We start from the raw sequence: 288,358 nt of genomic DNA on the forward strand, positions 1-288,358 counted from the left end.
TCCTATTTGTGTGTTGTGATTTGTGTGGTCACACCGTGTACAAATAACAAGGTGATATGAGACACAGCGATCTTTTAACAGTATACATAGTGGGAACTAAATTCTCAGAAGGCGAAGCACTGCTACTTGGGCGGAGCGATTTGAACAACTCTGACCGAACTCTCTGCTCCTCACCAGGGGGCTTCTCGGGTGCTGCGAGCAAATCACTCCATTCAAGTAGCAGTGCTTCACCTTCTGAGAATATAGTTCCCAGTATGTATACTGTTAAAAGATGGCTGTGTCATCTTATAAAGTATTATTTTTAATTTTGTCGAGATGAGTTGCTTTAACTCAATGTGATGTTAAGTTATGTGACACGAGAAACCTCTGTGGTGCATCTGAAGCGAACATTACTCTTTGTCACGTTCTCTACTACTATTAATACAAATTCCAACGATGATGACGATGAGGAGATCAGATTCTTAATATTAACACTTAAGAGCTTTATTTATACACACAACGATTACAAGGAACTACTTAACATAAATTCAACGACTGACAAGGGAAAGACACATGAGGGCAGAATATAAAGGGTGAGCAAACTAATTAAACACAGGTGTAAGAACTTAACTAATGATCAAACAGGTGAGACTAATAATGATGAAATGAGATAACAAATGAACTAAACAAGATGATTAACAATGAACAGAACTAAATGCAACACAAAACCCTGACAGTAAACCCCCCCTCCAAAGGCGTGTCCCGCGCCGTAACTGAAACACTGAAGTGGGAGGGAGGGAGTCCAAAACAACAAAAATGTCCAAGAATGAAGGAGGGATTAGGAAGGGGTCTGGACCAGGCCCCGGAGACCGAACGGGATGAAGCCCCAGGGTGGAATCGCTGGTGGGGGGAGCCAGGGTGGAGTGTTGTTCTTACTACCCACCCTGGGGACGGACAATGGCGATGATGGCACTTGGAGGATCCAGGGTGGAGCGTGCGAGCAGAGAACCCGGGGGGAGCCAAGGAACCGGAGGGGCGGGGCAGAGCTGGTGGGTCTCCCGACCAAGATGTAGGAGGTGACCCAGAGCTACGAGGCGGAGCCAGAGCAGAGGAATCCCAAGGTGAACGCCCGTAGGAGAGAGGAGCCCAACGAGCTGGAAGGGTGGAGTGAGGGATACTTGGGGAGCGAGGAAAACCCAGAGGCGAGGACGGGACGACAACCGACCAGGGTGGAGCCGGAGTGGTGACGATGCCTGGTGACGTCGCTGTAGAGACGGGAGCCGACGAAGGGGAGGGAGGAGAGACCTGAAGCGATGCCACTGGTCCGACGGGACGAGACGACCTCTTGGTCTCAGGGAGTGGAGGCGGAGAACTGGAGAGCTCCCCGAAAGCAGCTGGCAGAGAGTCACGCCTCGGATCAGTCGAACCAGTGGCACTGACGCGCTGAGGATGAGCAGGGGCGTGTCGCTGTGATGGCTGCAAGTGCTTCAGACTGGCTGAGGTAGGCAGAGGAGGCGGGAGTGGGAGGTTGGGCGGGTCCAACTGTGACGAGGAGGAGCTGGACGGAACCAGCGGAGCTGACGAAGAAAGGGAAATGTCCACAGCACAGTCCGAAAAAATTTCCCCAAGAGACATAATATGCTCACCCTCAGCAGCGTAGAGGTGGATGTCTTCCTCGACATCCTCAGCAGCTCCCGCGGCGAATCCCAGACAACTCGGCTCTCGCACCTGGTCGGGGGAGGGATCCGGGATCTCAGCGATGCTGGGCTCAGGGGTTCGCTCTGGCTCACTGGTCGCGTTGTCGGGTTCTCCGCCCGCGGTGGGCTCGAGGTCCGTGGAGGGTGTTGGCGTGTCGGTCTCTGGGGGTGAAGTGAGGCTGGCTGCAAACTCCCCATCGGCGGGGCCGACGGTGAATGGAGAGTTGTTGTGGAACAGCACCCACTCCACATAAGCGGCGAAGTTGTTCTCTGGACCGCCCGTTGGAAGATGTGCCCATGATCGCTCGTTCAGGCTGGTTTTCAGGAAAACACAGAGCGCGTGATCAGTGAGGCGGGTAAGGCACGCCAGGTCTAGAAAGTCCTTGATATGAAGTTCCAACGGGCGATCTTCCTGGTCCAGAATTTGGATTTTAACTGAAGGGGGGAGATCCATAACGAGAATAAACTAAAAACGAAACTGTGATTACGGAAAACAAAAAACTCTGGAAACAGGAGGGGAAACACTAAACGCCACGTAAAACTTTTAGGTCAGTCGTTCTGTCACGTTCTCTACTACTAACTCATTCACCGCCATTGACGAGTTATCTCGTCATTTATAAGTTCATATTTAACTAATAAACGTGCCTTTCTGGACGAATTTCAAAGTGAAAGTGTAATACTGCTTTTATCCACCAGATGGCGCCAAAAACGGAATTTATCAAAAACGGAAGTTTAAAAGAGATAATGTTTTTTTTTAACTGCATTTATGTTTGATAGTCATTCTAAATCTGATCTCTAACATAAATTTCTTTACAAAAACGCAATTTTTTAATCTTTTTGCTCAAAATGTTGTATTTTTGAAGAGAAATATCCATATTTCAGGGGTAAATTAAGTAGAAAAAGTAAATATATAATGAAACGTTTTTTCCCCATTTTGTTTGTTTGTTTATTGTTTGTTTGAAAGCAGAGGGTGTGTTCTTTAATTTGATATAATTTGTATGTTTATATATTTATAGAAAATAATTTTTCCTGCAAGGAATTTTGTGAAAATTTTGTTAAAATCACAAAAATGCAGGTGGGCAACAGCCCCTCCTAGGACCACCATAGCAGAGGAAGAGCTGGTCTGACTGCCTTATACTCGCAGTCGCGACAACGTAGGCTCTGAGAGCCCGTACGGGACACAGCAGCTGTAATCTGTCCTCCCCTTCTGGGGGAGTAAATTGTGCCAGGTGGATAGGTTGGTTAAGGTTGGTTGATGACAAAACCTTCGGAAGAAAAGCTGAATTCGGCCACAGGGTAACCCCCGAGCCATCGGAGTTCCACCTCAAACATGAGTCCCTCACAGAGAGCGCATGAAGTTCCCCAACACGTTTCGCTGACGTGATAGCAAGGAGAAAGGCAGTCTTAACAGAGACCCACTTCAGCTCTGCCTGAGCCAGGGGTTCAAAGGGAGGTGAACATAGGGAATCGAGCACCAGGTGTAGATCCCAGGCTGGAGCGCGTTGTGCTTGTGGGGGGCGTAACCGCCATGCACCCTTCAGAAAAAGGGACACCAATCTGTGACACCCCACCGTGTCGTTGTCCACCCGAGCATGTAGAGAGGAAATGGCTGCCACATATACCCTCAAGGTAGCCGGGGACCGGCCGCCATCCAAAAGTGACTGGAGAAACTCTAGAATCTTTGGAACTGAACAGTGCACAGGGTCCACATTCCTGTCTGAGCACCATGTAGTAAACAGCCGCCACCTGTTCTCATACTGCGCCCGGGTAGAAGGCGCCCTTGCATTCAATATGGTATTGCAGACGCCATCTGAACACTCAGTCAGCAGCGGGTCGGGCCCTGCAGTGACCAGACCCACAGCTGCAGGCGGTGAGGATCGGGATGCCAGATTTGGCCCCGTAACTGAGACAGGAGATCCCTCCTGTCTGGGAGGCGCCACGGTGAACCGTTGCAGAGACTGTACAACAGTGGAAACCATGTTCTTCCCGGCCAGAAGGGGGCTACCAACAGTAGCCTGTGACCGTGTTGGAGGACTCTCTGCAGTGTTGGAAGAATCAGAGGGATTGGTGGAAAAGCATAGAGGAGAACCTCTGGCCAATCATGTGCGAGAGCATCCTGGCCCAGAGGGCTGCTCTTCTCCATCCAGGAGAACCAAAGGGGGCAATGGGTCGATTCCTCTGGAGGGGACGCAGCGACAGCAGTCCTAGAGGAATCACGGTAGCGGCAGCTGTGAGTTTCCCTAGGAGGCGCAAAAACTCCACATAGCATAACTGCCTGCCCCCCCGAAACAGGAGGAGGCGGCGGAGGATGTCGTCCACCTGCTGTGGTGATGGGCGAGCCTTCATGGTGATTGCATCGAGAGTCATCCCGAGAAAAAGCGTGCCCTGCGATGGAACCAGGCAACTCTTTGTAAAATTCAAAAATGATGGAAGCAGCCCAATAGCTGAGCTGCTGCTGGGAAAAACAGCCGACGGCCGACCCCCGGGCTTCAGCGCCGGGGTCCACGGCCTCTAAAGGTTCCAGAGGCACGACGGGTTGGAAAAGACTGAGGTTGTCCTGAGGGAAGCCGGTCAGGCACCCAAAAGGTCGGTGCCTGCTGCTGAGCAGGCTGTGGACGTGGGCGCAGAGACCTTAGGTAGCCCCTGGGGTGAGCCTGTGGACAAGAGCTGCGCTGTGGGGCAGCTGGAGGACCTCTAGGCCTGCTAGGAGGCGGAACGCTTCTTTGAAGCCCGGACAGCTGCTGTCGAGTCCGTCCGGCTTGGACCGTGCGCTCAAGCGCTTCCAGAGCTGCGGAACCAAACAGCTCCCCTGGTTCCACCGGAACACTGCAGAGGGTTCTCCTACAGGCCTCAGTGAGAGGAGATTGTGCCAACCATACCTGGCGGCGAGCCTGCACAAGAGTAGACATCAACCGCCCCAATTCCCTAGACATCAATGCGAATGCCTGTAGTGAAGCATCGCTAAAATCGTGGACAGAGGCATCCTACTCAGTCTCCTGCAGGGAAGTTGACAAAGCGAGCATCAGATGGGACATGGAGTTACCGATGCGTCCGATGCGGGCCGCTGCATCATAGGCCTTACAGAGCAGGTCATCTGTAACCCGGCACTGGGGACGAGGGCACCTAGCATCCGGCCTCAAAGCCTCATCAGGTGAGATGATAAGAGCCGCTATTGTCGGCTCAACTGCTGGCATGCGGTCCAATCCGAACTTCTGTGCGTCCTGCATGGCTGCCAGGGTCCGGCCATCGGACGTTGCACGTTGCATCGGACGTTGCATGCCCAACAGTTGCTCCACCTCAGCCAGTCTAGCTGCCCTCACTGCCCGAGGCTTGATACCGCAGTTCATGCAGGGGTCGTCAGAAAGACCCTCCTTTAAATGTACGAAGCCAAGACATGAGGGACATAAATCATGGCCATCCTCAAGCTGCAGAGGAGCCATACAGGCCGAGCAGGAGTGGTTGCCAACCATGCTGGCAACTGAGAAAAAAGGCAGCCTCGGCGGAAACGCTGCCACCAATTAGTCACAGGGGCACACCTATGCTGGGAGCGGGAGCGAAAACACTACCTTCACCAGCTAAGGGTAAACTATCCCAATGAAAAAATAGACACAGAATGCAGTACAGATGCCGGGAGAGGGAGCGAAAGCACAACCTTCACCAACAAATGTAGCAAAAAAGAAAAAAGATTAGCTTCAGCGGGAACACTGCCACCAATCTAGTCACTGAGGTACAAATATGCTGGGAACGGGAGCGAAAGCACTGCCTTCACCAGCTTAGGGTAACGAAAAAATAAGACACTAAACACAGTACCGGTGCCGGGAGCGAAAGCACAACTGTCACCGCAAACATTGTGAAGCCAGTTAAGGGTAAGCGCTATTAACAAAAACCGGCACAACCGAGTTGGCACGAATACACAAAGCGCCGTTAAGCGCCGAAACGATTAACAAAAAACTGGCACAACCGAGTTGTTGCAAAATACACAAAGCGCAGTTAAGCACCGAACGATTAACAAAAAGCTGGCACAACCGAGTTGGCACGAATACACAAGCGCAGTTAAGCGCCGAACGATTAACAAAAAACCGACACAACCGAGTTGGTACTAATACACAAAGAGCAGTTAAAGCGCAAAAAGACGTTTAACAAAATAAACCGGCACAACCGAGTTGGCACAAAGTAACTACACGAGCGCAGTTGAACAATCAACCAAAAAACGCGTCCGTGTTACAACAATAAATCGCAGATGAATCAATAATATAAAGGTTACTGTTAACGTTAGATTACAAATGTCGGGAGAGGGAGCAAAAACACAGCCGTCACCAACAAATGCACCAAACGAGCAGTTATATAAAAAGTTTGTAACTCACCTGTCGGTGGATTCCGTTGCGGCCTTTGGAGGGCGAGCAACTCGCTGCTCCGACAATAAAATGTCACAAGGCCACCAGCAACGAATGAAACACAATATCCTAGTAGTCTTTTGCTAGCGCGGAAAAAACAACATGCGAAGCAAGAAGATGAAAAGGAACAGATCCTCTGATGCCACCGGAAGTCACAGACTCCCCGCAGGCACCAGGGGCCACGGGTGACTTTGTTGGTATAAACACTCGACCTGCGCATGCGCGAGATGGATCATTCAGTGCTTAAGCACCTCCTGGCCCACTTTGCTACTCCTCCCCCTCCTGCTGCTCTGCTGTGATTCGTTGTGGTGTTGTCACGTGACTCACTGACACAACACGCCGAGGAGCAGCAAACTAAGTGAGAGATCAGAATGGCCGAGAGGAAGAGAAGCTATTTTATGGCACTAAATAATAATACTGCAACTTGTGATATATGTAAAAAGTAATAATTGTGTGCAATTTATTTCACTTTATTTCATTTGCTTTTAAAACCTGAAAAAATTGAGAGATTTTTTTTTTTTTTAAATAATTCATTCTACAGTTCCTAATAACTAATAATTTTGTGGACTTCAATACATTAATAAAAAAATGTAATGCCTACACAAAAGTATTTTTTGAAGTAAAAAGTATCGTATTGGTATCGGTATCGGCAATACGGACCCTATATGTATTTGGTATCGGATCGATACCAAATCTTGCAGTATCGCCCACCACTAGTGCTGACGCGTGGGCGAGCCCCGCTACTACTGTTCGGGTGCAGGAGTGCTCATGGGAGTTGTAGTTTCCCAGTGCCGCATTGTTTTTCATCATTTCGCATAACTTTTAAGAAAACTACAAAAAATTATATTCAACCTGCCAAAATGGCTAGTGGGATTGGCTGTCTTACCCGCCACAGCCGAAATCTACCCGCATTTGGCGGTTGTTAATGTCAAGCCCTGAATTTGTACTAAAAAAAGTTTTTTCTAGAAGTTAAAAGAAGCCCTGTTCGTGTTCGGAGGCTATTCCGGTGGATCTCTTGGGAAAATGTATTCCATCTTTTGGACTCATCATTATACAACGCAATTTTCTAATGATGCGATCACCAAGCTCGCCACTTGCGGCCACCACAGACATTTAAGAAAAACTTTTTAACTTCAGACTTCAGTTTTCTGCAAACAACGCATTATTTGTTTTATTTTATTAATCGTCCATCAGTTTTACTCTTTACGTTTTTGGATTGTTGCTTCAACTTAACAAACGTCATAACAGGTAAGAACTCTCTAGTTGTATTGCAAATTAGTAGCAGCTTACTCTCGTGCAATTGAGGAACGGTCGTGATTTGTACAATAAAACCCAACATAAAATACAGTCAAACAAAACCTACATTATTAAAATCGCTACATATAATTGTTTAGAAGGTTATAGTGTGCGTTATTTGTTTTCTCTTTAACTCCCTTCAGCTCTTTTCATGTTTGGGTGGTAGGATTGTACAAATGATAAAATATTTGATATCCAAATTTTGCGTATTGCCCAGACAACAATCCGGATAATATTGTCTAAACGATATATCGCCCACCTCTACATAGAGGTGTAAGTTGTGACTTATAGGGCCCTATTTTAACGATCTAAGCACATTGTCTAAAGCGCACAGCGCAACGTCTAAATGGGCGTGTCCGAATCCACTTTTGCTAATTTAACGACGGGAAAAATGGTTTGTGCGTCGAGCGCATGGTCGAAAATGGTTGGTCCTATTTTTTTTATGATTAATGGGAGTATTTTGGGCGTAACATGCAATAAACCAATGAGAGTCTCAGCTCTCATCCCCTTTGGAAGCCTGTTGCGCTGGCGCTATATCTAATCCCCATTTAGATGGCGGACTTTGTAAACTGAAAAACTAAGCACAGGAAGAAGATCCCCAGTTTAAGATTAATGTTAAATAATTGTGTTGTTTTACACTTGTATTGAAATTGTTGTTTTTTCATTAGGACCTTTGAAACACGTTTTCATTTAGTCATGGAGGTGGAAAAGCAGGCTTTTAATTTCTTTAAATGTATGGCTATCCAATATCATCAAAAAATTATTTACAGGTATGTAAGAAAAGGTTTGTACTGTAAAAATACTTTATTTGTAACAAACAGGAGATAAAGAATTTACAAACGGCTCTCCGCACGTTTCAGCACTTGGACAGCGTCATTTTTTTAAAGCATTTCTTAAAAATGTTTCTCATCTCACCATATCCACAGGTACAGAGTCATCATATACAATAAATCCGTGAGGTAACATTTAAAAAAACATTTAAAAACAGATGCATTTGTTTAAAGTAAAGCATTTATTTACTTACCAGGCTACAGGTGAAGCAGCTCTTTGTGCCTTCTAACGTCTCAAAATTAGTCCTCATTTATGTCCAAGAGACTCAATAATAATCTTTTACATTCAATCCTTTAATCTTTCATATTTAAAAGCGTTTTTGTGCTGCTGTGCATTCATGTATGTGCTAAGCAAACCCGCGTTGTCCTACCGTTTAGGCGCATATTACTAATGCGCTCTTTAAATAACAAAAAAACATATTGCGCCATTGAATTTAGACAGGGAATTTAGTATTTTATTTTACACACAAATGTCTTGTACATACACACGCAAACATGATCAAATGTTTATTAAACACAACAGTTCACTCGTTTCCAAAGCTCTAAAAACATAAATGTATCTAAATCTAAACGTACCTACCAGACGCTTAACTCAAGTATGTATAATTGTAAATCTAGCCACCAAATAATATGGATGTGGGCAGAAGAAACCAGGATTCAAAATGGGTTTTGTTAGTTTTAAAGCCAGATCAAGGTAATGAATAGGCCAATACTATCAGATCTCAAATGGATGCAGTGGGAGACTATGTTCCTGCAAGCCAAATAATTAATATTGTACAATAAATCATGAAATAAAGCCTTTTAAATTAAACTCCTTACCAAAAATTTGTATATCAAACATAAGTATTAAAAACAGTAGTTTGGTTTTCCTGTATAATGCCTTTGGCACATACGTTTGACATCTAGTTTAATTAAAGTTATGCTGCGTTGAATGTTCTCAGCCATATCACTTGGATTTAGGCATTTGGCAGAAGTAGCTGTAACAGACTACAATCTGTCAAAGTGATTTTTATGACCCCTGTCAATCACCTTTTGACAGGTGGTGCCCCACCTGTTTTAATTAAACACTGTACACGCTGTCCAGTTTTTTATGTGTCAGTCAAAAGGCTTCATATGTTGTACAGAGATTTTCTTCTAATTGTCATTTTTTATGGCAGGGGTCTCCGTGTCCTCTCTCCTCCAACTCACAGCCCGCAACACTTCTCAGCAGGGGTTTCAGTGGATGTGTTTCTAAAACTTTGATGGTAAAATAATGTAAATCTGATCATTCTGACAAAAGTAAAGGTTTATCTAAGATTTAGTGGTACAATGTTCTTATATAATGATTGTTTATTTGGACTACGACACTAAGACGCATAAGACTATAATGCATAAAGAATTTATTTAATGAAATATTTAGCATGTGTATAGTTTTAACCAAAACCTAATGCCACAAACAAGGTGCCATCAATACTTCCAACATTTAACAAATGTACTGGGTTGCCAACCATCTGATTTCAGGGGTGTTAGTGTATTGTCTACCTATCCAAACGTCCGAATGACATTAATGTCTGTGTTAATGCAACTGACATGTTTCATAGCATCACACACTGGGCTTTTTTGGGTGCGATTATTTTGTTTCTTGTGTTATTGTTATACTAGTCTTAAGTATTTAACAAAGAACATGAACAAAGGGGTGTATATTTTCAATAAGGTGTTTAATTCGTATGACATTTTTAATGATCCCTTAAGGGGCAATGAAAGGTTTGCAAACCATATTAATCAAAAAATGATCAAACAAGTATAACGTTGCTTTAGAAATTCAAAAATATTCAAACTTACCATGAACACAGGTTGTGTCACATAAGATAGGTATTTCAGTATGGCTTGTGCCTCGGTGATACTAGTGGCTATAGGTATGTTATCAGATGTCTTTTAAAGTTTTAAAATAATTTTTATTTAGTGGCTTTCACAGTTTTACTTCTTAAACTTGTTATTTTTACATTAAAACAAAAACATAACCATAAAACAATGATAGGACCATTTCCCTTTTCTCAACCACACTTATTGCAGTCTTATTTTACGACACTGATCTGCGGCACTGCCCATTGCTCCAGATGAGATCTTAAGACTTTTTTAAATGAGAGACATGATTGTGTTCTTCTATCATTAAACTATCTTTGAACTCAACGTCTACCTGGTCTATAAATGTTGCTAATTACAAACAAGCCAAAACATCTATTCAACTAGCAGGGGCAGGGGAATTGTTTGAATCCCCCTAATATGCATATGTGTGTCTTTACGTAGGCCTACTGTTGTGAATGAGACACCTGCTCCGCCTCCCGATCACCACCAGAGGGAGCCATCCTCTGAATATTAGCGTTGGTCAAACTACACTACCCACAAACCCACATACCAGGACTGATTGCCTGCCACCTGATCCAAATCAAAGACTGCCTATTTAAGCCAGACTCAAATGCCACCTCAATGCGAAGTCTTGATTTGCTCTGTCTGTCATTTCTGAGCGTTTACCCTGTCTGTGTTTATTTGGTTACCGGTTTTGATCTGTTATTTGTTATTACGATTACTTGTTGCCTGCCCTGACCTTTTGGATTGTTTATTGACTACGAGACTGCCTTATCTATATTGTGGTGTATGCTGGTGTTGATATTCTGCCTGTCTGACAACGAGAGTAATAAAGCCTGCAAATGGATCTTCCATCTCAAGGTGCTTCATTACAGAAAATCAGTCCTGGTATGTGGGTTTGTGGGTAGTGTAGTTTGACCAACGCTAATATTCAGGGGATGGCTCATTCTGGTGATGATCGGGAGGCGGAGCAGGTGTCTCATTCACAACAGACCTCTGGTGGTGTTCGGGAGGCGGAGCAGGTGTCTCATTTACAACACCTACACTGTGCTTCACACATCAGACAAAGGGCTCTATCTTACACCCGGCGCAATGCAGCGCAATGCGTGACGCAAGTGTCTTTTGCTAGTTTCAACCCGACGCAATGATCATTTTCACGTTTAGCGCCACGTTGGTTAAATAGCAAATGCATTTGCGTCCAATTTTGCGCCCATGGGCATTCTGGTCTGAAAACGAGGTGTGTTCAGGCGCATTGTTGGCGCGTTGCTATTTTGAGGCAACTAAAATAGACTACACCATTGACCAACAAAAACCTGCTCTAAAGTCAATGGCGCAATATGTTTTTTGTTATTTAAAGAGTGCGTTAGTAATATGCGCCTATAAACAGGACAACAACGCGGGTTTATTTATCACACACATGAATGCGCAGCAGCACAAAACTGCTTTTAAATATGAAAGATTAAAGCAACACCAAAGAGTATTTTTTACCTTAAAATAACATTTCCAAAAAATTTTTCAGTCGTTCATACACTCGAAACAGGGTGAACGGCACTTTCACATTCGCTTTGCAGCCCTCTAATGGCCAAATTCGCACTAAAGAAGTTTCCAACCGTCGGATCGCGGTCCTGTAGTTCGAGTGAAAACTACAAAAACTTGCTTTACGGCAGACCTACAATCCAATCAGAGCCAGCTATGCTGCAGTATTTACGACAGTGGTAATGAACAATTACGCTTCTAACCTGTAGGGGGAGCAAAGAGCAAAAACTCTTTAAAGTTGCTTTAAAGGATTGAATGTAAAATATTATTATTGAGTCTCTTGGAGATAAAAGAGGACAGATTATGAGACGTTAGAAGGCACAAAGAGCTGCTTCACCTGTAGCCTGGTAAGTAAATAAATGCTTTTTATGCCCAAATTCCCCAACCCCTCATCTGACTGCGGCAGCCTTTTTAGAGCTTTCTGTTTTAAATAAATAAATCTTGTTAAATTTTACATCCTCTTGTCTGTGTGTCATTGGGGTGTTTTGGGACCTCCTCGGGGTGGAAACTGAGGGAGGAGCGTGACTCACGATAGGGGTGGTCCGCTCCGACCTGTGACGTAATATACATGACGTAATGTAAATAGTTATAATGGACCACAAAACTGTACATGGATTTTAAATCATTTTAAACTAACCACTTGTGGGTATAGTAAATTCAAACAATGTCCAAAATGATATGCAATCCCTCCTAGTGGTTTTATTAAGGGAAATATTAACAAGACTTTGCTGCATGATGTTAAAGCGACACCATGTAATTTTTCAACCTTCATAATAAATTTTCAAGACCCTTGTGACAGTACATCGACTTTAAATAGGTTGAATGACATGTCTACCATAGCCTGACGGGGTCTGTATCACTTTTTGTAAAATCTAAAGTGAAGATGCAAGGTATTGTACGAACTGCAATGAAAATGATAGGACAAAAAGACTACACCAGTATCCAGTCTCTTTATGAATTATGTACATTGAAGGAGGCTAAAAGAATTTTAAGTGACCCATCACATATACTTTATCCCTGCTTTGAAGTGTTACCTTCTGGTAGAAGGTATAGGATTCCTCGCTGCAAACTGAACCGTTTTAAGAACTTGTTTGTGCCAGTATCTATTAGACTGCTGAATATGGAGAAGTGACACATTCTAATCTTTTATGATGTTATATAGACATGAATGCCTTCTGTATGCATAGTGTTTGTAAGTATCTTTTTAATATTTCTATTTTAATGTACTGTGTGGTCAGGTGATAAGAATGTTGATTTGAGTCTACTCCAAATTTCCCTATTAGGGACAATAAAGTATATTTCAATTCAATTTCAATTTCTTTTACTCGTATTTTAAAACTTAGGGTTTCTGGTAGTAACCAGAGCACAAAAAAAACTACAAAATTCGACTGCTTTACGGCATACGTCACTTCCTCCACACAACGTGAATTTTTTAACGTGAATTTTGCTGGAGGCTACTTAAGGAGTGTAGAGAGCAACTTCTATTATATGACTCTGTGGCACCGTGTTAGTGTCACGGACCTATGACACAGGCGAACGGGGTTTGATTCCCCTTTAAGGCAATTTTTTATATAAACTCACGATCTTGATTCATACATAAATGCGATCTTTATAAATGACAATGATTATATTGCATATAGTTCCCTGTATTCAGTGGCGGTTCTAGACAAATTTCACTAGGGGGGCCAAGGAGGGGCCAGTGTTTTACCAGAGGGGCACACAAAAAATGGCAAGAAATTATATTTAAAGATAATAGGGGTGGTTACAGGAATTAGTTTAAGACAGGACTAGGCCTTATAGTTTAATTAGGAAATATAACTAGTTTTAACAAACATGCCTTACTAAATACATTACTTGTGTGCATTTTGATTCAAAACAAAAGGCACTGGTGTATTTTAAGATATGGCATTTCTAGTTGTTTTCAGTTTGGACAGCTCTTACATTTATTTTAGTCTAGTTATAGTCTAATCACTTTCCGGGAAACTGCCCCGTAAACTTTATTTTACTTTACAATCATATTAATATTTATTTAATACAAGAGTGAGTGCAGGTGCAAAAGGGGAGCTTGGCTCTTTTCTAAAGCCCCCCAACTGATAATCATGCGAGCCTACTCAATAAACTTTATGAAATGCAAAGTTTTATAGAGACAAACGTTTGTTTTAGTTTACATATAAACACACATTGCTAGACAGTTAGGGACCACAATCTAATCAGTATTTAAAATAATATTTATTTTAAATTGTAAACATTTTTATATGTAACATTTAATTAAATTCCTCCAATTGTATACACGTATATGTAAGAGCATAATTACAGCGCTTTTTACAATGTGTAAACTTTAAAAAGTTAGCGAGATGTTGGTTTTACCGGTTGTTGATGAGTAACAGCTGTGAATGATCACCGCGCTTAAGCAACCACGTCACAGGAGAAAAAGTGAACAGTGTCCCAATGTCAAGGCAGCTAGAGTCCTTACCAGTGCCAAAACCTGCATACACATTCACAACATCGGGAGATTGGGGACAAATTCACCGAGCATCACCCGCAGCCGGCTACAGTGATTGGGAGCGCCGCTCTAATTTGCCCGTGTAGACGTTGCGTCGCTGCGTCGCATTAGTTCCGCTTTTGGCGCTCGCGTGTAAAATCTAAATAAATGTATACTTTTTTATTTGGTCAGCTCGGGGTGGCCACAGGGGTGGCCAGGGACATGTCTACAGAGGCACGGGCCACCCTTGGCCTCCGTGTAGAACCGCCACTGCCTGTATTCAGATGCTGCCTTCACGTATTTATCTTTCTTTTACTGTCTATATTTACATTACAATCCAGGATGCAATAGCAGTCAAACTTGATCAAACTCACACAGTGTAAAACCAAACCCTATTCATTCACCAATCAGATCCGAGCGTTTCTCTCTTCTCTCTTCCTCATTTGCTGCGTTCCGCTGTCACTAACGTGACGTACAGTATTACAAAGCGGCAGACCTAAACACATCGGTTTACTTGGATTTGGAGCGACAATTTTCACACAAAAGAGAGGCAATACGAGCGCCATTGCGGAAAATCCTGGTGGCGAGGGAGAGAGAGACGATGCAACAATATTTGTTTGGAAAAAGGCAAGGAAATATTTCTGGTCGTTTCTCAATTGGAAGGCTGCAGCATCCGGAGGTCAAATATCCAGGCTGCATACGTCATCAAGCCTGGGTTATTAAGGTAAACTGAGCATTACATTCGCAAGTCATAAACATACTGCAACAATTTATGATTAACTAAGTATAACAGTCAACTTTATAATTGTTAATATTCTGAAATAAGACAGTCTTGATGACGTATGCAGCTTAGAAATACGACATCTGGAGGCTGCAACCTTCAGATTGAGAAATGGCTTCTGCCACGAGTTCCTCATCAGAAAGTTGTAACATGACTGCGTTTCTCCCTGATTCCTCAAAATTTTGATAGTTTAGCATTTTAAAGGTTTAGTTTTTAGTTTAGTTTTAAGGTTGGACAGTTCTTTTCCTTTGCGACAGTGCTGCGGGGCTTGTGGCCTCTAGGGGCGCTAGGCGTGAAAAATACATGTCTAGCGCCCCCTAGTGGCCAAAAAGTTCTGTGGTGTGCCTTTAATTTAGTAATGATGACCTATGTAAAATATAATATTTCTAATATTTTGTCTGCTTATGTGAAACATTGCAGTGCTGATGATAAAACATATGCATGGCTACAGTCACGAATCGATGATTTAATCTCTGATTACAAAAGTAGACTTGCAGTCCAGATTTCACCTGTACGTTTTAAACGAGACCTGGTTGGAAATTTAGCAGGTCTTTTTGGCTCAGTTAATTCACTTGCCAACACGTATAAAATATCTGGACAATCACAATTTTCAGCATGGTTGGCGAACCAGGTGGCCACTGGTTTTCAGCACCTCACCACTAGTAATGAAAAAATTATTAAAGCTGTTAGATCTGAAGCACAGGCACTTCTATTGGTCAGCAATTCTTTATTCAATCAGACCCGTACCATCGAACATAACTTAGCTTGCAGAAGATATGCACAAGATTTATTTACTATAGCTAGACAAGCAATTTTAGATATATGTCTTCTCAAAACACTTGGACATGCTATAAATGATTTAATAGAAATGTTTGATTTACATAGATGGGTTAGAAGGAGTCTGGTATTACCACAAAATAAACATGTCAGGATATGATCATACTGATGTTTTGATGTTGAATGAAGTATGGGACACATTCACCAGGACTCTCAGATTTATGTCTATCACCTGACTTAGCAAGTTGCATGATCGTGATTAAAGTAATTATTTTTATGATCGGAGCAAGCATGGGGCGGTCAGACGTAAAAATATTAGTTTACCCGGCAAACTCTGACTAAGATCAGACTGACAATTTTGTGTCCGTGAGATACACGCAACGGCCAACGTACTCTGTGCGATATTGGGTCCCTAATAAATGAACAACTAGGATTATGAGAATTTATAAATAATCAATTATTTAATTTAAGATCAACAGATATTTTATATAATGTATTAAATTATTATATAAATTTAGCGTCAGATTGGGAAATTCACAGAGTCAAATAAGATTAAAAGTCTAAATTCTAATAAATGTATTAATTCTTAAAGGAGGAAATCCAGAACACGAGATCCCTTCACCCACGACACTGGAATCCATCCTTGGGCCGGTGGGTGGTCCTTACACAAACTACTCCTTTTCTAAAATGTTATAAAAGTAATTTTTTTCCAGACATTCCTCGCTCATGTCTGTTTTCAGGGTGAGACCGAGGGGCAACTTTCCGATCTCTCTGATGAAGCCAATAATAAGTTTACAGCCTGGTAGAAAAATAGTTTTTGGTCTGTATAGCTAAGTTTGCCCTTCATGACAACTGTGAGGGGGTGAATTTTTTTAACTCCTCCGTTTAAGTTATATTAAGCTTTAAAGTTCTGCATAATTAAGGGCGTGGCCACTTGAGTGACGGGTGAACTGACACTGCCGTCACTAGAGTTGAGCCAGGCAGGCGTGGTTTCAGCAACCAGACACCTCAGCTTCACCCACGTCCCGCCTCTTTACCCATTTTCGGATATCCGCGAATGATGCGCGATGACATGCGGCCAAGATGGTGACGGCAGGCAACGCCTACTTTTAGCTTCAAAAACGATCTTAAGAAACCAATGGGTGACGTCACAGACACTACGACTATCTTTTTTTACAGTCTATGGGTGAGACTCAATTAACAGAGTACCATACATCTGAGTCCCCCTGAAAAGAGAGACATTAACAGAGTACACCTAAGTTCTGATTCTCCAGCCTGCAGAGATTGCAACAGGGCAAACCCCATCATTCCGAGTCTCCCATTGAGAGAGACAATAGTCGCTTTTGCACTACTGGGCCTGTGCGAGCCAGGGCTTCAAATGGGCCTCAAGGAGCCAATAGCCTCCGACATCCAGCTGCACAGACAAAATAAGATGCGTTTGGACTGTCAGGCCAATAGCGCGACCAGACTTCAGTAAACCCCGCCCTTAATACGACTACCTGAATCTAACGTCACCCAGTCCTGCACGTTTCTTCATGAGGAGGAAGTCAGTTCAATCTGACAGGAGACAAGAGTTAGATGGCATCATCATACAACAAACAAACATTACTATGTAGTAAATATACACACAATTTAAAGAATATAACGAGTTCAAGTTTTAGATTTATGTAGAAAAATGTATTTTAAATGCAAGTATGCATGTGTGTCTGTAAACATTTAATGTTAGTTTTGTTTTTAAATGTTATTGTTCTATGGCAATATAAACATACTTACACATTAGAGCGATCTACACTCTTCTCTGACATTCACTAACAATAATACTTTACATACACAAACTCATCTCTACTATTATAAACACATCAACATCTTTATATTGTCATTCATATTCTCTCATCACTCTCTCAGTGGATGTGACTCTGGATCCTGATACAGCTCATTGTAGACTCATCCTGTCTGAAGATGGTAAACAAGTGAGAACTGAAGACATTGAAGATAAACTCCCAGATAAACCAGAGAGATTTGATCTGTGTGTCTATGTCCGGGGAAAAGAGGGATTCACCTCAGGGAGATTTTATTTTGAGGTTCAGGTGAAGGACAAAACTAACTGGGATTTAGGAGTGGCCAGAGAATCTGTATAGTTGGTGAAACTAACCAACTTGTCACAAATGTTTCCCAAAAACATAGTCACTTGGTTGCACATTCGTCGTTTGAACCATGTTGGTTTAACAACATAGTTAATGATGTCACATGGGAGGTGGAGTACTAATTAATCGGTGTGTAGTATCTTCAAGAAGAACACCAACAACAGATGCTGCTTATCGAAGTTGGTGTTTGCTTAAAGGCGGAGTCCACGATGTTTGAAAAACGCTTTGGAAAAGGAGACGGGCCGACTACCAAAACACACTTATAGCCAATCAGCAGTAAGGAGCGTGTCTACTAACCGACATCCTTGCCGGGTTGCGTATGTGTGGGGCGGGTCTATCAACAGAAGGTCCAGATTCTATTGGGGTAGGGGCGTGTTTGTTTAGGTGATTTCAAATATCAACATTGGCTTTCAAACATTGTGGACCTTTAAAGTCGCCATGAAACGGAAGTAGCGATTGCCTTATTTTCCCCGTGGTGACTTATATCCTAATGAAACGGCTTTTGAGATGAAATAAGGCAGGGCTGGATTTGAATTTGTCCATCGAGATCTGATTGGATCGTTTGAAGTTGGGTCGTGTTGCTAATTGCTAATCGCTGCGATCATCTCCCGGACCCCGCCTACCTGCCATACTTTTGACCGGAAGTGAAGAGGAGATTTACATTTTTGATTAAAGATTATGAGCACACACGAATTTTTAAGAAATAATGAAGCTCACAGATAAGTCATTTGTTAATAATACCACAATATTAAAAATATTTATATAGTTTTTCATTTCAATTTCATTGTGACTTTAACATTGCACTTTACTTCGTCTGACACTATAAAGTACACCACCTATACACAAACCAACATTGACCCCTAGTGGCTACTCAGGATACTACATACCCTCCTTCTTAATTTGGGGGTCTTTTACTTTACTTAGGGTTTTCACATAATATGAATGAATACCAAAAAATACGAAATAGAATTACATAAGTTACTGTATTAACAACACATTATATCCAACAAGCACTTAAATAATCTCTTCCTGATCTTCGCAGCTTAGTGGGAAAGTTAGTATCTTTTTCAGTAACAGGCAATTCTAATGATTGTTTATTCCTAGAAATAGTCAGGTGATTGTTCTTTCTCAGGGGCAGAAAATCCATATGGCAGAAGCATCAATACCGTGTTCATTCTCTGAAGGTAGTCTCTAGCATCTCATCAGCACTGTGAGTTCTGATGTGGTCCACGTGTCTTTTTACAATTTGTCCTTGTCCTTTAGTAGTTTTGTACGATAACGGTCCGGTACAACTTTCCACTACTGCAGGAATCCACTTTGGACCAAAACTGTAGTTCCTCACATACACTGAATCTCCAGCTTCAAAAATCCTGAGTTTACAACGTTTATCATGGCTTTCTTTTTGCTTTTGTTGTTTTTGTAGGACTTTGATCCTCATGTCAGGAATAAGCAAAAATAAAGGTGGAACTCAACTTACGTGACATTAACATTTCAGCAGATGACAATCCAGTTTTTTGAGTGATTCTATAGTTAAACAAGAATCTTGCTACTTTTGTCTCCACGGTGTCACCTGTCAACTTCCTCATCCCCTCCTTGAAAGTTTGTACAGCACATTCTGCGGGACCATTTGATGAAGGATGGTATGGAGCAGACATAACACACTGAATACCATTTCTCGAAAACCTAAAGTTCTTCACTTGTAAAACATGTTCCATTGTCAGTCACTATCATTTAAGCTAATCCATGTGTGCTAAAACACACATTTTCATGATGGTAGTTTGCGGAGTAGCATGGATACATTTCCACCCATTTGAAATGAGAATCTACCAATATCAGAAACATCTTTCATAAAAAGGGCCCTGCATAGTCCACATTAATTATTTCTCAGGGTGAGCCTGGCCACTCCAATAGGTGCAAATGAGCTTGAGCAGGTGCCTTCTTAAAACTTTGACAAACCTTACATTTCTGCACGACTCTCTCCACATCCTGATCCATTTCAGGCCACCACATGTATGATCAGGCCAATCCTTTCATTCGTGTCATGCCAGTATTGATCTGATGTAACTGTGTCAATAAAGCAGCGTGTTCCTGTGATGGTATAATAATTCGAGCTACCCAAGTCACACACCCATCTTTAACACTCAGTGCCTCCTTCCTGTGGTAATATGTCAATAATTGTGGCTCTACTATGCTAGGCCAGCCCTTCAAATATACTCATGTACGTGTGAGAGTGTGATGTCGTTTTTTGTCAATTTTTTTATTTGTTCAGCACTAACAGGCAAATCATCCATTAACCCCATCATTAGTACTTGATCATCGTTGTCATCAGGTTCTCCTTTACCAGCCATTGGGAGTCTACTCTGAGCATCATGTCTTGTACTCATTATTGTACTGATACGCTTGTAACATCACAGCCCACCTCTGTACTCTATGTGATCCTATTTGAGGAATTGCCTTAGATCAGGTCCAGCTGCTTTCCTAACGTTCACTCGCATTAGGGCCCTCCGAACCTCGTCCACTGACACGGTGATAACGTGATTATCACTGCTCTGACTGCTGCTTCCTGACGCGCTGTTCGGCAGACTCACGCTGCTAAGATTCTTTTCAAAGCGGCTGTAGAAAGTGTTTAGCTCGTCAGCCAGCGATGGATCTGCTCTCACCTCTGCAGAGGATTTATTTCCAAAGACACAGATGGTCCTTAGTCCCTGCCACATGCGTTGGGAGTCATTGAGCTGGAAATGAGACTCTATTCGTTCCCTGTATCGGTATTTGGTGACTCTTACTGCGCGATGGAGAGCATAGCACCATGATTTGTACTCGCTCATGTTTCCCGACAGAAGACTGGTATTGTAAGCAGCAGTGCGTTTGTTTACTGCTTCCCGAACTGTTCTGTCCACCCACGGTTTCTGGTTTGAGAAGGACTAAATAATTATTGTTTTAGTTGCTTGCTCGGCTAGCGTGTTTACAAAGCTTAATGCTACAAGCGTGAACTCGCTGACGTCAGATGAACTTTTTTGCACAGGCCTACTAAAGGGTTAATGGTGCCACATGGTGATCAACAGTAAAAATGACAAATTTTACCTCCTTAGCAAAAGGAAAAACCACCAAACAATCAAAAATGCATGATTATATCATATGGTGTCATGGCTTTGCAATCAAAAAATGTTGTTATAATGGAAGTCAGTGGGGCAAAAACAGTAAATAAGGGTGTTAAAGAATAAAAGCGAATGCTGTACAAAAACTAAAAATGCACCAAAGCCAATGTTTTTACCAATCTTTGGCATGCCCAAGACTGAAAAAGGTAAAAAAAAATTCAGTCCACAATCACTTTTTATATTGAAAATCAGTCAATTTGTGTTTTTTCCCCCGAATCAGTGACACCACTTATGAACTTGGCAATTAAAATCATGGAAATTTTGTAAACATTTGGTATGCTGAATCAGTACTGAGGTTGCTTAACAGATTTATGAAAAAAAATTAGAAACAAAAATTAATTTGATCAATTTTTACAGCGGTTTAATTCAGTGGCCTTTTTTGTACACGAACAACCCGAAAGGGTAGTGAATGGGAACAACCCACAAGGGTTAAAAGTCCTTGATACTCCTAACAATTTTGGACCTTAAGACCTCTTTTAAGTGTTAATAGTTTCTGAATTACCCTTTTCCTTAATATAAAATTTTCTTTCATTTTAAGGGGAAATTTCTTTAAAAAATTCTTTGTCACTATGACTCACTATGACTCTTTGCACTAAGATTTTTTTCATAAGAGAAGAGCTTCACACATACTCTTCTAATGCCCTAACAGGGCATAATAAGAATAATCTTGTTGATCTGCCGAATCGTAAGGAGGAGGATGAAAGACCACTGACTCTTTTTTCGATCTGATAGCATTAGCATATTCATTAACTTGATCTCAATTTAAATCAATTATTTCAATTTATTTCAATTTCACTAGAATTTCTTCCAAAATTTGTCTTACATCCCACGTTACGTACAGCGTTTTCTGTCCTACAATAGTTTACAAAACGAAAAATAAAAATTGATGTTACTGCAGCTTTGGTTACCATTTAGGGTGGACCGGGGATGGTTGTAACATGGGATAGTTGTAAAAATTTCAATCTCTCCAATCAGGAGCAAGTTACAAATCACCTCATGCACTTCACATACATTTGTTATTGTATACTGAATTTCTTTTATTTAACAAAACCACATAAAACTAAACAAAAGAAACAGAACAATATGAATCTCCTCAGGGGCACCAGTTGATATTATCTTCTGGACCTTCTGATTCTTCCCCTATCCTGCTCTCTGTCACTGCAGATGTGGTGTCCTGGTAGCTTTTTTGTCACAGCATCTAGGTAAAAACATAAAAAACAAGATTTTTCAGTGCAAGATAACAATGGTGTAATGTATTTAAGTAAATGTATACTTGTAAATGTATGCAAAGGGACTTTGGGATAATGTTTTGTGTATGTTGCTTGCTCATGACTCGCTCCGCCCACAGTACATCTCCAAGAGCTTGGATTTATTCCTGAAGAATTGGTACAGCTGATCTATCTTTTATAAATCTGATAAAACTAAAAGCTTTTTGGATATATAAAGGATGCCATACTTCTGTATAGATATTTAAAAGGATATTTATCTATACAAATATGTATAGATATTTGAAGCGACAATGGTAAGAAAATAGGACAAAACAGTTGAGTAACCAATCCGTGAGAATGCCACGGAAAAGAAAGTCTGTGGCACGGCCACGGAAATATGCTGAGATCCGTGAGAATGCCACGGAAAAATTAGCAAAAAATTCTGTGACTATGCCACGGAAATTGGGTGTTAATATAAACACAGCAAAGTAATACTCTTCAGCCAATGGAAAACATCAAAACACAATGACCTGAAAGAAAAGTGAACATAAATATACAATAGTTATTAATCCAGAATTGATGGCTTCTGTTTTAATTTTTCTACTGTAAACTGTGTGCCCGTAAGCTACTAAGTTAGGCTAACCTTAGATGTGCGCGTCAAAATATCACATCGAAATAACTTGCGTTATAATTAACTAAACAATGTCAAATACATTTAAAACATAGCAATAAAATAAAGCATAAAACATTTTTATACAAGGTAAAGATGAATAAAAGATCTGCAGCTCACAGCTCAGTCAAACTGTCAGCAACAGTATAGTCACGTATTTGCGTGATATTGGGTTGAATAGTCATATCGAATTACTGACCGCAAAATTAACATTACTGTGAACTTATTTAACTTAACTCAGAATTTACCATAGAATCGAAAACTGAGGAGAACATCAGTGAAATCCAGAATGCTCACTTTTTGAAGTCACGAGGCGCCCGCCCGCAAATAGATGTGTTCGACTTCATGCCGCGCTGCAAGAAGAGGCGGATGACGTCAAAGTACCGTGAGAGCGATTCGAAATTAAACTTCTACGTGTGATTTCTCGACTCGCTCTCACGGCACATTGACGTCATCCGCTTGTCGGTTCTCGCAGCCCGCATGAAGTCGAACAATAGTAATAACACACAAAGACGATGTGTTAAAGCAAATAAAGACGAATAAAGTGCTTCTCCGAGCGAAGGACAGCTTCCAGACGGGACTGCAACTGGTTTGACATTAAATATTTGTTGTATTAAATTTGTTTTTATTAATTTGTTTTATTAAACATTTGTTTTATTAAAATAAACAGAAATATTGTGCACAGATTTTTAGATCTTCATCCGCGGGGTGTGTTCAATTATTTCTAAATAAACATGCATGCATGTCTACAAACATGCACATTTTGTTCTAAATGGACAGACCTTTATAAATATTAATTATGTTTTATTATAGTAAAAGTGTAGTAACCATGGTTTTTGATTTAACAACAACAATAAACATCAAATGGAAATTTTCCGCTAAGACAACCAAAGCTATATTAAAGTTTATTGTTTCTCTAAATAAACAACACAATTAATGTTTCTTCTAATTGTGTGATAAAAGCAGTGGCAGATGTTTTACAAAATACACAACAATGTTTGCACCACTACAATTTAAAGTTTCCGCGACATCTCTCGAGGTTTGGGCAAAAGTCCCACGATTAACATTCAGAACATAATGCATGGGATAGGCTAGACATAGCCTTGAATACCGCTCCGATAGTGTGGGTTTAGTGTGCTTTAAGAGCACTGCACTTTGCCAGTTTTAAGACATGGGACAGTCTTGCTCACGTTCACGTGCACGCGCTCTCAAGTGGTCAAGACTTCAAGTGTGGGTATTTGGACGCAGCCCTCATGCTGATGTTTGACGACCCCGCCCAGTCAGGTCAGCCTATAGGAGCAGCAGGAGTACAACAGTCCTAACTGAGTAACGCAGCCGCAAGGGCGGGCACTCACGCACTCACGGTGGTCTCAGCGGAGAACGCTGCTTTAATTTTAAAGGGTGAGTCAAAAACTCTGTTTATCTCATTTGACCTCTGTTTTGCGATCATCGGAAAATGTAAAACGTTTGTTGGTTTTTATGTGTGACTATTGTTTTCTTTGAGCAGGCCGTCTGTGGCAGTGTTTAACTTTTTTTCAAAGCCTTTCTGTGAGGGAAACGTGGGACAGTTATTGTTCCAAACAAGCGCGAATTTGCCGAATGGAATTAGGCATAACGTTACCTTGAATGAAAAAATACGTTCAGATTTCTGAGAATAAGGATGATCACACGAAAAATTGTGAATGCCTTTTATAGAGTATTAGCTTTATGCTTTGTCTTTGAAGTTGTTGAACATTTTAAATGCTTTTCGTATACAAACGGCGTTAGGATGTAATCCATATAGTGATTATATACAGGCTTTTATCGAGAAAACATTTTTACTTGCTTGTCTCTTAAGAATGTTTTACTGTGTTAAAACTAACGAGAGTGAATGCACTTAAAGGAACATATTGCATGAGCAAATGTTGTTTTACTATTCCTGTGAGATGGCATTCATGTTGTTTGTTTACTTTCCGTTATTACCAGTACAGGAAATGGGCTCCACGTAACATTATGGAACATTTCCGGACGCATATTTTTACTGATCTCAAAATGAGCTCTTTATTCTACTTGAGTGAATGCGATTCAGCCTTGCGCTGTTTTTTCCACGACTGAAAATCAAACTACTTCCTGTCAGTAAGAGCTGCTGAACAAGATGCTACAGATCAATACTGAACTGGGTTTATTAGAACACTTTAGATTTCAATCCAGATCTGCTACATACAATCCCACCCTTTCATCTTTATCTCTTTATCAGAACTCATTTGGTCTTTTCAATGTCATCCATATCTATATACATAAACAAGAGGTCTTGAGTTTTTTATGGCCGATACCGATATTAAGAAAGCTGTTTGGCCGATATGAGGGCGATATAACACACGTTATATTTCCAGACATATACATATTTACAAGACATAATTAATGTGGATTTGACATCTTATGGATATACACTAGTCAACAGTTGAAGTGGATCAAAACCTTTTCTAAAAGTTGTTCTAAAACCAATACCCTATACCTGTTCTTGTCTTAGGACAACTTTGATAAACGTTTTTGATCCACTTCAAATGTTGACTAATGTTGGGGGGCCCAGGGGGGCCGTGCCCCCCACAGATGACACAACGTGCCCCCCTAATCTTATGGTCAAAAAATTACATGCACTTACTCACTTTCAGTAGTATTAACCACAGAAAATGAACTACTGATTTTTACAACGGTAACTTAAAAAACGACCCTTAAAATTTAAATCAGATAATTTAACGCATTGTTATTTGTTACATTAAACGTAATAATATAAAGCATAATTATATGAAACAAAATAATATTTAGAATGAAACATCACAAAATTAGCCCCTGTAATCCTTTCTTAGACTCACCTAATTATTTATTCAAATACAACAGCCAATGGCCAAGTCTCCAGCAAGCACACCTTTCAATACATTTATATTTAGTTTTAGACGTTCTGTTTATTAAAATAAAAGAGTTTGGTTGTAGTATGGTACATAGTAGATATAAATGATATAAGATGATTGTACAGTAGGTGTACAGTATTGTAGGTTTATTTATCACTTGATCATTATTCCTTTGGCGTTTTTGTTTTAACTGTAGTTAAACCATGGTTAATTTTCGTACGGGGCAGCTGGTTATTGCTGGGTACTGTGCCTTCATCAGCTCATGTCTGAGAAAAATTTGCGCGCAAAAATCTAAATGAGAGGAAAGATTGAGTTCTTATGAGATTTTACTCCTGTGACCCGCTGCGATTATTTTAAGGCAGTGGTCACCAATCCTGGTCCTGGAGGGCCGGTGTCTCTGCAGAGTTTAGCTCCAACCCTAATCAAACACACCTGAAGCAGCTAGTTATGGTGCTTCAGGTGTGTTTGATTAGGGTTGGAGCTAAACTCTGCAGAGACACCGGCCCTCCAGGACCAGGATTGGTGACCACTGTTTTAAGGTAACATTAACGTTACCCGGTATGTTATTATTGCATTGTTGGTGGAACTGACTCATTACATTGTGTATGGGCGTGAGGTAACTTATGTGTTTTGTTGTCCTTGACCTTGACTGGACTTCTATTGGTTTATTTCAAATTAGTTTTTTCAGTCTGTGGCCGTTAATTTAATCTGAAGGCTGTAGCCTTCAAAGGTGGCATTTGTAGGGTGCATATGTCATCAAGACTGTCTTATTTCAGAATATTACCAATTATAAACTTGACTATTATTCTTAGTTATTCATAAATTGTTGTAATATGCTTATGACTTGCGAATGTAATGCTCAGTTAACGTTAATAATCCAGGCTTGTTTACGTATGAAACCTGCATATATGACCTCCAGAGGCAGCCTTTGGGTTGAGAAACGGCCAGTTTCTCACTTTATGAAGTGTGCCCCTCATGAAAACAAAATGCCCCCCCGTTCTGTATGTTCTGGCGACGGCCCTGACACACCTAACTTGTCAAATGTCTTAAAAATAGGCACCAGAGCAATGTTTGTGGTATAACCAGAATAATTGAATCTAGTCCTTTGAATTATTTGAAAATAATGCACACCCGCGGTGTAAAGGCCCTCCACTTCATGTCAGGCTGCATGTCACCTTGGGTGTGCATTATTTTCTTATAATTTAATGGCTCGTCGTCAATTATTCCTTGCATGTATGCGTATTGTTTTCTGTATTGTACACACGTTACTGGTCAGTACGGAATATACCTTAAACAAATCCAAGCAGCAATCAGAAGTTCCAGACACTTTAACAACTGCAGCTGTTCAAATGTCCAAATATTTTGCCTAGCATGAAGAGGCATGCCTGTTGAAGCAAGCTGATTCTCCCCTCGGTTTCTTTTTTTGTAAGTGTAGTTATGCATGCAGTGTACAGTACACAAGCAAATTGTAAAATGGAATATATGCAAAATGGTTTAATGATTGCTTTTTCTTTTGGATAATTTTTTTTTTTACAAATGTTTAGCCACTACAGGTGTGTAGATGGGTGCTTAAAACTGTTGTTTATGCACCATTAAACGGTCAACATTTTAGCTAGAAGAACATAACGTGGATTTACGATCAACCGAGTTCAGGTCTCTCTAGTTAATTTGCTTAAAGTGCAGTCATCAGGTTAAACCACCCAGTCACTCAAAGTAAAGAAAAATAATGTAACTAGATTTTCCTTAAAATATAATTATAAATATGCTAGTAAGGCTTCTGGAGTCTTTTTGTAGTCCTGCCTCTAAAAAAACGGCATAACTGGAAGTGACGTCCCCAGAGTTAGGCTACATTTTGCTGAAAGGATGGCTAAATAGCTATGCATGGTAGCCCCTAGCATAAAGTTAGCTGGTTTCACAGCAACGCCACGGTCCCTGTACTACTGAGTGCGTTTACATGCACAGTCTTACGCCGATTTTGCTTAATAAACTGATAACACGTGGGGTCATGTAAACGCGTAAAACGGTTTTCTTTAATCGCGGAAAGCCCATGAACGTCGTAAGCAAAAACCGATCGGCAGCACAGGAAGTTTATTGCTTATTACGCCGATTTCGCGTGGCATGTAAACACCTTTACTGGCTTTCTCACGGTTTTGTCTATGTGCGCATCTCTCCGCGTATGAAAGAACAACGTCACACGCTGAAGTAAACGCAAAGTAACGTATAAAAGTCTCCGCTTGCCTAAAGCAGTTGGCAGAGAAACTGTTAAAATAGAAGCTCATGTTACATTTACAGGTTCTGCAGACCCGAGAAGAGATACAACTGCACAGCTTAAGACGGATATGCCGTTGGCTTTTTGATCGTCTATTATGTACTATAGGTGGTGACGTCACTGCCTGCGAGAAAACGGATAATTCATCAAGTCCCATGTAAACGCAGTTGTCTGCATAGCCGGCTTACTGATTTGCATGTAAACACATGAAAACGGTTTTCTATAATAAGCAGATTTTTGATAGTTATCCACTTATTCTGTGCATGTAAACGTACTCACTGTTGAGTCGGCCAGCCTATAGATGGCTCCTCAGCGAAAACGTAATGATTGCAGTTCACCTGCTGGCCTTTATACCCACCTGGTGGGGTGGAGTCAGCAGATGCAAATACTGCATGCCAACATTCATTGGCTCTTTACATACAAATCGAAGCTGATTGGTTGCTCTATGTGAGTTCCCAATTTATCGGTTCACCTTTAGAGAAACGTCTCTGTTACGAATGTTTAGTGACATACACTGGTTTAGTCGTACTAACTTTTCAGTGGCTTTCTGTGTTTCACTACTTACTTTTTGTTGGTGCTTTTGATCTGTGCAGGCTTTTTATAAGGTTGGACAAACATGAAGCACTTTAAAAAAATGAGTGCTACAAAGTGAGACAAGTGCAGCAATATTCTCAATAATTAATGAAAGGAGATAAATATGCTTTGTGCATAATATCATATAAGTGCTGTAGATCCAGAAGCAAAGCAAACCTGGAGGACTTGTATTTTACCATTTTTAAGTTTAAAACTATTATCATGCCATTAAAACCTCATGGTTTTAATTTTATTTCAGCAAAGCACACACAGTACTCGGCAGACAGTAGATGGTAAAAAGTATTAGACAGTGGTGGCTGGATTGCTTGTGGTACACTTTAGACTTTAAATTGCAAATGTAAATATTCAAATGCACACAAATATTTAAATATGTGGTCTTTTTCAAACAAATGCTAATTTAAAAGTAAAGGGCTGTTTTGTTACTGCACAGATAAAGCAAATACAGCTTTTTATATCACAGAAATAATAGTTGCAACAGCTAAACTTACCATTTACTTATCTCAAGTTGTTCCAAACCTGTATAAATGAATTTGTTCTGAACACAAAGAAAGCTATTTTGAAGAATGTTTGTAACAAAACAGATCAGGGGCACCTTCACTTTCATGGTATTATTTTTAAATCAAGTGCCCCTTGATCTGCTTTCTTACAAACAGTGTTCAAAACATCTTACTTTGTGTTTAGCAGAACAAAATAATTTTTAAAGGTTTGGATTGGAACAATTTGGGGCTGAGTAAATGATGACAAAGTTTTCAGTTTTTGGTAAACTATCCCTTTTGATCTATGTTTCACAAAATCCTGTCATTTTGGACCATTTTTCCATGAAAATAATTTTGGATACAAGTATAGAATTCATAGAAGCATTTCTTAAATCAAAATGATACATTTTGGCAGTTCATTATGTCATTAAAATGTTTTTGATCATTTATTCATTCATTGTTTGATTTACTCCTTTGCCTTCACAGGAACATGATTCCAGTGACAGAATTCCGACAGTTTACAGAACAGCAGCCGGCGTTCCGGGTTCTAAAACCATGGTGGGATGTGTTTACAGACTACTTGTCTGTGATTATGCTCATGATAGGCGTGTTTGGGTGCACTCTGCAGGTAGATATTACATTTCTTCTACTTTGTGGTGTTGCTAAGGCTCCACAGTCTTAAACCATATAGTAATATGAACTGACACATTAAAACAAATATGACAAGAACGTTTTTAAGCACATTTAAAAACAGCAATGGAGTTATAAATGACTTTACAACATAGATGGATTTCTTCCACCTCTTAGTATGAACAGGCCACTGTTGGGTATCGCTATCTGTTGAGACTCATAAACTTGTGGGTGGAGTTTTAAGCACCATGGATGCCTTTCAGTTTGAGTTCCTGTAAATCATCCTATTTATATTTAGTTTCAACAAACAACATTTACAGGAACCCTTTTAGGGTGGGAATATCCCCCCCAGAGGTGTGCTTAAAACCAGTGGATCTCAACTCTGTTCATTTTGCACATTTTGTATGTCTCTCTTATCTGCCAGCCACAGATCAGTTCATGAAGATCTCTTCTAATGAGCTGATGATTTGAATAAAGGAGACATATAAAATGTGCAGAGCAGTGGGCCTCCAGGAATAGCGTTGAGAAACACTGCTTATGTCATAGTTGTTTGATGTATTGATATTTGTACATTGAGTTGTTGGAGGTTCATTATGATCCCAGTGAAAGCAGTGATTATTATCCTAATTAATACTTTTTACTGAAACCATTGTTTAGTCCCTTGGTTCAATGAGAGGAATTAACATGGTTTTTGCTAAATGACCATGCTGGTCTTATGGCACTTTTGAGTAGCCCCGTTGTACATAATGTACATTTTATTAGCCACTTGGGGCTACTGTGCCTCACAATCACTTTACTGCAGAGAGGCTGTGTCCAAAGCTGCTAATGCTTTCTTTTGGAGGCCTCACTCAGCAACCAGGCGGTTGTATTCTGTCACACTTTAGTGCTGTACAGAAGTCTTGCACTTCTTTTTCCCTCTCTCTTGCTAATTAGTTTTTATTACCTTGCCAGAAAAGCACGTAAATTGAATGCAAACACATGGTGTAATTACCAGACAAACTAAAAATCTTTTACAGGAAAGAGTAGAATCTTGTATTGAATCCAGTACAAGACTTAAAGCCCTATTGTTTTTGCTCCGTTTATTAGGGCCGGGCACCAAGGAGCAGGCAAGCAGCCTGCACCATAGGTGCAAAGCTCTATTGTTTTTCACTGTTGATAATGCTGCTAGCATTGATGTGGCCATAAAAAAGCTACAATTTATTAACAAAATACAGCCACACTTGAGAGCACCTTCCACCAGGGTCCATCGTGCAAACTGACTTTAGTATCCGAACGGACGCTCCTGCGCACTGTGCGCAGATGGTTGTAGGTCAGGTGACGTGCGGCCCGGAATCGTGGAATCGATATTTTAATTTTATAACAAGGATCCGATTCCTTTCTTGTGGATCTGATTCCAGAATTGGAATTGAAATTCGATTCCCAACCCTACTCCCAGTTGAGCTGTTATCATGCATCTGTCTATCAAAGATTAAGCATGTCAGGAAGAGACTCAAAGCACACCGCAAACTGTGCCTGAGAAATGGTCACGTACAAGTGAGGGGTGTACAGTCCCTCATTTTCAGAGATGTTTGACGAAATTCTACAGGAAAGCGCCCCGCTCCGTAGCTGTGTAGCACAACAAATAGATACTTGCTTATATCTAGGTAAAATATCCATTGCTGAAAGCGACAATCCCCTTGACTACAGGTGCATGAACAAAGACCGCGTTCCGGTCTTCTATTTTATTTAATTTTATTTTTTGCTGCATAAATTCCTAAATTAATACCCAAATGCTGTTGAAATAGTATAGCAGCAATAATAATTTAACAATTACAGGTAACATGATTAAGATTACATAGAAAATCTAGCAAACACGTAAAACACTGATTAATTGTGACATTACAAAAGTGACTTTAATATAGAAGGCTAATATATATTGGTATTGATAACTGCATTACCAGGATGCTTTTACTACTAAATAGGCAATGTTTTAAAAAATACAACAAAAACATACCATCAGCATTGTCGTATTCCACAGCAGCATGGACCACAAGGATGTTTGTCGAATGTCCATTCACCAGCGCATGCGCACATACACCATCAAACACACTTTGACAGACAGCTCGGTGTCTCCATCAATAATAAACACACTTGTCATGACACGTCTTGTGTTTTTGGCACTTTCGCCATGTTTAAGCAAGGTACGTCTGGCACTTAAAATATTTGATTCCGCCATTAACGCCGTTTTACAGGATTTACAGTAAACACAGTAAGTTACATTTTCATAGCGGAGACACTCGAAATCTTTAAGCCACTCTCTCTGACAGGTTTAACATCAACTCGTATTTTCCGGTGGTGGAGTTACATTTGAATCCGGATCGTCGTCAAAAAATAAAGTAATAACCTTGGCTGTAATCAGCTCGCTCTCGTCATGCTCGCGACGCGTTCGTCTTTTCACATTTCCGCGCTTCACGGCAACAAGGAATGACTGACGCTCATATTAGCCAATCTGCGGTCTTTATTAAACGCAAGAACTTAATGGTGAAGTTTGATTGGTTATGTATTGTTGGAGAGAACATTGAACCTGGGACAGCGCCAGCGCGCAGGATCACAATCAACTCGCGTCACAACAAAATGGGCAGTCGCACAAATGCTCCCAAATATATTTTAAGGTCGCACAGATTAAATTTCGGTCGCATATGCGACCATAATGGTCGCATTTTCGTGCCCTGCTATTTAATAAACTGAGCATATTCATCTGTCAATATGAAACGCGACTTGGCCATTCTAATTAATGATCGGAAGAACGCGTATCGACCACCGTTACTGTAAAATATGCATGTATGTCCATTTAAACTCAATTTTAGTCAAATGTGGATTATATCATTACACTGGCAAGAATATGGTTACATGTAAAGATGCCGTACCAAGTATGACAACCCTACATTCAACTGCTTTTGAAAAACTGTTTTTTTTTTTCACTTCCTGAAGAGTAATCGGTTTGGACATATGTACGTTTCATCGGGCAGCGACGATATTCCATCTCTTATTTTTCAAAATATTGATGCATTTACCAAAGAAAGGGCCACATTAGTTTATTTTTGAAGTGTCCTGAAACACCAAAATTGTTGGGTGTCTTTGTGTAAGGTCTACTGAGACAGTGTACACAACTCAATGTTGACAAAAGTGATTGTTTTGCAATACAAATTTTAGTGAACTAAATAACCACTGAATTGGTTAAAATAGTATGCAGCATAAAATATGATTTTCTTTTTTTATAATTTGACGTCCCATTGTGAAATGTTTAAGAACCACTGCTTTAAACTGAGATGAAAATGTATCTCCCTCTCTCATGTCTAGTGCAAGGATCTATCATTTCCTGTCTGAGTCACAACACTGATGTCAGAGCACCAAAATAGTCAGAAGGGATGCTCCTCCTTAGATATACTGTTTCAGGCAACAGTGTTGTGCAGTTGTAATGGGGTGCTTTCGACAAGTCTCATCTGCTAAGTTTACCTGCTGGGTTCATTTGTTTAATCTTTAAAGTTTCAGATTCATAACTTTTCTCATGTTTTAATGTAAAAATGCATTCAAATGAATATTAATATTAAGAAAAGGCATATATGATTATGACTTTAAAGGATTAGTCCACTTTCATTAGAAAATTTTCTTGATCATTTACTCACCCCCATGTCATCAAAGATGTTTCTTTCTTTCTTCAGTCAAAGAGGTTTTTTTAGAAAACATTCCAGGATTTTTCTCCATACTGTGGACCTCAATGATTTAAAGGTCTAAATTGCAGTTTCAATGATCCCAACCGAGACATCAGGGTCTTATCTAGTGAAACGATTATCACCCCCCCCCCCCCCCAAAAAAAAGTACCACATCTTATCGTGCGCGACCTTACGTATTACGTAATCACATCGAAAGGTCACACATGACGTATGCGAAACTGCCGCTCCTGTGTTTACAAGTGTGGAGAAGGAGAACCGTTCAGACGTTGTTGTATGTGGAGTGACACTAATTACTGTCTTTGTGTCAGTTTATTCTTTAAAATGGTTCGTACCTGTGCTTTTTGCATATGTTATTACATGACCTTTCCATGTGATTACATAATACGTAAGGTCGCACATGCGCATCCCAGGGCTAGCGTAAGATAAACGGTTGGAAAAGGTTGAAAATAACTTTTTTTCTTTTCAAAAATGACGATCGTTTCACTAGAAAGACCCTGATTCCTCATTTGGGATCATTTAGATGAGGGGTCTTCAACGTTTTTTGGGGCAGGGACTAGGGTTGTGCCAATAGATGATAGTATCGTGTATCGACGACCGTCAGACATATCGCCAATAGCAGGCTTTCATGACGATAGTTGCCTATTATTATCATCAATGTTTAAAATTAAGATGCGCATTGCATGCTTTTCCTCGCATTAGAGGGTTTGTGGACTTTGCACAAGAGACCTTAGACGTTTGTTGAGACACGCGATCAGCGGAGGCTCACATTGCGGACCAAAACGGGACTGGACTTTTGTGCGCGTCATGGATTCTTGCACGGACCTTAATGCACGCAACATGAATTCCTTCTAGCATCTGAACTTGTAATACGCATGATTCGGATTCTTCCTTGCACATGTGCTTGTAATATGCACAGCTCTGAAATTTCCTTGCACTGGAGAGGTTGTTAGGTGCGCAGGGGTTTAAAACCAGCGAGTGTGTTGTTCCCGCTCCCTGGCAGGCAGGACATTTCTGAGCGCCTGTGCTTTAATGACGCGCTCAGATTAATGGCATCAGTTTTTAGAAGGTCATGGCCATGACAGTGTTGCCCTTGCTTCTTTTTTGTCCACCAATCAAGTGACTTGCCCAACACTAGCAGGGACCCCTTAGATGAGAGAGCCATGGAGCAGGGACCCCCTGATACTAAATGTGTAAAACAAAGATATTTAATAAGCAGTAAGGTACAAGAGGCTGCTTTTTCCATATTAGGCACAACGCAAAGTTGAGTAAAGTACAACTATTGACCAATCAGAATAAAGGACTGCAACTGTTTAATAAATAGAAACAAACAATATTGTCACACAGCCATACTTTGTTAAGACAGTACATTTGCACTATTATGCTGTTTTTACACATGCATCATTTTCTGTTTTGTTTTTTTATTTTGTTAAAGTAGATTTAGTTTCATTATTATTTTAAGGTAATTGCAGTGTAATACATTTTCATTTTAATGTGAGATGAACAGTAAAATGAAGGTACACATTTACCTGAACCTAGTCTTTCTGTTTGCACCATCACAGTGCGTTTCATTGATTTTTAAATGTGACCGATAGTTTTGTTACAGTTTATGCTGCAGACGCGGTGTGGTGTCATTTGCCTGTCTGTAAGATTTACCATGATGCTTTTTCTGTCGCCACTGCTGCTTCCTGAGTGGACATTTATAATCTTCAGATATTTTGTCCGCTGGCTAAACTTGCACTGAACACGCGCCTTCAATAAACCTATGCAGCAACGCACATGTGCAACTAAAGGGGAACATGTAACGTTTTGTACATATGTTTTACGTTTTAACAACAAATTGCTTGTTATTAGACATAGGGGTGGCAGTGGCTCAGTGGTTCATGTAGGTTGTCTACAAATCGGAAGGTTGGTGGTTCAATCCCTGGTTCCACCTGACCAAGTGTCAAGGTGTCCTTGAGCAAGACACCTAACCCCAGCTGCTCCCAACGAGCTGGATGGCGCCTTGCATGGCTGACACCGCCATCGGTGTATGAATGTAGGAGTGAATGTGAGGCAAATTGTAAATCGCTTTGGATGGCCATTGGTCTATGATTGCGCTATATAAATGCAGTCCATTTACGATTAGACATCATTTGGCGGACCCACTGCAGTCCCTGGTTAAAGACCCAGGGTTTAGAGCCCTTTGAAAATGCAATTTGGACCTTTAAACCATTTGAGTTCCATTCAAGTCCATTATATGGACTATATCTTGATATGTTTTCCTTAAAAAAAAAAATGTCTATTCGAGTGAAGAAGGAAAGACAAGCATCTTGGATGACACGGGGGTTAATAAGTTATCATGAGATTTTCTTATGAAAGTGGACTAATCCTTTTAATATGTTTCAGTTGTATTGTGCTGATATTAATAACTGCACTGTTGTATCCTTCCAGGTAATGCAAGACAAAATCATATGCCTTCCTCAAAGGACAAATCAGACGGAGCTGATGAACCCATCTGTTCCCTTAACTCCTGTGTCCTCAGTGACTGTTAGAGAGCTGAAAGGACTGAAGACCAACTTGGATATCCAGCAATACAGCTACATAAATCAGATGTGTTATGAAAAGGCACTGCATTGGTATGCCAAGTACTTTCCTTACCTGGTTCTCATACATACCATCATTTTCATGGTGTGTAGCAATTTCTGGTTTAAATTTCCTGGCTCTAGCTCGAAAATTGAGCACTTTATATCCATCCTGGGCAAGTGCTTTGACTCTCCATGGACTACAAGAGCTTTGTCTGAAGTTTCGGGGGAAAACCCTGAAGAGAAAGACAACAAAAAGAACAGTGCTAGTAGGTCAGACCTCAATATTCCAGCTACTGAGGGCAACTTGGAGATGACTCAATCTCTCAGATCCATTCCTGAAAAAATAGTAGTCGACAAGCCAGCTCCAAGCGTCCTTGACAAGAAAGAGGGCGAGCAAGCCAAAGCCTTGTTTGAGAAGGTCAAAAAATTTCGCCTTCATGTCGAGGAGGGTGATATATTGTACATGATGTATGTCCGTCAGACCGTTGTAAAAGTATTCAAGTTTATCCTTATAATTGCTTACAGCAGTGTGCTGGTGTCAAAGGTTAAGTTTACTGTAAGATGTACCGTGGACACACAGGAAATGACGGGTTACCAGCATTTCTTTTGCAATCACACAACGGCCCACTTGTTCTCTAAACTTTCCTACTGTTACTTGTGTTTTGTGATCGTTTATGGACTCACATGCCTTTATACGTCCTATTGGCTGTTCTATCGATCTCTAAAAGAGTACTCGTTTGAATATGTAAGACAAGAGACTGGAATTGATGACATACCAGATGTGAAAAATGATTTTGCTTTCATGTTACATATGATTGATCAGTATGATCCCTTGTACTCCAAGAGGTTTGCCGTGTTTCTGTCCGAGGTCAGTGAAAACAAACTTAAACAGCTTAACCTCAACCACGAGTGGACAGCTGACAAGCTCAGACAGAAGCTGCTGACGAATAGCAACAACAGGCTTGAGCTTCAGCTCTTTATGCTTTCTGGTCTCCCAGATACCATCTTTGAGGTAACAGAGCTGCAGTCTTTGAAGCTGGAGATCATTAATAATGTTACCATACCAGCAGCCATTGCCCAGCTTGAGGATCTCCAGGAGCTTTCGCTGTACCAGTGCTCCCTCAAGATCCACAGTGCAGCCACCTCGTTCCTCAAAGAGAACTTGAAGGTGTTGCGAGTGAAGTTTGATGATATGCGCGAACTTCCACAGTGGTTGTACGTGTTGCGGAGCTTGGAGGAACTCCATCTGATTGGAGCTTTGAGTTCTGATGCATCAAAGAATGTAACGCTAGACTCTCTGCGAGAGCTTAAATCGTTAAAGATCCTGACACTGAGGAGTAACTTTACCAAGATCCCTCAGTCTATTGTAGACGTTGCCAGCCATCTACAGCGTCTCTGTATTTGCAATGATGGCACCAAGCTGGTCATGCTGAACAACCTGAAAAAGATGGTGAATCTCATAGAACTCGAGTTGGTGCACTGCGACCTGGAACGAATACCACATGCCATTTTCAGCCTAAGTAATTTGCAGACATTAGATCTGAAGGAGAACAATATACGTTCCATTGAAGAAATTATCAGCTTCCAGCACCTCCGTAAACTGATCTGTTTGAAGCTTTGGCACAATAGCATCACCTTTATACCTGAACACATCAAAAAGCTTGGCAGCTTGGAGCGCCTCTACCTTAGTCACAATAAGATTGAGGTCTTGCCATCACACTTGTTCCTCTGCAACAAACTGCGCTACCTCGATCTTTCGAACAATGACATCCGCTTCATCCCACCTGAGGTAGGAGTTCTTCAGAGCCTTCAATACTTCTCTGTTAGTTGTAACAAAATCGAAAATATTCCGGACGAACTCTTCTTCTGTAAGAAGCTAAAAACTCTCAAGCTTGGCAGGAATGCGCTGTCCATCCTCTCACCAAAGATTTCTTACCTAAGTGCACTGACTCACTTGGAGTTAAAGAGCAATCACTTTGAGTCCTTGCCAGCTGAACTAGGCTGTTGTCGATCCTTGAAGCGGAGTGGACTTGTGGTAGAAGATGCGCTGTTTGAGACGCTGCCCTCTGACATCAGGGAACAGATGCAAACAGAGTGATATTCCATTGCTTCGCCTTAATTCCAAATGTTTCAGTCTTGCTCCTTAAAGGGACACTCCACTTTTACTGCTTTGGAGTCCATTCAGCTGATCTCTGGGTCTGGTGCTAGCACTTTTGGCATAGATAAGCACAATCCATTGAATCTGATTAGACCATTAGCATCGTGCTCAAAAAAACCAAAGAGTTTCGATATTTTTCCTATTTAAAACTTGACTCTTCTGTAATTGCATTGTATACTAAGACAAGGCAGATACGACTAGGAACTATATTCAGTCCGGCGTAATAATCAAGGAATTTGCTGCTGTAACGGTGCTTTCACACGGGGCAAAGCGTTAACGCCTAACAGAAGGCTTGTCTGAAGCGTGGCCAACAGCCAATCACAGTGGCCGCAATACATGCTCTGGTCTTCCATAAGTGTAATTGGCTAGCTCAGTTTAGGTTATTAGCATAAGGCGATCTGATTGGCTGACGCACGCGTTGCCGCTTGAAAAGTTGAGAAATGTTCAACTTCTGTCGCGAGCCATGGCAGTGACGTGGCGCAGATGGATCCACAATTCAGTTCGGCAACGCATGATGTCACCCATTTAAAGGTAATAGGAAGCCTTAACGCTTACGCCCTGTGTGAATGCACCGTAAAATGGCTGCAGGGGGTGCATGATATAACGCAGCAGCCGGAAATAATCCCCTTAGTAACTTTCAATAGCATGGGACTATTTTCGAACACGGTGTAATATCATTGCGCCTCTTACAGCCAGCAAAGTCCTTGATTATTATGCCAGAATGAGAGTTTAGTTCGATGCTAAATTGTCTAATCAGATTCAATGGATTGTGCTGAGCTATGCTGGGGGTGGTACCGCCGGACCCGGGGATCGGCTGAATGGATTCCAAAACGGTAAAAATCATATGTTTAACTCTAGGGGAGTAATTTTTTCAAATAAAGTGGATTGTCCCTTTAAAGAGTAGTTTATCTGTATTGGTGAGTACCTGCAATTTCATATTCAGATCTGGACTTATGCTTGGCCTTTTATGCATAAAAGTTTGAAATATTTAGGGATGATCATCTTTTAATGCCCTACATTGTATATTATGATAGGAAGCTGAGTAAAAATACAAGTTTAGTTTATTTTGATCTGAATGTTTTATTACCTGTCAATCACAAAAGTATTTACACAGGATTCATATAAACACTGGGATTTACTACAGTTCCAATGTTTGCTTTCATGGCTTATAACTGACATTTGCTTTCCCAATCCCCTTTAGCTCAAATATTGTACTACATGTTTTTGCACTGGCGTTTTCATTATTAGAATTTGCACTAGAAATATCACCATTCCTCTTTTTACATTTTTATGTGGGACTTAATGTTTCATTGAAGTATGTGTGATAGGAAAACATAGTTTATATAATTGTTTATACTAGTAGTTTTTTTTACTGCGTAACCAAGAAATATGAAGCTTTTAGAAAATGGTGACCGCAGGAACCTTATGCATGTCCTCTCAGGTTGACTTCACTTTCGTTGCAACGCTGACTTTAATGTTAAACTGGTTTGAGAACTGTAGCTGTAGATCATGTCTAGATAAAGCAAACTGCCTTGTAACTGTTTTGAACCTCTTGTACCAGCTTCAGCTTCAGTAAGTGTTTCCAAAACATAAGGGGCCTTTATTGTAATAAAAGATAATAATTTAAGCCAGAAATATACATTTTTAATAGTACACAGATTTTCCAGTATTTATTGAGTCATTTAAAAAAAATCCAATAATACACTAAAATAAAAGCGTTATCATCTAATATTAGCAGCAGTGTTTGTCAACTAATATAGCTTACATTGTACAAGGTCATTATTTAAATGTGATGTATATTGGAAAACATTTTGAAGAAACCATATATTAAGTGAAATAAGACATGCTTATGGAAGTAATATTCGGTGATGTTCTGTAATGTTCTTATGCAACAAATATAAAAAATAGCTTTATTATTATTACCTTTATTATACAACTGTGTGTTTTGTCTTGAGGTCATGTTCATGGTAACTAATGTTGTCTCTAATCTGATCTTGCATCTCATGTAGTAAGATCAGGATGTGGCCTTTCTTTACATACTGCCCTTCATACTCCTCTTTCATAACAAACAAGTATTGAGTCAGGTTTTCTCTTATATATTACAATTGTATTGGAATTCATACATGTGTTTGCCAGAAGTATTTTAGTAGTATTATCTATGCAAATCTTTGAAGCTTTTGTCATTTTGTTTTTACAGTAGGTTTTTGTTAAGGAAGCTTTGTTTTGGTCTTTTAAGCCATAATAGCATTAATGCCAAAGTGTATCAGGTATGTTTTTTTATTATCTGCATAAATTAAAAATATTATTAGATAAACAAAGTGCTGGCATAATTTAGTACTACTTATGCCTTTTCTGTTTTTTATTATTTACAGGTTTTATTGTGTAAAACAGCATAAATAAAATGATTTTTTTCTTTGTACCTGCTGTTGCTTCAAGTAAATGTGTCATAATAATATTCGGGGAGCATTATACAGTATGTAAGGAATAATTGACGAAGGGCCATTGAATTATAAGAAAATATTGCACACCCAAGGTGCAATTCACGTCGTCACGTTACACCGCAGATGTGCATCATTTTTTTTAATAATTCAAAGGACCGGAGTCAATTATTTCTCTTATACCACGTTACCACAAACATTGCTCTGCTGCCCATTTTTAAGACATTTGACAAGTTAGGTGTGCGGTTATCATAAATTAATGCATACCCATGGAACATTTCTCAGCCAATCAGAAAACAGCATTCAAAAGACCCGTGGTATAAATGCTAATAATCAACAGAAATGTGTGTGTGTATTAGAGGAAATGTAGTTTATGAAGAAGTTAATATGGGAGATTTGTTATTAGAACAGACCTTCCTACACAAAACATGTCGTTGTAAACGGACCCTTAATTTGGACTGATTTTATATGGCAACGGTGTAAAGTTATTATGCCATCCGTTTACATGACACTGGCTTTCTGAAAACGCATAGTTTTAAAGACGGGCTTCAAAGTTTTTGAAACAAATGCCTTGTCTCTGTGTAAACTGCAAAATTGTGAACCTGGGATGTTATGTGAATGCCTATAGACCAGTGCTTCTCAATTATTTTCTGTCACGCCCCCCCTAGGAAGAAGTAAACAGTTCGTGCCCCCCCAACTCTCCGCCGCGACTGTAAATAGTATAATTTGGCTATAAAATTACACATCTGCCAGACATTGTATCCTTATTAACATTAAAGAAAAATAAATATCGATCAACTTACAACAAAGAATAACTTTATTAACATTGTTTTTTAGTCTGTAACAGAAAAGACTTAAAATGCATCAATTTGCCTAAAATAAAAAAGAATCAATCCTTATTTAAAGTATAATATTTTTTGACTATTTGATACTGAAAATTTTTATTAAATATAATCAATAAAAAGTAATAAAAACTCAAGCGGCTTATCAGCGTGATTGGGGTGTAATGTCTTTAAGTGACGGTGCAAAAACAATCACTTTCTGAAAAGTATTTTCCCTGGGGTCTCAATTATCATTGATCTAAACAAAACTACTTGATGCTTAGGCCATCTTTGTTGTTTGAAATTATCGCTCTTTATAAGAACATGTATGTGCGCAGACTGGGTGTGCCTCAAGTCTTGAAAAGTGAAGCCGCTGTCTCTTTGATCGCCCCCTGGTGGCTGGCTGCAGTACAAGTCATTAACCCCCGCCCTCTCCATTCAAACGTATGGGACTCCACTCTAAATAAATAAAAATATTTAAACTTCCAATAAAAGTTTCCGAAAGATGGTTTTGATCCTTTCAAGTTGTTATCACGCTGATATATGTTCAAGTGTTCATTTTTGTGATAAGTTTCATTTTAGCTAGTAATTTGATGCTATAGAATGGGGCGTGTCTTATGATTGGCGTGGTTGAATTGGTCGTGCGGAAGTTTGATACCGCGGCTCTGCCTCCACAGACGGTTCCTTCTGCGCATGCCTTGGCTCCAAACTGACGTTGGTCGGACATTTTTGCCTTCAATTCATTTCACGTCGCATCGTCCATCTTTTTTTACAGTCTATGGCGCAGACGTGAAGTGTTTCTTTATAAGGTAGCAATAGTACCACCAAGTAGGGGTCAGATAGTGTTTGTTTAATCACATGATCAGCTGTGAGTGATTTGGCTTTTGATAGATGACACATGGCCTAGCCCAGATGAAACATATTCATAACTTAATCCTTTTTAAGAAGAATTACAAAGGCCCTACATGTATTTGTGTGATAGACAACCCTGCTGGAAAACCAATAAAACCATTACAGAAAATTCTAATGGTTTTATTGAGAATTTTATTGGTTATAATGGAATATGACCCAAAACACTCTACAGTGTATTGGTCTTTGTTGGTCTCTAATAGTATCTATTGGTTCTATGTATTGGTTCTAATGGAATATGGCCAAAACACACTACAGTGTAGTGGTTTTAATGGTAAAAGCTAATGATTCCTATTGGTATTTTAATGGAAGCCATTAGAATTTTCTGTAATGGTTTTATTGGTTTTTTTTTCAGCAGGGAACATACTTCTTTTAATCTAAGACTTAAATGTTCATCAAAAAAGATGGTACCCTTGAAAGGCAAACATCTCATTCCTGTAGTTTGTTTTCCAAAGGATGCCAAGTCCTTGTGTCCCTATAGAGAACAGCCGGATGCCATAACAACAGCAAAACAGTACAAATACACCAATGCTCCTGCTCTATATTTAGTTAAAGCCTTAGCAGTGTTGTTGTGTATTGCATATCTTCAAACTTAAATCAAAAGCCATGGTTACTACACTTTTACTATAGTAAAACCATAATTAAAGAGTCCATTTAGAACAAAATGTGCATGAATATTTATGTAGAAATAATTGAACACACCCTGGATAAAGATATGCTTTAAAGCCACGATATTGTTTGTTTTAATAAAATAAATATTTAATGTTAAACCGCATATTGTAGGTTTATTTTTGTGAGATAAATATATAACCTTGTATGAAAATACCATACGAAAATTTAATGCGAAAGTAAAAAATTTTTTACAAGACTGTGCGCAAATATTTATTAAAAAATTTGACAGTTTCTAAGGTTTTCAAAATCCCATTTTTTTTTTCCAACAACGCGTCATATTATGCATGCAGATGGAGGATCTTTGTGGCTCAGTGTATGTTGTTATTCAGTAAAAGCAGTCGAAAGTTTGTGTTTTCGGTAGGTTTGTATTTCAATTTATCATCGTCATGGTAAATTATTGTGTTAGTGGAGGTTTATAAAACTCCAGCCTGTCAGGAGTGCAGATTTTTAAAAAAAACGCTTTGGAAAAGGGAGTCGGGCCGACTACCAAAACACACTTTTTGCCAATCAGCAGTAAGGTGAGTATCTACTAAACGACATCGGTACTTGGGTTGCGTATGTGTGTGGCGGGTCTATCAAAAGAAGGTCCAGGTTCTATTGGGGTAGGGGCGTGTTTGCTTAGGTGATTTCAAATGTCATTGGCTTTCAGATAGGGTGGCCATTCGTGCCAGTTTCGCCGGACACGTCCCGAACATGTTTTCGTGTTCGTTCTCCGGAAGTCGCGTTGGTCGATCGCATACGTCATCAAGGTTTAATATTTCGGGTTTAATTTCAGAAAAGCAACCGTTACATTTCAAGGTAAGAATGAAACTACAATTATTGTATGTCTTAAAAGAAATAAATCTTAATTTTCTAATGTATTTTAACTGAAATGTGAGAACCTCGATGACGTATGCGGTCGAGCAACGCGACTTCCGGAGAACAAACCCGAAAACATGTTCGGGACGTGTCCGGCGGAACTGGCACGAATGGCCACCCTACTTTCAGAGATCATGAACCCTGCCTTTAAAGCAACACTAAAGAGTTATTGCTCTTTGCTCCCCCTACAGGTTAGAAGTGTAATTGTCCATTACCCACTGTCGTAAATACTGCAGCATAGCTGGCTCTGATTGGATTGTAGGTCTGCCGTAAAGCAAGTTTTTGTAGTTTTCACTCGAACTACATTACCGCAACCCAACGGTTGGAAACTTCTTTAGTGCGGTTTTGGCCGATAGAGGGCTGCAAAGCGAATGTGAAAGTGCCGTTCATCCTGTTTCGAGTGGATGAACGACTGAAACTTTTTTGGAAGCGTTATTTTAAGGTAAGAAAAACCTCTTTGGTGTTGCTTTAAGGACCAATGGAACACCTTTGGAAACTTATGGTGGTATCTACTGCAGAAACCTTTTGTGGTTTCTTTGGAAAGCTGTAATGTTCCTAGTTTCCTAGTGGGTACTGCTGAAAAAACAACAGAAACCATTACAGAATTTGTAATGATTTTAATGGTTATAATTATGCTGAGAGTTACAGAGCATGCTGCACAACTTCTGATTCAGGCTCTTGCTGGACTACTGCAATGCTCTTCTTGCTGGTCTTCCTGTACAGTCTATTAAACCACTCCAACTGGTTCAGAACGCAGCAGCTCGGCTCATCTTGCAGGAGCCCAAGATGGCTCACTTAACCCCGCTTTTTATCTCTCTCCACTGGCTACCCATTGAAGCAGGCATCATAACTTTTACTGGGACCGCAGCAGCATACTTTCACACCCTCATACATTCCTACACCCCATCCAGAACCTTACGTTCTGCAAATGAGCTCTTGAAACATTCAAAAAACAAAAAAACCCATCTCTTCCAAAAATACTTGACATAAATAGACCACATTTCTTTCTCTTCTCCCTTTTTGGTAAAAAAGTCCACTAAACGAGGCCATAACTCTAAAGCAAGACTAACATAACCCAAATCGGGCTATTCATTCCCAGAGTAAAGAATAAAGATAATTGCATAATGTTATTACTTGCTCAGCCCTCCTCCTGAGGTTTCTGAGGAGGAGAGCGTCGCGTAAGGGTGTAGTATGAAGCCCAGACAGGTATCAGGGAGACAGCTGATGCAGTCTCGTCTCGGTTTCCACTCAACCGTTATTTTGATGATACTCAGTTAGTATCGATTTGGAGTGTCTGGTCGGGGGCGGGACTCTGGTTCTTGTAAGGGATTTAGTGTGCTGCCCAGTGACTTATTCTGATTCTCCCTAAACCAAACTGTGAAGAGTCTATCACAGAGGGAGACGTTGTATCTTCAATACCTAAATCTTTCTCTAAAACAGGTATTGTTTAGAAATAGTGAAAACTTGTATATTGTTATAGGCACCTTTTTCTATTGCCCAGGGTTCCCACACATTAGTTAACCTCAAATTCAAGAACTTTCTCAGGTCCAATACTCTTAAATTCAAGGACTAAATGTGGTGACACGTTTCAAGTGAGAGCAAGGTTACATCGTGTTACCTTTTAAGATGCATTGTTACAGTTCCCTTTTGAGGGAACTCGCACTGCGTCACTCCGGTAACACTTTGGGGACGCCTCCAGGGGTAAGTGCGTCTGAATGTGTTATATCAAATTCAACCAATGGTGATGCTTAACGACAAAGACAGGGTGACACGGGAGCCAGGAAGTATATCGCTATCTGAAATATTGCCAAAGACGGCATTACAGGGACGCAGGAAGTATACCAAGGGAGACGCAGCGTCCCGTTCCCTTCTCAGGGAACAACAGTTACATACGTAACCTGAGACGTTTTCATGTGTCAAACACAACTATGCAAAAAAGCATTTTGGTATGAATCAACATTCACATACAGAAGATATAAGCATTTAAAGCGAACAGTTTAGCACGTGGGCTTAAAAGTCTAGAATTTTTAGTAATATGGGAGTAATATGGACTTTTTTCCAGAAAACTTCTTGCATAAAATAGATTCAAGCACTTTCAATGACCTGTATGGGTGATTCTCACGAAAACTTGGTTTTAAAAATGTCAAGCATGAAAATGTAAAAATTGCTTAAATTTACTTTTTTCCCACCAGACATTGAAAAACAAAGTCTGGAGTAAATGGGAACATTAATTTAAAAACTTTTACTTATCATTTAACACTTTTTGTAACATAATTTAAAAAAATTCTCATTACCGCAACAGCCAGAAAACATCAACACTGACATATTTTCAAAATGACATGACAAACCTGAAAGAACATAATTTGAAGATTCTGCACATGTATTTAAAATCAAAGTATTATGCTTCTATTAATTAAATTAACATTTAATAAGCATCTGTTGTGGTAATGATAATCAAAATGTCGTGTAAGCATTCTGACAAGACAATATTTCAAATTAACTGTAAAAAAAATATCTTACCTGGTAGCCATCTTGAAGTAACTGGTCCATGTGCTTGGTCACTCAAAATCAAACTTTATTAAAATTCTGTATGTGTGCTTAAACTGTTCTTAAAAAGTGTTGCGGAGGATGAGAACATCAGGCATGGACACATCATTTTCCTAATTTTTCTTCATTATTATTATACATGAATATTCAGTAAATATTTTTTCTGTCATCTAAAGTAGTCTAGCAAAACATCCATTTATTTTTTTTCTTAATGTTTTTGTGTTAATTTGATTAAATGACAACATAACGCATGTTCAAACACAGCCGGACACATTGGGGTAATGAGAATTTCAGCAGAAAATGAGATAAAATTTACAATTATAAATTCTTATGTTGAAATCACACATTGTGCAAGGTAGAACACAGTATTGTGTTAATTCTGATGCTTTTTAATGTTACTATATTACACATTTTAAAGCTAAAATCATTAGTGCCGTGGTGTTTTAATGGTTTCGTGAGAATCACCCGTATATATGCATGTATATTTTCAAAAACTTCCCAGAGCCTTGAACTCCGCCCTCAGATTCACAAACTTTCAAGGATTTCAAGGACCCGTGGGAACCCTGTATTACCTCCCTATGACACATTGCTTTTATTGTTTCCTAATCTTTGTAAGTCGCTTTGGACGAAAGCTTCTGCTTAATGCTTAAATGTAAGAACCTTTCAGAAACCATATTTTTTTAGAGTGAAGTTTCCTTCACCTTTATGCAAATTAGACCCCAACTCTGCTGAGTCGCACAGCTCAGACCAAAGATATGAATATGCAAATTAGTCCCAGCTCAATTTTTAGCGCTGATGTGAAGAGGTTAAAGCCCGGGATACTGCACGTTTTTTGGCTGTCCCAGACAAAAATTGGCATTGTGAAACAATCGTGGCGATTTCTGTGATCGTGGCTCTTAATTGGTGGTCTTATGTTGTACAGTAAGAGAGGTTCAAAGATAATTTTCCCGGTCTTGCGACCAAATATAGCCTACGATAGTCTTCTGACAGTGTCAGAAATTCAGCATGATCAACGCACAGTGTGTTTGCTGCCTGCTACAACATGAGTACCAATATTTGTCACTAGCACATGCTGTTGACGCTGCGCTAACATGTGTCGAAGTCCTCGCAGCATACGATTCATTAGGTGTCATCGTACAGTCTACATGCTTGTCGTACCCAATTTAATGGAGAAAATACTCAGCAAGAATGATACATTTGCACATGCTTTGTCTTAAATCGTTTAAAAAACACAACATAGACGTATGAAAAAAAACCTGATATTCAACACAGGGGGACTTTTAAAATAAAATTAGAGGTGCATACTTTTTATTTGTATTTACAGTAACTGATTATGTATCTACAATAGTATTTTACATTGCATTAAATGATACATTTATATACACATGAGGAGAACTGTAATAAGAACTGTAATATTTTTATCACCTATCAGTTTGTCAAAGGCACTTCTCATGCACTCACTGTATTATAAACATTATTCATTTAAAAAATATTTACATAGAATTTTGTCTTTACAAAAAATACACTTTACAAATCTGTCACACAGAATTCAATTCTGTTTTCAAAATCATTCACCGAAATGTGGCAACAATGTCATTTTACAAAGCAGTGTTAACCTTTATAAAACCTACTGTACAATCTGATAAAACAAAATAATATATAAAAATAAATCAAATCATTGCACTTTATTGTACTCTTAAACATTATATTGCAGAATCTATGAATGGATGCTGGTGTAAAACTTTATATCAATGTGGTAAAGTGTTAACGTGCATCACAGTTACTGTATGTTTGTTTTAACTGTATTGGAGCTGTACAGTACATTGTATGAGTTATTATTGTATCTGCAGATTTATTCAACACAATCCAGCAGTAATATTGCTATCATCTCGTGATCTGCAGCACACGTTTATATTAAAATATACAGATTATCCACAATCTGAACTGTTCTTCATAAGAAATCTTCTCATGATTCTCTATGGAGAGGCTTTTCTTCTCCTGTAAGGAGTGTGAACACTACAACTGCTGAGCTCTGTGTACTGTGCCTGAATAAAAACATATTCAAATGATTTCATTGGAGGAAAATACAATGACAACAATGGCGGCCTTCAAAACTAGAAGTGTTGACTGGAGTTCATGTTATGTGAATTCACTTGACTTACTGTACCTTTAATTTATGATATCATTTAAACACACAGTCCCATACAGAAAAAAAATTATTTGGCCAATAATACATTTTTCATATATGCTAAATAAATTTTGTAAAAAGTAAAGCTTAATTAAATATATATTTGAATTTGAAAATAGATTTAGTACCTTCAGATATGAGAATATATTTTAATATGTATTTCAGGGGCAACACTAATTCTAATTTTACAACCTGTACGGCAAAAAAAATATTTTTCCTGGCCAAAATATGAAAGTTTGTATAAAATGTATATGTATGTATAAAATAGAAAATTATAAGTATATTTTTGTAGTTGAAAATAAATTTAGTTTTAATATTTTCAAACCTGTTATATACTATACACAGTTTTTCTTCCAATGCAATGTTAATATAAATTCTTTAACATATATTTCTTTTTAAAAAATATACAGGTGAAAAATACATTTTTGTAAATATATTTCAAAATATATTTAAAATAATACTTAAAAAAAATAAATATATATATATATATATATTTTTTTTTTTAAGTATTATTTTATATATATATATATATATATATATATATATATATATATATATATATATATATATATATATATATATATATATATATATATATATATATTGCAGTATGAATAATATGCATACACTGCAAAAAATGATTTTCAAGAGAAAAAAAAAAAATATATATATATATTTAGCAGTATGAATAATATGCATACACTGCAAAAAATGATTTTCAAGAAAACAATTCTTAGGGCTCTATCTTACACCCGGCGCAATGCAGCGCAATGCGCGACGCAAGTGTCTTTCGCTAGTTTCCACCCTAATTTTCACGTTTAGCGCTGCGTTGTTTAAATAGCAAATGCATTTGCGCCCCCTTTTGCGCCCATGGGCGTTCTGGTCTGAAAACGAGGCGTGTTCAGGCGCATTGTTGGCGCGTTGCTATTTTGAGGCAACTAAAATAGACTACGCCATTGACCAACAAAAACCTGGTCTAAAGTCTAAAGTCAATGGCGCAATATGTTTTATGTTATTTAAAGAGCGCATTAATATGCGCCTATAAACGGGAGGACAACGCGGGTTTGCTTATGACAAAGTACATGAATGCCCAGCAGCACAAAAATGCTTTTAAATATGAAAGATTAAAGGATTGAATGTAAAAGATTATTATTGAGTCTCTTGGACATAATTGAGGACTTATTATGAGACGTTAGAAGGCGCAAAGAGCAGCTTCACCTGCAGCCTGGTAAGTAAATAAAAGCTTTGCTTTAAACAATTGCATCTGTTTTTAAATGTTTTTTTTTTAATGCTACCTCACGGATTTATTGTATATGATGACTCTGTACCTGTGGATATGGTGAGATGAAAAACATTTGTAAGTAATGCTTAAAAAAACCTCTTTGCTAAAAAAACGCTGTCCAAAGTGCTGAAACGTGCGGAGAGCCGTTTGTAAATTCTTTATCTCCTGTTTGTTACAAATAAAGTATTTTTAGAGTACAAACCTTATCTTACATACTTGTAAATTATGTTTTGATGATATTGGATAGCCATACATTTAAAGCAATTAAAAGCCTGCTTTTTACTTCCATGACTAAAAGAAAACGGGTTTTAAAGGTTTTAATAAAAAAATAACAATTTCAATACAAGTGGAAAAACAACACAATTATTTAACATTAATCTTCAACTGGGGATCTTCTACCTCCACTTAGTTTTTCAGTTTACAAAAGTCCGTCGTCTAAATAGGGATTAGACATAGCGCCAGCGCAACTTGCTTTTAAAGGGGATGAGAGCTGAGACTCTCATTGGTTTATTGCACGTTACACCCAAAATACTCTCATTACAATAGGACCTACCCTTTTCGACCATGCGTTCAGCGCAAAAACCATTTTTCCCGTCGTTAAATTAGCAAACGTGGATTCGGACACGCCCATTTAGACGTTGCGTTGTGCGCTTCAGACAATGCGCTTAGATCGTTAAAATAGGGCCCTTAGTGTTTTTGTCTTGTTTTCAGTAAAAATATCTAAAAGTTCTTAAATTAAGATGCATTTTCTTGATGAGCAAAACGACCCAAGAAAAAAGTCTAGTTTTTAGTGCAAAAATATTACATTTAATAATTTTGTGCATAAAACAAGCAAAAAAATCTGCCAATGGGGTAAGCAATTTTTTCTTGAATTTAGTGTTTAAGAAAAATGTTTACGATTTTTTGCTTACCCCACTGTCAGATTTTGTTTTTTTGCTTGTTTTATGCACAAAATCACTCACATTTGATATTTTTGGTTTAAAAACCAGACTTATTTTCTTGGGTCATTTTGCCCACCAAGAAAAAGCATCCCAATTCAAGAACCCCTATATTTTTTACTGAAAACAAGACAAAAACACCAAGAATTTGTTTTCCTAAAAATCTTTTTTTTGCAGTGTAATAGAAGAAAAAAAGGAGCGCAAAAATCTTATATATCACTATAACAAGCCTTGACTTTAATATATAAACCTCAGATGAATAAATTGTAGTTATTACCATTTGGACATCTGAAGGCACTCTGGAGAGAAAATCCATCACCTCATTGTTTTCAATGGCGTATGGATTTCGCAGTTTCTTCGTGAATTTATGAATACCTAAAAAAACAAACATAAGACCAGAAACTAAAAACCCTCTCACATACACTCACATTCACTTTAAAGGTCCAATGTGTAGATTTTAGCAACATCTAGTGGTGAGAGTGAGATTAGTTTTAGTTTATTATTGATTTTATTGATTAGTTGCAGCCCTAGTCTTTATACACTGATAATATATAGTTAAGTATATTATGCATTTCTGTCCTTTTAAAAGTTACACAATGCACCTTTAATGATTTTACTAATAATGTTAAGAACCTGTAATATATTCGATTAAATCTGTTATCTTACCCCATAATAAAACAATGTAGCGTATTGGGATAAAATAGGTGATGATTGTGGCGATGATGAGAACCAGAAAGGCCAGATTAGATAGGAATGGCACAGACCAGTTAAACGTACTGGAGAGAAAAGAGAAAGAAAATATAAATTTTCACATTAACAAAAACATCATTGAATCCATTCTGGTCACACTTTAGAAATGTTTTAATATCACTGCATGTGTCATAAAAACTTTAAGACCAGCTGGTTCAAGTAAATTTGTGTTAAATGACTCGGATATGTTAATTGCACTGTCAGTACAACTTTTTAGAGTCTCGCTAACAAAATTTGAACCTACGTAGCTTAAACGAAAAGATGAAAACTCACTTCTTTATTCTTTCACCAAAGCACGCAATCTCCTCCAGAAGGTTCTGGACCGCAATGACAATCTCCTGCACCATGTGAATCTTCTCCATAATACCTTTCTTTTCAGACTCCTACAACAAGAAATATTCAACATGAATGTTTGTTTTTTCGGAAATGATTGAAGTTGTGGACGTGTGTAAGTGCTGTAATCATGGATGGAGAGTGTTAATACCTTCTCATCTTCCTCTTCTTCTTCATACATCTCCATAGTGTCCTGCCAAGCAAAGGTTTTACATTATGATTGAACGTCATTCAAGTTTACAGCCTGTTAGACATAAATGATCTTGATGGACCTGATACTATACAAGTCGATGTAAGTTAATTATGTTAAAGGGGGGGTTAACGCCATTTCATGCATTCTGACTTATTAACGCAGTTAAAGAGTTGGATTTTTATGCTTACATGGGCAAAGTTTCAAAGAACCATTTGGATGCGTGAAGGAGTATTTCTGTGCCGAATGCACTTTGTCAGGGTTCGTACAAGTTTCTGAAAGTTTTTATCGACTACTGCAGTGAACAGTGCTGGAAGTACAGTGGAAGTCCATATATGGGCATTCTTCCAGAATAGGGCGCTCGATGCGAAGTTCGTCACAACATGTATGTAGCCCGTCATGTGTGTGGTTCATAATTTCAAATGTGTTCTGCACATCGAGTGATCCTATGTGCATCATGTGTCTTGTCAAAATAAGTGCCTACTGCAGATGCGTCTTAAGGGTTTATGATGAAAGAGACGCTCGTGTTTGCCAGATACTCGCATAATCTCGTGCGTAATCAGAGTTTACTGTTAAGGGAGTGTCTTGCGTGTATTTTTTTAACGTCTCTTTTGATGCATGTGTCCCAGTAATAAAACAACCGGGTCATGAGTTGCAGGCGGTAAGTAAAACTGCATTAAATGTTTTGTTAGCAATCATATAAAGTAAACAATGTGAACATGTAGCGAATCATACGTTATTCAGAGACAGAGAAACAAACATAGGAAGACTTTTAACCTATTGCACGAGTTCGCTACGCACAGCTGCACATTTACAATGCAGCTGTTGCGTATTTAACAGCAGGACCTTCAGCGCTAGATTAAAACCTTGGATAGCTTACTGCGCATAATCTATGCACACAGCATCCAAGACATAATATATAAATGTGTTTATGTAAGAAGGCTGTGTAATTTTTTTCTTGTTTGAGTATGGATTGACTTTTTCTTAGTTTAACTGTTGTATACATGAATAGTCATGTTCTGTGGTAAAGTCCTTACATTTAAAAAAATTATGCGTAATTATTTAATTTATAATTTATTATAAATTAATTAATTTATAATTTAATTATAAATCAATTATAATTAATTTATAATTAATTATAAATTATCTCCCTAACATTGTTTTATTAATAAGACAGGTATGTAATTTGGTATCTGCTTTGCAGCTTGTTCACATCACTCCAAACACGTTAATGTAAAAATATGACATTATTATCAAAATATTACAACTTTATTCACGTTAAATAACGACTTTATTCTCATTAAATAATGACTTTATTCTTGAAATTATATTTATTCGGACTTTTTTCTCGTTAAATAATGACTTTATTCTCGCATTTTAATGACTTTAATCTCCAGATGTTTTTCTTTTTTTATTTTAGCTTGGCCCTAATCCTCATTCATAAGCAATAGAGCAGCCTGCCTCCGCTTTTTAAAAATAGCGTGTGTTGATAATAAATGTTTAAACTAACATTGTGATATGCTGAAAATATATATTTTATATAGATGTTATGGCAAGTGAAGTGTTGATTTGAGAGGCTCAATTGATCAAACATGTAGTCAACTTGCTGTCGACTAACAGCTTTTCATCATAAAAAAACTTAGTAAAAATATAACTATTTTGCCATTTAAAACAAAACTGAACTGCTTTAATTGCTGCAAGACTAGTAGGCTTACAGCTGTGTAAGGAGTTATTTTTTGCAATTTCTGCGGATTTCTTTTGCAAAATCTATGTGGATTTTTGCGGAATGATCTGAGAGAATGTGAATATTACAAAACAATAAAATATTTTATATAACTATATTATATGTTTTATTTAAGGATTACTCTGAATTAAACTGGACCAACATGAACCAACAGATAATGTGCTGTCACGACCACAGAGTTTATATAAAATACATATATTACTGTCTACAGTGTAACAATAAAAAAGGCTTCATGATAAATTTAGCGTATATCAAGATAATTTCACAATGTATATATATTTTTATCTTGTAAACAGATTTGAAATAATAAATGATTGTTGCGTCACGATTGAGATCTTCTCCGTGGTAAGTTTTATTTCAAGTTTTACATATCAAATGGTTTGTGCTTTCTCTCATAAACAATAGATTCCTGATAAGCTGTCGGGCAAGGGCCGGGTCAGGGCCTAGATTTCAGGCCCGTGCAGGGCTCTATTGCTTGCTCGTGACTCGCTTCAGGAGCACAGCTTCTTCCGAAAAATAACGGTACAGCTGATCAGCCTTTTATAAATATGATTAAACTACAGACTTTTTAAAATTAAGAAGGATGCAATAGTACACTATAGGTACTTAAGATTAACATGAGATAAGTAGATATAGTTTGTGTGATGTGAGCTTTAAGTGTTCTCACCAGATCTCTGCTGACTCTCTCTGAAGCGATCTGAAGATAGTTCCACGCTATGAGCACAACCATGAACAGAGGTAACATATAAAACTCCCAGTACCACACCATAAGAATAAAAACCTGCAGGAAAACAAAGATATTTAGACTCATACAATACAATTATAGATCACATTATTAAACACTTCTCATAGGAATTAACATTTACATTCAGATGGCCAGCGAGAGAGAGAGAGAGAAAATGGTCATGTATTATTAAATTATGTTTTAAAACACAATAAATTGAGTTGAATCAAGATGAAAAAAGAAAAATACAAAGATGTTCATAAATGTTAATGTTACACTATACTGTGTAGGAGCCAAAATAATATGTGTAATATATGTTTATAATATGTGTTTTTTACTTTGACCATTGTGTGGCGCTGTGACCATTAAATTAAGCATATAGGTCAAACCACCTGACTATCACATTAGGAAGGAAACCTTTATGCTAATTGTAATGGTCACAACGCCACATGTATGTGACTAAATGTAACTCAGCATTTGATCGGCCAAATTCATGAAGCTTAATCTAAAACAGTAAATATAAACATACACACAAAACTAGCATGAAAATAGAAAAATAAACCCAGCAAGCAATTTTGCGTTTAAAAGACATCTAATAGACATCCAAACACAGCCCAGATGTCTAGGCTAAAACAAGGCAAAATTTGGACTGTCGCTGAAAATTTAATAGACATCTAAACGTAGCCAAAAAATAAAGGAAATAAAATAAATAAATAAAACCAAACACCAAGTTATTTTTGCAAAACCCACATGTAACCAAATTCAAGTGTATGTGGGCTAGAAGCGTGTTACTCATAGCCGGACTATATCGGGTCTATGGTTAACCTAGACAGTGAAATGACAGCTATTGCTTGTTAGGAAAAGTCATAACACAATAAAGGGAAATTGCAAACCCATTTTGAACATGACCTGAAGCACAAATGAATATAAATAGGGGTTAATGAAAGACTTGTCATACCAGAAATGCTATGATACTCCTCTGAACACTTTCCCACTGAAAGCAGCTTTTGATGAACTGGTTTACACGGCACACGGCACGATAAAGATTCCTCACGCGAACAACATTCCTGGCAAGAACCTGTCGATGTTACATTTACACATTTTACAGTTAACCCTTATCCAAAGCGACTTACAAATGAGCAACATCACAGAACATTTAAAAGTAAAGTAAAACGTAAAAGTAAAGTTAAAGGGTGTAAATCGTTTTTAATTTTCAATTTAAGCTTTTGATTCAAACAATTACAAAAACAAGATAATTTAATTAATAAAAAGGTTAAATAAATGCATGATTTAAATTCACTGAGGGACAGGGCTGATTCTAGTCCCAGACTAAAATCTAGGTTTGAGCTGCCTTCATTTCAAAAAACCTTATACTGACATATTTTACCATACATCAGTGTCATTGTTTTGTCTCAAGACACCAGTACTGTTCTTACAGGTTTGTCTGTAAAAATGACTTAAATGTCCAAATATAACTAAGACCTAGTCCTGGATTAATCTAAACCCTATTCAGGAAACCGCCCCAGAGTAATTGTGTAAAATAATCGTAAATAAGATCCCTCCAAATAATCATGATTATGATTCTGCAAATAATAAACATATTTGTTCCAAACCATTTTGGTCCGGGACTCCCAGTTTGGTGCAATCTTTAACAGTTTGCCTTGTATGGTTGTATAGTATAGTACAATATACTACACAATATACAAAAACACAACCATAATCATAAAATTTAAGCTTGTACCTTCTTAGAAAACTTGGCATTGTCCTCAAGGAACTTCTGTTCTCTAGGTGTGAACGTCCTGATGCTTGCTTTCACCTAACCAACAAAACATTAGACACAAAAAACATCATTAAGTATAAATAGGAAAAATGTAAAGAAAGGCAGAGTATTGATCTCTAGATTAAATGCATATTTTGTGACTCACAGAATTGAAGATAACTTCAAGCTCCAGTAAAATGGTTCCTTTGGACAATCCTCCTAAATTCTCTTTTCTCAGAGGACAAGCAACCTGCTGGCCATTATGTACCTGTTGAAAATAAATGAATATACAATAATTAAAGGATTAGTCAATTTTCTTAAAAAAAATCCAGATAATGTACTCACCACCATGTCATCCAAAATGTTGATGTCCTTTTCTGTTCAGTCGAGAAGAAATTAAGCTCTCCGAGGAAAACATTCCAGGATTTTCTCATTTCAATGGACCCCAACACTTAACAGTTTTAATGCAGTTTAAAATGGCAGTTTTAAAGGACTCTAAACGATCTCAAACGAGGCATAAGGGTCTTATCTAGCGAAACAATTGTCATTTTTGCCAACTTTCAGCTGTGTGACGAGCCAGCGCGACCTCACGTAATTGCGTAATGATGTTGAAAGTTCATGTGTTACATATATGAAACGCACATTTGCGGACCATTTTAAACAATAAACTGACACAAAGACATTAATTAGTATCATTCGACATACAACAACGTTGGAACGGTCCTCTTTCTCCACACAGTAAACACTGGGGCGTAGTTTTGCATACGTTATCTGTGACCTCTTGACGTGATGACGTATTGCGCGAGGTCGCGCTTGCGCATTAAATCTGTTAAATCTGTGTTGGGGTCCATTAAAGTCCATTAAAATAAGAAAAATCCTGGAATGTTTTCCTTAAAAAACATAATTTCTTCTCGACTGAACAAAAAAGACATCAACATTTTTGATGACATGGTGGTGGGTAAATTATCTGGATGTCTTTTTTGAAAATTGACTCATCCTTTAATGAAATTAGAAATTAATTAATCATTGCTATTCATGTTAAGACCAAAGTAAATCGTTGCACTTACAGAGAGTAAAGGAACGGCCACCTTCCCCAAGAAATCTGGAGCTTTGTCTCCGTCTTCATCAAACACGGTTATTTCCAAAACCTCATGAATGTCTTTTACTGGGCTGCCCATAAAAACACACAAAACAGAAGTGAACACATTTAGTTTGATATCGATCACACATTTGTACTAAAAAATAAAAACAAAATTATGAAGATACTGACAAAGTGAAGACTTTATTCCACTCTGGGTTGAGGGTTTTGTAGATGGTGTGAGTCTGCATCCTGTTGTTTCCCAATTCCAGGACACAAAACGGATCGCTCTTTCCTTATGACACACAAAATATTACTGTAAATTAGACGTCTTCTCAGGTAAAAAAAAAATGCACCTGACCCAAGTCACTTTTTACCTGAACCCGACATGCATAAATCTTTTTATTTTTTTAAAGAAAGACCTGACCCGAGACAAACCCGAGAAAATTAGACACAGTGGCAATTTGTACACGGCTTCGCAGGCCCCAGTCAGAAAGAAACCATGTGGCCTCGCAACCAATTTGTTATCTACTGACGACACCAATGTGCATTCAAAATTGATTGACAGGTCTGGCTCAACGAAAATGACCTTCGCCATCCACATGATATCGCAAACTCTCTTGGCAAACAGATGGGGGACATGGTTGTAGCAGAACTCTATGCACACCAGTGAGATAGTTTGGGTTTTCTCATGTCCGTTTGGCAAAAACACATTCATTTTAAATGACCCGAGACCCAATGCCACTAATATTATACCCGAGCCATGTACGAGGTACACATGACACTTAGACCCAAACCCGTAAAGACCTCTACTGTAATGGCGCTTTTCAATTGCATAGTACCCCACGGTTTGGGTCGGGTCAGCTTACTTTTGGGAGCTTTTCCACTGGGTGCAGTACGTAGCCCCCATATAATTTTTTAGTACCACCTCGGTCGGAGTTCCAAGCGACCCGAGCTGATACCAAAACGTGATGCGAAAACATTGTAGATCAGTGATTGGTCTGAGAGAATCGTCACTACCAGCGTCATTGCTATAATGTAAAAGATTAGCTTTACCTGCATGCTAGCTTGCGCTGTCTCGAGTAATCATGTTGTCATCTGTGGTTTGCTGTAAATTCCCAAACTCCCTTTTAGCGATGAATACATCCACAGGTTGTGAATCAGGAACACCGTACCAATTTTTCTCCAGACTTGCAGTTTGTGGCAACGCGCACGTCTACATACATGCTTAATTGTAACTTAAATGAGGCTCCACGGAGCGCGTTGACCGACGACGCCACCGTGTTTGTACAGAAAGTCATGTGAGACAGATGTAGTGATAAACGCGATGTGCAAACATCTATTTGTGGTGGTCAATTTTGATTTTGTGGCAGACTGAGAAATAAATACATGTATGGGAATGTACAACGACGCTCTCACTTGTTACTAAAGTGTTACTAAACTCGATGGAAAAGCTAACCAAGCCAAAGTGAGGTGAGCTGACCCGACCTGACCCAAACCGTGGGGTACTATGCAATGGAAAAGTGCCATATATGACTTACAGTACGGTGACAACAAAGAAAAACTTACCATTCAGATCAGCAGCCATGAGGTCAGTGGCCTTGATGACTTTGACCTGAAGGAAACCGACATCTTTCATGTCCTTCAAACAGTTCCTGAAACCCTGACGACATAAAGACAAAACTTAAAGAGCTGTACACTTTTAGTATTTGTTGCTTTGTTGTTATAACACCATTCTTGAAATAGTCTACTACACTAAAAAAGAAGCATGCAGTTTGTTCACTACGCAAATTTTTTTTATGCTGGAAATACTCAGATGATAGTTGCTGCGTCCGAAATTGCCTACTTCCATACTATATAGTACCCGAAAAGCAGTAGGCGAGGCGAGTAGTATGTCCGAATCAAGCGTGCCGCACAAGCTATGAAAAGTGAAGCCAAAACGTCTCGATCGCCCCCCAGTGTCTGGTCCCAGTATAGGTCATAAACCCCGCCTCCCCATGTTATTCAATGGGACTTGAGACCAACTAAACAATTTAATTACACATCCATTATCTATTTTCCGAAGCTGGTTTCTGTCATTTACTGTAGTTTTTATCACACTGTTGTAAATTCAAGTGTTTGTTTTTAAAATAAGTTTGTTTTTAGTTAGTTATTTAATGCTATAAAAACGGTGGTGTCACGTCATGATTGACAGCTGTGATATGTGCATTCTTAAAGAGCGAGGGCGGGGCATTGATTTCGCGGCTTTACTTCCTGCTCACTGGTCCCGAAATCGCTACTGCGCAGACTCAAGACCCAAGAGGTCAGCGCTGTGTCGGGACACTGATGGCTTCACTTTTCACCAATGGAAGAGAGCGGACGGGCATCGTCCATCTTTTATTACAGTCGATGGTCCGAATACATAGTATTCGAAAAACAGTATGCGAAAAGTACCTGGATGACCTACTACTTCCGGTTAAATTCTGCAGTGTGCATACGATGACAACGTATGTCACGTGATGTAGCAACATGGCGGATGTAGTACGTCCGAATCTCATTCATACTACCAGGGTTCATACTATACGGTACCTATTGTTTTAACGGTAAGGTACTTCATCTCATTCAGTACCTACTGTATGTGGTTTCAGACGCAGCCATTTACTACTTATATCCCAAGTCTTTATTGGCATTCATGTACTCTGCATAGCATGCAGTAAACATAACGCAGTAAAAAAGCGAATGATGTACACATACGTATTTGAGGCGCATGTTATCTCTCTCGTGAGGTTCATCCAGCGGTGCAGCGATGAGGTCTGTGATCGAAGCTCCAGTGCAGAGTGTTGGTGTGACCAGAAACACGACCTTCCCTTTACATGGATCCAGTTCTGGTGTGAACAGAGTCGGTTTGTTGAACGGCAACCCAGACAATTGAACCTCACACCTGAAACACAGGGGCACGTGGTCAATCTGTATATAAGTGGCATTATGGCATTCAGAAAAACTTAGTAACTCACTGTCCGTAACATTCCTCATATTTCCGTCCTCCTTTTCCCACGACTTCAATCTCCAAAAGGTTTGATCCGTCAGGGAACTGGTTAAAGTCAAACCTCTCTCTCCACTGTATGTTAACCTTCTTAACTTGGCTCTGTATGGGTGGACAAAAAAAACACTGTTTTATTTTTTAAACTTAAAATGAACTCGGGTTGCTACATTACAAAACCCGAGATCTTTAAAGGTGCACCGTGTAATTTTTAGAAGGATCTCTTAACAGAAATGCAAAATATTATACAAAACTATATTATCAGGCGTGTATAAAGACCTTTTATAATGAACCGTTATGTGTTTATTACCTTAGAATGAGACATTTTTTTTCCATACCGAGGGTCCCCTTACATGGAAGTCGACATTTTGTGCCGCCATGTTTTTCTACAGAAGCCCTTAACGGACAAACTTTTTTTACTAAGTTGTCTCCAATGATGACAGGTGGTGGCTACCGTAGTTTCTCTATGCGTTTCAAAAGTGAGAAGTGAGCAGTGAGCTGAGCCATTGGTTGCAACCTCACCACTAGATGCCGTTAAAATTTACACACTGCACCTTTAAAACAGGAATTTTTCTTTTATCTTTTGTGCTGTTCTACGTCATCTACTGTCAGAGATTTGCAAGTTTATTCAGCCCGTCTAGTGTTTGTTTTCCACAAAGTTGAAGTCAGACCACTCTGTTTTTCCTTTACATCTTAAAATGATCGAAAAACAATAAGAATAATAATAATATATGCCACAAAATCTAAATATTGAGAAAATCATCTGTAGCCTCTTATGGAACGGCTGAAATTCCACAAGGGGGAGTATTTGTTCCTCAGACGTTGCACAATAAACGTGACATCCGAATATATTCATTATAAATCGTGAATGAAAAGTGAGATTCGAACGAATGTCCGTTAGTGAACTAATTGTACACACTATTTATATCGTAATTCGGTCAGAAACATCAAGATTGTGAGATGAACAAATCGATTTGGATTAAAAGGCTTAAATATTCCATTTCCTTGGACTTTTGGGGATTTATGAACAATTTGTTTTGGACAATTTCACCGAAGCGGATAAAGGGAAGATTTCGAAGGTAAGTAAATATCCTAAATCGGCGCCGCCCGGTTCAGGTAACTAACAACTAGATTACAGTTTTATGACTGCTAAAAATCATATAATGTGTGCGCTTAATGGAATCCCTAAAGTCTAAGCTTTCCAACAATGTGCCGCATGACCGTATATTTTGAAGATTTAATGCTTCAAAGTTACAATGACGTAATGTAGCCTCACATGCAAGGGAGGGGGTGTACCGTGTATGGCACAGTGTTCCTTATCAGGTTAAAGTTATCCAAATGAAGTCCTTAGCAATACATATAACTAATTATAAAAAAAAAATTTATATTTACAGTAGGAAATTTACAAAATATCTTGATTTAACATGATCTTTACTTAATACCCTAATGATTTTTGGCATAAAATGTATAATTTTTTTGGGCCCATACAATGTATTGTTGGCTATTGCAACAAATATACTGGTGCGACTTATGACTGGTTTTGTGGCCCAGGTTCACATACAGTTTAAAAATTTAAATTTAAAACAAAGCCAACTTCAACCACAAGTATGTTGCATCTTTGATCATAGGATGTCTATAATTTTAACCCCTTAAGATGAGGGAAGTTATTAATCTATTAGTAGAGCCCTATGATTTTCGCAATGCGGATAACGCAGATGAAATCACTGAATCCAAATGAACGTAAACATTTTCCTTTTCCCTAATATTGGACGCACAAACAGGGTTCGTCAAAGCCCGGAACACAGCAGACAAAATAGGTACTGTATACTGAACTTTCTTTCAGCGTTCGCCTTGTGCACACACACGTCCGCACAGCTTTAAAAGTATATTAACAGCATATTCACAAATTCAGAAAACTGAGGAAAAACAGCAGATCCACCACTGCAGTGAATAAACTGTATCATAATAATTGTTTATCATGATAATTATCAATATCAACTGATATGAAAAACATTATCTTGGTAGGTTTTTTTTTGGCCATATCGCCCAGCCCTAATGTATAGTTTGTTAGCTTAGGATATTAGTGTTATTAATATGTAATAACAACTTGTGCCCACAATGACATTTTACAAAGTAGGCCTATTCTCACTATACATCATTCTTTTGGCAAAATGGATGAAATATGAAAAATACACTCTTAGAGCTTTTTAATGATATATACTTTGTCAAGATTTGTTAGATTAGGATATTTGTGTTATAAATATGTAATAACAACTTGGGCCCACAATGAAATTTTACAAAATTACTATCATTATACGTCATTCTTTTGGCAAAATGGATGAAATATGAAAAATACACTCTTAGAGCTTTCCAATGATATATAGTTTGTCAAGATTTCTTAGGTTTAGAATATAGGGTAGTATTATAAATATGTAATAACAACTTGGGCCCACTAGTGGTACCGTAACAGTTAGGGGGTTAAATTGCAACAGATATTTTTGGGTTTTAGGCCAGACCTGTTAACAAGCAAAGTTATTGTTCATGCACTCTTTGTTGATGTTTTTAAAAAAAAAAAAAAACTAAAATGGTATCAACAAATTTACTTGTAAAAACAGCAATCAAGAAAATCATAATCGGTGCATCACTGGTTTGATCTGCACTGATGCTCCACAATACCTTGCTTTTATATTTTTGATCGCCTAGTCTGAAGCGAACAAACATGTCACTCTGTCCATCCACTGGAAAGTCCCGACCCTCCACGAGAGTGATGGTGTAGACCCCCGTCCACAGCTGGCTTTTTTTCATGGACTCTGTGAGACGTTTGTTATGTTCTGTTGAACTTCCCTGAGAAATAACACAAAAGGTGGGTCAGACATGAGCTGAAGTGTAATTCTTTTACATGTAGGCTATGCATTTGGCAGATGCTTTAATGCAAAGCGACTTCAATGTATACATTTTTTTAGTGTGTGTGTTCTCTGGATATCAAACCAGTAATCTTTTAAAGCAATGCTCCAAAAACTGAGCTACAGGAGCACAAAATGCACCTATCACCTAATTTAGGAATACATGGTGCAATTCCCAGGAAGTCCGCATATTGATACAATGTAGAGCATTTATGCATTTGCTGTCACTGTCAAGTTAGTATGAAACAATTAGTTACAAATAGACGTACAAAACAAATGCTTCTCACCGTAAAACTCCTCCTTTTCCTCTGGGCCCACCTCTTCCCAGTCAAAACAAATCATGTTAACACATAAGCAGCAAGACAGTTTGCAGAGTTAGTGGCAGTTGCCGTGCAAAAGCAAGCCTTTACGATCGCAATCATCCCAATCCTTACATGTTTTTTGTTTTTGCCGTCTCTCACGGATAAACAGATGTCAATGACTATCACACCCATGTCGTCCTCTAGGCTGTTGGGGTCGTCCAAGGCCAGCACCATTTCATTGCGCCTGTTTAAAGATTACAGACAAAAACATCAGAAACTGAACTCATGCCATAACATCAAGAAGATTTCAAATGGACTTACTTATCAAGTTCCAGATCACTGAGAACAACAGCACAGGAGCCCATGAAATCATCCAAGGTGAGATCTCGATCGTAAACCTAAATGATTGAAGGATGAATGATAGGTTTTAATATTTACATCAATACAGATTTCACATAGACATACACTCACCTAAACGATTATTAGGAACACCTTTTCAATTTCTTATTAATGCAATTATTTAATCAACCAATCAATCACATGGCAATTGCTTCAATGCATTTAGGGGTGTGGTCCTGGTCAAGACAATCTCCTGAACTCCAAACTGAATGTCAGAATGGGAAAGAAAGGTGATTTAAGCAATTTTGAGCGTGGCATGGTTGTTGATGCCAGACGGGCCGGTCTGAGTATTTCACAGTCTGTTCAGTTACTGGGATTTTTACGCACAACCATTTCTAGGGTTTACAAAGAATGGTGTGGAAAGTGAAAAACATCCAGTATGCGGCAGTCCTGTAGGCGAAAATGCCTTGTTGATGCTAGAGGTCAAAGGAGAATGGGCCGACTGATTCAAGTTGATAGAAGAGCAACTTTGACTAAAATAACCACTTGTTACAACTGAGGTATGCAGCAAAGCATTTGTGAAGCCACAACACACACAACCTTGAGGCGGATGGGCTACAACAGCATAAGACCCCACTGGGTAACACTCATCTCCACTACAAATAGGAAAAAAAGGCTACAATTTGCATGAGCTAACCAAAATTGACGAGTCTCGATTTCTGTTGAGACATTCAGATGGTAGAGTCAGAATGAGAACATGGATCAATCATGCCTTGTTAACACTGTGCAGGCTGCTGCTGGTGGTGTAATGGTGTGGGGACGTTTTCTTGGCACACTTTAGGCCCCTTAGTGCCAACTCAGCATCGTTTAAATGCCACTGCCTACCTGAGCATTGTTTCTGACCATGTCCATCCCTTTATAACCACAATGTACCCATCCAATGATAGCTACTTCCATCAGGATAATGCAACATGTCACAAATCTCGAATCATTTCAAATTAGTTTCTTGAACATGACTAAATTCACTGTACTAAAATGGCCCCCACAGTCACCAGATCTCAACCCAATAGAGCATCTTTGGGATGTGGTGGAACGGGAGCTTCGTGCCCTTGATGTGCATTCCACAAATCTCCATCAACTGCAAGATGCTATCCTATCAATATGGGCCAACATTTCTAAATGATGCTTTCAGCACCTTCTTGAATCAATGCCATGTAGAATTAAAGGAATAGTTCGGCCAGAAACGTTATTAAACCCATGATTTACTCACCCCCAAGCTGTCCAAGTTGCATATGTCCATCGTTTTTCAGACAAACACATTTTCGGATATTTTAGAAAATATTTTAGATCTTTCTGTTGATTAAATGTAATGTTACGGGGTCCAGCCATAGTCCACGACCTTCAAGTCCAAAAAAAGTGCGTCCATCCTTCACAAATTAAATCCAAACGGCTCCAGGATGATAAAAGGTCATCCTGAGATGACAAAGGTCAAAGGTCTTCTGAGGGTAATCCATGCGGTGTTGTTGTAGAAATATCCATATTTAAAATTTTATTAACGTAATTAACTACCTTCCGATAGCGCCGCCATCTTAGACTCAGGAGAGAGTATTAGCGTAGTGTGCGCACTTTTCTTAGTGACGTATGACAAATTCGGAGGGCGGGGGGATAGAGCAGCAGCAGAGAAACCTCTGTATGCTGCGTAAGCGCTCATCCTGAATGCGGATGATACTAAGATGGCGGCGCTACCGGAAGGTAGTTAATTACGTTAATAACATTTTAAATATGGATATTTCTACAACAACACCGCACGGATTACCCACAGAAGACCTTTGTTTATCATCCTGGAGCCGTTTAATTTGTGAAGGATGGACGCACTTTTTTTGGACTTGAAGGTCGTGGACTATGGCTGGACCCTGTAACATTACATTTAATCAACAGAAAGATCTAAAATATTTTCTAAAATATCCGAAAATGTGTTTGTCTGAAAAACGATGGACATATGCAACTCGGACAGCTTGGGGGTGAGTAAATCATGGGTTTAATATCGTTTTTGGCCGAACTATCCCTTTAAGGCAGTTCTGAAGGCGAAAGGGGGTCAAACACAGTATTAGTATGGTGTTCCTAATAATCCTTTAGGTGAGTGTATGATATACATATCAGGTTGAATTTATACCTTGGTAAAAAGTTTCTGGTCCAGGTTGCGGATTGGGAAAGAGAAGGTTTCATTCCAGACAGGGTTCAGATTCTTATAAACCACTTTACTTTTGTAAATGGTTTTTCCATCCAGTTTGAATTTCACGTATGGATCACTTGTGCCTAAAAGAACATAATAGCTTTTACTAACCACCCTCAAATTTGGTTTAAATATTTATGACATAGAAAAAAAATGTTAAAGGGAAAAACGTTGGCAGACGCTTTTATACAAAATGACTTGCAATGGATTCAAACAAGATGTAGCCGTTGTCTCTAATTTTAAATATATTTTAAGGCCGGTATGACCTGTTAACAATCAAATAAGGCTGTGTGGTACAACATGCAGGAAGCTAGCCTGTTTTCATATGGTAAGGAAACCATAAAACAGGAAGTGACATCACATATTTGGTCTGCTGGATGGAGGTCAGTGAGTTTCTTAAAACGTTCACACCTAAAACTATGAAAATTATTAATATTTGCCACTCCTTTTTTCCTTCATAATTGTCTCACCTATCCATTCTTTTTAAAGAGAGATTATTTTGAAAACACGTTACAATGGCACCAAAAGCTTTGAGTCTGCTAGTAAAAATTACAACGACATACTACAGTTTTTTTTTTCATTTTAATTAAATTTTTCATTATTACTTCAGTAAACATTTTTTAAGTTATTTTGTAGGCATTTTTCGCCTTTTATTTACAGTAACAGCCAATTTATACTTTGCGTCGGGGTTACGCCGTAGGGTACGCCAGACGCTACGCACGTAGGCAACGCCGTCATGAGCATTTATACTTCTGCGTTTGTGTTGCTCTGGAATCATGCAACCCTAGCTGGGACTTTAACCGTGTCGCGGAAAGCATGTCACGTTATGTGTCGAAGCACCGCCCATCACACCAGTAAAACTTTACTTCAGTAAAAAAATTTATAGAAAAATTTTCATGAATTGATGTTTTTCTTTTCTGCTTTAATAGCAGTATACATCTAGGGTGGCATGTAAGTTACCTACGTTATTAATGTTTTCCCACTTTGACCTGGGAACATTATCCAGTATACTTTAAAGCAAATTATATTAAAAAAAAATTTTAAACTTTGGTGTCACAGAGTTAACATGCTCACAAACACTAACTAAAGTAATGACATAGAAATTGTGCAAAATCCTAGTTCTTTAATTATAATGCAATAAAAAAAAAATACATATATACACACATAATATATATATATGTAAAGTCTTATTTTTGAACCCCACTATTCATCATTGATAACCCTCCAGTGAAGTTCGGTGTACAGGAGCATTTACAATCAGTCTAGTTCAGGTACCACGGACCAGCATCAAACTCGGTTTATCCATTTATGTGGGTTTTGCCTCTGATGAGGATGTGGCCAACACTTCAATGCATGACGGCAAACCCGCACATTTCCTGAGCAGACTAAAAGTGTTAAACTGCCATGGAACGTGGTGAAATGCTCAGCATATCAATGTCTAACCACAGTGGAGGAGGGACAAATACCACAACAACCAACCGGTGAATCGTACAACGACAGACAATCATTAAACAGAACAGAATTCAATTAAATTATATTTATAGAGCGCCTTTCACAATTGTTATTTGTTTCAAAGCAGCTTTACATTAATAGATGTAGGTAAAGCATAGAAAAGCCAGCGTAGGAATAATGTAACGTATACAGTAAAGTAGTAAGTTAAGCCAAAGGTGGCAGACTCTAAACCCACTAGGAGAAAAACCCTCCTGGCTAGTGCAGGGGGAAAACTCCTAGGAGGGAAAAAACCCTTGAGAGAGATACATATATATATATATATATATATATATATATATATATATATATATAAATACTATCGGGGTATGTGAACGGGTAAGCGAATTAAACTGGTTCCGCCGGTGGTTACTGGTCAGGCATCGGCTGGGCATCTGGTTGAAAGCCCCCCTAAAATGTTGCTATGTTAGCTCCATACTGTATACGGATTCATGATTTGCTTCAGTCCCCTTTAAATTTAATATGAAAACGGCAGCATTCAAACATCGGCTCTTTTCCCTCTTTAGTCTTCGACTTTCAGTGCGTTTAGCTATATCTATGCAATACAGTGAACTACTCAGTAAAAATACAGTGAAATACAGTAAGGTGTCAGTAAAAATACAGTGAAATACAGTAAGGTGTCAGTGCTGTCCTGGGTGACCAAATTTAATGTGCTACTTTCACTCCCTCCAACATTTCATTTCCCGTTAATCAACGGCAACGCAGCACAATGTTAAAAACAAATATTAAGAAAATATTAACGTACGTTGCCAATTGTACATAATGATTTCATCGTAGGCTGGAAGAGGGTGCATAGTATAGTACACTTATAGATTGGGCTTAATTTTTCTCATTGTCCTGTTTTACAACAAAACTCAATGCCATGTTTTTATTCTTGAAGTGATCTTGATGATGAGATTAACTTTGTTGGACTGGATTGCCGCCTTGAACTTGAAAACGTGACTCGCATCATGCATGCTTCCTACCCAACAATTGGTTGCGTGCAAACATGACGGGTTTAAAATGTCGCACACTAACACTATGTGTTCGCTGCTTGGGTTGTTAGTAAACATGCCGCACAACATTTTGTACATGTAAATTAAAGAGCTTTCTCTGATATTTAAGAGCAATTGATGAAATAAGCTTGCGTAACTTCCACACGCTCGCAAAATGAAACAGGCGGAGAACAGGCGCTTTAGTTTTATCAATAAAAGCCTACAAACCATGTTGAACGATGCGGGTTTGCGCTAGAAGTCAGAAGCGATAAGAAAACATTGTGCTCGGTACATTAATTTAGATCAATAGGAGGAGAGTAGGCGGTTTTCCAACACATTCGAAATGCGTTTTCGACTACCTCTGATTGGGTTGGTAGTGGATAAGCTGCCTTTCCACTGTACATTAGATTCCAACTGCCGTGGTTCGCCCCCTAGTGGCAGAAATTTCAGTTCAATCGTAAATCCGTGCCAAATGGGAGCGAAAGATAGCCTGGCTCCGCCCTCCTATGTGCTTCTGCTTAATTTTTATTTCGCTTCAGTGCAACGTCTGGGACTGCTGTGTAGAGTTATGTTTTCTCTGGCAAAAATCTGCAGGTCCAATCAGCGAACAGAGGGGGGTGGCTAAGAAAGATGACGTTGAGGTTGTGCGTCAGTTTGAGATGTAGTTCAGTAATGGCAGCGGAGAAAGACATTAAAAAGCTATTCGGCCGTTGTTGCAAAACTGACGAATATACAGAAGTTAAAGCCGGAGCAAGAACAATGTTTGCTAAGTTTTGTTGGTCTGATTATTCGTACTTGTTGTTTCCGGCTGGTTTCGGCGCATGATATACGTCACGACCAACCGTTAGCGATTGGCAATGGCAGATCCTAAGTGACTCTGGGCAGATCCAATAGTTTTAAACTCCAACAGAGGACCCTCCTTAACCGAAGTAATGCTTTGCAATGGAGCGTGGCCAGACTCTCTGTACAAATGAAATGAATGTACGAGAGTCTGGTTGGACCAGGCTAAGCGCAAGAGCCTTCAATCTACGAATATGCACCATAGTGGAATAAATAAACTGATGCAAATGAATGAAAGATAAACAGCTATGCATATATGATAAAGCCGCCTATATTATTATGAGAGAAAATGTGGATGAGACAAGATAATAATAATAATAATAACAACGTATAAATATTAAATTAATAATTTGTTACTTATCAGTCAGTATCCAATAATTTTTAAAAGATTCAAGAGTTACTGATAAAGTAAAAAAAAAGATTAATAATTTTACCTCGCACAGTGTTTTGATTGGAATACACTGAAACGCATCACTTCCAGTCGTGTATCGCATGCAGTGTAGTCGCACAAGCTCAAATGTTTTGACAGATCGGAAAATTACGCAGATGGTCAGCACCTCGCTCAGCCCCTTTGTGACTCTCCTGTTTATCTGCCATCATGTGTCTTGTACAGTGGAAAAGCAGCTTTACACCTTTATTTAGCGTCGTCCACTTGTGATCCGATCGTTCAAAACGTAATTTTATGTAAACAGTCTCTTTCAGTGCCCCTTATGAGGGACTGTTTCAATGCCCCTAACAGAAGACTGCACATGTAATATTAAACCTCGATCTAGGAAATCCAGATAAGCTGTATAGAACCAGAATGTTATTATTTTTTGCCCTTCATAGAGAAGTTTTCTATTGCCCCTAACTGTGTAAAAGTGACATAAAATGTTTAGATTCAATAAAGTGGACTTAACTGAACTTAAAGTGGACTTAAACTGAATTATGGAACTGGAGTAAATACAAAAGCAAATCTAATTTCCACTGACTTTTGTCGTCTTACTGCACCAGCAGGTGGCAGCATTTAGTTTTACTAGACAGAATAGTGCTGAAGTTTTCTTCTCAATGGTTCCCTCATATGACCCTTTATCATTCACACTGTAAAGCGCCAATATGATAGTTAACTTAATCATTAATGATCAAGGTTTGTGTGTGCGTGTGTGTGTGGGGGGTTAAACTTCAAGGTGCTCTTTGATATCAGAAACACGCATTTGAAAGAAGTAATACACGAAAGAAGAAAACGATCAGTTACAATTCACTGTATTTTTCTAAACCCTATACAATACCAAGTCTGAACTTTTATAGAAAAAAAAAACACAATGCTGTGAAACTGCAGCATGACCACACGTGATAAAGTTACAGCAACCTACACAGACTCGCACGTTTGTCTCGTACTGATGACGCAACGCAGACACATATCCAAGTTTCCATCTGATGGTCTATCTGTTTTCACATGTCTCAGATGAGCTGTTAAAGAGTAATGAAGTGCTTTGAGGAGTTAAGGTGTGTCTCGTCTATGAGCGGGTGTGACCTCAGACAGGTTTCAATGTGCTGTGAGGAATGTTGGCTAAACTACAAAAACAATGTAACTGCAGAGACAAAGCTAAACAAATAGTCATCAAACAGTGATATTGTTCACGTATTGTTCAGGCCGGTAACACTGGATTACAGCACTGTAAAAAAATCCTAGTTGTTGCACTTACATTTTTAAGTTGAAACAATTTGAATTTACTTTTAACAAGTCATTTTAACTTTCTTGACTAGTGAGGAGTTGGTACACTGTAAAAAATTGCTGTAATTATGCAGCTGCTTGCCAGTAACTTACTGTAGAAGATAAAGACTGACAATGTTTCATGTTCAACTTTGAACAAACTGTTGCCAGTAATACCCAGTAATACTGTAATTTCTACAGACATTTTTTACAGTGTAAAAAAAATGGCCTTAAGTTATTACCACTTTATTTTTTATAATTTAATATTTATAAAATTTAATGACTTGTTAATACAAGTTGTTTAAACTTAATCATTTAAGTGCATCAAGGATTTTTTTACAGTGTGGTGTTACTAAGATGCCAGGTTGATCCTTTACATTTTTGTGTAATTTTATAGCAATTTTGTTATTTATACATTGCCTTCAGTACATGTATTTCCAGATTGTCTCTTTTTTAAGGAAAATGTGGATGTTGTTTGTCAATGCAATCCAAGCTGGCAATGCTTGCGAGTTCCTGGTGGTGGTTAGCGTGTTGCTAGGTGGTTGCCCGTTCACCTAAAATCAACAGAGCCTATCCCTAACTCTCTTTATATACTGATATATACAGATATCCAGTTATATGGAGTTTATATATGCACTCATATAATAGGTTTTTGTCTAAATTAAAAAACAACAATAGAAACCATCACAAAAATGTTTTTATTTGTTTCCATTAAAATACCATTTGAAACAATTAGCTTTTACTAATAAAACCACTTCAAAATTTCATTTTGTAGCATGTTTTGGGGCATTTCCATTAGGATTTAATTGTCACACCAATAGAACCCAACACAAACCAGTAGAGACCCCTAGATTCCATTACAACCAATAAAATTCCATTTTAAACCATTAAATCCTATTACATTTTTGTCATGGTTTCTATTGTTTTTAGCAGTGTGCACATACTTCACTTTCAGATCAGTATACATTGCGCATAATGAAAATTGTGTCATCAGAATAGTATGTGGGTACTGTACGAATTTTTGTAACAGGTTGCATATGCACAACCAGTATTATGTAATTTGTAGGCTAGGAGAGGTATATGTCGCAATCCGCATGCTTCCCGAAATGAAGTATAGTTTGCAAGGCTCCATGTTCAACTTTGTGGGTACGCTCGCATATGCATAAAAAAATGAAGTCTATGCTGAGGGAAACTTATACAGCTTTCCAAAAATAATGATTAAGACACAACTTCCCCAAACACTCCTATGTTGGGAAAAACAGGTGACCGTGCCCTACATTCATGCCTATTTTTGTCTTGTTTTCCACTATAAATATCTAAAAATTCTTAAATCAAGATATATTTACATGTAAAGCAGACTTTGAACTCATTGCATTAAAATGAATTCAAGTAATTTTTTTATTCCCCACTGGCAGAAATTTTTTATTTATTTATTTTGACAGTTTTTTCATTGATGTATGGTTAGGATAAGATCATATTTGTGTGAGATACTATTTGAAAATCTAGAATGAAAATCAAAATATTGAGAAAATCGCCTTTAAAGTTGTCCAAATGAAGTTCTTAGCAACACACAATACTAATGATAAATACATTGTTGATATATTTATGATAGGAAATTTACAAAAATATCTTGATTGATCTTTACTTAATATTCTAAAGGTTTTTTACATGAAAAAATATATAATTTTGACCCATACTATGTGGTACAAATTACCTGTGCGACTTATGACTGGTTTGGTGGTCCAGGGTCACAAAAAAAGAAAAGAAAAAACAAGACTTAATATCTAGGGTCACTTTCCGTAAATGCAAGTAAAATAAGATTAATTTTAAAAGATTAATTTTATTTGTATTTTATTTGTATTTAATAAGATGCATAGCATGTCTATGTATAGACATTTACGTATTTTATATAAAAGTATTACTATTAGTATTTTACATTGTTTAGGTACTTTTAATGTGTTTAGTGTTATAGGTTTATTAATTATTGTGTTTGTTGTTTGTTTATTTTGAGTTTGTTTTTTACGTGTGGGACTACGGATGGATTTTAGCATTGTGCTAAATCCGACGTATTTACGTCAATTTTTATTGTACGTTCATTATTATGCCCTGTCCCATCTAAATAAATAAATGAAAAAAAGGACTAGGCCAAACTTATGCACATTGTGTTTGTGAAGAGGATCAGATCACATTGTATGGCAAATCACTGTTAAAAAACAGTTTATTCCTAGGGGTTCACATACTTTTTCTTGACACTGTATATATGCTGGAAATTAAGACAAAAACTGAACTTTTGTTGACATGTAGGAAAGTCGTTAAACAGCTTTAGAGAAAGTATTTTAACTTTTTCATGCCTAATTTTTAAAGGTATAACTTTATTCCTATAGTAAATTGAATTAATGCATCTGCCATACGTAACATGTAAATGATTATACATTAAATCAGTCCACACGTTCCTCTGGTAATCAAACCAATACATTCAGTATCATTCTCCAAGTTTCTACCGGGCTTTTTGTACCTGCATATTTATCTTCTGGGTTCACCTTAACAAACAGTCGATTACACACTGACCATTAATCGTAATTTAAATGTCTATTGGGTTTCAGGGTGTGGTTTGATCTGACACTTACCACATCGATCTCGTATGACCAGCCCACGTCCCTCTTTTAGGCATATGGTGAGCAGGTACGATCTTTGATGTTCACGCTGATTCTCACCCACAACAGGCGTCCCCGGCCTCATGTCCACAATCTGCAAATACAATAATACATTTACACATTTATCATTATACATCTGTATGTATTTGCAAAAATCAGTTTTTTCTTAATCGACATTCAAGGCATTTTGTGTTTGTTTATTAAACACTCAAAACCTTAAATCTACTATAAAGCCTCATCAAACTGTCAAAATAAAACCTTGTCTGACACATATTAACATTCATCTGTGGGGATGCATTTGTTTGACTCTTTGATGGTCAAACAGCAAACCTTGACACAAGAACATTGAGATGCACAGTATGGTCCATTTCAGGGACATTTTAAATACCCCAGCAAGCAATAGTCGCAGTGGCGGCCGGTGACTTATTTTTTTGAGGGTACTCGATGAGAAGTTCGTCACAACATGTATGTAGTCCGTCGTGTGTGGTTCCTGTTGTCAAAATATGTGTTCTGCACGTCGAGAGATTGTGTGTGCATCACGTGTCTTGTCAAAATAAGTGCCTGCTGCAGATGCGTCTAGGGTTTATGGTAAAAGAGAAGCTCGCGTTTGCCAGATGCTCACATAATCTCATGCGTAATCAAAGTTTACTGTTAAGCTGTCTTGCTTGTACTTTTTGAACGTGAGCGTCTCTTTTATCATAAACAGTTTTGACGCATATGCAGCAGGCACCCACCTTGACAAAACACGTGATGCACATGGTTCACATGATGCAACAAACACATATTTTGAAAAAGCAAGCAACACACATGACACTCCGAACACTTATTTTGAATTAGCGCCCCTTGGATGAGCAGTCATGATAATTCACTTTCTAGGTTAACTATAGACCTGATACAGTATTCCACTTCTAGCCAAATTAAATTTAAATAATGTTGTTTTTGCCAAAATAACTTGCAGGATGTATCATCATGTGAGCAAAGTCAACACAGTGACTATAAGTTGTTTACTTTCATTTATTTATTCATTTAATATCAGGCTATGGTTAGACGTCTATTTAATTTAGTTTTAGCCTAGACGTTGGAGTGATGTTTGGACGTCTATTAGATGTCTTTTAAACGCAAAATTGCTTGGCGAAGCCTTTAGTAAAACAAAGCGCAACACAATACACAAACACATCAAACAAACTTAAACGTACATTATTGCATTCGCTGTCCTGCATGGAGAACGTCTCCGAACCATTTCTGTTCACAAGTGGCTTGTGTTCTCCCAAAACCAAACAAACACAACAAATGATCGAATACCATCAGAAACGGCAGTAATTCACAAACTACAGGAATGGTGTAAGTTATTTCCTCATATTCACTGTGAGTCTCTTGATGGTGATAAAATCCTCTGAATAGTTTTATTGACCAGCTGGCTACACTTTGTCATGGTAACTGGTCATTTTCTAGAATAACGCCGAGAGCCGTCGGCCTTAATATCTTTATTAAAAATTCCTTAGCTGCAGGGAAGATAAACACTTCATGAAGCAACAAAGAGGAATTCAACAGTACTAAGGAAACTTAAAAAAGCAAAAACAGTCCTGTTTTTACATGACTTTACCTTTGGTGGGGCTAATATAAAGCATACATCACTGCATAAGCCTCTTAAGATCATTTTACAGTAAGTTGCTGTATAATTTGTTTAGGTAAAAAAGCTTCAGTGAGTCAGCCAGTGTAAGGTTTCCAAAACCAACACAAACGCAATGTTAATCTTTTTCCACATCAGGTCAGGTGATTAACTGTTTAAGGTCTTACAAATCACCTGAATCACTTTGAATACTCGGCAATTTACTCACCCAAAGACATAAAGTATCAATCACACAGTGTCCACTAAGTAGTGCCCATATGAAACTATATAAAATCTCCACTTAAATAAAAAAGGAGGATTAAAAACACAAATGAAAGCAGACTTATCGAACAAGCACGGCGTCCATCTTTACCTGACCACGAGATCTATGTTTGTGTGGTTAAAACTGCGATTACTGTACTGTAAAGGTAGCATGACACTTCCCGAACAATCATTTGCATTTTAAACAAATAGAGAAGCGCCTGCATGTTCTACATGATACAGATTACCACATAGTACTGTTTATAAATGTTATGGCAAGTTCCTGCAGCGGTGACTCTGCCAGAGGAACTGAATTACACAATGAGCGATGATGTTCCTCCCCTGAAGGTAAATACAAAATAGAGGATCTGTTTTATTTTATTAGTGTTCGCAAATTTTGCTATGTAAACTTTTGATTTTGAGTTACAATATTATGCAAAGTCTTCGGCAACCACCAGCTTTGTTGTTTTTGAAAAGTTTTAAAGTGTTGCTCACTTTATTAAAATACAAATACAGGAAATATGTACACAACATATTCTTCTTCTAGTTAAAGTTAGTCATTTAGTGTTGACCTCTCTTGGCACTTAACACTTCTTGAACTCTTTTGAGGAGATTGAAGTCCTGAAGTCATTTGATTAGAATTATAAAGTAAGATTTTATTTAATTTTGGTTTAAGCGAGCCTGCATGTTCCTGCTTAAGTGTAATGCTGCGTTCACACCAACCACGAATAGAGCATCTGACACGTATGATTTCAATGTTAAGTCAATGTAAAGACGCGTTAGCCTTGTTCGCGCGAATGACGCGAATTGAGCGTCTGACGCGATACGCGCTTTTGTGCATTTGATGCGAATTTGGTCTGATGCCCAAGCTGAAAAAATTGAACTTTGGTGTCAGTTTGCGCCGGGATAAAGCACCTGTAGTTGGTGTCCTGGAGAGTGATCCTCGCTCCAACGCAGGACAACAGGTCATCAAATTGGGTGCGATACAGGCACAAGTACCGCTGAAAGCCCCATCATCCAGGCACAACTACTGGAGCAAATAATGAAACTCGCCAAACTGGGAACGCCTCCCGAGGACCCAAGTACGGCGACGCTGAACCCTATGCCGCTGTTCTGCTCTCCAGAGCAAATACAAAGCAGTAACTCTCTCGATGAATGCTCAATCAGCCATCTTGCAAACAGACAACCACCTAGCACTTGCCCCTGCCACAAGAAGTGGATTTCGCATCGGATGCGTGCCAATTTTGCTTCAAACGCTGCCTTTTTATGCACATCTATTTCTCTCTAGATGTGTGAATGCATTCAAAAATTCAAGCGGCAAACTAGATGTGGTAGACGCGAATTTGACACTCTATTCGCGGTTGGTGTGAATTCAGCATAAGGGGAGTTCACACTAAGTACTTGATACTTTAGCTTATAATTTAATTCTGTTTTTTAATACTTAATACAAATTTCTTGTATTTTTTGATTGTGGTATAAAAACAGACCAAATAATTATTACCTGCCTATGGCCAAATCCAACAAAGGTCATTCACCTGCATAAAGTTGGCCCCCAACGCAAAATTGCGTCAATCGTTTGTGGTGGTTTTGCTGTAAAAAAATCTGTTTTTTGTGTTGGATTTTATTAAAGTGCACCTATTTCATTGCTAAAAACAATGCTACTTTGTGTATTTGGTGTAATACAATGTGCTCATGTGGTTTATGGTTAAAAACACATTATTTTCCACATACCTTGCATTTTTGTAGCTTCAATAACCTGAATACCTGAATAGCTCTGACATCATCCGGAAATGTGACACTCCTTACCATGTTTGAAAGATTCGCTCACAAAACAGTGCAAACAGGAGTTAACTTACAGGCCGTGAGTCTGAAGTGGGAATAATTATGATAATGTCGGGGTATGATAATGTAATGGTTTGTACCTTTTGCATATCGTTAACATGTACTAATACACACTTACACACCAAGGGAAATGTAAAATCAGTCCTTTAAAAGAAAATGTATGGGATGTATTTTAAGGTTACTTAGCTACCCTACATTCTCCAAATTTATCCAAAATAGTTTTAAACGTTTGTGCTCCGTTTTTGCTGGTGTGCCAGGAATTTGGAGTGATCTCAGAATGACCAACAATAATTATTTTAATATCTAAAACACTGAAGCAGCACAAACACAGATCAAACAAGAATATTTTAGGTAAACATGGTGCATGCAGGAGGGCTAAGTGTGGCCATCACCTTAAAGGAATAGTCTACTCATTTTCAATATTAAAATATGTTATTACCTTAACTAAGAATTGTTGATACATCCCTCTATCATCTGTGTGCGTGCATGTAAGCGCTGGAGCGCGCTGCGACGCTTCGATAGCATTTAGCTTAGCCCCATTCATTCAATGGTACCATTTAGAGATAAAGTTAGAAGTGACCAAACACATCAACGTTTTTCCTATTTAAGACGAGTAGTTATACGAGCAAGTTTGGTGGTACAAAATAAAACGTAGCGCTTTTCTAAGCGGATGTAAAAGAGGAACTATATTTTATGGTGTAATAGCACTTTTGGGAGTACTTCGACTCGCCTGAAAAGTCCGCTCCCCTTCTCCCTCTCATAATGGGAGAGGGAGGGTGTTACTGCGCCGAGTCGAAGTACTCCCAAAAGTGCTATTACGCCATAAAATATAGTTCCTCTTTTAAATCCGCTTAGAAAAGCGCTACGTTTTATTTTGTACCACCAAACTTGCTCGTATAACTACTCGTCTTAAATAGGAAAAACGTTGATGTGTTTGGTCACTTCTAACTTTATCTCTAAATGGTACCATTGAATGAATGGGGCTAAGCTAAATGCTATCGAAGCATCGCAGCGCACTCCAGCGCTTGCGTGCATGCACACAGGTGGTGGAGGGATGTATCAACAATTCTTGGTTGGGGTGCTAACATGTTTTGGTATTGAAAATGAGTATACTATTCCTTTAATTCAATGTCAAATACTATAAAAAGCAAACCAACATGAACAAAACTTTTACCGGCACAAACAGAGCACAAGCGATTGAGACTATTTTGCCGACGTTTTGCGCTAGGTGGGGGGCAAACTTCAGCATGGTGGCCTAAAATTTTTCACAGTACTGTACAATACATTGTAGTTAGGATGAAATGCAAAATTTGTAAAAAGTCCAGATCAAGGTAAACAAATGCAAAATACAGTACTGTCATTATTTAGACCAGTGGTTACCAAACTTTTCATTTAGCATAATTTATCCAACATATTTTAAAATGAAAAATAGACTTTTTAAACTCTTATTCTCTTTGTCATGTTATAATGAAATGTAAGTTTAATTGAAACATCAAAATAATTAATGGTTTCCCGATCAAAATCATTTTCATTGCTAGTCATTAATTAGACTAAAACATCAAAGCGACTTTGTGCGACCCACATTATCCCATTGTCCGACCCACAAGTGAGTCCTGACCCACATTTCAAAAAACCCAGATTTAGACAATAAATCAAAAATGCACATATATATATAGACTAGTTATATATTTCCTCAGATTTATTTTAAGAAAAATAAGCTTGTAATGATGGATGTACTGCAGAAATAATACAGTTTACAAATTTAATTTAACATGAGAATTTTCTTTCTGAGTTCGTAAAAAAGTCACTAAAGATAAATTTCGACATTACCTCTTTCACACTCCCTGAAGAAGGATCTTGTGTGTCCTCTGGTTTTAGTTCCTGCACCATCTCTTCTGTAGCCTCATAGAAGTCCTGCTCCTCATGTGTACTATCAGAGAGTGAGTCCTGCGACGGCCAGCTCGTGGAGTCCACCAGCATGTTCAGGGAATCGGTAATCCCTGTGACGGCCCCTCTTCTTTGCACTTTCATGTTGGGAGGGGTGGTTGGGCTGCTGTAGCATGCGGAGAAAGCCCGTGAATGGCTTAAGGGTGAGGATTTCAGACGGAAGGAGTGGCTTAAGGGGGAGGACAACCGACCCTTCTGAGGAACATCGGTTTTTATCCGCTGGTCCAACAGACGCTCCTCCCTCACGTCCGGCTTGTTTGGGTTTTTGTCACCGCTAACCCGTGAAGATGATCGCAAGAGTTTGGCTTTTTGGCGCAGGGTTTCAATCACAGACTTTTTTTCCTCCATCAAAGGGATGTAAGTTAAACCGCAAGTCGGTCGTACAGGTCTCTCTCTCACACACTAGACCTGCAGTGACAATAAGAGATAATAAATTAAATAAAAGTGTTAAAAAACTCCACACATGCTCATTGGATTTACGCACTTTTGCGTAATTTGAAATACGTTTCTCCTGGTACATATATCGCTGCATCTTTCGATTGGAGTGTCCACTAGAGGCGCATGTTTTTTCTCCATTTTAATGAATAAAATACATGAATGTATTGCTTCTTCATAAATAGATCACACTATGCAAGTAAAATGCTTTGTAAATGGTAGATTAACCAACACCCAAATTCATATCTCGGTAATAAATGTTTCCATGCATTTGTGTCACATTTATTAAAACAGCGCATGATGAAAATGTAATTCAAAAATAAGGTTTTCCTTCCTGTGTATAAATATACACCTACACAACATGTGAGCTTCTTACGTCTAACCTTAGTGTACATTTCTGGCAGAGCTTCTGTTGCAAAAAAAATAGGGTCGTATCAGACCAAACCGATATAAACGCTATTGTCTCATCCCGTATCCCGCTGGGAAACAATACAGATATACCACCCAGCCCTAACTGGACCAAGCAGTTGACAAGTTTACCAGCTGCTGGGGACCTGGCTGGACAGGTACATCTTGTTTGTTTGATTATTGTAAATCCTGATAATTTACTCACCCCCATGTCATCCAAGATGTTTATGTCTTTCATTGTTCAGTCGAAAAGAAATTAAGCTTTTTGGATTTTTCTCCATATTGTGAGCTTTAGTGGACCTCTAAACGATCCCAACCGAGGCACAAGGGTCTTATCTAGCAAAACGATTGTCATTTTTGCCGAAAAAAAAGATTTGTATGAGCCGTGTAACGCGCCAGCTTGACCTTACATATTACGTAATCACATTGAAAGGTCACACGTTACATATGTGAAACGCACACTTATGGATCATTTTACACAATAAACTGACACACACATTAATTAGTATATGATTCCAAAAACAACGTCGTCAGAATAGTCCTCTTTCTTCACACTTGTCTTGTAGCGGTAGTTTCACATACATCATGTGTGACCTTTCAACATGATTGCGTAATACGTAAGGTCACGCTGCCGCATTGCAAGGCTAGTGCAAGATGAGTAGTTGTGGTTTCAAAGTACTTCTTTTTTTGGGGCTTCGTTTAGGGCCCTTTGAAGCTGCATTGCAACTGCAATTTTAAACTGCATTTAAAGACCACTATATGGAGAAAAATCCATATAAAAACTGAATTTCTTCTCGACTGAACAAAGACATAACATTAAATGGGGGTGAGTAAATTATCAAAAAATATATGAAAGTGGTGTAATCTTAACACCATTCCAGCATCTATGGCTATATTCATGGTGAGAACTGGTTAATCCATACACAAGTTAATCCATAACAGGTAACATGTTGGGGGAGTGGCAATATGGCATCTCCAATTCACCTAAGCTGCATGTTTTTGGCCTGTGGACGGAAACCGGAGTGCCGGAGTTAACCCATGCTAACACAGACAGAACATGCAAACAGAAAGGCATGGCCTTACAAGCTATTTATCCATCTTGTCAACTATCTAAACCACTTCAAGCTAGCTAATGACCCACTTGAACCTTTTAGTAAACATGTTACAAATTATTAAATTTTTAAAAAAATAATACATATTCTGTCAAGTGCACATACAAATCAGTTCACGTGAAGCAAGAAATTAAATCGCTGAAGGTTCACACTGGCATGTGTGTACATGTTCTTAAAGTCAGATGACAAACGTGTCAGATGGAGTGTCAAGGTAAATGTATGTGTTAACTTTTTCTTATATAAAAAAATCTTCAAGTCAAAAACTGTACTTACTGTGTCCTATTTGTCATTATATAATTGCACGGAAACGTCTTGTGTTTGGCTAACACATCAACGAACATACTATGAAATGCAGTTTATTTGTCTACATTTGCTCTTTAATTTGCAATTGTTTTATTCATGAGCGCAAATATTGCAATACATAGATTTATTGCAGTCACAAATAACTTATTTACTCATGTCTTGGACAATGTCCAAAACGGATACTAAAATAATAACAACTATAATAAATTAAAATTACAGGAACTTCGCACTATTATACTACAAGGAATATTGTAATTGTGTAAATGTCTAGACATTGAACTTTTCTACCATATTCATATATTTTTTGCCCATCTTTTCCAAATTTGTTATATTTGGGATATTTTATTTAAAAATGTCAGAATTTATTCGGCAAATGCATTTCCATCTTACATTTTTCTCATTTACTCTTTTTGCACAAGTCAAAATCAAGCGAGCACAAAATTATTTGGCAAATTAAGGGATTTTTATTTAAAATTTGGTATTTCCATTACTCATTTCTTATTAGATACTTCCAAATAAGCATAAAATCAGGGTGATGGAAACCCAGTCTGGCTGGTGTTAGATTCAGTATGACTGTATTTGGGGTGTCTCAGTGCGTACCACTATTGCATGACAGCAAGAAGGTTCCCAGTTCGAGCCCGGCTAGATCAGGTGGCTTTTCTGTGTGTAGTTCGCATGTTTACTCCAGGTACTCCAGTTTCCTCCTACAGGCCAAAAAGCTGAATTTCCAAATTGTCTCTCCCTCAATGTGTGTATAGATCAACTTGTTTGGATTAACCAGTTCTGGCCATGAATAGATACTGAAATGGTGCTAAGAATAAACAAACAAACATGACTGTAATTTGTTGAGGGCGGACAGCACCAGGCTATAAAACCATCTGGGTACATAAAACATTCAGAAGTGGCCAAACATCTCCTGGGCTTAAGTAAATGTATTGATTATTTCAGCTGGTCTGGAGCTGTAATGTAGACAATCAAGTTTATGACAATAAAGCTTTCACAATTTTGCATTTCTGCAAAGCAGCTTCATAGTAAATACATAATAATAAAGAGACTTAAAGCTAAATTATTAAATTATATACAGAGTATACAAAATACTCCCCAAGTGAATTAATCAATGAAGAATATACAAGTTGTTAAACTATCATAATATAATTGTACTGTACTGTCAGTCTATAGTGTGAGTCAAGATCAAGTGTCAACTAAGCACTGACGTATTCAAATTGATTTTTCATTTGTTTTTAAACAGGTGCAACACGTTAAACGCCTAAACCACTGAATAGCAACATACAAGCTGATCCCATGTCTTTGTGAGTTGACATAATGTGATCTTACATCTATTTCCTGCTAATGAACTAAAGACATACAGTAAGGGTTCACACCAGATTCATTATTTGTGATTTAATTTTATTGCTCGTATTTAGGGTTTAGGACTTGCACAAACCCTTAACCCCTAAATGCTAAATTCAGTGCTGAATCATCACAAATAAATCCTCCAATTCTGCAGCTGGTGTGCAGTTGCTTGCTATCTACGGGTTTAGATATCATAGAGAATTTGTGGTGAATGCTATCTATGGGCAACCACTGGGCTCATCCAAACATTGACAAGTTTTGCAGATGCACAACACAAATTTACTTTAGAAAACATAGATATAATTATGATTAGGCAGTCAAAGATCATTATCATCAATGTGCTAATGTTCACACATGGTAGTTGAGGTCTGACGTATTTCTTGAAACTCCACCAACACCAAGGAAATGGACCAGAGAGAGTAAAACCTCTCTCTCTCTCTCTCTCTCTCTCTCTCTCTCTCTCTCTCTCTCTCTCTCTCTCTCTCTCTCTCAGCAGATAAAGCACTGTTTCCATCACAACATAATACTTTGAAGTACATAGCAAAACAATATGTATATATCGGTAGATGTCATTTTAAGTAATCGAGTATCTGGAAACGGGAGGCACCTGGGCTAAATTGCAAGTGTGGTGTCAAAGGGTCTGAATACTTATGCCCAGGGGGGTCATGCACCAATTTTTTTAAGGGGGCACAGTGTGCACACTTCATAGTGTAATCATAATTATTAATGTCCATTAAAGAGCAACCAATGGTCCGATTCACGATTTTACAAAAAATCGTAAATCTCTTTTCTTGGACTACAACAAACACACGCATTGTAGGCAACAGTTTACTTCATGGGATTGGTAATGTAGTAAAGACCGACATTATCATAATTCCTCCCGCTTGGACTTACAGCCTGTAAGTTAACTCGCGTTAGCATTGCATGGTGAGCGAATCTTCCAAACATGGTAAGGAGCGTCACATTTCCGGCTGAGGTCAGAGTATTCAGGCCAATCACAATGTACAGATTAGCTGGCCAATCAAGGATACAAGCTTTTCAAATCCGTGCGTTTTAGGAAGAGAGTGAAATCTGCAGCTACAAAAATGTACGGTATGTGGAAAATACCGAAAAATGTGTATTTTTTATCCATAAACCAAGCGAACACATTGTATCAAATACACAAAATAACGTTGTTTTTAGCAATGAAATAGTTGCTCTTTAATAGAATACATATTAATTTTACAACTAAGTAAAGAATGCACTTTTACACCGACAACTTATTTAAATGTTACATTGATACGCTCATCTGTCACGTATGTGATTGGCCGTAATAATCAACACTGCAAAAACAGGAAAAAAGAAACCTTAGATGCAACGCAAGTAGATCTTAATGTAATGCTGTCATTTTTTGTTTATTTTCACATTTCAATTTAATTGCATTGAAAGCATGCAACTTTAAAAATATAGCCTATAACATTTGATAATTACATTTATATGAAACAATCATCAGACTTTGAACCATCATCTTTGTTCACAAGATCGGTAAACTAAACATTGTAGCTGTTGCGTTTTTAAAGTGTTACAAGTGTTTGTGATGGCGTTTTTTATTTTATCAGATAACAAATGCAGCACCAGCAGCAACATGACCCTGCACAATGATGGCACCAAGCGCTTGCGTCTGGGTTTGTATAATTCATTAAGTGCTCCCAGAATGAAACACGTGATTAAAACAGCAAAAATCTCAGAGTGAGGTGAGGAACTGCTCATATTTTGCTTATAAAACAAATTAACAAATGCAAAGATGCTTAATTTATTTTGAGGTTCCATGCAAAATGCCAATCTGTTTGAATGGCATGACACCTCTGCTTATGCCAATGTGTTTCAGTTTTTCTTTTTTAATAAATATACAAACATGTCTAATATTCTGTTTTCAGGCTGCCACATTAAAAAAAGTAAAGAGGATCTGAATACTTTCTGTATAATTTCTGAAAGGCAATACTGTGTGATCTGAACTTGTGTTTTAATACCATGACCATTAGCTGAAGATTAAATGACAAGATCAGCTCATGTTGAAGGTGTTATAAATGGCGGTTTATAATTACAGGATATGAGCTCACATGTGAAGTAAAGTCAAACTCTGTCATGATAATTCAACCATGCAGCACTGCAAATCTTAATGCATCTTCCCCTGCAGTCTGAGCCATTATCTGAGACTGCTGGACTAAAGCCAGTGACCCATTCTCTTAGAGGAAATCAATGGCTGAGTAAATATCACACTCGGGTTTCGAGTGATAGCACAGCAACTAAATATACCCCACCACCACTTTATGACATCTCTATTCTTCTTTCAGAACAGAATCAAACCCACTAAAAACAGAAGAACATTTTGAGTTTCCCATGTTGTCATATAGTGTAAACCGATTTACTTTCTGTCACTGTTTGTCATCAGAGAAGAAACTTTGAGGAACTACAGAAAATCTCTATTTCACACATTAATACATTTCCAATGTGACACCACCGGACGTTCATTTTCATTTAGTGTAGTGTAAACAAAACAAGAAGGGAAAGTTTAGCCAAAAATGAAAATACCCCATGATTGACTCGAACCAATTCCCCCTCAACCATTTTCAATGTTTATGATTATCTTTTCAGTTGAACACAATCAGAGTAATATAAAAAAATGCACTGGCTGTTCCAAGCTTTAAAATGGTAATAAATGGTGGTTTTGATTTAAAAACCCATCCATACTACACAGAAATAATCAATTTGGCTACAGTAGGTTAATAAAGGCCTTCTGAAGGCAACTGATGCAATTTTGTAAGAAAAAAGTCAATATTTAAAACTTTACAAAGTAATAACTAGCTTCCAGTAACAACTATCTCGTACGCAAGTCCTACGTAGTGTTGGGCCGATAAATCGGCTAGATGATGCTTGCAATGCTTCTCAATGAATTATGGTGAAAGGCCACTACATCCAAAAGCCAGAGGGCGCTCTCGTGCAGAAACTAAATATGCACCACAGAAGAAGTACCACTTACACAAACATCTTCATTAAATGGCTATAGAGGGTATGTATATGACGTCACGGTGAAACGCGTCGAAATGGGGAAAAGCTGTTGTGCGATAGACTGTACTAACAGATTAACAAGATTTCGGAGGTATCGTTTTACAGACTGCCAAAAAACACAGAAAGGAGAAGTAAATTGATAGTTCATTCCAATTTAAGCTGATAGTTTTACTAGCATTTGCGCCGCAGCCGCTATGAAAGCAAGCCATTTTGTTGAACGTTTGCCACTCGAGGGGGGCGAGTTCAGGCGTGGTCACGTGGAAAAGTGACGTCAGTACATACCCTCTATAAGCAAAAAAATATATATAATAATAATAAATACATAAATGGCTAAAGCATATTTATATCACTGTTTTTCAAACATTTTCAGGTATTTTCATGATAATAAAGAATTTTTTTAAATGTTTGTGTTTGACAAGTGTTGCTTCTTCAAATGCATGTTATAAACGAACTTACAGTGATTTCAGATTGATAAAGACTTCCTTCTGATCAACGGTCATAGTACATGATAAAGCTTGGCATAATATCGGCTGTGCGATTCAGAATTGATATCAAACAGGTATTGTTAGTGTACATCGTAAAATGGGTCAGTGACAAAAACAGTTTGGCGAGATGAGAAATTCAAAAATCTTTTGAATAAAAGCATGCATCAGGTATATTTCAATGCACATAGTGTATTTAAGTTGATTTTATGCAATAAAAAATGACATTTGCACCATTTTTATGAATGTTAAGACTGAATGGACCTGAAAATGTAAAATGGTGTGACGACCAGCCAATTGCGCCAAAGAATGAGAAATATTTAATATTTTTTCCACTTTGATGGCATGTAAGTGTAATCATCAAAAAATATATATATTTTTTTTTAAATATCACACGAAAATACATTTACTAAATGTAAATTTTAATGTGTTTTTGTAATATTTGTCCGGAAATATGCTGAAATAAGCTCTGTTTTCTAAATGATATTTGACAAATTATGTAAAAAAAATCATATTACACAAAACTAGATGATTATATTTTATTCCACATTTTTTATTAATATATTTATATTTTCATTAAAAAAATACTAGTTACACCAATTGACACAAACGGGTTACACCACGTTGACATTTTTGCAATAATCCTCCAAATAATATTTTATAATATTCTTTCAAATTGAAATAAAACCAGAAATTTTAGACTTTATTTTTAAAATGAACCCTTTTACATTTAATTGACACAAAATAGTTAACGTCACGTCATTAACCCATTTATCATCCCATCATTAGTCCTACATCAAACATTTTCTTACAAAATCGCATTAATTGCCCTCAGAAGGCCTTTCTTACAGGGATAGTTCACTTTAAAATGAAAATTCAGTCATCATTTACTCATCCTTATGTTGTTTTAAACCTGGATGAGTTTCTTTTTTCTGATGAATTTAATTTAATGGGTACCGTCAACAGTGTGCTAACCATCGTTTATCAAAATATTTTTTTCATCATTTATCACAATACTTCCAAAATATTTTTTCCTACTATGGAAGTCAATTGTCACTATCTGCCTTGTGTTTACCATCATTTCTCAAAATATCTTTAACACACTGGAGTCATGTGGATTACTTCTTTGAAGGATGGGTGGACTTTTTAGGACTTTAAATCAGAAGCACCATTTACTGTTATTATAAAGCTTGGAAGAGCCAGGACAATTCCTAATATAACTCCGATTGTGTTTGTCCGAATAAAGTTAATCATAAACATTTAGGATGGCTTGAGGGTGAGTAAACCATGGTGTAATTTTGTCTGAACTATCCCTTTAAAAATGTTAGATTGAAAATAAAGGAGCTTCACGATGCCATTGATAAAAATATTTTTTGGCTGAATGGAATTTTAGGCTGAAAGTAAGACGTTTCTCTGTAGTTTATAATACAACAAAAAATAAAAAGGTAAGAAAGAAGCTTTAAAAGTGTAAGGTAGTGAACAAAACAGGATTTCAAAATTAGGGATGTCCCGATCCAAAATGCTGGATCGATTCGGTATCGGGTCCGATCCTGGCTTTTTGGCTGGATCGGACATCGGATCGAACATCAATGGACATGGACATCAGTTAAATTAGGCGTTTGATACAAGCACTTTCTTAAACTGCATGTAATGATTAACTTGAGTAAATAAAGCTGGCTGTAAAGTTAAGTTAATGGTTAAGGTGGAGCCAAACAAGTTCCTTCATGAATCAAACACATGTACTTCCTAAGAGTTTAATGGGCATCAGTAAAAATTTCATTCTGAGTCAAACTCCCACATGAAGTCAAATAATATGTTAAAATGTTATGGCAACATTTATTCGTAAATGGTCTATCTATTCTTATCTACCCGTCTGTCTGTCTGTCTGTCTGTCTGTCTGTCTGTCTGTCTGTCTGTCTGTCTGTCTGTCTGTCTACCTAATCTACAGTATTTATCTATAGGTTCCCGAAACTTTTGACCAATAGGGTACTGAGTGACGTTTTAGCATCTCTACCTCACTTGTGACAGCTGTCAAACTGGACATACAGACAGAGTCTCTCTCCCATAACACAATGACACTGACAGCTCATTCACCTTCACAAAGGAAGAAAAATCACCGTCTGGGACCAAACATGTGATTAATAAAGTTATGTAATCTATATGTCTGTCATAACTTTTGTTGTCAACGACTTAAAAAAAGTGAAAATCGAAAGAGTGTCATAAAATGATTTAAAAATGATCAAAACGAACACATGTAGACTAGTTGTGGGACTGTCCCAGCACCGACATCATTCAATGTCAACTTGCATTCATTTGAATTTAACTTATATACAGTTATTTTAATAATTTACTTTATTATTACCTGACGTCCAGACTTTAAACCATTTTCAGAAACACGTCTTCATCGATCACGTCTTGAAGAAACATGTCATGGGAACACATCGGTGCTGCTTGTAACTTCCTATACGAGTGACTGACACGAGTATAAGTAAAATACCTCAGTAATCAGAAATAAAGCGAGCGGGAGAGGCGCGAATCAAACTTCCGGGTTACACAGTGGGCGGGACTTGGTGGCCCAGAGCTTCTCTCTAATTGGTCAAGTACGATATGTCTCCAATTTTTTATATTATATTATAGTGTTTTAATTTATGTGTAAATTCGTAATTCATTTCCCAGAGCTTTGTTGAAGGAGAGGCAGTGTTGTGCATCACGTGATAGTTTTCTCAACACTTATTTAAATGGACCAGTAGTTGTTCGTTGTTATTATAATCGGATAGGGCGAATTACAAGTCATTATATGATTATCATATGTATAATAAATATATAATTTATGATGTATTTTATTATAAACGTTCTTTTAAAGGTGTCAAAGAATGCATTGAAATAATGTTAAATTGTTCTCTGATATCTACATAGAAGGTTTGTGACTCTATTAAGTGTAAAAATGATCCAGAAACGTTTTTACATGTCCATTTACAACCCTATGATTTTCCTTTAGAATAAATTGATCTGTTTCTCAGAGCAGCTCCTTCAGTAGCTCTGTGTGTATAAACAGACCTTATTTTTGAGTCTGTATCAGATGAGGATATGGATTTTGAGGAATAATAAATTGTTTGTAGATTGTAAATCATTTCTGAGTGTTAAGTTTGTGTTTTTTCAGTATGGACCTGCAAACGTAACTGTAACGTCAATAGTAGAACTTCAGTCTAAACGCTAGCGTATAGCATTAATTAGCATATAGCGCAGAAGTCACAATTTTGTTTTTAGCATTGTAACAACATTGTAATTAATTTAATGTGCAATTTAATGTTGGGAATGTACATCTGGACTGTAACGTTGAGATTGTTCTGTCTTTTTCATGCACAAGGTTTACAATAGAAGGAGTAAACAATCGTGTTTGAGCCCCACGATATGTCATATACCGATGTACCATTTACAGGGCTCATATAATTAATCTATGCTTGTGAATCAGGAAATATTCTGATTTCTGAGCCACGAGGCGCCCCCTGGAGGAATAAAACTGTTAATGCACTGATAATAGTTATTAACTGGTTATATTTGTAGTATAATAATGTCAGATCACTCTTTGCCCCTATAAAACAAGGCTGCTGTAATCTAGTCAGTCATGTAGATAGTAATCCAACCATTCTAGTGTCTCATTACAGACGGCTATTGTCATTCTTCTATCGTTATCAGTTTAGATCATCAGTAACTGAGACATAAATGAGATATGCTGTAAATTGCACGGTGATCCTCTGCGAAGCAAGAAAAATTTACGTGTTGTGTGTCACAAAAAAATAAGAATGTAAAACTGAAGGTTAAAAAGGTCTAAAGTTTAAATATGGGTACGACATTACACCTTTAGTCCCAGCCTCAGACAGCACACCTATGGACCCGCCCACAATTTGTTTAATGAACTTTGATGCATATTGCACATAAAATTTAAATCACAAGTTCCAATCTGATTAGTTGACTTCATGCAACTTTCTGTTCACACACAGTTAAAGGTACACCTGCAAACCGAGTTATGTTAAGTATCGACAGTATATCTGTCCATCTATCCATCCATCCACCAATTTTGCAATATTTGTTCCCATTTATTTTACTCTGATACTGGATCACCACAGATCCTTCAAATGGGGTCTTTTTCTGTTCTGGGTGGATAAGAATAAACTGCAGTTTGGATCAACTGTGTGCAACGTGTGCTGTTTAGTCAAACCTTTACCAAAGACTTTGGACTTTATAGCTAATGATAATATGATTTTTTGTGTGAGTACAGGCTAGTGGTTAAAGATAAAACCATAAAAACCATAAAAGTTTAAAAGACCAAAAGCATTGTCTCTTGAAAGAAGGTATTTTGCATCAGTTTACTGACAAATAAGTAATATTGTAATATGCAATATTTTCTTTGCATCGATTGATGCAATGCAGAATTTAAAACGTGTGTCGAATTCAATAATGATCATCAAAGCATTATACTGCACTCTTGCAGAATTAAATGAACCTGCATTATATGTAAAATCAAGGAGTTTGCTCTGCTTATTCAATAAATTCTGACCAAATTAAAAAGCAAAATGCAATAAAAACATTTACTGTAACATGCACTATACTGTAAAACATACAAGAAATGGTGGGAACAATGTAAGCGCATTGTGTTTCTGTGGTGAAGAGGAAAATACCTCAAACTGAATTCTGTCAATATCAAAGAATCAACATCCTGTTTAATACCCATAAACATTTTTTCACACAAGTGAATGACCTAGATATTTTACATATTTATATTTATATACATGATAAACAGCATCCACAGCGACTAAACAATATTGACAGCCACAGAGGGAGTACATATGATGTTTATTGCCATTAATTGTGCTGCTTTAATAATAAAGGCATTTTGCATTTCTAAGATAAAATGAGGCAATAACCAAAGTTATATGCATGGGCGTCTTTATAAAGTAACTTTATATGGCTTATGGGAAGATTTTAGGAAAAACTGCACATCAGCAGTTAAACCTGATATCAGCAGCAAAATATCTAAGGTACAGGCAAGCTTCTTATAAGATCTCCAAGGCCTCGTACACACTGCAAACCTTTGGGAGTGACAATGAATCCCCTAAATGATTTTTCCATGTATGTACGGAAGACTCACTTCCGAAAATGCGATGAGAGGTAACCATAGCAACGTCCTGCCCTCTCGCATGGTTATCATTCACTGCTTTGATCAAAATAATATTACAGCATTATGTTTTGCAATAAACCTTTTTGGCATTGTGTGCTGTTCACATTTGTAAGGGCAGAGTGATAAAGTTTTTGTTGTTATTAAAGTAGTTAGGTACCGGTCCCAATATTTTGATCTTTAAGGTAAAGCATTTGGATATATTTCGGTATTTGGGATTTTTTTGTTTTTGCAGTTCTCAGCACCGTGCATACAGAAGACTTTTCCCCTTCTAGGCATTTATTTTATTAGAAGAGAGACCTGTCATGTTCATGATGCACGTTTAAATAGTTAATAAAAACTGGTTGTCCAGTTTTGTACACACTATGCAGAATTACTGTAAATGTGTTTGTCCCTACCTGCATTTTGCGGGAGTTAATTTGGTAGCAGAATGCGGTTGTCAGTCCTGTAAATGACTGAAGTGTGTGTGTACAGAACAGGATTAAGCATTAAAAGGTGAAGTGACAACCAAATTTATATGCAGTGTGTACGAGGCATATTGCAGATGCTATGTTTGCTCCTAATGGTCATACATAAAGCTGTTGCACTAACATTGTTTCATTTCCATACTCCCATTACATTCAGTCTGAATAGACGATAAAAACATAAAGACTTTATATACATTATTACAGTAAGTCCCTGTGAACCGGAAGCCTCGATCGACTTTACTTCTATGGCTTTACTTTGTGATGTATTTCTGAGTGAAACAGAGAATTTCACATGAAGAAAATAGTGGGCGTGGCTTGTGTTTACACTGTGAATTGATTGGATTTAGAAAGGCATTTCTTATGCTGCGTTTACACCAGCCGCGGTAGAGGCGTCAAGCACGAGTAATTTCAATGTTAAGTCAATGTGAAGACGCGTCAACGCGTGTCTGGAGGTCTTGCGGTGCGAATGAGGCGTGTAGCGCGGCGCGGTAGACGCAATTCCGCCTGCCGCGCATTGAGCATCTGACGCAGTACGCGCGAATGGTGCTTTTTGTGCATTTTGGGTTTGATGTGAATTTGCAGCTGACGCCCGAGTTGACAAATTGGTACTTTGGCGGATTTTCGCGCCGCGTTAACCAATCAGGAGCCTGCTTGCTGCTGTGGCGGCAGCCCCACCCGGAGTCACTCATTCAACACGGAGGAACGCTTGATATTGTCTGTAAGCAGTCACCTGGAGCTATACGACACAAGACAGGAATAAAAAGGACCTCGCCTGGAAGAGTGTCAGTAAGGAAATTAGGCAACCTGATAAGTTGTAAATACACATTTCACTTTTGAGTCACGTGACGTTTATCGACCCGCAGCATTCCCACCGTTTTTTAAACTATTTTCCCCCAATAGTAAGGTGACCAAAAACAAACTGGTAACTCTCTCGATGAATGCACAATCAACATCAGCCATCTTGCAAACAGACAACCGCATAGCACTTGCCCCTCCCACAAGAAGTGGATTTAGCCTCTGATGCACATCAAATGCTTACTTTCTCCGCACGTCTACTTCGCTCTATGCATTCAAAATGTTCAAGCGGCAAACTAGACGAGGTAGGCGCGATTTTGACACCTGAAACGCGGCTGGTGTAAACGCAGCATTACAGAAATGGAACTCGCAGCAGACTGACAGTTGGAGAGGACGAGGTTAATGGATGCTCCGCCCAAGCCGTCTAGCTGATGTCATCAGAGAAGGTACATTTTTTGTTTTTGATTTTGAAATTTATGAGGGCACATTAATAAAAAAAATTACTTGCACAGATAATTTGTTTATAATAAACACTGCAATATTCCATAAAAAATAAGAATTGTCCATTTTGATTTCATGGGGACTTTAAATGCTTGTGTAACTGGAATTTCAAAAGCAGCATTCACAATATTCACACTGTATAAATGACATCCAACATAATTCATAAATGAATTGTGATCGTGATGTGTTTATAGTCTCTTACAGTTTAAAGTCGACATTAATCCAAATTGGCCTTTAGTTGAAACCTTGAAACTCTCTTTGTGCACATTAATATTGTGAACAATTTACCAATGCACTTTAATTCCAAAGGTGAAAAATGTTGGGAAAACAAAAGTTAACTAATAGCCAAATGTCTACTGTTGTTGTTAATATTTTATGCAGCGATACATCACATTATGAAAGTAAAATGGATTTCAAATACTGCTTTCTTGCAAAATAGCGATTGTAAGTTTAAGACGAGGTATTGCTATTAAGTGCCAGCAAACAAAGACTTAATTCACAATACTTAAAAAAAAATGAATGTGTCATTCACATGACTCCTTTAAAGATTTCCAGTTGAGAGAAAGCGGATATTCCTGAGGATCACCTGAAAGTCATCTGCAAGTAACCGATCCACAAGTTTCCTATTTCAACCAGCTATGTGTCCACAACTGTATGGTCTTATAAAACATGATCATTAGGCCATCATAACTCAGATCCATAGAGGAATAATGAGTCTCTGTCTATATTTATACTGCGTGGCTTTGATCATAAAGGAATCACAAGATTAAAATAATAAAACATTTGTATCAAGCACACAGTCTTTATATTTCCTCTTCACAGACACCTCAGTTTTTGCCGTGTCTTCTCATTATTTGCTGCAAGAAGCAGATAACAACAGCAGTGCTCGTGTCTGCAACCCACATTGACATAATTGACTTTCAGACGTTTCCTTTAAAGCAGCCGTGATCTTAAGTCACCCAGTTGTCCGTTCGCATACGTTTAAATGATGGGTCGTCTCGATCTTCTGTCCCCGGTGATGATCTGCTCTCTTGTATTGAGGTAGCAGTAACTGTTAAAGAGTCCAGACGCTGGTCCTCACGGTCACTACCCTCATATGAACTACCAGATGAGCTGAAGCTGTCTGCAGAAGACCGGCCCACTTCCTGTCTGGTGTGGTCGGGTATGGTGTGGATGTTGGGGTAGAGTGAATTGGCTGGACGTTCTCTAGGTGGAGAGGTGGGCTCTGATTTGATGCTGATGGTAGAGGAATCGGAGGGCTGTGGATGTGTGGCCCTGGAGATAAGGATGACATCATAAAAAGTTTACATTTATCCTTATAATGCACATTCCCATAGTCTGAAAAATGCTGGGTTGTTTCATGGATGGGTAAAATATGGACAAATCCACAAAAACTGTGCTCTAAAAATTTCGGTAAACTACTAGGGTTTATGATTGCCAGTAATCTACCGTTAATTTACAGCTTCTCTATGTACTGTATGTTACCGTAATAATACCCTGAAAGCTAACGTTGGGTTAAATAATAAAAAGATATAAAAAAATGCCCATATTTGACCTAACCAATGTTGAATTAAAGGGACATTCCACTTTTTTTGATAATATGCCCACTTTCCAGCTCTTCTAGAGTTAAATATTTGATTTTTGCAGTTTTGGAGTCCATTCAGCGATCTCTGGGTTTGGCACTAGCACTTTTGGCGTGGCTTAGCGCGGTCCATTGAATCTGATTAGACCATTAGCATCGCGCTAAAAAATGACCAAAGAGTTTCGATATTTTTCCTATTTAGAACTTGACTCTTTTGTAGTTACGTCGTGTACTAAGACCAACAGAAAATTAAAATTTCTGATTTTTCTAAGCAGATATGTCTAGGAACTATACTCTCATTCTGGCGTAATAATCAAGGACTTGGCTGATGTAACATGGCTGCAGCAGGCGTAGTGATATTACTCAGTGCTCGAAAATAGTCCCCTGCTATAAAAAGTAACCAAGGGGACTATTTTCGGGCAGCGCGTAATATCACTACGCCTGCTGCAATCATGTTTCAGCAGCAAAGTCACTGATTATTACGCCAGTTTGAGAGTATAGTTCCTTGCCATATCTGCCTAGAAAATTACAACTTTTAATTTTCTGTCGGTCTTAGTACACGATGTAACTACAAAAGAGTCAAGTTTTAAAGACACACTATGCAGTTATTTTACCTTAATATAACAGCTTCAAAGTTATTTCGGTGGTAAACAAAGTCATAGTATGGCGAATCATCCTCCTGTTGTTGCTCGGGGAGGACGCCGCTACCAAAACCAGCAATGCAAGCTTGAGAGAACCGCCCCTGACAAATCTCGCGAGAATCAAGACTTGCTTTACGGCAACGACGTCACACACGTTAGGCTTGTTCGACTTCGTGTGGCGCTGCAAGAACCGACTGCCGGATGACATCAAAGTACCGCGAGAATGATCCGAGACAGCACTTTGACGTCATCTGGCTGTCGGTTCTTGCAGCGCTGCATGAAGTCGATCAAGCCTATAACAACAACTGCACGCGTGAATTTGAGGCGTGAGGCTAAACGATTTAAAAGTTAAGAAAGCGCTTTCGGAAGTGAGTAGGAAAAGGAAAAAGAGAATCCGACCGCGTTAGGAACCGGACAAGAGTCCCACTCGGTCAGGTTTTTACTCGTTGGCGTGAGCTAAAAGACAGCACTGGATGGGATGCTGATCTGGGGATCTTGTTGATGGACTAGTAAGTAAATCTCTCATTTGTAAACTTGTTTGCGGTCTATGTTGTATGTTGTTGCGCTTGCTTGTAGTATGTCATGCGATTATCATGACAACAGTTGTCAATATCTCACATAATTATCAGGACATAAATAAGCCTAGAGGTTGTAAATAGTGTAAACATGCACAATTTGCAAACTATTATGATAAATAGTAATAATCATGTATAGTGACATTATAACGAACAATGTTATGAGATAATCCAACGTACACAATTAACTTTGTCATGTCATTTTGTAATGTTTACTTGTGATTTACCTGCAATCATGTAAAAACATTATAAGCTAGCAAACGCGGTACTTTATTATAATATGCACTCTACACTTGGAATAAACTTCTTATTATCCTATTACCATCATCTGTAGTTTAGTAGACTATGCAGTAGCCTAATATTTGTATGAAATTATAAAACATTACCTGGTCATTATCTTTGGAGTACTAGAGTGGGAAATTACGACAGTTGCAAGTATTCTCCAGTGACTCTAGGGGTCGCTGTTTGACAAAAACGCCGAATTGCATAGAGCGGCTTTAAGTAGGAAAAAAAATCCAAACTCTGGTCATTTTTTAGCGCGATGCTAATGGTCTAATCAGATTCAATGGATTGTGCTAAGCTATGCTAAAAGTGGTACCCGCCAGACCCAGAGATCAGCTGAATGGATTCCAAAACGGTAAGAATCAAATGTTTACCTCTAGGGGAGGTGAAAAATTAGCATATTTTGAAAAAAAAGTGGAATGTCCCTTTAATGCATCATAACCCAGTGTTTTCTTATGAGTCATGATTAACTCTTTCTCCGCCAGAGTTTCAAAAAAAGTTGCCAGTCAGCAGCAGCATTTTTTATGATTTTCACAAAAATGTAATGCCTTCTAGAATTTTTTCTCTTTTTTTAAATATATAAACATACAATATATATCAAATGAAAAATCAGAAAATAAGTTGCATCCTCTCTTCATTTGTTCTCTTTTTATCACCTCTCATATATGGGTTGGTTTCTGCGAAAACACCAAAATTTAAGTAAAAAGCCGAGTTTATTCCATTTTTGTAAAGGACTTTTATTAGAGATCAGATTCAGAGCAATGATCAAAACATACACCGAGTTTTTACTGTTTTTGTATCAGTGGATGCTTTAGTGTTTTATAGGTTGGGTAACAGCACCACCTAGGGGAAATATGGAAAAAAATGCAGAAATATGGATTACTGTAAAAACTCGTCATTGGCAGGGAAGCGTTTTCTTTTGATTGACAAGATAACTCGTCAATGGCGGGGAAAGAGTTAACTGGTCAATAATATTCCAAAGAAAAAATGTGTTCGCCTTTTTAATCGTACTTACTTGATTTGCTTTAACGATGACCATTCTTGATGGTGACATCATCAAATACATTATATCTTAACTCCTCCTCTTCAACATCTGTTTTTTCACATGCAATTAATTCCCAAAATCAAGATCCATTCTACATTTTCTTCATTAAATATTTAATATACTTTTAACGTCCCATATAGGTAAAATAGGTTGTGTTCACCATTTTTTCTGAAGGTAATATATAGGTGAGTGACATCACTTCTATTTCACCTGTGAGTAGTGAAGCCCGGTTGACTATGTTCCCATGAAGACCCTGGACCGGATGTGATGCTCTCTGGTGAACTGAAGTCATGTAAAGTACTGGACTCCGCACTGTTCAGGGTATAATCTAGAAAAAAATTAAGCAGTGACTCCAAATGAATGATAACCAGATCTACGTATTGATAAGTCTGACAGAATCTGCGATGTGGGTTACCTGTATCGTAAGATGAAGTCATTGCTGAGTACACAAGGCCCTGGGGATGCAGACTTGGGGTTGCCACGGAAACCACCGGTGTGCTTAGTGATTGGCTGGATTGGGGGCTGTTTATTCTCTGAGGTTTCAATAAACAAATACTGAGATTGATTTGTGTGGAAATAACTAGAAGGTTGAAAAGCCATTGTGCAGTTCGCAAAGCCTGAGGTGATACTGTAACCAATATGAATATAACCAGCATCATTTGTTTGAAGATGTCACTTTTGATTTCTTATGTATTTAAGTACGACAAATGCATGTGTTAAAATCATATAAAATAAAATCCGTATATAAAATAAAAACCGGCTGCAGTGTTTTGTAAAAACCACTAGAGGGACGCGCCAGCATGTGAATGGGCATAAATGTTGACTGTTTTGTAAATGTGCACATATTTTGGAATGAAACATTACATAATACTCCATACCAAATGTTCCTCACCTTCCTTTGGCTGCTCGCAAAAAATAAAGATTTAATGACTGTAATCAGTCTGACTGACGCTGTGTGAACCCAAACCCTTCAGACAGGTCAATACTTTCTCATTGTCTCACAACTCCAGGTCTTTTATGAACACAGTGGATCTGTAATGGGAGATGATGGAGACTCACCGCTGGAGAGATGCTGTGTACTGGAGGTATGTGAACTCTCAGCTCAGGTCTACGACCTGCGGTGGACAACACTGAAGATTTCTGCGGGACACCTCCTCCTCCTTCAGAACTACTGATGAAGCCATTAGCTGGATAAGAAAGAAAGAAACAAAAACATTTCCATAAAGTACCTTTAACATTTTCATCATTAAGAACCTTCTTTAGATTATAAAAAGATATGAAAGTAATAGTTATTCTATGCGTATAGACCCCTTCAAGGTTTGTAAACATTGAATGACTATCGGGTGCGCGCACTGCATGGGGTCAAACTGTTCATACCATCCAGGCTTTATAATTTAATCTAACAGGGCTGAAAAATGATGACTTACCTGAAATGAAGTGAGCACTACAAACACAAGCCTCTTTGATATTTGCATTGTCCCAGTCTGCACGTTAATTGCTTACAGCCGCAAATGTTGTATTTTTTGTTTTTGAGATTCTGCAGGAATACCTGGTGTGATTTTCACAGCCCACCACGTAAGTAGGCATTTTTGACGATACCAAATAATACGCAACTCAATCTGCTGTAATAACTTTTCTGACCCCGACATGCGCAGTGGGAACCGCCTGTAACGTGAACCGTGAAGGGGTCTATTGCACCTTTATTTTTAAGAGTGTACAAGAGCATTATACTTGCACCCCCCTTGTAGGGTGCATTCCTAAACAAAACATTAAGTTATATGATGTAGTGCTGAGGTTTAATTAAACAGAATTAATGATAAATTAATATATTTTTTAAAATCTTAAGTCATAAAACTGGGGCCCACCTGGCACCATCTCAGTTTGAGAACCACTGTACTAGAGTGTACTTACCAACAGGAGGAGGGTGAAGACCATTTGGAGGTGTGACAGCGGAGGATGTCGGCACGCCATCTGATCATGAGGAGTGATAAAGTATATGAAAGTAGATATTTAGGCAAGTCAAGGCAAAGGCAAAAGTTTGCTATATTGCCTGTATAGTTTCACAGATGTAAGTGACCCCAGCAAAGACAACCCACATATTATTTACCCTACAAAAAACTACAGTCATAGTATCAATGTATGTACCATAAAGCAGAATATTTTAAAATAAGTATTCAAATTGTACTGAGAGAATGACATGGAATTATACAGGACACATACTGTAGCATTACCATTGTATTATGTGTAAAGGAACATAGGGCCAGATTAACTAACAGCTTGCGCAAACTATCATTTTGATGTTAAATAGCGACTGTCGGGATTTACTAAAGATGCGCAGTGGATCATTAGCGCTGAAAAAGTTGTGGTCTAGTTATTTTTGCGACTGACCTTATTGAATATGCATTTCTAGGAGTTTCCCTTCAGACACAAAATTTATGGGAGGAGAGTATTTTAATGATTCAACGCGATTTACTAAAGTTTGTGCGTGTGTTATGACTGGTATATGCGCCATTATTTAACACAGAAAAAAGCATGTCAAATCATTTTGCGCTTGAAATGGCTGCAATTTTTGCTGATAAAAGAGACATTGCATATATTAGAGAGCGCGTGGTACAAGGCAGAGGATTTTTTGCACATGTAATAGTTTATTTGGAATGCCAGAGGAAACATATTATTCAAAAATATTGTTTTCCAAGCCATGTTATTTATTTTAGGAAATAAAAGAGGAGTCACTAGGAGAAGTCACACAATACCAGGCATTTTAAAACTTATTGTAAACATTCACTTTTTGTCCTCCAGTTCTTTTTAGTGTCTTATGGCTTTGTTTACTTCAGAGATGTCCGTGGTGCTGAACTCAAGCTCATCAGGCGTTAGTAGATCACCTGTACCTCATCAGCTCTGCTTATTTGCAACCTTGAACTAATTTGTGCCTTTTTGAGTTAATAACCCACAGATATTACAACTCCCATCTGCCCTTTTTTGGAATTGCGCTCTCACACTAATTTGCCCCGTTTAGTTAATCTGGCCCACAGGTACTGTATTTTTTTAATGGTATATAACAGTGTTCTTCAACTCTGGTCCTCGAGGACCCCCTTCCAGAATGCTTTAGATGTCTCCTTAATTAACACACCTGATTTAACTCATTCGCTTGTTAAGGGTGACATTCTGGAAGAAGGCTGATGAGTTGGTTCAGGTGTTTTAAATAAGGAGACATCTAAAACATTCTGGAAGGGGGTCCTCGAGGACCAGGGTTGAAGAACACTGGTATATAACATGGCAATAATGTTGTAGATGCTAACCAATGACAGTGGTAGAGTCAGTGCTCTGGAGGCCACTAGAGGACAAAGACAAAACACTCGGACCGCCGAGGGACACCGGAGTCTCCAGTGAACTGTCTGTACTGTATGAGAGTGAAGTGGGGTTGCTGACCGGCAAAGTCATCGGCATACAGAAACTCTGCTGACCCAAAACAGCCGGCTGAAAATAGAAGACATGGAATTGAATTAGATTACACATAGGGATTTTTTGCACCCTTTGTATTATCAGCCTGCTAAAAAGTTTAATCGCTTAGAAAAGTAATAACATTGAGCTCCCTTATTTGAGGTATCATTTGTGTTTATGGCACAAACACATGACATGCAAAAGTTTAATACTAACCCATAATGGTACACTGAACAAAATAAAGGCTGGATTTACTTAAAAATATAGTGGATAATTTTTGCATCCATTTTTTTTTAACTAAGTATAATATGCAATTGCTTAAAATCTCAAGTAAAACTTACTTAAAAAAATGGATGCAAAAAATTATGCACTATATTTTTAAGTAAATCCAGCGTATTATTTTTTTACAGTATAGATATGAGCAATAGCAGGTTTAGCAAGCACTACACATTTAAAATTCGATGTGAAAGGGATCTAAAGCATAATATTTAAAAGGTACCCCGACTATAAACGTGTATAGTGTGAAGTGTATTATGTTCAGCCCTTTCAATATGAACCGGAGAGAGTAACATAAATTATTAACAATATAGAAATCATACAAATGAAAGATGATCAAGATGTTTTTATCATGTATTTTGGTAGTTGAAGGCAAATATAAAGTATTAAAGCAAGTCTTCATAGCTGAGGTACACTTTAAAGATGTTCAGACTCCAATTCATGAACTACTAACCATGAAACATCCAATGCCAGATCATTTATTAACAAAAAAAATAAGAATTCAAGTTTTTTCTTACAATTTTATGATTTCTCATCATATTGTCAAACTCTTGGTTGATCTTCTGATATTTCTCTTCTGTGTGAGGTGTAAGGATGTATGAAGTGTCCGGGTCTGGACTCTCACAGCCTCTCTGTTCCTTCTTGTTTAATACCTGCAGTCAACAGCACAGAATAATGAAATATAATCATACAAATAGGGCTGGCCAAAAAAAAGGATTTTTTGAAGAATCTTTTTTTTTTTAAATGGTCGATTCAAAATCGATTCTCAAAGAGCAGAATCGATTTTTTTTTCATATTTATTTCCGCAAACATTGAACGTAAGATGACCGTTAATCTAATTACTAGTCTTCTTCACTAGATGTCACGCTCTTTTTTGCCTTGTGCGATATTACCAAGGAGCGAGAGAAGAGCCTGTCATTCATTCATTCAGTGCTTAAAATGGCGGTTTCACATGCTTCATAGACGTTGATGCCACCTTCACATAAAAAGTCAGAGGTATGAAAGCATTTAAGATTTCGCAAGCAAGACAATGATGCTAATGTTGTGGCTTTTATTTTTTTTATTAATTACCCACTTGTAAACTGCTGTTCACTGTTCTTTTTTTATTAATATAGTATTTTTATTAAATCTATATTCATTGAGTTGAATCAAGAATGGAGTATAAAAATTGATCCGACAACTGGAATCGAAAATTTAACCGAGAATCGAAATCGAATAGATCTGATAGCTTGTGAATTGAAATCGAATCGATCTGGAACATCTGAATCGATACCTAGCCCTACATACAAACCTTCAACACTACTTTAATGACTACATGCGTCATGCCCATTCAAACTGAGGGGGCACATGCAGAAATTTAGTGCAAAAATACGTTCCTCTAATAATTTTATATAAACATAGTTTTTAAATCAGTATCGAAAATAATTCACGTGACTGTTGCTTATGTCATTTGTTTATATACTTTATAAATTTAAAATTACATTTATTTTATAGCATAATGCAATTGTTGTGCAAATGCATTAATGGCACAATTAAACATAGAACACAAATAAACAAAAAATGCGTTTTCAGATGCAATTGGGTATTTCCCAGAATTCGGGTCTATTTATTTCCCCAGGTGTAATTCTATTAAAAACTAATCAAATCTAATACATTTGAGCACCATTAATTGGTCAAAAACAAGCCAAGACTTTATGGCTGCTGCTCTTACTAATTATTTTATCACATTTTATTGGTGTTTTGTGGTACAATATTGGTGTTTTGGTTTTGTCCTTCACCAGAGTTTTCACATGTCGTGCCATATCTCAAACATTATTTATCACAAATAAAAAAATATATATGCATATGAATTAAATGTTACTTGAACTAATAAACTACATGCACAGATTAAGCATGAATATGCTTTTGTACTTTTTTTTTGCATAATTTCTATCTATCATGGTTTAGCTGTCATTACCAACACACTCTGCATAAAGGGACTTTCCCACTGTTTTTTCATCAAAAGTTTATTTGGTAGCCATTGTAACCTAATGACATAGTGGAGCACATGGATTTCAAGCTGAAAGACTGATGCCTTGATGTCCAGAAAAGTAAGTAAATCTACTCTTTATTCTTTGTATTGGGCATGTACACTTATTATGCGTCATTACCATATGTGTTGTATTTCTGTATTTTTAAACATTTTTGAAATATTTTTATCACTTTAATAGTTAAAATGGATTGCGTTACATGTAGAAAGCTAGCTACACTTGCTTAGTCATCATCTTAGCTAGTAGGGCTAGTTTTTTGACAAAAATGTCATTACCAGCACGTCATTACCAGCACAATCATTTTGCCAATAAATTATGTATAAATAACAAAAGCATCCTACAATTATACATTTCTAACAATGTATTAAAAAGTTTTGATATATGGCATTCACTTAAAATAAGCTTTGATTCCAAGCCAGGGTAAATGACTATAATTCATCTTGCAAGTAAAAATCTCATTGAGTTCAAAATAAATCAGATTACACGTGAAACCACAAAAATGTTTTAAAAGCACTGATTTATCATTTAAGTTTTTTTTTTTTACATATGAAGAGTTTCGTTGCAAAACGAGATAAATCCATTTTTTTTACATTTTTGTCAAAACATGTTTATTATTATGTTATCATGTTATTATTTTGTTTTATGGTGCTACTTAGCTGTATTTTTTAAGTTATGAAGGTTTAAATCAAAACAAACCAACTGCAGTTGCATTGAAATTAATTGGAATGCACAACCAAAAAACAAGATTTCTGAACAATTAAAAAAATGGTGGTTATCTCATTTTGCAACGAAACTCATCATATATTCAATGATGTAATTGTAATAACACATTTATAATAATAATAATAATAAACTTTATTTTATAAAGCGCCTTTATAAGCAGCTTCTCAAAGCGCTGTACACAAGCTACACAACACAAACACAAATAATACAATAGCATCAACAATCAAAGGCTAATTTAAAAAAATAAGTCTTAAGTCTACCTTTAAAAATATCATAGCTCTGGACTTCCCTAAGATCACGAGGCAGAGAATTCCAAAGAACAGGAGCATATGAAGAAAAGGCCCTGTCACCCATAGTTTGCAAGTGTGTACGGGGAATAACCAACAAGTTGGATTGCGAAGCTCGAAGTGTCCGTGTTGGGGTATAGGGAATTAATAATTCAGAAAGGTAGTCAGGAGCCAAACCATGCAATGCTTTATATGTCAGCATCATAATTTTAAAATCTACTCTGAATCGGACTGGGAGCCAGTGTAAGGACTCCAGGACCGGAGTAATGTGATTGCAAACCCTGGACCCAGTCAATATCCTGGCGGCCGAGTTTTGCACATATTGCAATCTATTGAGTGAGGATTTTGAGATTCCAGCTAGAAGGGCGTTACAATAATCCATCCGAGAGACGACAAAAGAATTCATTAGCTTTTCAGCTACTGAAAAATTTAGCATAGGACGTAATCTTGCTATATTTCTGAGGTGAAAGAAGGACGACTTTACTGTACTCTGAACAAAAGGATCAAATGATAGCCCAGTATCAAAAATAACTCCAAGATTCCTCACTTTAGCCTGAATAGCCAAAACAGAGCCATCAAGAGACAAGGGTAAGGAACCGACTTTAGAAATCTGATGACGCGAGCCAATTAGCATAACTTCAGTTTTACCACTATTCAGACACAGAAAATTTTTACTCATCCATTCCTTTATCTCAGAGACACAGCCAGAAAGAAAATCAACATCAAGATGTTCACCAGATTTTGAGTGTATATAAATCTGCGTGTCGTCAGCATAAAAGTGATAATGGAGGCCACGCGATCGCAATAATTGACCTAGTGGTGTCAGATAGATATTAAAAAGCAGAGGTCCCAAGACTGAGCCCTGAGGAACACCAGTGAGAACAGGGCTAACCTCAGACCTGAAACCGCCCATGGAAACAAACTGCGAACGATCAGTGAGATAGGAGTGAAACCACTTCAGAGCTGTGCCGGACACACCGAAATCTTGCTCAAGACGATTGAGCAACAGACTATGGTCCACAGTATCAAAAGCTGCTCTTAAATCAAGAAGGATTAGAATAGAAATAGCACCAGAGTCAGAAGCCATCAACAGATCATTGGTCACTTTGACCAAAGCCGTTTCAGTACTGTGGAATTTACGGAAACCTGACTGTAATGGTTCAAACAGGTTATTAATTGTGAGATGGTTACGCAGATGAGAGGCAACAACACGCTCAAGAATTTTTGCCATGAACGGAAGATTTGAAATTGGTCTAAAATTATTAAAATCATCCAGAGAGGCATTTTCTTTTTTTGGTACTGGAGTTACAGCAGCAATCTTTAATGCTGCTGGAACCTCCCCCATCTGTAACGAGTCATTTAAAATACTGAGGACAATAGGGCTCAAAACATCGAAGCAAGATTTAAATAAACTTGTGGGAATAGGATCAAGCAGGCAAGTGGAAGATTTCATGCTTGTTACCTCCCTTTTTAGAGCCTCAAAGTCAAGATGTAGAAAATTGGTGAGAGGAAAACCAGTGAACCCAGACAAACCAGGTAGTGAAACAGTGGGAGCAGATACAGCTGAAATTTGTTTGCGGACACTATCAATTTTAGAGTTAAAAAACTTAAGAAAAGAATCACATAGCAGTTGAGAAACAGGCAGGGTAGCAGCAGTTTCAACTTTAAGCAGTCTATTTATAGTTTGAAACAAATGTCTTGGGTTTCCTTGATTGTTTTCAATAATCTGAGAGAAATAAAATGATCTTTCTGTCTCTATTAATGCTTTGTAGTCACCCAGGAGTTCCTTCCAAGCCAAATAGTGACAATTCAAGCCAGTAAGACGCCATTTGCGCTCCACCTTTCGACATGCAGCCTTCCTAGCACGCAGACTGTAATTATACCATGGAGCATTACGGGCTGAAGTAACATTACGTGACTTTAATGGAGAAAAATAGTCAAATTTGTTAATTAGAGCATTTTTAAACTGTGAAATTTTATCCTCCAAAGATGTAGATTGCTGGTCACTTAGAGTGGACATAACAGAATTAGAAAAAACTGCTTGATCCATCGACTTCCATTTCCTGAATTTTACTTGAAATTTACTTGACATAGTTAAGAAAATGGCAAAAAAATCATAAATTCCCTTATCTTATGGTCTCAACCAAGCTCATCACGTCGCTCCTGACTTAAAGACTGATAATTTGAAGGACTTTGGAATTTTAATTTTCAAAATTGCAGCAACCCAATTTGGCCCTTAATCTGAGAAATACCCAATTATGATGCCAATATGTCATTATTCAGATTTTTAAAGTATTTGACATAAAAGTTAGTCAACACATTTATTTTGGATGTTTTTACATGAAGGCAGGGGGGCTCAGATTGTTAGAAATTATAAAGACTTTAAAAGCTCTATAATATTTCTTTTAATGTCTGTGTATGCACAAATGTTTGTGAAATGTGTACACCTTGCCTCCTTAAAAAATTGTTGCATGAAAGTATACGCTTTAAAAAGGAAATTAAAAAACAATGAAACGCATTTACTGTAGATTTAGATTTAAAAGCATGAAGGTTTAAAAACAGCGACATGCATTTATTATTGTAAATCTGGTATGAAATAAATAGCTATAGCTCCTATACTACTTGTATTAGGGATGAATTACACATTCAAAGTGTTTTATTGCAATACAAAGAGTATTGGTGAGCTATATCTGATAATATAAATGGATATAAGCTTTGATTCGGAAACACTTTTCTGGTGCACACAAGTCTTATTGATTCATGCATGCTAATGAAACTGTATAAACCTTTGACTTTAGATCTCACGTTTCTTAGTACCAAATACTTATTTTTAGCTACAACCAATTAGCACCGTTTCCAGTAAATCTGTCCACGTCTTCAGTACAACATTTACACCGTATTGAATAATCTTTTTTATACATGTTTTTAACCCAACTATATTATTGGGTAAAAACAACCCAGCATTGGGTCATTTTTAACCCAGCAGTGTGTTCTGACCAATATTTACCCAGCATGGGTTAAAAACAACCCAGTGTACAGTTCCCAACAGATGACTATTGCTTTTATGCCACTGCAGATGATAGAATAACCTCAGCTAGTTTCATACTGTATGATCAAATGCACGTGAAGAAGATGCACATGTAATACGAGTGCAGGTCTCTGAGAAGACAATGATCTATCATTATCACAGCCAGCACGCTTGAAATCCAGCTCTACTCTCTGCTAACTATATTACAGGCACAGTAAATGTAGACCGTACACCCAGATACTGCTGGCATTACATGCATTAGTGTAATCTATCGCAGGCTCTTCTCTTATATCCGGGTGAATCAGGCATTGGCCCACACTGAATCTGCTCGTATTTACTGCACAGATTTAGATCTGCAGACTGGATTTAAACATCAACTGAATATGCAAAGTGTAATTGATGTGAATGGTGGGTGTTCAACTACCGCAAAACGGTCTATGACCTGACATGCATGTTTTTGTGTCCAGGGACATTATTTACTATAAATATAACTTGATACATTATCAAAATGTGTCAGTTTATTCTATAAAACCTATTTAGTATAAATACATTTTTAGTATATTTTAATAATAAATACATATTTTTGTTGTGGTATGTCAAAATTGTAAAATGGCAGGCGGGGCAACTGTTTAAAATGGTGTTTAAATTATTAAAAATTAAAATAAGATTATGAAGGTAAATTAGCACCTAAAAATGTGCATGTGCAGGATAAAATTTGTAAGAATGTATGTGACATTGCAAGCGTAAAATAAATTTGCATGCGCAAAAATATGAAGTTTCAGTTTTACAAGAAATGATTTACACTTACAATTAACAGTACAATGATCCAAAAGGTGTAAAGGTGTAAATTAAGTAGCAAGTTTCGGATCATTGTACTGTTAATTGTACGTGTAATTCATGTCTTGTAAAACTGAAACTTCATATTTAAGCTAAATAAGTATGAACAGTATTCATCTGACCTCAGTTTTTCCACGCTTACACTTTTGGCACGGTTCTTGCGCTTAAATACTGCCAAAAGTTTTGCAAGTCTGCAAACAGTGGTGTGCAATTACGCTTGCAATGTCACGTACATTCTCATAAATTTCATCCTGCGCATGCAAATCTTTTAGGTGCTAATTTTCCTTCATATAAGATACTTTATTTGGTAACACTTTATTTTACGGTGTCTTTGTTACACATGCTACATGTAATTATTATAGTAGTAACAGTTAATTATGCATAATTACATGCAACTAACCCTAAACCAAACCCTAATCCTAACCCCAACCCTATAGTAAGTACATGTTGTTAATGATTATTACTTAGTACTTAAATGTATAATTACACTGTAACAGTGATACATTAAAATAAAGTGTGACCCTTTATTTTATGCTCGAAACCTTTCCTATAAACAAATTGGGATGTTAGGATAAATGAAAAACTTTTGTCCCACAATTTGGATATTCTTAAATGTACAACTGCAATCATTGGCCTTATTAAAAGAAGTATAAACCGTAAACATGATATCATATCATCCAGTGAACCCCAGGTGCTCTTTATGGCTGAATCTAAAGTGTAAACTACTTTAATGTATCAAGTTTCTGTGTCAGGTCAGGTGGCACAACCAATGTAAAACTGCAAAAAAAAATGCTATTTTATCAAACACATTAAAACGTTTATGAATTTGATATCACAGGCAAAAGCTTTACCAACATCCAAGGAGAAGTTTGTTAAATTTAAATTCATTGCAGAGGTCAGGTGGTGCAACCAGAAAGTCATAGGGTGCAACTGCTATGAAAACCCATAAGAAATAAAAATCATTAATTTGAATAAGCTCATCATTTAGATAATAATTTTAGTTTGAATAAGGTTGTTTATAATCGTTACTTTTTAAAAAGTATTATTCTTAAATGTATAGTTCCCAAATGTTAGTTTTATGGTAAAGTTGTTCTACACTTTGAAACTATTTTCTGTATTATAATTTTAAATGCCACTATTACATAAACAAACAATCAGCATGACACAGGGAGCATATGAAAACTTCTGGAAAATAGACAATGATTGGTTGTACCACCTGACATTTTTTGAATAGGGATATAAAAAAATGACTGAAATGTTGTTTAATAAACTAAAATGTATAAATGCATTGTTCTTGACTCAAAATATGCATTATATTTTTAAAAGATATTTTTTAGGAGCTTGTTTTGTCATTGACAAAAAAATATACTGAGAACTCTTACACATATTCAGACTGGGCCCAGTCGCATGGTTGAATGAAGATCACGACTCTTATGAGTCTCTTAGGAGAGATTTATAATCAGCATGGCTTTTAATAATTTTACATAGAACATTAAAACAGGTTTTACAGTTTAGACAAACAATGCATTTAAAGTGCACATATTTCATTGCTTAAAAACAACGTTATTTTGTGTATTTGGTACAATGTGTGTACAATACAATGTGTCCACGTGTTCAAAAAACTTTATTTCCACATACGTACATTTTTGTAGCTCCAGATATCCCTGCCTTCCTCAAACACTTTGATTTTGCACAAAACTCTTCGATCTGAAAAGCTCTGTGTCCCGAATTGGCCAGCTAATCTGTAAGTTGTGATTGGTCTGAATACCTCTGACGTCAGCCAGAAATGTGAAGCTCCGTACCATGTTTCAAAGATTCGCTCACAATGCAAGGTGGTTGCCTAGCGATATAAAAGCCACGCAGCACTGCTCTTTAAAATGACCAACAAAAAACAAACAGGTAGTGCGGCGTTTCTGTGCGTTTAAAACGCGTTTGGTGTGATTGGACCCTAAGAAAAGAGATTTACGTTGGAAACGTTAACTCGCGTCATTGTTTAACTTGGAGTTTATAACTTTTGGACTACAATCGGATGACAGTTGCCCTTTAATACAATTTAATCTTAGTCAATCATAAGCGAATTGAAACTGAGACATCATAACTAATGCTGTAATATAAATACAGTCAGAAGCGTCATCCATCTCTCTTCTTTTAAACTTGACAAATATCGAACTTAACCTTATAAAAGTAAGATCACTTACTTCCATAATATCAGAGTTGGTTCTGCTCTCGTGTGGTTCATTGTATTCGGTGTATTTGAGTAAGACCTTGTCCATGTCTGTGCTGGCGTACTGAAAGAGTTTATTTGAGCTGTTGAAGATAATCAGGGCTATTTCACAGTCGCACAGAACACTGAGCTCATACGCCTTCTTCATCAGACCAAACTTTCTCTTCGTGAACGTCACCTGAGAAACAAAGGACACGTATTAAAGTGCATACTACTAGTTCTTAGGGATATCAAGTAATGAATTCAACTTCTGCGTGATCTTTTTATAAATAAAATGGTAATAAAATATGTCAACAAATTAAAACACTTCAACAAGTAATTTCAGAGAATTGTTTCAAGTACATTATAAAATGTACTTGTAAATTTATGTATTGCTAAAACACGTTACAAAGACTGTGAACTATGTAGTTCTGAATTGTTGAGTTACACCGTTAAACAGTTTTTACACATTTCTGTGTTCAGGATTATTTGGGCGGGGCTAAAATGGTGGCTCCATGACACACTGGAGCCACCGCGCATGACCCCGCCCCTAACACAATAATGATGCAAGCATCCATTCAGGTTCTAGCAGAATTTGAGAGACAGCAGCTCTCCCGCGAGTGGGCGTGGTTTCAGCACCGAAAGTGGACACACCCCCACCACTTAAGAGCAGGGAATCCCGCCTGTTTTTCCTAGATTTTCCAACTTATTTTTTTGGCCATTTTTAATCATTTAAATTTGGCTGTGTAGTTAATATCAAATTTTTCTGCAGTTTGACAAATCGAGAACACATTTAATATCGTACTTTACACACAACTTATTTAGCAAATGCACAATGATTGGGTTACCACCTGGCATGTTTATCAAAAATATTGTGAAATATTATTTAAATGTAAATGAAATGCAATGCTGTGCAGAAAAAAACTTGTCAATGTTTGACACAAAAAACATGATATCCCTACAAAAGTAATGTGGTGAAACAAGATAGATACACTGCAAAAAATGACTTTCTTACTTAGTATTTTTGTCTTGTTTTCAGTTGAAATATCTAAAAATTCTTAAATCAAGACGTATTTTCTTGATGAGCAAAATGACCTAAGAAAATAAGCCTAATTTTTAGACAACCAATATACAATTATGTGAATTTGTGGTTAAAACATGCAAAAATATTTGCCAATCGGGTGAGAAAAAAAATCTTGAAATAAGTTAACTTTTTTAAACACTTAATTCAAGAATATTTTTCTCACCCCATTGGCAGATAATTTTTGCTGGCTTTAAGCAAAAAAATCACTTAAATTTTATGTTTTACTGTATGTCTAAAAACTACACAAATCACAAAGTCATTTTGCTTATCAAGAAAACACATCTTGATTTAAGAAGTTTTAGATATTTTTATTGAAAACAAGAAAAAAATACTAAGAAAGTCATTTTTGCAGTGTAAACCTTTTTCAACAACCACACTAAAAAAATCTTAGTATTTTTGTCTTGTTTTCAGTAAAAATATATAAAAATTCTTAAATTAAGATGTTTTTCTTGATGAGCAAAATTACCCAAGAAAATAAGTCTAGTTTTTAGACCAAAAATATCAAATTTAAGTGATTTTGTGGATAAAACAAGCTAAAAATCTGCCAATGGGATAAGCAAAAAAAATCTTGAACATTTTTCTTAAACACTAAATTCAAGAAAAATAAAAAAAAATTGCTTACCCCATTGGCAGATTTTTTTGCTTGTTTTATGCACAAAATCTTACATTTGATATTTTTTGTCTAAAACCTAGACTTATTTTCTTGGGTCATTTTGCTCATCAAGAAAATTTATCTTAATTTAAGAATATTTTTACTGAAAACAAGACAAAAATACTAAGAATTTCTTGAAAATCATTTTTGCAGTGCAATTTAGAGATCTGGTGATATCATTCAATTTCATGATTTACAATTACATTTATTCGTATGTATCCAAAGAGATTTATAAATAAATCCTTGAAAAATAAAGGTGCTACACAATAAGAATATAAGAAGCATTTTTGCCAGAATGGTACCATAAAGATCCTCTTTAAAGCATGTTATTTCCATGATATCTTACTCTAAGAGTAGGTTCATTAAAGACAAACACATTCTTCACTTGAGCTTTTCACGACTGTCTGACTGTGCCCAGCTGTCAGTGTTGCCAGATCTTCTCATGTTTCCTGCCAATTATCACCCATCCCTGAGGAATCCCATCACTGCTGAGGGCCAAACTCTTACAGCAGTGCATGTAACACTAACTGAGAAACAAGCTCTTCTACTGTCAGTCATGTGTAAAATCAGCTTTCACAGCTTCATCCACAACTTTTAAAGAGCTGTTTCAATGAGATCATTTTCATATACCATATGTATTCCCAATCTCATGTATACCATTGTTTATGAATATGATAATTATTTAGTGCAATAATTCATACTGATACTATCGTGGTGGTGTTGTAGGTGAAAGACACAAGGCGTAGTGTTTGTCAATGCCTAAACCACTAAACCATCAGCGTCAATTACTGATAAAAGCAATCTTTATACCAAGAATAATCTACCCAAATATAAGCGACCACACAAGATTAGCTCTGTGGCTTCGGTCAGATTGTGTTAAATTTAGATGCTGGGTAAATTCAGGGCTGTCTCTGTGGTTCTTCTTTGAGTGATGACCATCAGAGTTAAAGAGAGACCTCTCAGTGGATTAATGAGAGATGTGGAGCGCCCTCATTACAGCGACCACACCGCAGGACTTCACACACACCACAGATCTACACAACACATCCTCTGTTGTCTGACTGGACACTCATTAAACAAGCTACCGAGAAATAAAGCTCACACGAGAGATCATCTGAACGGACATTAATCATATACTGTAGGTCAGGGATGGAGCTCTTACGGCTCCTTTGCTCTACAAACCAGATGGGATTTGAAAGAAATCTTTGTAGATGATTCAGAAAGAAGTCAGCATTTTCTGTGCATCCAAATTATAAAATGACGGATGTAATGATAACATTGAAACAAAACTAATAGTGATGGTTTAGGGGTTTGCTGAGTGGTCGATAGACATTTTTTATGTAAGGAATTTAGGAACAAGGAGTAAGGACTCCATAAAAGTCCATAATAAAGAAACGATTTAGTAGGAGTCAGGGATATAAAGCTGTGTTGTATTTGTGTTATTTTGAGGCTTGTAGACTTTTTAAGTGATTTCAGGTTGCAAACTCACTACAGCTCAACTAATGCATACCTATCTTTATTTAATGGATACACTTAATCTTTGTTCAGCACGGCTTGAATGTGTTAGCATTTAGCCTAGCACCATTCATTCCTTAGGGTCCAAACAGGGATGAATTTAGAAGCAACCAAACATTTCCATGTTTTCACTCAAGTCCATCCCATTTACTTAATACAGGGTTCCCACATCTTAGTTAACTTTAAATTCAAGGACCTTTCAAGGACTTTCCAGGTCCAATACCCTCAAATTCAAGGACTAAATGTGGGGACACATTTCAAGTGAGAGCCAGGTTACATCGTGTTACCTTTTAAGATACATTGTTTCGGTTCCCTTTTGAGGGAACTCGCGCTGCGTCACTGCAGTGACACTTTGGGGACGCCTCCAGGGGTAAGTGTGTCTGAATGTGTATATCAAATTCAACCAATAGTGAGGCTTAACGACAAAGACAAGGTGACGTGGGAGCCAGGAAGTATATCGCTATCTGAAATATTGCTAAAGACGGCGTTACAGGGACGCAGGAAGTATGACAAGGGAGACGCAGCGTCTCGTTCTCTTCTCAGGGAACAACAGTTACATACGTAACCCGAGACGTTTTCATGTGTCAAACACAACTATGCAAAAAGCATTTTTGTATGAATCAACGTTCGCATACAGAAAATATAAGCATTTAAACCAAACAGTTTAGCACGTGTGCTTAAAAGGCTAAAAAAAATTTATGATATTATCCTACACTACACAGGGAATAATATGGATTTTTTCCAGAAAACTTCTTAAATAAAATAGATTTAAGCACTTTCAATGACCTATGTATTTTTTCAAAAACTTCCCAGGTCCTTGAATTGTTTCCCACAGATTTACAAACTTTCAAGGATTTCAAGGACCCGCGGGAACCCTGTTAATATCACGCACCTACATTTATGTACTGATTTCTTGAATTTATGTACTTTCTTCTTATTTTTTTTAACATTGTCACTTTGGGTTAGGGGTTAAACCGCCTTTCCACTGCACACGACATACGGAAACGACAGTCAGAGTTCTCCCCCTAGTGGCAATCGTAATAAGGTTTCAGTTTAATCGTATATGGGAGAGAAGCTCATTCCAACACAAGAGGCTTCATTCTAATATGTTTACCATGGTGAAATAAATAAATGAACGCAAATGAATGAAACAATAAACAGCTATTCATATATGACAAAGATTGCAAATATTTTTTTGGAGAGAACATATATAGACAAGACCAAAACAATAACGTACATAAATTCAATTAATAATGTATTACCTATCAGCAATCAAAAGTTTCCCCTAAGGATTCAAGTGTCACTAATAAAGTTAAACCAAAAGGATTAATAACTTTCACCTCACACACAGTTTGTGATTGGAATACAATGAAAATCATAACTTCCGGTCGGCATATCGCATGCGGTTCAGACGCACAAGTTAAAAATTTTTAACGGATCCAACGCTCAAAACAGATCCGATATTTACGCATCCGCAGATGGTCGGCAGCTCACGCAACCCCTTTGCGACTCTCCATAGGAAATGAATGACTTCCGGCTTATCGGCCGTCGTTTGTCGTGTGCAGTGGAAAGGCGGCTTTAGAACAACTTTCTGTTATATAAAATGACATACTAAACCCCAAATTCAACCCCAACTCCAAGCAACAATGGTTTAAAAATAGAAAAACATTGAGAAACCAATACATAAAATGAAACGAAAGAATGCGTGGAGTGCGAAAAAAATTGGAGTTAACAAAACTTTTTAAAATCCATGCAATTTATATACAATTCATGATTACACAAGGCGCTGTGATCAAAAACTTGAAACCATCTTAAAATGTTTGTGTGTTTAGCATCGACACTGCAAAAAATGACTTTCTTACTTAGTACTTTTGTCTTGTTTTTAGTACAAATATCTAAAAATTCTTAAATCAAGATGCATTTTCTTCATGAGCCAAATGAACCAAGAAAATAAGTCTAGTTTTTAAACAAAAAATATACTATTTAAGTGAATTTGTGCATAAAACAAGCAAAAAATCTGCCAATGGGGTAAGCAAAAAAATCTTGAGAATTTTTCTTAAACACTAAATTCAAGAAAATTTCAAGAAAATTTTGCTTACCCCATTGGCAGATTTTTTTAGGGATGCACCGAATCCAGATTTTTTGGGTTCGGCTGAATACCAAATCCACTGTTTAAGATTCGGCCGAAACCGAATACCAAATCCTACTCGCATCCATATTCCATTAACACAGTAAAACACATAAATGAAGTAAACAACGTCCACAGCAGTGTATTTTTTATTTTATTTGATTTTAACTGTAAAAACAAAAGGATAGGCAACATTATGCCAGGATGACGAGGAAAAAAAATTTGACAATTACCATAAGCATATGCATAATGAAAGCGATGCGGTGCGATGTGCTAGTTTTTTCTAGGTGCGTCCACGAAATGTGAACTGCCCCTAAGACTCACCGAAAAAAACACTTATCTCCACGTCAGCACCCTATGTATGTAACGGCCACGTGACGTCAACCAGCGTAGCCGTAGCGCAAGCTTTGGGTTCGGTTCGGTGGATAAAAAATCTAAGATTCGGCCGAACCCGAACCCCGTCAAAAAGCCCAGTATTCGGCTCAGTATTTTTTGCTTGTTTTATGCACAAAATCACTTAAATTTGATATTTTTTTGTCTAAACACTAGACTTATTTTCTTGGGTCGTTTTACTCATCAAGGTAAAGCATCTTTATTTAAGAATTTTTATATATTTTTACTGAAAACAAGACAAAAATACTAAGAATACTAAGAATTTTTTCTTGAAAACCTTTTTTTGCAGTATATATATATATATATATATATATATATATATATATATATTATATTTTATTACAAAAATCGTACATATTGTGGCTTTAACTTAAAACACATAAATGCATATTAATTTACACAAAATATTTAGGTAAAATTCACTCCAAATTTGCATTACCTATCGACACAGCTGTTTGTTTCTGACTCGTTTTTCCAGCAATGATTAATAATCTCAAAATGTCCAGAAAACGCTAATGAAATATCAGCCAATATTTTAGTCTCAGTTCATAGTGACTCATAATGTGTCTTGTACTGGGCTGCGTTCCCCGAAACCTTCTTAGCTCTACGTCGTTCTTAAGTTGTACCTTAAGCTGTACCTTATCGTTAATACGTGTTTCCCGAAACGTTCTTAGTTACGTATCACTTCTGTAAGTCGTTCGTTCGGAAGGTTGGTCTGGAGCACTCTTAGCTATACCTTATCCCACTTGACTCCGCTAGGGGCCATGACTGTGATAAAAACTTGTGTATATTGCAGTCTATATAACTAAATATCTGTTAAACAAAGTTGAAGTACACTCCGTGTTAAATTAGGCATTTTTTATTTAAAGAATAAAACATTCACATAATTAGACATTATTACACTGATGGTTGTTAGATTTTTAATATATTTTTCCAAAGGAACATCAGCTTCAAACTATTATTACAGGCTAAAGAAACTATTAAAAAAAACATTTTGGGTGAAGGAGTTGGTGAAACTATGGCAGGTAGCTATACAGCGAATCTTACTTAGTGCATTTCAAATCCGTTAAATCTTTAGTTTACCGGCTATTTTAGCCGCAATAAAACAAATCAGGTAAAATCGCATGCCACGGGAGCACATTCATCACAAAATCATAATTGTTGATTTTCCTAAATATTATTATTGATGTTAGGTCGACTTGCATCGAAGTTTTTAATGTTAGGCAGCTGCATGCCATATTCTTTATAAACACTCAAAAGAGACTGCTCCACTTGATTATTGCTTGTATAAGGTCAACAAATTTCAACATTAAAACTAATCAAAGCTAAAATCTAAAGCAATCATAATATATATTTATATATCATATAATATACATATTTTATGTTTTATTTAAGGTAAACAGACAGGCGCGGCTCCAGAAATGCGTCTATTAAGCGTTACCCGCATTGTAAACCGCTTGCGCATCCAGTCTCCACATAAACGCGTGAACTAATGAACAACAATTTGTTTTTATATATTTTTAGTGTAATGCCAAGCCAGGTGACTTGCACGACCCACCTTATTCCCCTGTGCAATGCATTTATTGGGAATCCCTAATATAAATTATCATTTAATGCATTGGAGCAGTTTATGCATTATACTTTTGGACATGAAGTTGCGAGTTTTGCATGGGTTTGATATAAAATAAAATATACAAGGTTTATATTTAGTTGTTTGCAATTTGAAATATTTTTACCAGATATTCCTAATAAATGTAACTTGAATTAAAACTGCAAGCAGTGATGGAAGGGCCCTCGCACACCTGACACCGCCACGCCGTGGCATGAGAAGAATTAAAGGGAACAGTAGTAAATAGGCATTTAAGCATGTAAACATAGGTGAACCATTTAAAAGTGTAGTATAATGTGCCACATTTCCTGTTGCTAATTACAAATGACAGCGAGGTAGCATCGTGTAAGATAGCATGAGAGAGAGAGTATTATCATTGTAAACATGTTACTTCCTGTTACCAGCTGGTGGCGCTATGACCGTAACTGACTATTGGCATCATAAGTGACTATCAGTGATGGGAGTAACGCGTTACTGTAACTCCACTATTTTTTTAAATCAAGTAACGCAATTACAATTACTGAAATTTAAATGAGTTCGTTACTCGCGTTACTCTATTTTGTAAAAAATAGACAAGACATATCTGACGTCGCAGGACTGTAGTTGGCGGCGCAATGATTCATTACACTTCATCATAGCTGACAGTGCATATAGAATGAACATGAAAAATCGAAACGGGACAACATACCTTTGTTTAAAAATTGTGCGCAAGTCATAATCCATCCGGTCTCATGTTTGTAAATTATCTTCACCAAGCAATCACAGTATGACATCAACTTGCATTTGTAATCCACAAAGGTAATAAATCTAAGAAATTATCATATATTCTTAGATGTTTACATCGGCTTCATGGAAGAGAACGATCCGCGATTGTTGTTTCCACTAAAATATTCACACTGCGGTGTACACCCGTGTTAAAACTCCATAGTATGTGTGAGCTCGCTTTTAGTTTTAGTTTCAGTCTCTCCGTATCCGAACAAAAAATCCACTCGCTCTGTGTCCGTCTGACAAAACAATCCACTCGCTCTGTGTCCGTCCGAAAAAAACAATCCACGTAGCCTACTCCGTTTTCTGAGTAAATATCTTCCTTTAATCCTGTGTATCATTTAAATCCAACAGAAAACAAACAATATATGACCAAAGAGCGCAGTCTCTGCGGCAAGCTTCACAAGCTGTGTTCCAATTCAAGGGCTGCACCCTACTAAGCATGCAATAAAAAGTGAGCACTCGGCCATTCAAGGCGCTCAGAAGTTCGCGAAGAGAACTGAAATGAGACGGTCTAACCTTCGGAGGACCCATAATTTGCCTCATCTGCTGCACGCGCATCGTGCCTGTCAGCAGGACACAGCGGAGACGTTTCTAACTTATTAAAATAAATATGAAATCAGAAAAATTATAATTTATTTTAGAAAATTTGACATGTTGACGCAATTGTCTCCAAATTTTTAAAGAGACCCTACACAATTTTAACACATTTTATATTTTTGTAAACATGCAGAATATTTGTCTAAATGGTCTAAATGATATACATAAATAAACTAAGTTTACATATTAAGATAATTTCTAACAAAAATATTCAAAGGTTGAATCTAAAGCAAAATAGGCTCCTACAGTATGTGATATATTAGAGTCTTACGTGTAAAATAGCCCATCCATATCATTTTACTGTTTGACTGTTCAGTACTGTTCATATTTACATTTAAAAAGCAGACATAAAAGTAACTTAAAAGTTACTTTTCTAAGTAACTAATTACTTTTGATATACAGTAACCGGTAAAGTAATTCAGTTACTTTTAAAAGAAGTAATTAGTAACTGTAACTAATTACTAATTTTTTAGTAACTTGCCCAACACTGGTGACTATTGACATGTAGATGTGTTCAGTCCAGGACTCTTATTAATCATGTGAAGTTAGGGAAAGATCGGTCATTGCATAATCAGTGTAAACATGTCACTTCCTGTTGTCAGCTGGTGGCGCTATAACCATAAGTGCCTATTGACATGTAGATGTGTTCAGTCCAGGACTCTTATTAATCATGTGAAGTTAGGGAAAGATCGGACATTGCATAATCAGTGTAAACATGTCACTTCCTGTTGTCAGCTGGTGGCGCTATAACCATAAGTGACTATTGACATGTAGATGTGTTCAGTCCAGGACTCTTATTAATCATGTGAAGTTTGGGACAGATCAGACATTGCATAATCAGTGTAAACATGTCACTTCCTGTTGTCAGCTGGTGGCGCTATAACCATAAGTGACTATTGACATGTAGATGTGTTCAGTCCAGGACTCTTATTAATCATGTGAAGTTTGGGACAGATCGGACATTGCATAATCAGTGTAAACATGTCACTTCCTGTTGCCAGCTGGTGGCGCTATAACCATAAGTGACTATTGACATGTAGATGTGTTCAGTCCAGGACTCTTATTAATTATGTGAAGTTAGGTAAAGATCGGACATTGCATAATCAGTGTAAACATGTCACTTCCTGTTGCCAGCTGGTGGCGCTATAACCATAAGTGACTATTGGCATGTATATGTGTTCAGTCCAGGACTCTTATTAATCATGTGAAGTTTGGGACAGATCAGACATTGGACAATCATTGTAAACATGTCACTTCCTGTTGCCAGCTGGTGGCGCTATAACCATAAGTGACTATTGACATGTAGATGTGTTCAGGTCATGACTCTTAGCAATCATGTGAAGTTTGGGACGGATCGGACACTGTATGCCTGAGTTCCAGCAACCTGTTTCATAGCTCATCAAACTTTGGCTGGCCGAAATAGACACAAATTTTAATATAGAATCAAATCCTTCGCAATTTAGCATCACAAAGGCCTTAAGATGACACTCGCCAAATATGATGATGATCCGACAAAAACTGTAGGAGGAGTTAGTTAAAGTATGACTGCTGGAAATGAGAAAAACTGAGCCAAAATCTGAGAAATAATTCAAAATAGCTGACTTACTGTTTGGTTTAGGGCGTTGCTCCAAGATACTTTTTTGTAGGGCTTGTAATAATACATAAGCATACCGAAATTCGTACATGTAAGTTAAACACAGTCCAAGGGTTGCTTCATTCAATATTTGAAAGTGGCGCTAAAACATGTTCCTTCAGGTTGCCAGCTGGTGGCGCTATGGCTATAAATGAAAATTGTTATGTAGATGTGTTCAGGTCAGGACTCTTAGCAATCATGTGAAATTTGGGGCAGATCGGACATTGTATGCATGAGTTCCAGCAACTTCCTGTTTCATTGGAAAACATCAAATTTGTCGGGCCGGAACCGACACAAATTTTTACGTAGAGTCAAATCCTTCGCAATTTAGCATCACAAAGGCCTTAAGATGACACTCACCAAATATGAAGATGATCCGACGAAAACTGTAGGAGGAGTTAGTTAAAGTATGACGCCTGGAAATGACAAAAACTGCGCCCAAATCACAAAAATAACTCCGAATAGCTGACTTCCTGTTTGGTTTACGGCTTCGCTCCAAGAGACTTTTTTGTAGGTCTTGTCATGCTACAGACGCGTACCGAATTTCGTAATTGTACGTCAAACACAGTCCGAGGGCTGCTTCGTTGAAAATTTGTAGGTGGCGCTATAGAGCCATTTTCTCACGCCTAATTCTAAAGCATACACCACATGTAAATTTTCATCACTCTTGACATCTGTGCAAAATTTCATGAGTTTTCGAGTATGTTTAGGCCCTCTAAAGTCCCGCTGAAGTCGGAGAAAAAGAAAAAAAATAATAATAACTCCTTGAAGAACAATAGGGTCCTCACACCCCGGTGTGCTCGGGCCCTAACTATTTCTGAAATGTTTCTTTAATAAATAACACCGCTCTCTCATAACGCAGCGAAGTACCTATTACATAAAAGTGAACAATTGATTGTCGAGCAATCGATATCAACCTATTCAGCACCATCGCCATGGACAGCACCTGGTAACGTCGTACGTAAGAAAGTATACCTTAAGAAACCCGCTAAGGTACAGTTCGGGAAACACGCCTAGAAAAGGTAAACTTGTAGTTAAGGTTTAGCTTAAGAGTCTTCGTAGCGCGCTAAGGGAGAACGTTATCGGGAAACGCAGCCCAGATCTGGATTAGCTGGAGAAGCACCTGGCAGATTTTTCACTTCAGTTCTCACCTGTCGGTTTCTTTCATCCATTATGCGAGTGATCTGGATCTTCTTTCGGCCCATCGTCCTTCCCTTCGTTTCACTCCTTCAAACAAAATCCTTTATTTTCCAGTAATTATGAGAGATTGCGGTTTGGTTTTATTGCATCATAAGAAACCAATTCCCCTCTTTATTCTTCAACACACATAACCTGCAAGCAACATAAGGAGATTTTAGGCAAGAAGGATAAACTACTTCATGAATATGTACAGAACTACAATATCATAAACAGCAAAGAAAAATATGAGTGAATGATGACACAAAACAACGTTTTGGTGTTACCAGCGGTATAATCAAAGAAACATTTCTGAAATCATCAATCTTAGAGAGCTCTCTGTAATCTCATGAACACTGCCGCTGAAAGATCTTATAAACCCAATGGCTTTATCACAACACTGACTGGAACACTCATGAAAGCATTCTTCATTAACATGCATCTTTTTGCTTATATTATATAACCAAATTATATTGGTTTTATACCAATAATCCATCAAAATCTGTCAATCTGAAATTACATTTATTCTGGTTAACACATGCTAAAGCATGCATTAGAGGCAATGAAAATACTAAATAAGTTCACTCAAATGTTAAATAAATAACATTGCAATAAAAAACATGCAAAAATCACATCCAACATAAATCTCCAGTAAAACACATGTCATAATAAAAAACACCCTTCAAAAGTTCACCCAATATCAGAACACGGCTTACTTCAAAAGTAGCTACTGCAGGTAAAATACAAATCCAAGATAAAAATCACAAAATTCCTTGTATTTTTCCTTGGCTTGGAATTATTTCCAAAATATTCCGAAAAAAAAAGTTAAAGTTGGTTAAATCTAACGACTAAACATTAAAGTCATCACATGGACTTCTTAAGTAGATCCCCAGTTCAGAGAAATGTGTGGTGTTCAGGTCTTGAGATGTATAAGGAGACAAAGAAACGACACCCTCATTCCTGCACTTTCACACCTTCCCGCTCATCTCCTCCGTTACCACGGCAACCAACCAAATGTCTTACATATGATCTATCAGCTGTCTAAGTGTAAGAAAAGCTGCCGAGCAGATGCACAATGGGATGATGCTGTTGTAAATATTATCAGTGTTTAAAAAATTCAAATCTACTTCAGAATGCAAGTTATTTATATTGTTTTAATAATAACTTTATAAAACATACAAAAAACATAATGACGGGATTTTTGATGTAGTTACTGTACAGAGATGAATGTTAAAGCAACACTATTGCGGTCTAGGTTTTAAATGTCTTGTTTGCATACTTTTCAATAAAGCCTTTAGATTTCGGGTTAATAAAGTGCTAGTTTTTAATTCTCTGTTGTTGTTATTTACTGGTTTCAGGTGGAACAATTATGCATTGATTCATAAAGTCATTCATTTTAGCATAATTGTTCATTCAGATTGATACAGTTATACTTTAATGTATAATTTCATGCTTTAGTAAAAATATAATTTTTTTCTTGAGAATTAAAAATATTTTTATACATTGTATATTTTATAAAAATAGAAGTGTAAGATGTATTGTTGGCATGGAAACTCTTATATGAGGGTGAGTGATATGTAATATAGTAGATTCGTTGCTAACTAAGCTCTGTTTGATGGTTCCCATAATAAAAACACAAGCATGTTTAATTTCTGTTCTGCAAACATCTGGATTCAGAAGCTCATGTATATACTTCACAGGCGATTCCTTTGTTGTTGAACATTTTATTATATTCATGTTTTTGCTATTTTGTGAAATTAGTGGATCTGAACTGAGCTTTCATGTTAATACCATCAAAAACATTCATTTACTGTGAAAGTATTCAGGCAGATTGCTATAAAAAGTAACAAGGATTTGGAAATGTATGAATGGTTTAATTATACAGATGTTCTCTGGTGTATTTATAACTCACAGATGTCTAAAGCAGATTGGATTTGTTCACAATAAAGGATGTATAATAAATTTAGTCATTGTTGCAGCTTCTAAAATATGAACTCTTATGACTGAACAACTTTATAACATTATTAAGCCCAGCTGACTTTATCTCACACAGAGCATAATGACTCAAAACAAATGTAACAGGATCTGCTGACTGTCCCCACAAGATTTTATCTTACAAAGAAAGATCTATATCTATCTACGGAAATATCTAAGTTTAGATTTGTTTATTCTTTTGATGAAGATTCTGCCCTCTCAGCGAAAACATGACTTAATATTTATATTATGACTAACGCTCACAGAACTAAAGGACCCTCGCTGAGTTACTGCTGTAAAAAATAACCCATGACTCCCCTTGATTTTATACCACTGTAAAAAAATGCAGCATGAAGTTAAAACAACTTGGTATTTTAAGTTTTGGCCTGTGATAAGTTGACATAACTTTAATAAAATCAAGTTGAAATTGTTTAACTTATTTTTTAACATAAAAATATATGTAGTTTTAACAAAATGCTTTGTATTTTTTACAGTGTCTGTATGTTTTATGAGATTACAGAGCTCACATGAGGAATTAATGAAGTATAATCTTTTGTTATATTTTAAAACAATTAAAAACCAAATAAATAACCAGATCGGTCTAAACAGAAAGTTTTAAGAGCGTTGCAGAAGTTTTAAATGAATAATTTTAGCATCTTAATTTGCACATTTTGAGTTTTATAAATTAAGGTAGTTTGGAAAATTTAACGTTTCTGTAAAAGCGGTACATTTCTGTAAAAACTGTAAATTATCTGCAAAATTGTACATTTCTGTAAAAAACGAAAATATTTGGTAAAAACTGTACATTTTTTGTAAAAACTGTACATTTTCTGTAAAACTTTACATATTCTGTAAAAACTTTACATATTCTGTAACAACTTTACATATTCTGTAAAAACTGTACATTTTTGTAAAAACTGCACATTTTTGTAAAAACTTTACATTTTCTGCAAACACTACACATTTTTGATGAAAACTGCACATTTTTGTTAAGTTTTTTTTGTAAAAACTGTATATTTTCTGCAAAAACGGTACATTTCTGTAAAAACTACACATTTGTAAGAACTACAAAAACTTTTTGGTAAGAACTGAACATTTTTTGTAAAAGCAGAACATTTTCTATAAAAACTTTCTGTAAAAACGGTACATTTCTGTAAAAGTGGTAAATTTCTGTAAAAACTGTACATTTCTGTAAAAACTACACATTTTTGGTAAGAACTGAAAAATTTCTGTAACAGCGGTACATTTCTGTAAAACCTTTACATTTTCTGTAAAAGCGGTACATTTCTGTAAAAACTGTACATTTTCTGTAAAAACTGTACATTTCTGTAAAAACTGTAAATTTCTGTAAAAAGGTAAATATCTGTAAAAACTAAACATTTTTGGTAAAAACTAAACATTTTTGATAAAAACTGTAAATTTATGAAAAAACGGTGCATTTCTGTATTATCAGTACATTTCGGTACATTAAAAGAAGTACATACATTCGTTTTGTACCAAAAGATCCAAAGAAAATTGTATTTCTTTTATATGACAACAAACACCCAGCTCTCAAATAATTTTTTTATTAAACTACTTTACAGTGATCTCTCTCTTCTCTGTTAAATCTTCATCATTACTGCATTTATTTGTCCATAGTCACAATATATACATGAATTGCTGCTGCATGTCAAAGGAAAAAGTGTAGAACTGGGAATGGATTGAGAAATTAAAACTAGCATAAAACTCAAGTTTAAGTAACTCCAGTTAGATCAAGATCAATGAGATACTTCCTGTGATCTTTATTATTGAAAGTCAGCAAAAATCATAACTGATTTGTTTATATAAATTCAATGAAAGTATCGTATGATGGTATTTTATCTTAGTGTTTTATAATTCCCATGACCTTGGAATTGCTAGTGTCATGTTACATGTTGCTACAGGAAAGCTCAAGTCCAAACAGCAAGTTCACAATAGAAGTGTATAAACAGTCTGCCTTATGTGAAAGTGTATAAACTATTTTCAGACAGACTAATCTCACGAGTAAATAATACAGTAGAGAGTTTTGTACCCCAGTGTCAGGTTCACAGCATCTACCCCCTCGAATCCTCTATTCTGGCCGCGATGAATGTTAACAGTCAGTCTAATAACACACATCATGTGCCTTCCAAAAATCATATGTAGAGTTTAATTTGATGAAGTGTAGACGTTTCTATTTAAAAGCCACACAAGCATGCGTCTGAAGCTAATATTTAGAAACCATTATACTTGATTTCTGTATTTATTGAGCATAAGATGCTAAATCTGTTTAGGTATAAAAGTATGGTGCGGTGGTCAGACAGCAGGCAGCCAAAGGTTTATAACTCTTTTGTTGGACCTGAATCCAAAGAGACTCCACAGGAGCATACAGAAGATTCCTCTGGATCAAGGACAACTCCAAAAAGAAGGCCATAAAGCAATAAAGCTTTCAAAAAAAGTACAATACTATAACTGAGCTGAATTAAACCAGCTCTCAAAGACTTAAACATTAATGCTGTTTAATATTCACACGTGTGCAAACGCCCAACATAACAAACTGAAACCCAACAGTGCCATACTGTATGTACACATTATCTGTGATAGTACAGTCAAGACTCCAACATCTTTGGAGCAGATTATTGAAGAAAGATCTTTAAAAGCCATTTCACAATCAATATAGTAAAGCCCGCTGTGCATACACATGCAGTAAATAGTGCATATTTAAAATAACACACTCAGTGTCAGAAGTCTACAATGCACTTAGGATCATTTTTTAAATAGCAATCTACTATTTTACCTTCTTAAACAAGGACTTCATTCACTTACCTTCAGTTTGATGTTTTCCAAGTAAAAGACAGACAGAGAAGTAAACTGATTTCACAAAACGGGAAAAATCTGTAATAATCCCGAGTCATTCCTGGACTGGTGAGCGAGATCCGTGAGGAGACTCATCTGGAGCTCACAGCAGCTCCTCCCTCTTTCTCTCTCTCTCTCTCTTTCTCATACATCAGTGTCCTTCAGAGACCTTCCAACCCTCTTCACAAATAAACTTATTGATTCTGTCTCCTGTGTCAATGGACCAACAGACAACAAGACGTATTGCACAGAGCTGTGTATGAAGCACACATGAAAAAAATAGATGACATTTTTTTTAAAGCGATGAGCTCTTTTCATACAATCAGTAGCTTAACTATGAGGTTAAACAATTCGATACAGGCTAAATAAGTGCAGCTTATTACAAACATTATGAAGATGAACTCAGTAGCGGAGATATTATACATACATCCGGTAGGTGAGTATATCAACAAGTACTGAACATGACAATTGGATAAAGCTTATTTCTATATATATATATATATATATATATATATATATATATATATATATATATATATTTTTTTTTATTCAGCCCTAATTTAAATATAGGAGTATGTTATAATCTAAAGATCAATGGTTGCTGCTACCCTATGAGGCCCGGTAATAAAAAAATACTTCTCTGAAGTGTGAACAGTGAATTGTCTACTAGAATCCTTCAGAAACGTCTGGTGAGAAGATGAAGAGGAGGCAGGAGAGACATCTGTTGGCCTGCCACAAAGAATATTGTGTCTGAGACAGGAAAATGTATTACGATAAATGTTTCATTCAGTGTGATTTACGACACGTCTAAGGAGAGCGGCCTGGATGTCTCAGTGATACACGCGCAATTCTTTTTACAGACTGCTTAACAAAAAGGAACAGTATAAAGAAAAAAGAGACAACTTATAAAAAAGGCACATGGTTATTAAAGGATTACTCCACTTTCATAAAAAAGTCCAGATAATTTACTCACCCCCCATGTCATCCAAGATGTTAATGTCTTTCTTTGTTCAGATGAGAAGAAATTAAGTTTTTTAAGGAAAACATTCCAGGATTTTTCTCCATATAGTGGACTTTAGTGGACCTCAACAGTTTACAGTATTAATGCAGCTTTAAAGGACACTAAACAATCACAACCGAGGCATAAGGGTCTTATCTAGTGAAACAATCATACTTTCAAGTACTTTTAAAGTTTTGGACTAGCCATGTGATGCGCCGGTGCAACCTTACGTATTACGCAACCACATCGCAAGGTCACGCGTTATATATGTAAAACGCACACTTTTTAAACAAACTTTCCATGAATCATGATGAACTAATACCTAAATACATTTTTATTTAAATATGAAGTAATGCTGAGTTAAGGCATGTAATCTTAAACTAATGAAAAGTCATCATTAACAACATGACTCACGACTCAACACATGCATCTATTGTTAATTAATACATTAACTAACAACGAAAAAACATGTCATGTTTTAGTTAATGATTCTTCATAAGTGTATAAGCATTATAGTTCATTTTTAAGTAAAAATTACAGTTCCTATAGATGGTTTCAGCAGTAACAACATAAACAAGCGGCTGCCGTGGTCCGCACGTAACTTCCGGTAAACTCTGCTAAGAACAAATAACAACAAAGTTCTTTAAACGTAGTTTATTTATATAACAAGCAAAAAACAACACATAGATTACATAGAAAACCAAAACATTTATTATTTTCGACAAGGCATTTGTTCAAGAGATCCCTTTAGCAACTAGTCAGGGCCGGGTTTCTCAAAAGCATCGTAAGGCTAAGTTGATCGTAAAAACGATCATACGAATCATCTTAAAATTACGGGCTGTTTCCCAAAAGCTTCGTAACTTAAGTAGCACTTGAAAATCATCGTAGATCTACGAGTGCTCTGGAGTAATCATTCATTCATAAGTGCATCGTAAGACAACAGTGTTACAAGGTCACCTACAGGACAACCAGCAAATCTCCTGCAATGACGATAATGTAATGTTTTTAATGTATATTTATTTATTGGGTTCTTCTTTGTTTATTTGTTTGAATTACTTTAATATAATATATTTAAAATTAAAATGAGAAATTTAAATGACTAAACATAAATTAATAAAGAAGGAAAACGTATTTGGTACAATTTTGGTAAAAGTTGGTACTAGCATATTGATAATTGTTCCTACCAATTTCTGCTAGAATTCATCTGGCTACAGTAAAAAAAATTTTTTTTTTGAAGGGTTGGCATCTGATTAAAGAAACCAAATAAATATTTACGGTACAATGCAATACTCCATAATAATAAATAAACATAGATGATAAACAACAAATAATAATATTAATCTAAACTATAATATAAAATGCAGAAAGCATTTTGCAGTGGGACAAGTCCTAACTAAATACGGAAAAGAATATTTCATTATGAACAATTTTAAAACATTTAAAAAGTCATTGAACAATAATAAAAATTATTATAAAAAATATTAGTGCACATCGGCTAAAGATCATTAGCCTAAACAAGCTTCTGCTACAAATTCGAGTCATTCCATAGGTGACATTTCAGCACTTGACAAATGGATAGCGACTCGTAAGTAGCACTTAAAACCCAGCTGTGAGCGATTGTTTCACGTGCATCTTTGGGAAACGCACGTAAATGAACAACGAATGTTCGTTAAGTAGCTTGTAGAAAGCGCTCCGTCTATATAATATATAACTTAGTTAATTATAATTCATGGACCCTTATTATAAAGTGTAACCAATAATAAACTGACACAAAGACATTAATTAGAGCCCTTTGAAACTGCATTGAAACGGCAATTTCCCAGCCATTGATGAGTTATTCCGTCCATTAAGAGAAAACGCTTCCCTGCCAATGACGAGTTTTTACGGTGATCCATATTTCCTCTATTATCCACTAGGTGGCGCTCTTACCCAAGTTTTAAAACACAGAAGCATCCACTGATCCAAAAACAGTAAAAACTGTGTGTATGTTTTGATTATTGTTCTGAATATGATCTATAACAAAAGTCCTCTACAGAAATTATTTTAGGTTTTTGCTAAAAATTTTGTATTTTTAAAGAACCTACCCATATTTGAGAGGTGATAAAAAGAAAACAAATGAAGCTAAGATGAAACTTTATATATATATATATATATATATATATATATATATATATTTTTTTTTTTTTTTAATTTTATTTTTTTTTTAGGGCCTTTTATGCCTTTATTTGGATAGTCTTGTAGTAGAGAGTTGACAGGAAAGTGTTGGGTAAGCTATGGGAAGGGGGATTGGCAAATGACTACAGAGACGGGAATCGAACTTGAGTCGCCGAGAGCGCACTAACCACAGGGCTATCAGCCCCGACTGGATGAAACATTTTCTTTTTTTTTAAACAGAAGGTCTGTTTTTGTCATTTGATATATTTTATGTTTATATATTTAAAGAAGAAAATTTTCTATAAGGCATTAAACCTTTGTGAAAATCTTAAAAAATGTTGGCGCTGGCTGGCAACTTATTTTTTTATCGCTGGTGGGTAAAGTGTTACATTGCATTGAATCTGTAAACTGTTGAGGTCGACTTAAGTCCACTATATGGAAAAAAAATCCTGTAATGTTTTCCTCAAAACACTTTTTTCTTTGCGACTGAACAAAGAAAGACATAAACATCTTGGATGACATGGAGTAAATTATCTGAATGTTTTTATGAAAGTGGGTAATCCATTAATGACTGAGGTAATAACACACAGGCTCTGTTTCCAGCATCTGACTGCTTTCCAAAGTCCAAAGTGTTCACCCATCTTAAGTGATGTAGGTGACATGAAATAAGTTAGTTACTCCTGAAATATTTCATTTTACAGAAAGCAGCCGGAGCCCAGAGTCGTCTATTCTGCAGTTGGTTAAGAAATAATAATCAAGTTAATGTTACGTGATACGTTTTCCCAAACGTACTAAAAAAAACCTTGTTAATCTTTAATTTACACATAATCAGACAAGTAATGATTACATTTGTATATATTTGCATGTTTAGTGACTATAAGACACTTTATAAGAAGTGTGAACAAGCCCCTCAAGCATTTCGAGAGGAAAGCAAAAGAGAAACTTAATTTACTGCGACGTGATCCAATAAATAAAGCCACAAGTCTATGATTCACATTTCAATGGAATCTCTGAACGATCCCTGAGCTCTTCACCTTTCCAATAATGAGAACTCCAGATGATCTACATAAAGATTGTACATCAAGTGTCTGAATGTCAGTGCCAAGTACAATAATTCGTCCCTATAACAAAACAAACATTTTGTCAGTATTTTATCACTTTTATGTCTTTTCCAAACCTGCATGACATCATTCTTGGGAGATCTTCTGCTCTTTAAAGGCCTCCAGATTCTGAGCAGACACAATGCCACATAAATGCCGTAATAAAATATGACACTTTAAACTTTATTGTTGACGACAACTAGCAGGAATCTCGTTTTGTCGACTGTTCATCAGCATAAAGACGTCTTACATTTCTTCCCAACCTTTAAAATTCAAATCATGCATGAAGATGAAATAAGAAATACACAATAAGAGATTTAACAAGCATGTTCTTATTGCTAAAACATCATAGAGTCAAACAAGATCACAGTTATTCAGTTAGAAATGCCAAGAGTAGTCGGAGCCGCTTGTTTCCCAACACGTAACGCAAACACAATTGCCCCCAAAATAGCCAGGACATTTTCTAATATAACTCCGATTGTGTTTGTCTGAAAAATATAAACATATACATCGAGGATGTAAAAATAAAAAGCTTTTGTTTTTGAAAATGCGACCTCTAGTGGTGAAATCCTATATTGTGCCTTTAAAGTCACCATGAAATTGAAATAAAAATTTTAAATTTGTGCTTATAATAAATGACTTATCTGTGCACTTCTTTACTATTATTTTTTAATTCACGTGCCCTCATAATCTTTAATCGAAAATGTTAACCTCCTCCAAACGACCTCTCTTTACTTCCTGTCACGAGAAATGGCGCGAGGGCGGAGCTATCGTAGACTTGTTTCTGTCCGAGAAAAGATCGCAGCGATAAGCATTTAGCAACATGGCCCAAGCCATAACATAATTAAGCTTCGCCTCTAGTGGTGAAATCCCATATCGTACCCATTAAATTTAAAACTAAATTTTTATGAAATATTGTAGCGTTTATTATAATTGACATATATAATGACAAAAACGTTAACCTCCTCCTCTCCTTGAAATGACCTCTCTTTACCGACTTTTACGACAAATGGCGCGAGGGCGGAGCTATCGTAGACTTGTTTCTGTCCGAGAAAAGATCGCAGTGATAAGCATTTAGCAGCATGGCCCAAGCCATAACGTAATTAAGCTTCGCCTCTAGTGGTGAAATCCCATATTGTACCTTTAAAGTACCCATTAAATTAAAAACTTAATTTTTATGAAATATTGTAGCGTTTATTATAATTGACATATATAATGACAAAAACGTTGACCTACTCCTCTCCTTGAAATGACCTCTCTTTACCGACTTTTACGATGAATGGCGCGAGGGCGGAGCTATCGTAGACTTGTTTCTGTCCGGGAAAAGATCGCAGCGATTAGCAATTAGCACAACTTTCAAAAATCCAATCAGTTCTTGATTGACGAAATCGAGTCCCGCCATTTTCACTCGGACACACATCATTATACAGAAAAGACGACACACGCTACATCAGTTTCATGGTGACTTTAACTCTTATTTGCATGTAATCCAGTTGCAGATCATGACACACAGACATAGACATGTGTCATAGTCCCCTAATCTTTTATACAAAAATAGTGCTATTTAAGTGGACTTCGCAACAAAACACACATCATTTTAACAGTGCTAATTCAATGTTCGTAACTTTATACATCACACAAACATGTTTATGTTACCTCAGTGTGATATGCAAAATAAGTGACTTTAAAATGGTTTTCTTGGAAATTGGATAATGGTAAAACAGTGATTTGCATATCATAATCTTTCAATCAAAATTATTTAAAAGGCTTTTTTTAAGAAATCTACACCAATTATAGACTGATAATATTAAGTGCTTCATTAAATCGTCAGCCTCATATTTTCATATTCCTCATTTTAGACACCTGCAGTCTAAACTAAAATAAAACCAAAACAAATATTGTTTAAACAGTTCACAGCCTGGCTCTTCTCATTCTGCTTTCATTTATCGGTTTAAAGACGATTGCTGGTGTTGTGTTAAATGATACAACACTCGTGTGAAGGGAGAGCATCCTCTGATGTCTTTAATGTCTTCTGTACGCTGATGAGCCTCAGGACAGACATGAGTTCAATGTGAAATCTCTTGTGAGTTCTCCACCTCTTCATGAGCCCTGCAGGTCAAAGGTCCTCAGACACAGACTGGAGCAACAGTACGCTAGAAAACTCACAGTGGTTCTGTTGAAGCACATCAGAGAGAGAGAGGATTCATGTACTTGAGCTTTCCAACACAGAAATTACATCTTACACAAGAAAATCTAAGTGAAATAGCTCCCTATACGCTTAAAGATGCAGTGTGTAGATTTTTAGTGCCATCTAGTGGTGAGATTGTGAATTGTGACCCTTTCCTTTCGAAACGCATAGAGAAGCTATGGTAGCCGCTAGGGCTGGGTATCGATTCAGATGTTCTAGATCGATTCGATTTGATTTCGATTCTCACGCCGATTTTCATACTCAATTCTTGATTCAACTCAAATCGACCACATAAAAAAAACACGATTCATCGAAAAATCTATTTTTTTGCCCAGCCCTAGTAGCCGCAATAGGACAAACATGTCATCGTCTGAGACAACGTAGTGATGAAACACACTCTGTCGAGCAGTTTGTCCCTTTAAGGCTACTGTAGAAACATGGCGACGCAAAATGGCGACTTCCGTGTAAAGAAGTAGATAACGGCTCATTCTAATGTAATAAAAACAATACAGTTCCTTATGTAAGGTCTTTATACACCACTGATAATATAGTTATGTAGATTAGATTGCATTTCTGTCAAGAAATACGTCTAAAAGTTACACAATGCACCTTTAATTAGTGCACTACTTAAGAGGACAGCCATTTTGTAGTAATCTCATAATGCACCGCAATAATGTGTACAACCAATGTACACTCGATGGCTAGCAGCTTCCCCTTCACTGTTAGGCTCATGCCAAACAAACTCCCTTCTGGAGCACTTAGGTCGCGTTTACACTGCATAAACTCAATTCCGATATGGAACAGATCGGATTTGACCCACGAACGTGTATGCAGGAAAAAGCGCATAGATTTCGATATTTTTAGATCAGTTTCAGGTCTCATGCATATATGAAAATAAAATGGATATGATTCGGATGCATAACGAAAATTCCCGTGTCAAGACATATGTCGTACGTCACACTCGACTGTTTCATCACATCTTCTGCGTTATTACGGAGAATCTACTTTAGCATCACTCCGTGTGAGCTAAACATTCTGTACTTTTTACTTGTTTATATTTCTACATATTTTACACCAAGGAACAGACAGCATGTAATGTAAAGGGCGATTTATAGTCGTGCGTAGGTTCTACGACGTAGGCTATCCGTAGCTCTGCGTAACCTGACGCGCACCTCGCAAAATTGTTAACAGCGCGTCAGTTCTACGCAGGCCGCAAGCGCTGTGATTGGTCCACCAGAACCCCTCCCGTCAGGTAAAAAAACTGCGTCATAGGTATTTCCGTTTGCGACGTGATTTAACTCAAACTGCAACAAAAGTCACTGTTTATTTACATCCATCATTGCTGGTCTTCTCAAATTATACACAACAAGTTGCTGTTTCTTCTTCGTTTGTGACTTAACTTGCAAAGCTTCTTCTTCTTTGGCGTTCGCGCTGCTACTGTGGTTACACGCATGGTTACTGCCTACCAGCGGCCTGCGTGCGTGTTTGCACGTCGACGCAGATTACGACGCAAAAGTATAAATGAAAACCGACACGGAACTTACGCTGTCGCGGCTACGCCGTAGGACCTACGCCCGACTATAAATAGCCCTTAAAGGTATAGCGGAAGATTTCCGTTTTCCGGGTGGATCATCAAGACTATTGGTCATCCCAGATGTCAATCATTCTGATTATATGTTGACGTATAACCGTCGTACGTGCTCGCCTCTAGGTTCACTTGCTGCACATGCCCACTTTCACATGTATGTGTGTTGTGCTACGGTTTCAACCATTCAATGAAGCTCGCGTTCTCGCTGTGTTTTTTTTTTCAAAATGTCTGAGGGTCGCAAGAGAAAAAGTGTCTACGAATTGTATGACAAGAAGAGAAAGGACTATAAAGAAAGAAACAAGACCAGAATGTTTATGGGAGACTATTTCACACGCTGGCATGAGCTAAAAGGACAGGTTGGGCTTCCCAGGCGAAGTTTCTACTGGAAAGGTACATTTTGTCATGCTATTTGGAGAAATCCATTTAAAATCACTGCTAGTAAAAGTTGATGTAAGCTATGATTAGCGATGCTAGCCCTAGCACAAGTCACGAACCGCACAGACACGGTAAACATGCCGACAGAAACTTGTAAACAGAGCGAAGAGAAGAACTGAGCTCATGCATGCTCTCTCTCTGTCTCGTGCACGCGTTTAACAGGCATTCCCTCTCGGGAGTGTTGCGTGTGCATTTTTTAAAAAATTTCGAGGGGCGGTTCTTTTAAATAATTCGGGAAAATCTTCCGCTATACCTTTAAGTTGTTATGGATAGCATTTAAGCAAAATTTAAGAAATTCCTTCACCATGAAAGCCCTAACTAAGATGGACACCACCTATGATCATATGACTCTTTAGCAGCGCAATAAAGAATGAAGGCACTTCTTAGTGGCGTTTAGTTTCATGTTTTGTTACAGATTTTAAGCATATCTTTATCTTGTATTTAAACAACGTATAATCATTTTGTCTGTGTTGATTGCACATTGCAACATTTTACTTCCTCTGTGGTTTTAGCTGCTCCAGGTCACAATGTCTACTTTGAATTGTTGCGCACGAGTCGTTTTTAAAATATGATGTAAGTGGATTGTCAAAAAAATTAGATCAAGTCAACAAATCAGAATTGGGCATCAAGATCTGCAGTGTAAAAATGATTCTGTTTCTATGAACGATCACTTGTATTTGTATGTGAATCATAAACACACGTTGAGCAGTTGAATACAGTGGGTTGGGTGGATCAGATCTCTTAATGCATGTGAAGTAGCAGTGCTGCACACTGATTGGGTTATGATGCTGGATGCTGATGATACCAAACCCACAGTGTTAGATTACAGATGGAGTAAGAAGAGCTGAGAGCTGTGCGCTCATTACAGCCAAACAGATGAGCTGGAAGATGAGATAGAAGCCACCATGATGAGCGTTTGAGAAAAAAAAGAGGATAAACGAGCGTGTAAGTGAATGAATAAAGTGAAAGAGAAAAATAGGCAGTAGCTGTGTTTCCATTACAGATTTGCACTAAACTTTAGCAATATTTTCTAAATGTGGGCAAAAGACGATTGCGAAATGACGGTGTTTCCACTAACCAATGATATTGGTCACGTTTATTTAGAAAAAGATTTCACAAAAACCAAGCCGAAGAACAGACATTTAATCTGGAAAGGAAAGTTATTCAACTAAACAACAGCACAGAACAGCAGGCTGAATAGATGTCTGTACATGTTAACATAATTTTTAGTGATGCACCGATGTCTCGGCCACCGATATTTATCGGCCGATTTTTGATGAATTTGAAACCATCGGCATATCGGCAATAGCACGAGAAAGGCCGATACCGATTGTTTATTAATTAACTGCATAAAGAAATCCATTATATGTGAAAAAATGAGTTAATGTTGTTAATAAAAGAAATGCTGAATAGCAAAAACCAGCTTTGAAGGTTGTCATGTTGTCGTCTTATATTTGTTTTAGCTTAATTTGTGCCTCTCTTATTATGTTGATCAGTTGAATGTTAATTAGATCCAATCCATGTTCAGTAAAAATTAATTTGATGCAGAAATAAACTAGCTAATAGACCAACTGTATAGTATTGTATACAAGTGTTTAATATCGGTATCGGCATCGGCCAGAAGTTGTCTATTTAAATCGGACCAAAAAAATCCTATCGGTGCATCCCTAGTAATTTTACTATTTATTCACCGAACACACTAGCATACAAAACATACCTGGAAAGGCTGAATAGGCTTAAATTAACACGACAAGCCAAATCAAGTTCAAAAAGGTCCCGAAGTCATTCCACATCACTGAATCCATTTAATTACATAAATACAGGAGCAGCATAGAGGGGACTCTCACGGCTGTAGATGGTAATGGTTTCTCTTGGTTCATTCAAAAAAATGTTTGCGATATATGGGAGTTTTTGCGAAATTAAGTTGTTTCCATTGGCCGTATTGTCAATTTGCGCAATTTAACTCTTTCCCTGCCATTGACAAGTTATTTCGTCAATTAAGAGAAAACATTTCCATGCCAATGACGCTTTCCTAACAAGTTTTTAATCTGTAATTTCGCTATTGTCCGCCATTGCGCTCTTTCCCATATTTCCCATAGCATCATGCTAATTTCATGCTTAGCTTGTTAGCTTCATGCTAGCTTCATGCTAGCTTCATGCTTATTATGTTAACATCATGCTAGCTTCATGCTAATCATGTTAACATCATGCTAGCTTCATGCTAATCATGCTAGCATCATGCTAATCATGCTAACATCATGCTAGCATCATGCTAATCATGCTAATCATGCTAGCTTCATGCTAATCATGCTAGCATCATGCTAGCTTCATGCTAATCATGTTAACATCATGCTAGCTTCATGCTTATCATGCTAACATCATGCTAGCTTCATGCTGATCATGTTAGCTTCATGCTAATCATGTTAGCTTCATGCTTATCATGTTAGCATCATGCTAAATCATGCTACCTTCATACTTAAACATACTAACAGCCAGATAGCCTACTAAACTAAACTTCTGTCAAACCGTTTTTAACGTTCAGGCTACGCTTTTTCAAGCCAACATAAAGTTTGTCTTCAAACTTTAATATTGTTATTGCTTTTAAACTTATTATTATGTTGGCTTGTTTGTTTGTTTGAAATCAAAGGGTCTGTTCTTTCATTTGATATATTTGTATGTTTATATATTTATAGAAATTTTTTTTCCTGGAAGGCATTTTGTGAAACTTTTGTGAAAATCACAAAAAATGCTGGCGGGCAACTTTTGAAAAAAAAAAGGCTGATGGGGAATGAGTTAAAGGGTAATGGAAACGCAGCTAATGATTGACTGAGAAAAAAATGAAAGAGAGAATGAGTAAGAAACAAAACTGTTAATTATATGTTAAATTATTATTATGTTAATTATACACGAGTATCCACATGAGTCAGTCAATCCCAGCATGCACCTGTGCAGTAAGAGGAAATGTGCGATAAGTTCACACCTCTTGTGTACTCCAGCGAGTGGCGTCTCCCTGAGAGGAAAAAGTTTAGGATAGACGATGGTGAACATGGGCTGACTGCAGCGATGACAGTGACCCAAAGGCCATCGCACAACATCCTGAAGACTCCTGGGCAACACATTCACATCTGAACACAAAAAGAGACAACAATGATCAGGACTGAGCCATGAAGTGCTTTAAAACAATTAGTAAGGTTTAATATCAGGGTTGGTACGGACCTACATATATTTTTCAGTATGTTTGTCAGAATGCATTGTGGGATATGCCACAATTTTGCTGTATACTATTTAGCGGGTGCACCTTTAATGCCTAAAACGTTGTCTAAAAAGACATCTCACTAGATTAACTGAAGTTTATTATATATATTTCAGTCTGATGTATTTCCATGTCTGTTTGAGATTCTCAGTCTTACCAGAGAGGCCGTGGGTCGCATGCAGGACTCTGCACGCCAGCTCTTCTAGTGGCAACACGTGGTCCGTCTCTGAGCCGATGGCCTTCACTTCAGATGGGAGAGGAACGGTTACACCTCCCAGAGTCAGCGAGAGAGGTTTCACATCAGAGACCTGAGCACCCAAACCACAGCTGTACACAAACAGACGGATAAAGCATTCATAACAGATCTGTAAGCTAACAGATTATTTACAGACCTAAAGCATTGTGCTTTAGAGATGCACAAACTCCAATGGTTTCTTCATGGTTGTTTGTACAGTCTCTCACAGAGATCAGTTTTATTAAATCCTGGTCTGTTTTTGTACTAGAAGAAAGTAGTATCATGCACACCGCCAGCGGCCAGCAACAGAAGAGTGATGCCATCGCATTCGTTTCAATGAAAGCTTGGAGACTTCTGGAGACACAAGCTTTGCCCATATTAAGTACACTGCAAAAAATGATTTTCAAGAAAAAAATTATTAGTATTTTTGTCTTGTTCTCAGTAAAAATATCTAAGAATTCTTAAATTAAGATGCTTTTTCTTGTTGAGAAAAACATCCCAAGAAAAAAGGTCTAGTTTTTAGATCAAAAATATCAAATTTTAGTGATTTTCTGCATAAAACAAGCAAAAAAAAAAAAATCTGCCGATGGGGTAAGCAAAAAAATCTTGAATTTTTTTCTTAAACACTAAATTCAAGGAAAATACAAGAAAAATTTGCGTACCCCATTGGCAGATTTTTTTGCTTGTTTTATGCACAAAATTACTTAAATTTGATATTTTTGGTCTAAAAACTAGGCTTATTTTCTTGGGTCGTTTTTTTCATCAAGAAAAAGCATCTTAATTTAAGAATTTTTAGATATTTTCACCGAAAACAAGACAAAAATACCAAGACTTCCTCTCCTGAAAATAACTTTTTTGCAGTGTAGGTGTGTCTAGCTACGTGCCACACTGCAAAAAATGACTTATTCTGAGAATTTTTGTCTTGTTTTCAGTAAAAATATCTAAAAATTCTTAAATTAAGATTTTTTTTCTTGATGAGCAAAATGACCTAGGAAAATAAGTCTAGTTTTTAGACAAAATTTTAATTCACTTAATTTGTGCTTAATACAAGAAAAAAAATTAGCTTATTTCAAGAAAACATTTCTTATTTCATTGGCAGATTTTTTGCTTGTTTTAAGCACAAATTAGCTTAAATTTTATTTATTTTATTTTTTGTCTAAAAACTAGAATTATTTTCTACGGTCATTTTGCTTATCAAAAAAACACATCTTATTTTAGGAATTTTTAGATATTTTTACTAAAAACAAGACAAAAATACTAAGTAAAAAAGTCATTTTTTGCAGGGCAAAGTCTATTTCTTTTTTACAAATTTTTAAATGAGGAGGGACTTTTGAGAGTGAGAGCCAATGGGAGTGAAGAGGTGGAGTAACTGAGAGGATGATTAGGGGCTGGACACACCAAAACTTTTAAACGTGGCCGAAGGACACCGAATGCCAGCTGTTTTTAGCCGAGCGCTTTAGTAGCTGTGATACTTCAGCTGTGAGCCGGTTGGTTGCTGTGGTAATGTCCCGCCCCTCCTCCACTGTAATTGGATGGCCGTGTGTGAACTGACATTGACGAGCGGAGCTTTTCACTCAAAGTTGAATATTTTTGAGCTCTCAGCGCTGAGCGCGAAAAAACCCAGAGTGCCGGTTTTCAGCGCGGAATAAAACCCGCTAGCTGCTTGCTTATTTGAAAAACGCAGAGTTTCCATTGGTATCACTTGAAAACGTGCCGGCTGCGGGCGTAAAAGCTTTGGTGTGTCCAGCCCCTTACTCCCAGAATTAAGCCCGGAGTATAGTTTGTTTCTTACATGTACGTGAATGTACGCCATAGACTGTAAAAAAGATGGACGACGCGACGTCGCCTCCCACCATTGTAATGAATTGAAGCCAAAAATGTCCGACCACGGTCGCCGCCATGTTACGTAAAAACGTCAGTTTGGAGCCGAGGCATGCGCAGAAGGAATCGTCCGTGAAGCCAGAGGCGGAGCCGCGGTATCAAATTTCCGCCCAAACGCTCGCGCGACCAATTCAACCACTCCAATCATAACGACACGCCCCGTTTCTATAGCATCAAATTACAAGCTAAAATGAAACTTATCACAAAAATTAACACTTGAGCATATATCAGCGTGATAACAACTACTTGAAAGGACCAAAACCATCTTTCGAAAACTTTTATTGGAAGTGTAAATATTTTTTTTATTTAGAGCAAAGTCCTATTCGTTTGAATGGAGAGGGCGGGGTTATGACTTGTACTGCAGCCAGCCACCAGGGGGCGATCAAAGAGCCAGAGGCTTCACTTTTCAAGGCTTATGAGGCACACCCGATGTACGCGCATGGTCGAACGCACAGCCTTGCAAAGTATAGTTTATTTTACTCATATATGTACACAGATGTTTAACAATGTTTACATTCTCCTCCAGGTGCATGCACGACCTACACGTACAATTTTGCAGGGTTTTAAAAATCCGGCATGCGTGCACAGTACGCGGACCCTTGCGTACGCGTAAACAGTGGACCATACTTCAGCCTTCAGGAACGCCTCCTAATGACCATATTGAAAGAGACGGGGGACACATGCCGACAAAGTCTCTAGCGGTGTGAACACAGCTTAAGTCTCATGAATGAAACCATTACTGACATATCCCAAAACCTAATTTAGCAAAAAAATCATAATTATAATAATGTTGATGAAGTTGTTGTGTTCTGGAGTCTTCTCTTACCCACTGCAGCCAATGACTTTATTATAAAGGTATGACGGGAGACCCCTCAGATGAGCGTTGTTGTCCACAAAGACAAACTGCAGCTCCATGGAACGACCCAGATCTGATCAGAGAACAGAAAACATCAATATCTTAATAAATTTATAAATACTTGGTAACCACAGAAATATAAAGCCATACAGGTTGTGGTTTTTAGGCAATTCGAAAAAGGAATATACCATATTGTCCTGAATAGACAGTAAGATGACATTTTTTCATGGAAATGCCTCTCAATAAACAATGTCGTCTTATGTCTTATATTCGAGTTCTAGACTATTAAATGTCAATCAAAACAGACACTTGCAAAAATGGGGAAGGTGGGGCCAAATACATGCAAACAAGTTCTCTTGGACCAAAGCAACGTGAATACCTCTGATGTCAGCTGGAAATGTGACGCTCCTTACCATGTTTGAAAGATTTGCTCACAATGCAATGCTAAGAGGAGTTAACTTACAGGCTGCGAGTCCAAGCGTGAGGAATTATGATAATGTCGGTCTTGTCTACATCACCAATCCCAGGAAGTAACATGTTGACTACAATCTGTGTGTTTGTTGTAGTCCAAGAAAAGAGATTTAAGATGACTAGCGTCATCGTTTACTTTGGGGTTTGTACCTTTTGCATATCGTTAACATGTACTAATACACACTTACACACCAAAAGAAATCTAAAAACGTGAATCAGACCATAGGTGCCCTTTAAAACCAAATGAACTTTAGAGGTGTGGTCAACTTCATGTGGCATCACAATAACCAACAAGCGCATGACATCAAAATAATGCAAGAGCGATTCAAGAGTTAGCGGCTCTGCATGCTTTCGAGTCACTCTCGCTGTATTTTGATGTCATTCGCGTGGCGATATATGAAGTGAAACACACCAGTCACCATGATTTTTGGAATAACTTATCGCGAGACAACAAAATGACATTTTAGGGGCAGTTCACATTTTGCTTATTTTGCGCGTGCAAATATGTGCATCGCACCTTTATTTAAAAATACTTCAACTTTTCAGAATGCCGTGTCCGAAAGCTCATTGGAAAGAAGGAGGTTTTAGACGTGAAATGTGAAACGCCCCTTAAGGCCAATTTATATTTTTGCGTTAGGTGCGCGTTATAGGTACGCCGTAACATACGCATAGACGCGAACCCTTTCGCCGTAGCCTTGGCAGTACCTGACGTGCACCTCCTCAAAAATGTAACTACACGTCGAAACGACGCGGACCGCAAGATCTGTGATTGGTCGGCGTGAATGCATTGTGTTTCCTCCTACGCATTTCGGCGGTGTAACTGCAGAGCAACACAAACACAGAAGTATAAATGCTCAAGACGGCGTTGCCTACGTGCGTAGCGTCTGGCGTACCCTACGGCATAACCCCGATGCAAAAGTATAAATTGGCTATTAGTCAAATAACATCGGATAATGGAAACCAGTCATTTCACAATCTGAATCGTTTTTGTAGAAATTTAGAAAATAACGTTTTAAATCTTTATATAAATGCAGCTAACGAAGGTTAACAAGATCTGAAAGGAAATATTTTTGGTGACTCCAGAAATAAACATGTCGATTTCGGTGCTTTTAAGAGCAATAATTAAGGGATAATGTATAGGAAGCCGGTTGGTATCGCAGAAATAATCCCTGACAGTGTGATAAAAACTGGCTTCCTATACATTATCCCGCTTATTAGACGGCTATTAAGGAACATATTGATACGAAATATTTTATTTGCTTATTTTTTATGATTGCAGATCTTCCGTAAGGAAAACCTGTTTACTTTTTGTTCAAATGTCACAAACACAATATTTGGTTTAATCATTTGTAAATATAATTTTAAGTATGTTCATAAAAGACATATTTATATTTCATTTAGTCTAATATTAAACTTTACCTGTCAAAATGATTTGCAGCATCCAGTTTACCGTGTGTTATTAGTTTTGAGCGGTAGTTATCTGAAAAGAACAAACCTTGAAATGTCACGACTGGCCAATCAGAATCAATAATTTTAGAGAGCCGTGTAATAAACATCATTATAATCGCTTTTCAGTGTGGCTGTTGTCGGTATTCTCAGGTTCATTGTTTTTAAAGACGTGTTGGTCTTTGGTTGTTGACGTAACAGATGGACAGATAGTTTGAGGATGAGATCTCGTAGCTGTCAGTGTCGCACAGAGCAACCGAACAAACAGAGTCAGACGGTTGGTAAGGATGGCAAAGTACTCAGAGAGACAGATGATGCTCAACATCTGTCATCAACCAGGAGAATAACAACAGAGGCGTCCAGTCAAGTGAGTGAATACCACATACATGCAAATCATTTCCTATTGCAGAAAGAGAAAAGGTTAAGCATACTGTCACAACACTTTTATTTGAAATACAGGATAGTTCCCATAATGCATCTGGACAGCATCTTGAATGCAATTGAATTGATTGGTGTGATTGAATTTTTCCCAACTGAAGTCCTCACGTACCTCCTCCTATAATATTTTAGATCTCTCCTTATAAGAAAACCGCTAATTCGACTCGTATCATAGCTGTTCTCATCTTGCAACACGGTAAGAATAAAGATGAAGTTTGTTTAGCCGTGTGTTTATATCTGCTCACCCAGCGGCAGTGAAGTCAGGCAGTTGGCAGCCATCGAGAGCTCATTGAGGTCGGGCAGTAGACAGATCTGACGGGGAAGAGCGTACAGGAGGTTACGGTCTGCCGTCAGACACTGTAGAGACACACAGTGATGAAGATCCTCCGGTAGAGTCCTCAGGAGATTCATGGACACATCCAGAGTCTCCAGCTCGCGAAGATCTCCCAGTTCTACCAACACAAACGTTATCTGTTAGACTCCTGTAATAAATCATCGAAAGAGCATTTGGCTATGTTTACATGCACAAAATTGTATCAATCCGCAAGTTACGACAATACAGTTTACATGTACCCTTAACATTGCAATCTGATTAAAATGTTTGTTTACATTACATTTTATATAATACAAACTTCAAAGCCAGGGTTGCCAGATTCGCATATCAAAAAAAAAACTTGCTTAAACGTTTTAAATGTGGCTGAAGTTCACAAAAAAGCAGCAGACTTGGCATCACAGTGCACAGCATCTCTTGTCGAGTTCACGTTTTATCTCTGGATAAAAGTCAACATTGAGTTCAGATATAGGCAATGAAAACACACTTTTTAAAAGGCACGACGCTTATTTTCTTGCTTTATGTAGCCGAATGTTATGAAAGACACGAAGGCCATAGAATTTACAGCACGCGACCCCATTACCTTAATAATGCATGTTGCCACTGCCTTCCTATTGGATGTTTCTGTGATAAAAAATGATGTGATATGTAAATAAGAGGTAAATATTAGACGTGAACCTGCGCACAATAGGCTTTATGCCCAGCTGCACTACTTCCTGAACTTCAGCCAGCTCCTTGTTTCCTGTCTGCCATTATTAGACAAACTGACCTCAGTAGTCACAAACAAACTGATTAATCCAGGTGTGGCTGACCTAAGTAGTCACAACAACAATAATCAGACACACCTGGATTAATCAGTTTGTCCAATAATGGCAGACAGGAAACAAGGAGCTGGCTGAAGTTCAGGAAGTAGTGCAGCTGGGCATAAAGCCTATTCTTCTGCGCATGTGCACAATGTATTTTTGCATCCGATTGTGAAAATACTACGATTCACGCATTACCATGCGTACTTATCTCCTGATGATCGGATCACAGATCGGACTACACCACCACTTTCAATACGATCAAAAATTGCATCCGATTGACCTCCATCATATTGATTAAGATATTTACATAAAGGTTTTTCAATCTGATTGAGCCATCAATAGTATTACAAACGGATTATTTGGTTGGATGTAAATGCACCCACTGAGGACAAACACCTGGCCTAATGCATTATGGGATGTTAAAAAGAAACCTTGTAGGGAAAGAGTTAAATGAAAAAATCTATTCAGATTCCACTTCAAACATTAGTGTACGTGTATCGTAAAATTTTTTTTGATCCTTTTCCAAATGAGTTCTTTTTTTATTGGTCAGATGAGCAATAATAGGAAATAAAAACTGCAAAAAAGAGAGAACAACACTTTAAAAGCCAGTCTTTACTAAATAACATGACATAGCACTTTATAGTCAAGTTTTAAAAAACACCTGCTAATGTCATGTTCATTTTTTTTAGCAATACCTTTAACATTAAAATAATTTGATATTTTTATTTACAAAACTTGAATGTTTTAATGCATAAATGAATTGAGGTCGGTCCAACGCAAGCTTAGTTGAGTAATGTTAGATGGGAACAAACCTCGTGGGAGAAATTTCAGTTGATTATTGGCCAATCGCAGATGTCGTAAAGAGCGCATCTGACCGATCTCTGGACAGATGATTTGCAGGGCGTTATCACTCAGGTCCAGTGACTGCAGTTTAACCAGGCTGCCAATAGCTGTAATATTAAACAATGAATGTTTTAATGTTTACATCAATATGCAACTTAGTATAAAAAGCTGTGTGTGATCAAATTACCTTGAGGAATAGAAGCGATATTGTTTGAATGGAGGTATCTAAACAAAATACAAATTGGCGTCATAATTTTAAATGATGAAAGATATATAAAAAATAATAATTTAATTTTAGCCAATTCAGACCCTGACCTTCCAAGCTATTCATAATCCTGTTTGTGAAATCCAGGTTTAAGTCTCATAATCTAATTCATATTGATTTCATGACCTTACTTAGTCAATATGAAAGATATCAAGGTTATAAGAGTGTTATTTAACTTATGTAGGATGTAGAAAACATTAAATTACTTTAGCTGGGTTTTTACAGACAGGGTCACATCATGGTTTATTGGGTCAGGTTGGTAGTGAAACTTTACTACTAAAATCATTGAGCGACCTCTACTGGACAACAGCTGTACTGCAGCTGTAAAATACTGACATTATTGTGTATAATAAAGAGAAAAATACTTACAATTCAATCAGATTCGGAAGTTTTTGGGCTAAATTCTCAGGCTGAGAATATATAAAAAAAGAAAAAACAACCTTTCAATACAATGTCACGTCAAAAACAAAGACGAAGAGTGTCGTGAGTAAAGTCTTACTAGTGTCGTGAGAGAGTTTCTCTTCATGTAGAGTCTCTCCAGAAACTGAAGTCCTTCATCTCTGAGAAGCTCAACGGGGAAATTATTCAGATTTCTGTAGTTCAAGAAAAGATTTTTGTGTCGCTCTTGTTTGGCCATAAAGATGGTTTCGTGAAGTTCTGAGGCCATTTTTGTAGGAGACCTTCTCCTCTTTCAGTCACTGAGAAAACAATTCAATATACACTGGGGTTTAAAAGTCACAAAGAAGATACTTGCAGTCTGCACATCAACATCAAGTCATAAATGTAAACAAACGCTGTCAAACTCTTGATTTCATGCAAATAAACGAACAACGTACGCGATTAACGTATACAAATGTTACTACTATTATTTATATTACTAATACATCGGAATTTACCTCACATCGCCGTTTCCAAAAAATAATCCCAGTTGTGGAAAAAATCCCTTGAGTTGTTTGTTGTGCCTTCCCGTCTCACAACAAACGCGTCACTGCATTGCGTCATGATGACGTACCGAAGACAACGGGCATCATGGGTAACGTAGTTCAGGCAGTGATCGTTTCGTTGTCAATGATATTTAAATACACTTATTTGACAACTATTCGCTTAAAGACACGTAATAACATAAACTAAAAATCACAAAGCTGTTATCTGCTATCCAAAATTTTTAAACTGAGTGGACTTTGGTGAATAGGGTGGACCTCAATGCCTACTCTAACATTACATCATTTTACAATATAGTGGTTCAACGGATTACGTTTTTTTTTTTGCGTCATGGATCGAAACATTTTCAAGTCAGCAAAAAAGGGAAATAATGAATAACAAAATAAGAAAAATTAAGAAATTATAAACGTATTAAAAAAATAAAAGAACAAAGTTACAAATAAAGTACAGTATGCAGAGCATTACCAACTTTGTCATATTATTTTGTAATTATTATATTACTGCTAATAAATAATAATTTATGTAATAATAATGTTTGGTTTAGTTGTACTCATTACTGTCAACATAAGAAGATAGCAAGACACCCTTACAAAAATTAACCATGGTTTTACTACAGTTAAAATGGTTTTGCTAATAGTAATCAATACACCAAAAAAACATGATTATTACGGTTAATTTTTTAAATTATGGGTTCTCTCGCCAGAAAGCATTAATTTTTCACATAGAGCTTATTTTTTGTGATAATCCAAAAGTCTGTGTTTAACAAAAGTTTATGACACCTACAAGTTTTGTCCAACAAGATAATCTAATTTTTTGAAATCTATTTTTTTATTTCTCGTAAACGCATTTAGACGTCAAAATGTATAACATTTGTATTCATATGTGAAGATTAAACTGTTGGACAAAACGTGTGTCATAAATTTTTCTTAAGCACAGAGCTTATTTTTTGCGATAATCCAAATCTCTATGAGAAAAATGAATGGGATTTCTGGTGAGAGAACCCAGTGTCCCGCTAAATTCTGGGTTGGCCTACAAAAATACGTCATGTGCCATGTCTTGTGGTTGAACCCAATGTGCATTTTATTATATGAATTATTCAAACTATTGATTAATTACAAATTTATTTAAATCATTTTATGCAATGTACATGCATTAACCGTTTATAACTATAATAACTATTTACCCAAACCCACATTTTATGCAGAAATCATGAAGCTATTAATCTGGTTTTAAGTAGTGTTTGTATTTAATAAGTACCACACAAAAAACAATTTGCAACTTTAATTCATTTTATACCAACCCTCCCCGTATTCCTGGGACAGTTGTTTTATCCTCAGATTTATACAAAAGAAAACAAATCATATAAAGTTAATAAGTGCTTTTAATCAGAAAAGCCAGGTTTGAACAGACGTGGACCACATAACGTTATCCATTTCCCCTCCCATTCTGCATCCATCTTTTCATATTAAACATTTCTCTCAAACCCATCTTGACTATTCCACTGAACAACCCAACAATTTTCAGCATGTGAAACAAACAAATAAATGAAATATAAACAAAGCCTCTCTCAAATTCTCCATGGCACCACCAGGTCATGAACACCTCCTACGTTCTCCTCTCAGACCTCCTGTACTCATGGAGTACACCGTAACGTCCAGATTTTAGTAATGCATCTCATGAGATGATGTGGAGCAGCATTATTGTCATCAGCAGCAAGGAGAGAGTGAGCGGTCAAGACATAAGGTCACCTCACGTCCCATCGATGCCCACTCAGAACCTTCAGCCCTGAGAATAACTCGCTCATGAATCGATAGATCTGTAAATAACCATCACTTACAGTATATAATGGTCAGAGAGGAGCATTAGGTTGGTGTCTTGTATGATTCGATTTAAATAATAAAATCGACAGCTTTATGATTTCAGATCATTTGCGTGATCCAGTTCCAATATCTGGATGTACTGTTGGCAACGTTATGCAAAGTCAAATCTTACACAAAATCTGGTGAGCAATACTAGTGATTTTGAATTCGTAGCATGATTTTGATTTAATCAGCCCAATACTCCAAACTTTTATTAACATTAGTTAGGAGTGTTTTGCATTTTTGTCTATGATGAAAGGCTGTAAAATTGAGATGGGAAAATATTACCAGCCATATCCACCTTAACTTCTTTTCTCGGTTATCTTGGCTTCAGGTAATTTTAATAACATTAAAATAGTTAAAGGATCCACTTTCATAAACAAAAAATCCTGATGTACTCACTCCCATGCCATCCAAGATGTTTATGTCTTTTTTGCTTATATGTTTGTTTGTTTTTTTGAGAAAAACATTCCAGGATTTTTCTCCAACTAGAGGACCTAAACAATTTACAGTTTCAATGCAGCTTTAAAGACGATCCCAACCGATGCATAAGGGTCCCATCTAGCGAAAAAATCGTCATTTTCACACACACAAAAAAAATACTTTTAAACCATAACTTCTCGTTGTGCACTAGCCATATGATGCGCCAACGCGACCCCACGTATTATGTAATCACGTCAAAAGATCACGCATATGACGTATGCGAAACTCCAATGTTCACAAGTGTGAAGAAGAGGACCGTTCAGACTTTGTTGTATTTGGAATGACAATAATTAATGTATTTGTGTAAGTTTATTGTTTAAAATGGTCCACAAGTGTGTGTTTCACACATTTCACACATTTCGACGTTATTACATAATACGCAAGGTCGCGTCTGCGCATCACACGGCCAGTGCAAGACGAGAAGTTATGGTTTAACTCTTTCGCCGCCAGCATTTTTTTAAAAGTTGCCAGCCAGCGTTTTTCATGATTTTCACAAATATTTAATGCCTTCCAGAAAATGTTCTTCTTTAAATATATAAACATACAATATACCAAATAAAAGAACAGACCCTCTGCTTAAAAAAAAAAACCGTTTCATCCTACCTTGAGCAAAAAGCAGAGATAATTCCATTTTTGTGAAGGAATTTTTTTAGAGATCAGATTCAGAACGATTATCAAAACATACACGGAGTTCTTTCTCTTTCACTTGAGGTGCTACTTCCGGGTTTAAAAAGTTGCGGAAGGGCGCAACCTGGTAGATAATAGCGGTACTGCGGAAAGCCGGAAATACTCGGCATTGGCAGGGAAGCGTTTTCTCTTAATTGACGAGATAACTCGTCAATGGCGGCGAAAGAGTTAAAAGTACTTTTTTAGTAAAAATTACGATTGTTTCACTAGATAAGACCCCTATGAATCGCCTGGGAACAGTCCTTTAAAGCTGCCTTGAAACTGTAAACTGTTTGACATAAAATCCTGGAATTTTTTTCTAAAAAAAAAAAAAAACTTTATTTCTTTTAGACTAAACAAAAAAGACAAACATCTTGGAGACATGGGGGTGAATAAATTATCAGATTTTTTTAATAAAAGTGGAACAATCATTTAACATTGACCTTTGGTTTGAGATTCTTCCTGATCAGTTCCAAAATAGTTTTCCAAAGGCAGGTTAAGTTCAGTACCGTACAACTGATACACGTGACAACAGCACACAATTATATAAGGTTATCACACTTTCCTGTACACTCAATGTTGTATTGTTTGGGTTGGGAAATATTTAAGTATAATCTTACAAAAATAAGAAAATTGAGAAACATGAGAAAATTCCATCCCATTTCCCGTCTATAAACTTTTGACTTTTTTTCCCCAAATGACCATATCACAAGATGGATAAATTAACAATATTCCAGCACACATATATGGAGTCAACCGTCAGACCTGTAAGCATTTTAATCTCACAAATAAATAATAAACAAATCGAAGCGAGATCCGATAGGAAAGAAAGCAGCCGTTCGTAAAAATTGTCCATAATTTTTTCCACTCCAAGGTTGAGCGTTTGACCAGCAGTTATATTGTCCTTCGGATGAAAAGGTACTTTATATACAGGTACATAAAAAAAACTGTGAGGTAGATAAATGTATGAAAAAGAAAAACAAGTCATGAAGAAAGCATATAAAAATATCTAAAAGTTACATTTGATCGGGGTTTGCGGGAGTGATTACAAACATAAAACAAAAAAGAAAATAAATAATGCAAATAAAAGGATCGGGGAAGAAAAAGTGACAGTTCTGTACAAAAAAAAATTCTCAAAAAACTGGCGCTCAGTCAAACCTGTATCATAAATGTGTTCAATAAGCAAACACAACGTCTGCATAGAGAAAAGCTCAGTCATATCCGTGTCTGATCGGAAGATGAAGAGTAACATTTGAAAACAGTAGGATCTGAGTTTATAGATTTTAATAATGAAATGTATTTCAGTCTACATCGCTTGAATATGTGTGACCAAACTTTTTACAGAGGAATGGATGACTGGAAAACACAGAACGGCTCCGAAAGCAAAACCTTGAGTTTGACCTGAGAAAATCTGTCAGCCATTTACGTGATAAAGACACAGTGACGTTTGCCATCAATAATGGAAGAAAAACACAGAAGCTCTTTAACTCGCAGGCTTTTAGAAAAATCTATCAAAAAACACAACTTTACATGGCAGAACTCAACTATTGTACCTTAAATTTCTTTTAATCTCTTCCTATTCTTCTTTTTGCAGAACTACAAACATCATGGACTGAAGTGGAAAGGCGCAAGGGATTATAAACCTCCATATATTTATATTTATATATATATATAAACCATGAAAGAAAGACAAGAATAAAATAGCAGCTTAACAACTTTTCCAGCAAAGACGTACAGATGATCAGCTGAAGTGTAAAAAGGTACAAAAGTGACTTTCGGTCCAACATACATCTAAGAGCAGTCAAGAGATGTGCCTAATCCCTTTTTATTTGTGATTTTTTTTTAAAGTTTTGCATCGTTTCACGTTACTTTTCGTTCGTTGTGTGAAATGCATCTAACAAAAATCAATGAGGTTTCATTGAGAACTAACTCTCTATCGATTGTACTTTGAAGAAGGTGCTTCGAAAGATAAAGCAGTGTTAAACAAACACCCCAAGTGTCGCAGTCACAAAATTATACCGAGATAGAGGGGATAAAACAAGATTTGGCAACCCAAACTAGATTTTGGCAAGTCTCAGATTATCTACTATGCTGCCCATCCAGATGATATGGTAAGCGTGTGGAAGTCAAGAGATTTTACATACGTACCAAAGTTTAAGTTCACACGGCCATATTCATCGAATATTGGCAAAAAAGGAACTCTATAATATAAACTATATAATTTAGACGCATGTCTTTGAAAACACAAAGACCAAGTGCTTACCATCGACTTAAAGATATGAAGAGTGTGTGTGTAATATCATCGTACCACTGTTAGCTCTGATAGGCCATCAAAACGTACCAAAAACGGTCAGCCTATCAGGTGCGAGAATGAAGATGTACGATTTTTCAGTCAGTGATCCAGTCCGATTGCCCGAACTCTTAGTTTATATCTTCTTCGTCTCTTTCAGTTTTTATCATTTTTGTTTCAGGTGACCACACAGTGGCTTGACAGACAAAGAAACGCGTCCGAGTGTCAATAAAACGCGCTGCCGATCAGCAAGCCGACGACTGGGGCAAAGGCAACACGCGCTCGTTCTTACGGCCTCCGTTCATGTGAGCGTAAGACTGAGTCTTATCAAACGGACTCCGGAGAACCATGGAGGGTCCGTTCGACGTGGACGCCGGGAGCGAGCGTTTATCTGTGGAGCAGGGGGAGGATTGCGGCGAAGACGGGCCGGCTGGGCTAACCGAGCCCTGGGGTCCAGGAGAACACTGCTGGGAGGAGGTGAGGGGTTGAAGACTGGAGGACGGCTCTAGACGAACGTTCTCCATGGCTTCCACGTTCTCCATGTCCAGCTCCTCGGTGTCGGGAGGTTTGTTCTCCTCGCTGTAGAAGAAGCTGGTCTCCTTGAAGCCTGGATCCAGGTCTTCGTTGATGCTGCTGATGATCTCAAGGAAGGACGGCCGCATTTTGGGGTTGTACTGCCAGCACATGCGCATCAGCTCAAACCTGAGAAAAAAAACACGCAGAAGTCGGCATGAGTAACAAGTAATTTTACATTGTGTTCGTATTTTGTGTTCTGTATAAGACATCTCATGTAGGGCTGTCACAATGATTAAATAATCGTTTCATCGCGATTGTTTGACCTCATTGCAATGATTTCAGATCACCACAATAATTGCACATCTCTTTAAAAAACACAAGGGGGAGCTGCAGCGCCTGTATAAACGAGACAGTATCTTATGGCGCTCCTTAACTGATAGTGTAACGCGATACATTGCAAAGCCATTACAGTGGAAAAAACAGCATTTAAAGAAGGGCTGCAAAACTTTGATAAGTAGTATGAACTGCCAGATAAAACATTCCAAAAAGCAAATCCAAATTAAGGGAAGTAAGGTAAGATATTCTTATGCAGGGTTCACACCAGACGCGGTAGAGGTGACAAGCGTGACTGATTTAAATGTGAAGTCAATGCAAAGACGCAAATAGGCATCCTGCGCTAATTGGGCATTGCAGCGGAAAATGCGCAAGTTATGAACTTTGGCGGATTTCCACGCCACATTAACCAATCAGGACCTTGCTGTAGTAGTGACATGATTACAGGAAGCAGCGGAGTCTCAACAGAGTCCCAGAAGACCCTCCCATGACGTGAATGTCTCAAATGACTAGAATTTCATGCGCGAATGAAGCAAGTAAACTCAAAATGTTCTTGCGTGTTTTGGCCGCCTCTATCACGGCTGGTGTGAATGCACCATTAGGGATCTGTAAGGAATTGATTTTTTTGCAGGCACTACAGACATGTGGTCCAGTACTAATATGACCTTAGTAGGATTGGCTAGTATTTAAGACCTGTTCTGGTATAGTCAGTTTATTTTGATTGCATTTTTATTTTCAGTTATTTTTCAGACACTTTATTGTGTTTATTTCTGATGAAGAATTTTCATTTTTTGAAAGAAATAATCATTAGCCTCTTATGGAACGGCTGAAATTCCACAAGGGGGCATATTTGTTCCTCAGACATTGCACAATAAACGTGACATCCGAATATATTCATTATAAATTGTGAATGAAAAGTGAGAGTCGAACGAATGTCCGTTAGTGAACGAATTGTATACAGTATTTAAATCGTAATTCGGTCAGAAACGTCAAGATTGTGAGATGAACCAATCGTTTTGGATTAAAAGGCTTAGATATTCCATTTCCTTGGACTTTTGGGGATTTATGAACAATTGTTTTGGACAGTTTCACCGAAGCGGATAAAGGGAAGATTTTGAAGGTGAGTAAATATCGTAAATCGGTGCCGCCCGGTTCAGGTAACTAACAACTAAATTACAGTTTTATGGCTGCTAAAAATCATATTATGCTTTGTGCGTGCGCTTAATGGAATCCCGAAAGTCTAAGCTTTACAACGATGTGCCGCATGACCGTATATTTTAAAGATTTAAGGGTTCAAAGTTACAATGACGTAATGCAGCCTTATGCAGCTGTTCCTTATCAGGTTAAATATTCACTTATATATACTTAATATTCAATCTCAAAAGATTTAATTTGAATAATCTAGGGCTGAATAACAACTAATCGCAACTGATCGTTTGCAGAATAAAAGTTTTTGTTTACCTCATATATGTGTGTGTATTGTGTATAATAATTAGGTGCATATATAAAAATGTGTATATTTAACAAATATTACCATGTATATATACATTTTTATATTTATCTATAATTTATATTATATATAAATGTGAAAACTTAATATATACACTGTGTTCTTAAAATATATACATGCATGTGTGTGTATTTATATATACGTAATTGTTATACAAAATACACACACATATGAGGTAAACAAAAACTTTTATTCTGCCAACGATTAGTTGCGTGAAAATTATTTTATGAACAAACTAAAAATTTATGAGAATTAAATGTCAAAGCAATAAAACAGACAATCATCACAATTTATTAGACAATTAATCGTCAGCCAAATTTCATAATCTCACGCGCTACTGGTAATCTTTATTAATAGTGTAAACAAACATTATGGTCTCAAGATGACAGATTTAACCATTTTAAACTGAAGAATTGACTGGGTTAAGGATCATCTCAAAATCAAAAGAAGGGAATAAGAAACGAACACTGAAAAATTAAGCCAAAGTCATTGTTTTTGCATTATAAAAAATATATTTTAAATTAATGTGAAATTTTTCTCTGTTAAATTCATGTTTTATGATAAAGTAAATACTGTACAATGGTAATAAGAATTGTTTGTCACATCAGTTTTGAGGGATATTTGAAAACTGAAAAAAAACATCACAATGCAAAAGATCTTCATAGTTTTAAGACGCAAACATCGATTTCTATGGGCAAAATGTTTTTGATATTGGATCAGATTCAGGGCATTAACCTTTAAATATAAAAAACCTTACTCGTACCGTACAAATCTTTCTGCTCTTCTCCTTTTTACAACACTTGACAGGCTGACATTGTTTGCTTGCGTATTATAAATTGTTTGCATAATAAATCGCTCATTGTTCGCTGTAAATAAAAAGAAATCGGATAGTTTAAACCTGATAATGAATTCAATATGACTCTGTGTGCATATGAACTCAGTGATCTTTAACAGACCATTGCTGCAGCTCCTCACTTTGAACAACAGGTGGTGCTGTGATGGATCAGCAACGTAAACATGCATCAGCTATCAGCAACTATGTCCCAAACACAGCTGCGGTGAGCTCATGGTGAACACTGTCGACTGTTTTATAGTAAAGCAAACACAGGCGTGATGAAATCAGACTGCAAAAACTGCACAGGGCCTTATGAAGATAAAAGGCCACAATCTCACTGCCACTCCAGTATTTGCCGTATAACTACACACAAACAGGCTGCTTAAGTGAAATACTTGGCAACTTACACAATATCAGCTGTCAGCATCACATACACAAACAAACCCACCTGTGAGTACAAGGTGTGATGTTTTTACCAACACACATCAGGAATCTGGACTCGTTCAAACCTCATACTTGTTTTTGCACAGCACTGAGATGCTTTTATTGATGGAAATGAAAATTAATTAGTTTAAAAAGGGATTTTTGACAATAACAGGCCTCAATGCTAAGGATTTTTCCTACTGGCGCAGATCGGCCAGTGATTCAGATTTTTACTGGCCCTGCCAAAATTATCACTGGCCCCACCAAAAAGCACTAAAACAAAACAAGCCTGATTATTTTCTTTGACCCAGGTAGCCTTAAAGTGATAAAAAAAAATGCAAATTACCCCATTATTTACTTATCATCTTTCAGACAAACAATTTGAGTTATTTTAGTAAATGGCTCTTCCAAGCTTTGTAACGGTTAAAAAACAGGGTCCATGACTTTCAAGTCCAAAAAAGTTCATCCATCCTTCACAGTAATTCACACGGTTCTAGTGGGTTAAAGGGATAGTTCGACCAAAAATGATATTGAACCCATGATTTACTTACACCCAATACAGACAAAGATAGTGGCGTTATCGGAAGCTAGTTATTTTCGTTTATAAAGTTTTAAATATGCATATTTCTACAACACCACCATGTGGATTACCATTAGAAGGCCTTTGTTTAACATCCTGGAGCTGTTTGGATTTCTTTGTGGAGGATAAATGCAAATTTTTGGACTTGAAGGAGGTGGACCCCGTAACTTTACATTTTAACAACTGAAAGATCAAAAGACATTTTCTAAAATAACTGAAAATGTGTTTGCCTGACAAATGATGTGCATATGCATCTTGGATAGCTTGGAGGTGAATAAATCACGGGTTTAATATCATTTTTGGCCGAACTATCACTTTAATAAAAGCCTTCTGAGGAAAATTGTTGAGATTTTGTAAAGGTAATATCCATAGTTAAAAGTTTATAAACTATAAATGCTTCAGTTTGCGGCTCTATATGGTATTTTATCATATTTGCGCACTGTCTGAACCTTGACATGTGGCTTAAAGGTAGAAGTCTAGTTACGTTTTTACTAGAGGGGAAACAATACATCAATATGGACTGATGCATCAATTAAATTTCTAACGATACAATACATTGATGACAATCCATACGAGGTATCTTTATTTTGACACTCTCCGCATCCTCATTCCTTGGGGTAACGTCAATCTATGCATTTCCAACAATGCGCACATTTTTGTTTATTTTCATCTGCTAGTGTCAGCAAGTGAATGCAATGCAGGAACAAAATGGTTGTAGCAGTGAAGTTACAATAAGAGATGCTTTATGCTGCGTTTACACCAACCACGGTAGAGGAAGTCAAGCGCGAGTGATTTCAATGTTAAGTCAGTGTGAAGACGCATTGACGCGCGTCTGGAGGTCTCGCGGCGCAGATGAGACGTTTGCCGTGGTAGACACAATTCCACCTCATTCCCGCGTCTAGTTTGTGCGAATGCCACGAATTGAGCATCTGGCGCGATACACGCGAATGGTGCTTTTTGGCGCAGTAGACACGATTTTGACGCCTTAAAAGCGGTTGGTGTAAACGCAGCATAAGACACTGCTATCGGCCGCAAATCGTGGGTTTGGAAATATTTTGTATTTGGAAAATGAATTGGAAAGGCAGATTGGCAGATAACCTTTGTCAGCAAAATTTTTCCCCTCATTATATATTTAATAAAAAAAGTAGTTTTTTCTTAGTTTGTTGTTGTAAATGTCCCAATTGGAACAGAGATTGTGCCTTTTTTAAAGAGTTTTATTAAACGTTCACGTTATTTTTGTTGCATCCGTGAGTTATTGAAATTTTTTAACTAGATATAATATTAAAGCATTGATAAAGTAATCGTATCGAATCAAATCGTAGCTGCACCGAAGAAAAGGTTGATGCACCGGCAAATATCGTATCACTGACGGAGATAAACGACATGGTACCGTAACGCAATGAATTGTCCAATTTACACTCTTTGTTTTTACGCATATGTGAGGGTCCGCGTACAGTGCGTGTTACGCAAATTTCGTCATCAGAATAGTACATGCGTACTTTGTACATTTAGGTCACGCATGCTCGTTTTAGGAGAATGTAGTATGTAGCACAGGAGATGCATCACATTTGCGCCGAACATCTGTGTACATGTGAAGAGTTTGGTTCCAAAACGCGATAAACGCCATTTTTGAAAAAAATGAGTAGGTCAGTAGTTAAAAGTAAATTCTTAATTTTAAGCAAAATCCAATATCCGCCGTGTTATTCTGTCATCTTTTTTCCCTTTTTTCCCAAAATGCGATAAACGCCACTCCTCCTTTTTTACAGAACACAATAAATCCATTTCTGATATTACAGCGCACCATTCACGCAATGTAAACAAACATGGCGGCGCGCTGAGTACACGGAGTCCTAGTTTTCCTCATCTACTTTGTACTTCGTGATCAACAAACAAAACAAAATAATACTTTAATTGCATTGATAAACATGTGATGGTTTTCTGTGACGGGAAAGAAACGTAAGCCATCAACATCTAATAATTTCCCTGAGAGGCACTCGGGAGACGGGTGCTTGTTCTCCCGACAGCATCAAGCTTCTCATGCTAACACATTAACCCCAGAGGATCTTATGAAAAACTTTACATAATTTTACTCAAAGTCAACGAAAATCGAGCAGGACCAAAAACATTTTACAGCTGATCTCTGTGAAAGACGTTAAGCGAGGACGTCAAGTAACCGCAATGACAGTGATCTTAATATGACAAAGTAAGTGTTTTGATTAATGACATTAATGTTTATATTTTTAATTAGTGTGTACAACTAGTCAACTAAATGAATATAACATGGCAAAGATGAATGCACATTTATATAGGCTATTGATTCAATAGATTTATAGCATTTTGAATAAAAACTTGTCATGGATTTATTGCATTTTGTGGAAAAAATTATCAGTTTTTATAATAAATCTTTGAAAATCAACTTATGGATTTGAATTTTTTATGTTTTTATAACCTAAAGATGCTGTGTGAAAGTTTGTAACAGAAAATAGTCGTTTTCATCTTGTCACTTTCTTGGTATAGAAAACACGTTTTACCAAAATTTGTCAAAATGGATTTATTGCGTTTTGGAACCAAACTCTTCATGTACTAGTCAAACAATGCTTTGCAAGGCTGTGCGCATTCGACCGTGCACGTACGTTTGCGTACAAAACATCGTAAACACGTAACACGTAAAAAACAGACTACTCCAGGCTTTACCGGGCATGCGCTTCAGATGTGCGCACACACAAATCTTCTCAAACAGCGTGTAACGCATTGAGATCTGTTTCAAGTCTTATTTGATTGAATATTTAAATTTGCAAGACCTCTAAACACATGCAAATGATACAATTTTGTGATGGTGCCACACCACCGATTGGGCAAGGGATGGTTCTGAAATGATCCACCGGGCTATTCTTGTTGTCGAGCCCTGAATAAACTAAAAACATATTTACATAAGTCCAAAACTAGCTAAAAATAACACTATATTCTAAAATTAAAACAGGCCTACAATAAACATGAAAACACCAACACTGAAAAAACGTAACACTGAATCAGTATTAAATATGGTTTCTTCAGACGCATGCACGTTCTCACGGTTACGCGCCTCAACTAAAGGGAATTTCGGGTCTGTATTTGTTTATGGGTCTGGCTTGTGGCTAAACTGATCTCTGAAACAAATACCTTGTTGAAAATAAATTGTTTTGGTTTGCTAAAGACGAGGGGAGACAACGAGCATGGATCACAACTGTGCGGCCAGGCAAGAATTCAAAGACCTGTAGCTAACATTGAATTAATTCATTTTACACAATAACGTAACAAAATGACTTTGAGTGGAAGTTGCGAAACAAAAAGCCATTTGTTTATGTTGTTGCTGCTGACATTCTTTATATTAAAAATGACATCAGTTTATACTTTAACTTCGCCAGCTATGAAATAACTAAGATAAAATAAAAACTAAACGTACCTAAAAAAGCAAAAACTAGAAAACTTTGAAAAGATCAAAACTAAACTAAAAGCATGTAAAATAAAACGAACTAAGAAATTGTAAGACTCAAAAGTCAAATTTATAATAAACATTCACTAATAACATGAATAAGTTTAATCTGTTTGTGTGAACTTATTTGAATGGACACGTTTGTCTGCGTTTGCTACAAATAAGACTTGAAACAGATCTCAATGCGTCATGCGCTGTTTGAAAAGATTTGTGTGTGCGCACAACTGAAGCGCATGCCCGGTAAATTCCAGCACCTGTTTAGACGTTTGCCTTTTTTCGGAAATGTTTAATTGGCCGAGCAAAAAAACAAAACAAACAAAAGATCTGCCGATATTGTGTCTGAAGTTCAGATGAAGCAGCATTCACAAACCAACTGGATATAAAACTGGATCAATGAACTAGGATAAAATAACTACAGAAAGTGATTTTCCTCTGGCTCATTACAGCAGAAGACGGCAGCGGTACATGGCAGTTTAAAGTCTCTCACCCTTCCTGACACTTCTCTGAAACACTGTTAACATCAGCCAACCACAACAAAGATCTTAAACCAGGACGGCTGTCATCCAAACCAAAGCATCGTGCACTTTCTGTGAAACACAACTGCTGTCGCTCTGGAAACAAAACATCATTTGTGTCAGCCGAAGACAAAATACTTCTTGTGAATTAATAATATTCTATTTTTATATCTTGTGAATATTGTGACGATTTTATTGCTGTTTATTTAGCTATTAAGTTTATTAATGACTGTGCCAAAGACGTAAGAGTATGACAGATATTTTAGTAGTGTGTCTTATTTAAACTTGATAAATAAACACACTGACACGATTGGGATTTTTTATGAATATTTTCTTTTGAAGTGTTTACTTTGAATACATATAAAACACTTTCATTGTGTCAACATTTATAAACTTTCACATGTGCCCATATGCTAACATAATTTAGTTAAAAATACACGTAGGTCAACACTGCTGTTTATACCATGCATATTTAATAAAAAGTAATAAATGAAGAGTTTCGTTGCAAAACGAGATAAATACATTTTTTTTTACATTTTTGTCAAAACATGTTTATTATTATGTTATGTCATTATTATTTTGTTTTATGGTGCTACTTAGCTGTATTTTTAAGCTATGAAGGTTTACATCAAAACAAACCAACTGCAGTTGCATTGAAATTAATTGGATTGCACACCCAAAAAACGATATTCCTGAACAATTAAAAAATCGGTGGTTATCGCGTTTTGCAACGAAACTCTTCAAATATTCATTGTGCTTTTGTTAAATAACAGTGTGGAAGTACGTCTTGATTATTTTAAACAGATTTTTACACACACCTATTGAAATTCACTTAGCTATTATGGATGTTTTCTTCCTATAATAAAAAATAACACTTTAAATTGTAAAGTAATTTGAATTAGTTAAAATGTATGATAAATACATATTTTATATAGGGCTGTCACAATGATTAAATAATCGTGTAATCGCGATTGTTTGACCCCACCATGATGATTTCAGATCACCGCAATGATTGCAAATCTCTTTAAAAACACAAGGGGGAGCTGCAGCGCCTGTATAAACGAGACGGTTTCAGATGGCGCTTTTTAACTGACAGCGTAACACGATACATTGCAAAGCCATTCAATACAGTGGAAAATACATTTATAATTTAATTTATAAATGCTGTAGTATGAGGGTGATTCTCACAAAACCACGGCACTAATGATTTTAGCTTTAAAATGTGTAATATAGTTACATTAAAAAGCATCAGAATTAACACAATCCTGTGTTCTACCTTGCACAATGTGTGACTTCAACATAGGAATTTATAATTGGAAATTTTATCTCATTTTCTGCTGAAGTTCTCATTACCGCAATGTGTCCGGCTGTGTTTGAACATGCGTTATGTTGTAATTTAATCAAATTAACACTAGATGTTTTGCTAGACTACTTTAGATGACAGAAAAACTATTTACTGAATATTTATGTATAATAATAATGAAGAAAAATGAGGAAAATTATGTGTCCATGCCTGATGTTCTCATCCTCCGCAACACGGTTTGAGAACAGTTTAAGCACACATACAGAATTTTAATAAAGTTTGATTTTGAGTGACCAAGCACATGAACCAGTTACTTCAAGATGGCTACCAGGTAAGATAATTTTTTACAGTTAATTTGAAATATTGTCTTGTCAGAATGCTTACACGACATTTTGATTATCATTACCGCAACAGATGCTTATTAAATGTTAATTTAATTAATAGAAGCATAATACTTTGATTTTAAATGCATGTGCAGAATCTCCAAATTATGTTCTTTCAGGTTTGTCATGTCATTTTGAAAATATGTCAGTGTGGATGTTTTCTGACTGTTGCGGTAATGAGATTTTTTAGGACTAATTTTTTAAATTACGTTACAAAAGTGTTAAATGATAAGTAAAAGTTTTTAAATTAATGTTCCCATTTACTCCAGACTTTGTTTTTCAATGTCTGGTGGGAAAAAAGTAAATTTGAGCAATTTTTACATTTTCATGCTTGACATTTTTAAAACCAAGTTTTCGTGAGAATCACCCATGAACTGCCAGGTACAACATAAATTTTTTTATTTTATAAACGTGACAGCCCTAATTTTATATATAACTACATGACCCACCCCTTACTTGCTGATGTCTGAAAGATGGACAAAAATTTCATTATTTTGTGTTTTAGGCAAAGTTTTTAAATAAAAATAGTCTTAAATACATAATCGGGGAGACCTTATGGGAACATAAACTATTCCTAACACTCAAAACTGGCTATCCATTTTAACCCGTGTCTTTACAACACACACCCACAGTCATACCTACTGATATACTGTCTGATATTAAATGGCTCTATTTGTCACACCACAAAAAAACATGCCATTAACCATCCAGCCAAATTTGAACGATAAAAAAAATGTCAAGTAAATAAAACGAGTTATCAAAATCTTGTAAAATAGGCTGGATTCTCTGCTTTCAAATGTTGGGGGCGTGTCCTCTGTCGCGCTGAAACCACACCCACTCGCAGGAAAGCTCCAGTATCTTTCAAATTTCAAATACCGCTACAACCAGAATGGATGATCGCGATTGTGTTACAGTAAAAAACAGTATGCAAAAAGCATCTCGGTTGAGGTGATTTGCAGTCGACTAGAACATTTGTAATTTTTTCCTTTAGACTTCCACAATGATGATTTCCATTTTGAATAAAAATTTAAAAAGCACTTACAGCATATCGGGACAGTTGTCTGGTTTGTCTAACAGTCCTCCATCCATGACGAACCGCAGGACCTGTTCATTGGACATGCCTTGATAGGGCTGCTCAGCCAGTGTGGCTATTTCCCACAAAACCACCCCGAAAGACCTGCAAAGAAATGAGACAAACAAGTTGAAATGGATCGACATTGACAATATCACGATCAAAGTACAAAGTGACTTCAGGTTGTTCATTTTCTGTTTCATTTAACGCCGTCACTGAAAGGTGATTAAGTTCAATACGGTCTTTATGGTTTAAAGTCGCCCTGTTAATGAAAGACGCTTCTCTAAGAAAAATTGTGGCTAAGAATTTGAGTGATGTATGATCTTATTAGCCAAAGCTTTTATACGGGAGCGAGCTGTCATTATAATGAATCAGCCGCTTGGACAAATTATGCAATATAATGTGGTCTGTTGATAGTAAAGCTATTAAACGCATCACATAAATACCTTGAGTCATTCAACACACAAGAAACCAGACACCTTCATATTCTTTATAAAGAAATATAATTTCTAAGAATAGGATACCCTAACAATCAATAATCATAACAAAATCGATTATATGGATATACAACTTATAAGACATATAATTATATTTTTTATCTTTATTCATCAATTCATATTGGATTAACTTTTTCCCATCACAGTGCATTCTGTGATTGTTGTTTCCATGAAAGACATACAGGTACACTCAAAATGTTGGGTTATTTTCACTATTTTCACGAACTGTAATTTAACCTATGTTGGGACAAATATAAAATTTAACCCAATGGTTGACCAAACACTGGGTTGAAAATAACCCAACTTTTTTTAGTGTGTATGTCATGCTGTTGTATCTGGCCAAAACAAGACGCCTTAAGAGGCAGCATGATTAAGGTTTCTACCCATCAATACAGCCATCTAAAATATGGGTGTACATCTTAAGTATGACATCAGGGCCCTGTTAACACCTGGTATTAAGATGCGAACGTGTGAAACGTTTTGAGCTTGTCCCCTTTTAACCGCATTCAGAGGTAGTCGTATTCGATCGCATTGATTTCGTGTCGTAGATGCACGTGTGATCATATGTGTTTAAAGACCACTTACTTTTCACTTATTAATCTAAAATAATGTACTGAGCACAATGTTTCTCCATTGGTCCGGAGTTCTAGCGGGAACCCACGGGGGTCTTCAAACTAACAATGATAAAACTAAAGCGCCTGCTCGCCACCTCTTTCATTTTTGTTTCACTTTGCGAGCGTGTAAAAGTTGTGCAAGCTTATTTCATCAATTGCTCTGAAATATCTTAGAAAGTCCTTACATATATATGTACAAAACTCTTTGCAGCATGTTGACTAACAACACAAGTATGGATGGAGTTGCGTCAATCAATAGCAATAGTTTCTAGAAAAGCTGTGATATATAAGGAGTAGTAGTAGCCACAGTGATGGAGCCAACCCTTTTTAACCAATCCTGTGTTAGGAGCGCCAACCTTATTAACATACTAACACAAAAATACAGAAATTAATAAATGTAGAAATGCATAAATAAAGTAAAAATAAATACATGTAAAAATAAATGTAGTATAATACAAATGGTAAAAAAAAATAATTAAAAGCTGATACTTTTGAAAACTATATTTATGAATATCTGCATTTATTTATTCATGCATTCATCAATTTATTTATTTATGCATTTATTTACTTCTGTATTTCTACATTTATTTATTTATGCATTTAATAAATTATTTAGTTATTAATTAATTAATTAATTAATTAATTAATTAATTAATTAATTAATTAATTAATTAATTAATTAATTAATTAAGTATTTATCTATTTATTTATTTATTTACACTTAATGCATGCATGCATTTATTTCTGTATTTCTACATTTATGCATTTAATTAATTATTTATTTATGCAATTATTTATTTATTTACACTTAATTAATCAATTAATTAATGCATGCATGCATGCATGCATGCATTTATATATTTATGCATTTAATTAATTATTAATTTATGCATTTATTTATTTACACTAAATTAATTCATGCATGCCTGCATTTATTTATTTATGTATTTCTACATTTATTTATTTATTTATGCATTTAATTAATTAATTATCTATGTAGGCATTTATTTATTTATGGATTTATTTTTTTTATTTATTTACACTTAATTAATTAATGCATGCATGATTTATTTTTGTTTTTCTACATTTATTTATTTACGAATTTATGTATTTATTTCTTCATTTATTTACACTTAATTTATTAATGGATGAATTTATTTATTTACACAAGTTATTTTCATCCTCCATATAACACAAGCAGCGGTACTCTGACAGAATTATTAGTGCACGTCAACTTAAAACCACAATTTTTTCCAGGTTGTGTTTTAAAACCTCACCCAGGGGTGGGGATTTGACCAAAATCTTATATCACAATAAGAATCATTTGATATCCTAATAACGAAATGCATCACAGTAGAGTTTTTTTTAAAGTAAGGTTTTTATGTTATTTATTAAATACCATCTAATTTTTATAATTTTTAAAAAAATCTAGAGCAGTGAGAGTTTTTCTCTCAAGGCTGTTTAATTAACACAAATGACAGACAGGAGTAAAATTAGATAACTTCCCCTTTAAGACCACAGTCCAGATCCTATATACTGTTACACATGCGTTTTCATTTTTAAGCTGTTTACTTTCTCTTAAGACCTACATGGATATATGTATTTAAGGCCAATAAAGCGGCAAAATGCTCACACGCATAATGAACGACGGATGCGCAGCTTGCACGCTCCTATCACACAAAAAAAGTGCACGCATATGGATTTGATGCTTGTGTTTTAATGGCTTAAAATCACTTGATTTAAAACTGCGGTGTTTACAGTAAGTACGTGTACAAGCGTTATGCTTTCGTGACCAAGCGCCTAGCACTCGAGCGTAACCTCGATAGAGATGATAGTCCAAAATCTGTACCGGTTGTCAAACTTCTTCTGATTTATCTACTGGCCAATCGTCCAAAACGCGTCTTAATACCAGGTATAAATGTGCTCTGTTTTAGATCAGTGTTCATGATCATGCAAAAGACACATGGGAAGCACAAGCTGTCTTTTCAGAAATGACATATCTTGGGTTTTTCCAAATGGGGAGGTGCTTTGGAGGGGGTTAACAAAATCAAAGTAGCTAAACATACCCAATTTTGATAAAACGATTGCCAAAAGTCTACATAACGAACAGACCTTTGCATTAGAGCTTCAGGCCATTCTCCAGACAGCCATTTTAACAGATTGATTTAGTGATAAATTTGTCATTTCTGGTGATACATTGGACCGACCCCTGGCTAGAGTTCAGCAGACAATCCTGATTATCAGGGCGTGTCTGTGACCCAGACCGCACACTCAAGACCTGTTATAGTACAGACACTCGGATCACCTGGGGCGAAATGGGAGAACGCTGTAATTAAAGTCCAATCCGTTTCCCGAGATCTGATCCTTAACAAAAGATTGAAGCTCAAACCACCCAGCAGCCCAAACAGCCACTTATCACGACACGGGAGGACGGACCGGAGACTCGTATCAGTCGCAGCTGTTGCAGTTTCCGGAAAAGCGCGGTCCAGACTCCCCGAGGTTTACTTTGAAAGTTTGTCAAATGAGACTAGCATACGAGAGAAATGTTTCTAGCTCATATGAGGGCTGATGAGGCTTGATTCCCAGTTTCATTTGAAATATATGGAAAACGTTCCACCTCATTTACGGACGCATAAACGTATGTGCCGTGTAATGGAAACTGCGTGTTGATCTGTGCAAGTGTGGTTTTTATTTCTTCTTCGGCTTGCAGTGGTCAACGGGCAGTCTTTGCTCTCATCATTCTACAGCTTCGGAGACCAAACTTATAGTTTATAATAAATCTGAACCCATCTTTGATTTCATATAAACACAGTGAATCTCTGAAGAGGATCTGAGAGCTTACCAAACATCTGACATGGTGGTGAAGACTCCGTCTTTGAGGGACTCTGGAGACATCCATCGTACCGGCAGCAGTCCCTTGCCGCCTTTCCTATAGTAATCGGTCTCATAAATGTCCCGTGTCATGCCAAAATCTGCAGATTAAATACAAATTCTTATTTGACATTTAGCCAAACAAAATAAGTACATGCATACCAAATTTATTTTTAGCAGTGCATTAACTACAAAAAAGACGAGCAAAAGTGAAAAATGCCTAGGTAGGTATTTCGAAAATTAACTAACGTCGAACTACAGCATCTATTAATCTTAGTTCATTCGATTTCCGTCTCTGCGGTCCTTTGCCGATCCCGCTCCACTATTTCCACCCAACACTATCCTGTCAACTCCCTACTACTATTCTATCCAAATGAAGGTATAAAGCACCTAAAATCTAAATTAAAAAAGCAAATACATTTTTTTTGTACATTCTATCACTTACCACCAATTTTGACTGTAAAATCCTCGGCCACCATACAATTCCTGGCTGCCAGGTCTCTGTGAATAAACTTATTGGAATTAAGATAAGCCATGCCGTCGGCGATCTCTCCTGCCATCTGAATCATCTTCTTCAGTGGTGGCAGAGGCAGACTGGAGGGGCTCTAAAAAAAAGAGATTAAAATACTGAAACTCTTGCTGTGTCTGAGATAGCAGACTTCCATACTATACATTCGGCGAAAATCAGTAGATGAGGCGAGTAGTATATTCGATTTCCTAATATTCAAAAACGAGTAGGCAAAAGGGACCCAGATGATTACTTTTTGGCAATATTTTGAAGTGTGCATTCGATGGAAACCTTACTATCCCATGAGCCCCTGGAAGAGGAGTCAACCAAATGAAGAAGGCGGCGAAGCATCATCATATTAAAAAAATGTTGGAAAGCGGTAACACGGCTCAATTCAACCTTTAAAGAGGTTAAAGAATTACTTCACTTTGTGATAATTTGCTCATCCCTATGTCATCTAAGATGTTTATGTATTTCTTTGTTCAGTCGAGAGAAAAAAAGGTTTTTAGGAAAACATTTCATTTAGTGGACCTCAACAGTTTACAGTTACAGTTTTAATGCAGTTTCAAGGGGCTCTAAATGATCCCAACCGAGGCATAAGGGTCTTATCTAGCAAAATGATAGTCATTTTCACCCCAAAATAAATAAAAATAAGCACTTTTTAACCACAACTTCTCGTCTTGCCTAGCACCGAAAGGTCACGCATGACGTATGCGAAACAACCACTCCAGTGTTTACAAGTGTGAAGAAAGAGGACCGTTCAGACGTTGTTGTATTTGGAATGATACTCATTAAAGCGTAATTGAACCCTAGACATTTTAGCCTGTTATCATGAGTTAATTTATGTCCATTTTGCATTTTACATGAGAAAAAAAGAAATTTGCACAACTTCGATTATTAGATTGATGGTGTGTTGAAGCTGAAATTTCGTAACGGTCTTTGATGGACTCAATTAACCAGAATGCACTGTGCGAAACTGAGTCATTAGCCCCACCCACTAACCAATGACCGATGCAGCCTGATGCTGCGTTCCAGAGCCCATCCAAACCAGTGGGACGTGGGACTTATCCTTCTTGAAGTGTCCTAGCTCCTACTTCAAAGCGTTCCAGGCATTTGAAGTGGAACGTAAACAGAAAACATGGACGACCGACCGGTCTTCTTAAGGCTCGTACAGACTACATAACTTTTAAACGTCGGTCCGAACTGTGCAGTTCACACTACAGTAAAACATCAAGTTAAACATCTTTACAAAGTGTTCTGGAGCCATTATATAAAAGCGCTGCATGTCGCCAAGTAACTTGGTATATTTTTACCGTAGTTTCATGATAACAGATAATAACGACATAATTTCACGCCATAATATAAAAAAAAACAAGTTGTGTTAAAATTACAGTGTCTAAAACAACCCTACAAGCAGAGAAGTACAATTTATAGTCTATTCCTTGAAGATTTCCTCTCACGACGACGCGATCTATGTGTGCCGCCATTGTCCTCCGACTTATTTTTCTAAAGTCGGGGTAGGTCGAACTCCCCCGAGTTCGCCGGTAGGAGGTTCCACTTCGACAGGCATTCCAGTACACTTTTCCTAGTTGGAGGTAGGATAAGTCCTACATCCCACTGGTTTGGATGGGCTCTGGAACGCAGCATTAAAACAAACTCGATTTAAAAGCAAACTCCTCCGAATGATTTCGCGAATCGCTCTCGCTGTACTTTGACGTCATCTGGCTGTCGGTTGTGCAGTATGTGGATGTAAAGACAACAAATTCAGGCCACCAGGAGTTTTTATTGTTTACATCAACGCGACCCTCAGCTGACACACCAGTAACAGATTACTTGAAAATTCCAAAATGCAGCCATGACTTTCGTCAGGAAGATTTCGAGTACTGTTTTCAGCCCAGTTTTTCGGCGGACTCAGGTAATGCGAAACGGTAAAAATATCTAAAACATCAATTGGCTTAGTTGTTGCTTGTTTTGTGTAACTATGGTAAACATACTACGTAGAAAGCTATTATCATGTTGTTGTTATTATGAACACAAGCAAAGCAACCTAACGTTAGCTCATCCTGTGCAGCTGTCAATCAAAGAACGTTATCATCTACTGTCAATAATCTCAAGACCCGCCCCCATTTGGAATGTTCAGAATTATGTAGTCGTGCATTTTCTTCCAGTGATTTGACGACCCGTCAATCACCCCTACTGTCACAGTTAAAAGCTTTAATTTTCGATATGGAGAAAGTACATTTGATGGCAACACAATGAACTACATATATGTGATGAAATATAGTGTTGGAGCATAATGTTGTTTTAGAGTGTACTTCCGCTTTAATGTCTTTGTGTCAGTTTATTGTTTAAAATGGTCCACAGGCAGTGTTGGGGAAAGTTAATTTAAAAGTAATGCAATATTAAGTTACTCCCCAAACAGTAACTAATTGCGTTACTTAGTTACCTTTCATGGAAAGTAATACTTACGTTACTTTTAAGTTACTTTTGCGTTACTTAAAAAAGTAATATTTAAAAAAGTTATATTATCACGTAATGCACGTTACTTGCAATGCAAGTAACGTGCATTACACTCTTACAATGCAAGTAACGTGCCAACACTCTCTATAAGTGTGCGTTTTGCATATGTAACGCATGACCTTTCGACATGATAACGTAGTACATAAGGTCACGCTGGTGCATCACACGGCTAGTGCAAGACGAGAAGTTGTGGTTTAAAAATACTTTTTTTGGCAAAAATTACGATGGTTTTGCTATATAGGACCCTTATGCCTCGCATTGTTGGAATTGCTCCACTTTTTAGACGAAGCATTTGTATACATCCAGCCTTGTAACTCCCACGTGTTCAGAAAGTAATCCGCCGTAAAATGTGCAGAACACAATCGAACATTTGCGCTGCACAGTTCTGAAACAATGTTGTAAATAAAACCTAAACACTTTCGCGGGGGAAACACAGCGTCTCCACAACATGGCGACAGCAACAATACTACAGCTTGAATAAAAGTTACATCATCTATCTTTGCGTATACATTAGGGCGGTCTTATGCAAATGTTCTTTTCAGTATGACGACCAACTGTAGGAGTGTGTTTGAACGACCCGTTTTAGGAAGTCGAAGATGAGGCTCCATTTTTAAAAACAAGATCTCTTTGGGTTTGAGTTTTTTTTTCAACTTTACAGATGCTTTTATGTGCACAGATATCTTTTAACACTCTGAAAACAATGGAAAACATGAAATCGTGTCATATGACTCCTTTAAAGTTCACATGAGGTTTTACCCTAGAATGTACTACTGTACAGACAGTAGACATTAAGTCATTGACAATTAATTAAGTGAGGACTGGAAGCTGTTTCCCAAGACTACAGTATGCCTCATTTAGACAGTAGTGTATGCAAGCGTAAAAGATTAATGATAATCTAGGAAAATTGTGCATTAAATTTCCACTAATCTTCCAGGTGGCAATGTGCTAAAACTTGTCATAAGAGTATGGAAAAGATTTGTCTGATTCATCCGCGGTTTCAATGAGGCGAGAGCATCCAGCGTCTTAGTCTGTATTCACCTCTTTTGAGCGTAGCGAGCGCAGATGACTCTTCAGATCTCCACGTGTCATCAGCTCCATGATCACCAGAGTAGGCTGACCCTGTGAGACCACGCCCAGCAAACGCACCTAAACCAATCACAAGACACATAAGCCACCACATCAACAGGCCAATCAATAGCGGTACTGCATTTCCTTTGACTAACCACATGGTGACAGTTGAACTCCTTCATTACGGACGCTTCATTGAGGAACTCGATGCGTTCGTGCATGCTAGCCGACTCGTTCACCGTTTTGATGGCCACCTTGGTTTCCGGCTCGTCTTTGACGACACCTTTGGCGATGCCCTCGTACACCATACCGAAAGATCCTTGCCCGAGTTCCCTGCACAACGTGATTTTCTCTCGCTCGACTTCCCATTCATCAGGCACGTACACTGGAAACATAAATCACAGACGTTAGTAACGAATCGATTTGATAATGATGTTAAAAGGTAAAGCAAAGATTAATTACTATGGATAATTATTGTAATCCACCTGTATGAGTGATTCATACTTTAGCTGTTATATTATAATGTTATTATAGCTATTATGTGGACCGAATACTCACTTTCTGCAGCACTAAAGTATTCTGGATTAACAGAAGCATATATGACCCCATTTCCAAGCCTGTCACTGTTTCTGTGGATACAAACGATCCAACATTACCCAAAAGATTCAACAGAAAACGCAAAAGCATTTACGTAAATTAAATGGTTATATTTGAAAATGTTTCCTTTACTCTTAGGCGCGGTTCACATTTCACGTCTTTTGGGCGTGCAAATACGTTATTTTGAATGTAGACGCTCTAATAGAGAGCGTCGTAGTTGCAACATGGTCGCAATGTGCATGCACGTCAGCGCAGCAGTAAGGTGAACTTTTCAGAAATGCCCAAAAATTGGAAAGTGTGTTTGAGAGATGGAGGAAAGCGACGTAATGGCGTTTTCCTTTGGGTTTGAGACGTGAAATGTGAACCACCCCTTATACATCTGGTGTATAACTAGTTGACACATTGTCTACACATTGTTGGATATTATTGTTAAGATAAATGCTTAAAATGAGGAAAGACTAGTCGTACCGTTTCTTATTGACCAGGATGAAGGCCACTCCAATGAAGACGGCGAAAATCATGACGATGGGGATGATCATAAAGTAGAGAATGTGTTCATAACCTGGTTCTTTAACGTGAAAACAAGATTTCAACATTTAGCAGAGGCATTGTAAACACATCTGTATTTAAATTCGAATGTTTTGTAATTAAAGTCGACATGAAATCAGATTTGTCCCAATCAAACTGGTTGTGGCTAGAGGGGATACAGCTACGGCCAAAATCTTGTGAAATCTCGACAGATGAGCACTGTTTTCTTTCTAATCCTACCCCCAAACCCAACATCTCGCCAGATTTGGCCGTGGCTGTATCTCATCTGCCAGAACTAATCAAAGTCCCTTCTTCTTGAATTGGGAAAGACGGATATTTCTAAAATCCCGTGCTAAGATACAATTAAACAAAATATTTCTGACCAACAATTAAACTGATCATCAAATATACCTTGTATGGAAAAGTTGAAGTTTCCAATGGAAGTGCCCATTTTTTTAAAAAAGCTTTATTTTTCACCCTGAGACCCCAAAATTTTCAACTGCGTGAAAGGGCGAACCGAAATCGTATTTTGGGACAGACTCGAGCGTCACGCCGGAAATAGGTAGAGAAGTTGCTCATCAGTGTGAACTCCTCCCTTCCCTTGTCTGATTGCTCTTTTGCAAGGGCTTCTGGGTTGGTAAAGTGTGCGAAGCCTGCTGCAGTGCGTGGTTTGACAAAGACCGCTTCAAGGGTGCAAAGGGGGCGCTGATGAGCACACTTTGGAGTGTAAAAATGACAGACGGGACACCCTACAGACTCATAGACTAAGTGAGCATGCGCAAGTGAAGCCCACGAGACCGAAAGTTCACATTAAGTGCGTCATTTGTTACGAGGCCAATGACTGGTTGCTATGATAATTCTGCTTTGTTTATCAAAGCACTTAGCTAAAACAAAAAATGCTGGCAAGCACCCACAGTTGGCGTCCACCTGCCGTTTTCAACGTTTTGTAAGCTCAAATTGTGCTAAAACACCTTTATTCTAAGTTGTTTCAGCTACTGCACATGCGGACAGGTTGACAAGCGACTTTTTCGTCTGTCTCTATCAATGAAGGCGTTAGGAGGCGTTTCTAATTCTGGTTGTCATGAACAAATGGGAATGGAGGTTCACGTGACTCTGTATAAAGTCCCTCCCCCAGAGAATCATTAGTCACTTTATTGATTGATGATTGGCTCTTTTAACTGAAAGGCGGGACTTCTGTTGCCAGAACGGCCATGAAAGCGTTTCGCCCCTTTCATAGTAAAGTACAATTTATAGTCGTACGTACGGTCTATGTTGTAGGTTATCTGTAACCTCTGCGTAGCCTGACATGCACCTCAAAAAAAAAAATTAACAGCGCGTCAGTTTTACTCAAACCGCAAGCACTGTGATTGGTCCACTAGAACCCCTCGTCAGGTAAAAAAAACTGCGTCATAGGTATTTACGTTTGCGACGCTGAGAACAAAGATGGACCAAGTTGAGGAATAATTTAACTCAAACTGCAACAAAAGTCGCTGTTTATTTACTTCCATCACTGCTTGTCATCTTAAAACATACACAACAAGTTGTTGTTTCTTCTTTGTTTGTGGGTTAAACTGGACAAGCTGCTTCTTTATTGACGGTTGCTCTGCTACTGTGGTTACATGCGTGCCTACCAGCGGTCTTGCGCGTGTTTGCACGTCAACGCGGATGACGACACAGAAGTATATATGAAAACCGACGCCTAACCTACACCCACACTTTAAAAAATACATGTTCCTGAACAAGACTCATCTGTACATGTTACTTGCTTACCTAATCTTTTCACCAAAACATAATAAGATAATAACTTCTTCCGCCCCTGAAGTGACTTTCCCTTAACGCTGATGTTGTTAACCTGTTTCAGCTTCTCTTAAAGATAGTGCAGCAGCCCGTTAACACAGTAATTTGATTTCAGTAAACAATAATGTAATAAAGGTAGCAAATCAGGTCCATTTCCTGCTCACTATCTCAACCCCAGCAGGTAGTTATTCAAATAAAACCTTATTGATAAAAATCCTCATTCAGTATTCTGTTCCACTTTTAAAACCGTCACGGTTTAAGAACGTCATTTCAAATAGGACTTGATAAACTTACGTTGGACCTGAAGTACATAGAAAGCTATGGGTTCTGTCCACGATCCGTTCCCGGCGAGGGAAGTGGCTCGCACACGAGCCGAATAATTCCCAGGTCCTAGGTTAGAGAGTTTTATTCCTTTGTGCTCTCTGTAGTGTTGGCGGGATACACACTCGTGCTTTTCGTGCTAAGTGCAAAAACAATAAAAACATCATCAAGTGAGAAAAACAATACGGATACCGTGAGGTAAGAATGACTCCGATAGGTTACCTCGGTTCCCAGGCGGTACTGGATCTCATACAGCAGGATCAGGCCATTGGGTTTGTGCGGCTCGGGCCACTTCAGAAACACTGAATCGTCCAAACCTTCCCAGGTCACAGGGCCGGGAATGTCATCTGCTTTTTCTACGAGTATGAGTAAATTTATTAGTCAATGAAGTTTTACATGATGTTTTATTATGAATTTCGAGTCGACACCCTGCTCTTACCTGCCGGATTTGTACGGGAAAAGATGAACGTGGCCGCGCTGCAGTGGTGCACCTCGTCGTTGCAAGCGTGCAGGTCGATTCGGTAAACCGTAAAGGGTTGCAGGCCGGTGATGTCGGCGGTCTTCTCCCTCACCTTCCTCTCGTGAAAGGGGAACTCACGCCTGTGTGGCACGTTCTCCGAAAAGTTTCCCGCTGTCACGTTCCAGTTTCCCGGTGTAAGGCCGTGGAGAAAAGATGAGTTGGCGATGCCAACCAGATCTCGCCGTCGTCTGTCAGGAGGCCTGGAATAAGAAAGATGAGGAACTGAAAAGACCTGCCATCTCCGTTGTTTTTCCGTTGCAACTGTTTTCACTCAGGCACACAGAGAGCGTAATTCTACGTTAATTTTAACGTTTAATTCAGTACATTATTTTTTTTCTTAATTAAATTAATTAAACTGAAAAGTAATTTGCATTACTTTTTTAAAAAAGTAACTCAAATATTAATGTGTACATTTCTAACGTAATGCGTCACTTTACTCGTTACTTCAGAAAAGTAAGATTACGTACTTGTAATGTGTTACTCCCAACACTGCTTATATGCTCATAAGTTCATGATTAAAAATGTTAACAAAAACAATTTTCATTTAAATAGGAAATGACGGAAAATAATAGATTTTTATTTCAAAATGAAATGGAAAAATCTAACGCAACCTTTGCTGGGCACATACATGCTTTATAAATCATTTTCCACTATTCTTTCCTTTTGTAATGATTTGTGTTTTAACTCATATCATTGAGCAATAACGTCCTGCTGCTTGGTTTATGACTGTACACATCTGAAGGATGACTCATAAGTTATTCTTGTAGTAATAGACAGATGTTGTTGACGAATCTTAACTTGCATGAACTTATAACTTTTGACTTTCATTTCTAATCTGCTTGAAAAAAGACGATTTTTTAGATAGGTAAGATAATTAAGTAACCCAGTTTTGTAAGAATATTTTTAAATTAGCAGGATAACAGACACGAATTTACTCTTTCCCCATGAGAATGAGTTCTCAAGGGCAAAGCAATCACAGATTCTGTCCTCAGATGATCTGACAGAAACACCCAGAAATCCTTCAACATGCTTGCACGTTTGGAATTTGCATAGACGTAATGACTTTTATATTGTACAAATTGTATATTTATCCCTTTGTTTATTTTTTAAGTTAATATTTACATTATTTAATAGAACATTTGCATGTTTAACTTCAAAACATATTTTTTATTTGTTTTAAAATTTTTATCAGTAGTATTTTACAAAGGTATTGTTATTATTAACTGTTATTATTAAAAGGTATTGTTATTATTAGGGCCGGGACTTTAACGCGTTACTTAAGATTAATTAATTACACAAAAAATAACGCGTTAAACATTTTTAACGCATTTTAATCACACTTATTTTTGCACCGCGGAACATTTCTCATTGGATGAGTTTTAGCGGACCGATTTTACTGGAGCACCAACTAGCGTTCATGACTTCAGACAACAACAAACTACAGTGAACATGAACGAAGAAGCTGATGAGATCGCTTTGGTTGGCCCCGTGGATGGGACATTTTTTTTATAAAAAACGAACGGATGGAAGCGTCGATAAGAGCAGGTTGTGTGTAAGCTATGCAACAAGGAATTCACATATCACCGCAGCACATCGAGCCTCAAGTATCATCTCAATGCAAAACATATAGCAGCTAGCGTGGACGTTAACCCGACTCCGAGTACAACGACTTGGTTGGACAAAAATAAACAATATTTTGTTGCTTAAGCTTATGAATTCAGTCATTATTCATGGTATACTAAAAATCCATGTGAAAAAATAACTTCTCAATGTTCTCAGGTCAAATATTTATGTGTGATTAAAATGTGATTAATTTCGATTAATTAATTACAAAGCCTCTAATTAATTAGATTAATTTTTTTAATCGAGTCCCGGCCCTAGTTATTATTAATTGGTACGAGATACAACAATTTGAAAAACTAGAATCTAAGAGTGCAAAAAAAATCGTCTTTAAAGTTTTCCACATTAAAAGTCCTTAGCAACACATTACTAATAATAAATATATTTTGTTATATTTACAGTAGGAAATGTACAAAATATCTTCATGGAACATGATCTTTACTGAATATCCTAATGATTTTTGGCACAAAAGAAAAAAATTGACCCAAACAATGTTTTTTTTTTTTTGCTACAAATATACCCATGCTACTTAAGACTGGTTTTGTGGTCTAGGATCACATAGATCTGTTGTGTAAGTGTTAATATTTAAATTATTTAATAAAATTTTGGGGTGGTTTCCCAGACAGGGATTAGCTTAAGACAGGACTTGGCCTTAGTTTAATAAGGAAATATAACTAGTCTTAACAAACATGCTTTACAAAAAACATTATTTGTGTGGATTTTGAGGCAAAACAAAAGGCACTGATGTATTTTAATGCTGCGTTTACAGCAGCTGCGGTAGAGGCATCAAGCACAAGATATTTCAATGTTAAGTCAATGTGAAGACGCATTGACGCGCGTCTGGAGGTCTTGCAGTGCGAATGAGGCGTTTAGCGCGGCGAGGTAGACGCAATTCCGACTCATTCACACGTCTAGTTCGCGCAAATGGAACGAATTGAGCGCCTGGCACGGTACGCACGAATAGTGTTTTTTGTGCATTTTGTGTTTCACGCGAATTTGCGTCTGACGCGCAAATTAATTTTTTTTAACTTTGGCGGATTTTCGCGCCGCGTTAACCAATCAGGAGCCTGCTTGCTGCTGTGGCGGCAGCCCCGCCCGGAGTCACTCATTCAACATCGAGGAACGCTTGATATTGTCCGTGAGAAGAGTGTTAGTGAGGACATTGGGCAACCTGGTATAGTTGTAAATACACATTTCACTTTTGAGTCATGTGATGTTTATCGACACGCTGCATTCCCGCCGTTTTTTAAAACTATTTCCCCCCTATAGTAAGGTAACTCTCTAGATAAATCCACGATCAACATCAGCCATCTTGCAAACAGACAACCGCATAGCACTTGCCCCTCCCACAAAAAGTGGATTTCGCCTCTGATGTGCATCAAATGCTTGCATTTCGAATGTATTCAAAATGTCCAAGCGGCAAACTAGACCTGGTGGACGCAATTTTGACGCCTCAAACGTGGCTGGTGTGAACCCAAAGTAAGAAATGTCACTGCAAGTTGTTTTCAGTTTGGATGGGTCTAACATTTATTTTAGTTTAGAATTAGTCCAATTCCTGTACGTTAAACCGCCCCATAATGATTTAAAGGTAAATATTTTTAATCAATTCACGAACCCGCTGCAATTTCCCTTCCAAACCACATTTATGAACCCCAGTTTAAGAAACTCTGCCCTAACCCAAACTCTATACCTCATAGATAACTTTCTGCTACTTTAGATTTAAAAGAAAAATCATTCTGTATGATTTATAAGTTTGCTTGCCAAAAAATGTCCCCACAAGGTCAAAAAAAATAAAATGGGATTACCAGGTACATTCGCATACACGCACACTTGCTTATACATACACACAAACTTGTCTGCACAAACACGCACGCACACACACAGCTGGTGTTTATTCCTCTGCTTGCTAATTTGTCACTCAACTCCCTACAAGCTGCAAGTTCATCCTTTGCCTGCTACAAACACACAAGCAGACGCACACTACTAGTTCACATGGATTGAGTTTGCCTGAATATACACATGGCCAGAAACACGGCTCACACATTCATGGTGTTCTTATCCATTTGTGCATGTAATCTAAAGCATCTTCCCGTGCATTCATTAAGAATCAAACCCACAACCTCGGGCTCGCTAACACCATGTTGTACTATTTGCAAGCTATTTTAGTGATTAAGCTTGGGCTTGTGACTACATTCATGAATACTGTACATGTGTGCTGTATCCTCTTTTTAAAAACTAGCATGTGAAGAAGTATGCATTGCTTTCACACGACCACACATTTAAAAATACTATTATTTATTGTTATTGTAGATATGTCCGCTCTCCACACCGAAGACTTATCTCTCTTCCTTAGGTTTATAATTCAGTCCCTCACTGGCATTCACTGATGTGTGCGCTCTCTCCTACTTGACGGGAACTTCCCGTTATTTCATTGGCATTCCAGATGGCATTACTGTGCATTTCCTGGCAGCGGAGCTGTCGGAATGGGAACGACCGGTGAATGGATACGATTTCCTCTTCTTCCTGCTCTCCAAATCCTGAACTTCGAGGGAACTCGAGGCACTTCCTTCAATATCTCGCTTTTCAATAAAAACAGGTTGTGCTGGCGCGGGTACAAACACACTTCTCAGCCGCCTGACATATTTCTGGCACCACGGCTTTCTCCAGCCGTCAAGCAATGAGAAAAATGAAGAGGAAAAATCCAGACAGAGAAGAATAATTATCCAGGGTTGGAGAATCGATCGTTTCTCGGTGTCCTCAAGCATATTGTTCAAGCGATGCATTGATTTCAATAAGAGACAGGTAATGCAATCTGGTGCGATTCCTGCCCACTGATAATATCACACAGATGCCGGCCCTCGTTTTAACAGGGAACACATAATGTGTTACACCTTTGAGATCAGAGAGAAAACCAGGCTTACGTAGCCGACAAAATTTGTTTTGCATGCTCTCACTTGCTATTTGGATATGGCCCGAGAGCCAGTACCCCACAATTACCAACACTAGGGGCACAGGGAAACAATTACTGCCGAAAATATTCCATAACAACCTCTCGGATACGAAACAAAGAGCCATCTACAAAGAGACATTCATTAATCTTGGGAGATCATCAAATCAAAGGATGATTTATTGAACTGTGGAACCATACATCCAACGTGAAGGTTGAGGAGATGGAGACGTTCATAAGCTGGCATGGCGTGTGGTGGAAGGCTTTTTTAAAAAAAATTTCAAATGTTTTTCCGTGTTCAGCACAGAGCGCCGAGAGAGGAAACATTTTCAACTTTAATTGAAACGCTCAGCTCGTCAATGTCGCTTCTCACTCGGCCATCCAATCACAGTGGAAGAGGGGCGGGACAAATTTTACAACAACCAACCGGCGCATCGTTCAACGACTGATAAACAAAGCAGAAGAATCAAAGCGCTTGGTTGAAAAAAGCTGGCAGGCGCTCACACAGTTGGCTTTCGCCTGGCATTGTCAGCCATATTTAAACGCTTTGGTGTGCACCCCCCTAAAGCATGTTTGCACAATTTTTATGTTTTCGTGAAATGTTTGGCTACTAAACAGCATTGTTAAAATCTAAAAATGAAACATTGGCTCATAAAAAAGTTAAGATATCAAAGCCTGTAGTAGCAAAGTTAAAATTGTAACTTTTTTATATTGTAGTTGAAGTCGATAAAATTTTATATTTCGATTTTATCGGTTTGTGTAGCATGATGCGTACACGATCGCAAAATTATCTTTGACTAGGAGTGTGACAATACACCCATATGGATCAATGCATTAATCAAATGTCACATGATAAGATACATCGTAAAATATCGATATAAGGTACCTATATTTTAAAACTCTCCACATCTTAGGTGGCGTACACACCAAAACTTTTAAACGCGGCTAAAAACACCTGGAGGATGCTGAACTTTGGTAGCTGTAATACTGACATGGACGAGCGGAGCTTTTCACCCAAAGTTGAATCTCTTTCAAGTCTCGAGTAACCGGCTTTCAGCGCGGGAAAAAAACGCTAGCTGCTGTCTTGAAGTTTTGTGTTCCGCCCTTAACACGGTGCCAGAAAGATTTAATTTCTCGCGAAGCAACTGGATTCGTAAGAAAATGTGCGCGTTGGTATAAACACAAAAACTGACTAAAGTGTACGCTATCAGATCCGGTGGCCGCGTCAGAGCCTTAGCACGATGTGAAGTGTCTAATGTTGTACGCAAATCGTTGGTATGGAAATATTTTGTATTTAGAAAAAATGTATGTGCAAACCCATGTAATTTATAAACGTTGCCAGTAATATTAACTTTTTTTATAATTTTTTTTCTACAACTAGATTTCCTTGCTGATCACACTACTGCACATTTAGCACAAGACTACCAAGAAACATCATCAAACTCATCAGGGGTGAAAAAGGTGACAGACACAAGCGGTCATATATATAAAATTAATAAGATTTATGATTAATAAATAAATAAAATGCTAATTATTGATATATAAATAAACTGTATATATGTTTATAAATCAATAATTTGCATTTTATTTATTTATTTATTTATTAATCATAAATCTTATTAATTTTAGCATTTTAATTAATTGCACCTTAAAATAACATAAATTGACGTAATGACATAAACAAGAATTAATTAATGCTTATATACACCATATATTGTTTATTTTTTGTTCATAATGCATTTACTAATGTGAACAAATACAACCTTTTTGTAAAGTGTTACAGAAATTTGTAGTTAATTTTATTCAGTACACATAAACAAATAATTCAGGGTTTGTTCTGTTCACAGTCATAGCTGTAATACATTATGAATATAAACTCTGAACGAACAACTCGAATCAAACTCATGTACAATTCATGGTACAAATCTTAAATTAAATGTATAAAAGTGAATTAGTTAAAAACAGTGAGAGATTTTCTCTCAATGCTGTTTGATTAACACGAGTGACAGACAGGAGCAAAATTAGGTAACTTCCCTTTTAAGATCAACGTCCGGATCTATTATACTGTTACACAGGCATTTTCTGTTTTAGTGGTTTACTTTCTCTTCAGACCTAAATTGTCGTGTTTATGAGGATACTTGCAAAAGTCGGGAATTTTAATGCATGTGTGTATTTAAGGCTAATAATACAGCTGCAAAAATACTCACAAGCTCAATGAGAAGCGGATGCGCCGCTTGCACGTTCCTCTCACACAGAAACAGCGTTCGCATATACAGTAGCACTGTTGTTTGTGTTTCAACGGCTTAAAATCACTTAATTTAAAACTGCGGTGCTTAAACACGTGTACAAATGTAAAGCTTTTCAACCACGCGCACAGCAACGTGAAGTGGGCACGTAACCTCGAAATACTAGTTAAGTGTGTGCACTCAATCTGCACAAACTGCTTAAACTGCGGCAGCAAATAAGGTGACTAAATTGTTAAACATAACCCGCCACACTGGCTAGTGATTTATTTGACATCGTTACTACAATAGCTGGACATGATTTTCATAATTTCATTTCCCCCCTTACCCCTCATTATCAAAAACTCACCGGATCTAGACAAATTACAAGAATGACATATTTTGGATCAAAAACAGCGAATTTCGCCGAAAGGTAACAAGTTTGCACCCCTGAAAGTTGCACAGATGATGCATTTAAGGCGAAGAATGCGTGTCCGTGGCAATCGCGTCACCCAATTGGTGTCATTCGTATCGCTGTGTGCAAATTCGCGTCTACCAGCATCTTCACATTGACTTGTAGATGTAATCTACTCACGCAAATAATTAAATTCGCTTCTGGTGTGTACATACCATAAGACTACGGATTGTTGTCATCATAAGCTTGACTGATTTCATGTGACTTTTCTTCGTTATTTATGTACTTTTTGTTAAGTTTAATTAAATTCTCATGTTAAATATGTTGGTTTCATTTGTGAGTTAATTAAACTAGAGATGCACCGATGTATCGGCCGCCGATATTTATCAGCCGATTTTTGATGAATTTGAAACCATCGGCATATCAGCAATAGCACGAGAAAGGCCGATACCGATTGTTTATTAATTAACTGCATAAAGAAATCCATTATATATAAAAAACGAGTAAATGTTGTTAATAAAATAAATGCTGAATAGCAAAAACCTTAAACCAAAGTCCCTTTTAAGGAGTCATCATTTGCAATGCTTTTCCTGTCATACATCTTAAATCCTATCTATTTTAATAGGTAAGTCAGAAATCTCTCAAATGGCTAAAACAACATATTCCTAACCAACAATTAAACCTGACATCAACTGTAACATAAATTTAGTTTCTTTAGCTAACACTTTTGCGCAAAGATTGGCAACAATATATTATACAAGCCCCACCCCCTCAAGCAAGGTACCTGCTTTAGTGAGCAAGCGATCATGATATTCACAAATCTTTCATAGGTGTTTTATTTTACCTGGGTGTGAATATGGCATTGTGGAGGAAGTTTTCGAAGGCTTTGCGGAAGTGGGTAGTTTCCTCAATGGCCTTCAGGTCCTCCTCTGATTTAGGGCACGGACAACAGTTTTGCGTTTTGTCCCTTCCCTTTGTTTCGGGATTAGTGGGTTTTGCATCCTTTGCATCTGTCAAACCCGTAGCCTTTCTGAACGGGATCTTCAGTTCTGTCAAGAAATATAAACATGAACATAATGTAAAGCTGTAATTGCTAAACCTCTATTAAAAAGGCAGGATATCTCTGTGTGATTTGGACCTTTAGAGCAGTAGTTGTGCTGGTAGAGTTCACGATCCTCCGCTTGCTGTTTCCAGCGCAGCAGGTAGTAAGTATTATTTCCATTGGGGGACACAGGCGGAGACCACCAGACCACCAGCTTTGATGAGGAGTTAGAATAGGCACGGATATCTAAAGGCATCGTGGGGGCTGGAGGAGAAAACAATAGAGTTGCTACTTTAATTTGATGTTTTTTAGGTAGAAATAGGACTTCAGTGCTTTGCTTAGTGGCACAATGATGGAAGCTTATGAATCACAGATGAATATACAACTTTTGGGTTAACGGTCTACTTTTTACCCTTTTATGCAAATTAGTTTTTTTGTCCACAAATCTGCTTGTGTTCCCTTCACTAAAGACCTTAGGCTGTTTATGAGGATCATTACCTGATGCTTTAGTCCGGATGTACACCAGCTCACTCTTGGCACTGAGCTCATGCCTGTATTTGTGCTCCACACCTAATGTTACAGCTTTAATGAAAATGCCGAACTGAGTCCAGGGCTTCAGGGAGGACAGACGAACGCTTGGGTTCTGGGTTTCATTCTCTGGTAAGTCCACATCGATCATGTTCCAGCTGTCCGTTCCGCAGCCTTGCTGACCATCAAACTCTGTGATGTTCTGGAAAGGCCTGGAAGACAAAACAAAGATCAAAGCTGCCTCACTATCACGGTAGGGCTGCACAATTAATGAAAAAACGAATCATGGTTACAATTACAGATGAAACAATTGCATAATTGCCAAAAGTCTCAATTACAATTGTCCATTTGTGCGTTTCTGGGGTATGTTTGTTCACCAAATACAGTGATGAATTAGAGATTTTAAAATTGACAAGTTGATGTGTCCTTTGGCCATTCATTTTGGATTCTTTTACGACATAACTCCTATAATTATTTGTAATTTACATTATATAATATATTTTCTACGTTGGACTGACAGAGAAAACCTGAACGTCAAACTGACGTAGAAAACCCGAACGTCGGACTGATGTAGAAAACCCCAACGTCGGACTGACGTCAAAAAACCAACGTCGGACTGATGTCAAAACCCCCAACGTCGGACTGACATAAAAAAAACGTCGGACTGACATAAAAAAAACGTCGGACTGACATAAAAAAAACGTCGGACTGACGTCAAAACCCCACAACGTCGGACTGACGTAAAAAACAACAACGTCGGACTGACGTCAAAAAACCAACGTCGGACTGACGTCAAAAAACCAACGTCGGACTGATGTCAAAACCCCCAACGTCGGACTGACATAAAAAAAACGTCGGACTGACGTCAAAACCCCACAACGTCGGACTGACGTAAAAAACAACAACGTCGGACTGACGTCAAAAAACCAACGTCGGACTGACGTCAAAACCCCCAACGTCGGACTGACGTCAAAACCCCACAACGTCGGACTGACGTAAAAAACAACAACGTCGGACTGACGTAAAAAACAACAACGTCGGACTGACGTAAAAAACAACAACGTCGGACTGACGTAAAAAACAACAACGTCGGACTGACGTAAAAAACAACAACGTCGGACTGACGTAAAAAACAACGTCGGACTGACGTAAAAAACAACAACGTCGGACTGACGTAAAAAAACAACAACGTCGGACTGACGTAAAAAACAACAACGTCGGACTGACGTAAGAAACAACAACGTCGGACTGACATAAAAAAACAACTTCGGACTGACCTAAAAAAACAACGTCGGACTGACCTAAAAAAACAACAACGTCGGACTGACGTAAAAAAACAACAATGTCAGACTGACATAAAAAACAACGTTGGACTGACGTAAAAAACAACAACGTCGGACTGACGTAAAAAAAACTACGTCGAACTGACATAAAAAACAACAACGTCGGACTGACGAAAAAAGCAACAACATCGGACTGACGTAAAAAACCCAACGTCGAACTGACATAAAAAACAATGTCGGACTGACATAAAAAAACAACTTCGGACTGACATCAAACCTCAACGTTGCCTCAATTAAAAACTGTCCATTTGTGCGTTTCGGGGGTATATTTGTGCACCAAATACAGTGATGAATTAGAGATTTTAAAATTGACAAGTTGATGTGTCCTTTGGCCATTCATTTTGGATTCTTTTACGACATAACTCCTATAATTATTTGTAATTTACATTATATAATATATTTTCTACGTTGGACTGACAGAGAAAACCTGAACGTCAAACTGACGTAGAAAACCCGAACGTCGGACTGACGTCAAAAAACCAACGTCGGACTGATGTCAAAACCCCCAACGTCGGACTGACATAAAAAAAAACGTCGGACTGACGTCAAAACCCCACAACGTCGGACTGACGTAAAAAACAACAACTCGGACTGACGTAAAAAACAACAACGTCGGACTGACGTAAAAAACAACAACGTCGGACTGACGTAAAAAACAACAACGTCGGACTGACGTAAAAAAAGAACAACGTCGGACTGACGTAAAAAACAACAACGTCGGACTGACATAAAAAAACAACTTCGGACTGACCTAAAAAAACAACGTCGGACTGACCTAAAAAAACAACAACATCGGACTGACGTAAAAAAAACAACAATGTCAGACTGACATAAAAAAACAACGTTGGACTGACGTAAAAAACAACAACGTCCGACTGACGTAAAAAAAACTACGTCGGACTGACATAAAAAACAACAACGTCGGACTGACGAAAAAAGCAACAACATCGGACTGACGTAAAAAACCCAACGTCGAACTGACATAAAAAACAATGTCGGACTGACATAAAAAAACAACTTCGGACTGACATCAAACCTCAACGTTCCCTCAATTAAAAACTGTCCATTTGTGCGTTTCGGGGGTATATTTGTGCACCAAATACAGTAATGAATCAGAGATTTTAAAATTGACAAGTTGATGTGTCCTTTAGCCATTCGTTTTGGATTCTTTTACGACATAACTCCTATAATTATTTGTTATTTACATTATATAATATAGTCTTGGATGTTTCAAATTTACCATGCAGCTGCTGCACAGAAAGTTACAAAACATTTCAAAACTTCAATGTAATAATCTAGCCTGGGTGCCAGCCGATCTTAGCCCCGCCCACCACGATTTGAAATACGGGGAAGATCGGTCTGGGGATTCACCGTTGAGGAGCTACTATGAGAATATCAAAACAGGCCGACGAATCAAATTGTGAGGGCGGGCTTTATACGATGATTGACAGATAAACTACAGTAACGTAATGAACCACGTCACCAAAGAGCGCGTGTGTTGAATGGCTGCCGCTGTAGAGTTCAGATGTGTGGATTCTGACATTGAGTCTGTTCTAAAAGATATCGACAGAGCATTGATTTTAAAAGAGGAACAGAGAAACGCGAGCAGGGCATTTGTTGATGTTTTTGCCGTCCTTCTTATGGGATTCGGCAAAGGTTGGTCGCAACTGAAATGGGCAACCTTATCATGGCGATGCAACTCTGCGTGCACGACGAGATGGATATAATTAGCGGTCGTTGCCAGCTTCTTTTCGGAAGCCCGGAATCGTGGTTGTCTAATAAGTGGAGGGACATGCTAGGCTCCAATATTTTCAAGCCAACGTAGAGTATCGTCGTGGATGAAGTTCACCTAACGTACAAATGGTAAGAGATAGTCATACTCTATGACTTAGTAAATACTTCATGTTGTGATATAAACGAAATGTTGTAAACATAGTAGGTGTTGATGTACATTCGCTAACTCAGACTTAGTATAATCACAATGTTAGTGTCGTAACGAAATAACTAGCAGTTCGGTTAGGCTGCAAAGACGTAATTTCAACATACACTCCGTTGCTCTGATTGGTCGTAGGTCTATCCAATTGAGTGCAGAGGCATTTTTCGGTTGAGACACGCCTCATAATTATAGCTCAATGGAGCGGTATCAGACTCAAATTCTGACTAGAATTGAGTATGACAACGTCAGGCTAGTAATAATCGGCAATAATAATCGCAATTACAATTTCAAGATGAATAACCGTCAATTACGTCTGATTGTTGTTTAGCTAATTTTAGAAGACTTTATTCTAAGAAAATAAAAATAAATGAAATTTTTATAAATTCTAAGCCCAGCGCTAACAAGTGTTGTCGACTACATGCAGCGCTGCAACAACTAATTGGTTATGACATCAAGACAGAACAAGTTGAGGACAGTGCTTATGAATCGCTGTACGCAGCGTCGAAGTCAAAATCCACCAAACCGGAAACATAACGTGCAAACATTACAAACTCACGACTCTGCTTGGCCCTCCAATAATGATAAATTAGAGAAACTGGCTTGTATGTGAATACAGACAAGTGAGGAGGATGAGGTAAAATAGGAATGGGTGTAACAGCTCAATTTAAATACATAGATATTTCATAAAACAATAGAAGAATTAACACCGTCACTTACGCTTCTTTGTAGTAGACGACAAAACTGACAATGTCTCTGGAATCAGGTGCTCGATATCGTTCCCACGTCAGACTAATTTGATTGCTTTTCGTGCTGTTAGACAAGATCTTCAGGCTCTTACTTTCACCTACAAAAATGTAAATTCATTTTTAATAAAGAGAAAACTTGTAACATATTATCAGACTGCTACAATAATTCGAATAAGTGAAATATTTACAGCTTGCAAGGTTTCCATTTTTGCTGAAATCTTCTTCGGAAAACTTCTCCTTAATTTCGGTGTGGACCCACATTTTGTGGATCTCGGACATGCAGAGCTTGGGGTTAGAGCGGAAGTGCAGTTTTCCAGCCAATATGGTGAGGTTGTGCTCAGACCAGTCCCACAGAAACTGGAGGTGTTGGTTATCGAACGCCACAAATGCGTACGTACTGAAAAACAGCAATAAGATGACTAAAGAAAAGAAAAACAGTTCAATATGCTTTACAAAGAAAGTTTTGGGAGTGACGACTGTCTGTCTCTTGCTATATTGAGTCCAGATCCTTGTAAACAAATCAAGATACACGACTAGGAGTTGTGTTTGCGTCTGCGCTGCACAGTTTAAACAGCTGTCACAGCTCGCATTTACGTGAGTGATCTTGACTGCAAAATGCATTAAATACTCCAATAAATGACTGAATAAGATTCAGCTGTAGTGTGTATTTGACCGATACTTGACAGAAGACACTCACGGCGACATAAATGATCATACAGATCTATCTGGAATGTAAATACTTCACTTGCATTACGACAAAGCGTTTCTTTGACATTACAGCAAACATGAAGCACACATCTGGCCTCAAGAGTTTACAAAAAAGTGAATATAATTTGAGCGCTCTCTTGCTATATTTACAAATTGGAAATTAAAGCTCTGACATTTGTTTGGGATGCATGTATAAAATGTTAACAAAACCAACACACAAATGTTAAATATGCTGATTGAGGGCCTGCTTAGATTCACAGAGCTCGATTTAGGGTTTCGTAACAACGTGAAATACAGAGGATGTTGCAATGTGTCTTAAAAAACTGGATAACAGTAAACAAACAAAGATGGAACGAAATTACGAATCCTTTCCTATGACGCACGAGACTCATTCTGTAGGATTTATAAACACTAACTCACGCTTTCAATTACCGTGTTGATCTTCACTACGCAACCTCGATTGGCACATATAATACACATGTATATGAATTTAGTCGTGTTGCTGTGCATGTAAACACGCTCACTGTTGTATGTTCATCTACTCATTCATCAAAGTTAATTCGAAACTAGAATGTCTTACTCTTCCCAGAGTTCCTCGCCGTTGATGTATCTCAGACTTTTGAGGAAATGGAGAGAGCTCAAGGTGTGAGAGGAACGGATCTTCACGTATCCCGTCACGGTCTTGATGAGGCCGAGGAACTGCTCTAACTCAGAGGCTATATTATCTGAAAATAAAGAGGAAAAGAGAGTGTCAGCAGAAAGATGAAGAAGAAAGCAATGGCTGCAGGGCTTATCACAGCAGTACAACAGAACTCACTGCCACGCCGGATGTTGATATGCAGGTTGCCTCTGATAACGGTGCAGCCCTTGAACAACTGAGCCGCGTCCACCGAGTCGATGACCTTTTCATCACAGACCTTCTCGCACGGGCCGTCACAGGCGGTGCAGAACATGCTGTCAGATGCACCAGAAGAAAGATTAGGATGTGCCAACATAAAACCAATAACATGCATAACTTACGCTATCATGTCACCTCCAGCTCACAGAAGGCGGAGACACGTGACATGTGGGGGTGTCAATGATTCGATATTGCGACGCTTGAATCCTCGCGCTTTTACTCCGGTGGCTCTTTGTCACCTTCCTCGTCAAAGCCGCGAATTAAAGCATTGTTTAAACTCGCCAAGTTCGCATGAACACGTTGGTGCACGTGGCAAAAAAATGTCAATGCGGAGGGGCCGTTTGTGTGTTTTGGGTGTGCGAGACCTCATTTCGCGTGGCGGTGTGCACAGCATTTTTTGTAACTGTGCACTAGGGATGCAGCGATTAACCGGTTTCACTATTAACCGCGCTTTAAAATGTCACGGTTAAGTAACCGTAAAGCCTCCGCTACACCGCGTGTATTTGTTTCACGCACGCACACACAAACCAAATCCACGAACCACCAAGAGCCGCGTGCGGCATGCAACATGCTCGTTAGCGCACTGTATGACAAAGCTCCGCGTTTAAAAGAATATGTGCGCGTGACACGTCTCTTGGCTGTTCGTGCATCTGGTGTGCGTGTGTGTGTGTGTGTGTGTGTGTGTGTGTGTGTGTGTGTGTGTGTGTGTGTCTGTGTGTGTGTGTCTGTGTGTGTGTGCATGCGTGCCTGCACGGGTGCGTGAAAGAGCCACACTCCAATCGGTCTGTGCAGCATTAAAAACCTCCTCCTCGCGGATCAAATCCGGGCGGGGTTCAATACCGTTTAATTATTTTAACGCGTTAATGATTTATGAATTAATAGCATGAGTAAACACTAGTGATGGGTCGTTCGCGAACGAGCCGCTCTAAGAGCTGATTCTTTGTAGTGAACGAGCAGAGCCGAATCTTCAGAGGCAGGCAGGGGTGGGACCGTAAGAGCCGGCTCTTCTAAGGGAGGCGAGCCAGAAGAGCCGAATCTATAAAAAGAGCCGGACTGCCATCACTAAAATGTAGAGCCGGAGCTTGAGCCGAAAGAGCCGAATCTATGGAAAGAACCGGAATGCCCATCACTAGTTAACACGTTAATGCTGCCAGTACAAAATGACTCGCAGAACCCAGTCCAGGATGACCCTTTGTTATTATTCGTTTTGAGAGGCTCTTATCATTTTTACTAATACTTCAAACAAATCAAAATAATATACATTTATTCAGTCCAAATATAAAATTACATTTATTCAAAAGATCATTAAAATGACCTACTACAGGTTTCAAAAGGCACCTATACTTTTTAAGTCAAAGCCTGCTAGGTTATTATTATTATAATTTGTCCAAGAATTACAGAAAAAATACACAAACTGAAAATACAAAAGAATTTAGCAATTGTTCAAAAATTTATTCATGTGCTTTTTTACATTAATGTTGTAAAATAAATGAGTGCATAATAACCGTTATAACCGTGCAACCGTGATTATTTATCAGACTATAACCGTACCATTAAAATCTATAATCGTTGCATCCCTACTGTGCACACACGGTTCGCGCAAGTGAGCTGAGGTCAAGGTGCTGCAAACTAAGTGCTCTTCCACCATACAATATAGTTCTCATTTTTTATCCGCTTAAAAAATCGTCATGTTTTATTTTGTGCCACCATACCTGCTTGTGTAACCACTCATTAAGGGTGTCATGATTTCGATTTTAAATCGAAATTAAAGGGACACTTCACCCATTTGCATTAAGCTTTGTACCGTTAGAACCCCAGTCATGTTTTTGAATGGTCGTGCATCATTCCCTCAGTTTCCCCTGAGAGGGGAGAAATACTGATTTCAGTGAGGCACTTCCTTCTTTCAATGATGTAAAAATCGTAATTTTGCGTCATTGAAAGAAGGAAATCCTGTATCTCTATTGAGTGTGAAAGACTACAGACACTCATTCCTCATTTTTCCAAGGTGGGGGCTATGGGTGGTACCCACTCACGCTACAGACAAATTACATATAAGTGGGTGGTACTTACGAAAATATACGAACAAAGACCGAAAAAAAACGACCAGCCGCCATCTTTATGCTAAGCTAAGCTAAACAGAAGTTGTGGAGCGAGCCAGAATTCATGTTACAATAACAGTGGAAGTTAATCAATATTACACGGAAGAGGGTGATTTTACAAGCGTGATGCTCTAATCCGCTGTGCATTGCACCTTTATGAGCCACAATACTGCAAAGAGCTGAGGCAGATGTAGGAACAGAAGCCCGAGGAGTAGGCCGGAGCCTGGGCGTCGGCTGGGTAGAGGAGCCCGGTGAAGACGCAGCAACCATCGGCCTCTGCTGCGTAGAGAAGCTTGGACAGACTACTGCCTGTATTCTCGCTGTGTGCTTGCTTTATTACATTTCTGCATCAGATAAGGATATGGACGTTTGTTTGGTGAAGGTTTCTATGCAAGAGAGGAAGTTTGCACGCGTTTGGAACGTTTATTTCACGGACATGTTTCGGTTTACGAGCAGACGCGCTGCGGAGTATATAAGCTTGGACGGACTCGCGCCGCTTGCTTTCGGTTTAACATTTCTGGATCAGATAAGGATATGACCGTTTGTTTTGTGAATGTTTCTGATCGCGTGCTTATTTCAAAGACGTGTTTCGGTTTACGAGCACAAGCTCCAAGAGCTGAGGCAGCGCGTCTGTGGAGATATTATGCAGGGGACGCGTTTGTGTGGAGGATGCAGGGACAAACGGACGTCTAACTAAAGTGAGTGTTTATATTTTCTTTGTTATACTAACGTGGCATTTATGTACACAATAGCATATCTGAGCGGTGTTTTATATGTCTATATTGTGAGAGCAGTGAGGCCAATAATAACACAAATGTAATTACAGTAAACAAGAGACAAAAAGAAAATTGGTAAAACTAAATAAACATTTAAAATGTATACACTTTTTTTAAGTACTTGGAAAGACATTTGTACTGCGGATCTGAAACCGCACGTTACTGTTTGAATAAGACTTTGCTAGACACCAGGCCAGAGTGTTATTGTGTGTACCACAATGTAACATCACGTTTAAAAGTAAGTCATGATTGGTGTCAGTCAGACACAGTGGTGGTGGCTATTTTCTTTGTTTTACTAACGTGGCATTTATGTACATAATAGCATGTCTGAGCCGTGTTCCGAGTAATGGGAGTGGCTTGCAGAGCTGTTCATTGTGGTGCATAGTGGCAGTTGTAGTTTTTCATACAAATGTGCTCTAAAGTCACATTTTGTCTTTTCTCTGTCAAATAGGCACAAAATTCTACATTTATGTTACATTTTGACTACAAATATGACTCACTTTCCATAAAGATTAATGTTCCTATGGGTGAAATGGCCCTTTAAGTCACTCCCTTGAACTTCGAATTAAAAAATGGGATCGTCGATGCTGCCACGCCCCCATGTCACGACCGCTCGGCTTGCCAAGCACGGGGAAAAAACTCAGAGATTTATATTTTAAACACGAGGGATGTATTGCTACAACTCCTTAAAATGCATATCATAAACAGGATTACTACCTAGTGATCTGACTTCGGACAGAGCGCAGCTCTCTGCACATGGGCGAGAGTGAGGCGCCAAGATGCAGCGGGTTATATTTTAAACAAAAGGGATAGTTTGAAAAGCATAAAACTGAACAAATACGTAAGGATTACTACTTTAGTTTATGTTTAGACTTCGGACAGATACGAGAGCGCGTGCACGTGAGACAGAGAGCACAGCTGCTGATGATGCGCTGGATTTATTTCAGATGTTAGGAGCCCAAAACGCACGCATTAAGTCCATGTGCGTGCAAAAAAGGAATCCTACAAGCTTTCTTGCGTAAAGTGAAGCCCACAAACCCCCATGCGAGGAAAAGCATGCAATGTGCATGTTAATGTGAAACTATAATAAATAATAATAATAATAATAATAATAATAATAATAATAATAATAATAATAATAATAATAATAATAAACAATAAATAATAATGGCATTGCATTTTTATCTTTCAAAAACAAAAGTAAAAACCGAGAATCGAATCGTGACCTTAGAATGGAAAATGTAATTGAATCGAGGATTTGGAGAATCGTGACACCCCTACCACTCATGTAACAGTCTTTAAATAGAGAAAACATGGAAGTCTTTGGTGGCTTCTAAATTCATCCCTGTTTGGATCCTAAGGAATGAATGGGGCTAGGCTAAATGCTAACAAATTCACGATGCGCTGTACAAAGATTAAGTGTACGCATTGACCAAAAGATAGGTATGTATTAATTAGTTGAGGAAACAACATGGTAAAATATAGTTTTCCTTTAAGAATTATTGGCTTATATTTGTGAATGTACCACTGGACGTGGAATAAAACGCAAACCTTGAGATTTCTGTATTGTTTATTTAGTAAAAACGTAAAAATGAAATGATTATGTTTATTGTTGATTTATTCATGTTCTCATGTTTATCATATCAAACTTTGATGTTACAAGATGTCGGCGAACGATTTGTATAGTTCACTTTGTGTTGGTTTAGGATTCGATTGCTCGAGTCGCCCCCTGTCGGTTCCAAGAATAGCGCAACAGCAAAAATGTCAACTATAAACAGCTCGTCCGCAAAGCGCGAGTACAAACAAACCTTAACACTCTGCTCAAGTGGTGCACATTTCAATGACCCATTTCGCTTTGAGACCCAATGTGGCATCTTTAATGTGGTTAATTTTATAATATAATAAGATAATAAGATGCCATGATGGCTTTTTATTTTAATATACCATTATTTGTCTATGTTCAACTAAAGTTGAAATAACATACAATGGGATGGTTGAGTAAATTATTGGTTTATCAACTAAAGTTTTTAAAACCTAAAAGAATTTTCATACTTGGCTGAACTATTCCTTTAAATTGTCCTAAAAAACGTTGCGTATTGTGAAACAAATATTTTTCCGCATTTTTTTATTTTGCTAGAAAAATTCGGTGGAACTCTTTATGAAGGCTTTGCCCAAAAAAGAGGTAAAATTATGCAAAAATAAAAGGGATCAAATGTGTTGAAAAGGGTTGAGACTACTTTTTTTGTGAAAACATTAACAGATTGACACAATGTTTTATAAAGGGGCAGAACGTTTGTCAAATGTCAGTTGCTGGATTCTGCAAAAATCTGGAGATCTTGTGCAACTTTAAAATTGTGTTATGAAACAGATGGCAAAAACAACATTTAATCGTAAAAAACAAAGTAAAGAGTCCTTTGATTTACTCCATTACTATCAAATTCATACTGTAGGCTTTAGGCACACCGAAGACAACTCTAATGCTTTTACTAGATTATGCAAGTGTAACGTGTGACATTAACATGTTGGTACCTCTGGTTTTCTTCACGTACGAAGCCGTGTGGGCATTCAGACATGCACTCTCCCTCGTGGATCACGAATCGATCGAAATCTGACAGGTGAACCTTGGAGCACAGGTCCATGGTGATGCAGCGCCAACCCTCAAATTTGTAGGTGCCAGCTGGGCAGTTTTCAACACAGCGTCCCTCGTGGAAGTAATGTTGACAGGCGGCACACGCCCGGTCATTGTCAGGCTCTGTGCAGCTTCCCAAACATTGAGGATGACAGCACGCACCCGAGTCCATGCACGCTCGCTGGCCACAAATCTCTGGACAAACTAGAAGAAAACACAAAGGAAACATTGATGTGCCTTCGAATCATAATTTTTAAAAAGCATTTTGCTGAAATACTTTGTCATTATAAAACAAACACTATGTGCAGCATTAGGATTTTACAAGGTTAACCATATTTGTAATTCTTATTACTGTAAAGTTAAAAAAATAATATATGTTGCGTACACAACAAACAAAAGCATGTATTCACACCGCGTTCCTTGCTCAATATTACTCGCTGGATTTAATGTTGGGCCAGGCAAATTTTTAGCTTGAGTTGTTTTTTTAATATGCGTGGAAGACGTATTCGTCGCCACGGATGAATCCTATACCAAGAGCGCACGTCCGATGCCAAGAGCGCGTCTGAGGCCAAGAGGGCGCATTACCTTGCACGAATTTGCGTCTATTCGCTTCTTTACCTACAAAGTCAATGCAACATGCGCATCCTAGCCAAGAGCGTGTGTCCGATGCAAAGAGCGCTCGTCCGATGCAAAGAGCGTGCATTACCTTGCGCGAATTTGCGTCTATTCACTTCTTTACCTACAAAATCAATGCAACATGCGCGTCCAAGCCAAGAGCGCGCGTCCGAGGCCAAGAGCATGCATCTGAGGCCAAGAGCACACGTCCGAGGCCAAGAGCGTGCATTACCTTGCGCGAATTTGCGTCTATTCGCTTCTTTACCTACAAAATCAATGCAACATGCGCGTCCAAGCCAAGAGCGCACGTCCGAGGCCAAGAGCGCACGTCCGATGCAAAGAGCCCTCGTCCGATGCAAAGAGCCCTCGTCCGATGCAAAGAGCCCTCGTCCGATGCAAAGAGCCCTCGTCCGATGCAAAGAGCGTGCATTACCTTGCACGAATTTGCGTCTATTCGCTTCTTTACCTACAAAGTCAATGCAACATGCGCGTCCAAGCCAAGAGTGCGCATCCGAGGCCAAGAGCGCTCGTCCGATGCAAAGAGCGTACATTACCTTGCGCGGATTTGCATCTATTCGCTTCTTTACCTACAAAGTCAATGCAACATGCGCATCCAAGCCAAGAGTGCGCGTCCGAGGCCAAGAGCGCGCGTCCGATGCAAAGAGCGCTCGTCCGATGCAAAGAGCGTGCATTACCTTGCGCGAATTTGCATCTATTCGCTTCTTTACCTACAAAGTCAATGCAACATGCGGGTCCAAGCCAAGAGCGCGCGTCTGAGGCCAAGAGCGCACGTCCGAGGCCAAGAGCGCACGTCCGAGGCCAAGAGCGCACGTCCGAGGCCAAGAGCGCACGTCCGAGGCCAAGAGCGCACGTCCGAGGCCAAGAGCGCACGTCCGAGGCCAAGAGCGCACGTCCGAGGCCAAGAGCGCACATCCGAGGCCAAGAGCGCGCATTAGCTTGCGCGAATTTGCATCTATTCGCTTCTTTACCTACAAAGTCAATGCAACATGCGCGTCCAAGCCAAGAGCGCGCATCCGAGGCCAAGAGCGCGCGTCCAATGCAAAGAGCGTGCATTACCTTGCGCAAATTTGCGTCTATTTGCTTCTTTACCTACAAAATCAATGCAACTTGCGCGTCCAAGCTAAGAGCGCGCGTCAGAAGCCAAGAGCGCGCGTCCGAGGCCAAGGGCGCGCATTAGCTTGTGCGAATTTGCATCTATTCACTTCTTTGCCTAGAAAGTCAATGCAACATGAGCGCATATCCGAGGCCAAGAGCGCACGTCCGAGGCCAAGAGCGCGCGTCCGAGGCCAAGAGCGCGCGTCCGAGGCCAAGAGTGCACGTCCGAGCCTTTATTTTCATAATTGTGACATGAAAACCATCACAAAGATTTTCTTATAATCATAATTAAATGTAATGCAACAAATATGACCATGATATGTACTTTTTACAATTCTAAATAAACATTTGTTAACACTTTACAATAAGTTCTTATTCATTAACATTAGTTATTGCATTAGCTAACATGAACTGATAATGAACAACATTTTATAGTATTTATTCATGTTTTGTTTAGTTAACACCAATACAAATGTTCATTATTTCTCATTTTTTTGTGTATTAACTATGTATTTTAGTATGTAAGCGCAAGTAAATGTTAATATTAACATGAACTAAGATTAAACACTGTAGAAGTATTGTTCATTGTTAGCTCACTTTAACTAATGCAGGTAACCAATGAAACCTCATTATAAACCATTACCAAGTTATTTACCAATAATCTGGAAAAATGTGCTTGATATAAAATTTATTTCACAAATACTATAAAAAATATTATTCTTGAATAAAACAATTACATTTTTTTTAGATTTTGAGTTATGACCATGATATGTTCTTGACAGGTGTCACAAGATTCTAGTTAAAAGAATCCGAAAGATGACGTGCAAAGTGAGATCAGAGGCAAATAAATCCAAGGACAACATTTTCATCTGCTTTACATATTCTTATCAGATCCACTTTACAAGAGGTGTTAAAAATAAGACATTGCTGATATCATTACTCAAACCTTTAACTACTAAACAACAACAGCATTCATTTATTATAATTTCAGGTCATTTTATGTCCCGACCTAAGTGTTCGGTCAAGCCCAAGAGTTTAGCAGCAGTGTTGTAGGGTCAGGTGAGGACACACTTTCTTTTACAGTACATTTGCTATTGACCTCTGTAGTGTCTTTCAAGCCTGACTGATGGAGAACAGCTCAGTCCAGAGGACTCGGTGTGCTGTACAGTACTGAAACACTCGAGTCAAGGTTTTCATTTTTATATAAGTCTAGTTCGTTGAATAAAACTGCTACACCAACTATCAAAATAAATGACTCAAATCTCCATAAAATTCATCAGCATATTGGGAAAGAGCAGACAACCAAATATGCAAAGGCAAAGACATGGGAATTACCCAGCACCTCGGGTTAAACTGCCATCAAAGTAATAAAAACGGTAGATATTTACATTGTAAAACCAAAAATTATAAATATATACGCAACTTTACATTCAAATTCAAAGGATGTGTCATTAAAAATTATTTAAAATATCATTATTAAAATTATTATTATATATTATTAAAAATTAAAAAGTTTTAAGATATGCACACTTAAAATACGTGTGGCAGAAAATTTGGGAAAATGTGAAAAAAGTAAAATATTAAAGCAAATATTGGCTGTTGATTGAATGAGTATTTTTAAGCCAGTTTTCCTGTGATCCTCCGTGCTCGTACGGCACACGCAGGGTTGGCATTAAATGCAGATCCGTAATCCAGTCCGCATATTCCACCCGACCGACACTACGTATAATTTGAGCCCAGTCCTCCGCTATCATTCTAAATAAGAGCGCATTGTAACAGGGGAGAGAGGAAAAACTGATTCAGGTCAAAGCACCAGTAAGGAAAACACCGGCTTTAGCACAAAAATGTCCTACATTTAAAAAAGAGAAACTCGGCCTGCCCGATCTTTCCGTAGGTGCTCATATTAAAGCCTGGAAAACAGGAAACTCGCATTGCAAATGGCCATGGATAGGCCTCTCACATATCTCGGTAAAGCCGCTGGAAGACAGATTTATTTTCGTTTTTAATGTTGCCGTTAAGGTCTGAAGGTTGTGAGGGAGGGTGTTTGGGAACACATGAATTGGGATAATCTTACAGCGAGTTCAAGCAAGGCCAAAGAGAGAACAGGGATAAAAGCAGGAAGCACAAGAACATTTTCAAGCACTGTCCGGTTAACGTTCAACAGCCGACACTTGTAACACGAGCAGGTAAATGATAACGCCTGTTGAAATGTGAAGGTTAAAAGAACCGGTCTGGGTTTAATCTGTACACTTTAGCTAATTTTTCACTTGCTTTTAACAGAAATTTTAAACAATTGTGCAGATAATCCTGGATCCATCAGTGATATTTTAATTGTTGCTAAGAACCATTTTTTCTCCTTGTTTACCACAACGTCTCGTCGGCGAATAAAGACACTTACGACAAAGTATTTACAAGGTCATCGGGCTGGAATGTCTGTTAGACTAAACACGGAAAAAGCAACCAGACGCCCTCCTGACTGCATCTTTGTCCAAGACCTTCCACCTATTTTCACTTATCACTTTAGATTTAGTTCACATTGATCAATACGCCTTTTTTTTATTAATGCGTGGCTCAAGATCGACCCTGGTGAGGTTCAGCTTAACACTACATCAACCGCATGAAATACCTTAACAAATAAAATTGTAATTCCCGTGCTAACACATTAAATGTATTTTAGATGGGAAGGGCTCATCCGGCTGCTTTATAAGCCGATAGCTTAGATAGTTTCAGTCTGGCAAAACCACGCCTGATAGCCTGTGCCTTAGATGAAACAAGCAGAGACAATTTCAATACAAGTGATCTTTAGAAAAAGTAAGTGAAACATAACGTTTAAAACAACTCAACAAATGTTATTGGTTGATAATAAAGCAAGATGAGTCATCAATATTTTTGGTTTATATTCCCAGAAGAAAAAGACTAAACGTGCAAATATGCGCATATCAAAATGTCCACATCTGCTTAAAGTTAATTTTGCCGATTTTTAGGAGTATACTGACAAACAGATGGCCTCAAAGCTAACAGAAAAGCATTTAAGCAACAAAACTCAAGATTGTTGTGGTTTCAAAGCATCCTAACTGAAGAAGTGCAGCAGTGATATGTTTGTATATAATACATGAACAGCGAAGAGGAGATGATGACGATGATGATAATGAGGAACATTATGCTTTCCACCGAACCTCTAATGTACTACAGGTGGTGGACAATAAACATCTCAGATGTTAATTCTCCATCAGCTCTCTAAGATATAACTCAATTTATTTCATACCATTATATTTATGTAAAAAATACTTTGCTTCCTTAAAACATTTTTGTTAAATCAACTCCGATTTACAAGTCACTTATAAAATATAGTTGAGAAAAGTGAACTTAATTTTATAAGTTATAACAACTCACCTGTAGTTATAACAACTCATTTCTAGTCAAGATAAATAATTAGTAAGTTGAAATGACTTGTAAATCCGAGTTGATTAAACAAAAAAAATTTAAGTATTTTTTACAGTGCAGAAATACAAATTTCTGTGACAAGACGATTAATTAAGTACATTGTAAAAAAAGTTAGATCAACTTAAATTACTTCAATCTTTAACAACAAAATTTACAGTTTTTTTTCAACTTAAATTTTCTCACTTTAAATTGACGTTTTGGTTTTTTTTACTTAAATTTTCTCAATTTATCATTTTAAATTAAAAATGGTTAAATATTTTAGGTGTTACAAATTGAAGTAATTTTGTAAGTTTTTCATCTAAATTTTTTACTTTATAAAACATATATACATTTATATTTTTAGGTTTTACCAAATTAAGTTTTTAAAGTAGAGCAGCTATTACTTTTGACATTGAGTGTAGAGTTTCAAAAATTTGAACATTGGCGTTAAAAACTATTTGTTTGCAATTTTGCCGAGTTAGGGCTGGTCGATATGGCAAAAAAATCATCTTTAAAAAAGTCTCAGAACATTTGACCCATCCACGACTTCGATTAATAATTTTTTTGTTTTAACTTATAAAAATAATGTTACTCCAGTATTTTTGCAGTTATTTTTTAAGATACAAGAACATCTGGTTAAAGAAACTAAAGTTTAAATTCAAGTTTAATTCAAAGGAGATCAACATGACTAAAATATAAAATATATTCACTTTTTTTTAAAATGCGCAGAAATAGGCATTGTTTAGAAACATGATATTGTTTAGCCTAAATTTGAAAACTATAATATTTAGCATTTTTAAAATGTTTTGTTGTATTTGATTGTAGTTTAGGCTAAACTAAATAATTTAACAAGTTATTATTATTTAACAAACTATTATTTATTCATACTCCCAGTCTCCTTGTCTTCCTCCAAAATTAGGTTTTTGCTAAGGAAGTCCTCACAGATCTCGTACTTTGTACTTTTTCAAAGCCCCATCCCTAAAAATCCACAAACGTATCACATTTAATTCATTTTCTGAGCTGTTAGATGTTTAGTTTTGACATGGTGGACGTTAAAATGGCCAAAGAGAAGTAAATAAAATTACACACACTTGCAATGAAACTGTGACCATGTGTAAGGACTACAATAGCATAAAGATCTTTCTTATACAGTTAAATACTTCAAGCTTTTTAAGGACCTACAGAAAGTGCACTTAAGGTAAATCTGTAAACCTGTTGCTGTGGTGCATGTAAGCAGGTTAGCATTTCATCCAGATTTCATTCACCGCTGTTACATGTTTTACTGGTCCAGCAGGAGCGATTCAGACCGTGTTGATTTGCCGTATACAAGCAGCCGTGGAACCAGCCGACTGCTCGATTTTTTATAACACCACATGGCTTTTAACTACTTGGATGCTTTTTATGTGACGTTCATAGAAGAATGATGAAACGAATCCAAGAAGTGTTACAAAATTGTTGAAACGAATCGACAACAGCGATAAATTAATCTGAGAAAAAAAGTCCACTCGAGGTCACGCTCGATCGTATGAAATGATTCGAGAAGAGAAAAACAAAATAATTAACTACTGTACTCAGAGAAGCTGTCAATGTTACACAAAGTGCATTCTGTTCCCAACTTGATATGACACGCTGGTACTTGCATTGGACTGAAACCAACCGCCTAAGCACACGTACCTGCTTTTGACATTGTAATTTAATTTCCATATGGACGAGTACTAATAGTGCTCAAACAGGTCAAAGACTCGCACCTTTTTACGACAAGCGCAGTAATTAAAACTCGGATTTGGCTAAAGCCATAAGTAGCACGTACACCACAGAAATGCACAGAATGTGAATAACCCAAAACATCTTTCTGTCCTGCCAAACCATATTCTGCATTGTTCTGTTGCATTTTGCTGAAGACTCACCATGTTTTTCAGGGTTTGGGCTTTAGAGTTCATAACATTTGTTTTATGTGCTCTGTGTAGTTCACTCGTCTCTTTCGGTACTCTAAGCACCAACGACATTAGTAGCAGTAGTTTATATAAATGAAGTTTGCAACATTTAGTTGCAGTTTCAAATCTTAATCTCCTTTTGCGAAAACACAATATTTGTTACTGGGCATAATGTATAATGTATATAAATATAGTAAACAAATTACTTTAACAGTACCATAAAAGTAACTAATACAGATGTGCTACAGTCCAAGACTTCTGAAAACGCAACAGCTTTGTGTGGGGAAAAACCCGGCTGCAATTTATTTTACATTATTTGGGGTGCACAAACTAACGCGGGGTTAATTGTAACACGGCTACTTTAGATATTTATGTATGTTTGAAAATCGGTAAAAAATAAAGCAAGTTCTGGTCATTTAAAAGTACCCGCATCATTAAAACTCAATGCTACGAGCGAGCGAGCGCCCCGTGGCAAGATGGCCGCCAAAATGCGGACGTTCCACTCAATTGGCCAGCAGCGCGGGTGAGGCATCTAACCTTTATACACATCTATGGGTGTAACAATACATCAATATGGAACGATGAATCAATTAACTTTCTAATGATATTGATGCAACACATAAAATATCAATATGAAGATATCTTTATTTTGACACTCTCCGCGCATTCCTTGAGGTAGCTTTCATCTACGTATTTCCGCCTAATCGAACATTTTAGTTTACTTTAGTGCGCTAGTGTCAGCAAGTGAATTTAATGCAGCAAAGAAGCGGATGTAGCAGTGAAAACACAGCAAAAAAAAGGCAGAAGACGTTGCGACTGCTATCGGACGCAAATTGTGGATTTGGAAATATTTTGTATTTAGAAAATTTATTGGACAAACAGATTGGCAGAAAACCTTTGCCAGCACATGCTGAAACACTACACTGAAAAAACGAACTTTTTGGTGTAGTAATATTTATTAGATTAACTCTCATAATTTCTACATAATAATATTAACATTTATTGAGAACTAGATTTTCCTAAGTAAAATGGTGATAAATACACAATTAATTCATGTAAAAAATGAACTGTGTGGGAATAGTAAGTCTTATTAGATATTTTCTTGTATTATTTAACTGTTTTATAGTCACTACACATAGTCCTAAAATAATTAAGTAAATTTTAAATCCATTTAACTAAAAAATCTAAGTAACATTTACTTACATTTATTTGCACATGTTGTAAGGAATACCCACAATTCTTTGCGCCTGAATATTTTTATTTTTTAAGCTTTATCACATAATAAGAACTGATAAGAACTTTAACTACTTAAATATTTGTTAGCAAAATGTCAAAAAGGTTTAAGCTCTTATATTATTGATGTTGTTTTGTTGTAAATAATAATTTTGTGAAGTCACCGTTCAGGTGATCAGTGTTTCTTTACATGAACCCTGTTCAGAACATTGTATTGTAATTCTCTCCACAGTGCTATAATGCATGTCAGAAACACAGTTTGTGTACGTTTCTCTTCAGAATCAAGTTTATTCAATGACTGACTTGTTGTCAGTCATGAATTTTGTGTTATAATGCCATTTATAACACTAAAAATAACTAGGTCCATAGAAATATGTAAAGAAAATAACAAACAGAAAATACGATTTATTTAATATTATTAGGACAGCAGTGCTTCAATTTTCAAAAAAAACCTAATAGACTTTACCTAAACGATTAAAATAAATCTAACTCCTAAATAAAATAATTAGGTAACATTTAATTAATTATTTAACATATGTTTTATTATGCAATTTTAAGTAAATTTTATTTGATATTTTGATTTAAGTTTTACTTATAAAAAAGCAGTAAATTTTACTTAAAAAAAGTTCGTGCAAATTGTTACGAGGATTTTTTTAAGTACATTTTACAAGTTGTTTTTTTCAGTGTAAAGACTTTGATCGTTGCCATCATAAACTTGATTTTATAAAATTTTTCCCTTATTATTTATTTTAAAAAAAGTGTCATTTTTTCTTTGTTGTTGTAAATGTCCCAAAATGAGTTTAATTAAACATTCATGTTATGTAATTTGGTTGCATTCATGAGTTATTAAAAATGTAACTGCTTATGTAGACACGTAATATTAAAGTATCGAAATATCAATCAAATCAAAACGTAGCTGCATTGAAGAAATGTTTGATGTTTCTGCAAATACCGCATCACTGGCAGAGATAATCGATACTATATCATAATCGCAATAACCTGCCTGATTTACACCCCTAGAAAATTACATGTTTGTTTTTTTGGGTGTACTACACCTTTAATGAATGACATTGTATCAGTGGTGGTTAAATGATGTAGTGTTGAACCCTGTTAGATATTAGCCCAGCTCTTACAGAAGACAATCCCTGCATTTACCACCACGATGCCAACAGAAAGGACGCCTCAGGCTTTTTATTTTTAGTCAACATCATCACCTCAGCCTTCTTCCTTATTAATTCAGGAAACTCTCCAAGTTCATCCGAGGTCTCTTTATCACTGCCACAAAGCAGCGTGTCTGAGTAAAACAGGTTGCATGCGCTGGCACAGTGTGTTCCTCTCTCTCTCTCTCTCTCTCTCTCTTTCTCTCTCTCTCTCTCTCTCTCTCTCACACAAAGTAAATGCGCATGATAGAACTGCAGCACACTAAAGGAAAAGAATAACGTGTTAACATTCTCACTAAAATATTCTTCTTTACCAAAGGGACACGGCGAAATGGGAACGTATGGCTCCCAAGTCTCCAGATTATATCTCAATTATTAAGTCTCAAAGACATTTAATCGAACAGCTCAAGGTCACATTTAGTGCTACATGCAGTAGTGATGAAAATTTATGGAGGATGAAATCATTTTGGTCGTTCCTCAAGATCACCGTTGTAGCGAATACATACATTTATACGTACATAAGGTGCTCAAATGCAGATGTGAACATCCAGACGAAAGTTATAAGATGCATTATCTTTTAACTACAAACAAGTTCAAACTAAGAGTTTTCCTAGAAATCTTTCCTAGAAATATCAGTAGTTTTTTGGATGTTAGGATAATAGAAAAACTTTGTCCAACAATTTGGATGTTCTCAAATGTCAAGGTAGTATAACCGCAATCATTAGCCTTTTATTAAGAAATTAAGTGTAAAGAGTAAACATAATATCACATCATCCAGTGAACCCCTGGTACTCTTTATGGCTGAATGTAAAGTTTTCTCTTAAATACTAAAAAATATCTACTTTAATGAATCAGGTAGGCTGGTACACTTTCTGTGTCAGGTGGTACAACTAAACCTAGTAAAAATGCTATTTTATCAAAAACATAAAAAAATTATATTTATAAATTTGATATCATATAAAAGCGTATACCAGCATCCAAGTAGAACAAACAATCAGCATGTTACATGGAGCGCATTAAACTTATTTGGCAAATAAACAAATTATTGGTTGTACCACCTGACATTTTTATAATAGGAATATCAAAAATACGGTGAAAAAATAATTAAAATACTGAGATGTTGTAAAAAACAAAACTTTTTAAACGCATTGTTGATAAATGTGTCTGCTAAATGTAAACGTGCCATCACAGATTATCAGAATCACACTGCTGGGCAGCAAATCGCGGTTCACCGGCCCGGATTGACACCTGATAGAGTTTCACTATCATCTCACATGGCAAACATCACCAGCAACAAGCTTAGACAAGACCTGTCAGCATCTTTACAGACAGTCTCGGAGGATAAACTCAGCACATATTCATAGAAGAATCGATACATTAGGGGTTTAAACATGTTAAGAATAAAAGATTAACTTTTATGATCACGTCCGTGATCCCATAACATTCATCGCCCTTCATGTTCTCTGCATTAGTAGTACTTCTGATAAACTAATCTGTCAAAGCTACTGACAGTAGATTTATCATAGAGACAATGTGAACGCCTTTGTCAAAGACAGGGACATTTTAAACCATATCAATCTCAATAAACTCTTGCAAAACAATTGGGAACTATGACAGCAAACAAGCTGTGACATTGAATGGGAATTTACCTTTCTATAGCTTCACCACACTGTAAAAAGTAAAGGTTGGAACTTAAAAAATTTAACCTCTAAAATCTAAAGCTTTTTAAGCTTAAAATAACTTTTTCACTTCAGTAAAATGTTTTTATTTACTTCAATTGGTAACACCTAAAACACTTTCAACTTACATTTTCCACTTAAAGTCCTTTTTTGTCCATTGTTTGCATTTTCTACAAAAAGGGGAAAATACCTGGCAGAAAAAATGTGTCTTAAGATGCTATATAGAAATGTCATTATTTAACTTCAATTTTTTTCCAAAATAAAGAATAAAATCATATATTTTTAAGTGTTACCCATTGAAGTCATTGTTTAAGTTGACCCAACTTAACTTTTTACAGTGCAAGTTGATTACTATACAAGAAACCATTTTAAATGTAAAAATGTATGTCTTAAGATGCTATATAGAAATGTCATTATTTTACTGAATCTTTTTCCAAAATAAAGAATAAAAAACTCAAAGGTGTTACCAATAGAAGTCATTGTTTAAGTTGACCCAACTTTAACTTTTTACAGTGCATGTTGGTTCCAATATAATAACCATTTTAAATGTAAAAATTAATAAACATCTTAAGATGCTGTATGGAAAGGTCATTATTTTACTGCAATTTTTTCCAAAATAAAGTGTCAATTTTCAGGCATTATCAATTAAAGTAATTGTTTAAGTTGACCCAACTTTTACGATTTACAGTGCAAAATGGTTCCTATATAAGAAACCATTTTAAATGTAAAATTAATAGTTTTTCATATTCGGGTGAACCATTCCTTTAAGAGTTGAACCTGCTGCCATATACATTTTTGGTTACACTTTATTTTGATGGTCCACTTCAGACATTCTACTAATTATAAATAACTTTGCAACTACATGTCAACTAACTTTTAATAATTTGCAGCTATACGTCAACTTACTGTCATTAGAGTATTAGTAGACTGTAAGGGTTAGGGTTAGGGAAGAGGTTTGGATTAGTGGAATAAGTAAGATGACATGCACCTGCAAAGATACTTATAGACAGTTGAATGTCTGTTGAGATATCATCGCAATAAAGTGTTAGTAGATTTTAAGTAGGGCTGGGTATCGATTCAGATGTTCCAGATCGATTCCGTTTCGACTCACAAGCTATCAAATCGATCGAATTTCAATTCTCGATTCGATTTTCTATTCTTGGGGTGGCTTTTTTAAAATCGATTCTCAATTCAACTCAAGATTTAATACAAATACTATATTTATAAAAAAGAACTGTGAACATAAGTTTACAAGTGGGTAATTAATAAAATAAGAGATAAGGAGCTACAAACCTGTATATTAAACTCTTTTATTTTACGTACACTTGGGTACATTAAAACAGAACCCATTTCTAATTGTCAAATGCATATAATTATGTTAAATACAATACAATTTTGATGAAAGATGAAAAATGTTTGCTGAAAAAAGTCATATTTCTTGATCAAACAGAATTAGGATATTTCATTTAAAAAAATCGATTTGTGGCCTTTGATAATCGATTTTTAATCGACCACGTAAAAAAAAATGTAATCGAAAAATTGCTTTTTTTTGCCCAGCCCTAATATTAAGCAGCCAGTTTACTAATTCTCTAAAGATTGATAGAGTTCATAAGTAGTTGCAAAGTTACTCTTAATTAGTAAAATGTCTAAATAAGTGTTACCAAATATTTTATACAATGTCACAGCGGTTAAGTCGGGAAGTCGTGGATTTCACAAAATTCATTTCAAAAGTTTTTAACTTATGATCAAACACCTAAATGATTTTTACTGCTTTGAGTCCTGTAATTACCATTACTCAGACATGACGTGACAGATCATGAAGTCTAATAAGTGGCGAGCGACGATCCGAAATAAATAACAATAAAGAGGTACGGCTGAATGGTTTTGTTGTTTGGTTTTGCTAGGGGATATCATCCAATGTTCTCGGCTGTCATGTGTCGGTGACTAATGCTGACATTTTCAATCTCCTTATTAGATTCTTAGTCAAATCTGCCAAAACTAACTGCTGTGTTACCTGACCATATGAGTGGGTTTTAGACCCGTCCGGTCTCATAAAATACGACCGGTGCCCCGTAAAACCACTTTAATAAGCCCGAAACCTTTAGGTTCACTGTACTCGAACGCGGGTTGCAGATGGGCCGCTGAACCGTTATTACAAAGCAGACATTTGGCCTGGTAACAGACGACCATAACACTGCCTAACAATTTCCAGATTTGAGACCTAAATACATGAAGTGTTCAGGGGCCATTTTCCCCCTTGCCTGTTTTTAACTTGCACTGAAGGCCTTTTCATGAATAGTGTATAGTTTGGTCTTTTCACTCGCTAGTGTTAATAAATGAGTCCTCATCCAGATAGTCTGGAGCCCTAATGCAGATGGGACATTATAGCGGAGACTGACTACACTAAATCAAAGTAACTAACACTAAATATATTAAATAGTGAAATATAAAAGTTGACTCACTGCTTGTGTGACCAGGGTTTGAGTCTAAACCTTGCTCATTTCCTAAATCCCTCACTTTGTCCAATTTACTTGTCCTTTAATAATAAAAAGCTGTATGCGTCTAAGGCTGCAACCCATCCGCAATGTAGACATAAATTAAGACAAACGTCTAAATGACAAGAATAAGTAACTCTTCAAATGTATTCCTGTCAAAACTGCGGTTTGTATCTGGAAAAGTTGCGCTCGTGGGCATTTGAGGTCCAGGGATGTTGGGATGGCATGGCGCTGGATGCCCGGCTACAGTAGCTGGCACAAATATCCCAGCTTGGCTTAAAGGTACAGTACTTTGCTTTCTGTCTCTATGGTCGACAAAGGCGAAAGGTGTTGGCAGCACAGTCGATCCTGCGGTGGCGGGCCTTCATTTATTAAGTCTAAGCCTCTGGTGCTTTTATTTGCTAATGTGTCTTTGCTGTCTCTTTTAGTTAGAATCTACAACTTGCCTTGTATTCAAGACTTTAAATGCCCGTTACACAAACATCATTTAGACTTTACTATTATTAGAGTTTGCAATCCTGTAGGCATACCTGCACGTGTCTAATAAAGTTTTGGTTGAAATTACATTAATTCGTTATGAACTTTGCTGTCAGAATTAGTGGAGCTTAATGGTAGATCATTGCATTAGCAGTGCCAAAAAATTGTGGGTACAATCCCAGCGAATACACATTGACAAAATGTAGCTATACTTGTAATGCACTCTAAGTCACTTTGTATAAAAGTGTCTGGCAATCGCATAAATGTAAAGACTTTCTCATGCCCACAAAATAGAAAGATGACATTGTAACAGTATGAATGTGACAACATTAACTGTACAGACAGCTGATGCCGATACTCAGCCGTAAGGTTATTTTTCACGCTAGTTGTTAAAGCACACAGTCAGCTGACTGAAATCCCATCCGGTGATGACGTCAGTGAAAGGTGAGAGAGCAGGGCGCTGTGACTGGAAGGGTGTCGAGTCCTAAGAAAAACAAGCTAGAAGGGTCTACACAGAGTCACGGCTGTGCCAAACTACACTGTAACACTGACACCACTAATTATTCACACTTTTGATAAGGGCACATTACTTCATATCAGCTTCATTTAAATAATTAAAGAAACAGTTCACCAAATATGAAAATTCTCTATTCACACTGCAAAAAATTATTTAAAGGTGCAGTGTGTAATTTTTAGAAGGATCTCTTGACAGAAATGCAAAATAATATACAAAACTATATTATCAGGGGTGTATAAAGACACTTCCTAATGAACCGTTATGTTTTTATTACCTTAGAATGAGACGTTTTATCTACATACACAGAGGGTCCCGTTACATGGAAGTCGCCATTTTGTGCCGCCATGTTTTTTAGGAAGCTCTTAACAGGCAAACTATTTTACTAAGTTATCTTCAACGGTTATATGTTTGTCCTGTTGTTTGTCCTGTAGCTTCTCTATGCATTTCAAAAGCGAAGGGTGAGTTGCAAACTGAGTTGTTGGTTGCAATTTGCAACCTCACCACTAGATGGCACTAAAATTTACACACTGCACCTTTAAGAAAAAAATCTCTATCGATCTAAAAATTAAGATGCCTTTTCTTGATGAGCAAAATGCCACAAGAAAATAAGTCTAGTTTTTAGACCAAAAGTGTCACATTTGGGTGATTTTGTGCATGAAACAAGCACAAAAAAGGATCTGCCAATGGGGTAAGCAAAATTTTCTAGATTTTTTTTTATTTAGTGTTTAAGAAAATTTTTTGATTTTTTTGCTTACCCCTTTGGCAGATTTTTTTGCTTGTTTTAATGCACAAAATAACTTAAATTGGATATTTTTGGTCTAAAAACTAGACTTATATTCTTGGGTCGTTTTGCTCATCAAGAAAAAGCATCTTCATTTAAGAATTTTTTGATATTTCCACTGAAAACAAGACAAAAACACCAAGAATTCTTCCTCCTGAAAATCATTTTTTGCAGTGCATCCTCATACTATATCAGATGAAGAGTTGTTTTTTATTTTGAAATGCCACCATGTTAGCTACTTCTCAACATTTTGAAGCTGCAAAGCTCAAATATCCATGATAATTGTAATCCAAATGACTCCAGACAATAAATAGTCAATAAATGGCTTAAACCAAAATGATTTATTTGTGAAGAAAATTATTAATATTTTAAGCTTTAGTGATCAATACATGGTCACATATACTTGAGAACGTACCACTATATTTAAATTGAGCATTCTAATCTGTCGATAACGTCAAATCTCATTTGTATTCCACATGAAAAAAGTAAATTTTCATGAATGTACTAATTTTGTATTTTTTCCCTGCCATTGACGAGATATCTAATAAAGCTTAAGCTCTCATCTTGAATGCGGACGCGACTAAGATGGCGTCATTACCGTAAGCGAGTTATTTTCGTTTATAAAGTTTTAAATGTGGATATTTCTACAACAAAACGGTGCGGATTAACCCTCAGAAGGCCTTTGTTTATCATTGTGGAGCCGTTTGGATTCATTTTGTGAAGGATAGATGCACATTATTTGGACTTGAAGGACGTGGACCTGAAAGATCTAAAACATTTTCTAAAATAACTGAAAATGTGTTCGTCTGAAAAATGGACATATGCATCTCAGACGTCTTCGGGGTGAGTAAATCATGGGTTTAATATAATTTTTAAGAGAACAAAGGACGATAGGATGAAACCTTTTTTTTAAAGCAGAGGATCTGATCTTTTATTTGATATGTTGTATGATTATATATTTAAAGAAGAACATTTTATGGAAGGCATTAAACCAATTGGAAATGATAAAAAATGCTGGCTGGCAACTTTATTTAAAACGCTGTTAATATACTAAGCTTACTTTACTAAGATAATCTTAAGAACATCTAAACATAACAAAAATGTGCTAAAAAATATTTAAAAAACATATTTATTTAGATTAACTTGAACCCATCTTGGGAAAAATAGGTTTAAGTTTACTACAAGTGGTAACTAAATACATGTTTTAATACAAAGATAGTACGTTAAAAGTGCATTTTAGTTCATATCACTGTAAAAAATGCAGCATAAAGTTAAAAAAAACTTAATTTCAAGTTACTTGACGTAAATTCAACATACTATTTTAGGTTTTGACCAGTGAATAGTTGACATAACTTATAAAACTAGTTCAAGCTGTTTAACTTAATTTTTTAAATTAAAGCAGCATAAAAATATATGTTGATTTGACAAATTCTGCATATTTTTTATAGTAGCACAGATAAATACATTTAGATGTTGTTTTTATGATTACCTTAAGAAGTACTAAAAAAGATTTTTTTAGTATATTAAGTACAAAATTAGTGCATGAAAATAAAGCTCTTTCAGTACATTATGGAAGTGTTTTCGTGTCTTGTAACAAAACCAGTTACTAGTAAACTAGTTAAACTGAAAGCAAGCATATACATCTGTGTTGAGCGAGAAAATTACAAGAGAATTTTTAGATTTGAGTGAACTTCTCCTTTAGATATAAAGCGCATCATGGCTTATTCAGCCCAAGCAGGTGAAATTTTTGTAATGCTAATTTTCTTCTAGTACCAATTTCATAAAAACAAATTAAATCAGTAATGGCACTTTGACGGAAAAGCTTGATCGGATGATTTGGACAAGCTAATGGGATTGCCAACCAATGGGATTACACCCTAAATAAACTTCAACTACATTCCCTGAAACATTAGCAGATGTGGTCATAACATTCAATAACTGTTGTACATGGCGAGCATAACATTTTTAGTCAATTAATTATTTTATGTTAAAAATACTATTTTCTCTCATGAAGCATATCTTTCTTTAGGTTGGCGAGTAAGGTGCTAGTAAGATACTACTTTCTGTAATATGATGCTAAAAGAGGATTGAGGGATCTAGAATAAAAATAATCCACCACGATAATAATTCTGGATGCCGATTTATGACCTAATGACAAACCAAATGCACGATGCCAGTGGGCAAAACCAATCAAGCAAAGTCTTATATCTTTCCACTTGGCCATACAAAGTACCATCAGATGTACTAGATTAGCCTCTTATTCTCTATTTCCACTTGATCATGATTTTACAATCAGGTAGTGACCCATTTCAGCAGCTTGCTTGCTCAGCAGCAGCAATGGGTTGTGAGAGTCAGCAGGTGCCGCACGTGGCAGCCGCGTGGAGGTGGGATGGGGTAGCAGGGATGGGAATAACAATAAGGGATTGCAGTGGCATGAATAGAAGCAAGCTCGGGCAGGAATGAATCATAGAGTTTGATCCCTATAGCAGACAGATGTCCCGTTCCTGCCCTCACAAGATGTTCGCTCAATGAGTCAGGCGGACCGCTGCAAGACAGGAAGATTAACATGAAAATTTATGAGTGAAATGCTCTCCACGGTGGATGGGGTGGTATGCAGCTGCTGAATGCAGTAGACGGGACAATATACTAATTTTTAAAAGCATGGGTACGCCATGCCATGTTAGGTTATAGGCAATAGTTCAAGGTGCGCAGAAGAGGAACTAAATGTGCTTTCTGGGGACAAAACGCATTCAGGCAGAACCTTGCATGCTCTTTGTACTCACTACTGAGTGTGTAAAGGTATAAGATGGGCAGTCGTGGCAAAGTGGTTAAAGAGTCAGGCTTGTAACCTGAAGGTCACAGGTTCGATTCTGATGATCGGCAGGCAGTGACTGAGGTACTTGTGCGGGTTACCAAACATTGGCCACTATGTCACGTTCACCTCATTTTTCATCCCTTTTATAAGTAAAGAGGAAGAACAGTATCCGAGACTGCTGGGTCTTTGTAGACTATAGTACAATGAATATTCTTGAATATTGACCTTGTTTTGTTTGGCAAATTAAACAAAAATTATTCAAAGAAGATGTGGAGTGCCAGAACTTGCACATCATTTTAGTCAATGTGTGGTAGAACAAACAATAAATCAGTCAAGAATACAAAAGATTTACATGAAGAAAACTTTAAACCAATACTAAAAAGAGACATCAACCTGTCATTTACTCACCCTCATGTTGTTTTTGACTCATATGTAGGGCTGCAACTTATCGATAAAATCGATAAAAAAACTATTATAAAATTTGTAATTATCAATTAGCTGGTCTGTGACATCACACCACCGTCGAACATTTTGTTCATAACATAACCGGTGTGGGGGGGAGGCGTTTTGCGCGTCTGTTATAGGACAACTTAGTTTGAATAAACGAGCAGACACTGATAAGCTACTTGCTCTACATTTATTTAAAATTAACAGCAAGACAACTAGCAGTGAATGTGCTTTCACTGCTATCACCCAACGACCCCCTTCTTTATGCCGCGTTTACACCAGCCGCGGTGGAGACGTGAAGCGCGAGTGATTTCAATGTTAAGTCAATGTGAAGACGCGGTGACATGCGTCTGGAGGTCTCGCGGCGTGAATGAGGCGTTTGGCGTGGAAGACGCGATTCTGCCTCATTCGCGAATCTAGTTTGTGCGAATGGCATGAATTGATTGCCTGCCGCGGTACGCGCAAATGGTGCTTTTTGTGCATTTTGCGTTTGACACGAATTTGCGGCTGACGGCGAGTTGAAAAATTTTAACTTTGGCGGAATTTCGCGCCATGTTAACCAACCAGGAGCCTGCTTGCTGCTGTGGTGGCAGCCCCGCCCGGAGTCACTCATTCAACATGAAGGAACGCTTGATATTGTCCGTGAGCAGTCACCCGGAGCTATACGACACAAGTTCTTATTTCTATAGAGACAGGAATAAAAAGGACCTCGCTTGGAAGAGTGTCAGTGAGGACATTGGGCAACCTGGTAAGTTGTAATACACATTTCACTTTTGAGTCACGTGACGTTTATCGACCCGCGCCGTTTGTTTTCCCCTATAGCAAGGTTACCAAATACGAACCGCTAACTCTCTCAAAAATTCACAATCAACATCAGTCATCTTGCAAACAGACAACCACATAGCACTTGCCCCTCCCTCACGAAGCGGATTTTGCCTCTGACACGTGTCAAATGCTTGCTCTTCCTGCGTGTCTACTTTGCTCTACACGCGCGAATGCATTCAAACTGTTCAAGCGGCAATCTAGGTGCAGTAGATGCGATTTTGACACCTCAAACGCGGTTGGTGTAAACGCAGCATAAAACTAAGAAGCATCTTCCTCTAACCAGTCGTTTAAAACAATTAACCATTCGCAGGGAGCTTGATTGACAGGTGATCTGACCAATCATACTTCTTCACCATCCAAAGCAGTCAGGAGAGTTAGTAGATTAACATTGAAGGATTTGAACTAGAAAAACAGTGTGTACTGACGCCTTTCCGCAGTTAAAACAACATTCCTTCTTATGATCATTCATGTTTATTTGATGCTATAAATTAACTAGAAGGAAGAGATGATTTTTAAGATGAGAATTTGTTTAATATGTCTTTGCGAACAGTCAATTGACCTGATATATTCTCCATGTTCATGAGTCATCCACACATCTCACTTGTGCGGTTTTCCAAAGAATCAAATACAGTTGGAAATGACGTAGACCATTAATAACACAGACTGTTAACAATTGTTTTTAATCAGTATTTAAACATTCTCTATGATATAAAAAGTTTCAAAAATATATTTTAATAACATGGTTTTGGCGGTTATAGTGTACTAATCACGGTGTTCAACTATAACCGTCGGTCTCACGGTTATATAATAACCGTCACACCCTTAGTTGCAGTCCTACTCTTATGCCATCCATTCATTCATGGGACACAAAATGAGATGTTATGCAGAACAGCTTAATAAATGGAAGAAACAAGCAAAATCAACATTAATTTCAGCATGTGTCTGACAGAATCTTCATATTTGTATGAACTAACTGTTTAACTAGGCTGTAGCACAGGCTCTTTAGATGTGTCAAGAAGAAATGCTCTGATGTCTGAAACTTAGACTCAGCAGGTACAAACATGGCACTTTAATTTCCCAGAGGATTGATTTGTTTTCGTCCTCAGCATGTCTTCGGCCGCTCTGGTGTATTGGTTGTTTGTGAGGCTGCAGACGTCCCACAACGGCAGTCCACACCTTTTCAATGTTTAAAGTTTCCATTGCGGTCCTTTACATGGTGGCGAAGCATAATCTAAAAGTGTTTATGTTTCCTAGAAAAGCCTTCCTGGCTTACAGTCACAAACAAAAAAGCGCATAGTAGCATTAGCAATTCTATACACAGTGAAGCTTTATCTGATCGGAAATAAGCTCTTAAACGTCATCTTCCAAGAAACAATAAAAAACATCTACTTGTTGGGACGTGACTACAAAGGGTTTACGAACTCGTGGGACCACAAATCCACTTTCGTTTCATTCATGTTTTGGAGCGAATGCATTTAGGAGGCCCTCCAGCAACACATTTAAATGCACAGCTAGACTTTATAACATCATCCCTTTGTTGGTTTTTTCAAAGACATGCTTGAGGGAAAACAAAACACGTTACACCGCCAGAAACGGAGGCGGACCAACTCTTAAATGACTAACCTTTCTGAGACAAAAGAGTTATAGAAAGAGCTCTCTATCAGTTTTGGATGACGTCCCAGAGGGGTGAACAGTGTAGTAGAAAGAACAGAAATCTAAGCCTTCTTCATCAGAGGTCTGCTACTATATTTCACCAACCCACTTACGGCCACCATCCACTACAGCCTGTGGCCTCAATCTCACCTGACTGTGAAACTCACCTGTGCAAGTACTTCTATTAGGAATGCCTGCCACAGTCAGATACTGTACTAGTGATCTTGATATTCCACAAACTTCGTAACCTGCTGAAACTAAACGTGCCTTATAAACATGCTTTCACATCAGAGTAGGGCTGCACGATATTGCAGAAAAATTAGATACGTTAAAACTTCTTTGAAACTGCGATATACTGTGCAGGGCTCCAGACTGCCACCAAAATTTGAAAGTGTGCAACTGAATTTTAAATCCAGTCTCACATGTTAGACCAGTAAATTGACCTTTTTTTGTGATATGACACTGAATTTGAAACAGCACATTGTACTTTCTGCATCTATCATTAAAGCATTTATTAGTAAAAGTACAGTGGAAATTAGTAGAAATGTGAATATTTGGTTAGCATTGTGTGCCCCTAAATTTTCTGGTTGCCCCCCTAAAATTTTCAGTTGGGGGCCACTGTGCTCCTAGTGAAAAAAGTTAGTCTGGAGCCCTGCACTGTGATATGATAATGTTTTTGAAATCAAAATAAATAATAATATTAGCTTAAAAAATATATATAACCAACATAAATTTTTTCAAGGAAAAAACATTGTTTTTGTCTCCTCGGTCCAGGGCTAAAGATTAAGGACTGACCAATGGCCTGGGGCTAGCGTAAGATAGTATTGCTCAGTCGCTACAATATATTTTCTGTCACATTTCAAGCATCTTGAACATTAACTTCTCAGCAAAGTCATGAGGATTTCTTTTACCTTATTGGTTGTTGCGGATATTGTTGCATGTTACGTCAGCTGGTAGAGCAAAGAGACGTTAAAATGGCGTCAGCGCCCTCTAATTATGAGGCCAAATGAAATCGTAATTATTTGACACTTTGGAGGCAAACATTTACTTGGGTAAAACACTACGAAAGAAACGATACAATGTTATGCACAGTTTGCCGTCAGTTTCCAGGTAAAGCAGACAAGTTGAAAACCTTTTTTTGTTGGAACAAGCAACTACCCTTAACAAAACCTTGTAGCTCGTGAAAAAAGCCGACAGGACCTAGCATGCATGGTGTCTTATAAAAATCTTGAAATCTTTTTTTGGTGGGGCCAGTGAAAATGTTGGCAGGGCAACTGAAAACCCAATCGGGCCAGTATAAAAAAATATTTGCATTGAGCGCTGCAGTCTCTCTGCTATCTATATCAACCTAAAACTTACGTATATGACAATATGACCAGGGCTCAACACTAAGGCTGTGCAAAATATCGCCTGCGATTCTCATGCGTGTTTCATCAGTAAAGCCGGTTCTGTGATTACAAGTAAATCGCCATCAGCTGCTTTCAGATGGAGCGGCATTTACTACACAGAGCCGTAGTTCACGAGAAGCTAGACAAAATTGTGTTCATAATCAAAGAAATCCATGTGATTTTTCCTAGCTTCTCTGTGAACTACGGCTCTGTGTAGTAAATGCCACTCCATCTGAAAGCAGCCGATGGCGATTTACTAGTAATCACGTAACCGGCTTTACTGATGAAACACGCATGAGAATCGCAGGCGATTTTTTGCACATCCCTACGTATCACTAAGGATTTTTCGTCTGGTCTGTTTTTTGTTTGCTTCTTTGGGGTTCTTTAATAACTAATGCACGTGGATCCAATATACTGTTACACGTGCGTTTTATTTCTGAACTGTTAACATTTACTTAAGACATAGCTGACTATGTTTACAAGGATAATCACGGCACTTTGAGATAATTTTGTGTAAATATGTCCACTTAAATGCAAGAAAACGTGAACAGTTTCTGAAGCATTTGCTCATATACACGAAATGTCTTGAGAAGCAGCTTTCTGGGCTCTTCCATCGGATGTGCGCATAGAACGACTTCTCAAAAAGTTTGTGAATAGCACATTGACATCTGTTTTGCGTCGTCTTTGATTGAATATTTGCATGTGCAAGGCCTCAAAACACATCAAAATAATAAATCTTTGGTAATGGTGACGCACTGGCCCGATTGGCCCTGGGTCATCGGGCTGTCCTTCTTGTCGAGCACTGCATAACTATATGAAACATTTTGAAGTGTTTAAATTGTTAAATGACTCCAAAGCATTGTGATGTGCATATTGTGATATTTCGATAATTTCACTATATCTTCCTACCCTTATCAGAGTGGGCAATATTACGTCTAACACTGGTTCCGATATTGGAAATCTGATTTTGTTAATTGTCAATAATAATTGACCAATGCTATCACAGCCTCAGCCCACTCCATCTAACAAAGCTCACAAACTTGGGCATAAAAATAAGTTTGGTTCTGGTTGGTTGTCAGTTTGGGTCATGGGTCGTAGGGAATTTATTAAATGTTTTATTTTTTTTCCAGTGGCAGCAAGGGATAGGTAGGAAATTGTTAAATATTTAAATTGAATAGCAGATATATTTGAGGTGACTTTGGCTATATTGCGTGTTTATCTCACGCAGCGCACCGCTCACCAAACTCACCAAACGCAAGTTCAACGTTTTGCGCAAGTAGATTATATACAAAATCAATGCAAAGACGCAATCAGACGCGTCCTCGCAAATGACGCGAATTGGGCGGTGCAATTGCCGCGAAAAACGCGCTTTTCCCTTAAAACGCGTGTGTTAACGACCGTGTAGCTGTCATGTTTGTTAGCATTGCTGGAGGACATTGCATCGCGTGCTTTACAAAAACGGTTCTGTACTAAAAAGGTAAATTATAGTTTGCCTCAGTTTTTTATTTGTGTATTTATTTAATGTGTATTATTTCTTCCCCAAGCTCATAAAATAAATTTGGGTCGCACATAAATTAACAGGGTCTAAGTCAGATTAAACATAAATTCTCTAATAAATCATCTAATAGTGAAAATGTGCGAAGTTGAAAAACAAGGTATTAACTTTTTAATTCCTTAAAGTTTGGCAGCAAACGCAAGGCCTGAATTGCATCTGTGTCTATCTCCTGTGTCTGCCACTATCCCTGCTAACAAAAACGTTGCCAGACATGACAGCGGGTGGCACCACTCGGGCACTGCTGCGCCCGTCATAAAGCAAGCACGGACAGAACCTGTCTCTTTCACACTGCTTAATACGGAGTGTGACTCTCAGTCTCTTCATTGCCAAAGGAAATTGGCACAGCAGACATGATGCAGTAATGTGAGAGCGAGTGGCGAAGATAGAAACTGGCGTAAAAACGATCAATTTCATTAACACGTTTAAATGAATGCATTAGACCAGTGTTTCACAACTTAATAGCTGACCTTAACAAACTTACAAGAGGGCAATAAGATGCCTTGAAATTATTCCAATTAATAAAAAATAAGCAAGCCAAACAACTGAAAACTAATATTTTGATAACCAACATGTTTTTGTGTTATGTCAAGCCATAGAATATTTGAATGGGTAGTAATTGTAAACAAAAATTGTTTTGCCTTGAAATCATAAAGGATAAGATCCACTAGATTTAGGGCTGCAACAATTAATCGATGAAATCAATAAAAATTGATAATGACATTCGTTGTCAACAAATTTCATAATTGATTAGTTGCTCTGTGACATCTGAATTTGGCTACGGTTTCTGCAGGTTAGAAAGGAAGGATTTAATTCATTAGTTGTTGGTATTTGGGCTGTGAATAGTCATCGGGATGCTTTCTGACTAATTGTGAATGGCCATTGGGCTCGTTTTGTTACGTGGATCTGGCAACCCTGTCAGGACAATGATGGAAGCAAATGCGCTAAAGAACGCTGGTTAATAAAGGTTTAATTTCGTTTAAGTTTGTATTTCTTTAATTGTTGTGGGGTTTTCATAAAATAGTATAAACCACAAACTAAGCATCTGTTTTGAAGTAAGGAGGAAATCAAAGTTTTTAATACTGGTACAACACATGTATTTAACTTTTATATCATAATAGCTTATTTATTTTGTTAATAACGAACTCTCATTAAAGTCTTAAGTTAAAATGAGTTTATTAAACTGTGTCAAGACTGAAATCGTTTGGTTTATTTATATTTTGACATTTAAAGATCAAACATCAAAAAGAATATATTAGTTAAACTTTGTAGTAGTATGTGGCTTTTATACTTTTAAAAATACACTTTTATATGTGAACACCCTAATTTAGTGCCTTATTTAGCTATAAGTGAAAAAAATCTTATTGAGTAAATATTTATGTTTTTATCCGATTAGTTGATTAATAAAAAAACAAATCGACTGATTAATTAATTATAAAAATAATCATTCGTTGCAGCCTTGACTAGATCAATTAGACTAAACAGTCAAACTAACATCAAACTTATTCTACAATTTATTAGGTGATCCTTTTTCAGTCATTTGCTGATTTCAAATACAAAGAATGTGTTTTATGTAAATGCTACCTAAAAAATAAAATATTCTAGTCAGGTAAACCTGAAACCAGTATAATTATATAGGGTTTCTAAGACCAATAATGATAAATTATATTGGATTTTAAACTTACATTTCATTAATAAACTGACAAGAAAAAAAACTAATCAATTATAAAAGGAGGTAAATGTGTATTTTTCATATTTCCATTAAAAAAATATGTTGATGTGTCCTGGGATAGATTATACATATTTGAGTGGGTCGTTAAATGAAAAGTTTGGGAGCCGCTGCTCTTACAAAGCCACCTCTTCCATTTAGCATTAGCATTAAATTAAGCGATATTTCTCCTCAGTTAGGGGCGTAATGAAGTGAGCATCCTCATGCACAGCACGCAACAGAAAACATGATGCAGAAATACAAAGCTAATCAGAAAATGTTTTCATGAGGACCCGCCTGTATCTGAGGGACTCATTCAATCGTGCATGGCTCATTTAAAAAGACTTTATGCAAAGTGGATCATTGGGGCAAATGGGGGGCGAGTTTACCAAACCCATCTAATAGACCTGCAGTCTAATGGCATAGGAAAATGACAGATTCAAACCTACACCTCTTCTAGGAGAACCACAGCTTAACGTATCTAAAGCTTGTGAACTAACCAGCACACCACTGCTTTGGCCAACCACACTATTTATATCACATAGCATAACACTCAGTTAACACAGTGCACCATTGACTTTTTAACCCTATTGATCTATAAAGGAAACACTCCTGTTCCACTTGGCAGAAGCTCTGGTTTTTACGGCTGATATTTTGGTTACGCTATGAGCAAGAAAAACAACATAAACATGCTTTCAGCTAATTCCCTTAAAATGACTGTATATATGCGAAACAAAGGTGTGCTTGTCCTCAGCTGGCGCCACAACTTGATAAAGGGTGTGAAGTCATAACATGCCAAGACCGTTAAAGAATGTCAATGCACAAATACACACAAATACATGCACACTCGGAGGCATAATAAACAAATAAAAAACAGCCAATGAGAGCAGACGAGGCGCTCTTGAATGCTCTTGCCTCCATGCAGACCAAGCAACCGCAAATGAGTTAAGGAATACAGTAGCTGGGTTTCCGTTGAAACGTGAAGCGAATCTTTTCAAAATTCGCTAAAAAAGAAAAACAAACAAATTTAGTGCGTTTCCATCAAGTTGTTTGAACGAATGACGGCGGTATTGGTAACCAACAGCAGGGAACTACACTAACCTTTTCCACTGGTGGCACTTGCGCTACCAACTTTTTCAGTTACTGGCGCAAAATATGATTTGGTCGCACATATTTTTTTCAAGTTATATTAAGGCGCTCTGGATAATAATGAACAATAATGAAACTGTATTGCATACAGATATGCTTTTTATTTTACTTGTCATCTTTTGCACATGCCGCCTTGTTTTCTTAAACGTTGCAGTGTTTCCCACAGATCTGAAATTTATTTGGTGGTGGTAGCTGATAAAAAAGGCAATTATTACCCACTGACAAATAATGGTCTACTATACATATGACGAAGAACTAATAATGTGTGACACAACACAATACTTTGATTTATTGAAAATTAATATTAATTTCACATTATATTTCATCAATCTAACCACCCCAAACTTTCTCTGCCATTAACAAAGCTGACACTGTTTGTCAAAGCACCACGAAAGCACTTACTGTTTTTGCACTGATATATGAAGCAATTAGACCCCTTTTATCAAACTCAATATAATATAATACTATGTATAGTATATTAATAGACAGTGCAGGTCTATAGATTATAAATGTGACTGATGTTATGACTGATGTTATAATGGTAATAATTTCTATTAGATAGGCACTTTTACTGCTTCTGCTCTATCTTTCTATTTCTCTCTTGCCGATTTAAAAAGCTTAATCCATTCATTATTTCAAATTTAAAAGTCTACTTGCTGTCCCGATGACAGACTTTACATTGCTTTGCTCGTTCAGTGCAATTGGCTTGACATTAGCATTGCTTTTTGCTACAATCTCTGTCTAAACTCAATTTGGATATGGTTTTAGAAAAGATATGGTTTATTAATAATAAGTTTATTAAAAAAATGTGAGAAAGAAAAATGCTGTGCGTGGTCGTAACAAGAACCATCGCCATAGAAACCGGAGGCACGCTAAAACTGCACTCGAGCTTTAGCGCGGTAACGCTCATGGCCGTTTTCCAATCGACTCGGGTTATAAACACAACATTAATCAGACTTGGGACCCAAAGTAATAAATCTAGGACCTAACCGGACCCAACAGACCATTTAAAATATAAACCCGGAACCATACGGGTCCCACGTCCTCATTGAAGAAAGACCTCTGCTCAAGTTCAGAAACATGGAAGACACTGCGCTTGCGTCGCACCTAATTCATTGAGAAACAGCTGAGCACGCAAACGCACACTGATAGGGAGAGACACGACGTGCTTTCACGCAAAATGAAGCCAACGTGTTGATGGCTCAGAGCACGTTATAAAACGTATTCTTAAAATCCACATTTCTGTTTTAATAAATGCTTATAGTAAATCATAGCATATTGTCTAAAACATTAGGTAGCACATTTGCGACCCATTAAAAATTAGGGTCGCAACGGCAGTTCAAAAGGTCGCATATGTGACCATTTTGGTCGCAGTGTAGCTCCCTGAACAGTAAATAAAACAAGTCACGCTTAGAAAATGGTGACAGGACTGCTTTTAGTTACGATTGGGCAAGTTACTAATTTATTAGCAGTGCAGCTTGTAATTGTCAAACCGAATGCTGTCCACTAAAGAAGGAATGCCGAATTGTTGATCTAGGCACTAGCAGCAAGGGCATTGCGACGACGTTGAGTCCCATAAATGGGAAATACAATAACAGCGGAAACAGCTAGACGATCGGTCACATGGGAATTTATTCGGCAAATCGTTTCCATCTTTCGATATTCGCATTTACTCTTTTTCGCATAAGTTAAAAATCACCCCAAGCGAGAGTAAAAACTTTAAAAATTAAAGGTGCATTTTGTATCTCTTGACAAATGCAATTCGACAAAATGTTTGTCCTGTGGCGGATACCATGTGCTTTTTGAAATTGAGGGGGGAGCTGTTGGTTGCAATTCGCAATCTCACAACTCGATGGCGCTAAAATTTACACACCATCTTTTTTGGCAATTTTGCCATTTCCATCACTTCCATCACAAATGCGCATAACATCAGGGACAGGGTGATGAAACCCAGCTAGTGATGAGGTGTAACTTTTTTCTCACCCCGACATTCATAAAATGTCTTTCGCCCCACAGCTGCTGATGTCGGTTGGTGGGGGTAGTTTCTTACCCAGCATGTTTTTCGGGGCATGTACTTTTCCTGGGAACATGACGTTATAAACCCCAGTGTGTCTCAATCTTATGCTTTTATAATTCTTCCTGGTCCCTCCACCTCGCACAATGACGCTCTGATAACAGCATGGGCCTTATGTTACGGGCCTCTCGTTTCAGGCAGGGAGAATGTGAAAAAGGTAGCAAAGAGGGCAGCTCGACATTTTATAAGGCCCACAGGAACAGAAGTGCCGGTGGGACACGGAAACAAGAAAGCTTATTCAGATCGAAACTTCAGCTAACAATAAAGACACTTAAAGGTGGAGTATTACATTTCAGCACTACTAAACAGGACTAAAAATGACTATTGACATTTTCCAGAGCAAAATGCCCCATCATGATGCTAACCAGATGCATTGCTAAGATCCCCAAGATGTTTCTCATTGGTTCTGTAATGCATTCCTGTGTAGGTGCTAGGGTTTTACTACAGTAGGGGATTACTCATTGACTTCAAAAGAGCCAACCCAAGCTATTCAGGTCCCTAAACACAATATTGGTCCTATCAAAGGAATAGCACACCTCTCACTTCAGGGGTTCACTATGTGCATGAGCACAGAGTATACACACACATTCACACACGGAAACATTCATGCATCAGTATAAATATTTTAGCTGCTAATTATGGCGAGACATCAGGCCACATCGAGTTTGTGTGTGTGTGTTTTCACAGCAAATCAAGACTAGCGGGAAGGCCCGGGAGAACGGCACAGACACAAAAAGCTTTTTCAAAAGGCCGGAAAATGAGTCCGGTTCCTGGGTCTTTGTGGGAATTCCATGCAGAAGCTCCACAGGTCGGCCTGTGTGTTGAGAAACTAGGTCACGGTGTTTGTCTCACCAGCAAGGTGAGGGGCTTACGGGGTAGAGGAACGGAAGGGAGAAAGCAGCGCACCCAAATGACCTCTTCTCTCCAACCCACGACTTGGCTACACGCTCCTAAGAGATTCCACAGGCTGACTAGAAGCGCTTCATACCTGTACCAAGCCACGGCGAGAATGCAAGAGTCAACCGCAGAAAGAAAAGCTTGTGTTAGGGGGAACAGATAAGGGAGTTGAAGGTCGCAACACGTTAGGAATGTGGTTTGCAATCTTTACAAGGACAAAAAGGCCATACAGATGCATGCTGGGATTGTCTGCCTGACTGTCCTTAACACTAAGTGCAGGCTGACCATGCACTTTTGGGAAAAACAAACCAACAGGGTTGGCACACTGTTGCTGCAGAATAATTCTTACACAATATCCAGCATTAAATTTAAAGTAAACTTAAAGTAAACCTTTCAGTGGTGGGTGGGGCTGTCATGATTAAAATTCACTGTCACAATATTTACAATTAGAAATTAGGATTTAGTTTTATTTAGGTTTAAGAGATCCTGCAGTTTTCTGCTATTGCTCAAGTAGATGGTGAGTTTACCCTAAAAACTTGACACATCAGTTTTCATTTTTATACAGTTTTTAATACTACATACACATTTCCTGTATTTTCTGGATATATTCTATTAAAGAGACTAAGAAACAATTATATATGATCACTATAACATTGCAAAAACAACAAAATCTGATTTTCATGTAATGTCCCCTTTAATGTTTTTATCAAAACGCCAACTACACTGACTAATTTTACAATCTTACTAGCATGTTATTTAGACCAAAAAATCTTTTAATTTGCGTGAGGAAGCTGCCGTTTTGATTGCCATTTACGCACACTTTTATGTTATTGGCTATATGACACTGCAGTAAAGGCTTATTGCACTATTACAGTTAAAGATTATTCAATTGATTGATCGTTAATTTAAACTAACATCGAATATGGGGAATTGCATAAATTAAAATCCCTAATTAAAATCCAGCTTTTCGTTTTTTAGATTTTAGTGTGTGCTTTTTTCTAATACTTTAATCCAAAGTGACTTACAATGTATTAAATCTATCAGTTATTTTCAATACCTTTCTTGGAATCAAACCTATGACACTTGTTGCTAGCACAATAAGTAATTTGGTGTATCATATACCTTCATTCAGTTGGATTATTCATAATCGTTTTACTATTTTAGCCTTGTTGAGTTAATCAGCCACCCTACCACACTAGGGTTGCATAACGATTAATCTATTGCAGAATAAAGGTTTAAGTTTACATCATATATTTGTGTGTGTACTGTGTATAATAACTTTTAAGAAATGGTTACATATGTATATTTATGTATCATTTCTATTAATTCTCCAATAGATTAATCGCGATTAATCGTTATGCAACCTTACCCCACACCGAATATATCAGCATCAGATACTGAAAATTGACTATAAAATAACTATTGCCAATGGACAAAATCCAAGTTTGTCATCCTAACTCATCATGTTGATGTTATGAAATCCTGAGCACACAGTTTATCAATCCAGATGTTAGTAGCAAGTAACAGATGCAAGTGGAAAGCAGAAAATAAGCACTGTTCTCCTGAAGTACTTCAAAGGGATCTTAACTTAAACCTAAGTGTTTCCCTGAGGCTTCCTGAGTGAGACCGAGACAGTCAGGGGTTTTAATAAAGAGCATAAGGGCTTCATGACGGTAATTACAGAATGGGTAAGAGCTATAAATCCCACTTAAAGGGCTATGGAAGGTATAATCCAGGAAGAGGACAGGAAGAAACCACTGGGACAGGATATGAGGCAAGAAGCGTTGACTTTACTGCCTTCCAAAGTGGATTTCATTGGAATGGCTTTGCTACACCCAAACAACATCTCTGATTCAGAGTGCAGATGCTCTTCGGCTTTGCGTGTCAAAGATTTCCATTACAGACGGGTCTGCGCACAGCAGTTGTCGAAACGTGCGAAACTACTGTGAAAGAGGGAAACATGAGGCGCTATAAATGAAAAGAACATACCAGTCTTTAATGGCCACTATTCCCACGGGAAAAGCAAGTCGGCGGAGAGAGCGGCGGCCAGGTACTTCCGGCGCGAGTTACGTATAGCCTAGTGTCCGCTGAGGGAAAACATGAGGCACGGGAACGGTTTCTGGAATTGTAATGTAACGCTAAAAGGCTCACATAGCAATAAAAACACTATAACTCAAAGTCATTCCAGCTCCTAAGTAGGGTCACCAAGTACAAGCCTGAATCCTGTTCAAAATGAAATACAATATATAAAAAATATAAAGCTATTGAACCCAAAAGATACTGCATTTAGAAACGTATAACTTATAAACATCATTGGCTGTTGAATTATTGGGCTGTACACCAAAGCTCAGGAATTTTGGTAACATTCCAAGTTGGAAACTTAAGGAGTTAAAAGGAAATTATTTGTAAATTTTAAGACACTGTACCAAATACCAACATTAGCATCCTAGAAATTTGACTCCCCTTTATCCATGTGCCACAATTCCCATGTGATTTTCATGGAAAGTTTCCAAAATTCCAAGAATTTTGCAACCCTAACACCAACAGTATCAAAGAGGAAAAGCTTTGCTTTTGGATGATTAAAGGAACAGTTCACCTAATTATAAGGAACATTTTTTATTTCCTGGCCACCACCTGACATTGGCATTGTGACAACTCCACATAAATTGTCAAATCTTACAACTTTTATGGACCACATAAGTGCACAATGTCATCATTACTGATGATACACGTCAGCTTATAGTGAAGGTTGTGAGAAAGAAAAGCATAAAAGACTTCTTCAGCATTCCTTCAGTTTTGAGATCACGGTGACCTCACATTTACAGTGAATGATAGATGTGAGTGCAGCAGAACTCCCTAAACCATTTCACTCGTATCTAAGACTCAGTCCAGACCCAATGGACAGAGTTACGAGGAGATGGTTAAGGCTGTACCATGAGAATTCCTCTGCTAATGTCCTCGATTAATTACCATTTTTCCTTTATGTAGAGTCAATGAGGGTGTTATTATACTACGCTTGTCTAAGGATCCTGGAGGTCCTCGGATCAATATAGAGAAAGCTTTGGCAATCAACAAAACAGAGCAAACAGAAGGTGCCCACTATATAACGTCTGGCTTTGTAATGAAGTTTAACCTTGAACATCCATAGAGAATTCTCAGTTTAGACAAAAATAAGAGACACAAATGGAGCCAAAAATATTTGGACCCTTTGTAATGTACTTACTTTGTAGCAAAGTGTGAATGTTTTTCCCAGATTTATCTAACATTTAAAGTTATGACAGTAGTCGGTTCTTAGAAAAGGTCGCATTAGCATTATTTGTTCACAGACACGAGTTGTTTAAAACATTTATTTTGACCATTTAAGAGTTACTTAATTTATACAGTGTGCCCAAAAAGAATTTGAAAACTTTGAGACTACTGTAGTGCATTTTACACAAATAATGGTAATAATTGCGCAAGGTTCGATAACAGCTTGAAAAATTGTGTAATTATTTTGATTAAAAGGGAAATTCAAGACAAAGACTCTTTAATACTCCGCCACTATAATGACCATAATAATAAATTGCAGTTATTATGTAGAGGTTGCAAAGTGGCTTTACTGTTCCAAGTGGGAGTTCCTCCATCATATGAGCTCCATTTTCTGCATTCACATTAGGGATGTGCGCTGTGACTAATTTAGCAGCCGTTTAAACGAAAATCTTGTAACCAATTAGTCTAATAGATAAAATGCCTGAGAAGACAGTCTTAAAATCTGCGTGTTAAACGTGTATCCATTCATTTATTAACAAACAGCAATCCGATCATTTTTGCAGCTAAATAAAGAATGTAATAAATATGCGGTGCGCTTGTGTTATGATTGTTTAACGTGTTCTGATGTGCCAGATCCAAACTTAATGTGATCATTTTTCTCCCTGGTATTAGCTATTCATACTCAATTAAGCCTTCTCTTTCCACATAACTGACAAAAGCAAGGAACATGCTTCCAGTAAAATGATAAAAAAACATAAAATGTTAATAAATGCAACACCAACACAGTTCTCTTAATAGCCAAGTTATTAATTTAGAGCTAATGGGATCACAGAGAGTTCTAGTAAATGACGCAATGGACTTTTGCTTGCTATATTTTCTTCTCTGCTAAACTGTTAAAAGCTGTATTTTTTTTTATCGGAATCACGATTATTTAACACAATTACTAAGTGACTTTAAAAACATACATTATTTAAACTTTTTATAAGAAAGTGTTGCAATAGGCTACACGTGTCAAATCAGTGGTGCCTTACAAGCACATATATTTTAATTGCAAGGTTTTGAATCAAAAATTGAAAATCAAAAACGATTAATTACACCCCTTTAGTTAATATGCGATTTAGGAAAAACAGATTTTATAGCTCACGTAACACACGCTGTTTCTGCATTTCTGATGTTAATCTGGAGTACCTATAGAGTAGTATTACATCCTTTATAATCTCCGAAGAGTCTTAAGTTGAATCAGATTTATAAAAGAAAGATTAGCTTCACCGAATCTTTCCGATTACGTACGAAAAAATGATGGAGGAGGAGTTACTACCGCGGGAGGAGCGAGTACGAGTCATGCAACACTATACAACTCTTATAACTTATGGTTCACTACATGTTCGTGTCATTTATATAATATGCACACGCCTATTTCCAACATAAGACAGAAGTATTATTTACCGCATGCAACTCATGACCCGGTTGGGACTTTTCAATGAAACCCAGCGCATCAAACACACACGCAAATCTCCGCTGCTACCCCGGATAATAAACTTTATCCATTGTTTTCATAAGCCTGGCTTTCTACTCCTTACATCCTAAAACACACTTCTTCTTTCGTGCCATTGTTGAGTTTTGAAATTAAACAAAGCTGTGTCGCGTGATGTGATGTTTGCAAGTTCTAGCATCTCCCGCTGATTGACGGGTAGGCGGGGTTTTCCGGGGAAAGGGCCCATATAAAGAAGTGATACATATAGAAACCCCTGAAACGTCAGCTGGACCCGTAATCGAAAAAAACTTTAGGAAACTTGTACGAACCCTGGCGAAGTGCATTCGGCACAGAAATACTCTGTAACACGTCCAACTGCTTTTTTGACACTTTGCCTACGTTTAGCACGAGGAAACAACTCTATAACTGTGTTAATAAGTAAGAATACTTGAAATACCATTGAACCACCCTTTTAAGGCCTTACATAAAACGTTTGCTTTTTTTGTCCAAATGCTCCACACATTGCTCGTCTTCCCAGTGGTCATTTCTGAGCATTGCATGACTGCGCCATTAACATGAAAAAAATGCATGAGAAATCTAAGATAAAAGATTTAGTTTCCACTCTACTAAAATAATTTATTATATATTTCAAATATTTCATTTTTATGTGTTACTTTAAAGTTATGTTTTTAATCAAAATTAAAAACGACAGTAATTTGAAAAGAGTATTTGTATATTTGGTGTAGTCGACTAGTGTTTAAGGTGCCGACTAGTAGAAGCTGTACCGTTTAGTCGACTAGTCTCGCACATCCTTAATTCACATTGGTAGTCGCAGCATGATGTTGCCACTCATTTGCATAAAGTTGAGTAGAGTTCATGCAAATGAGCAGCAGAGTTTGTCACGTAGCCAGCAGTCGCCACAAAACGGCAACTCCCCTTACCAAATTTTTTTATTGGAAGGAAATGCGTGAGCTTTGATGCTGTAAAATCACTGCCGGTGTGTAACACAGCATTAGCTTCTTGTAAAAGACGCTTATATCATTGGATCCTTGCATTGAAGAGACACTAAAGCTTAACAGAAGCAAACTGAATGCAGAGGAGAAATTTATAATCAGTTTGAGAGTTTGTTTGTGTACTTAGTTGGATGCACTAGAAACCACAAATACCACACCAAATCCTCTGGCGATTTACAGGAATGCGTGTTCACAAAGTGGGCAACATAAGTTCCCCGGCAGCACAACTTAATTATTTCAAGTTATAAATAAACCAAACTCTTTTTCTTGGGCTTAAGACTTTGAAAAGAATTTTACCAGCTTTTACAGTTTCCTTTATATTTCAACAAAATAAATAAATAACAAGTACTGTCCTCTGATCCCCGGCTGTGCAATGTTTACAACACAGCCACAGCTGGGATACCAAATGGGTTTACTGGAAGAGGGCATCTGTGCCGAATTTCGTCTGCTCTGTGTGGGCACGGCGTTACAATTTCCTGAAAGAGTTTGTTTACGTTCGTGGTGAGCAGTTCAGCAAAGCAATGAGTTCAATTTTGTCACTCAATGGCCAAATACTAACCAGTCATCCTGGCTGATTTACAAACCACCTCCACACCATCTGAGAGATTTCCACATTCACACACACCGTCCTGTTCTTCACACATAAAACCGACAATTTCACATCAACATGAAATGCATTCTGCTTCCGTAACCAGACTTATTTACAAATAAAACTGGACATTTAACAATAAAATCATTTGGGACGGGACTTTTATTACATTTATCAGGACTTCATTGATTAATAACAAGTGGATACGACCTGGGTTGGACTGGGGCTTGATGACATCAGCAGAAAAAAAAAAATCGACATGCAGTTTAATAAAAAATATTTAGAAACCAACATGCGCATGTGCATTGATCATTATAAGAGCAAGAATTTGTATTAAAAAAAGTGAATCAAATCGATTCTGATTTAATGTTGAGGCAAACGACCTCACTGTGTTTATTGACTTGTATTCTTACTTGCTCACCCGGGCACCTAGTGCTCAGCTTAGACAACTATAAAAAACACCAGGTGCAAAGGAATAAACAGGGATGATTTGTTTTGCTAGGCATGAATGATCAGACATTAGTTGCGTTGTTCAATAACCAAATATAAATGCAAACAGACTCACGAAAACAAAACTAGTCTCACAAGGTCAAAACAAAAGCCAGTGCGCTAGCAAGTAAGGACTGATTTATTACTGTAAACAGCATGCAGTGCTATGCCAAGCACCCGTGATGTTCTGCCACGTAAGAGTGGCCAACAGTCCCTCGTGCCAGATCCCGGCCTGAGAACTTTAACACCTGCTCTGATACACCTGCGAGGGTTATCGAGAGTCACATGAGCTGTAAATACTCAACTACAGCTGCGCACGGTCAGAGTTTCTTAAAGGGAACTTCCTATGTGTCGACACATGACCTATTTGGACAAATATAGCGTTCGGATATTAGAGAACAATTACAAATAGACGCTAGTCTAAATGCTAATGCTAATGGTAACCAGAACATAGTTTGAGTAGGGGCTGAAAGTTTCCAGTAAATTTCCGAAATCTAGGGATTTTTGGAAATATTACAAATTGGAAACTTAACAGAAATTTATGGGAATTCACAAGAATTTATGGGAATTATTTGTAAATGGAAATTTATATGAACTATATCATATACAAACATAAATAACCACTTTGCAGACATGCATGCAAGGCAATACATGGGTGATTCTCACGAAACCATTGAAACACCACGGCACTAATGATTTTAGCTTTAAAATGTGTAATATAGTAACATTAAAAAGCATCAGAATTAACACAATACTGTGTTCTACCTTGCACAATGTGTGATTTCAACATAAGAATTTATAATTGTAAATTTTATCTCATTTTCTGCTGAAATTCTCATTACCGCAATGTGTCCGGCTGTGTTTGAACATGCGTTATGTTGTAATTTAATCAAATTAACACAAAAATATTAAGAAAAAAATAAACGGATGTTTTGCTAGACTACTTTAGATGACAGAAAAAATATTTACTGAATATTCATGTATAATAATAATTAAGAAAAATTAGGAAAATGATGTGTCCATGCCTGATGTTCTCATCCTCCGCAACACTTTTTGAGAACAGTTTAAGCACACATACAGAATTTTAATAAAGTAACCAGTTACTTCAAGATGGCTACCAGGTAAGATCATTTTTTAACAGTTAATTTGAAATATTGTCTTGTCAGAATGCTTACACGACATTTTGATTATCATTACCGCAACAGATGCTTATTAAATGTTAATTTAATTAATAGAAGCATAATACTTTGATTTTAAATGCATGTGCAGATTCTCCAAATTATGTTCTTTCAGGTTTGTCATGTCATTTTGAAGTTTTCTGACTGTTGCGGTAATGAGATTTTTTAGGACTAATTTTTTAAATTATGTTACAAAAAGTGTTAAATGATAAGTAAAAGTTTTTAAATGAATGTTCCCATTTACTCCAGACTTTGTTTTTTTAATGTCTGGTGGGAAAAAAAGTAAATTTAAGCAATTTTTACAATTTCATGCTTGACATTTTTAAAACCAAGTTTTTGTGAGAATCACCCACATGTTTTTAAAATGCATTTTAAAAAAGGAAATAAAAAATGACCAGTTTATTCCCATTAATTCCCATATATTCCCATGAACTCCAATGGAAAGTTTCCTGCCTTGAAAATTCTAGAACTTTGCAACCATAAGAGATCAAGCAACAAGCCTTTACCCCATTGGGACCCATATGGCTTATGAAAAGCAGGGTTTCCACAGCCGAATACTACATATTAAAGTGTGCATTAAAGTGCATAACTTACTTTATACCAAGATAATACATTTACTGTACTTTCCGGCCTATAAGCCGCACCGGAGTAAGCCGGATCATTCAAAAATGCGTCATTAAGATGAAATAACATAAGTCACAGTGGACTATACGTCGTCGCGTTTATTTAGAAAATTATTTCACGAAACCCAAGCCGAATAACAAATATATTTACATTTAATACAGATGCCTGAACATTAAAACACGATTTTAGTATTTGTATTTGTCATGTTCTGAATAAAAAGTAGTTTAAAACCATTATTAACTGTCTGGTTTATACAATTTTCATTCAGGAGCAAATATCGGCCTTTAAATTTGACAGGAATAAAGATTTGTTATTTATTATGATAATTATCGATTTCGACTGATATCTAAAACAGTTTCGTGATTTTTTTTGGCCATATCGCCCAGCCTTAGTTTATATTGTCACCTACAAGAGCGGTTTGTTATCTTAAATGTTCATCAAGTAAAAACATGTAAATTCTGAATCCATGTTGACCTCCACAGTGGCATAAACAGTTAGCTGACTCATCTTCATTGTTTTAATTGATGCCCCGAGGACACAAGGTTAAAATTTCAAAGACTGTTGACTGTTGAAAAGACAGGCGGAGTAGCGTCTAACAGTGAACTCGGTAACTTTCCATCAACCATGTCCACAAATCGAGCGAGTGAGCACATTAGCCCGGGTGAAGAGAGAGGCGCTGAGCTATTAAACAAAGACGAGCATAAACACACACTAAGCCGGATATACAGCAACATCAAGTAAGGGTCAGCGAGGGTACCAAGGCAGAGAAGAGTCACTTTCAGCATCTTGTTTGACTTTAGGGGTACGAGGTTCAAACTAGGACTAGCAACTAATGGGTTTTTTCATAACCGATTAATCGGACGATTATTTGTTTTTTCCAAATAATCGATTAATCGGAATATCTACTTTTAAAAGTGGAAAAGCACACATTGAGTTTTACTAATATAATCTTTAAACACAACCAGAGCCCATATGTGGGTACAAGGTATCCTTTCTCTAAATATGGTTATAGTGAATGATGGCCCAACAATTAGGGCTGCAGAACGATTAATCGCGACTAGAAGGCGGAAGTTTATGTTCACTATGTTTGAGCTTTACACATGAATGCATATTGTTTCAAAGCTATTTTACAGAAAATGCGTCCTTATATTAAAAAATACACATAATAATTTAGTATTTAATATATAATTGTAGTGCAGAGTCTGTAGTATGTACACAAATTTATATATACAGACAACACTATACACAAGTGACTACGCAAGCGTTGCCAATGCATAAAAATATATAATTAGCCTAATAAATTACATTTACATGAACCTCTTTTAACTACACAGACAGGTTGATAAATCAGAACTGACAGTCAATGAATTATTAGCTCTTGGTGACAGCTGGACCTGTAATCTGCGGTACATGTCCTTGCCAATTTATTTCTTAAGGAACACACTTTAATAGGCATTAAGGCACACGGCGTGCTGTAGTGGGCTATATATATCCTGGACTAAGTCCCTATTATCTGATGATGAAACAGTAAAACAGCTAATACTTATCCTTTATTAATCTCTGACATTATTGAAGCAAGACAGCAGCCGCATCCTTTCTAACCATGAGCGCTGTGGAAAAATCTTCGCTCAGGCATGAGGACACTTAACTGCCTGAGATCATCTCCTATTCACCTTTATTGTCAGATTGCACATTGGCAGCTTTTATCCAAAGTGCATTACAATGTACACATTTTATCATTGTGTGTTCACTGGGATCGAACCCACAACCTTTGGCGCTGCTATCGCAATGCTATACCACTGAGCTACAGGAACACTGCACTTTACGCAGAAATGAAAAAACTGCAGATTAAAGTCAAGCTGTCAACAAACCGATCAAACCTATCAATTAAACTAATCGATGGAATCGCAATACAATAAAATAGCGTCGGTTTTGCTACTTTATTTGTATCAGTTCGATTGTGTTTTTGGCTAGAATAAATTTTCTTTGAAGCTAAGCAACACAAATAGTGAAAAAAAGTGTTAAAATTGAGAAATAAAATATGAAGAAAAATAGATCAAGCCGTGATGTACCGGTTTTCTACTGGTCACATGTCTCTACGTGATACGAATTTGCAGGTCAGGAGAGTTCAGCAGACTTGAATTTTGTACGGAGCAAAATGCAAAGTATCTTCGCACGACTTTGCGTTTCCAGTCTGACATATTTTTGCCTTTATTTAATAGACAATATTCAAGGAGAAGACAGAAAAGTACAGGGTGGAGAGAAGGAGTATCGGATCAGCAAAGGACCTTGAGCCAAGATTCGAACTTGGTCGCCGAAAGTACTGCAAACTAAGTTTTAAACTCATTTTTATCCGCTTAAAGGTGCAGTGTGTAAATTTTAGCAGCATCTAGTGGTGAGGTTGCGAATTGCAACCAACGGCTCAGTCCACTGCTCACCCCTTGCTTTTTAAACGAATAGAGAAGCTATAGTACCCGGCCGCCACTGGAGAAACATGTCATCGTCGGAGACAACTTTGTAAAAAAAATTCCGTTAAGGGCTTCTATAGAAACATGACGGCACAAAATGGCGACTTCCACGTAAGGGGACCCTCTGTGTTCGTAGATAAAACGTCTCATTCTGAGGTAATGAAAACATAACGGTTCGTCTTTATACACCGCTGATAATATAATTTTGTATATTATTTTGCATTTCTGTCAGAGATCCTTCTAAAATTACACACTGCACCTTTAAACAAAAATTTTTATGTGTGCCACCATACTAACTCGTGTAACTACTCATGTAACAGTCTTTAAAAAGGGAAAACATGGAAGTGTTTGGTGGCTTCTAAATTCATCCAGTGTTTCCCACAGGATTTTGAGAGACTGTGGTGGTGATGATGACGTCACCCGCTAATTAGCATATATGTGACGTCATCATGTTGTGTTTGCGTTTGATCTAGTGTTTGCACATGAAATATGTTTCACTTCTACTCTTTGATCTGTATCTGTATTTGATCTGTATTATATATCAAATTATATTTTAAGCCGAATTAAGCTGTTTTAAATGTGAAATAAAAATGTAAATGGGAATAATGAAAATTCTATTTGTGGGGGCCAGTGTTGATTCTGTGGTGGGCCACCACAAATAAATCAATGTATGGGAAACACTGTCATCCCTGTTTGGAGCCATAGGAATTAATAGGGCTAGGCTAAATGCTAACACATTCACAACATGTTGTGCAAAGATAAGCAAAAAAAGTTATGGTGAGAACATAGTAAAATATTGAAAAACGATGGTGTTTTCCCTTAAGTTTCAGGTTTATTTTTCCGATTGGCCGAGATGCATCTAAAAGGTGTAAAAATGCAGCTAAATGCATTCGCAAACAGCTTCAGTTAATGAACAACATTACTTGATGAAAGAAATTATTATTTTGGTTAAAATTAAAAATAATATGTTACCTTTTATATTAAGAATGAACATCCATTAGGATAACAAAGAAATTTAGTTTCATTATGCCAAGCACTGTAGTTGGCATAACAATTACAGCACAAAAACCTGGGTATCTATTTTAATGAATGGCATGCTGTAAATCATCACACCGTTTCATGCTAACAGACAGAAAAGGCAGACAGCTCGACAGGGCTCTTCCAGCCACCTGTGACCATTAAAAACGTCGCTGACATCCGTAATGATGCCCTGGATCAAAGGGAACCATCCGTTCCAGGACGAGAGCGAAATGCATCAATGTCACAGCCAAAACTGAACCCTTCAAACACAACAGCTGGACAAAGCAGCACCATGCTATAACCAAGCTGACAAAATACAAATATTTTGATATTCAGAATTAGACCTAAAATTACATTAGGATAGAAGGAATTAGTAAAAGAAAAACTAAATTCAAGCTTTATTTACATTACATTCCAAGTTTGGATAACTAAAAATCTCACAAGCAGTGTGCCAATACTTTGGCAGCTTACTACCAAGCCAGCAGTGTGCCAAACAGGAAGTCACGTCACTGTAGTGTTTAATGAATGAGACATAATATGAATCAGCACTCCACTATAAATCATCCGGAAACTCTTCATTTCCTCTTTATGTGCTGCTGCCACACGAGAGGAAGAAACAGACGGAAGCATTGATCTCCGTTCGTGCACTTGTATCTCAATATACTGACCTCATCACCAATCTGGATAAAGGGGGTCATTCAGTTTAGCCCTATATATTAAATTATTCATACAAATACTGTTGTGTAGTATATTTAGATAAAAACAGCTCATTTTAAGATAATAAAAACAATACAGTTCATTATGTTATGTCTTTATACGCCACTGATAATATAGTTATAGATATTATATTGCATTTCTGTCAAGAGATCCTACTTAAAGTTTCACAATACACCGTAAATACAATATAAAAACAATATTTATAATGGCAATATAAATAAAGCATTATATTAAGTTATATTTTCTAAGGCGTCGACGCTGAAAATAAATTGACGCAAAATATACAAATATGAAATATGTTAAAACACACTGTTGCCAGAAGACTGCGCTTTCATTCACTCTCTGTCCAGCAATAAATGAGTCCTCATCTATCTTAACAAACTTAAGAGAAACAAACAGATGTAATAATGTATGTGCTTCTTAAAGGCTCTCTAAGCGAATAATGTACGACGTCACTTCCTGTTGATGTTTGAACTGTTTTCAAACAAACGGAACGTAGCTAACGCCTCCCCCTCCCTCTCCCGTCCGTGCTTTCATGAACGCGCCCAACCCCCACCCCCAAATCCTTCTTGTCGTTTATTGGCTGGAACACTTTGTTATGTTTTGTTGTGCTAGGTTTGGCCACTATGTTGATATTGCCGTTTGTCGAGCCTGATCTGTCTACAGAGATCACGTTTTTTTACAGTTTGATCAGCGGACAGGCAGATCAAAACTTGTTTATGTAACAAAAATGTTTTATGGTCTAAAACGCGTCAATTCGCTTAGAGCGCCTTCAAGTCTATATAATTGTGTTTATATGTGTCATTACATGGACTAGAATAGCACGAAAACAATGTGGATTAAACAAATCAAGTTATAAAAATTACACTGACCATCAAAAAGGCGCACATTGAAGAGGTTTTGCTCATAAATGCACGTAAAATAAAGTAATGTGAACTTGAGATTTTTATTATGTTACTAAACTGCACAGTATGCGCTGCAAACACTTTATTAAATGCTACTTCTGACTAAGAATGTATTATTTTGCACGTGTATAGTCTTTTTTATTTTGACATTTTAAAGAGCAATAAACATATATTGAAATGTTTCCATTCAGATATGTAAATCAACATGTATTTAAATTGCTATTAGTTAATTAATGGGGAGATAATCGAGAATCGAATCGAAGTCGAATCGGAATGATAAAATGAATCGTTAGATTAATCGATGCATCGAAAAAATAATCACTAGATTAATGAAGGATATCATCACCCCACATTATTTTACACTTCCAACTTTCTTGTAGGCAACAGTTTACTTCCTCGGCCTGTTGGCGTCGACACGACGTCATTATCATAATCCCGCCCGCTTCTGACTCACAGCCTGCAAGTAGTCGATGTTTTCATACTTAAAGAACTTACGAGTGACTAAACCATGATTCAAACACAAGTTTTAAGCAGTGCAGAATAACGTTAGCACTTGTTTGTTGTTTCTACGATCACAAATGCAGGCATTTAAATGCTTTAATATCCTTACCTTACCAATCTGTTACGTCCTGCTCAAGCCACACTGGCAAAGTTGATCAATCAGCTTGATCAGATTTGGCTTGTATTGATATGGTAGTAAAGACGTTATTATACTAACTCCTGTCAGAATAAGCATTGCATGGTGAGCTAATCTTCAAAACATGGTAAGGAGTGTCACATTTCCGGCTGATTTCAGAGGTATTCAGGCCAATCACAACGGACTGGAAAGCTGGCCAATCAGGGAGACATATTTCAGATCGATGAGCTTTGTAACAAATAAGAGCGTTTGAGGAAGGCAGGGATATCTGGAGCAACAAAAATGTACGGTATGTGGAAAATAATATGTTTTTGAACCATAAAGCACGCAAACACATTGTATTATACCAGATACACAAAATAACATGTTTTAGGCTTTTCAACATTTTGTTTCCTTCACAAATACAAATTCCATTATGGACAACAAGCTTTCAGCATTAGCCATCCCTACCCAAACAAATAAAAAGCATGCACAAAACAAAGTAGCGGTAACTCTTCTTTGAAGTCCTCACCTATGCCTAAAAGCTGACATCATTCCCTACATGTTTGGGCAACAGCCTGGAATCCTATTGGTTAAACAATCGGCGCCAAAATCACACAACCCCAGACTGCCCTTGCAAACCCACCCCTGCTATCACCACAGCAACCCCACCCCTACCCTCGTGATTTTCACACACATTCTTGCAGAATGATGGAGCGAGCCATTGGTCCCTGCGCCGAATGCGAGCGACGGTTTTCCTCTTTATCCTCTCCATGCAGCGGTGACTAAGCCAGCTGGAATTCCTGTCTAATTATATGGGCACTTAAAGGGACAGATTCCTCACTTCCCGTTAGTTCCAGCGCCGCCACACGCAGACAGACTGATAACGGATGTTTCAGCGTGCCTGAACGAACTCGGAGACAGCTGTATCACCTCTTTCCCTTTACAAATGAGAGTCTAGAGAGGCCTGTAAAACACTAGACCTTCAGGTCATATTTCACTCTTAAAGAAAATAATATTAATGCATTATTAACAATAACAAATTAATAATCAATAATCAAAACTATATTGAAATACAATACATATAATTACATTACATTACATTAGTATTAATAATTATTGTTCTAATTATCGTTTTAGAGTTGGGGTAACGCATTACAAGTAACGCGCATTACGCAATAATATTACTTTTCTGAAGTAATAAGTAAAGCATTTCTTTTTAAATGTATACATTAATATTTGAGTTACCTTTTTAAGCATCGGTTAAAAACTTTGAGTTTTTACTTTTTTTATGCAAGTTACGTTTGAGTTTAATTCATTTGATTAAAAAATTAAAATCAACGTTTTCACATTATGCACTCTATGCGTACATGCCTGTGTGGAAACAGTTTGAGTCAGAAACCCAACATTTTTGTGATAAAATATGCAAATTCTGTATGCAGGGCTTTTAAGTCATAAAAAACACCTGCAAGGCCTGAAAGAGATCATGCCTCAGGCAGAATAAGGTAACGCAAAAGTAACTAAAACTTAATGTAAGCATTACTTTCCATGAAAAGTAACTAAGTAACACAATAAGTTATTTTTTGGGAGTAACTTCTAATATTGTAATGCATTACTTTTAAAAGTAACTTTACCCAACACTGCATACATCTATATATATTTGGTGAATGCTTGATGTATGTGCTTTTGGGGTACTAATATGCACCCTTTAGGTACAAATGCGTACTTTTTAAAAGCGTACTACCCCAGTGGCAGCTTTGTACCTTTTTCAGTTTGTTGCTTTGTGTGCTCTACACCAAGTAAGTTACTGTATTGTGAAGAGTTATATTATTGAAAGTAAAAATATTTGATAAATACGCATATATCTTTTTTTACGTTATGTTACGTTACGTTATATTTCGTTAAATTATATTATATCATATTAAATTATATTATTGAAAGTAAAGAATATTTTATGACCACTAACATAGAGATGTCACTCACTTTTTTGTGGAAATGTTTTACCAGCAAAATTTTAAAATGCTTAAAATGTTTATATATTTAAAAGGGTATTATATATGTATATTTTCCTATATAGGATATATACATTTTTTATTATATTATATTACATTACATATACCCAGTGTTAAGGGTAACGCATTACAAGTAATGTGCATTACATAATAATATTACTTTTCTGAAGTAACGAGTAAAGTAACGCTTTACTTTTAAAAGTACACATTAATATTTGAGTTACTTTTTAAAAAAAGTGATGCAAGTTACTTTTCAGTTGAATTAATTCGATTAAAAATAATAATGTACTGAATTAAACTGAACGTATTCACATTATGCACTCTATGCTCTATGCTCAGAAACCAGACATTTTTGTGATAAAATATGCAATTAAAAAAATTATAGTAGGGATGTAACAATTAATTATGTGTCCCATTAAAAATGCCTGTCTGAAACCGAATCTGAATCGCAAGGCTGCGATTATGTGTTTCATGCACAGCTTGTGCGTGTACTACGCCAATTGGTCAGTAGGAAGTCCTTATCAATCTAAAATCATTATGAGTCGAATTCGTTTATAACGTGCATTTAAAAAAGCAACACTCGTTAAACAAAATCATTCAACATATTCTTTATTATCGTGAAAATATCTGAAACAATTTGAAGAACAGCGATACAAATATTCCTGTAGACATTTCCTGGAATAGCGTTTGTAACGCTACTTCTTTTGTGGCACAAAGGAAGTTTCTGCACGAGATGTGCCGGGATTTCACCGTAGTTCATTCATTTGCACGGTTAATCGTTTGCATATATATTGCATATATTTGCATATTAAATAACATTTTCAATATATTTAATATGGTATTATATATGTATATTTTCCTATATAGGATATATATGGTATTAAATATTGGGAGTACAACTTATTTTACTAGCATTAATATATTGTAATTGTAATAATACATTTATTTATCACATATCACACTCTCATGCTATACTTATCTAAACCTAACTGTCACTTAGAATAACATTTGACAAATATGTCGCCTCGTTGAAGGCCGAGACATTTGGCAAGACACTGTCTTTGACCTTAACTCTGGCATTGAACGGTCATGGTGGAGACACAATACTATGATGATAGAGTCATACTGCACGGCGAGGTTAATAAAGTATGTGAGAGAGACAGTACACAAAGAGGAAGTCTCAGTATTGTGCTGCTCGGTCAGGCAGAAACGCAGCCTTTACATGTGGGCAGATAAACGGGCGGTAATTAAAACAAGGCCCCCATTCTCCATTGGCCTGCTTTAAAGGAAAGTCCCCCGAGCGTTTGTCAGAGACTGAATGTTTCCGGCCGGCGTACGGAGCGGATGAGATCACTCAAAGACAGCTCATTAAGTGATGAGTGCTTCCCTCCCGCAGGGCACCGCGGCTCCTGGATAACAATGAATGTGCTCGTAACTTTTAAGCAAGCTATGACTGCAGTATTGTCAAGTGCCGTGCTTGAAATAATAACAGTAATTATTTTTTTACATTCTCTGTGCTAGCTATTATAACAGACAAGAAAGCTAGAGTTTTTTTTAGGAACTTATTAAAAAAATATGACCAGGTATTGACTTTATTAGCACGAATGCTACTGTCATAAAAAATGTTTTTTAATCTTTCCATCCAATCACATATAAATCTTTTAGGACAATGGCTTGCTCTGATATTTTTTCCACGTACGCTATAAGATAATGGACTCTCTACTGCCATTGTTTCGAATGTAAAATTGCAGGTTACTTTGATACTTATCTTTACTTAAAGTCGAACTGACATTTTCAACAAAATCTCAACTGATAGCTCAATTTACGAATCATTATAGTAAGCTTTCTGTTGTAAATTAGGATATGGTAAGGATAGGGGTGGGTGTGCTATGAGCTAAAATTCATATTGAGGTATTTTTCACTCTCCAGCCGGTATATCAGTATTACGGTATATTGCTGATAAGTGATATACATGGTTTTTTATCTTTTCCCATTTTTTCCTCAAAAAGTGCCATTGTGTGGATGGGCAGACTCATCTTGTTATGCATATTGTCACTGTCGGATTTAAACCTTGTGTCTTTAAAACTACTTTGAGTTTTTTTTAATAATTCAACACATAAACAAATACAAAAGATGCATTTGAATTTATTTTGACAACAGCTTCAAACAAAGTAAACATTTAGTCCACTATAACATCATATATATAACATGGGCAGCTGCTTGGCTGTTATCTCTTTCATGGAGACTTCAAGATTTTCCTGGAAGCTCATAGTGAGCTATTGAAAGTCCTTCCAGAAAAACACTGAGTTTTTTTGTGATTGTTGCGGGCAAAAATCCTCGATTTTGCGGCACGTTTTCTTAAAAAATGCTATGGAGTATGCGGGATATTTATGCAATTTATGCATTGGAATTGCGGGAATTTGCGAAAATTGCAGAACTTGCAAAAACTGTGGAAACTTGCAAAAGCTGCAATGATGTTCACGTCACATAATCACGTCACTTCATAATAAGGAGATGATTTTTGTTTAATGAAAATGTTTTTCAGCTTTAATCAATACCTTAAGGAAGGGTTTCCAAAACTGGGGTTCGCGAACCCCCAGAGGAACTGCAGGGGGTTTGTGAGTTGATGAGAATGAATGAATTACAATTAAATCATAAAATGTAAATAGATCATTTAAAATAAAATAAAAATCTAAATATATACTTGTTTAATATGCATGTGATGCGACTATTACACCACACTACAATATAACAAAAAAACTGAAAACTCCTGCAAAATGAACAAATAATGTGTAAATGTACCAACAAAGGAAAATTATCAGATGAAAGTACAATAACAGGTAATTATAACATAAAATACTTCTGATAAAAATTTTAAAATGGTTCAAAATAAATGTTTTTAAAGTTAAGTTTTAATTTAAAGTAAATGACGACGCTAGTTATCGTCTCCAACATAAATCTCTTTTCTTGGACTACAACAAACACACGGATTGTAGGAAACAGTTTACTTCCTGGAATTGGTGATGTAGTAAAGACCGACATTATCATAATTAGGGATGCACGATATATCAGCCGACATATCGTTATCGGCCGATAACTGCTTATTTTTAATATTATCGGTTATCGGTCTAATAGCAAAATTAGGCAGATAAATGAAAGCCGATAAATGATGGATTATTTTGGTTTGTTGAACCACTTCACTTGCTCATTGCTGGCCATGTGAAGTTTTGATTGGTGCTTTCTGTGACATAGCACAAAGATGACACCTGTTGCAGGCTTAAGAAGAGTATGCTAGTCTAGCGCAAAGACAAGATGTCCGTGGTCTGGGAGTTTTTCATAGTGAAAATAATATGAATATTTATCAGCCTATACATATATTGGTTATCGCCCCCCAAATATAAAAAGTTATCATATCGGCCAAAATTTCCATATCGGTAATTATAATTCCTCTCGCTTCGGACTCACAGCCTGTAAATTAACTCCTGTTAGCAACCGTATCTTTCAAACATGGTAAGGAGCGTCACATTTCCGCCTTCCGCCAAAATGATATGGTATGTGGAAAATAATGTGTTTTTTTACCATAAACCATGCAAACACATTGTATACAATGCAATAACATTGTACGATGTCTTTATGAAAAACTACATTTCTTCAAGTAAACAAAGAAAAACAAACATCTTCAATGACATAGGGGTGAGTAAATATCTGTTTTTTATGAAAGTGGAGTAATCATTTAAAATCTCAGGAGTGAGGTAATTTGAGTAAATAATGCAGGTCAATGGGGTTCGGCTGACAAAAAGTTTGAAACCTCTGCCTTAAGGGCTCATATGAAGTCTTGCCATGTTCTTGTGTAATCAATACCAAATGGATAAAATCAAGTCCCATCCTATTTTTTTTACCTTACTTAATACGCTGTTTCACATCAGATTACGAAAGCAAAATTGGCTGCAAATGTCAAACACCAGCAAAGAAAAAGCAATGCATTCTGGACAATTTGGTGAGTATTAGACGCTGCTCCTATGGTGGAAAGGTCGCAAAAAAAAATGTATAAAGATATAACCAATAACGCAAGAAATTAAAAACTGCCAAATACCTTGTACTATTCAGAGCGAGGAAGACATCTCCAGTTCTGAGTCTTTATAAGACATTGTAATCTGTTTGGCTAAAATGTTTGACATTTCAGTGACATTTTGGTTTGGTCCCCACCCAACAGTGGTCAGCAAAAAGAAGAAAGCAAGCATTCACCTGTCACCTGTGAAGGACACTCGAATATCTCACTACTTTATTAAGTCCACGCAAAAGTCCAAGACCTCTTTGCTGCCTCCCACATTAACTCGCAACAAACCATTACCAGACTGCCAAATTCCTTATTTGCATCTTCAAAGGACACAAGACACATTCCATATCGCCCGTTTTGGATAGTTTTTCATCTGCTCATGTTTGTGTCTACTGTACCACATAAAGCTTTATAAACTATCATCAGAGTCATCTGTAGTAGTGCATTGTTTACCATGGTTATTTATCGTAACAAATTCGTATGGCTCTGGATGATGCGTTTACAGATTACACAAACAATTCTCAACTGATGCTAACCAAGAGGTAGTGAAAAGTAATACTAATGTTTTGCTGCCAATAAAAACACTTCCATCACAAGGAGTCATGTTACACTGACACATCTGTTACAGCAATAAATAACCAGTACGTGTGACATTTGGAGCTGAGGTCAATGTTACAATCAAATGTGACTAACACTGTCTTGAAAAGGTAGAATTTGGGTTAGATGGGTGCTGCTGCTTAATCAAAAGATTGTTAGGCTTTCCAAAGAGGAACAGCGGGACCAAGAAAATTTGATTTGTTTTTACATTTTCTAAAGAAAATTTGGTACTCAGAAGTTGCTCTTTGACAACATTATTGTTTCAAGTTGTTATCATTACTATGCTGTGTGGCATTTTCAATGCATTTCTATGTAACATGTAACAAAAAAAGTCCACCTCAAATGATAAAACTATTTTTGCCTGTTGACAGCACAAAGGTCATAGGTTCGATTCCATGGTATAACACGCACCGATAAAAATGTACCTTGCATGTAGACTACATACAAAATCAAAGCAAAGACATAAGCATGCAAACTTGTAGCAGGTGGCGCAAATGACACGAACTAGGCTGATAAGCATGATTGCCGCAATCACGTAATATCGCCTCCAGGGTTTCCCGCAGCACTTTTCAGTTCGGCGGCCCACCTAAGCTGGGAAACCCTACCGCCTTAACTAGGTCGTTCAAAAATAAATAAATATTTGCAAAAAATGCCGTCAAGTGCATCTTGAAGAATAGCGCGGACGCTCTTCACACCGCGAGTGGGCACGAGCGCCACACAGTCGAAATGAGAAAGACGTGGTCCGGACCGTCACTGTCACAGTCAGGAGGATAACTAGCCAGTTTCACGTGCCTGTTAATTGGATATAATTGTTGAGGGCTCTTGCTCAAGCTATTTATGTGCATTATTTACATGCTACAGTAGTTACACTCCTTTAAGATAATGTAATTAATAGTGGGAAATAATCAGTTTTTAAAAATTTTGCGCTATCTATCATCGTTCGCCAGACGTTCTACAGCATCTGCTTTAGTTTGTGTTTATTAACCCTTTAGTTTCACTTCATCACATAGCTATTCCTGTTAGAGGTAAACAATTAATTCAATAATCTAGTATGTGTTCATTTTCTGTCATAGTTTCTTCAAAATTAAGTTTTATTAGAGTGTTTTAAATAAAAAAATTATTTTCATCATGACGTGTATACCCTGCCCCTTTGATTACTACATCTCTCGGTGGCGCAAATGACACGAACTAAGCAACATGACTGCCACAAACACGTCATATCCGCCTTAATCGTGTCTGCCATGTCAGTTGAAAAATTTTAATGCAAAGAAAATCAATGCAAAAATGCAAGCAGATGTGAACTCACAGCAGGTGATGCAAATGCAGTGAAATGGGTGGCGCGATTGCCGCAAACATGTGATACTCGCGTCTTCCACGCCAAAGCGGTAAGTAGAACGTTACATGACCGAACCGGAAAACCAGATTGATCACTTCCGGTTGCCGGTATGTCCTATCGTAGTTTGATATTTGTTATTCGTAGTATTATTATTTATGTTATGTTCTTTTTTATTCTAATATCTGAATGAATGTAAGAAGAAAATGCTGTAAAGTATAAAAAAAATTATTTTACTTAGGTTTAAGACGTTAATGAGCAGATTCACTGGACATCGGTTATTCTCATCTTTGGTAGCTCGTAAAGGCTTTGTGTATGAAACAGCACCATGTCAGCATAGAGCATACAGAACCAGAAGCGATCTACAATGTTTAACAAAAATGCAGAAATAAGTTGCACATATAGCCTATTGAAACATTTCAACTCAAGCATAAAATTACCATGCTTTGTTGTTGTACAAGCCAATCAGCGAAGTTGTTTTCATTTGCGCAAGTAATGCGAAAAAAAAGTCATCCCGCGATTAATGTAAAGTGAGTAACGCGATGCGTAATGTGTTCATATCATAAGTTGCTTTGGATAAATGCATCTGCCAAATGCATAAATGTAAATATCACTACAAAATTATATAACAGCCCTCTTTAACAAGAACCACAATCTGAGATATCACTCATGTCCACGGTTTAGTCACCACCCCAGCAAGTCACATGACATGGCTCCCATTCGATTCGATTTAGAAACTAAGAGAAAGTTAAGGATAACAGCACAAGGTCTAATCCTTCAAACATTGTATGTCTCTACCGGATCTGTTAAGTAATCTATTTTGATGTGGGCTCTTTCCTGTTGTCGTGCACATGTCTACAGTCGTCTGCACTAAGCCCTATCTACTCTAAATGTAGCTGAAATGCAAAGTACAAGCTTGCTGAACAACAATTCCTGACTGGGTAATTAAAGAGCTGGGAAGAAAAAAGGCCAAGCAGACTCGACTGGAAACCACTAGCAGCCCTTGAAGAAACATCTGTGTTAAAGGAAAACAAGGTAATTATATGGAAAGTGGGAGGAACTGCTGAAGTATTTTGCCCTCAGAGAGAGAGGAACCGTGTGCCACTGCAGCATCCTTCTGTCCAAAAAGACCACAATAGTGGAAAACTACAACCAGATCTCCTTCATAGGGCCGTCAACAGCACGTTCTCCACGTTCATGACTAACTAATAAGGTTTTTTTACGTCACTGAAATAGTTACGTCTCGTAAATTTATTATCTGGATTCTGGAATTGTGCTGATATTGCCTAAAAACTAATTTTTCAGGATAAAGTCGGCTTAACGTATGCAATCCTCCCCTGCTTTTATGGCAAAGCCTAGCCAAAATTCCAAACATACCCTGTCTTAAACTTGCGCCCTCCTAACGCTGATGTATTAACGGGATGATGAAGATTGCAGAAAGTGAATAGATGACGAACGGTCCTGCTGAATTCAACTGATAACACCCAGAGAAAAGCTTCACAATGGCAGACGGTGGGATTTGAGATTATGACTGCTATACAAAACAATTTAGAGATACTGGAATGCCTTCTTCCCAAGAATGCAAAACTTTTTAGCTATGCAAGCATGGCCTTCAGGTCAATTACTGTGATGGCGGACCATCAGTTTGGGGAGAATCTCACCGAGCAAGTTATTTAAACTGTCAACATCTTAAGTACACAACTGGTTTAATAGCAAAAGTATCAAAATGTTACTCAACTGGCATTGTGAGTATTAGGGTAGGTTATTACATACCACTGTCACCAGAAAGAAGAAACGCAAATAAATACAGAACCCAAGCATTAATTGCATACTTGCACAGACCAGTTTAAGCCCCCATTTGTAAACAGTTTCTTACCTTTCTGACATTGGCTGGAGGTCCAGCATCTGTAATTGGAATTGCCGTTGAAGTTCGTCTTGATGCACTGAGGGTTATCCTCCATGATTCCAGGACAGATATCTCCACACTCTTTGGAATGCTCATTTTGTTTTTTTGAGTCAGCATTCATAATGAGAGACCAGTCCACAGAATCCAAGTAGCAGAGCTCAGGGTTCCTCTGGATATATATGGACCCGCGCGTGATGTTTCGCAGATTGTACAGGCCGATGTCCTTCAGGCTGGTCATCTCATATATCACCAGAGCAAAGTTGTAGAACAGGTTGCGGCCCCGGATGACAGTGAGATTTGGGAAGAGGGTGCTGAGGCTGTCCAACCCGGAAACGCGGAAGAGGAGAAGGTAATCCGTAATCATGGTCAGCTTGGGGAAACTGAGGGTGCGGAAGACCTCTCGATTGTTATTGTTTTTGTCTCCGATGAGAAGAATCTGCAGGTAGCCCTCAACCACCGTACAGTTCTCCAGATGCTTAAAGTTATTGATGTCATTTCCAATGTCAATGCCAGGACCACAGACTAGATGGAGAAAAAAAAACAGATGTCACTCACTGTACAACACTTTAACATTAGTCATGAGTAAACCAACACGGATTTATTGTTCATTGGTGAGGATGTGGTTTGGTATTGTTATCCGATCAAATATTGACCTTGGGCAGGTAAATGATAGTTTGACTCATAACTTGAAGTTACTTGAATCTTTTGTTGACTAAAATGGGCAAAGTGCAAGCGATTCTCATGTGTTACAAGCCTTCGTTGGGAAGATACCATATTGAATTAGACCCAAATGAAAAAGGGACAAAAAGCATAAAGGGTACAGTCTATAGTACTGTGCTATTTTAAAGGTGGGGTGAACAATATCTGAAAGCAAATGTTGACATTTGAAATCACCTAAACAAACACGCCCCTACCCCAATAGAATCTAGACCTTCTTTTGACAGACCCGCCCCACACATACGCAACTCAGGCAACAATGTCGGTTAGTAAACACGCCCCTTACTGCTGAATGGCTAAAGTGGGTCTTAAATTTCACTTTCACAAAAAAAAAATTTTCTTATTGTCGGCTGGAATTAATTTTTTATATTAAAAGTGCATTAGGTTAAGCACTACACTGCAAAAAAAATGACTTTCTTACTTAGTATTTTTGTCTTGTTTTCAGAACAAATATCTAAAAATTCTTAAATTAAGGAGGTATTTTCTTGATAAAAAAAATTGCTAAGAAAATAAGTCTAGTTTCTAGACAAAAAAACTAAAATTTAAGTGAATTTGTGCTTAAAAGAAGCTTTAAAAAAAAAATTATAATCTAAAAACAGTTCACTGCAAAAAAAATATTTTCAAGAAAAAAAATCTTAGTATTTTTGTATTGTTTTCAGTAAAAATATCTAAAAATTCTTAAATTAAGATGCTTTTTCTTGATGAGCAAAACGACCCAAGAAAATAAGTCTAGTTTTTAACCAAAAATTTTAAATGTAAGTGTTTTGTGCATAAAACGAGCAAAAAATCTGCCAATGGGGTAGACAAAAAACTCGTTAACATTTTTCTTAAACACTAAATTCAAGAAAAATTCGGGAAAAATTTGCTTACCCCATTGGCAGATTTTTTTTGCTTTGATTAAAATTTGATATTTTTCTTCTAAAAACTAGACTTATTTTCTTGGGGCGTTTTGCTCATCATGAAAAAGCATCTTAATGTAAGAATTCGTAGATATTTTTACTGAAAACAAGACAAAAATACTAAGAAATTATTTTCTTAAAAATAATGTTTTGCGGTGTTTAGGAAAAAAAACTTAATTCAAGAAATAAAATGTAATAAATATTTGCTCACCACATTGGCACTTTTTTTGTTGCTTGTTTTAAGCACAATTTTACTTACATTTTACGTTTTTGTCTATAAACCAAACTTATTTTCTAAGGTCATTCTGTTCAGTTTGCACTAAAAACAAACATACAAAGTAAAAAGTCATTTTTTGCAGTGTAGTGCTTAACCTAATTTACTTTTTCCCCAAAATGCTTTACAAAAATAAAACACAGTACAATGCTTTCAGTTCTTAAGTACACTGACCATTTCCATGTCAAATTATGCCTCAAAATATGTGTATGTACTGTAAGCACCCATTGAGCAAACTAAAGCCCACTGAAGGTGGTGTGTTGAATAAAAAAAAAATGAACACATCGAACATGACTATAAACCTAAAATGACATGTGAAAAGTTTCACCTCGCTGCAATTTTTCTTGTACTAGTGACATAAGCCACGGTGGAGCCTTCACAAGACAGAGGTTTGTTTAATGGCAGGCATGTTTTAGAAGAACATGTTCCTTTTCACTTCCATTGTGATGTTTATTTTGCACAGTGTGATTTGCCCACAGGCTAATCGTTAAGAAAGTTCCTACAGAATTTACAGCGAGCTGAAAACCCTGAAAAATTAATCTTATAAAGTGTAATAAGATAATTACAGGGCTGCTGAATTATAAATCTCAAATTAAACTTTAAAAGATAACATAACCTACATGCTTATAATGATATCGCTCTGTCAGGGGGAAAATACGTACTTGTACTATACATTCTGATTTCAACACGGATACATTGGTATTTTATAAGATTTAAGCTGATTAAAAAATAAAAGGTCCTTTACTGTGCTGGTAGCCGCAGCATAGACGGCGTCAGACTTTTCACACTGTTGAGTAAACAGCGCTATCTTTATTGCTTTGAAAGCTCTCCAAATCTCATGTTTACATTTGATAACCCAATTTTGGCTTCCCGCTGCACTCTTGTACTGTAGGTAGCAGAGTCGAGGCATTGGTGAAAATAGGTCATAAACTGATGTCATTGTTTAGAAATGAAACTCCAAAAAAATGTTCAAGCTAAGCTAGTTAAACCAAAACACCTCATTATCCTTCTATAAGAAAACTGTGTGAAACGCTTTGTCTCAGATGGACAAAGATGATGGACTGTTACCTCTAGTTATTTATAAGCAAAAGTAAAGAGTCGTCATGTTTTATCCAACTGAAAATGCAGATCAGTATGAAACTTCTGCTTGGATCTTAAGATAAGTTAACCAGTTAACCTGAGGATATCTTCAACTGTCCTGTGACAGGAGATACTGGTTATACTTAGAATTTCCACTGAGCACCTTTACCGAAACCACTTGGTTAACAGTAAAACCCAAACACACAAACTCCTCACTCTTGCGATCAACAGAACCGGCTCTGTCTCGCACCGGCGGCTGTTTTTACATGTGCTATTTTAAAAACATGGATTTTTTTCGATGAATTGGATGAATCAGTGGGTCTTATTTGCAGTTTACTTGGAAACATGGAAATTTTGTGGCGGTTAAACATGAAGGCAGGCATTTTTCCTTTTATACGAATTCACCAAAGTATTGATTTTAAAGAGACAGAATAACAAACTGGTTATACGTCTGTTAAATATCTCGTAAATAAACTCATTTTGCATTGCCATGTAGCTCCAATGAGTGAGCACTGAATTAGCAGCGCAAAACTTATGGGTTCAACACCAATGAACACAAATACTGATAAAAAATAGCAACACAATCTCATGACAATTTGTACGTTATTTTTCGAGGTGGCTAATTCGTATTCATTTGAACAACCACATTCGATCATATTTGGACGATTTGCGTTCATCCCTGAGATGTTGTGGTTAGGGGCGGGTTTCATGATTGTTTTTTCTTATAGCCGTAGGTTTTTGTACGATTCACTTTGAATTCGTACAAATTACCCAACTTGTAAAATACGTACGAATTGCACTGTAGTTTTCTTTAGGAAACTTCAGATAAATGCACAAATATCAAAAGTTGCTTCCCAATGGTTTGTGTGCAAATGTTAATATTCAACAGTAAATATTATACGAAGCAAAAATATTAACAATTTCCTCAACATAGCAAAAACACAAGACACTTTTACTGAATAATAAGCGTGTCTCCTCCTGTACTATCAGAACTTATAAAATCACTTTCCTACGCAATTCCTACACTTTATTCGTAGGTTAATTTGTATTTATTTGTATGACCACATTCGTTCACTTTTGTACGATTTGCTTTCATCCCCCAGATGTTGGTGTTAGGGGTGTGTTTCATGATTATTTTTTTCTAATAACCGACCGTACGTTTTTGTACGATTTACTTTGCATTCGTACGAATTAGCCAACTTGTAAAATACGTACGAATCCTGATGAGATCAGACTGAAAGTACACCTTAAATGCACTGTAGTTTTCGTCAGGAAACTTCAGATAAATGCACAAATGTCAAAGTTTGCTTTCCAATGGTTTGTGTGTAAAAGTTAATATTCAACCGTAATTAATATACTAAGCAAAAAGATTAACAATTTTCTCAACATAGTAAAAACACAAGAAACTTTTACTGATTAACAAGCAAGCACACCTCCTGTACTATCACGACTTAGAAAATCTTTTTCCTATGCAATTCCTGCACTTTTTTCGAGGCGGTTAATTCGTATTATTTTGTACGACCACATTTGTTCGCTTCTGTACGATTTGCTTTTATCCCCGAGATGTTGGGGTTAGGTGCGGGTTTCATGATTGTTTTTTTTCTAATAACCGTATGTTTTTGTACGATTTACTTTGAATTCGTACGAATTAGCCAACTTGTAAAATACGTACGAATTCCGGTGAGATCAGGCTGAAAGTACACCTTAAAAGTACTGTAGTTTTCTTTACATAAATGCACAAATGTCAAAGTTTGTTTCCCAATGGTTTGTGGGCAAACGATAATATTCAACAGTAAATAATATACTAAGCAAAAATATTAACAATTTCCTCAACATAGCAAAAACACATGACACTTTTACTGAATAACAAGCGCGCCTCCTCCTGTACTATCACAACTTATAAAATCACTTTCCTACATAATTCCTACGCTTTTTTCGTAGGTTAATTTGTATTTATTTGTACGACCACATTCGTTCACTTTTGTACGATTTGCTTTCATCCCCCAGATGTTGGTGTTAGGGGTGTGTTTCATGATTATTTTTTTCTAATAACCGACCGTACGTTTTTGTACGATTTACTTTGCATTCGTACGAATTAGCCAACTTGTAAAATACGTACGAATCCTGATGAGATCAGACTGAAAGTACACCTTAAATGCACTGTAGTTTTCGTCAGGAAACTTCAGATAAATGCACAAATGTCAAAGTTTGCTTCCCAATGGTTTGTGTGTAAAAGTTAATATTCAACCGTAAATAATATAACTAAGCAAAAAGATGAACAATTTTCTCAACATAGTAAAGACACTTTTACTGATTAACAAGCAAGCACACCTCCTGTACTATCACGACTTAGAAAATCTTTTTCCTATGCAATTCCTGCGCTTTTTTCGAGGTGGTTAATTCGTATTAATTTGTACGACCACATTTGTGCGCTTTTGTACGATTTGCTTTCATCCCCGAGATGTTGGGGTTAGGTGCGGGTTTCGTGATTGTGTATGTTTTTGTACGATTTACTTTGAATTCGTACGAATTAGCTAACTTGTAAAATACGTACGAATTCCGGTGAGATCAGGCTGAAAGTACACCTTAAAAGCACTGTAGTTTTCTTTACATAAATGCACAAATGTCAAAGTTTGTTTCCCAATGGTTTGTGTGTAAAAGTTAATATTTAACAGTAAATAATATACTAAGCAAAAAGATTAACAGTTTCCTCAACATAGCAAAAACACAAGACACTTTTACTGAATAACAAGCGCGCCTCCTCCTGTACTATCATGACTTATAAAAATCACTTTCCTCTACGGGTAGCACAAACATGTTTTACAAACCTATTGAGCAATCTCAATAACTGTTCTGCTCTTATCTACACTACATGATGATAGGAGATAATTTACGACAAACTTCAACAATCCTCCGCATTAAAGTTAGGCAAACTGATGTGGTTAAATCTGCTTTCACAGCACTCCGTGATCATCATCTTTACAAAAACTAAGTGCAAAACAACCAATATGTGTGAACACAGGAACAGAGATGATAAAAATGTGTAGATATGACTCAGAACGAACAAAAAGCAAAGCTCAACGCACATGCCTGAACATTACAACTTCCTACAGTTTAAAGTCTGGTGTACAGTAAGTACCAGACACACAGGTGGCAGATTTGCATACGGGACTGAATCTACAGGTAAACAACTTACTTCACGATGACTAGCACAAGTTACTCTAGTCTCAACTTGCTCAGCTTTCCAAATAAACTGCTGGCCTATTAAAACTCTGGGACTTCATCCAAAATGTGATATGATAATAACATGATTAGACTCAAGTTTTGACTTCCAGGACATTTATGCTTAATGTAGTACTAATAGAGACACCCTATTACATATATTTTATTGTTTAATATGATTACGATTTTATTTTATTGTTTACTCTAATAATAACAATGGAAAAACTATGAAATGTTCCTTTAATGCTATGATCTGATATTAAGGGTGACTTTATGACCTCATCTGACTTGGTTGTGTTCTTTGATTTTGCATAGCCAAAACATTCAAACGCTAATCCTGTGACAGATAATATGCGTGTGTGTCTATCTGTGTGGTATTGTATATCTGTGCGTAAAAATTTGTATCCTTGTATCTGTGTGTATATAAATGTGCGTGTCTTTTTCTTTCACTTTTGTTGCCTTTACGGTGGGAAAAAGCTGAAAAATAGGTAAACAAACCATAAACCGGTTTAAAAACTCTCGGGAATCTGATCCAGTTTTCCTGCGGCATGAAAGTTTACAACAAGGCAAAAGAAGGCCAAATACTTTTAAAAGCGAAGCTCTTGATGTTTTATGTTATAATGTGATGATGTAATCCTCATTAAACTTACTTTCTCCATGGCACAGAGCAGACAGGACCAGCACCAGACCACAACACAAGGTCCAGTGTCTCTTCAGTCTGCTACACCTCATTCCTATACAAAAACAAGACCAAAGAATAATCTAAAAAGTCAAAAAGATTTACTCGAGGTTGGATTATCCAGCTTGGTTCCTCCTTCGAAAGGTGAAAAATAATAATATATGAGCTGGCAATATTCAAATAGCATCAATTTCTTTTATCTTCAGCGTGTTTGCGGGGATTTATGAACCTCTAGACGCCCCGACGACGACGAGCGATCCAACAGACGCACACCGCTCCGGCTTCACCATGAGGCGGATTCGCCCGCGCTGGTTCTTGCGCACTCGGGATTTAATTCGTATTATTTAGTAGCCGATATAAGCGCAAATAACCCGGGAAAACGCATGAAGGAGTCCAAATCCGCATTTCGATAATCCATTTCCAGTAAAAAAAAAAATAACACGTTGCAGCTCTCCCTGTTGACTGGTTTTAGCTGTAGTCCAGTGAAACCAGTTTAGATCCGCTGACTAAAACCAGCGCGCACGCGTGTGTGTGATCTATTATAGTGCGTATCCAGCGCGTCCTAAAGGCCTGAAATCGGTGGATAAACTCAGAAAGATGGCAAATAATATCCGAGCAGGATTTAAAATGGTCTCTCCTCAGCCTCCCACCCGACGCAGTCTGAGATTTGACCGCTTCATGTATCCTTTAAGCAGCGCTACACACGAGGTTTGCAGGCCGGGATCTGTGTTGATTTGGGAGATGTGAATGATGTGGACTCGTGGAGTAAATCCTGCGATCTGAATCCGTTGTAAACAAGACTCGATCTCTCTCGTGCACTCACACACATAGTAGGTTAACGTTACGCTGGACGGAGGTGTGCGGGGAAACGCGGACTGGATCACACACAAACACACGACACGGGACGGGATTGGGAGTCGCTGCTAGGATTGGATATAAACAACTGAGGAGATACTGAGTGTCCCTGCTGAAAAACACAATAGACACCAGCACAGACATTCTAATGGATTTAATGGTTATAATGGGAATTGTGTTGGTTTTATAACAAACTATAATAGTCTCTGTAGGTCTCTTCTAGTAATGTATAGGATAATTTTGGATGTTATAATATTTAATCCTATGGGAATAAGAAAACACCACATAAAGGAGTTTTGTAATGGTTTTAATGATATTTGTATTTGGGTTATTTTTCAGCAGGGTTTTCAGAACATTGCCTATCAACTGATTAATCTGTTATGATTATACCAGATTTGTATTATTATATGTCTGTAATAATGTAATCACAATTTGAATATAATGTATAGACCAGTGGTTTTCAAACGGGGGGGCCGTGAGATGGTGCCAAGGGGGCCCCAGTTTTATGACATTTTATAAAATACATTAATTTATCATGAATTCTGTGTAATTAAACCTGAAAAATAATAAGCCAACTAACCAAAAGCACTACTAGGTATAATTTTATATGTTTTGTTTAATTAAAATATTACATTTTAAAACAGTTTCTGTCATAAATTTCCTTTTGGGGGCCTGCGAAAAATGCACTGTACTGTTGTACTGCATTTTTATGCCTGGCAGCTCCTGAGTTTCGCAACTTCTGTCTGTCTGTCCATCTATTGTATTTGCGCAAAAAAAACATTCTTTTACAATCCTATAACTTAATGCAACTATCTTTTATGTTGCTTAAAATGTTGAATTGCCCTTAAGAACAACAGTCGGTGTGTTTAATACCTTAAAATAAATGAGTGAATAAGTAAAAGGGTTTCTGTTGTTGTGTCCCACAAAGTCTGTTTACCGTTTGCAGAACCACCCATGTGATGTCATCATATCACATAATGCCCTTCTGTATAAACTACTTTGAACTCATACATTACTTTTCAATGATTGTTGTGGTAAAACATACAAAATACTTAAAATATAATTTTGTTTTTTATTATTAATTATATACAACAGTCATATTTAATTAAAGGTGCTAAAGAATGCATTAAAAATAATGTTAAATTGTTCTCTGATATCTACATAAACGGTATGTGGCTTTATTAAGTGCAAAAATTATCCAGAGACAGTTTTACATGTCCATTTACAACCCTGGGATTTGCCCCCAGAATAAAATTACCTTATTTGAAAGGGTCATGAATAATAATATTGAGCTCTGCTCTGATTGGCCGTTTATCAGTAGCTCTGTGTGTGTGTAAACAGATCTTATGTTTGAGTCTGTATCAGATGAACATACAGATTTTTATTACCCTATTTTCCGGACAATAATCCGCACCGGAGTATAAGCCGGATCATTCAAAAATGCGTCATTAAGACGAAATAACATATATAAGTCGCAGTGGACTATACGTCGTGTTTATTTAGAAAATTATTTCACAAAATCCAAGCCAGGGAACAGAGATTTAATCTGGCACGTTATTCAACTAAACAATAGCAGACAGAACAGCAGGTTGAATAGATGTCTGTACGTTAAAGTAATATGATCAGTTATTTAAACGATAAACCAGAACGTACCTGTACGGTTGAATAGTCTAAATTAACCGAACAAGCCAACTAGCATGAAGTTCGCAGACTCGTCATTCCACATTACTGAATCCACTGAATTACATAAATACAGAAGCAGCATATGGCGGACTCTCGCGACTGTAGACAGTAATGATGTCTCTTGCCTTATAAATGTCAAAATTAATTCATACTGACTTACAAGGCGCACCTGACTATAAGACAAAGCACCAGCCAAGTTATGAAAAAAAACACGGCTTATGAGCGAAAAATACGGTAATAATTAATTGTTTGGAGATTGTTAATGGAAGTTTCTGAGTGGTAAGTTTGAGTGGTTGTACCTGCAAAATGTAACTGTAACGTCAATAGTAGAACTTCAACCTAAATGCTAGCATACCATTAACTAGCATGTAGCGCTAACTCCGCCCAAACTTTGTTTTTTTAGCATTGTAACAATATTGTACTTAATTTAATGTGTAATTTAAAGAGATAGTTTACCCAAAAATGAAAATGTTATCAGAATTTACTCACACTCATTTTGTTACAAACCTGCATGAGTTTTATATTTTGACGAACACAAAAGAACATATTTTGTAAATGATGGTAGGCACACAGCTGCTGTCACCTTTGACTTCCATAGTAGGAAAAACAAATATTATGGAAGTATTGTGATAAATGATGAAGATATTTTGATAAATGATGGTAAGCACACAGTTTATGGTACCCATTTAATTTCATCGTATTTGTTTTTCATACTATGGAAGTCAATGGTTATAATCAGGTGTGTGCTTACCATCATTTATCAAAATAGCTTCTTTTGTGTTCATCAGAGAGAGAAAAACATACAGGTTTACATCAACATGAGTAAATAATGACAGAAAATACAGGAATTTCTCTGTATTTACAAATCCTTGGAAACGTTTGGGATAATGTAATTTAAGTACACAACTTGCAGTAATATATTACACTGTGATTTTAATACAAAAATCTTACATATTGTTGCTTTAATTTTTTTAAGATCTTGGGTTTGGATTTCTATCTGTGGTTTAGATGATATTACTCTGATGTCCGTCTGTCCCACACTCTTGAGTCATAGCTCAAATGACTGGTTTAGGTTTATTCAGAGCAATTTTAATTCAAACACTAAGTAACTGTTTTGGGATGTTTTCATCAAACAAAATACATTTATCACTGGCACGCCGATGAGTGAAGTGCACTGTTGGTACATTGACAGACTGAAAATATGAGATTGTGAATCCCGCTCAGTGAATGACACATCATAGGTTAGTCCAAATAACAGGCCATTCCCTACATGTCTAGACACTGAGTCTACAGACAAATGTTACATGACTCTGTTTTGTTGTCTAGGTTTTAATCTATGAATTGTTTTTTCATAGTTGATGCAGTTTTTAAGCTGTATGGCATCCATCCGCCTTTCCACAACTTAAATTTTAACTAGTATTTTGTATGTACTAGTCTTTCCAGGAACTGGTGCTGGGAATTCCCATTCATACCGAGCAGGACATTTTAAACATAGAGGCTTCAAATCTTCCTATTATCCCGCGGCTCAAACAAACAGGAGATGTACGGGACAGCAAGCTTGGTTTGTTTGGATGTTGGTGGTCTGGTTCTCTAATGAAACAAGAAAAGGCTTTTTGCTGAAGTATAATCTGTGACAGTCTCGATTATTACCACAATTACAGAGCTCTTCTGGCCCAAAGAGGAGGACACAAAAGAACCGCGTTAACCCGATTCTGGCACACACGTTAGGACAATTATAAAGAGAGAGCACACCATACAGACATTAAACAATGGACCGTACATTTATGACCACCCAGGACTGCAAATGCAATGAGTCAAGCCTTCAACAGGCACAAACTGTACCAACATGCCCTTCCGATTCCCCCACCCCTTTCCGCCCACTGAATGTTTGGACTGTCCTCTCGGATTTGTGAAGCCGTCCCCGTATAGACGGCGCGCGGCCCACCTACCTCGAGCGCCTCTTGCTGGGTTCATTTTCTCATTGCACTCGGGTGGAAAGAAACGTGTTTACCACCGGCAGGTCACACGTGATAATGAATAGCTGTTTGTTTTTCGGATGCAATGGAATTCGGGATTAGATGGACAAAAAAATGCCTGAATCGAAACACGCCATTATCAAAAACCGAAAGCTGTTCTGGGATAGAAAGGTTATATTGGCTGACCCACATGAAAAGCATGTTACGTAATGCCTTACTTTGAATCTTTTTCATATGATTCCAGTTTTTTTCTTCTTTCCAGGAAATAAACTGTTCCTGATCCTCTGCAGGCTAGCGGTGGTAGCGTGACCGAGATTGTGGCTGAGATACAGTCTGTTTTTCAATAAGGCAAGCCTGCTATGGCTGAAGCATATACCAAACTGACTGTGTTGAGTGTTGCTGAAGTGTTGAGTAAACATAGTGATGTTGCTATTTTTGTTACTGCAGAAGTTGTTTCGAAATCAGAAAAAGTAAGTAAGAGTGGGTTGCACGTAAAGTAAGGGAGACTGAGGCTCAGTTATCAATGTGATAAAATTACACTGTAAAAAAATTTGCTGTAGTTATGCAGCTGTTTGCCAATAACTTACTGTAGATTTAAATTTGTGTTATTTACTGGCAAGAGTTTGTTTAAAGTTAAATAATTATTAAACATGAACAAGTCTTTATCTTTACACAATAAAACTAAAATAACAGCATCATTCAAAGCATTTTAGGAACCAGAAATCCTCATCAACCTTTTTCTTTTTCTTTGTTCCTTCAGATTTTGGTTCCCAGAATGCTTTGCATGAGGCTGTTAATTTGGTTTTACTCTCTAAAGATAAAAAAACTTGTTCATGTTTAAATATAATTTTATTAATTTACAGTACTGGCAAACAGCTGCCAGTAATACTATCATTTCTACAGACATTTTTAACAGTGTACCCAATTTTGCTTTCTCTTGCATTTGTATGTTGGTTCCAAACCATGTTCAAAACCATCTTACATTACATGAAATTATACACTTTTGCGCCTCAATTATATTAGATCCTTAAAGTTACATATTGGTACCAAATGTATACGGGTTGAGCGGTGCACAAAATAACGCAGGGTTAATTGTAACACGGCTACTTTACATGTCACAGTAAAAAATTTGCCGTAATTATGCAGCTGGTTGCCAGTAACTTACTGTAGAAGATAAAGACTGAAAATGTTTCATGTAATAATAACATGAACATGTCAAATAACATAAATGTAAAATCTACAGTAAGGTACTGGCAGCTAGTTGCCAGTAATACTGTAATTTCTACAGATTTTTTTACAGTGTATTTATACAATCCATGCTTTGGTCTTTTTCTCTGCTAGAACATCTCCTGTGATTTTGTGAAATGTTTTGATGTGTTTTCGTTAAGATATTGAACAAAAAGTGTTTTGGAGGCATGAATCTTATATTTTTTTATTTCTGAGTTGAGTGTGTACGTCATCAAATCCAACCTTATATTATTTTAATCACTGTCTTCTTACCTAAAACATTACATCATTTTGAAACATGTCAGCAACTCCTAGTAACTGATGGGATTGAAAAAAAATTTTACACAGCGGGGTTAGTTGTCACACAGTGTTACAATGAAGCCTCATGTATACAAAGATAATGAAATGAAAACAATTTAAATACTATTCATCAAAATGATAACTGTTAAGAGGAAATAAGTCAAAATTAAGATTTTTTTGTGCAGCACTTTCAAAAAAATCTACTTATATACATTGATGCATAATACAAGGATGTTTAGATGAAGGATCATGGATGGATGAATGTCTATCTAGGCAGATATATAAACAATATCAAACAGAACTTGATTGAATTATTTGTGCTTAAACAATTTTTTTAAGCAGGTGTTACAACAAACCCCTAGTTTGTTACAATGAACCCCACCTATGGGCTATGTTGTAATGTTTGCCCTCCTGTCACTTTCGGTGTAATTGTACCATAACGGTAGGTTCCCTCAAACAAACTTTAAGTATTTGTAGCAGAGATGTGTGTGTTGATTGTGTAAAAAAATGATTAATCTAACTTAAATATTTCTTGAATGGTAGAGCCAAAGCCGAAAAGCGTTACTTTGTGCCCCACTCCCCTACATACTGTAATAGGACTTTTTGAAAACATTTTGTTTGACAGTTTACAGTAAACACACTGGAATATTCAGATAAGTATCAAGAATAATGAAAGTAAATCTGTATTATTGTTGAACAAGGGTATTTCTCATAATTAAGTTTTCAAATTTTTTCAAAAAGTGATTTAAATGGCAAAACAGTGTGTTGTGTTGACATTTTGTATGCTATCTTTTAAAAATGTAACCTTTCCTGTGACAACAAGCCTCAATCTCCCCTATCAGGTGTGGTTAGATGAACAATATATGGTAACACACACACACACACACACACACACACACACACACACACACACACACACACACTCCTTTCAACATAATATTGGACATTAGACTGCTTTACTTTATAATGCAATTTCCCCTATACAGCATATGATTCATAATACTTGCCTGAAGAAATCCCAGGCACTTTACTAAAGTCAACACAATGCATCTTATAAAGCATGTTAAAATGTATGTTTATTATTTAAGATTCTAAATATGATACTTGCACTAAATAATAGGCACATTTTTTATTTTATTGGCTAAATAAACAAATCTGTCCAGCAGATGGCGACATGGCACAAAGATAGGACCATTCCATGTATATCAATGATTGGTGCACTGTCAGAAATACCCTCAAATATTCTTTTTTTACATTGATGGGTATACACACATTGAAATGTTGTACCTTTTTGAGTACAATATTATACCGTTACAATTTTGTACCAGTTAAATTTTAGGGGTACAAAACACACTGTAAAAAAATGCATGATGTTAAAACAACTTGGTTTTGCAAGTCAATTCAACGTACTATATTAAGTTTTGACCTGTGAGTAGTTGACATAACTTATAAAACCTAGTTGAAGTTGTTTAACTTAATTTTTTGTAAAGTTAAAGTAACATAAAAATATATGTTAATTTGACAAAAAAATGCTGATTTTCTGTAACAGTGTAAAGGTACATAATATATGCTTAAGGTACAGTAATGTAAAAATTACAACCGTTTAGTATGCTTGTAAAGTTACAGAAAAGGTACAGTTTTATACATTTATTTCTGACAGTGTGTTTTTTACCCACAGTTAAAAAATGACCGCAGGCTAGTTGATGCATTTGAATCATTTATTTGGTGATGTAAATTAAGACAGTATGATATTTTTAACATTATTTTCTTTTCTTTTATGACTTTAACATTAACTGCAGTTTTGAGCGGGATCAGGGGCGCCGCTAGCAATTTTGGGCCCTATGAAAGAATAGGGGGTCAGGCCCCCACCATACCCATTTCGCACCAAACATACAATCCAACCTACTGTAGCTATTCAAAATCTTTGTCTGTAATTTAATAATACAGAACTATTTATTTTGCTATTGTTATGACCACAATTATCAGTATTTATAGACACCTACAATGTCTGCAGCTAAGATAATTTATTGTGCAATGTAAATTTAATAAAAAAAATACAGTACATTAAACCAAATATTCAGAGAAAGTGCAACGTTCTTAAAGATTAAAGATAAATATGACCATGCCTGTGAAAACCCAGCTGAAGTATTTATTTGTGATTTTCTGTTTTCCACATAAACTCATCATGTATAATGTAAAGAACATTTTTTGAAAGTATAAACTTGATATCTGTAATGTCATGTCAGCGATTGAAATCATAGTGAAATTAATGCTTGAAATTAAATTGTGATGCTTTTTATTTCACAAGAAGATTTAAGACTTTGACACTGCATGTGAAAATCAGACTAATGAAATACTTTAGCTGTTACACACACAACATTGTAACATTTAAAAATGGTGAACAACAACAATGCATCTTTTCTATACCTTATGCCTCAAAAAAGACTGGGTCAACAATGCTTGACCAAAGCCTGTATTATAATTATTAGCATTATTTATAAGGTAAAGAACAAGTTTCACACACCAGCAGCTTCAGTAAAGCAAAAATAACGACAGATCATTGAAACTGTGAACTTGAGAAAACAGCTATACTGTTATTAAATGATTCTTCGGACTGTTTTTTAATCAACGGGACTCTAAAATGAAACGAATGACAACTATAGCAGATTACAACATAGATTTCCATTGATTTCTTAAACCTGTTGCAAGGTGAGAAGCTTTAATAAACATAACTGGACTAGTTTAGCCTTAGTTGCATTTCAGTTTTATCACAATCAACTCGATTCACGACTGCATAAAAATCCCTCTTTGGCATATTGCGTTACAAAACATTGGAGTGTTTAACGATCGCATTTCTAGTTTATGTTAATTAGCTTATACGTTAATTAAAACAGCTTATAAGGACTGACTTCGCGTTAGAATCATAACACAAAACAGGGAACGTAAATCCCCTTGTGTTTTTTTAAACTGGGGTGAACAGAGCGAAGACTTTACAGTGGAAAGAAAACTGCATTGTATTGCTCCAGGCGTCACATTGTGTAAACTGCATTTATAGTAAGGAAGTGCACATATGCAGATATCATAGCAAATAGCAGTAAATACACACACCTTGCTCTCTTGTGAAGTTCACGCGCACCGTGAGACCGTGGATTGAAGACGGCGCTAACACGCAGAGTAAAGACGGGGGCGGAGCTAAGAGGGCTCAGCTTAAGGGGGTTGCGTTTGCGGCACAGTCCTTGGCTGGGGCCCTCAAAAGTTCATGGGCCCTTAGAATCGTCCTAACTTTTCCCCCCTTTACGGCGCCCCTGAGCGGGATACAATACTTATTTATCGGCCTAAGTTATTTAACTATGAGTTGTATATCTTGTATATTTATAACATGCATTAAAGCTATCATATATCATTCATGTAAGTTTGGAAAAAAGAAAAATGTTGTTCATGATAGTGGGAATTCCATTGGTCATTAAGGAACAGATCAACCAAAAATGAAAATGTATATTTATTTATTTTTGCAGATGCTTTTATCCAAAGTGACTTACAATGCATTTAATGAATTCATTTGTTTTTATCAGCGCGTTTCCTAGAATTCAACCCCTGAACTTTTGGATTTGACAAAACATTTCTAAAGTAGCCTACTGATGGGCTTATGACTCCAGGGAAAGTCTATCCCTGCAGTAGTAAGTTGGGCCATTGGTTTTTGATTAAAAATGACATTTCACTGCAGCTCATATTAAAGTCAAATTTAGGTTTATTGTCATTTCTCCTCGGCAGAAATAAATAAAATGCAAAATAAAAATGACATTTCACAGCACATATTACAGTAATGCGTACAGAATGAGCAAGTACTGCAAACAGTGAAGGATTTAGATTTTCATGAATGTATATTTTGATGTTTAGCTATGACAGCAAATGGAAAAGAGTGTTCGCAATGAAAAAACACATTTGTGCATATATACATTCTCACGCACATATTGTTTGCACACATATATTCTCTGCAAGTGTGTCTAATAGGGAAAATCTGACTGAATTCCACTGATGTGTGTGACTGCTGTGGGGAATCTGGAATATTTTGGAATAAACTTACAAGACAAGTTACACTCATAGACCAAGACTTTAATAATAATAATAATTTTATTAAAGATTATTAATTTTATTAATAACCATTTTAACTCAAGAAAACTCCACTAACGTCCACTAATGCCCACTTATCTTATAACTGACATGTATTGTGAGCAATCATACTGTAAGGTGTTTTGTTTTTTAAGCTTTGAAATGAATAATACCACAATAATTTTAAATACTGCTGTATAAAATGTAAGTCTCGCCTTTCAATAAGCGAATCAACATTCTGTTAGAGTTTGTTTACTACAAAACATGCAGCAGAGTTGTATTGTATTCCCTGATAGCAGTAGGCTCCGGGGCGGATCCACAACCGATTCAGATCAGAGCTGCCGACTTCGGAGTGGGTCCGTTACGATAGCCTATTGCCATCATTGTGTTTTTGCATTGTATGACATTGTATTTTATTTTAATAGGTGAATTTTTTTGTGATTTATCCTCCCGAAGATTATTTAAATACCATTTTATTTTATCCCATCCCATATTGTCCTGTATAATCTATCCTGTCCTGTCTAATCCTATTCTATTCTATCCTGCCCTGTGCTGTTCTATCCACTCTTGTCCTATTGTCTCCTATCCTATTCTATGTTCACCTGTCCTGCCCAATGTCCTTCTCTCTCCTGTCTGATTCTGTCCTATCCTATCCCATCCTATTCTATCTTCTCCTGTCCTGTCCCACGCTGTCCTATTCTCTCCTGTCCCCTCCTCCCTATTCTATCCTACCTTCTCCTGTCCTATTCTGTCATCTACTATCCGATCCTGTCCTATTCGCTCCTCTACTGTCCTAACCTATTCTATCTTTTCCTGTCCTATCCTCTCCCATCCTTTCCTGTCCAATCCTGTCCTATTCTCTCCTGTCCTATCCCATCCAATCCTGTCCTATTCTCTCCTGTCCTATCCCATCCTATCTTATCTTCTCCTGTCCTATCTTCTCCTGTCCTCTTCTCCTATATTCCATCCTATCTTCTCCTGTACTGTCCTGTCATCTCCTTTCTGATCCTGTCCTATTCTTTTCTCTATACTGTCCTATCCTATCCTATTCTATCTTCTCCTGTCCTATCCCATCATTTCCTGTCCAATCCTGTCCTATTCTCTCCTGTCCTATCCCATCCTATCCTATCTTCTCTTGTCCAGTCCTATCCTCTCATCCCCTATTCTATCCTGTCTTCTCCTGTCCTCTCCTGTCATCTTCTATTCGATCCTGTCCTATTCTTTCCTCTACTGTCCTAACCTATTCTATCTTCTCCTGTCCTGTCCTATCCTCTCCTTTCCAGTGTCATCCTGTCCTGTCCTCTCCTATCCAATACTGTTCTATTCTCTCCTAACTTTTCCTTACCTATCCTATTCTATCTTCTCCTGTCCAATCCCATCATATCATATCCTACGCCATCCTTTTCTGTCTTTCCTGTCAAATCCTGTCCTCTCCTATCCAATCCTGTCCTATTATCTCCTATCATATCATATCTTCTGCTGACCAGTCCTCTCCTATCAGATCCTGTCCTATTCTTTTCTGTCCTCTTCTCCCCATCCTATCTTCTCCTATCCTCTCCAATCCTGTCCCATTCCCTCCTCTACTGTCCAATCCTATTCTATCTTCTCCTGTCCTGTCCTATTCTCTCCTGTCCCATCATGTCCTGTCCAATCCTGTCCTATTCTCTCCAGTCCTATCCCATCCTATCCTGTCTTCTCCTGTCCTCTCCTGTCATCTTCTATCCGATCCTGTCCTATTCTTTCCTCTACTGTCCTAACCTATTCTATCTTCTCCTGTCCTATCCTCTCCTCTCCCATCATTTCCTGTCCAATCCTGTCCTATTCTCTCCTGTCCTATCCCATCCTATCTTATCTTCTCCTGTCCTCTCCTCCTATATTCCATCCTATCTTCTCCTGTACTATCCTGTCATCTCCTTTCTGATCCTGTCCTATTATTTTCTCTACTGTCCTATCCTATCCTATCTTCTCCTGTCCTGTCCTATTCTCTCCTGTCCCATCATTTCCTGTCCAATCCTGTCCTATTCTCTCCTGTCCTATCCCATCCTATCCTATCTTCTCTTGTCCAGTCCTATCCTCTCCTCCCATATTCTATCCTGTCTTCTCCTGTCCTCTCCTGTCATCTTCTATCCGATCCTGTCCTATTCTTTCTACTGTCCTATCCTATTCTATCTTCTTCTGTCCTGTCCTATCCTCTCCTTTCCAGTCTCATCCTGTCCTGTCCTCTCCTATCCAATACTGTTCTATTCTCTCATAACTTTTCCTTACCTTTCCTATTCTATCTTCTCCTGTCCAATCCCATCATATCATATCCTACGCCATCCTTTTCTGTCTTTCCTGTCAAATCCTGTCCTCTCCTATCCAATCCTGTCCTATTATCTCCTATCATATCATATCTTCTGCTGACCAGTCCTCTCCTATCAGATCCTGTCCTATTCTTTTCTGTCCTCTTCTCCCCATCCTATCTTCTCCTATCCTCTCCAATCCTGTCCCATTCCCTCCTCTACTGTCCAATCCTATTCTATCTTCTCCTGTCCTATTCTCTCCTTTCCTGGCCGATCCTGCTGTATTTTCTCCTCCCCTATACTTTCCTACCTTCTCCTGTCATATCCTATCCTGTCATATCCTATTCTTTTCTATCTTCTCCTGTCCAATCCTGTCCTATTCTCTCCGCTCCTATTCTATCTTATCTTCTAATATCCTATCCTATCCTATCCTATCCTATCCTATCCTATCCTATTCTACCTTCTCCTGTCCTGTCATATACTATCCTCTGCTTTCCACATGCAATATCAGGGTATAAGAAAGGTCTGTTTAGTATTAATATAATTATAAATTATATAAAAGCTATTATATTCCTCACGTCACAATATTACATTGCTTATTGGCTCTGTTCTTCAAAGAAAGTTTTGCCCAGCGTTGACCAATTGATTCACTCAAACAACAAACAATAACGGACATTAATAAAAGCTGTTTAGTGTTATAAGCAGAAAGCTTAGTGCTTATTAATTGCAGAGAATGATTCAGTCTGTTTACACAATTCAAAACCATAACAGAAAAAGCTAGAATTTGAAAGGTGATACAATTAGGAACAGATGTTCACCATTCTCTTACAGTGTGTACAAGTCAGCAGGTTCACAGTTCTGACAACCAGTAAGTAGGAACGTTTCTCTCAAGGGCCTCCAAAATCACTGTCTGACCCACCACGACCTCTGCTTGAACACTGCGTAAGATGCATGAAGTCAAAACCATGAAATCACTTAGGTTACATAATAGACAATCACAGACACGGTGCCAACTTCAAGTAAACGTCAATAACTTTCAAACACAGAGAAAGACACAAATAGAATTGAGTTGGGTATACTTATCACTAAATGACCATCTTGCATTCATTTTCACACAGGAAATGAGATTCATGTGTTTTAAGGCCAAGGAATTTAAAATTAATCACCGCAGAGACTACAACATTTTTCTGGTGGTGGTAAAATTCACCACTAACCACGCCCCTAAACCCAACATCACTAGGCAAATGCAAATCATACAAAAGTGTACAAATGTAGTCGTATGAGTTTATACGAATTAGCCACCTTGTGAAATGCGTACAAATGGCAATGAGATGTATGCCCAGAATGTGCACATTCTGCAATTACTTTAAATAGCAGAGGATCTTTTTAAGTCACAATGAAACGGAAGTAGCGATTGTCTCATTTTCCCCATCGTGATGTATATCCACATAAAATGGCTTCTGAAATAAGAATTAAAGGTAGGGACTTGAATTTGTCCTTCAAAAATGATTGGATTGTTGAAAGTTGATTTATGTTGCTAGTTGCTGCGATCTTTTCCCGGGTGCCTTGTTCCATTCCTCATGACTGAGGGCACATGAATAAAAAATAAATCACACATATAAGTCATTTGTAAAAAAAAAAATACGACAATATAAAAAAAATTAAGTTTTTAATTTCAAATTCATTGTGACTTTAATCATTTATAGCTATGTTTATTTATTAAGCAGATGTTTAAGCCAAAGAGACATAAATTAGAAAGCATTTACCATTTTGTCTGTTTAATTCTGAATGATATGAATTTGGGTATAAAGTGAGGTATCAATTAAATTTGGGTATAAGTTGATGTCATCAAGTGATGTTTCAAGCATAAGCTGTGCATTGCCTGCTGTGTTTTCCTGGAGAGATGTACACAACCCCATCACAATCCCATCAGAGGGTCCTTACAGGAGACATTTCACAAGACTTTTTTTATGTACAAAAATATTTGGTGTCCCCAGAGTGCATTTGTTTGTGAAGTTTTAGCTCAAAATACCATATAGATAATTTATTATAACATGTTAAAATTGCCACTTTGTAGATGTGGGCAAAAATTTGCCGTTTTGAATGTTTCATTTTAAATGCGAATGAACGGATGAAAGGCAAACATTGATCGCCATAATAGTGGTTTGTTTAAATTGAAACTCAATTGTGCTGTCAATTATTGTCTCTCTCTCTCTCTTTTTCTTTCCCTCTGCACTAGATGGCATAGCCGTGGTTGGATAGTGCAGATTACGGGGTTGTATTATTATAATAAAATCCCCTTCTGACATCACAAGAGGAGCCAAATTTCAATTACCTGTTTTTTCACATGCTTTCAGAGAATGGTTTACCAAATCTAAGTTACTGGGTTGATCTTTTAAAGTTTTTTTATTGGTATTAAAACTGCTTTTATACTTGAACTTCAATTTTGTCATATCATCATAACTTAAACCATAAAAACAATGCTAACTACTGGTCAGGAATATTTCGACATGCTTGGTGGTCTCTACTAAATCTGAAATGGTTTATTATTAATACCCAGCTAGCAGAAGACTTGTGTATCACATGTGAAGATTTCTGGAAGGAGATCTTGCGAAAGAAGTTTGATGAATGAAAACCACAGGAAATAACTTTGCAGAGTTGAGTGCTATACTGAGAACAGATGACATCTGTGAATGTTCAACTGCTCACTGTTAGATTTTGCCTACGACTGTAGTCGTTGCTTTGCACTTAAACTGTATGGTCCTGTAAAGAACTTATAACATCCACATTACCTTTCTGTTGCACATCAAAATTGGTATTACAGTTTTTTCGATTGCTAAACGATGCTAAACGACAGTGGGCACAACTGGAGTCACATGTGCAAACCCCAACTACAGTCTGCACAGCAGCAGTTCATGTGGACCAAACTCTAGTTCGTTTTTCATTGCTTGAACACAGTTTTCAAAACTTTACACACTTATCCCATGACTTTAAACACAACCTGCACAACACTGTGGATTTACAGCACTTTGTTCAAATGCTAACACACTGCTTTCAAAACTGTGAACCACACATTCAAAACAGAATTGATTTCAGCATTGTGCCGTTCAAACACTGCTGATTGCAATTTCATATAAATAAAAATTCCAATTTCATATATATTTCAGTGTGGCAGGTAGTGGCGTGATGCTAGAAAGAGGCAGGATTAGCCCCTCATTTATTTGTTTGAATTACAATATGTACTTTTAGTTTCTACCTTTTTTTCTCATTACTGTGTTAGAGTTGTGTTGCTTGAATTGAGTTTTGCAGGTGATATGTACAGTTTAGCTCGGGTGACTTTTCGTATTGCAGACTGTAGTTAGAGTTTTGCACATGTAGCTCCAGTTGTGCCCACTGTCGTTTAGCAATCGAAAAAACTGTAAGATGCGTTTTCGTCAATCGGATCACAAGTGGACAACCCTAAAGACAGGTATAAACAGTATTCAAACATTTTGAGCTCGTCCACTTTCAATAAATCAGAGGTATTCGAAAACATTTTCGACCGGATTGCTTTTGTGGTGTAAACGCGCATGTTGTCGAATGTGTTCGGACAGCCACGAGAACGTCTACTCTCCGTCTATTTATCTAATCTGAGGACTCTTACATAATATTAGTTCTTGTCAATTTAAACCATAATTTTCCCCGCTCGCGTTTAAACGAGAAAAAAAAACGGACTCGCACACAGTTTCCACAGACCATTCCCTCACAGTAATCAGGACAGAAGTGATCAAAAGTGGACAAAAAGACAGATTTAAATACCAGGTGTAAATGGAATGCGTCTCATCCATTTGTGAACAGATCGATGAAAACACATCTTAATATCAAGTGTTAACAGCCTTTTACTTGTAGAGTTATTTTCTTAACTTACACGGTAAAAAAAATCCGTAGAAATTACAATGTTATTGCAACTGGGTTGCCGGTAATTTACCGTAGATTTAAATGTATGTTATTTACTGGCAAGAGTGCAAAGTTAAATAAATTTTAAATATTAACAAGTCTTTATCTTTACAGAATAAAACTATACAATAACAGCCAGTAAAGCATTCTGGGAACCAGAAATCATCATCAACCTTTTTCAGTTTTTTGCTTCAGATTTTGTTTCCCAGAATATTTAGCTTGATGCTGTTTTTTTAGTTTTACTCTGTAAAGACAAAGACTTGTAAATGTTTAATGTTCATTTAACTTTGAACAAAATGTTGCAGGTAAAAAACATAAATTTAAATCTACAGTAAGTTACCGGCAACCCAGCTGCAATTTCTATGGAATTTTTTTACAGTGCACTGCAAAAAAACATTATCCACATCAAAACCCCCAGTCTTAAATGAACACTGCTGGGTGTATATATTGTTAAAAAGGAACACTTAACCAGGGCAAGCTGTAACTTTATCCTGTAACTTTAGAAAACTAACAAGCTACGATTCAAGAATCAATGCCAACTAAAACAAACACTGATCACCATAATGGTGACTTTAAATGAAACTGCCAAAACCTAAACCTAAACAGTTCTTAAGCCTATAAAAAGATGTAAAGAAATGGATCAAGGAACCTTCAGACCCCTTTTGTAGGACCTTTATTTTTAAGAGAATGGGACATCAAAGGACTTCTAAAAGATGAACCACCTTGACATCATCTAAATCTGTCATTTTGTCTTTAACTAGTTGTCGATTGTAGTGAACCGTATCTTCTGTCGTGAACTAGTCTTGGACTGAAAACATCAAAGAGGAGGGATGTTATTCCTTCAGTCAGCATTAGTAATAAATCATTAAAAACGTTTTAGTTGGGTTTGTAGTTGGGTTCAGTGGAAGAATTTTGTGCTTTTTTACCTGATACACACTAGTATGGTTACAGTAAATGGAAAGCAAAGCCTTTTTATTTTCGTAGAAATTCTCAATTTTATCTGAAAGTGCTCACCAAATAATATGAGACTTTTCACAATATATACCCCCCCCCCCCACACACACACATGCTTGCGTGCGCACGAAAAAACTTGTGTTGTGGGTGAGTGGGTGAGTGTGTGAAAAAATGTAAGCAGGCTTTCGCTCGCCCCTCCTCCCCAAATAGAGAGAGAGAAAAAGAGAAAGAAAGAGAGATTCCCATCAGCCTCATCATATACACAAACTCTCCTGCTTCTGTCAGTGCATGTGGATACGTGGTAAGTGCTGTTTTAATCTTAGTTGATCTGGGTTACCTTCATCAGAACTGAATCTCTCAAGATATCTGCCGAAAGATTTCTGTGTTTCTGTCTGGCCTTCTGGAATGATTTAGCATATGGTCAACGGATGAGATGTTTCTCAAATACTTTCTTTTCATGGGTTTTGGACAACGATGTGGGTGTTTTGCGTTTTAGAAAGAGAATCTGTTTGTGTATATTTTCATATCTCAAATGACTTCCAGGTGGAGAGTCCAGGTTTCAAAATAGCTTGAAATAGTTGAGTGCCAAAGAAAAATCTGATATTAAGATTGTGTAAGACAAAGTGACTCGTCTGTTAAAACATTTTACATGATGTTTCATGCTTAATGTGAGAGGATATATACTTAAAATATTAAAATCATCAAGTTAGTAAAACCAAGACAAAACGGCAGGGTTTTGGCATACATGTTAAAAAACAAGTAAACTAATTTTCATGACGTTTAAAGTTTTTGATAATGTTTTGCTGGTTAAATGGCCTGGTATGGACACAGGGACAATAGTATCCTGTAATGGAAACAAAACAAATGGTTTCCCAATTGGTTTCATTTTTTTTATATTCATATAAAGCTGCTTTAAAACAATGCAACACTGTTCTGTATAAGTGCTATGAATTAATACATTTGATTTCCAAGTTTGTCATTTTTAACAGTCAGGTTTTCTTTTTTTAAACATTCTAAAACATATTTAGTTTATTAAAGTCAATCTTGTTAATGTAGTGATTATGTTTTGACAGCCCCCTTAAGAGATCACTACAGATATTTATCTTTTACAGCCAAAACATCTGCAAATTGAACTTTCACATACATCTACTACAAACACACATTTTTATTATCAAATAAAGCTGGCTACTGCACTGTTAAAAATTATGTGTTTAATAAATCATGACAACATGTTTTTATAGAAGTTACAGCAAGTCATCAAGAGCTAAAATTGTAAGTAAAAATGATTTGTACAGCCAATTTAATTATACTAACAAATGTACATACAAACTAAAAGTTTGTTTTTGCATAAAATATGCATGTATTTATATGTATGTAAAATGCATGTATGTATTTAAATATACATAATAATTACATATGACGCACACACACACACACACACACACACACACAAATATTTTATGCAAGCACAAACTTTTATTTTGTAATTGCAATTAATTCTTTGACAGCCATAATTATTATACAAGTAATATACATAATTGTTGTACACAATTGAAATGCAAGAGAAGATTGCTGATTTTAATATTAATACGATACTGCATGATGATATGATACAGTTCATAAGGTAACCTATTATCAGCTCGACATCATGCTCAATGCTGAATAGCCAAAGCAGTGATACAGTACTGTATCTGTTAAAGTGTGTTTAAAAGATTAAGATTATATAACCTAATAACAGGAAGAAGGTTAATGACACCAGGTACATGTGTGAATGAAGAGGAAACACCTGGGAAAGAAAAGCACACAATTAATGGGTGCATCTACAGTGTTTTACTAAGACTCAATAAAGGTAAATTTCCTGTTAGTCATCTGTTTCCAAAACAAATGTTTTAGGGTATATCACCCAAAATTCATAATGAATAATGAACATCCTTTACATTTAGCTGCCCATAATGTCGGTAGCTGTTTAGTTTAATTTGAATGAAATGTTACTTTTCTCAGTTCTCACTTATTTGCCATAAAGTTTAAAAGCATTCTCCAGTAAAAAAACTTTCTTGCTATTTTCTGTTTGTGTGTTGCAAAAACACACAACAAAATACTGGCATTTTAAATATTTAATGTGAAATGTCATTTAATATTTAATGAATATTTAAATATTTATTTAAATATTAGTTTATCCCAAAATAATTTGTGCTTTGCAGGAGCAACATGAAGGAATATTTTGACATTACTCTCTTGTGTCAGTTCTCTGTGTTACAGGTGAGAAAATGGCTATTGTACAGTAACTGTCAAGCTCCAAAAAACAAATAACAGATGACTGCATAACTCTTAGTCTTATCGTCCCTTAGTTTATACACACTCAACTCTATTATTTATAATTGTTATCAGAAAAGAAACAATATTAATGTTTTGCGAAAGAACACATGAGTAAATGAGATTTGATAAGCCCTTCTTTGCAAATTATACTCAATACTTTAAAACCCACAATTATTGTATGTTATTTTATTATTTTAAGTCACATTTATATAGCACTTTTTACAATGTTTATTGCACTTTTAAAACAATGTTTTATTGCACTTTTACAATGTTTTGTTGCTTCATAACACTTTTCTTTAACAGTCTTATTGCACTTTTTACAATGTTTCATTGCTTCATATCACTTTTTACAATGTTTCATTGCTTCATAGCACTTTTTACAATCTTTTGTTGCTTCATAACACTTTTCTTCAACAGTGTTTCATTGCTTCATAGACCTTTTTACAATGTTTCATTGATTCATAACACTTTTTTAAACAATGTTTTATTGCATTTGTTACAATGTTTCATTGCTTCATAGCACTTGTTACAATGTTTCATTGCTTCTCAGCAAGGCTTACAATGTTTCGTTGCTTCATAAAACTTCTTTACAATGTTTCATTGCTTCATAGCACTTTTCTTTAACAGTGTTTTATTGCACTTTTTACAATGTTTCATTGCTTTTGCTACAATGTTTCATTGCTTCATAGCACTTTTTACGTTTCATTGCTTCCCAGTAAGTTTTACTGTTTCATTGCTTCATAGCACTTTTCACAATGTTTCATTGCTTCTCAGCAAGTTTTAGAATGTTTTGTTCCTTCATAACACTTTTTACAATGTTTTTACAATGTTTTTTACTCAGTAAGTTTTACAATGTTTTATTACTTCATAGCACTTTTTACAATGTTTTATTGCACTTGTTAAAATGTTTTGTTCAATTCAATTCAATTTTATTTATATAGCGCTTTTCACAATACTTAATTGTTTCAAAGCAGCTTTACATTAATAGAAGCAGTAAAAGCACAGAAAAACAACAGATAGCACAACATAATACACGATAGCATAAGCAGTCAAATTTGCTGCGGCTATGACTCGACATTATAAGCGAGCGTATACTAATGTAACGTCTAGAAGAGGAAGCTAAGTTAAGCCCAAGAAGGCTGCTTCCCCGGGGTAAAAAACCCCTAGGATAAAAAAACCCCGGGCTGTTTAGCCGAGGAAATAAAAAAAAGTCCTAGGAGGGAAAAACCCTTGGGAGATATATATGTATTTACACATATAAATGGATAAGGAGATTAGGCGGGTTCTGCCGGTGATCGTTGGTCAGGCATCAGCTGGGCATCACGTTGAAGGACGACCAGTAGATCAGAGGTGTGCTGACTTTCACATCTACCGGAACTGGGTTTGTTTGTCCCATTGTCCTCGGGGTCGAGGACGAGACAGGGAGAGAAAAACAAAATCATATTAGCGTAGGGGCCGTTCACATGTAATGCAAGTGTCACACAGTAATGTGGTTTAATCAGCTTAGTTTCAGACAGACTAACTATTGCGGCATAATTATATTATCCACAGTTGAGGATTTTGCAAATTGGGGGCCCACTGCGACGGTATATATGGTAACTAAGGGTCACCTTCCGATCTTTAAGAGAAAATTGTTGCTTCATATCACTTGTTACTTGTTTAATTGCCTCTCAGCAAGTTTTACAATATTTCATTGCCTCATAACACTTCTTAACAATGTTTCATGGCTTCATAGCACTTTTTTACAATGTTTCATTGCTTCTCAGCAAGTTTTACAATGTTTCGTTGCTTCATAACACTTTTCTTTAACAGTGTTTTATTGTACTTTTTTACAATGTTTCATTGCTTTTGTTACAATGTTTCATTGATTCATAGCACTTTTTACAAAGTTTCATTGCTTCTGAACAAGTTTTACAATGTTTTGTTGCTTCATAACACTTCTTTACAATGCTTCATAGCACTTTTCTTCAACAGTGTATTATTGCACTTTTTATAATGTTTCATTGCTTCATATCACTTTTTACAATGTTTTTACAGTGTTTTTACTCAGCAAATTTTACAATGTTTCATTGCTTCATAACACTTCTTTACAATGTTTCATTGCTTCTCAGCAAGTTTTACAATGTTTCGTTGCTTCATAACACTTTTCTTTAACAGTGTTTTATTGCACTTTTTACAATGTTTCATTGCTTCATAACACTTCTTAACAATATTTCATTGCCTCATAACACTTCTTAACAATGTTTTATTGCTTCATAGCACTTTTCTTTAACAGTGTTTTATTGCACTTTTTACAATGTTTCATTGATTCATAGCACTTTTTTAACAATGTTTTATTGCATTTGTTACAATGTCTCATTGCTTCATAGAACTTTTTACAGTGTTTCATTGCTTCTCAGAAGTTTTTCTATGTTTCATTGCATCTCAGCAAGTTTTACAATGTTTTGTTGCTTCATAACACTTCTTTACATTGTTTCATTGCTTCATAGCAATTTTGTTCAACAGTGTTTTATTGCACTTTTTATAATGTTTCATTGCTTCATATCACTTTTTACAATGTTTTTTACTCAGCAAGTTTTACAATGTTTCATTGTTTCTTATCACTTTTACAATGTTTTCACAATGTTTTTTTACTCAGCAAGTTTTACAATGTTTCATTGCTTCATATCACTTTTACAATGTTTTTACAATGTTTTTTACTCAGCAAGTTTTACAATGTTTCATTTTACAATGCTTTATTGCTTTATAGCACTCTTTTCACAATGTTTCATAGCACTTTTTACAATGTTTCATTGCTACTCAGCAAGTTTTACAATGTTTCATTTTACAATGTTTTATTGCTTTATAGCACTCTTTTCACAATGTTTCATAGCACTTTTTACAATTCTTCATTGCTACTCAGCAAGTTTTACAATGTTTCGTTGCTTCATAACACTTCTTTACAATGTTTCATTGCTTCATAGCACTTTTCTTTAACAGTGTTTTTTTGCACTTTTTTACAATGTTTCATTGCTTTTGTTACAATGTTTCATTGATTCATAGCACTTTTTAACAATGTTTTATTGCATTTGTTACAATGTTTCATTGCTTAATAGCACTTTTTACAATGTTTCATTGCTTCTCAGCAAGTTAGACTATGTTTCATTGCTTCTCAGCAAGTTTTACAATGTTTTGTTGCTTCATAACACTTCTTTACAATGTTTCATTGCTTCATAGCACTTTTCTTTAACAGTGTTTTTTTGCACTTTTTTTACAATGTTTCATTGCTTTTGTTACAATGTTTCATTGATTCATAGCACTTTTTAACAATGTTTTATTGCATTTGTTACAATGTTTCATTGCTTAATAACACTTTTTACAATGTTTCATTGCTTCTCAGCAAGTTAGACTATGTTTCATTGCTTCTCAGCAAGTTTTACAATGTTTTGTTGCTTCATAACACTTCTTTACAATGTTTCATTGCTTCATATCACTTTTCTTCAACAGTGTTTTATTGCACTTTTTATAATGTTTCATTGTTTCATATCACTTTTTACAATGTTTTTACAATGTTTTTTACTCAGCAAGTTTTACAATGTTTCATTGCTTCATAACACTTCTTTACAATGTTTAATTGCGTCATAGCACTCTTTTCACAATGTTTCATTGCTTCACAGCACTCTTTTCACAATATTTCATTGCTTCACAGCATTCTTTTCACAATGTTTCATTGCTTCACAGCACTCTTTTCACAATGTTTCATTGCTTCACAGCACTCTTTTCCAATGTTTCATTGCTTCACAGGACTCTTTTCACAATGTTTCATTGCTTCACATCACTTTTTTCACAATATTTAATTGCTTTTATAATCTAAGGAAACAATAAATACTTTTTCTTTGACTATCGGACATTTAGTGACATTTATTATTATGATAAATAATTAGTGTCATATTAAACTAGACATCTCTCCATCTTACATGGAAATTACCCTTAAAAGAAGAAAAATTATATGAGAGTACGGATTTTACATTACGTAAAGAATTTGTAATAATCCAATTACAGTTTTTCTTGATTGCTTTGGCCTGGTTAAAAAACTAGCATCCACCCAGTTTTCATCATCACTATCTCAGCAGAGCAGAATACATGTCTTGCAAATGTGTTAACTCTTTCTCATTGGATTGACACGTTTTCCCCACCCTTTTGCAAAACAGTAAACACGGATGTCATTCAAGCAGTCCAAACTCCATTGTTTTAGCTATTGTAACCAAACAGAAACCATTTATTCCTAACTATTAGAAACTACCTAGATCAGTATGAAATCACTGTAGCACCTGTTTGACACTCCTTTACACAAATCTTCAAATAGCAATCAGTCTGCAGGCCTTATAAAAAGGTGCCATGTCTGTGTTGTTGTTTGCCAGCATGGATGGAGGATGTCTAAGGCTTTTCACTGCTCTCATCTTGTCAATAAGTGGTTTGGGGTACATCCTCGCATAATGATGCTGTTCCTCCCAGCATATTCCTCATTTTTGAATCCAATAGTGGAGTTCTTCAGTGCTTGAAGGTGGAAAGTTTATGATCACCATCCCTATGAGCAAATGCCTTTGCAATGACTCCTGCTGCCCAAGAAATAAGTGCAGAGGAATGTCAAGGTTAGATAAGGCATACAAGAAGATTTTTCTCTAGGTGCATTGCAAGAGAGGATATTGAATGTGATGTAAATGAGGCCATGTGGCCCCATTGTCAAGACAGAAGAGATCAGTATAAGTTGTGGCTATGTACTGTATGTCTTATACTCCAATAGATTTTTCTGTTTTGGTTTACATGTATTCTCTGTAATATTTACAGTTTTCAGACATGGTTTGGAAAAAATAAATGTCATGGAATCAATAAAAAATGCATTAAAGCATTTCTTATTTTGGATCCAATTCTTTGCAAAAAGGCAAATTTGAAACAGCCAATAGAGAAAGACAACAAATGGCACTGGCAATAGGTTACATGGACAGGCAATGGTGCACTGATTCGAGTATTTTTTATTTTGTTGTACACTGTGTAATGATTGACTGAAAGAGCTTGTATGCAAGTTGTGTTGTTTGGAGACAATTTTTGCTTTTGTTGCAAGTCTTTTGCAAACAAAATGTGTCATTTTGACCATGAGTGCCACTGTTTAGGCCTGTGTGTTAACTGTTTTGAAAATGTGGAATTTAAGTTGACGGCTGCATCAAAGCAAACAAGAAAAACTGTAACAGCAGTGTAAACATCATAAAGTAATTACTTTAACATTATTAAGTGCACCCAAGCACCACATAAAAACTGAAACAGTGACGTCTTTAAGATTGTATGTAATTGTATGTATCTTATGTAAAAGTCATAATCATCTTACATGAATATATTTAATGCAACTTTGCTTTTTTTAGGTATTTACTAATATCACAGAAAATGGAAGCCATCTGTTTGTTTCTCTTGAAAGCAATGTCATGCTAGCATCATCTCAAAAGCCAAGAAAAAACTGAACGATCACACAAACCACTTCACATGCCAAATCCCAGCCGGCCATGGCAAAAGGATATTACCTCAGCAAAAATCTGGCCACTGCAGCCATGATATTGGCCGCAATAGCCTTGCTCACCATCATTGCCTTATCCATCGCTTACAATCGAGAAAAGTCCAGAAATGCAGCTAAATTCATGAACGATACCACACCGGCACTACCTCCCACACCGAAGACTTCAAATGAACCATGGGACAAATACAGACTGCCTGATACATTGTCTCCACAGTCTTACAATGTGACCCTTTGGCCCCGTTTGGTAACGGACACCAGTGGGATGTATATTTTTACTGGGAACTCCAAAGTGATCTTTATTTGTCTGAAACAGACAGACTTGATTTTAATTCACTCCGATAAACTTAACTTGACTCTGATCGAGGGTCATCATGCAAAGCTAACAGGATTGGGAGGTGTAACAGCTCCTGCAATAAAAACAACATGGTTTCAGAAACAAACACATTATTTGGTGATTCAGCTGGATGGGAATTTAAAGCCCGGGAAGTCTTACCAGCTCTATACGGACTTCAGGGGAGAACTTGCCGATGATCTGGAAGGTTTCTACAGAAGTGCATATATGGAAGACGGCACAAAAAAGTGAGAAGTTGGTCATAGTATGGTAAATGTAGTGGCCCCAAAAAACGTTGGAATGAACATTTTATTGCCAAGTATTGTGCAAACAAAGGATGCTTTCTAACATCACTTTTTATCATAATTGCCATAAAAACAATTTATCTTAAGGTGATTTTTAGCAGATGCTTAAAGTGTCTGGTTTAAAGGTGCAGTGTGTAACTTTTATAAGGATCTCTTGACAGAAATGCAATATAATGCATAACTATATTATCAGTGGTGTATAAAGACCTTACATAATGAACTTACCTTAGAATGAGCCATTTTTATCTATATACACAGAGTGTCCCCTTACATGGAAATCGCCATTTTGCACCGCCATGTTTGTTCAGTCGCCCTAAACGGACAAACTGATCTATAGAGCGCGTTTTGTAAGAACGTTGTCGCAGACGACGACATGATTGTCCTGTGGCGGCTAGCGTAGCTTCTCTACGCGTTTTAAAAGGGTGGGTGAGCTGTAGACTGAGCCGTTCGTTGCAATTTACAATCTTACCGCTGCTGATGATGCCACTACAAATCTACACACTGGACCTTTAATGTAATGTAATGCATTTATTGGTTTTAATGTCCAAATGCTTTTGGGGGCCACTGTATGTTAACATCTGAATGTAAAATGGACACTCCCCTTTTTTAAAAAAATAGGCTAATTTTCCAGCTCGCTCTTCTGTAGTTACATCGTGTACTAAGACCGACAGAAAATTAATGATATTACGCAGCGCCAAAAAATAGTCCTCTTGGTAACTTTCAATAGCAGAGGACTATTTTCGGGCGCTGCGTAATATCATTGCACCTGCTGCAGCCATGTTACATCAGCAAAGTCCTTGATTATTATGCCAGAATGAAAGTATAGTTCCTAGTCATATCTGCCTAGAAAATTGCAACTTTTAATTTTTTGTCGGGCTTAGTACACAATGTAACTACAGAAGAGTCAGGTTTCAATTAGGAAAAATATTGAAACGCTTTGGTTTCATGCTAATGGTCTAATCGAATGAAGTGAATTATGCTAAGCTATGCTAAAAGTGGTACCACCAGAACCGGAGATTGGCTGGATGGATTCCAAAATAGTAAAAATCAAATGTTTAATTGTGTGGGAGCTGGAAAATGATCCTATTTTCAAAAACGTGGAGTGTCCCTTTAAGTGAATATATTATTTAAATTAACTAATTTGCTCTCCTATTTTCCAGAATTATTGCCATTACTCAGATGCAGGCCACATATGCTAGAAAAGCTTTTCCGTGTTTTGATGAACCTGCCATGAAGGCTGTGTTTTATATCACTCTCATTCACGATAGAGGAACTATTGCACTGTCAAACAGCCAAGAAATGAGTAAGATGATAAATGTAATAACGTTTTATTTACGATCACTGATTGACAAGTATAATCTGCATAACCCCAAACATGCTACAGTGACGGTATGTTTGCGCATGAAATCTTTTGGAAACCACCTGTGACTTTCTGTGGTTTGTTAGTCATGGTTTTCCGTTGATTATGTGTCATTCAGCTGTTTATCTGTCGTCTTGATATTGGCACTCACTTTAACCCTGCTTGTTTTACAATTATTTTCTCAACTGCTATCAAACATAATTCAGAATATCTGAAAAGCAGGCCAACTTTATGCCTTTTCTCAGAGCCGGCCAAGCCACTAAGCGACACTTGCAATTGCAAAGGGCCCCGTGGCCAGCAGAGGGCCCCCTAGAGTCACTGCCAGCTTATGGTTCTGTCCGCGTTATCCGCATCACGAAAATTATAGGGCTCTACTAATAAATGAATAACTTGCCTCATCTTCCACTCCTTCAAGTCTAACTGTCACTTTGTAAACCAAGAGCGCGTGCCGCATCCGGAAGTGCTTGCGCAACATTACGCACAGTGCGTAAACATTATCGACCACTTATTGAGCTGTCCTTATCGTTTTATCAAAAAAGTTTATATTGGTAAAATTAGTATAGTATAGTTATAAGGTAGTAATTTATTTTCTTTAGGCCTTACTTAAAACGGCCAAAGGGGCCCCTGACCATATTTTGCTTAGGGCCCCCAAAGGTCTACGGCTGGCTCTGCCTTTTGTCTTAAAAATGTCTGTATTACAATATTTTTACACAGCACTTTATTGCATTAATAATTATATCATTAACTTGGTAGTTTATATTATAACTCTTGTTTAGTTTTTTAAATACATATGTCTTGTTTTATGATCTTAAGAAATAGAAAATCTGAATATGAATGGAATTGAAGTTACCAGGACGATTTTCGAACCCACGAAAAGGATGTCAACGTATCTTGTCGCATTTGTCGTCAGCGATTTTACGTACATCAACGCTAAAGACAACAAGGGTGTTTTGGTAATACTTCCCCAAAAACTTACTGATTCAAACTTATAAAAAGATATACATAGTTTCAATACATTTTCGTGTCCAAGGTTAGAATATGGGCACGGAAAAAAGCCATTGAAGAGGGACAAGGGAACTACGCCCTTACCATCACACAGCCAATACTGGAGTTCTTTGAGAAGTATTACAACACCAGCTATCCACTATCCAAATCAGGTATGACCAAACCAATAAGTGGACTTAATGTTTATGTCTTCAAAGTGCAGTAAAATGTACAATTCTCAAATGAAAACCAAACAAACCCAATACCTTTATTTCTAGACCAGATTGCTTTGCCTGACTTTAATGCTGGAGCTATGGAAAACTGGGGTCTGGTGACTTACCGAGAGACGGCTCTTCTCTATGATGCCCATACGTCTTCCAATGGCAACAAACAGAGGATTGTGACTGTGGTTTCCCATGAACTGGCTCACATGGTATGTCACGGTGAAGTTACGAAGACTTTAAAGGCTAACACATGTCTTTGAAAAATACACAAACACAGATGAATCTAACCACACAAAGTGGATTTCTGAAATGTGCAAGAGTGTTATTGATAGTTTGCCACGTGATTTATGTCTTCCAGTGGTTCGGAAATCTCGTGACACTGAAATGGTGGAACGATCTCTGGTTGAACGAAGGGTTCGCGTCGTATGTGGAATATCTGGGCGCTGACCACGCAGAGCCGACCTGGAACATTGTAAGACATTTTCAGTGGTTAATTCAAATGAGGTAACTTGATATCTTGGGTTAAGTATAAACAATTTGGCTTTGCTGCACTTTCAAAACATTAGACTGGTGTGTTTAGGGGTGGATCTACATGTTTGTCTGATCTATAGAAGATGGGCGTCACAGAAGATAACTGAGAGTCACCAATGTTTGCTTGGACAAATGTCCTCCTCCAAAAACAACTACTGTGCATAGGTTGTTTGTGCAAGCAGCTTAGTTATGCTGTAAAGTTAAAGGCGGAGTCCACGATGTTTGAAAAACGCTTTGGAAAAGGAGAAGGGCCGACTACCAAAACACACTTATAGCCAATCAGCAGTAAGGAGCGTGTTTACTAACCGACATCCTTGCCGGGTTGCGTATGTGTGGGGCGGGTCTTTTAAAAGAAGGTCCAGATTCTATTGGGGTAGGGGCTTGTTTGTTTAGGTGATTTCAAATATCAACATTGGCTTTCAAACATTGTGCACTCCGCCTTTAAGGGCTCTCTAGCTGGTGAAAAAAAAACAACAACAACAGCATTGAGCTGCATGTGTCTCATGAAACGCTGTTTGACTGTCAAAATATGTCGTGAGTTTGTTTTCACAAAATGTAAGACCTTTTCACACGGTCCCTTAACCAGCATTCTTGCAGTATTTATGAGCAACACTTGATTTTACATGAATGCATTTGGTTAACACAATGCTGTTAGGAATAATCTACGCCTCCTAGATCTTGGCCAGGTTTAACTCATGATTTACTCTCCATAATCTCGTACCAGAAAGACCAGATCATTTTGTATGACCTACAAAGAGCATTTGCTGTGGACAGCCTGACCTCCTCTCATCCCCTATCACGAAAGGAGGAAGAAGTCAACACACCTGCAGAAATTAGTGAAATGTTCAACACCATATCCTACAGCAAGGTACAAGTTTTGTTGTGCATTATAGACACTAAACACAGATTATATACATCTATCACAAATCCTATATGGTTATGAGTGCTTGCCAGGGCATATCTATGCAGTTTGTAAGATGTTCTGTTTTTGTTGCTATGCGAATGCTAGAGAAGTAATGAAGCAGAGAAAGCCATTAAGCAGACGGGTCGTTTCTGTCCAGGAAAGGATAAATCAGCTTTATGATAAATGCATGACATATGTTTCTCATTACAGGGAGCTGCCGTTCTTCGAATGCTCTCAGAGTTCCTGACAGAGCCTGTGTTTGCCAAGGGACTTAGTGTAAGTCTCACTGTTGTCTCAAATTACAGCAGATTCAAGAATTCTCCAAAAGTTTTATGACCAGATTAAAAGGTTTGCGTTGTTTCCCTCATAAAGAATTACCTGAAGCAGTTTGCTTTTGGAAGCTCTGTGCATTCAGATCTTTGGGACCATCTTCAAAAGGTACGTTGTTGTAATTGTGCATTGTTTGATAGCATGCTTGAGACATGCTGAACATGTGTCTTATAAGACATTAGAGTTGCACTTTATTTTACGGTATGTGCACTTAAAGGAATACTCCACTTTTTATAATAAAAACTTTTTATAATTTACTCACTTCCATGTCATTCAAGATGCTTATGTCTTTCTTTGTTCAGTCCACATTATAAAAAATAAATTAATTAATACATTTAAAAAAAAAAGTAAAAAAAAATTTAAAGGTCCAGTTTTTGAAGCTATGATTGTGTTTATGGTACGCAATATAACATGTGTTCATGTTTCATGTGTAAAAATCGCGGTACTTTTCACACAATTTAATTCATGTCCACATGAAGCCGGTGCATTCCCTATCCGATAATTTTTTTCCTTGCTCTAAAAAAATAATCCGTAAACACGAAACCACTGAAACCGACTGAAAGCGGTGTAGTATATATGCCGGACCAGTATGGGGCGCTGTAATTCTGCCACAGATATACACTATACACGGAGAAAAAGACTTTGAGCATGCGCATAACCAACGTATGGTGTTGTCCATTATCGCTTGTTGGTCACCACAATTGCCTAGAAGCAATAGATTTTTCTGTAATAAAGCTAGTAGGCTTTAGTAGCTTCTGTAGCACGAACACAATCACGTAGTCCACCGTTATTGTTGTTGCTGTTACGTATGACGCTTCCGACACGTGATGTGATGACGTTTTCGCTTCAAAAAATATACGGATTGGCTGTACAGATGAAACCGCAAGGGTGTCGGTTTTAGATTTATCCACTTTAGGACCTGGTTTTAAAAAAATAGCGGATTCAGTCTCCCAAAACGCCGGATCCGTGTGGATGAAACGGCAATACGATAACAAATTTATACGTATACAGTGATACGCGTCTCCGTGTGGACAGCCCCTTACTTATCTGTATAGCGCTGTTTTCACTGTCCTAAAAACGGGGTGATGTCTTCCTTGTTCTATGAAGTCCCTCCTTCAGAAATACGTAACGAGTTCTGATTGTGTAGCTTGTTTAGTGTGTTGTGATTCGACAGCAGCTTAGCTTAGCCAGAGCCGTTTGAGCCAAAGCTGTTGACTGATGTATTCCTGTGGGCGGAGTTCAGTCAAGTTAACTGTTCTACTGACATCATTAAAGTCCAAACCAGTTCGCTATAGGCTTTGAACGGGGAATTCTGTGAACTTTGAGCTCTATTATTTTACAGGTATTAATAATGCACTAAAAGCAACATTACACACTAACTAAAGTTTGAAAAATGGGATCAGGAAAAACGTGACCTTTAAGGAAAAAAATCCAGGATTTTTCTCCATTTAGTGGACTTTGGTGGACCTCAACAGTTTACAGTTTCAGTGCAGCTTCAAGGGGCTCTAAACAATCCTAACTAAGGCATAAGGTCTTATCTAGGGAAACAATCATGTGACGTGCCAGCGTGACCTTTCGTATTACGTAATCACGTGGAAAGGTCACATGTTCCATATGTCAAAACACACACTTTTAAACAATAAACTGCCACAAAGACATTAAGTAGTTTATTAACAACATTGGAAGGATCCTCTTTCTTTCATTGTAAACACTGGAGCAGTAGTTTCGCTTACAACATGCGTGACCTTTTGACATGATTACGCATCACACGGCTAGTGCAAGATGAGAAATTGTGGTTAAAAAGTACTTATTTTTTTTGTGAAAATGACAATGGTTTTGCTAGATGGGACCCTTGTGCCTCGTTCGGGATCGATTGGGGTCCTTTGGAGCTGCATTAAAACTGTAAACTGTTGAGGTCCACTAAAGTCCACTCTATGGAGAAAAATACGTTTTCCTCAAAAAACGTACTTTCTTCTCGACTGAACAAAGACATTAACATCTTGGATGACATGCGAGTCAGTAAATTATCAGGATTTTTTATAAAGGTGGAGGAATCCTTTAAGATTGATTTAT

General features: G+C 37.2%; 6 protein-coding genes across 14 annotated transcripts in view; 2 read left to right on the forward strand and 4 right to left on the reverse strand.

Annotated features, from left to right (window-relative positions):
• The first annotated feature begins 23,972 nt into the window (after nucleotides 1–23,972).
• On the forward strand, nucleotides 23,973–38,093 carry lrrc8c (leucine rich repeat containing 8 VRAC subunit C). The gene is made up of 3 exons (XM_055175091.2): nucleotides 23,973–24,195; nucleotides 29,508–29,649; nucleotides 35,795–38,093. Exons 2-3 carry the CDS (start codon nucleotides 29,512–29,514, stop codon nucleotides 38,024–38,026), a joined length of 2,370 nt encoding a protein of 789 aa, XP_055031066.1. The 5' UTR covers nucleotides 23,973–24,195; nucleotides 29,508–29,511; the 3' UTR covers nucleotides 38,027–38,093.
• Nucleotides 38,094–47,617: 9,524 nt separating this feature from the next.
• On the reverse strand, nucleotides 47,618–89,106 carry mctp2b (multiple C2 domains, transmembrane 2b). Of its 3 annotated transcripts, XM_055175092.2 has the most exons (22): nucleotides 88,946–89,106; nucleotides 79,326–79,850; nucleotides 73,757–73,877; nucleotides 66,054–66,196; nucleotides 63,863–63,939; nucleotides 63,674–63,785; nucleotides 63,527–63,559; nucleotides 63,013–63,180; nucleotides 60,311–60,441; nucleotides 60,051–60,237; nucleotides 58,887–58,980; nucleotides 57,510–57,612; nucleotides 57,307–57,409; nucleotides 56,406–56,507; nucleotides 56,222–56,296; nucleotides 55,439–55,558; nucleotides 54,424–54,537; nucleotides 51,974–52,015; nucleotides 51,763–51,872; nucleotides 51,406–51,515; nucleotides 51,017–51,114; nucleotides 47,618–48,376 (listed from the first exon to the last, which is right to left on the reverse strand). In XM_055175092.2, the coding sequence occupies exons 2-22, from the start codon at nucleotides 79,788–79,790 to the stop codon at nucleotides 48,308–48,310; spliced, it is 2,577 nt and encodes an 858-aa protein (XP_055031067.2). In that variant the 5' UTR covers nucleotides 79,791–79,850; nucleotides 88,946–89,106; the 3' UTR covers nucleotides 47,618–48,307. The 3 variants fall into 3 exon arrangements, with proteins under 3 accessions (XP_055031067.2, XP_055031068.2, XP_055031104.1); XM_055175093.2 differs by lacking the exon at nucleotides 63,527–63,559; XM_055175129.2 differs by lacking the exons at nucleotides 79,326–79,850; nucleotides 88,946–89,106 and adding an exon at nucleotides 75,622–75,642.
• Nucleotides 89,107–93,521: 4,415 nt separating this feature from the next.
• Nucleotides 93,522–127,285, reverse strand: mef2ab (myocyte enhancer factor 2ab). Of its 3 annotated transcripts, XR_012360103.1 has the most exons (11): nucleotides 126,825–127,285; nucleotides 122,003–122,183; nucleotides 110,468–110,671; nucleotides 101,883–102,017; nucleotides 100,947–101,124; nucleotides 99,559–99,618; nucleotides 98,707–98,834; nucleotides 98,063–98,180; nucleotides 97,858–97,975; nucleotides 97,618–97,695; nucleotides 94,682–94,797 (listed from the first exon to the last, which is right to left on the reverse strand). XR_012360103.1 is itself a non-coding variant. In XM_073859439.1 (10 exons), exons 2-10 carry the CDS (start codon nucleotides 122,054–122,056, stop codon nucleotides 94,473–94,475), a joined length of 1,320 nt encoding a protein of 439 aa, XP_073715540.1. In that variant the 5' UTR covers nucleotides 122,057–122,183; nucleotides 126,825–127,284; the 3' UTR covers nucleotides 93,522–94,472. The 3 variants fall into 3 exon arrangements, 2 of the variants coding, with proteins under 2 accessions (XP_073715540.1, XP_073715541.1); XM_073859439.1 differs by lacking the exon at nucleotides 97,618–97,695 and having other exon boundaries at nucleotides 93,522–94,797; nucleotides 126,825–127,284; XM_073859440.1 differs by lacking the exons at nucleotides 97,618–97,695; nucleotides 126,825–127,285 and adding an exon at nucleotides 122,744–123,212 and having other exon boundaries at nucleotides 93,522–94,797.
• A 114-nt stretch (nucleotides 127,286–127,399) lies between these two features.
• On the reverse strand, nucleotides 127,400–147,196 carry lrrc28 (leucine rich repeat containing 28). 3 transcript variants are annotated; one of them, XM_055175460.2, is made up of 11 exons: nucleotides 147,041–147,196; nucleotides 146,644–146,842; nucleotides 146,514–146,554; nucleotides 146,067–146,104; nucleotides 145,849–145,986; nucleotides 144,145–144,351; nucleotides 141,515–141,617; nucleotides 138,730–138,899; nucleotides 138,300–138,444; nucleotides 131,043–131,129; nucleotides 127,400–127,583 (listed from the first exon to the last, which is right to left on the reverse strand). In XM_055175460.2, the coding sequence occupies exons 2-11, from the start codon at nucleotides 146,809–146,811 to the stop codon at nucleotides 127,439–127,441; spliced, it is 1,242 nt and encodes a 413-aa protein (XP_055031435.2). In that variant the 5' UTR covers nucleotides 146,812–146,842; nucleotides 147,041–147,196; the 3' UTR covers nucleotides 127,400–127,438. The 3 variants fall into 3 exon arrangements, with proteins under 3 accessions (XP_055031435.2, XP_073715158.1, XP_055031484.2); XM_073859057.1 differs by lacking the exon at nucleotides 127,400–127,583 and adding an exon at nucleotides 130,633–130,738; XM_055175509.2 differs by lacking the exons at nucleotides 127,400–127,583; nucleotides 131,043–131,129 and adding an exon at nucleotides 131,271–133,281.
• A 3,592-nt stretch (nucleotides 147,197–150,788) lies between these two features.
• Nucleotides 150,789–260,895, reverse strand: igf1rb (insulin-like growth factor 1b receptor). Of its 3 annotated transcripts, none has more exons than XM_055175684.2 (22): nucleotides 260,865–260,895; nucleotides 256,104–256,187; nucleotides 249,232–249,783; nucleotides 194,977–195,280; nucleotides 189,492–189,628; nucleotides 189,255–189,399; nucleotides 188,155–188,363; nucleotides 187,938–188,064; nucleotides 183,912–184,153; nucleotides 183,510–183,677; nucleotides 183,216–183,420; nucleotides 175,087–175,367; nucleotides 174,870–175,003; nucleotides 174,621–174,786; nucleotides 172,470–172,569; nucleotides 171,963–172,033; nucleotides 171,560–171,789; nucleotides 171,375–171,482; nucleotides 167,754–167,913; nucleotides 167,280–167,409; nucleotides 163,297–163,431; nucleotides 150,789–153,086 (listed from the first exon to the last, which is right to left on the reverse strand). In XM_055175684.2, exons 1-22 carry the CDS (start codon nucleotides 260,878–260,880, stop codon nucleotides 152,630–152,632), a joined length of 4,161 nt encoding a protein of 1,386 aa, XP_055031659.2. In that variant the 5' UTR covers nucleotides 260,881–260,895; the 3' UTR covers nucleotides 150,789–152,629. The 3 variants fall into 3 exon arrangements, with proteins under 3 accessions (XP_055031659.2, XP_073715781.1, XP_055031815.2); XM_073859680.1 differs by lacking the exon at nucleotides 260,865–260,895 and adding an exon at nucleotides 256,362–257,002 and having other exon boundaries at nucleotides 171,963–172,027; XM_055175840.2 differs by lacking the exon at nucleotides 260,865–260,895 and adding an exon at nucleotides 256,362–257,001.
• Nucleotides 260,896–273,614: 12,719 nt separating this feature from the next.
• anpepa (alanyl (membrane) aminopeptidase a) overlaps nucleotides 273,615–288,358 on the forward strand; it is a 21,812-nt gene continuing 7,068 nt past the window's right edge. Inside the window, exons 1-10 of the mRNA XM_055175957.2 lie at nucleotides 273,615–273,756; nucleotides 281,168–281,895; nucleotides 283,113–283,255; nucleotides 284,126–284,265; nucleotides 284,343–284,469; nucleotides 284,575–284,729; nucleotides 284,879–284,992; nucleotides 285,776–285,919; nucleotides 286,166–286,231; nucleotides 286,328–286,393. Of these exons, the coding sequence (XP_055031932.2) occupies nucleotides 281,306–281,895; nucleotides 283,113–283,255; nucleotides 284,126–284,265; nucleotides 284,343–284,469; nucleotides 284,575–284,729; nucleotides 284,879–284,992; nucleotides 285,776–285,919; nucleotides 286,166–286,231; nucleotides 286,328–286,393 (1,545 nt within the window). The 5' untranslated portion in view covers nucleotides 273,615–273,756; nucleotides 281,168–281,305. The remainder of the gene's footprint in view (nucleotides 273,757–281,167; nucleotides 281,896–283,112; nucleotides 283,256–284,125; nucleotides 284,266–284,342; nucleotides 284,470–284,574; nucleotides 284,730–284,878; nucleotides 284,993–285,775; nucleotides 285,920–286,165; nucleotides 286,232–286,327; nucleotides 286,394–288,358) is intronic.

This window comes from Misgurnus anguillicaudatus, chromosome 21 (assembly GCF_027580225.2).
Source record: "Misgurnus anguillicaudatus chromosome 21, ASM2758022v2, whole genome shotgun sequence".
NCBI lineage: Eukaryota > Metazoa > Chordata > Actinopteri > Cypriniformes > Cobitidae > Misgurnus > Misgurnus anguillicaudatus.

Excerpts from the sequence above, each read along its gene's own strand:
- lrrc8c (XM_055175091.2), top strand. The coding sequence starts at position 29,512 with ATGATTCCAGTGACAGAATTCCGACAGTTTACAGAACAGCAGCCGGCG. Across the intron at positions 29,650-35,794 it reads TGTTTGGGTGCACTCTGCAG|GTAATGCAAGACAAAATCAT; the intron begins GTAGATATTACA and ends GTATCCTTCCAG.
- mctp2b (XM_055175092.2), bottom strand. The coding sequence starts at position 79,790 with ATGGAGGAAAAAAAGTCTGTGATTGAAACCCTGCGCCAAAAAGCCAAA. Across the intron at positions 60,442-63,012 it reads ATCAAAAATATAAAAGCAAG|AGCCAAGTTAAGAAGGTTAA; the intron begins GTATTGTGGAGC and ends CCACCCATACAG. Across the intron at positions 56,297-56,405 it reads TTGAAGTTATCTTCAATTCT|GTGAAAGCAAGCATCAGGAC; the intron begins GTGAGTCACAAA and ends TTTGTTGGTTAG.
- mef2ab (XM_073859439.1), bottom strand. The coding sequence starts at position 122,056 with ATGGGCCGAAAGAAGATCCAGATCACTCGCATAATGGATGAAAGAAAC. Across the intron at positions 110,672-122,002 it reads TGGATGAAAGAAACCGACAG|GTGACGTTCACGAAGAGAAA; the intron begins GTGAGAACTGAA and ends TTTGTTTCTCAG. Across the intron at positions 94,798-97,857 it reads CCGGGCTTCACTACTCACAG|GGCCACACATCCACAGCCCT; the intron begins GTGAAATAGAAG and ends CCTTATCTCCAG.
- lrrc28 (XM_055175460.2), bottom strand. The coding sequence starts at position 146,811 with ATGGCCTCAGAACTTCACGAAACCATCTTTATGGCCAAACAAGAGCGA. Across the intron at positions 141,618-144,144 it reads CCTGACTTCACTGCCGCTGG|ATCTGGGTCGTTCCATGGAG; the intron begins GTGAGCAGATAT and ends TTCTCTGATCAG. Across the intron at positions 138,445-138,729 it reads TGCGACCCACGGCCTCTCTG|ATGTGAATGTGTTGCCCAGG; the intron begins GTAAGACTGAGA and ends TTTTGTGTTCAG.
- igf1rb (XM_055175840.2), bottom strand. The coding sequence starts at position 256,422 with ATGGTGAAGCCGGAGCGGTGTGCGTCTGTTGGATCGCTCGTCGTCGTC. Across the intron at positions 183,678-183,911 it reads CATCCGGACTAAAGCATCAG|CCCCCACGATGCCTTTAGAT; the intron begins GTAATGATCCTC and ends TTTCTCCTCCAG. Across the intron at positions 183,421-183,509 it reads GCACAACTACTGCTCTAAAG|AACTGAAGATCCCGTTCAGA; the intron begins GTCCAAATCACA and ends ATTTCTTGACAG.